The sequence below is a fragment of the Schistocerca cancellata genome, chromosome 2 (assembly GCF_023864275.1).
Source record: "Schistocerca cancellata isolate TAMUIC-IGC-003103 chromosome 2, iqSchCanc2.1, whole genome shotgun sequence".
Taxonomy (NCBI): Eukaryota; Metazoa; Arthropoda; class Insecta; order Orthoptera; family Acrididae; genus Schistocerca; species Schistocerca cancellata.
This window is the reverse complement of record NC_064627.1, coordinates 1,051,470,272-1,051,758,629: the sequence shown is the minus strand read 5'-3', so window position 1 is coordinate 1,051,758,629 and position 288,358 is coordinate 1,051,470,272. Positions and strand designations below refer to the sequence as shown.

At 41.1% G+C, this 288,358-nt stretch overlaps 2 protein-coding genes, 1 non-coding gene and 2 pseudogenes across 4 annotated transcripts; 3 read left to right on the top strand and 2 right to left on the bottom strand.

Annotated features, from left to right (window-relative positions):
• Positions 1–37,233: 37,233 nt before the first annotated feature.
• On the top strand, positions 37,234–40,303 carry LOC126149477 (signal recognition particle subunit SRP68-like; annotated as a pseudogene).
• A 9,624-nt stretch (positions 40,304–49,927) lies between these two features.
• Positions 49,928–171,295, top strand: LOC126163036 (esterase E4-like). Its single transcript, XM_049919910.1, is given in 11 exon segments — positions 49,928–50,168; positions 71,327–71,455; positions 73,545–73,704; positions 75,665–75,850; positions 80,229–80,413; positions 116,475–116,649; positions 144,306–144,323; positions 144,326–144,480; positions 147,023–147,170; positions 156,597–156,729; positions 170,855–171,295. Coding segments are annotated over 11 exon segments (1,758 nt in total). The 5' UTR covers positions 49,928–49,937; the 3' UTR covers positions 171,093–171,295.
• A 10,506-nt stretch (positions 171,296–181,801) lies between these two features.
• LOC126163037 (sialin-like) lies at positions 181,802–267,734 on the bottom strand. 2 transcript variants are annotated; one of them, XM_049919911.1, is made up of 10 exons: positions 267,646–267,734; positions 226,787–226,958; positions 217,586–217,819; positions 212,849–213,023; positions 207,106–207,239; positions 198,136–198,259; positions 197,908–198,041; positions 190,777–190,919; positions 183,814–183,934; positions 181,802–182,913 (listed from the first exon to the last, which is right to left on the bottom strand). In XM_049919911.1, exons 1-10 carry the CDS (start codon positions 267,699–267,701, stop codon positions 182,722–182,724), a joined length of 1,485 nt encoding a protein of 494 aa, XP_049775868.1. In that variant the 5' UTR covers positions 267,702–267,734; the 3' UTR covers positions 181,802–182,721. The 2 variants fall into 2 exon arrangements, with proteins under 2 accessions (XP_049775868.1, XP_049775869.1); XM_049919912.1 differs by lacking the exons at positions 226,787–226,958; positions 267,646–267,734 and adding an exon at positions 226,230–226,447.
• On the bottom strand, positions 204,650–204,767 carry LOC126163456 (5S ribosomal RNA; annotated as a pseudogene).
• Positions 234,578–234,650, top strand: Trnad-auc (transfer RNA aspartic acid (anticodon AUC)). The gene has a single exon. It is a non-coding gene; the product is annotated as a tRNA-Asp (tRNA).
• Positions 267,735–288,358: the final 20,624 nt, after the last annotated feature.

The window sequence follows — 288,358 nt, the reverse complement described above, 5'->3', positions numbered from 1 at the left end:
TGTCCTTGTGTCAGTCTAGTGCACACAGTAAAATTTACAGTTTCTCCTAAAAGTGTCTTTGTAGGACATACACTTCCGTCTACATGCATTTTAACTACTCTAATAAATTTCAAATGATGGAAAACGCATAATTTGAAAAGGATAATCACAACTTGGATCTGCTCATACCAGATGGTTTGTTATCTAATTTTTAGAGGATTTAAAATTCTCTCATTATATTTAGGAGTGTCTTCGATTTATGGATACAAAAACCAAGAGGCAATCCTACATACAATCACGATCGGATTATATTTTGGATCGTCTGTCGGTTTGTTGTTGTGGTCTTCAGTCCTGAGACTGGTTTGATGCAGCTCTCCATGCTACTCTATCCTGTGCAAGCTTCTTCATCTCCCAGTATCTACTGCAACCTACATCCTTCTGAATCTGCTTAGTGTATTCATCTCTTGGTCTCCCTCTACGATTTTTACCCTCCACACTGCCCTCCAATGCTAAATTTGTAATCCCTTGATGCCTCAAAACATGTCCTACCAACCGATCCCTTCTTCTAGTCAAGTTGTGCCACAAACTTCTCTTCTCCCCAATCCTATTCAATACCTCCTCATTAGCTACGTGATCTACCCACCTTATCTTCAGCATTCTTCTGTAGCACCACATTTCGAAAGCTTCTATTCTCTTCTTGTCCAAACTATTTATCGTCCATGTTTCACTTCCATACATGGCTACACTCCATACAAATACTTTCAGAAACGACTTCCTGACACTTAAATCTATACTCGGTGTTAACAAATTCCTCTTCTTGAGAAACGCTTTCCTTGCCATTGCCAGTCTACATTTTATATCCTCTCTACTTCGACCATCATCGGTTATTTTACTCCCTAAATAGCAAAACTCCTTTACTACTTTAAGTGTCTCATTTCCTAATCTAATTCCCTCAGCATCACCAGACTTAATTTGACTACATTCCATTATCCTCGTTTTGCTTTTGTTGATGTTCATCTTATATCCTCCTTTCAAGACACTGTCCATTCCGTTCAACTGCTCTTTCAAGTCCTTTGCTGTCTCTGACAGAATTACAATGTCATCGGCGAACCTCAAAGTTTTTACTTCTTCTCCATGAATTTTAATACCTACTCCGAATTTTTCTTTTGTTTCCTTTACTGCTTGCTCAATATACAGATTGAATAACATCGGGGAGAGGTTACAACCCTGTCTTACTCCTTTCCCAACCACTGCTTCCCTTTCATGCCCCTCGACTCTTATAACTGCCATCTGGTTTCTGTACAAACTGTAAATAGCCTTTCGCTCCCTGTATTTTACCCCTGCCACCTTCAGAATTTGAAAGAGAGTATTCCAGTCAACATTGTCAAAAGCTTTCTCTAAGTCTACAAATGCTAGAAAGGTAGGTTTGCCTTTTCTTAATCTTTCTTCTAAGATAAGTCGTAAGGTCAGTATTGCCTCACGTGTTCCAACATTTCTACGGAATCCAAACTGATCTTCCCCGAGGTCGGCTTCTACCAGTTTTTCCATTCGTCTGTAAAGAATTCGCGTTAGTATTTTGCAGCTGTGACTTATTAAACTGATAGTTCGGTAATTTTCACAGCTGTCAACACCTGCTTTCTTTGGGATTGGAATTATTATATTCTTCTTGAAGTCTGAGGGTATTTCGCCTGTCTCATACATCGTGCTCACCAGATGGTAGAGTTTTGTCATGACTGGCTCTCCCGAGGCCATCAGTAGTTCAAATGGAATGTCTGTCGGTTTATATACATGTAATTGACAGCTACTCATGTATATATGTATATAGGGTGCCCAAAAACTTCTAAACGGGCAGAATGCAGTATTTTATCTTGGACAGGGAATCATGTACAGATAGACATGGTACCAGGTGTGCCCTTTGGTATTGTGACACAGCCACTACTATTTGGAACATGTCTCTTGGGCTCTGGAGAGCCCATCTATACTCTGCAAACCACAATGAATGATTTACGGAGGTCTTCCATGGTGTCACTTATCAGGATGTTTTCCCCATTCTATTAGCGTATGGACCGCGGGAAGAAGGTTATTTAAATTAATAATTAATGTAGTCTTGTCCTCATGATCCCTACGGTAGTGATACGAGGGTTGTTCGGAAAGTAAGGAACGATCAGTCGCGAAATGGATGCCCAGGGAAAATCAAAACTGTTTTCTTTGCACATTTAGCTGTACCTTCCAGGTACTTATCTACATAGTCGCTGCTCCGACTTAGACATTTTTCGGAGCGTTATACCAATTTTCCAAAACCATCGTCATAGATGGCAGCCGCCTGTGCTTCCTGATAATTCTCTACGCTGGTCTATAGCGCGTAGCCTGCGCCCAAGTGTTGTCTTCGTATCCAGCGTTTCATGTGAACAGAGATGATACTCAGGACAAGCCAGTTAGGGCTGTGTTGTGGGTGATCGAACACTTCCCATCGAAAAGTTTGCAGGAGCATTTTCACTGCCCCTGCAGAGTGCAGCTGAGAATTGCCATGAAGAAGGAAGTGCGTGGCAGTTGTGTCAGGTGGGCTGCATTCATTAAGGCGAAGTCTCTCAGTGGGCCCTCCTATTTGGCGGGAGACATAGTTGTTCAAGGCACCTTTACTCGCTCACAACTGAAAACAGCGTCTTGATGTGATCGACGGACACTCTAGAGACACTGCTCAAAATGTCTGTGAAAAACCCATCGGATTTTCAGGTGGTTTGCATTTCCCAGCCGATCGTTCCTCACTTTCCTAACAGCCCTTGTATATAGGGGTTCTAATATATTTTTAGACTCAACATTTAAAGCTGGTTCTCGAAACTCTGTAAGTAGGCTATCTCAGAACAGTTCAGGGATATCTTCAAGAGTCTGCTAGTTCAGTTTCCTAAAGCATCTGTGTGACACCCTCCAATGGATCATAAAAACCAGTGACCACTCTGCCTACCCTTCTTTACATATGTTCAATATCCTGTCTTAGTCCTTAGTCCTATTTAGTATGGGCCCCAGACACTTGAGGAATATTGTACCACTGATCCGAAGTGTGTCACCTGCTTCATCTACGACTGAACCTATGTGCTGATTCCATTTCATACCCCCACATATTATTCAATGTTGGCATTTGTATTGGTTGACTGATTCCGACTGTGATTCACTGACATTATATTCCTAGGATACTACGTTTTACTTCAATGAATGGAAGAAGTTAACAGATGTAATTGGAAAGAGCCTTGACTCTCAACTAAAGGCTCAATAACATAGTAGTTAGGTGGGTAAGTATTAGACTGCAAGTTCCAGGTATCTGTCGTAAAGGCTGAAGAACGTAGTCGTTGGTTAGGTGGGTAATATCAGACTGCACATTCCGGTTATCAATCATAAAGGCTCAAGAATGTAGTAAGTGGTTAGGTGGGTAAGTATCAGACTGTAAGTACCGAGTATCAATAATAAAGGCTCAAGAACGTAATCAGTGGTTTGGTGGGTAAGCATCAGACTGCAAGTTCCAGGTATGGCTCATAAAGACTCAAGAATGTAATCAGTGGTTAAATGGGTAATTATCAGACTGCAAGTTCCGGGCATCAATTGTAAAGGCTCAACAATATAGTCAGTGGTTAGGAGGGTAATTATCAGCCTGCAAGTTCCGGGTATCAGTCGTAAAGACTCGAGAACGTAGTAATTAGTTAGGTAGGTAAGTATCAGACTGCAGGTTCCAAGTATCAATCGTTGGTTGGACCTAAAACTGTTCTTGGCACTTATTCCTTCTTTCAACTGTGGCAGCTTCAGTCAAGTTGCACTGTAGGTCTCCCTCTAACTGGCTAAGTAAGCCTGTTTAATAAAACACTGTGGTGTGTAATTATGAGCCAAAACATGATGGCCACTGTCATCCGCGAGGATAAATATCGTCTGGTGGCATAGAGGGCACCAAGTGGAGCAGAGACGAAGGGATATCACTGCAGCGACGACACGGTCTGCAAATGAGAAAATCCACTGACATAAGCAACCTTGACAAAGGACAGATTGCAATGGCTCGGCGCCTGGGAACGAGCCCTTTGGAAACGGCAAAGCAGGTCCTGTGTTTTCGTGCCGCTGTCGTCAGCATGCACAGAAAGGATTGAAGGACGTGGCAACCCCGAGTAAACGATAAGATGTTGGATGTCCACGCCTCATCACTGAATGTTATGTTTGAGGATTGTTCTCCCCGTAAAACAAGACAGGTGACTATCTTTGGCAAATCTGGTGACAGAGTACAAGTGTTTTGGAGCATATTATTAAGTACATATTATTGAACATGTGGCTCCGCAGCGGACGGCCCCTATGTGTCACCATTTTGACACCGTGATGCTGAGGGAATTAGATTAGGAAATGAGACACTTACGGTAGTAGACGAGTTTTGCTATTTGGGGAGCAAAATAACTGATGCTGATGCAGCATGTGCACGGACTATGTGGGTGCGCCGAGGCTCGAGCACTCACATACATTATCTTGTGGGTGCAAAGCACCTGCAAAATTTTTAGTTTGATAAAAACAAAATTCTGGAGGTGGCAGGGGTAAAATAGATGGAGCGAAAGGCTATTTACAATGTGTACAGAAAGCAGATGGCAGTTATAAGAGTCAAGGGACATGAAAGGGAAGCAGTAGTTGGGAAGGGAGTGAGACAGAGTTGTAGCCTCTCTCCGAAGTTGTTCAATCTGTATATTGAGCAGGCAGTGAAGCAAACAAAAGAAAAATTTGGAGTAGAAATTAAAATCCATGGAGAAGAAATAAAAAATTTGAGGTTCGCCAATGACATTGTAATTATGTCAGAGACAGCAAAGGACTTGGAAGAGCAGTTGAACGGAACGGACAGTGTCTTGAAAGGAGGATATAAGATGAACATCAACAAAAGCAAAACGAGGATAATGGAATGTAGTCGAATTAAGTCGGGTGATGCTTAGGGAATTAGATTAGAAAATGAGACACTTACGGTAGTAGATGAATTTTGCTATCTGGGAAGCAAAATAACTGATGATGGTCGAAGTAGAGAGGATGTAAAACGTAGACTGGCAGTGGCAAGGAAAGAGTTTCTGAAGAAGAGAAATTTGATAACATCGATTATAGATGTGTCAGGAAGTCGTTTCTGAAAGTATTTGTATGGATTGTAGCAATGTATGGAAGTGAAACATGGACGATAAATAGTTTGGACAAGAAGAGAACAGAAGCTTTCGAAATGTGGTGCTACAGAAGAATGCTGAAGATAAGGTGGGTAGATCACGTAGCTAATGAGGAGGTATTGAATAGGATTGGGGAGAAGAGAAGTTTGTGGCACAACTTGACTAGAAGAAGGGATCGGTTGGTAGGACATGTTCTGAGGCATCAAGGGATCACCAATTTAGTATTGGAGGGCAGCGTGGAGGGTAAAAGTCGTAGACGGCGAGCAAAAGATGAATACACTAAGCAGATTCAGAAGGATGTAGGTTGCAGTAGGTACTGGGAGAGGAAGCAGCTTGCACAGGATAGAGTAACATGGAGAGCTGCATCAAACCAGTCTCTGGACTGAGGACCACAACAACAACAAAAATAAAATAGAATAAATATTTCTCATTTTCCTTTATCAAAAAGTAATGAACTATTAAAACACTGATATGTAAGTTAAAATTTCTGACCTCTAAAACATATCTGTTTGTTTCAGATGTCTTTGTGCAAAGGCTACCGAGCAATACACTCCCCCGCTCCTTGCCTTTCTCTGGCCAAGTCAAAGGCACTCCTCAGAATAATAGTCGGAATATACTGTAATGGACCCCCGTCTTTTCGGCTAGATTTCATGCTTCCTTACAAATGACACGCTACAATACGCCCACTCCATTCGTCAACAATTGTTTTAAAATATCTGTTTTGCAATATTGAACAATAATAAAGAATAATCCGAGATACAACGAAGTCGATTGTTACGGGCTACTTCAATAGTTTTTAACATAAAAGCGGTATGGTTTAAAATTTCAGTGGCATAGTTTACACGTAATCTGGATTGTTATCGTTTTGTTTGTAGAGACAATGGCTTTGAAGGACGTAGGAGCTTACAGTGTATTGTAGACTGAAGGGGTGTTGCCGCATTTTATGATATGGGGTCAGGATATTAATTTTTTCAGGCGGGTCCGTATCGTGTACGTCACGCCTCTGGGTCTGTGGGTTTGTCCAAGTTCGTTTGAACCCGAGTTTGATATCATTTCTGTTCCTTTTAAGGCAGGTGTGTTACTGATTGGGCTAGTGCAGTCTCAACATTTGCTTACAGGATCGGTATATTTTACTTTATCACAGTACAGGTATTATGACACAGGCACTGTTCATAAAAGATCATAAATGAACGGCAATCATTTTAAAAAATGTCGAGACTTCCCAAAAAATATATACTACATTCCGCCAATGATATGCATCCACAGAAATTTTGGAAAAGTCTGCGCCCTTGGATTGCAGTGGGAACGAGATTATCGAGAATGTACCGTTGATTAATGTTAACGTGTCTCCACGTCGAATAATCCACGTCGTTTATTACTCTAGATTTATAGTCGTGCCCAGATATGCTGTCATCCAGGCGAATGGTGCTCGAAGCATCTACCGCACCAAAGGAGAAGGCTTGTGGGGACCGTATTATGTTATGGCGACTCCCATGGAACCTATGCCAGCAGTCAAAGGCTCAATAACATCTGTGGACTATGTGAATGTTATTACGGTCCTCCCTCGTCCCTTCATCTTGCTGTCTTCCCCGAAAATGATGGCATCTTCTAGCTGGATAACTGTCCATGTCACAAGGCCAGAATCGTGCTACAGTGGTTTTAGGAGCATAATAATAAAGGCACCTTCATGTCTTGGGCAGCAAATTCGCCTGATCTGAACCTGATAGGACACTCTTGGACTCTTATCAGGGACCTGCTCCGCGCCCACAAACAAGCTTCCCGTAATTTATGTGAATTGTGTACGTATCTCCCGAAACATAACAACGACTTGTAGAATCCATGGTATGCAGAATCGCTGCTATACTGGTGCTCCAAAGGTCAACTAACATGCTTTTAAGCAGGTAGCGCCACGCGGGATTAGCTGAGCGGTCTAGGGCGCTGCCGTCATGGACTGTGCGGCTGGCCCTGGCGGAGGTTAGAGTCCTCCCTCGGGCATGCGTGTGTGTGTTTGTCCTTAGAATAATTTATGTTAGGTAATGTGTGTAAGCTTAGGGACTGATGACCTTAGCAGTTAAGTCCCATAAGATTTCACACACAATTTTGAAGCAGGCAGTCATGACGTTTAGGCCCATTGATGTATTAGATTAATGCATTAGTTGGTAACGTGTTTCCATAAGTTTAATAAGCACAACAACAATGTTAACAGAGACTTTAGTCATCAATAATATATTCTCATTCAATGTTTACAACAGTCTACCAACGCTAGGGTAACTTTTCGATTTCACGACTGTAGAAATCACGTGGATTTGAGGCGAAGAATTCGTCGAGCCATGTTTAGTGCGCATTTTCATCCGGAATGGGAGCAAGGTCAGGTGGAAAAGGTGGGAGCGCAATGACTTCCCATCCCACTATTTTTTTTATACTACATAACGTTTTTTGTCAAGCTAGCAGACTGTGGGTGCGCGTCATCGTGGAGTAGCCTCACTTCACGCAGTTTTCCTCGTCGTTGTTCTTGGATTCCTTCTACAGTCTCAGTTGTTAATAAATATCAGCAGCGATGGTTACATATCAGGGAAGCAATTTGTAGTATATTACACTAGGGCTGTTCTACCAGATGCATAACATCTTTTGTGGACGCACGCAGGTCTTTGTACGGGAGTTGCTGCATTGTTTGGGCTCAACCATTCCTTTGTTTCCTTATGTTAGCAGGACACCATGTCTCGTCACCAGTAACGATGCAGGGTTGGAAAGGACGGGGTAGTTCACGAGCCAGTTGGTGGTTAACAATCAGAGATGCACATATGGTCATAGGCAGATTTTTGTGATTTTGGCTTAGATCACGTAGTACTCGATTTTTTTAAACCTTCCCCATTGCATGCAAATATAGCGCGATGGTGGAATGAGCACAGTTCATCACATCTGCCAGCTCTCGAGTACAATGATGTGATTGTTGTGGATCAATACATTTAAACGGACTCCATCAAAGGTCTTCCTGAACGTGGACAGTCACTAATGTTAAACCGATCTTCCTGAAAACGAGAAAACCATTTTGTTGCCGTGCTCTGTCCAATAGCATTATCCCCAAACACGGAGCCAATGTTTCTAGCTGCCTCCGCTACTGTCACCCCTTTATTCAAATCAAACAAAAGAGTACGTAGGAAATATTCCGATATCTCCACTTGGCACTCCATTTTCTGCCGTCTGCAATGCTATCTCTTCCCCTTTTTATCTCCCTCAAGACATACACACACACACACACACACACACACTCACACACACACACGCACGCACACACACATACACACACGCTGATTGTTCATTCTGAGAAGAGATACGACATGGCGGCTGAGGAGAATGGGTGTTTCGATAGAGTCGAATGGCGTCGCTTGATGATGAGAGCTTTATCTGATCACCCAGCCTAGTCAACCATACTTAGCAGACGACAGCGTAAACAGCACATCTACATACTTGTAAACAAAAGCAGGCATAACACATGGAGTTAGAGGTCTTAGAAATGTTATGTGCAATTGAATTGGAAATGGAGACATGGTTGACGACATATGGAACTTTGGGTGTGTCAGCGAGTCTTGGACGGGTAGCCTAATGGTAAGGCGACCGCTTGTGATAAGCGGGAAATCCGGGTTCGAGTCCCGTAAATTTTCATTGTCGTCATTCCATTATACAGCTGATGGTTCTCTGTATTCGCAACTGCGAATACATTCCATGCATTGGAAATGGTTTAAATTAGATGATTTTTTTCAATGAAGATATGCACTGCATGCTGTATTAAAAGTAGGGTATGGTAGCTATCGGAGACAAGTCAATATACGTGCTACGCAAAAAAAAAAAAAAAAAAAAAAAAAAAAATCAATTGGCTCTGAGCACTATGTTACTTAAGATCAGAGGTCATAAGTCCCATAGACCTTAGAACTACTTAAACCTAACAAACCTAAGGACATCACACACATCCATGCCCGAGACAGGATTCGAACCTGCGGTCGCGCGGTTCCAGACTGTAACGCTTAAAAACGATCGGTCACAGCGGCCGGCAATACATCACAACCGTCATTATAGGTGGGGGAAACTACCACATCGTTCTACTAAACAGCAGAAATGAAATTACTGTTTGCTGATACTACGTGACACTGTCAAGGTTTATTTTGTAGCTCAATGAAAGTCTCACTCGAGAGTCGCAAGCACAGGCAGTACTAGCAGCCGCGAATGCTCCTCGCCAATACGATGCACCCGGCTAACACCGTCATGGTTTTCTACATTTCCATCTATACTCCGCAACCACCGCGAGGCGCATAGCAGAGCGTAAGTTCCATTGTATCAGTTATTAGCGTTTCTTGCTCTTCCATTCATGTCTGGAGCGCGGGAACAATGATTGTTTGAATGCCTCTGTGCATGCAGTGATTATTTTAACCTTATCCTCATGATTCCTATATGATTCCTATGTGAGCGATACGTAGAGGGTTGTAGTGTATTCCTAGAGTAAACATTTAAAGCCGGTTCTTGAAACAGACTTTGTTGGGATAGTTTAGGCCCGTCTTCAAGAGTCTTCCAGTACTGTTCCTTTGTATCTCTGTGACACACTCCCACGGATTAAACAAACCTGTGACAACTCTTGCTGCCCTTCTTTGTGTACGTTCAATATTCCCTATTAATCCCATCTGGTACGGGTTCCACACACTTGAGTAATATTCTAGAACCAGTAGCACGAGTGATTTGTAAGCAGTCTCCTTTAAAGACTGATTGCACTTCCCCAGTATCTTACCCATATACCGAAGTCTACCACATGCTTCATCTATGACTGAACCCCTGTGATCACTCTATTTCACATCGCTACAAAGTGGAACAATCAGGTATTTACGTGAGTTGCCCAATTCCAACACTGACTCATTGATATTATAGTCACAGGATACTATGTTTTTTTCTTTTTGTGAAGTGCATAGTTTTACTTTTATGAAACTTTAAAGGAAGTTGCCAACCTTTGCACTACATTGAAATGTTATCAATATTTGACTGAATATTTATGCAGCATCTCTCAGACAGTACTTCATTACAGATAACTACATCATCTGAAAAAGTCTGAGGGTACTATTAATACACACCGCAAAAAAAGTTTTGCATCACCTCGGTTCCGAGAGTTCTGCAACCTGTACAGAAATAGGAATAGAGATCAACACAAACATCATTTCGGCCCTTTTTATTGCTCACGAAAACCACACATTGCATGTTGTACCACAATACGGCGAGACCTTCAGAGGTGGTGGTCCAGATTGCTGTACACACCAGTACCTCTAATACCCAGTAGCACTTCCCCCTGCATTGATGCATGCCTGTATTCGTCGTGGCATACTATCCACAAGTTCATCAAGGCACTGTTGGTCCAGTTTGTCCCATTCCTCAACGGTGATTCGCCGCAGATCCATCAGAGTGGTTGGTGGGTCACGTCGTCCATAAACAGCCCTTCTCAATCTATCCCCGGCATGTTCGATAGAGTTCATGTCTGGCGAACATGCTGGCTACTCTAGTCGAGCGATGCCGTTATCCTGAAGGAAGTCATTCACAGGATGTGCACGATGGGGGCGCGAATTGTCGTCCGTGAAGACTAATGCCTCGCCAATATGCTGCCGATATGGTTGCACTATCAGTCGGAGGATGGCATTCACGTATCACACAGCAGTTACGGCGCCTTCCATGACCACCAGCGGCGTACGTCGGCCCCACATAATGCTACCCCAAAACGACAGGGAACCTCCATCTTGCTGCACTCGCTGAACAGTGTGTCTAACGCGTTCAGCCTGACCGGGCTGCCTCCAAACACGTCTCCGACGATTGTGTGTTTGAAGGCACATGCGACACTCATCGGTGAAGAGAACGTGATGCCAATCCTGAGCGATCCATTCGGCATGTTGTTGGGCCCATCTGTACCGCACTGCATGGTGTCGTGTTTGCAAAGAAGGACCTCGCCGTAGATGTCGGGAGTGAAGTTGCGCACAATGCAGCCGATTGCGCACAGTTTGAGTCGTAACACGACTTTCTGTGGCTGCACGAAAAGCATTATTCAACATGGTGGCGTTACAGTCAGGGTTCCACCGAGCCATAATCCGTAGGTAGCGGTCATACACTGCAGTAGTAGCCCTGTGGTGGCCTGAGCGAGGCATGTGATCGGCAGTTCCTGTCTCTCTGCATCTCCTCCATGTCCAAACAACATCGCTTTGGTGCACTGCGAGACGCCTGGACACTTCCCTTGTTGAGAGCCCTTCCTGGCACAAATTAACAATGCGGACGTGATCGAACCGCGGTAATGACCGTCTAGGCATTGTTCAACTGCAGACAACACGAGCTGTGTACCTTCTTCCTGGTGGAATGACTGGAACTGATCGAGTGTCGGACTCTCTCCGTATAATAGGCGCTGCTCACGCATGATTGTTTACATCTTTGGGCGGGTTTAGTGACATGTCTGAACAGTCAAAGGGACTGTATCTCTGATACAATGTCCACAGTCAACGTCTATCTTCAGGAGTTCTGGGAAACGGGGCGATGCAAAAATTTTTTTGGGGTTTGTATTATCCGCAAGGTCGTAAGTAGACAACATTAACAGCAAGATTCCCACCACAATTCCCTGGGGCGCTGGGGCGCACTCGAAGTAACTTCTACATCTGACGATGACTTTCCGTCTAAGATAACATGCTGCATCCTCCCTACCAAAAAGTTCACAATCCAGTGACAAATTTCACTTGGAATTTCATATGATCGTACTTTTGACAATAAATGTAGGTGTGGTACTTAGCCACATTAAGAAATACTACATCTACATGGTTACTTTGATCCAAAGCTTTCAGTATGTCGCGTGAGAAAAGTGAGAGTTAGGTCGATGTTTTCCAAATCGATACTGGTTGGTATTGAGGAAGTCATTCTGTTAAGATATCGCCTTGTGTTTGAGCTCAGAATACATTCTACGATTCTACAACAAATCGATGTCAAGCATATTCGACGGTAGTTTTGTGGATCGCTTCTACTACGCTTCTTGTACAGGGTGCTGACCTGTACCTTTTTCCAAGAACTGGTCACGTTTTTTTGTTCGAGGGATCTATGATAGATTATAGTTAGAAGAGGGTTATCTCAGCCGCAAATTCAGTATAGAATCTGACAGGGATTGCATCAGGGCCTGGAGCTTTCTTCAGTTTTAACAACTTCAGGTGTTTCTCAATATCACTGACACTAATAATTATTTCATTCATCTTTTCAATGGTACGAGGATTAAATTGGAGCAATTCTCCTGGGTTTTCCTTTGTAAAGGAGCATTTGAAAATGGAGTTAAGGATTTCAGCTTTTGCTTTGCCGCCCTCAGTATCAGTTCCTGTCTCGTTCGCTAGGGACTGGACAATAACAGCCTTTACATACAACCAGAATTTCTTTGACTTCTGTGAAAGATCACTTGGCAATATTTTGCTACGGTGGTCACTGAAGGCATCACGCATTGCTCACTTGCCAGCCAAACGCGTTTCATTCTGCATGTATCTATGTACAGCACTTCGCTTTGCTTTACACCTATTACGCAGTAATCTCTGTTTCTTTAGAAGTTTCTTTATAGTGACTGTATACCATGGAGGTTCTCTCCCATTATGAACTGTTCTACATATGCATCCAGTGCATCATCAACTATTCTTTCAAGGTTGAGCCAGAGTTCCTGTACATACTTGTGCCCTGTGCAGAAAGTTTCAAGTTCCTCATTAAGATCTGACTCTACTGATTTTTTATCTAGTTTCTTGGACATATATATCTTTCTGGTTGTTTTAGTTGTCCTTTGTGTACCTTGGTGATAGTCATAGTCGCTGATATCAGTTTCGGTGCGAACGTCTTCAAAGAGGTCAGGACTATTTGTTGCCATTAGATCTACCATATTTCCATCATGAGTGGGGTTCCTAACTATCTGTTCTAGGTAGTTTTCAGAGAAGGCATCTAGTAGTTTCACAGGATATCTGATCACGCCCACCACTAACAAACGGTAATTTTTCCAGTTTTTTGTTCGAGGGGTCTACAATAGATTATAGTTAGAAGGGAGGTTGGACGATTAAAGTCTCCACCGTGATTACAGTATGATCGGGAACTTACATACAAGTGAACTGAGGTATTCTCTAAAGTTTTCGGTTACATCAGGAAATGAGTCTGGTGCGCAATAGAAGCAACCAGTTATGATTTTATGGCCAATCCTGATACTGAATCTTGCACAGCCTCACACGCTGCTTCAATTTGTGGATCTGAGTTTCTTCTCTACTGCGACAAATAGACCACCTCCATATCCCATTTGCCTATCCTCTCTATGCCGAGACATGTTTCAGTAGTGTCTCCTGTTTAGTATTGAGCTCACTGCTCCTAAGTCATTCTACCGACTTCTGTCGAAACAGGTACACCCATCAGCCACTGAGCCATACTCTGCTTGGAGCAAACAATTAATACTCTGTGATTCTTCAGTTTGTCCCGGCGTATTTCTTGCTCGAACAGTCCACGAGTGTACTGCACATAAGAAGACCTCGGCACGTGAGGTCTGTAAATTCTCTCGTCTCGCTGACAAACCATCGCTGGAGGCTCCACGCAAGACGGTCGTCAATCTCACGGACATTGAGCTGACTGGGGATGCAGTTTCTGTTCTGGACTTAATTTTCTCCCACACCTAGGTTTACGCCGGTAGCGGACATTGTCAGTGCAGTTGAACAGGTTACTGCGCGACTACCACCTGAAGCAACTGAAGAAGTACGCCGGGTAACCTGCCGTGTTCTGATGAGAACTAAACCGATCAAGTGGAATATTACCAGCAGGGAGTGGGTAGTCATTCGAGACCTGCGACTGAGCTCTGAGATTGTTGTCTTACCGGCTGACAAATACAATGCTACGGTTGTTCACCGCGTGGGATTGATGTGTGTGAAATCTTATGGGACTTAACTGCTAAGGTCACCAGTCCCTAAGATTACACACTACTTAACCTAAATTATCCTAAGGACAAACACACACACCCATGCCCGAGGGGGGACTCGAACCTCCGCCGGGACCAGCAGCACAGTCCATGACTGCAGCGCCTCGGACCGCTCGGTTAATCCCGCGCGGCTACTGCCATTCATGCGGTTTTCGCCTGCAGTGCCTGTACGTAGTTTGGAGACACAGCTGCATAACAGTAGTAAAATCCTCATAATTCTTCCAGTTCCTGTAACTGATTGTACTGTCTTTTCTACTACCTCATGTTGCAAGAGGAGGAAGCTTCATTTGGCGCTGGTCTTACACGATGTACATGGTTGGCTGAGCTATGACAACATATTTCCGATTTCCACTGAGTGGTCAGAACACAGTCCTGCAGCATTAACTCAGCTCACCCAGTTTCTCCACACATTGCAGAAGGTAGTTTATTAGCAATCTCTGACTACTGCTCATTTCCAACTTAAAATGGGATGATCACGGAGACAAAGCTTCAGGGATGGCAGAGCAGAGACTGAGGAACAGTTACAAGATGCAGAGGGATGACTAAACCACCACTGCAGTTTTACTCTATTGGGTCTTTAGCAGACAGGTTCGAAAAAAGTAACTCGTTTCGAGACATGAGAGGGCCACGCACGTGATTCACTAGTGGCTGTAATCATTAGAAGACATCTCCATAGGATTCAACGCAAGTATGTAGTTGAATGGAAACACTTGATTCTAAATTGCAGACAGCATTTTTACCAGAAAGCGTAACACTATAGATCTAAAAAGGCAGTGATAAATATATGGCTGGTTTCAAAGGACAACTGCCTGGCGTGTGCGGCATGTGGCCGAGTGTATATACACTCCTGGAAATGGAAAAAAGAACACATTGACACCGGTGTGTCAGACCCACCATACTTGCTCCGGACACTGCGAGAGGGCTGTACAAGCAATGATCACACGCACGGCACAGCGGACACACCAGGAACCGCGGTGTTGGCCGTCGAATGGCGCTAGCTGCGCAGCATTTGTGCACCGCCGCCGTCAGTGTCAGCCAGTTTGCCGTGGCATACGGAGCTCCATCGCAGTCTTTAACACTGGTAGCATGCCGCGACAGCGTGGACGTGAACCGTATGTGCAGTTGACGGACTTTGAGCGAGGGCGTCTAGTGGGCATGCGGGAGGCCGGGTGGACGTACCGCCGAATTGCTCAACACGTGGGGCGTGAGGTCTCCACAGTACATCGATGTTGTCGCCAGTGGTCGGCGGAAGGTGCACGTGCCCGTCGACCTAGGACCGGACCGCAGCGACGCACGGATGCACGCCAAGACCGTAGGATCCTACGCAGTGCCGTAGGGGACCGCACCGCCACTTCCCAGCAAATTAGGGACACTGTTGCTCCTGGGGTATCGGCGAGGACCATTCGCAACCGTCTCCATGAAGCTGGGCTACGGTCCCGCACACCGTTAGGCCGTCTTCCGCTCACACCCCAACATCGTGCAGCCCGCCTCCAGTGGTGTCGCGACAGGCGTGAATGGAGGGACGAATGGAGACGTGTCGTCTTCAGCGATGAGAGTCGCTTCTGCCTTGGTGCCAATGATGGTCGTATGCGTGTTTGGCGCCGTGCAAGTGAGCGCCACAATCAGGACTGCATACGACCGAGGCACACAGGGCCAACACCCGGCATCATGGTGTGGGGAGCGATCTCCTACACTGGCCGTACACCACTGGTGATCGTCGAGGGGACACTGAATAGTGCACGGTACATCCAAACCGTCATCGAACCCATCGTTCTACCATTCCTAGACCGGCAAGGGAACTTGCTGTTCCAACAGGACAATGCACGTCCGTATGTATCCCGTGCCACACAACGTGCTCTAGAAGGTGTAAGTCAACTACCCTGGCCAGCAAGATCTCCGGATCTGTCCCCCATTGAGCATGTTTGGGACTGGATGAAGCGTCGTCTCACGCGGTCTGCACGTCCAGTACGAACACTGGTCCAACTGAGGCGCCAGGTGGAAATGGCATGGCAAGCCGTTCCACAGGACTACATCCAGCATCTCTACGATCGTCTCCATGGGAGAATAGCAGCCTGCATTGCTGCGAAAGGTGGATATACACTGTACTAGTGCCGACATTGTGCATGCTCTGTTGCCTGTGTCTATGTGCCTGTGGTTCTGTCAGTGTGATCATGTGATGTATCTGACCCCAGGAATGTGTCAATAAAGTTTCCCCTTCCTGGGACAATGAATTCACGGTGTTCTTATTTCAATTTCCAGGAGTATATATACACTCCTGGAAATTGAAATAAGAACACCGTGAATTCATTGTCCCAGGAAGGGGAAACTTTATTGACACATTCCTGGGGTCAGATACATCACATGATCACACTGACAGAACCACAGGCACATAGACACAGGCAACAGAGCATGCACAATGTCGGCACTAGTACAGTGTATATCCACCTTTCGCAGCAATGCAGGTTGCTATTCTCCCATGGAGACGATCGTAGAGATGCTGGATGTAGTCCTGTGGAACGGCTTGCCATGCCATTTCCACCTGGCGCCTCAGTTGGACCAGCGTTCGTGCTGGACGTGCAGACCGCGTGAGGCGACGCTTCATCCAGTCCCAAACATGCTCAATGGGGGACAGATCCGGAGATCTTGCTGGCCAGGGTAGTTGACTTACACCTTCTAGAGCACGTTGGGTGGCACGGGATACATGCGGACGTGCATTGTCCTGTTGGAACAGCAAGTTCCCTTGCCGGTCTAGGAATGGTAGAACGATGGGTTCGATGACGGTTTGGATGTACCGTGCACTATTCAGTGTCCCCTCGACGATCACCAGTGGTGTACGGCCAGTGTAGGAGATCGCTCCCCACACCATGATGCCGGGTGTTGGCCCTGTGTGCCTCGGTCGTATGCAGTCCTGATTGTGGCGCTCACCTGCACGGCGCCAAACACGCATACGACCATCATTGGCACCAAGGCAGAAGCGACTCTCATCGCTGAAGACGACACGTCTCCATTCGTCCCTCCATTCACGCCTGTCGCGACACCACTGGAGGCGGGCTGCACGATGTTGGGGCGTGAGCGGAAGACGGCCTAACGGTGTGCGGGACCATAGCCCAGCTTCATGGAGACGGTTGCGAATGGTCCTCGCCCATACCCCAGGAGCAACAGTGTCCCTAATTTGCTGGGAAGTGGCGGTGCGGTCCCCTACGGCACTGCGTAGGATCCTACGGTCTTGGCGTGCATCCGTGCGTCGCTGCGGTCCGGTCCCAGGTCGACGGGCACGTGCACCTTCCGCCGACCACTGGCGACAACATCGATGTACTGTGGAGACGTCACGCCCCACGTGTTGAGCAATTCGGCGGTACGTCCACCCGGCCTCCCGCATGCCCACTATACGCCCTCGCTCAAAGTCCGTCAACTGCACATACGGTTCAGTCCACGCTGTCGCGGCATGCTACCAGTGTTAAAGACTGCGATGGAGCTCCGTATGCCACGGCAAACTGGCTGACACTGACGGCGGCGGTGCACAAATGCTGCGCAGCTAGCGCCATTCGACGGCCAACACCGCGGTTCCTGGTGTGTCCGCTGTGCCGTGCGTGTGATCATTGCTTGTACAGCCCTCTTGCAGTGTCCGGAGCAAGTATGGTGGGTCTGACACACCGGTGTCAATGTGTTCTTTTTTCCATTTCCAGGAGTATATATATATATATATATATATAGGGTGAGTCACCTAACATTACCACTGGATATATTTCGTAAACCACATCAAATACTGACGAATCGATTCCACAGACCGAATGTGAGGAGAGGGGCTAGTGTAATTGGTTAATACAAACCATAAAAAAATGCACGGAAGTATGTTTTTTAACACAAACCTACGTTTTTTTTAAATGGAACCCCGTTAGTTTTGTTAGCACATCTGAACATATAAACAAATACGTAATCAGTGCCGTTTGTTGCATTGTAAAATGTTAATTACATCCGGAGATATTGTAACCTAAAGTTGACGCTTGAGTACCACTCCTCCGCTGTTCGATCGTGTGTATCGGAGAGCACCAAATTACGTAGGGATCCAAAGGGAACGGTGATGGACCTTAGGTACAGAAGAGACTGGAACAGCACATTACGTCCACATGCTAACACCTTTTTATTGGTCTTTTTCTCTGACGCACATGTACATTACCATGAGGGGTGAGGTACACGTACACACGTGGTTTCCGTTTTTAATTACGGAGTGGAATAGAGTGTGTTAGACATGTCAGGCCAATAGATGTTCAATGTGGTGGCCACCATTTGCTGTACACAACTGCAATCTCTGGCGTAATGAATGTCGTACACGCCGCAGTACATCTGGTGTAATGTCGCCGCAGGCTGCCACAATACGTTGTTTCATATCCTCTGGGGTTGTAGGCACATCACGGTACACATTCTCCTTTAGCGTACCCCACAGAAAGAAGTCCAGAGGTGTAAGATCAGGAGAACGGGCTGGCCAATTATGCGTCCTCCACGTCCTATGAAACGCCTGTCGAACATCCTGTGAAGGGTCAGCCTAGTGTTAATTGCGGAATGTGCATGTGCACCATCATGCTGATACCACATACGTCGACGCGTTTCCAGTGGGACATTTTCGAGCAACGTTGGCAGATCATTCTGTAGAAACGCGATGTATGTTGCAGCTGTTTGGACCCCTGCAATGAAGTGAGGACCAATGAGGTGGTCGCCAATGATTCCGCACCATACATTTACAGTCCACGGTCGCTGTCGCTCTACCTGTCTGAGCCAGCGAGGATTGTCCACGGACCAGTAATGCATGTTCCATAGATTCACTGCCCCGTGGTTTGTGAAACCCGCTTCATCGGTAAACAGGTAGAACTGCAACGCATTCTCTGTTAATGCCCATTGACAGAATTGCACTCGATGATTAAAGTCATCACCATGTAATTGCTGATGTAGCGACACATGAAACGGGTGAAAGCGATGACGATGCAGTATGCTCATGACACTACTTTGACTCAGTCCACCGGCTCTCGCGATGTCCCGTGTACTCATGTGTGGGTTCATGGCAACAGCAGCTAACACACCAACTGCACCCGTTTCTCCTGTGGCGGGCCTGTTACGGACCCGTTTGCGTGCTACGACCATACCTGTTGCATACAGTTGGCGGTAGATGTTTTGCAATGTGCGGCACGTTGGTTGCTCTCTGTCCGGGTACCGTTCTGCATACACCCTGCAGGCTTCAGCTGCATTTCGTCGACACTCGCCATAGATGAGTATCATCTCCGCCTTTTCAGAGTTCGAATACACCATGGTCACAGTTCCTACAACACTACACTATCACAGACGTCTGGTAACACGGTGTACTACAGTTGGTCTGCATGCGGAGACGAATGCAGAATAACAATAGCAGCAAGCGCTACATGCGGACACTGCGACAGCTAGACCAAACCATAACAGTGCACTACAGCCACTCTCGTAAACACGGTCGTCATCGTAAACATGTCCCTGCAGATGCTGCTCGCCGACCGTGGCCCGTGTTTGTTACAACAAGCAACTGAACGTCGGAGGTTTCAAGCGTCAACTTTAGGTTACAATATCTCCGGATGTAATTAACATTTTACAATGCAACAAACGGCACTGATTACGTATTTGTTTATATGTTCAGATGTGCTAACAAAAGTAACATGGTTCCATTTAAAAAACGTAGGTTTGTGTTAAAAAACATACTTCCGGCATTTTCGTATGGTTTGTATTAAACAATCACACTAGCCCATCTCCTCACGTTCGGTGAGGAGAGGGGCAGTTATACACTTTTGGTTAATGACAGTTACATTATTTCATTGTTTATATATTCCAAATTACTTCCAAGTTATTCTTCAATTGAGAAATATGATTTATTTTTAAATCATGTGTCTAATACCTCCTTAAATTTAAAGAAAGTGAGGGTTTTGACTGATTGTGGCAGTTTATTATATGTATATATATATATATATATGTTAGCCTTGTTATTATTAAAAGTAACCTTCCAATCCATCGTGTCAATCTTTTGAACATTTGAACAATTTATAGCTGCTGCGCCGCCAAGAAACAGAACATTGCTGGTGTGTAACAATCAGCCGCCATTTCGTGGCAACTTCAAATATTACAAAATATTTCATTTAGTTTTTCACAGTTGTAGCCGCAATGCAGTTTAAAGTATTTCATTTATTAACAGCTTGCATCGCAAAGAGTTTATTTTATTACATTGTCAGTATTTACAATATTTTAGATCCAAGTTAGATACAGCCACTTTGGCCTTGACTAGGAATGAAAGAATATGTTCATATGTTTATTTTTTAGCCATTCAGCACATTTACCATGCCACTGGCTTCGTCAAAATACATTTTACATAATCATAAAAGTATAGATGTTAATAATTTTTACATTATGTGTTATACATTATGCATACATATACATAGATCCTTTTTGGTAGTTAGTAATTTTACACACATCATCATTTAACATATACACATAAATACATACACTTCTTACTAATCAGAAGATTTCAGTAATAATCGTCATATAATTTACATTCAAGAATTAATTATGCAGTTATACACATTTCGTTAATGACAGTTACATTATTTCATTGTTTATATATTCCAAATTACTTCCAAGTTATTCTTCAATTGAGAAATATGATTTATTTTTAAATCATGTGTCTAATACCTCCTTAAATTTAAAGAAAGTGAGGGTTTTGACTGATTGTGGCAGTTTATCATATAATTTTGGACTTAGGTGTTTGTGACTGTTGTGTGTCAGTGGCACTCTAGAATACGGTATATCAAGCATGCAGTTGTTTCTAGTGCTGTGCAAAAGTAAATTCATTCTCTGTGTAAACTTCTGTATACTTTCTTTTACATATATCTTATAAAGATTTGGGAGGCTCTTTATGATTAATAGGCTGAAGTGCTCCTTATGGGTTGCTTTTAGACCCAATCCTTGTCTACATCTAATTGATTTTTTTGCCATTTGAATACAAAGTTTGTATCTGTTGAATTACCGTATAACAGAACCCCATATTGTAGCTGTGACTGAAAGAATGCATAGTAGCAAAGCATCAATAAACTTTTACTGATAGAATATCTTAGTTTATTCAGCAGGAATATCACATGTGCAAGTTTACCTGTCAGACAGCTGTCACCCCATGAGAGCCTTTGGTCTATTTTTAGTCCCAGTGGATTGATACTGTGATTCTCTTCTTTCCGTACCTTCAGGTTGAAATAAATTTCCACCGTTTTCTTGTTGTTTGTACATAATTGGTTAGCAATACACCACACCCTATATTTTTCAAAAAGTTCATTATTTTTGTTTACCACCTCTTGTATACTCTCACCTGTGGATATCATGGTCATATCATCAGCATATAAGACATTTTTGCAGGCTATATAGTTTGAGAAGTCATTAACATAGACAACAAAGAGGAGGGCTTCAAGAACGGAGCCCTGTGGAATACCTCTCTTAATTTTCATAAGTTCTGATCTTTCATTGATCACATACACTATCTGTTGCCTGTTATTTAGGAATAATTTAATCAAATTAAGTGGTTTGTCTACAGTACCATAATATTCTAATTTTTAATAACTATCTTAAAATATATATACTGCTTGGGCACTTATTGTGATAAAAGTGAATCACCAACAAAATGTAAATGCAAAGCCAGTATTTTTTTCTCTTTACCTATTCTTATTTTATTGGTTTGTCTACAGAAGTCTGGGTTGAGGGGCATGAAAGGGAAGCAGTGTTTGGGAAGGGAGTGAGACAGGGTAGTAGCCTACCCCCAATGTTAATCAATCTGTATATTGGGCAAGCAGTAAAGGAAACAAAATAAAAATTCCGAGTAGGAATTAAAATCCATGGAGAAGAAATAAAAATTTTGAGGTTCGCCGATGACATTGTAATTCTGTCAGAGACAGCAAAGGACCTGGAAGAGCAGTTGAATGGAATGGAAAACGTCTTGAAAGTAGGATATAAGACGAACATCAACAAAATCAAAACGAGAATAACGGAATGTAGTCGAATTCAGTTGGGTGATGCTGAAGGAATTAGATTAGGAAATGAGACACTTAAAGTAGTAAAGGAGTTTTGCTATTTGGGGAGCAAAATAACTGATGATGGTCGAAGTAGAGAGGATGTAAAAAGTAGACTGGCAATGGCAAAGAAAGCGTTTCTGAAGAAGAGAAATTTGATAACATCGATTATAGATGTAAGTGTCAGGAAGTCGTTTCTGAAAGTATTTGTATGGGGTGTAGCCATGTATGGAAGTGAAACATGGACGATAAATAGTTTGGACAAGAAGAGAATAGAAGATTTCGAAATGTGGTGCTAAAGAAGAATGCTGAAGATTAGATGAGTAGGTACTCAATAGAATTGGGGAGAAGAGGAATTTGTGGCACAACTTGACTAGAAGAAAGGATCGGTTGGTAGGACATCTTCTGGGGCATCGAGGGATCGCCGAGTATTGGAAGACAGCGTGGAGAATAAAAATCGCAGAGGGAGACCAAGAGATGAATACACTAAGCAGATTCAGAAGAATGTAGGTTGCAGTAGGTACTGGGAGACGAAGAAGCTTGCTCTGGATAGAGTAGCATGGAGAGCTGCATCAAACCAGTCTCTGGACTGAAGACCACAACAACAACAACACGGAAGTCTGACCTCTATTATGTGCAAGTTTGCGCGATTTATAGGCAGGCTTGGTGTCGGAATATCAATTAACGGACCCGTAAGCAAGAGTAAAATGAAATACCATCAATATCTCCTTTCTCTTTGGCTCCTGCTGCTATTGTCTTCAAGCATCTCTCTTTCTCTTTCACAGACACTTTCTCTCTCCCACCATCACTGTTTCCTCTCTCTTCCACCGTCGCTGTCCACCTGCTACATTCTTCAAACACAAAAGGCGCAAATATGTTTCCATTCCAAAAATTTTTATGAAGAAGAGTGAATGAGAATTGGGATAGCTTGTTCCCCACTTTTCTATCAGAATCTTTTCAAGGGGAACGTATTTGCCTTTATGTGCCTTAACAGGAGCGTTTTCCGCTGGTTCCCTTCTTTTCCCTGCCAGAGCAGCGTATGCAGCTTCTACAAATCCATTCCTACAGTTTGGGAAAGTTTTGAAAGTCATTTTCATACTTCGACACATTTATATAAAGGGTGGGGCAAATAAAAGTGGCCCGGAGAACAGAGTCCCCGGGTACAAAGAAACACAGCAGAGAAAAGGAGATACAGTACTAACCTGACTATAGCAGATGTTGAAAGTGACCACCGCTCATCTCTTGGTTCTTTTGGGCCCTGGTTGTCAAGCTGCTGGAGGCGGATTGAAGCTGGACTGCTGGAATTACTGCAGTCCCATCCGAATTGCAGTTCTTGCGGACTGTGAGTGTTGTTGGCGATACACCTTAGTTTGAGGGCTCCCGCACAAAGTAATCTCACACTGGCAGTTCAGATGACCTGGATGGCCAGCTAGGTAGAGATGCTTGTGCAGGTCCCCATGATCGATTTGATGTCCGGTCTCTTGCGACATGCGTCGAGTTCATTTGGTAGGACTTCGAAGCTTTTTCTAGTGAGCTGCAAGCCTCTTTTTCTGGTATGCGGGCATGTTTCGGAATGTTTTTTGACTAGTTCGAAACATGTCCTGTCTGACGCCGTTTTCGGCCTATGCGTTGCAATGAACTCTTTGATGAGACTTTGACACCATTAAAATTTCAGGAGACAACTGACCACGCAGTTTCCACGACTTTCTTGTCACTTAACTTTCCACATCGAACACCCGCTGCTCCACTGTGACTATATGTTTTTATATGTTTATTTATTAGCCATTCAGCATGTTTACCATGCAACTGGCTTCATCATGATACGTTTTACATATTTATGAGAATATAGTTGTTACTAATTTTTAAATTATACATTATATATATTAGCAGTTAGTAATTATTACATATACACATAAATACATAAACTTCATACTAATCAGAAGATTTCAGTAATAATCGTTATATAGTTTACATTCAAGAATTAATTTTACAGTTTTACACATTTAGTTAATGATAATTACACTGTTTCATTGTTTATTACATTCAAGAATTAATTATACAGTTTTACACATTTAGTTACTGATAATTACATTATTTCATTGTATATACATTCCTTCCGAATTACTTCCAAGATATTTTTCATTTGAGTAGTATGCTTTACTTTTAAACCATGTATCTAGTGCCTCCTTAAATTTAAAGAGGGTGAGGGTTTTGAATGATTGCGGCAGTTTATTATACAGCTTTTGGCTCGATGCACACGAGCGATTTATTATCGCGCTATCACAGCGTCAGTTTCTCGCGCGTTTCAGCAGTGCATGTGAAACAATGGAGCGGCGCACACTACGGCGGTAGCGATGCGAAGTAGCAGCGAGATCGCTGCTCGCCAGCCACTGTTGCGTCGCAGCGAACTCGCCGACCGCCTCGCAGCAGTCGTTGCGTTGCATGTGAATGGAGCAGCACACACGTGCTCGCAACCACACCAACAGCTGCACTCAGCGTGCCATGGATGCAACCGGTTTGAAGGTCGAATTGTTTATTGTAGAGGCGAAAAAATACCCAGAAATATGAGATACTAATCGGAAAGTGTATCACGATCGAGTTAAGAAGAGAGCCGCTTGGTGTCAAGTATGTGAAGAGTTTTGTGAGAGTTTTGCTGCGAAACCGGATCAAAACAAAAACTATATAGGTAGGTATCATCGTTAAACTATTTTGTGTTTGTGTTCTAGTGGTGGCGCTTTTGCTCGAATGTGGACATTCAAAACTTGAAATAGCGTTAAGTAACAAATGCTTTGTGCTCCCTGGCGAGAGCCCATCATCTCCATGGACAAACCTCCAGTTAATAATGAAAGTTTAAAATAAACTTTGTTACTTCAGCTGTGTTGTATTGCAGCCACAAACTATTAAAAAAATGGCTCTGAGCACTTATGGGACTTAACGTCTGAGGTCATCAGTGCCCTAGAACTTAGAACTACTTAAACCTAACTAACCTAAGGACATCACACACATCCATGCCCGAGGCAGGATTCGAACCTGCGACCGTAGCGGTCACGTGGTTGCAGACTGTAGTACCTAGAACCGCTCGGCCACCACAAACTACATAATTACACATATTTCAATAGTGACATAAGTGAAATCATCTTTCACATTCGACAATACATTGCTTCACTGTTCTCTATGATTGATACCGACCAGATTTAAATACATTTGTCTTGCCATGGTATTTTTCTAGCATCGTTTATGAAGTAATCAGCGAAAACATTTCATCTAGAATTAAGTGACCTTCCTCCTTGGGTTGTTGGAACTTCATTGCCCAGATCACATGGGCCCTGTATACTTAAAAGTGTCTTCAAAGTTAAAGCCATCTCTGGGACGACAGTAGCTGTGAAGGACACAGCAACATTTGATGATGCTAACAGTGAAGTTCAGCTTAACATAGATAGGTCTGTGAAATATTCGCCATTTATTCGTCAGAATACCAAATGCGCACTCCACATATCTACGACCACGACTTAAACGGTAGTTAAGGATGCGTTTCTTGTAGGAGAGGAAAGTTCCGGTGTTCGGTCTCATGACGAAATCAGAGAAAACGCTTCGTCACCCAATAACGTAAAAGGCACAGAAGTTTTTGTAGTTCCTGGTAGAGGTTGTCCTTTTGATAGGCTTGCTTGGCCACTTTCTAGTAGTTTATACTAGAATTTATATGGAATTTCTTATAGTTGTACAACTGAGAACCACTGAAATCTGGTTTAACTATTCTCATGTGCTTGACATATAAGGCACCTAAGCAGTTCGGAGAGTCTGCATGCTTTTCAAATCTCTTGGCATTTTTCAGCCCCTTTCCTCTGTAAATTTTGGTATACACTCTTCACGCAAGACTTCCCACACAGCTTTGCAAACTTTCCTTACTGTTCATACAATGTAAGCTTTCACGGCCGGTATCGTCTTCACTTAAAACTTCCGGGCTGATAGGCCGTGGTCGAAGTATAAAACACTCTCCTGACGTTTCGTCTCCGACTGCGGGAGACATCCTCGGAGGTAAAGCGGCGAGCAGTTCGCCGCTTTACCTCCGAGGATGTCTCCCGCAGTCGGAGACGAAACGTCAGGAGAGTGTTTTATACTTCGACCACGGCCTATCAGCCCGGAACTTTTAAGTGAAGGTTTCCTTACTGTTTTACACAGTATTGTGTGACCGATTCTGTATTGATGATGTAGGTCAATTAGATTGCAGCCACTACCCAGGTATCTGCAAGAGATCAATATCAACTTAATAATAATAATAATAATAATAATAATAATAATAATAATAATACAGTGTCTTTCGTAGCACCCAGTTACACAAAAGTTTGTGTTATGTTACAGGTTCAAAATCCATGAAAAGGTGGAAGCGTATTAAAGATTCCTTCATTAAATGTGAAAGGAAACGCACAAAATCAGTGCAAGGAGCGATTTTGTCTACAAGGTATATATACACCCGTCAACTGTCGTTCCTTGCGAGCACAATAGATCCAGGTCCCACGCAAACTAGTGTCGATGGTGATGGAGTGGCTGATAGAGAAACTGCGGATGAATTGACAGCAGAAACATCATCACCTGCACAGAGTGACCCTTTGAAAAATTTTGGTAATGCACCTGCTTCCAAAAGACGCAGGGTAATTGAAGATTCTTTATTAAAATTCATGAAACTCCTGTACCGTCAGCTTCACCCGAAGCACCGGATGATGACAAATTATTTTTTGAGACACTGGTTCCTGAAGATAAAACGTTGCCTTTCGACGTTAAATTGGAATTCAGATGCGAGGTGATTATTTCAAAAGTTCAGGAACATGAATGAGACTTTCCAACTTAGTGCTCCACAGTGTCCTCAACAAAGGCAATCTATTGATCGTTCTGCACACTGCAACAATCAAGCGAGTGTTTTGTCTCGTGCCGGCCAATGTGGCCGAGCGGTTCTAGGCGCTTCAGTCTGGAACCGCGCGACCGCTACGGTCGCAGGTTCGAATCCTGCCTTGGGCTTGGATGCGTGTGATGTCCTTAGGTTAGATAGGTTTAAGTAGTTCCAAGTTCTAGGGGACTGATGACCTCAGATGTTAAGTCCCATAGTGCTCAGAGCCATTTGAACTACAGGGTGATTGAAAAAGAATACCACAACTTTAGGAATTTAAAACTCTGCAACGACAAAAGGCAGAACTAAGCACTATCTGTCGGCGAATTAAGGGAGCTATAAAGTTTCATTTAGTTGTACATTTGTTCGCTTGAGGCGCTGTTGACTAGGCGTCAGCGTCAGTTGATGCTAAGATGGCGACTGCTCAACAGAAAGCTTTTCGTGTTATTGAGTACGGCAGAAGTGAATCGACGACAGTTGTTCAGCGTGCATTTCGAACGAAGTATGGTGTTAAACCTCCTGATAGGTGGTGTATTAAACGTTGGTATAAACAGTTTACAGAGAATGGGTGTTTGTGCAAAGGGAAAAGTTCTGGACGGCCGAGAACGAGTGATGAAAATGTAGCACGCATCCAGCAAGCATTTGTTCGCAGCCCAGGAAAATCGACTCGCAGAGCTAGCAGAGAGCTGCAAATTCCACAATCAACTGTATGAAGAGTCCTACGAAAAAGGTTAGTTATGAAACCTGAACGTCAACTAGCCGAGGCGATGGATCGGCCGCCAGGCAGCCCGTGACAGAGCACTTCATCACTGGCCTCCAAGAAGCCCTGATCTTACCCCCTGCGATTTTTTCTTATGGGGGTATGTTAAGGATATGGTGTTTCGGGCACCTCTCCCAGCCACCATTGATGATTTGAAACGAGAAATAACAGCAGCTATCCAAACTGTTACGCCTGATATGCTACAGAGAGTGTGGAACGAGTTGGAGTATCGGGTTGATATTGCTCGAGTCTCTGGAGGGGGCCATATTGAACATCTCTGAACTTGTTTTTGAGTGAAAAACACCTTTTTAAATACTCTTTGTAATGATGTATAACAGAAGGTTATATTATGTTTCTTTCATTAAATACACATTTTTAAAGTTGTGGTATTCTTTTTGAATCACCCTGTATTTTGTGTTGTCTCGTGGTTCGCCTGCCCAGACTCACGTACGTGCCAGTTTCCAACACAACTACACCACGGCTAGCCCTTCGTCCTACGGCAGTACATGTGTGACAGCAGAAAGTGACGATTCTGTGGACATTTTTGATATCCATACTCAACAAGTATAGAAAAGAACGGTGTTTCTAAGTGTGTTTGTAATTACTTTTCGAATAAATATTTTGTTTTGAGATGTGTGTTGTTGTTCGACTGCCCTTTACATATTCTTATATTGCACTGAAGTTTCTGCACAGCGTTGTTTAATTACTTTACAAATATTTATGCAAAATATTTCGACTACTCCTAATCTACTGATGTTAGTTATGAGTCTTAACATCGAAATACATTAGTAAAATCCCATATTCAGTAATACGATAACAGAATATCGTTGATATAAGAATACCATTTACAGCTGTAATCCAGTTCACTATATTTTAGCTTTTGACTAAAATAATTAACATGGTGTGAATACTTAAATACTCTGCTTACCTCAAAGTCACAGCCAACATTTCTTGAAGTGAAACGGAAAGCCTCATCGCAGAGTCTATTCTTTTGATGATTGACTGCAGTTTCACTGTTAATTCATCAAACGACTGTACATTAATTAAAGAATTTACTTTCATCTTCTCGTAAATCTGCAGAGTCACGAACGCTCCTTTCAGCAGTCGTGAACTAACGAGCGGGTGAACCCAAAATCTCCTGTTGCGTTGCTTGATGTAATTGTAAACTAAATAAGCAAACACTGCCTGCTTTCTTCTGCGTACGTCCATTCTGGTCGGTTGGCTCCCAATCTAGTGCTGCTGCGGAATAGTGCAATGCGCAGTCAGCGTCGAGTATGGCGCGTCGTAATTCGTCGCGGCCACAAGACTCAAGACAGGAAACAGGTACGTCTTTCCTTCCAGCGTTAAAAACAATTTGGACGTGTAAGCAATATTTCTTACGCACCATTATATGCCGTAAAATGCACCAAACGCTAACTGGCCAGCGACTACATTTTTCACTGCAAACTTTTGAAAATATGCGCAGTGTTGCACTTTGCTTTTAAGTATCACAATAACCACGAGAAATAATGAAAAGAAAACCAGTTCATTGTCAAGCTGAGATTTCTGGCTATAACATACGAAAAAATTATTTCATTTTACCTAATAGTTTTCTCAAAATCGAGTGAGAAAGACTGTATAGCAGAGAACGTACGCAATTCTAAAACAGTGGATTTTATTTTTTACGGGAAAAGTACTGACCTTACGACTTATCTTAGAAGGAAGATTAAGGAAAGGCAAACCTGCGTTTCTAGCATTTGTAGACTTAGAGAAAGCTTTTGACAATGTTGACTGGAATACTCTCTTTCAAATTCTAAAGGTGGCAGGGGTAAAATACAGGGAGCGAAAGGCTATTTACAATTTGTACAGAAACCAGATGGCAGTTATAAGAGTCGAGGGACATGAAAGGGAAGCAGTGGTTGGGAAGGGAGTAAGACAGGGTTGTAGCCTCTCCCCGATGTTATTCAATCTGTATATTGAGCAAGCAGTAAAGGAAATAAAAGAAAAATTCGGAGTAGGTCTTAAAATCCATGGAGAAGAAATAAAAACTTTGAGGTTCGCCGATGACATTGTCATTCTGTCAGAGACAGCAAAGGACTTGGAAGAGCAGTTGAACGGAATGGATGGTGTCTTGAAAGGAGGATATAAGATGAACATCAACAAAAGCAAAACGAAGATAATGGAATGTAGTCGAATTAAGTCGGGTGATGTTGAGGGTATTAGATTAGGAAATGAGACACTTAAAGTAGTAAAGGAGTTTTGCTATTTGGGGAGCAAAATAACTGATGATGGTCGAAGTAGAGAGGATATAAAATGTAGACTGGCAATGGCAAGAAAAGCGTTTCTGAAGAAGAGAAATCTGTTAACATCGAGTATAGATTTAAGTGTCAGGAAGTCATTTCTGAAAGTATTTGTATGGAGTGTAGCCATGTATGGAAGTGAAACATGGACGGTAAATAGTTTGGACAAGAAGAGAATATAAGCTTTCGAAATGTGGTGCTACAGAAGAATGCTGAAGATTAGATGGGTAGATCACATAACTAATGAGGAAGTATTGAATAGGATTGGGGAGAAGAGAAGTTTGTGGCACAATTTGACCAGAAGAAGGGATCGGTTGGTAGGACATGTTCTGAGGCATCAAGGGATCACCAATTTAGTATTGGAGGGCAGCGTGGAGGGTAAAAATCGTAGGGGGAGACCAAGAGATGAATACACTAAGCAGATTCAGAAGGATGTAGGTTGCAGTAGGTACTGGGAGATGAAGAAACTTGCACAGGATAGAGTAGCATGGAGAGCTGCATCAAACCAGTCTCAGGACTGAAGACCACAACAACAACAACGGGAAAAGTAAAAGTTTTATTGAGAAACTAAGTACACATATGGGTGTAGTTTTGCTTCATATACATAAAACAATTTTTTTAACCGAAATTGGATGGCTTGAAATTTCACTCCCCGTTGCGCGATTATCGCTCCGATGCCGCCGTGTGTGCACTGGAGTAGTTTTGACGCCGCGAACTCGCTGCGGGCACGCGCGGCTGTTTCTCGCCCGTGTGCATCGAGCCTTAGACTTAGGTGTTGGTGACTGTTGTGTGTCAGTGACAGCCTAGAATACCGGATATCAATCATTCAGTTCTTTCTAGTGATGTGCAAATGTATATTTATTATCATCCCCTTTGCACTGCTCCACTCCCACTGACACAGCCCGTACTACGCTCTGAACCTGGTGGATCACGTGGCTGCAGTACGCGTGGTGTGCGCGTCACGGTGTTTAGTTGGTTCTATGCATAAATTTGCGTTCAATCGCACCCACTCGTTCGGGTCACTTTTATTTGTCCCACTCAGTACCTCAACACATATAAATAATAAATAACTGAAGTTAACACAAAATCGTTTCTTTCGCTCCTTTTTCTCAATACTTTGCTCAACGATCGCAATTCAGTGAAAACGCCCATCTTTTGACTCGTATCATAAAAGAGTAAAAATGTTATCAGAAATATTTTACTGAATTACGGCTTTCCAGTTTTACATGATCTTTGGTAGTCAGTTTAAGTTCTGTTCAGGCATATTAAGACACTTTTTAGCCTACTTTTGTTACTGCGGTATCACTTTGTGCATGTCTGTATAGGCGTAAAGTGTACATTATACAGAGACACTGCATCACAAAATTTTATTGCTAAAAATGATGACTAAAGGTATAGTACGGTTGCCTCAGAACCCTAGCAATGACCGTAGAACACTTGTCAAGTGTTCACTGCGTCAGTTGTAACTACACTCCTGGAAATGGAAAAAAGAACACATTGACACCGGTGTGTCAGACCCACCATACTTGCTCCGGACACTGCGAGAGGGCTGTACAAGCAATGATCACACGCACGGCACAGCGGACACACCAGGAACCGCGGTGTTGGCCGTCGAATGGCGCTAGCTGCGCAGCATTTGTGCACCGCCGCCGTCAGTGTCAGCCAGTTTGCCGTGGCATACGGAGCTCCATCGCAGTCTTTAACACTGGTAGCATGCCGCGACAGCGTGGACGTGAACCGTATGTGCAGTTGACGGACTTTGAGCGAGGGCGTATAGTGGGCATGCGGGAGGCCGGGTGGACGTACCGCCGAATTGCTCAACACGTGGGGCGTGAGGTCTCCACAGTACATCGATGTTGTCGCCAGTGGTCGGCGGAAGGTGCACGTGCCCGTCGACCTGGGACCGGACCGCAGCGACGCACGGATGCACGCCAAGACCGTAGGATCCTACGCAGTGCCGTAGGGGACCGCTCCGCCACTTCCCAGCAAATTAGGGACACTGTTGCTCCTGGTGTATCGGCGAGGACCATTCGCAACCGTCTCCATGAAGCTGGGCTACGGTCCCGCACACCGTTAGGCCGTCTTCCGCTCACGCCCCAACATCGTGCAGCCCGCCTCCAGTGGTGTGCGACAGGCGTGAATGGAGGGACGAATGGAGACGTGTCGTCTTCAGCCATGAGAGTCGCTTCTGCCTTGGTGCAAATGATGGTCGTATGCGTGTTTGGCGCCGTGCAGGTGAGCGCCACAATCAGGACTGCATACGACCGAGGCACACAGGGCCAACACCCGGCATCATGGTGTGGGGAGCGATCTCCTACACTGGCCGTACACCACTGGTGATCGTCGTGGGGACACTGAATAGTGCACGGTACATCCAAACCGTCATCGAACCCATCGTTCTACCATTCCTAGACCGGCAAGTGAACTTGCTGTTCCAACAGGACAATGCACATCCGCATGTATCCCGTGCCACCCATCGTGCTCTAGAAGGTGTAAGTCAACTACCCTGGCCAGCAAGATCTCCGGATCTGTCCCCCATTGAGCATGTTTGGGACTGGATGAAGCATCGTCTCACGCGGTCTGCACGTCCAGCACGAACGCTGGTCCAACTGAGGCGCCAGGTGGAAATGGCATGGCAAGCCGGTCCACAGGACTACATCCAGCATCTCTACGATCGTCTCCATGGGAGAATAGCAGCCTGCATTGCTGCGAAAGGTGGATATACACTGTACTAGTGCCGACATTGTGCATGCTCTGTTGCCTGTGTCTATGTGCCTGTGGTTCTGTCAGTGTGATCATGTGATGTATCTGACCCCAGGAATGTGTCAATAAAGTTTCCCCTTCCTGGGACAATGAATTCACGGTGTTCTTATTTCAATTTCCAGGAGTGTATGTTTACGCCTCAGACCAGACATTATGTGCATGTTTTACAGCATCAGCGCGACAAATTTGAACCTCTGTGTCATGGTAACGGGTAATGATACGAAAAAAGTTTCGAAGTTCCTTGAAAATATCATCCTAAGAACATATGGTAAAATTTTCGACGAGCTGCCATCAATAGAAATTACAAGTGGCCATCCCCAGAAATGATACTTTTGTTACCCAAAAATCATGGTTTTTCGGGTGTATCTTCATAACCGATATAGATTTTCGAAAATGGGAAAAATGAGGTTTGTACATGAATATCTAAAGAAGGTACATTAAAAATTTGAACCTTTTGCTATTGTTAATTATTTGGATTATTGCGACACACGGCAAGTTAGATAACTTTGAACCTCTGGTTACCGGTAACGGATAATGATATCGAAAAAAGTTTCGACGTTCCCTGAGAATGTCATTTTGACAATAAACAGTAAAATTTTCGACAATCTGCCATTAGTTGAAATTACAGTTTTGCCATCCCCACAATTGGTATTTTTCGCACCCAAAGATCGTGGATTTCTTCTTCAATGGTGTTTTTGTAACCCGCTTATGGTCCACCCTAGACCACACCTAATGCAAAAAAACCAACCGATTTGCTCAATTTGCCTGGGCTGGAGAAAGTGTGTAGTGTTTAAATTTTGACCCTGTACGGAAGGATAGCCACAGTATACTAATTCTTCTGTTTGGTGTAGAAATGGTCGGTAAGTCAAGGGTTATCCAAAACACTTGACCCCTTATCTCTGTGATTAATAGAAACTGAGATATGGTCCCCTGAAAAATCGCATTTTCGTACGTGGCTTTTTGGAATATATTAGTACTATTCACTGTCGTGCACGAATCGACTGTATTTATGAAGATCTGATTAGTGTTTAACAAGGAATTATATTTATTCTATGTTTCATCCAAACAAGAAATTTTGGTATATCTCCAATATTCCCCGAATTGCGTTATGTTTAAATCATGTCAAACGTTCTTTAAAATAACAATAAGATGTTGCAATGTTTGGACATGGGCACCATGCCCCAGGCTCCGTCCTGGTTCTCAGCGACCATCGTAGGATTGTGCTCCTGTTGCTATCGGGGGCTTTCAGCACCACATCGGTGGAGGCATGATGCATGGTGCTCGGGATATACCCGACAGACATAACTATTAAGTATCATGCGGCCAGATATTGTCTGAGAACGGTTAGGTCAGACATAGTCAGAGACCTCTTAGAGGAGGAAATAACAGACCTTGAGAGTGCTCAAAACCTGAAGAGTGAATTCGTGGCGTAGGGAGGGCGACAACTGTGTGAAGAAGGTCCTTAGGGTATATACATTCTTCATCCACATCAGGGAGCGACTTAAGACGAAACATGTTAATCCCAGTCGAGGCGTGGTTCATTTCTTAACCTGCCACGAGTCGCGTCTCACTCATTTGCTGAGTGTAAATCTCAGTCAGGAGGCTGGTTATGGCTGTGGAGAGAGAGGGATCCCCAAACACATACCTCTGTGCTGTGACCGTTGGCCGCAGGAAAGGCTAGTCACTCAGAGATCAGACCTTGTGGACCGATCTCAGTGACTGAGGGCGCGTAGTACTGTAGGTCGAGGGGTGGCTGCGCAGCGGCGGGAGGCTCAGCGCTTTCTGAAGCACTCCTCGATACCATCGATTGTGGTGTTCTGTAAATCTAAACTCCATCCTATATTCCTAATTTTTTATCCTCTTAATACGTAACTGGTTAATTTTAAGTATTTTCGTTTCCTAATTAGTTTTAAGTTTTCAGGTACTTAAAGCTGCAAGATTGTCAGACTTGTTAAAATAAGAAGAAATCAAATACGCTTCATATCCTGTATACGTACAATTTAATATTGTGAAAACACGACCTGCCCTAGCAACTAGGCGGCAGGTCATATATAAATGGCACCAAAGGAAATAAAAAGAAAAATATTGCTCTGTAGTCCATGTTTTATGGTGTAAGTAGGCTGTTTATGTTTTCTTATTGGCAACGTTACGTAGCGCTCTGTATGAAAATCACTGGCTGTGCTGTGTGCAGTCTGTGGCCAGCAGTGGTGGATGTGGGGAGAGAAATGGCGGAGTTTTGATATTTGTAAGAATGGATGTTATGAACTGCTATATATATTATGACTATTAAGGTAAATACAATGTTTGTTCTCTATTAAAATCTTTCATTTGCTAACTATGCCTATCAGTAGTTAGTGCCTTCCGTAGTTTGAATCTTTTATTTAGCTGGCAGTAGTGGCGCTCGCTGTATTGCAGTAGTTCGAGTAATGATTTTTGTGAGGTAAGTGATTTGTGAAAGGTATAGGTTAATGTTAGTCAGGGCCATTCTTTTGTAGGGATTTTTGAAAGTCAGATTGCGTTGCGCTAAAAATATTGTGTGTCAGTTTAAGCACAGTCATATACAATTTTTCAAAGGGGACGTTTCATAATCTTTTATTTAGCTGGCAGTAGTGGCGCTCGCTGTATTGCGGTAGTTCGAGTAACGAAGATTTTTGGTGAGGTAAGTGATTTGTGAAAGGTACAGGTTAATGTCAGTCAGGGCCATCCCTTTGTAGGGATTTCTGAAAGTCAGATTGCGTTGCGCTAAAAAATATTGTGTGTCAGTTTAAGCACAGTCTTGTATAATTGTTCTAAGGGGACGTTTCAATGGCTTCGGCACAACGTTTATCTGTTACTGGCATTTGCATAACCGGTGAATGGTTTTGGAATTCAAGCTCGCCCTGCAATTCCCTGCTTACAGAGTCCTGTTAGTCTTTTGCTGCTGACACGGTTCACGAGTGCGACAGCCACTTCTGCAGCGACTTTTGCAGCTGTCGTCCTCTTATATTTCGTCCGTCTTCTTCAACGACTGGCTGTCACTATCATTCAACACACATTCTCGTCTGTGTTGTGACTTTGCAGATGATCTTCACGCGCTTTCCCTGTATGTGGTACAAATCTTCGATAAGGTGCCTCTTGAAACGCTAAACACCTTAGCTACATTTAATTTTAAGTGTAAATGTATTTTGTAATCTCACATTCGCTATTGTAATTCTTCATTTCTTTTATGAATTCTGGAGTTACATTAACATGCTATGCAAACAGACAACTGCAGATTCGTTGACTTCGACTCCTCTTGTCCCTTTTCGCTATCTTCGTTACTGCTCGAGTAACAACTAATATATTGATAAATGGATGAGATAAAATATGTTGCTACGAAAAGAGCCCTGAAATACTTTTTAGGGGTGCTGTGCTGTGACTTTCTTTGGATCATTAATTTTGAACAAAACAAAATATATTATGTTCTTATTATTCTGGATCTGGCTTTCTATAAAGGGAACATTGTTTCGTTACTGTAACTCGCTATAAAGTTCAACAAATCTTTCTTACTTTACAGTTATTGAAAAGGTTACTGAAAATTATTTACTTATCGATACTGATGTTACAGTACGCAATGTTTGTTCAACATCAAAATTTTGCAGTGGATTTTTGTTAACATTAAAACACCAATAAGTACCACAACTAACACGAGAACATGAGGCTATTATCAGAGAAAAAATGTTTTTACTATAATGTTTGCCAGACCAGAACTACGCACAGCAAGATTTCTTTTATGTCATGAAGATAAATTATCCTTTTGCACTGTTAATAATATAACATCATCCCCAGTCCGAGTCCACCTGTAAAACACAGCATAAAATCTGATGTTCTGCCCTGCAATCCCGAAAGCTGAAAGAATTAATTTTAGTTCACTATTACCTGTCCGCTTCTTTGCGGTATGGTTGGTTTCATTTAATGCAGTTTCAATGCGCCGCGGCAGCGGCTAGTTCGTTCGTAGCGCGGCTCTGCACCACGAATAATATTTAAATAGCTGAAAATGTCTTAAAAGGATGGGATAAAATAGCAGGCGAGCTTATTACAAATCATAATGCACGTTTTCACTAAGTAACTCTATTCGAAACATACAGACAGATTAAATTCTTACACATCTTTACAGAACTTTGACATGGTGACGACGATGGTGGCTCAAGAAGAGGCAGTATCTGAAAATAAAACAGATTTGCCAGATGAAATTGTTTAGAGTAATATTGATGGAGATGGCAAGTTATTCACAGTGGAAAGAAGTTATTTACACTGGAAAGTATCCTTAAAAATGCAGTCATTTAGATGGTTTTCCTTTGTTTATGTTTACGTATGCCATATGGATCTATAACCTCTTCTCCTCTTCTGCCCCGTGTAAACATGTGCTACTGTTCTCGTCGCATCAGGCGGTTGAGGAAAGTAATCAAGGTTACACAAAGAGATAAGCGCCACTTCAAGAGAAAATATGTTATAGAAACAATGGTGAAAGATGAGAAGTACTTATGCATTCCACTGATGGCTGAAAGAGCATGGGCTATGCAATGGAGCTGCGTCAAGAATCAAACACAGAACCAAGGAAAAATTTCACCTTGTTTCTAGATTACGAAATGCTGCAACATACGCACTGCAGCTTCAAAACACTTGTGAGAATACCAGATGCGATGCACATACTAAACTTGAAGCTCAGGCATATGTAGTGTGGATACATGGCAGTTTGCATTTTGAACTGCAACTATGGAAGTCTGCAGTGGAAAATCTTAAGGAAGCACAAATGGTGTATGAAAAGCTGTCTCTTGTACTTCCTGAAGACGACCAACTGTTGTACAAACAAAGGGTCGATGAAATTGCACCAAGTTTGCGTTATTGTGCTTATAACATCGGTGATGAAAGTGCGATTAATGATCTTCTGGAAATGAGAAGTCGTGGTCATGGAGAGTTGCTGGATACATTAGATCTGTTGATTGTACAGACCCATGAACGGAAAGCTGAAACTCTATGTGAAGTTGAATGGAGAGGACGATCTGTGACAGCCAGACCAGAACGGGTGCGTTTATTCTTCATTTCTGAACAGTAATTGGACAAAAGCTTAGTGCGTGCCGAAGACAATGCATCCAGAATTGAACTAATTGGGAAGTTACTTTTGGACTGTAAAGATGCTATAGCAGCAGTAAAGGATGAACTGAAAGCAGACCCGTTCTGGACCTGGAGTACCTCTGTCTTCAGCACAGTACTTACTGTCGTATTTGACACACATTCGCCTTACCGGACTATACAAAGAAATCTACTGATGATTGATGCAGCAAAGGCACCTCTAGCTGAAAAAATAGCGGCCGGATCGGGCGAAGGGAAGAAAAATCGCCCTCAGGATATAACGAGACTTTATGAAATCATTCTTCAGAACTGCACTGAATTGCAGCAGTTGCCAGGCTTTGAAGACGATCCTCAGTATCAGGAAGAGGTGGAAGCAAAAACGAAAGCTTACAAGATCTTCAGGTGCTTCTATATAGCCCAGAGGCTAGTGAGCTTGCGTCGTTGGCATTTTACCAACGCTCTCGACAATATGCTGGTGAGGCTCCTGCTAGTACACTCCTGGAAATTGAAATAAGAACACCGTGAATTCATTGTCCCAGGAAGGGGAAACTTTATTGACACATTCCTGGGGTCAGATACATCACATGATCACACTGACAGAACCACAGGCACATAGACACAGGCAACAGAGCATGCACAATGTCGGCACTAGTACAGTGTATATCCACCTTTCGCAGCAATGCAGGCTGCTATTCTCCCATGGAGACGATCGTAGAGATGCTGGATGTAGTCCTGTGGAACGGCTTGCCATGCCATTTCCACCTGGCGCCTCAGTTGGACCAGCGTTCGTGCTGGACGTGCAGACCGCGTGAGACGACGCTTCATCCAGTCCCAAACATGCTCAATGGGGGACAGATCCGGAGACCTTGCTGGCCAGGGTAGTTGACTTACGCCTTCTAGAGCACGTTGGGTGGCACGGGATACATGCGGACGTGCATTGTCCTGTTGGAACAGCAAGTTCCCTTGCCGGTCTAGGAATGGTAGAACGATGGGTTCGATGACGGTTTGGATGTACCGTGCACTATTCAGTGTCCCCTCGACGATCACCAGTGGTGTACGGCCAGTGTAGGAGATCGCTCCCCACACCATGATGCCGGGTGTTGGCACTGTGTGCCTCGGTCGTATGCAGTCCTGATTGTGGCGCTCACCTGCACGGCGCCAAACACGCATACGATCATCATTGGCACCAAGGCAGAAGCGACTCTCATCGCTGAAGACGACACGTCTCCATTCGTCCCTCCATTCACGCCTGTCGCGACACCACTGGAGGCGGGCTGCACGATGTTGGGGCGTGAGCGGAAGACGGCCTAACGGTGTGCGGGACCGTAGCCCAGCTTCATGGAGACGGTTGCGAATGGTCCTCGCCGATACCCCAGGAGCAACAGTGTCCCTAATTTGCTGGGAAGTGGCGGTGCGGTCCCCTACGGCACTGCGTAGGATCCTACGGTCTTGGCGTGCATCCGTGCGTCGCTGCGGTCCGGTCCCAGTCGACGGGCACGTGCACCTTCCGCCGACCACTGGCGACAACATCGATGTACTGTGGAGACCTCACGCCCCACGTATTGAGCAATTCGGCGGTACGTCCAGCCGGCCTCCCGCATGCCCACTATACGCCCTCGCTCAAAGTCCGTCAACTGCACATACGGTTCACGTCCACGCTGTCGCGGCATGCTACCAGTGTTAAAGACTGCGATGGAGCTCCGTATGCCACGGCAAACTGGCTGACACTGACGGCGGCGGTGCACAAATGCTGCGCAGCTAGCGCCATTCGACGGCCAACACCGCGGTTCCTGGTGTGTCCGCTGTGCCGTGCGTGTGATCATTGCTTGTACAGCCCTCTCGCAGTGTCCGGAGCAAGTATGGTGGGTCTGACACACCGGTGTCAATGTGTTCTTTTTTCCATTTCCAGGAGTGTAGTAATGCCATAGGAGGTGATCTCGCAGATGACTTACAGGCTCTTCTACATGATGTGGGTGGACAGGAGTTCTCTGCTTGTGCCCACAGTGTTCTTGAAGGCGAGGCACAACATGGTGAAGGATCAACTGTGCATATCAAGCCAGATACACGTTCTAAAAAGCCGCTTTATGAACGCCTGGGAGAATATTGTGAAGAACCATCTCTTACATCGCGTAATCCAGATGTGTATAAGCTGCCACCTGAAATGCACCCCATACCATGTAAGCTTCTGTTTTTGGACTTGGCGCTATATTCTGCTGAGTTCCCATCACTGGATGACAAGATTGAAGCTGGCCCAGGAAGGAGAGCACCTTCTTCTGGTTCGACAGGTTTTGTGAAAGGCCTTTGGGGTTGGGGTGGATCTGGGAAGAAATAGTATCTCAAGATTTTGTCAAGCAGGACTTGGTCCTATTGTATTGAGGAAAATGTTGAAATGGAAAATATATGTGGAGGGAATTAAAAAATTGATTTTTACAACTCAGATTAATTAAATCAAAGCTTAATGGCGTCCTCTCAATTTTTACAAAAGAATGCTACACAGGCATACAATATAGCGTCACAGACTCTTCCTCCTCACGTAGTTCCAAACAGACGACAGAGAAATTAATGCTCGGTCACTACTATTTATACTCGGTTTTGTATATTTACATATTTGATTGATATTTAATAAGTATCGTCTGTGGCGGTTTCAGTACTCGCCGACACAGATATTATCTTTAAAAAAATCGATACATAATTCTATACAAGTATAAAATTGACACTTAATGGTTTCTCTTTATTACATAAAGTTCAGACAATCATTGTCCATGCAGAAATAAATTTATAATCATATAGTTCAATTATTTTTTTCTTTTTTACCACTTATAATATGTGTTTTGCCAGAAGACTTTACACCCTGCTGCCATTACTCGTAAGATTTGGTGGAAGTTTCCGGAGAAGAAAATGTTACAGCCGGCCGCAGGGATATTATCGTTACGCAAGCGTCATTTCGTTCAGTGGAATACTTCAACATATTTTATGAGATATCCAAACTTCTCCTCAAACAGTGGAACTGCAGTCCTGCGTCAGTTCCCAGCATTACAGACGCTGTGCTTGTCGTAGACATAGACTGTCAAGGAATGTTTGTATATGCCATATGGAATGAGCAGTTCGTAAAGGGCCTGTGATGCAAACTGCGCTGTGGCGTGGTAGCCGGGCGAACTTGCGCTGGGACCACTAGATGGCAATGGCATCGTTTTCACAGCGGCGGGTGACTTCATCATCGCTCAGCCAGTTATCTCGAAATGTTTGGAAATTTTATACGCAAACCTTATTCGTACTATTACTGAAAATCAGAGCAAAATTACAGCAGTTCCAGAGATATTTGATAGATTACGAAAACAATATAAATGCGTAATGTCAAGTAAATATTTTTTATCTAATAACAAATTAACGATTTTTGGATTTCTTCCCTTACTTGTACGAAACTTTCCTTCTTGCCAAATTTCAAGATTCTAGGAAAACCGCAAGTACCCTATGAGTTTTGCAAGAGAGTTTGCGAGTGTCAAAAGTGGCATGAATTGCATGAAATTGGAAGCTTACATTTTTCAGATCGCCAAGGTACCGTAGATGTTGGTATGTGCCATCAGTTTCATCTCGATATCTCTACCCGTTCCTGAAAGAAGGGGACCTAAGAGTTAGACATACGGAGATGGAAAACGAATTGATCCTATAAAGGGTTTCGTTTTTAGCGACCTATTCACGTACGGAACCCTAAAAAGACGTCAGCTGGGTTTGTCAACGACCTTGCCGAAAGAAATTATCGTGGAATACCAACCGGATGGGCCTCCAACCGGATGGTAGTGTTGATATATCGCGACGTTTCGGAAAGTGTCATACTTCAAATGGTTCAAATGGCTCTGAGCACTATGCGACTTAACTTCTGAGGTCATCAGTCGCCTAGAACTTAGAACTAATTAAACCTAAGTAACCTAAGGACATCACACACATCCATGCCCGAGGCAGGATTCGAGCCTGCGACCGTAGCGGTCGCTCGGCTCCTGACTGTAGCGCCTAGAACCGCACGGCCACTCAGGTCGGCAGTGTTATACTACTACCCATCTTCTGGCGAAGTGTTGAGATTCACAGAGAGCTTGATATATATACGCGCGGTCTCCCCCGCGTCCTGTTGATCTACGTTTCGCTGTAGCTATCTTGGCGGAAGACCTCCCTCACATCTACATCTACATCTATATGGTTACGCTGCAATTCACACTTAAGTACCTGCCAGAGGGATCACCGAACCATTTTCATTCTACTTCTCTACCATTCCACCCTTGAATGGTGCGTGGGAAAAAGGAACGCCTAAATCTTTCCGTTCGAGCTCTGATTTCTCTTATTTTATTATGATGATCATTTCTCCATACGCAGGTGGGTGTCAATAAAAATATTTATGCATTCAGAAGAGAAAGTTGGTGATTGACATTTCGTAAATAGATCTCGCCGCAAAGAAAACCGTCTTTGTTTCAGGACTGCCACCTCAGCTCGCTATCATATCAGTGACACTCTCACCCCTATTGTGCGATAACACGAAACGAGCTGCCCTTCTTAGCACTTTTTCGATGTTCTCCGGCAATCCTACCTGGTAAGCATCCCACACCGCGCAGCAATATTCCAGCAGAGAACGGACAAATGTAATGTAGGCTGTCACTTTAGTGGGTTTGTCGCATCTTCTAAGTGTTATGCCAACAAAGTGCAGTCTTTGTTTCGCCTTCCCAACAATATTATCTATGTGGTCTTTCCAATTTAAGTTGCTCGTAATTGTAATTCCTAGGTATTTAGTTGATTTGACAGCATTTAGATTTGTGCGATTTATCGTATACCCAAAATTTATCAGATTTCTTTTAGTACCCATGACCTCGCACTTTTCTTTGTTTAGTGCTAATTGCCACTTTTCGCACCATACAGAAATTCTCTCTAGGTCATTTTGTAATTGGAACTGATCGTCTGATGATTTTACTAGACAGTAGATTACAGCGTCATCTGAAAACAATCTAAGGAGGCTGCTCAGATTATCACCTAGATCATTTATGTAAATCAGGAACAGCAGAGGGCCTTTGACGCTACCTCGCGGAACGCCAGATATCACTTCCGTTCTACTCGATGATTTACCGTCTATCACACGAACTGTGACCTCCCTGAGAGGAAATCGCGAACCCAGTCACACAACTGAGACGATACTCCATATGCACGGAATTTGATTAATAGTCGCTTGTGAGGAACGGTATCAAAAGCCTTCTGGAAATCTAGGAATATGGAATCGATCTGACATCCCTTGTCGACAGCACTCATTACTTCATCTGAATAAAGAGCTAGCTGTGTTGCACAAGAACGATATTTTCTGAATCCGTGTTGGTTATGTATCAATAAGTCATTTTCTTCAAGGGGATTCATAATATTCGCGTACAGTATATGCTCCAAAAGAACTACTGCAAATTGAGATATGGGTCTGTAATTCCTTTCTTGAATATTGGTGTGACCTGTGCTACTTTCCAGTCTTTAGGAACAGACCTTTCGTCAAGTGAGCGGTTGTATATGATTGCTAAGAAAGCATACTCTCAAAGGAACCTGATTGGTATACCATCTGGACCGGAAGACTTGACTTTCTTAAGTGATTTGAGTTGTTTCGCAAGATATCTACTTTTATGTCACTCATGCTAACAGCTGATCTGGTTTCGAATTCTGGAATACTTACTTCGCCTTCTTTCGTGAAAGAATTACGGAAAACTGTATTTAGTAACTCCGCCTTAGTGGCACCATCATCGGTAACATTTCCTCAGGTGTTGCAGCTCGGATGGTCGGCTGTCTTTGTTGCAGATGTCACGCCACCTTGTGTACCAGACTGGTCAGCACTGTCTGTCTTTGCGCTGGATGGTGACAGCTTGTTGCATGGCCTAGTGAACCATCTGCCTTCTCGACACTTCGTCAGAAGATGGGTAGTATGACACTTCCCGAAAAGTCACGATATATCAATGCTACCACACGGCTGGAGACCCGACACTAGTAGTCAGTGCTTTTTTTCTGAAAAAAAGTTTGAGGGTACTCCGACATTGGATATAAAGCAACGAAAATTACTTATAACTGAAGCATGGGATACCACAGGTCTGCATTTAGCCATGACGTGATCAACATGTCGAACTACAAAAGAAATGGTATCGGACTCTTCAGTTTACTTTACAGCTCAAATGAACAGGCGATAATGAGTAACACCCCAACATACAAAAGAATGTGGTATCCAACACTTCAGTTTATATCACCTCAAATGAAGCATGTGATTCCCATCAACCCCTGAACAACAAAAGAAAATGGTATTGTACACTTCAATTGACCTATAATACACCTCAAATGAAACAGGTGAGTCCAATCAACCCTCCGACATACAAAACAATACAAGGAAATATTACCGAACACATATTTTAACCTATAAAAAACCAATAAAAGACACAATACAACAAAAACCATCCACACATAACATCAACAACAATAGAAACCACACTATAAAAATCTTTTGTAACCTTGTTTGGCTCCCGAAATGGCATAGATGATGGGTGGTATACCGTGCTTCAACTGAGCCAGTTTTTAATACAGCTGAAAATTTATTTAACTATAAAACTACAGTGTAACTTACATTAATAGCATTACAACAGTTTCCAAACTGACTTTAGTTCATTGCTGCTGTAGTCTTCACGCCTTCTTACTTTACTCTTGCTGTCATTAGCAAGATGTCTGCCTTGAACCAGTAGCGTACATAGTCCGTGGCATGGAACAGCATCAGTGGAGGACCAACCAACATCTTAAAAAAATTACTTTGTCGACGAAAATGTTTAGGGGTACGCATCCCCCAGCGTTCCTCCAGAAAAACAGCACTGCTAGTAGTTATACGTCCGGAAAGCCTACAGTCACATACCCGGAAAGTTACTTCAGTCGTGTCAGAATGTCACTAGAACTGTGTATGTTTCTTCTTAATAGGAGTTAATGATACGATAAGAAAGGAGGGAAGATACTGAAAGCAGTGAATTCAGATAAATAAATATTCAATGAAGAATTCAGCTTACCAGAGTTGTGTAACTTCTCCTCCTGTAAACAATCGTCGTTAAAAAGGAATCCGCCAATTCGAACCACGGGATTTTTATACCATACATGTGGCTTGTTCGACAGCCAGTTATTTAAGTTGCATATATTTTTCGTTATGCATTTGTGTTTGTATTCCTTATGGAACGAATTTTTTGGTCTGCGGCTCAGAAGTCTTTAAACCATCCATGTTCACGTCATGTAGGACGGCCTCAAGTGCTTCTCAAGTTGCTTAGTTTTCTAGTCAACGTTTCCAAATCCCACAAACACTTAGACATAGTATAGATGCCCAACAAGCGAACAATTTTCTCCGTTACCCACTTCTTATTTAACTTGTTGACATGCTAACGACTTGACATCTAACCTCAAACCAAACGCAACTACTAGTTTCGCGTCGCCGAAGTTGGAACAAGCCGGAACTGAGTAGTTTTGACAGCGACTTGGGCAACGGTGCACCGTGCATGAGCAGTGGCAAGTAGCGCGGTTTCGAAACTTAGGTTCATAACCTAGTGTCGACGTGTAAGCTAGCCTATAGAGAACCTACATTTGCATCTCACGTAAGGCCTAAAGGAGAGAGATTAGCGATCGTTATAGAAGCATGCATACAAACAGTTCTGCGTCATTTTGTAAAGCAACGGAATAGGCTGACTCTTGATGAAAATAGCAATTCCCGGCCAACTGAGCCGTTCGGTACCACTTAGCGATGTATATGCGATGTAGCGAATCTTAGTGAGCACATCTTGTAACGTTGTTAGTTGATTAAAATTATGAAATTGTGGTACTCTGAACACAGTTATTATGAATTATATTGAAATTGTTGTGAAATATAGCTTTTATTCGAAGATGTACACGATGAAAGTAAGCAAATAGTGAAACACACATTTGTAAGAATCGTGAAGTAAAACCTATTTGTTATTATCGTTCACCTTAATGAAAAGACCCAGGAAACACGTTAGTAATAAAATCCATTCTGTAATTGAAGTCCGGCCGGCGTAGCCGAGCGGTTCTAAGCGCTACAGTCTGGAACCGCGCGACCGCTACGGTCGCAGGTTCGAATCCTGCCCCGGGCATGGTTGTGTGTGATGTCTAGGCAGGTAGTTTTCGTAGCCGGTCAAACGGCAAGTTCAGTGCCCTCAGCTGAATAGGAGAGGCATGATTGGTCAACTTGAACTAAGGCTAGTTGACGTCATAATGCCCTGCTCGAAATTGGAGGGAACGTTCGCTATTGGCGCGAGTGATGTTATGAGACAGTGTGGGGGTATTCTGGAATCAGCACTGAATGCTGATTCGCGGTTTTCGAGGAGAGTAGGGAGTTGAGCAATGTTGGCTTCACTCTTGCATCGCATCACAGAGGGGATTCGGGGTCTGACCGTTGTCGGAGTCGGACAGTCTTGCGGCTTAGTAGCGCTTTTTTTGGCAGAACTTAGAATTCTCGGACAGCCTTTGAGGCCAGGAGTTGAAACGGAGTTGCTGCACACCAGAAGTCGGCGCCTGAATCATCAGTAAGCTGCCTACCGACGACGTGCTACAAATTTCAGGATTGGTAAAGTATTTTGCGGCTCCGTCACTGTAGGATCTATCATTTGTATACTGAAGCCCTCAGCAGCACGCGTACTCGCTTTGCTACAACTCCACCTTGCTTGTTTCTCCATGTGATCCCATTTGAGCTCTCACTACTAATCGCGATACTGCAATATAGTCCGGAGAGTAATATTTGATTGATTAGGACCTTCAGTCATTATCGTCAAGCTATTGCAAGAGAGTAGGAGCCCCTTGTTATCGAGCCAACTCATTTCAGTACACCCAACTCATTTCAGTACACCCTATTCTCTAACCTACTGTTTGTGTCGATAATCATGTGCCTTTATATTCTGATGTATAATAAATCTCATTGTAATATTTAATCCACGTATCCTTTTGTAGATACAGGGTTATTACAAATGATTGAAGCGATTTCACAGCTCTACAATAACTTTATTATTTGAGATATTTTCACAGTGCTTTGCACACACACACAAAAACTAAAAAAGTTTTTTTAGGCATTCACAAATGTTCGATATGTGCCCCTTCAGTGATTCGGCAGACATCAAGCCGACAATCAAGTTCCTCCCACACTCGGCGCAGCATGTTCCCATCAATGAGTTCGAAAGCATCGTTGATGCGAGCTCGCAGTTCTGGCACGTTTCTTGGTAGAGGAGGTTTAAACACTGGATCTTTCACGTAACCCCACAGAAAGAAATCTCATGGGGTTAAGTCGGGAGAGCGTGGAGGCCATGACATGAATTGCTGATCATGATCTCCACCACGACCGATCCATCGGTTTTCCAATCTCCTGTTTAAGAAATGCCGAACCTCATGATGGAAGTGCGGTGGATCACCATCCTGTCGCTCACTGCAGGCCGCCCCGTTGATTTCCCCTTACAGAGGCATCCAGAAGCTTTAAACTGCGCATACCATCGCCGAATGGAGTTAGCAGTTGGTGGATCTTTGTTGAACTTCGTCTTGAAGTGTCGTTACACTGTTATGACTGACTGCATTTCAAGCACGACATACGCTTTCTCGGCTCCTGTCGCCATTTTGTCTCACTGCGCTCTGGAGCGCTCTGACGGCAGAAACCTGAAGTGCGGCTTCAGCCGAACAAAACTTTATGAGTTTTTCTACGTATCTGTTGTGTGTCGTGACCATATGTCAATGAATGGAGCTACAGTGCATTTATGAAATCGCTTCAATCATTTGTAATAGCCCTGTACATGCAGAATCCCATTTCCTTTTGTTTATTATGATAAAGTTATCTTTTTTTATCTGAGTAGGCCAGCCGGGGTGGCCGAGCAGTTCTAGGCGCTACAGTCTGGAACCGCGCGACCGCTACGGTCGCAGGTTCGAATCCTGCCCCGGGCATGGATGTGTGTGATGTTCTTAGGTTAGTTAGGTTTAAGTAGTTCTAAGTTCTAGGGGACTGATGACCTCAGATGTTAAGTCCCATAGTACTCAGAGTCATTTGAACCATTTTTTGTAAGTAAAGAGTTATTTAATTTTGTAAATTATATGTTATTTTACAACTACATTTTCTGTTTTGGCAACGTTAACTATACTCTTTGACCTGCTTGTTATTCCAGAGTGTTTGTAATGATTTATCAATCTAAATTTTGTAACTCATCCCCTAAAACTGTTAAACTTTTAACTGAAATCATGAAAATTAATATTTTAAACAATGCAGACCGCTATGTTCCGATTGTTAGAATCTACACTACTGGTCATTAAAATTGCTACACCAAGAAGAAATGCAGATGATAAACGGGTATTCATTGGACAAATATATTATACTAGAACTTACACGTGATTACATTTTCACGCGATTTGGGTGCATAGATCCTGAGAAATCAGTACCCAGAACAACCACCTCTGGCCGTAATAACGGCCTTGATACGCCTGGGCATTGAGTCAAACACAGCTTGGATGGCGTGTACAGGTACAGCTGCCCGTGCAGCTTCAACACGATACTACAGTTCATCAAGAGTAGTGACTGGCGTATTGTGAAGAGCCAGTTGCTCGGCCACCATTGACCAGACGTTTTCAATTGGTGGGAGATCTGGAGAATGTGCTGGCCAGGGCAGCAGTCGAACATCTTCTATATCCAGAAAGGCCCGTACAGGACCTGCATCATGCGGTCGTGCATTATCCTGCTGAAATGTAACGTCCACTGTTCAAAGTGCCGTCAATGCGAACAAGAGGTGACCGAGACATGTAACCAATGGCACGCCATACCATCACGCCGGGTGATACGCCAGTATGACGATGACGAATACACGCTTCCAATGTGCGTTCACCGCGATGTCGCCAAACACGGATGCGACCATCATGATGCTGTAAACAGAACCTGTATTCATCAGAAAAAATGACCTTTTGCCATTCGTGCACCCAGGTTCGTCGTTGAGTACACCATCGCAGGCGCTCCTGTCTATGATACAGCGTCAAGGGTAACCGCAGCCATGGTCTCCGAGCTGGTAGTCCATGCTGCTGCAAACGTCGTCGAACTGTTCGTGCAGATGGTTGTTGTCTTGCAAACGTCCCCATCTGTTGACTCAGGGATCGAGACGTGGCTGCACGATCCGTTACAGGCATGTAGATAAGATGCCTGTCATCTCGACTGCTAGTGCTACGAGGCCGTTGGGATCCAGCACGGCGATCCGTATTACCCTCCTGAACCCACCGATTCCATATTCTGCTAACAGTCATTGGATCTCGACCAACGCGAGCAGCAATGTCGCGATACGATAAACCTCAATCGATAGGCTAAAATCCGACCTTTATCAAAGTCGGAAACGTGATGGTACGCATTTCTCCTCCTTACACGAGGCATCACAACAACGCTTCACCAGGCAACGCTGGTCAACTGCTGTTTGTGTAAGAGAAATCTGTTGGACTTCCCTCATGTCAGCACGTTGTAGGTGTCGCCACCGGCGCCAGTATTGTGTGAATGCTCTGAAAAGCTAATCATTTGCATATCACAGCATCTTCCTGTCGATTAAATTTCGCATCTGTAGCACGTCATCTTCTTGATGCTGCAATTTTAATGGCCAGTAGTTTATGTTTCCGCTACATCATGGGTCCATTTGCGACAGGAGGGAAAATTACTAGCTGTTCACTGCGCACTCGCTTGCGGAATATGTAGGTAGAGTTATGTAGAATGCAAGACAGTATCCTTCCGAGAATGCAGCATGCAAGACGCTACCGGAAAGCTACTAGCTCGCGCGGCAGAATATTGCTGCTGGAAGGATGTTTTCGTGTGGAGTAGGTTTCGCCATGTGCGCGCCTACTTCCGAGAAGCGGCCACCTGGCGCAAATGCGGCATCCGCTGCTACATAAAAAGGCAGAGCTGCCACGCCGGTGCCGCCAGCCACTCCCCTGCAGACATGAGCAGAAGAGTACCGGCTCTGGTGGCAGTCGTATCGTGCGCCGTGTGGCTGGCGGCCGCTGGCGTGGGTGGGGCGCCGTCGACGTCAGCGTCAGAGGAGTTTCCGGAGGTGCAGACGCCGCTGGGGCGGCTGCGGGGTAGCGTGCTGCGCTCCCTGGACGGCCGAACCATTTACTCTTTCAGGGGTGTGCGCTACGCCCAGCCTCCTGTCGGCGACTTGCGCTTCAAGGTACGCTGCAGTCTGTTCGTGAACTGAAGAGCGAGCCGCGCTTGTGGCAGGGTACGAGGCCTGCCGCGGAAGACCATATACAGGGTGGTCCATTGATCGTGACCGGGCCAAATATCTCACGAAATAAGCGTCAAACGAAAAAACTACAAAGAACGAAACTTGTCTAGCTTGAAGGGGGAAACCAGATGGCGCTATGGTTGGGCCGGTAGTTGGTGCTGCCATAGGTTAAGCGGATATCAACTGTTTTTTTTAAATACGAACCCCCATTTTTTATTACATATTCGTGTAGGACGTAAAGAAATATGAATGTTTTAGTTGGACCACTTTTTTCGCTTTGTGATAGATGGTGCTGTAATAGTCACAGCGCCATCTAGCGAGCTAACCATAGCACCATCTGGTTTCCCCCTTCAAGCGAGACGAGTTTCGTTCTTTGCAGTTTTTTCGTTTGATGCTTATTTCGTGAGATATTTGACCCGGTCACTATCAATGGACCACCCTGTATATAGATCTCGATACGATATCTTGGATCGGTTATGAGTAGGGAAAATATAGATAGCATCAATTTTTGGCAAAATTCCCAACAATTTTTTGCAGACTTCGCGTCTATTTTTGTGAAAATTCGCTCTATTTCCTTTGTAAATGATTAGATGCACAAACGTAAACGGCTGTCACGCTACATGACTGAAAACAAACAAATTACTAGTTCCTTGAGACTGACTGTTAAAAAAAGTGCTGATTGGGAACTTTTTGACTGAAATGTTGGCGTATCCTGAAACTTTAAACACCTCTTTTTTCAGAGATGGCCACTGTTTTCTTCGTTTGATTATATTTAAACTTTCAAAAATGGTTGTTCTGTCAAAGAGACCAGCATTTTCCCGCCAGTTACGTGAATGCGTCTCCGATATAAGGTGTTTCCTGACATTATTTGTTTTTTCCCGCCAAATTTGAAATTTAAAAAATCTGCAGGCTACTAATTTCGACCTTTCGTGGCTATTCGTAGACCTACGACACAGCCGGCCGCTTTGGCCGAGTGGTTCTGGCGCTTCAGTCCGGAACCACGCTGCTGCTACGGTCGCAGGTTCGAATCCTGCCTCGGGCATGGATGTGTGTGATGTCCTTAGGTTAGTTAGGTTTAAGTAGTTCTAAGTCTAGGGGACTGATGATCTCAGATGTTAAGTCTCATAGTGCTGAGAGCCATTTTAACCATTTTTAAACCTACGACACATGCTTGACAACGCTACAGATAGAACTGACAAGGCCCTTAGCGTAATAATAGAACCGAGCGTACAGCAACTTGATCTTAAAGTTAGGGGAAGAATTTCGGCGCCATCGAAAAACGTCACAGATTTTGTTTTTCCAATCGCTGTAGCGCAGAGAGCTGGCTCTGTAGGCTGTTGTCGCAGATAGCCGAGCGTAAACAAACGAGAATTTTGACCGCCACAGGGGAAGGAGTGGTGCGGGTAAACAAACTATTTCGCTGGGCAACAGCCTACAGCGGAACTGACACATTGTCACAGGGATCACCGATCTCTTCTGGTGATGTACGGGTCGTAATCGAAACACGTGTTAGACCAGGTTAGTCTCTTCACTTATTTCAAAATAAGCAAAGAAAACATGCAACGCGCAACATAAAGCATTCGGGGACGCCTACCGCACAACTGTTTGTTGAAGTATGCAGATTATTGTTAACGACGTAGTTCAGGCCCACCCTTTAGCGATATTCGATGCAACTATAGTTCAAAACATCCGCTACCTAATTTGCCACGTTAAAATTGTCAGCATTATACTACCTTTTGAGCTTTAGCTAACAAACAAACATACAAGTGTCTTATAAAATACTAGGTCCGGTTCCATTGTTGTTGTTTTTGTGGTCTTCAGCCCTGAGACTGGTTTGATGCAGCTCTCCATGCTACTCTATGCTGTGCAAGCTGCTTCATCTCCCAGTACGTACTGCAGCCTACATACTCCTGAATCTGCTTAGTGTATTCAACTCTTGGTCTCCCTCTACGATTTTTACCCTCCACACTGCCCTCCAATGCTAAATTTGTGATCCCTTGATGCCTCAGAACATGTCCTACTAACCGATCCCTTCTTCTAGTCAAGTTGTGCCACAAACTCCTCCCCAATTCTATTCAATACCTCCTCATTAGTTATGTGATCTACCCATCTAATCTTCGGCATTCTTCTGTAGGACCACATTTCGAAAGCTTATATTCTCTTCATGTCCAAACTATTTATCATCCATGTTTCACTTCCATAAATGGCTACACTGAATACAAATACTCTCAGAAACGACTTCCTGACACTTAAATCTATACTCGATGTTAACAAATTTCTTTTCTTCAGAAACACTTTCCTTCCCATTCCCAGTCTACATTTTATATCCTCTCTACTTGGACTATCATCAGTTATTTTGCTCCCCAAATATCAAAACTCCTTTACTACTTTAAGTGTCTCATTTCCCAATCTAATTCCCTCAGCATCACCAGACTTAATCCGACTACACTCCATTATCCTCGTTTTGCTTTTATTGATGGTCATCTTATATCCTCCTTTCAATACACTGTCCATTCCGTTCAACTGCTCTTCCAAGTCCTTTGCTGTCTCTGACAGAATTACAATGTCATCGGCGAACCTTAAAGTTTTTATTTCTTCTCCATGGATTTTAATACCTACTACGAATTTTACTTTTGTTTCCTTCACTGCTTGCTCAATATACAGATTGAATAACGTCGGGGAGAGGCTACAACCCTGTCTCACTCCCTTCCCAACAACTGCTTCCCTTTCATGTCCCTCGACTCTTATAACTGCCATCTGGTTTCTGTACAAATTGTAAATAGCTTTTCGCTCCCTGTATTTTACCCCTGCCACCTTCAGAATTAGAAAGAGAGTATTCCAGTCAACATTGTCAAAAGCTTTCTCTAAGTCTACAAATGCCAGAAACGTAGGTTTGCCTTTTCTTAATCTAGCTTCTAAGAAAAGCTGTAGGGTCAGTATTGCTTCACGTGTTCCAATATTTCTACGGAATCCAAACTGATCTTCCCCGAGGTCGGATTCTACCAGTTTTTCCATTCGTATGTACAGAATTTGCGTTAGTATTTTGCAGCCGTGACTTATTAAACTGATAGTTCGGTAATTTTCACATCTGTCAACACCTGCTTTATTTGGGATTGGAATTATTATATTCTTCTTGAAGTCTGAGGGTATTTCGCCTGTCTCATACATTTTGCTCACCAGATGGTAGAGATTTGTCAGGACTGGCTCTGCCAAAGCTGTCAGTAGTTCTAATGGAATGTTGTCTACTCCCGGGGCCTTGTTTCGACTTAGGTCTTTCAGTGCTCTGTCAAACTCCTCACGCAGTATCATATCTCCCATCTCATCTTCATCTACATCCTCTTCCATTTCCATAATATTGCCCTCAAGTCCCTCGCCATTGTATAGACGCTCTATATACTTCTTCCACCTTTCTGCTTTCCCTTCTTAGCTTGGAACTGGGTTTCCATCTGAGCTCTTGATATTCATACAAGTGGTTCTCTTTCCTCCAAAGGTCTCTTTAATTTTCCTGTAGGCATTATTATCTTATATTTTCTCCTTTTATCAATTAAATTCAATATTTCTTCTGTCACCCAAGGATTTCTACTATCCCTCGCCTTTTTTCCTGCTTGATCCTCTGCTGCCTTCACTACTTCATCCCTCAAAGTTACCCATTGTTCTTCCACTGTATTTCTTTCCCCCATTCTTGTCAATTTTCCCTTATGCTCTCCCTGAAACTCTGTACAACCTCTGGTTTAGTCAGTTTATCCAGGTCTCATCTCCTTAAATTCTCACCTTTTTGCAGTTTCTTCAGTTTTAATCTACATTTCATAACCAATAAATTGTGGTCAGAGTCCACATCTGCCCCTGGAAACGTCTTACAATTTAAAACCTGGTTCCTAAATCTCTGTCTTACCATTATATAATCTTTCTGAAACCTGTCAGTATCTCCAGGCTTCTTCCATGTATACAACCTTCTTTTATGATTCTTGAACCAAGTGTTAGCTATGATTAAGTTATGCCCAGTGCAAAATTCTGCCAGGCGGCTTTCTCTTTCATTGCTTAACCCCATTCCATATTCACCTACTACGTTTCCTTCTCTTCCTTTCCTTCTATCGAATTACAGTCACCCATGACTATTAAATTTTCGTCTCCTTTCACTACCTGAATAATTTCTTTTATCTCATCATAAATTTCTTCAATTTCTTCGTCATCTCCAGAGCTAGTTGGCATATAAACTTGTACTATTGTAGTAGGCATGAGCTTCGTGTCTATCTTGGCCACAATAATGCGTTCACTATGCTGCTTGTAGAAGCTTACCCGCACTCCTATTTTTTTTATTCATTATTAGACCTACTCCTGCATTACCCCTATTTGATTTTGTATTTATATGGATTGGGGCTAAGAAATGAAAGAGGAAGCCGCCTGGTAGAATTTTGCACAGAGCACAACTTAATAATAGCTAACACTTGGTTTAAGAATCATGATAGAAGGTTGTATACATGGAAGAACCCTGGAGATACGAAAAGGTATCAGATAGATTATATAATGGTAAGACAGAGATTTAGGAACCAGGTTCTAAATTGTAAGACATTTCCAGGGACAGATGTGGACTCTGACCACAATCTATTGGTTATGATCTGTAGATTAAAACTGAAGAAACTGCAAAAAGGTGGGAATTAAAGGAGATGGGACCTGGATAAACTGAAAGAACCAGAGGTTGTACAGAGTTTCAGGGAGAGCATAAGGGAACAATTGACAGGAATGGGGGAAAGAAATACAGTAGAAGAAGAATGGGTAGCTTTGAGGGATGAAATAGTGAAGGCAGCAGAGGACCAAGTAGGTAAAAAGACGAGGGCTAGTAGATATTCTTGGGTAACAGAAGAATTATTGAATTTAATTGATGAAAGGAGAAAATATAAAAATGCAGTAAATGAAGCAGGCAAAAAGGAATACAAACGTCTCAAAAATGAGATCGACAGGAAGTGCAAAATGGCTAAGCAGGGATGGCTAGAGGACAAATGTAAGGATGTAGAGGCTTATCTCACTAGGGGTAAGATAGATACTGCCTACAGGAAAATTAAAGAGACCTTTGGAGAAAAGAGAACCACTTACATGAATATAAAGAGCTCAGATGGACACCCAGTTCTAAGCAAAGAAGGGAAGGCAGAAAGGTGGAAGGAGTATATAGAGGGTCTATACAAGGGTGATGTACTTGAGGACAATATTATGGAAATGGAAGAGGATGTAGATGAAGATGAAATGGGAGATACGATACTGCGTGAGGAGTTTGACAGAGCACTGAAAGACCTAAGTCGAAACAAGGCCCCCGGAGTAGACAGCATTCCATTGGAACTACTGACGGCCTTGGGAGAGCCAGTCCTGACAAAACTCTACCATCTGGTGAGCAAGATGTATGAAACAGGCGAAATACCCTCAGACTTCAAGAAGAATATAATAATTCCAATCCCAAAGAAAGCAGGTGTTGACAGATGTGAAAATTACCGAACAATCAGTTTAATAAGCCACAGTTGCAAAATACTAACACGAATTCTTTACAGACGAATGGAAAAACTAGTAGAAGCCAACCTCGGGGAAGATCAGTTTGGATTCCGCAGAAATACTGGAACACGTGAGGCAATACTGACCTTACGACTTATCTTAGAAGAAAGATTAAGGAAAGGCAAACCTACGTTTCTAGCATTTGTAGACTTAGAGAAAGCTTTTGACAATGTTGACTGGAATACTCTCTTTCAAATTCTAAAGGTGGCAGGGGTAAAATGCAGGGAGCGAAAAGCTATTTACAATTTGTACAAAAACCAGATGGCAGTTATAAGAGTCGAGGGACATGAAAGGGAAGCAGTTGTTGCGAAGGGAGTAAGACAGGGTTGTAGACTCTCCCCGATGTTATTCAATCTGTATATTGAGCAAGCAGTAAAGGAAACAAAAGAAAAATTCGGAGTAGGTATTAAAATCCATAGAGAAGAAATAAAAACTTTGAGGTTCGCCGATGACATTGTAATTCTGTCAGAGACAGCAAATGACTTGGAAGAGCAGTTGAATGGAATGGACAGTGTCTTGAAAGGAGGATATAAGATGAACATCAACAAAAGCAAAACGAGGATAGTGGAATGTAGTAGAATTAAGTCGGGTGATGCTGAGGGAATTAGATTAGGAAATGAGACACTTAAAGTAGTAAAGGAGTTTTGCTATTTGGGGAGCAAAATAACTGATGATGGTCGAAGTAGAGATGATATAAAATGTAGACTGGCAATGGCAAGGAAAGCGTTTCTGAAGAAGAGAAATTTGTTAACATCGAGTATAGATTTAAGTGTCAGGAAGTCATTTCTGAAAGTATTTGTATGGAGTGTAGCCATGTATGGAAGTGAAACATGGACGGTAAATAGTTTGGACAAGAAGAGAATACAAGCTTTCGAAATGTGGTGCTACAGAAGAATGCTGAAGATTAGATGGGTAGATCACATAACTAATGAGGAAGTATTGTATAGGATTGGGGAGAAGAGAAGTTTGTGGCACAACTTGACCAGAAGAAGGGATCGGTTGGTAGAACATGTTCTGAGGCATCAAGGGATCACCAATTTAGTAATTGAGGGCAGCGTGGAAGGTAAAAATCGTAGGGGAAGACCAAGAGATGAATACACTAAGCAGATTCAGAAGGATGTAGGTTGCTGTAGGTACTGGGAGATGAAGAAGCTTGCACAGGATAGAGTAGCATGGAGAGCTGCATCAAACCAGTCTCAGGACTGAAGACCACAACAACATTTATAACCCTGTATTCACCTGACCAGAAGTCTTGTTCCTCCTGCCACCGAACTTCGCTAATTCCCACTATATCTAACTTTAACTAACTAGTTTTAACGGTTGCATTATGCGACGTGTATCTTCAACAGGCCTTTCAACGGTCCACAACTGGCATGGCTCCAGATCATTGAACACATTGATACATCGTAGCCTACGTACATTTTATTTTGGAAGTAGGTTACGCACATTATCTTTTCAAATTGGGATTCATCAGATGATATGTACAATGCCAGTAACTGCCTACATTTTCGATACCGTATGCAGGAAATAAAGCTATTTGTAATTATCTCTTACAAATACAGTAGCTGATTTGGATACAATTCGCCATGAAACAGCATCCATTGTGTTATTTTGCGTTTTTGCATTTTGAGACAGAATCGGCATCTATTTCGCATTTATCGCAAATGAATTTTTCCGGTCATTGGTTATGAGACATCTTGATTATTACGACCCCATTGTTGTCACACGCCACAGGCCTTCGGATATAAAATCCAATAACTCGAGAACGAAAAAAGAAATTCGTCTGCTTTCAGTTTTAAATAAAATTTGGGTATCGTATCTATATTTCACACACTGCATTGTACGAGCTAAAATCAACCATAAGCAAAATTTACGTAATGCGTTTTTACACCTGAGTTTGATGCAGCACAGAACTATGGCGAACGACGACGATAAATAAATTCAGTTCTTTATCGAGTAAAGATATCAGACTGTAAGATGCGCAAAAATCAAATTTGTTCACGTAATAGTTTTCGAAAAATCGGATGATAAGTTTTTCATTTAGGCTGTAACGCTGTCTCTCAGGAAAGGCACAGCGAAAGGACTAACAAACAGCTTGCCATCTAGCGGTGCCGTCCACCATGTAATGAAATACGGAGAAATGTCAGTGTGTGTTTCTTGCGTTACTTTTGTTAATGATTAATTTCTGTATTCGGTTAGACGGTCAGTAACACAGCCGCTTGAGTTTCTGGTGCTAATAAGGCGAGTACACCGTTCGTTTATTACATATTTTTACGAGCTTCAAACAGGAGCTACTTATTTTTGGTTGCCTGCGTAGTTACTAGTATACCTTTGTAATTCCTTGCGTGTTCGAGTGCTTACTAGGAACAACCTTTTATTTCAATAACAGTGTAGCGTAGAGTACCGCTGTTGCTACCGACCCTTGTATCGACTCTCTTATCGTACTGGCTTTTGTTTGTTTTGTTTAGACCAGCTCAGTGTCGGTTAGACCGTCAGTGACAGAGCCGTGTGAGTTCCTGCTGCTAATAAGGCATTTCGTTTATTACATATTTTTACGAGTTTCAAACAGGAGCGACTTCAGAAATGGATAGGCGCTGTGATTGCTGTGTACAGATGCGAGCTGAGTTTTTGACCCTTCGCTCATAGCTCCAGGCAGTATTGGCTTCCGGTCACACAGCCTGAGGCTGTTGCCAAGGGGCATCACTGTGGGGGGTCGGATGCGGAGACGCGAAGGACGTTGAGCACGACTCAAGTGTCCCCCAACAGGTCCACTGCTGTGGCCGCCCCGGGTACTGCCTGCACTGAGGTTGACCCCTCACCCGTGGTCGAGTGGGAGATCATTCCAAAGTCCGGCAGGCAGTGAAAGACTTTCGAGGGGCCGATTGTAGGGCCTCCCCGGTTCGTTTGACAAAAAGGTTTCATGCGTTATCTGTGGCTGACGAAGTCTCTGAGCCGGATGCAGTCGTCCATCATCCTGTTCCAGAGGAAGCTTCTCGGCCCTCAAGGTCTGTGCATTCAGAGAGGGTGAGTTTGCTGGTGGTTGGGAGCTCCATTGTTAGGGGCGTAATGGGGCCCCTTAGGAACATGGCTGCCAAGGAGGGGAAGGAATCCAGTATGCACTCCGTGTGTATACTGGGGGGGGGGGGGGGGGGGGGAGTCATTCCGGATGTGGAAAGGGTGCTTCTGGATGCCATGAAGAGTAGAGGGTACAGCCAGCTGCAGGTGATGGCCCATATTGGTACCAATGATGTGTGTCGCTTTGGATTGGAGGAGATTCTCTCTGGATGCGGAAATGGTAAAGACCGCCAGTCTTGCTTGCGAGATTAAGGCGGAGCTCAGCATCTGCAGCATCGTCTACAGAACCGACTGTCTTTCGGTTCAAAAAATGGCTCTGAGCACTATGGGACTTAACTTCTGAGGTCATCAGTCGCCTAGAACTTAGAACTACTTAAACCTAACTAACCTAAGGACATCACACACATCCATGTGCGAGGCAGGATTAGAACCTACGACCGTAGCGGTCACGCGGTTCCAGTCTGTAGCGGCTGGAACCGATCGGCCACTCCGGCCGGCTTCTGGAGTATTGCTGTGCGGTGTGGGATCCGTATCAGGTGGGACTGACGGACGATATTGAAAAAGTTCTAAGAAGGGCGGCTCGTTTTGTATTATCGCGAAATAGGGGAGATAGTGTCACAGACATGATGCGTGAATTGGAGAGGCAATCATTAAAACAAAGGCGTTTTTCGCTGCGACGGGATCTTCTCATGAAATTTCAATTACCAGTTTTCTCCTCAGATTGCGAAAACATTCTGTTGGCACCCACCTACATAGGGAGAAATGATCATCACGATAAAATAAGAGAAATCAGGACGCGCCGTTCGAGAGTGGAATGGAAGAGAGACAGCTTGAAGGTGGTTCATTGAACCCTCTGCCAGGCACTTAATTGTGAATAGCAATCACGTAGCTGTAGATGTAGACGTGCATTGCAGCCATAGTGGCTCATCGAATACATGTGACTAATGCATCACCCGACTAATGCATTACCCGCAGTTGCAACTCAGATTGTATTTTCCAACTGAAAATGTATCACACTTGTTGCACCATAGCCATCAAGTGGTAGGATTTATATACCTTTATTTAGTGTTTAGTTTTGTCACAATTTCTCTGTTGTAACACCGCAAAGTTATGTTCCACAACTGACTTTATTATTAACAGATAATTCATATCAATTGTAAATTTGGGTTTTCTTTTTTGTATGGAAGAAAACTCAGCATTACATATTTTGCTACGTTATATTTTCCATTGCTTTTTGTTATAACTTTTTTGTTTTTGTACAATATACATGCTATTGTTATTCTTACACGTTTAATGTTTTCAGTTCATAACATTTTATTTTTTGTTTTTGAATTCAATTGAAATATACTTTTTATTTCGTAGTTTTTGTTATAACTGATATGATCGTAATAAAAATGAAAGAAAAAAACTCTCAAACAATAAAATACCTGTTCTAGTTTTACTAGGCGTGGAAATGGTCATGGCCGGCCGGGGTGGCCGAGCGGTTCTAGGCGCTACAGTCTGGAACCGCGCGACCGCTACGGTCGCAGGTTCGGACCCTGCCTCGGGCATGGATGTTCTAGGGGACTGATGACCTTAGAAGTTAAGTCCCATAGTGCTCAGAGCCATTCGAACCACTTTTTTTTAAATGGTCATGTCAACACAGCATACTTACTCATTTTTATCACATTCTAAGGACATCACAGATTGCCTTGAATGGGAACTACAAACAAATTTTCCACATTTTTTACAAATTACTTTCATTTTTTGTCCAGATTTCTTGGACACCAAGAAATCGTTTGTCCGTAGTTGGTGTATTCTCGATTCAGAGGTGCACTGTCTGATTTTGACTTGTAGTCATATCAAAGGGCAATACACCCCCTTTTGCTCCCGATTGAAGGCACCTCTATCGAGTAATCTTCTGTCAACGTATGCACGCACAAGCTGTCATTCTAACTGCGGCAGAAGCTGCCGCCTCTTCTGGTTTGAAGACAGGCTTTGTGGTGATGATACAACCATATAACCATAGCAGTGATGCCATAAACGTCAGTCATATTGTAGAATAGTGCAAGAGGCCGATATTCGATTAATCCATGGTGACAACAGGCGCCTGTGTTTACTGTGATGGTCTATTACTTCTGGCTTCTTTGCATCATCAATTACAGTTCTTGATGAGTGAAGGGAGGAGACATGTATAACTGCTAATGGTTTCTTTGGTACATATGATACTATTGATGGGGATTCAGACAACCCAAAAACAGATGAATTTACTCGTCTTGAACGATGTGGTTGAACCTTCACAGGAATTTAAATTTTGGTTTCACTTAGAGTTCTAACATAGATGACTTTCACTGCCAGCAATTCCATCACTAATTGTGTGCTACAACTTCTGAGGTCATCAGTCCCCTAGAACTTAGAACTACTTAAACCTAACTAACCGAAGGACATCACACATGTCCATGCCCGAGGCAGGATTTGAACCTGCGACCGTAGCGGTCGCGCGGTTCCAGACTGTAGAGCCTAGAGCGGTCTTTTGGTGCAGAGCCGAGTGGAGGTTCTGAATCAGAGACTCAGGCGGTTCTGTGACTGTGTAGGCTGCAGAATCCTTGACTTGCATCATCGGGTGGTGGGTTTCCGGGTTCCGCTTAATAGGTCAGGAGTCCATTACACACAGGAAGCGGGTACACAGTTAGCGAGGGCTGTGTGCAAGAGACTGGGCGGTTTTTTAAGTTGGAGGGTCTCAGGAAACCGCAGAAAGGGCGTCCGTCCAAAACGGACAGGTAAAACACAGTATGGTAGTTGAAGAGACGATCGGTATTGTAGTTGTAAATTGTCGTTGCTGTGTTGGGAAAGAACCAGAGCTCCAAGCTCTAATAGAAAGCACTGAAGCTCAAATAGTTATAGGCATGGAAAGCTGGATAAAGCCGGAAATAACTTCAGCCGAAGGTTTTTCAGACGACCTAACAGTGTTCAGAAAGGATAGATTAAATACAGTTGGTGGAGTATTTATTGCTGTCAGAAGTAATTTACCTTGTACTGAAGTTGAATTAGTTCCTGCTAAATAGTATGGGTAGAGGCTATACTTGACAATCGGACTAAACTATTAATTGTATCGTTTTACCGACCCCGCGACTCAGAAGATGTAGTTGTTGAACAGTTCAAAGAAAACTTTACTCTCATTTCAAATAAGTACCACACCCATACAATTATAGCCAGTGGCGACTTCAATCTACCCTCGATATGCTGGAAAAATTACGCTTTTAAAGCCGGCAACAGGCATAAAACGTCATCCGAATTTGTACTGAATGCTTTCACAGAAAGCTTAAATGGTTGCGAAAGCATACTTGACATCTTATCAGCAAATAATCCTGGACAAATAGGGAGTATCGTGACGAATACAGGGATTAGCGACCATAAGGCAGTTGCTGCTAGACTGAATACCGTAACACCCACAACCATTAAAAAACGCAAAGTACGTCTATTTAAAAAGAGCTGATAAAAATGCTCTTAACTCCATTTTAAGAGACAGTCTCCACTCCTTCCGATCTGATCACGTAAGCGTAAAAGATATGTGGAATGATTTCAAAGAGATAGTATCGAGGACAATTGAGAGATACATGCCACATAAATTAATAATTGATGGTACTGATCCCCCATTGTACACAAAACCGGTCAGATCGCTGTTGCAGAAGCAACGAAATGAGCATGCCAAATTTAAAACAACGCAAAATCCCCAAGATTGGCAAAGTTTTGCAGAAGTTGGAAATATAGCGCGTGCTTCAATGCGAGATGCTTTTAATAATTTCCACAATGAAACTCTATCTCGGAATCTGGCAGAAGACCCAAAGAGATTTTTGTCATACATAAAGCACACCAGTGGGAAGACGCAATCAATACCTTCACAGCGCGATAACAACGGTGAATGCACTGATAACAGTGCTACTAAAGCAGAGTTATTAAACATAGTTTTCCAAAACTCTTTCACCAAAGAAGACGAAGTAAATATTCCTGAATTCCAATCAAGAACAACTGCCAAGATGAGAAACGAAGTAGATATCCTCGGTGTGGCAAAGCAGCTTAAATCACTTAATAAAGGCAAGGCCTCCGGTCCAGATTGTATACCAGTCAGGTTCCTTTCAGAGTATGGTGATACAATAGCCCCATACTTGGCAATTATATACATCCGCTCGCTCACAGAAAGACTGGAAAATTGCTCAAGTCACATCAGTACCCAAAAAGGGAAGTAGGAGTAATCCGCTGAATTACAGGCCCATATCACTAACGTCGATTTGCGGTAGGGTTTGGAAACATATAGGACTACTGTATTCGAACATTAGGAACTACTTCCAAGAAAACGATTTATTGACATGTAGTCAGCACAGATTTAGAAAATATCGTTCTTGCGAATCACAACTAGCTCTTTATACTCATGAAGTAATGAGTGCTATCGACCGGGGATGTCAAATCGATTTCAAATTTTTATATTTCCAGAAAGCTTTCGACACCGTTCTTCACAAACGTCTTCTAACCAAACTGCGTGCCTATGGAATATGACCTCAGTTGTGCGGCTGGATTCGTCATTTCCAGTCAGAAATGTCACAGTTCGTAGTAATAGACGGAAAGTCGTCGAGTAAAACAGAAGTAATATCCGGCGTTCCACAAGGAAGTGTATAGGCCACTTATTGTTCCTATATTAACGACATAGGAGACAATGTGAGTAGCCTCTTAGATTGTTTGCAGATGACGCTGTCATTTACCGTCTTGCAAAGTCATCAGATGCCCAAAACGAATTGCAAAATGATTTAGATAAGATATCTTTATTCACCCTGAATAAAGAAAAGTGCGAAGTTATTCACATGAGTACTAAAAGAAATCAGCTAAATTTCTATTACGCGATAAGTCACACAAATCTGAGGGCTGTAAATTCAACTAAATACTTAGGAATTACAATTACAAATAACCTAAATTGGAACAATCAGATAGATAATATTGTGGGTAGAGCAAACCAAAGACTGCGATTCATTGGCAGAACACTGAGAAGGTGCAACAGGTCTACAAAAGAGACTGCTTACACCACGCTTGTCCGCCTATTCTGGAGTATTGCTGTGCGCTGTGGGATCCGCATCAGGTGGGACTGACGGATGACATTGAAAAAGTACAAAGAAGGGCAGCTCGTTTTGTATTATCGCGAAATAGGGGAGATAGTGTCACAGACATGATACGTGAATTGGAGAGGCAGTCATTAAAACAAAGGCATTTTTCGTTGCGATGGGATCTTATCATGAAATTTCAGTCACCAGTTTTCTCCTCCGATTGCGAAAACATTTTGTTGGCACCCACCTACATAGGGAGAAATGATCATTACGATAAAATAAGAGAAATCAGGGCTCGCACGGAAAAATTTAAGTGCTCGTTTTTCCCGCGTGCCGTTCGAGAGTGGAACGGTAGAGAGACAGCATGAAGACGGTTCATTGAACCCTCTGCCAGGCACTTTATTGTGAATAGCAGAGTAATCACGTAGATGTAGATGTAGAATGTACCAGCTACAAGGATGATTTTACTACTGTTTTCTTTCGGCTGCTGTATTAATGTACAAAAATGCTCCAAAATTACCATAACTCATTAGTCTTGACATGACAAATTAAGAAAATCAAACATGGAAAGTCTATGATGGCATAACAACGATATGAAATAGGGCTGGACACACACCACATAGAGAAGGCATTGAATGACACACAAGCACATTTAAAGTAGACTGTTAGGTTATAAGCTATCAAACAGAGTCCTTCTTCAGGTGAAGAAAAACACACAGAAATTCAGACACACACAACTCATATGTACATGGCCAATGACATCTCCAGGCATTAACACTTTTTTTAAACACTCATTTCATTACTAACCACTATAGTCACAGGTAGTTACAGAGTAATAATCTCAAAGTTTTGATACCTGCATCCTCCCATCTTGGTCTCAATGATTGTTGGTATTTCAATAAAATGCAAAACAAAATGAAAAACTTGTGATTTGAAAATAATTACAAAAAATGTTGAGAAAGTTATGAAATTATAAGTTAGCAAAATTTCCCTGTTTTCACCAAGCTTCCTGGTGCAACATAGCCAAGGAATCAGGGACTATATTGTTGTTGAGTTCTTCAGTCAGAAGACTGATTTGATGCAGCTCTCCATGCTACTCTATTCTGTGTAAGCCTCTTTATCTCCAAATGACTACTGCAACATACATCCACATGAAATTGCATTATGTTCTCATTCTTTGGTCTTCCTCTACAATTTTAACACCTCCTCCTGCCCCCTTTCCTTCTGTTATCAAATTGACAATTTCTTCATGTCTCAGGATATGTCCTGCCATCCAATTGCTTCTTTTAGTCAAGTTGAGTCACAAATTTATGTTCACCCCAATTCAGATCAGTACCACCTCATTAGTTACATGACCTCTCCAGCTAATCTTCAACATTCTTCTGTAGCACCACATTTCTAAAGCTTCTGTTCACTACTTGTCTGAATGACTTATCATCCATGTCTTGTACAAGGCTACAGATACCTTCAGAAAAGACTTTTTAACACTTAGATTTACATGAGATGTTAACAAATTTGCCTGTTTCAGAAATGCTTTTCATGCTATAGCCGGTCTGCATTTTCTGTTCTTTCTACTTTGGTTACATTCAGTCATATTGCTGCATAAATAGCAAATCTCGTCTACTACTTTTAGTTATAATAGAAGGAAACATTCCACGTAGGAAAAATATACCTAAAAACAAAGATGATGTGACTTACCAAATGAAAGTGCTGGCAGGTCGACACACAAACGAACACAAACATACACACAAAATTCAAGCTTTCGCAACAAACTGTTGCCTCATCAGGAAAGAGGGAAGGAGAGGGAAAGACGAAAGGATGTGGGTTTTAAGGGAGAGGGTAGGGAGTCATTCCAGTCCCGGGAGCGGAAAGACTTACCTTAGGGGGAAAAAAGGACGGGTATACACTCGCACACACACACATATCCATCCACACATATGCAGACACAAGCAGACATATTTAAAGACAAAGAGTTTGGGCAGAGATGTCAGTCGAGGCAGAAGTGCAGAGGCAAAGATGTTGTTGAATGACAGGTGAGGTATGAGTGGCGGCAACTTGAAATTAGCAGAGATTGAGGCCTGGTGGATAATGGGAAGAGAGGATATATTGAAGAGCAAGTTCCCATCTCCGGAGTTCGGATAGGTTGGTGTTAGTAGGAAGTATCCAGATAACCCGGACGGTGTAACACTGTGCCAAGGTGTGCTGGTCGTGCACCAAGGCATGTTTAGCCACAGGGTGATCCTCATTACCAACAAACACTGTCTGCCTGTGTCCATTCATGCGAATGGACAGTTTGTTGCTGGTCATTCCCACATAGAATGCATCACAGTGTAGGCAGGTCAGTTGGTAGATCACGTGGGTGCTTTCACACGTGGCTCTGCCTTTGATTGTGTACACCTTCCGGGTCACAGGACTGGAGTAGGTGGTGGTGGGAGGGTGCATGGGACAAGTTTTACACCGGGGGCGGTTACAAGGGTAGGAGCCAGAGGGTAGGGAAGGTGGTTTGGGGATTTCATAGAGATGAACTAAGAGGTTACGAAGGTTAGGTGGACGGCGGAAAGACACTCTTGGTGGAGTGGGGAGGATTTCATGAAGGATGGATCTCATTTCGTCTTTCCCTCTCCTTCCCTCTTTCCTGATGAGGCAACAGTTTGTTGCGAAAGCTTGAATTTTGTGTGTATGTTTGTGTTCGTTTGTGTGTCTGTCGACCTGCCAGCACTTTCATTTGGTAAGTCACATCATCTTTGTTTTTAGCTACTACTTTTAGTGTATCATTTCCTACTTCCCTCAGTATTGCCTTTTTTAAATTCCATTACCATCATTTTTCTTTTGTTGGTGTTCATTTTATGCCCTCCTCTCATGTCTATTCAATTCAACTGTTCTTACAAATCCTTTGCTGTCTCTTGGAGAGTTACTATGTCATCAGTTAACCTTGAAATTTTTAATTTTTTTTCACTGAACTTTAATTCCTTCTCCAAATTTCTTCTTCTACTGCCTGCTCAATGTGCAGATTGATAGTCTACAAATATGTTTCACTCCCTTCTCAACCACAGCTTACATTTGGTGTCCTTTGATTCTTACAACTGCAGTCTGGTTTCTGTACAACTTGTAAATAAGCTTTATGTTCCTTTATTTTATCCCAATTACCTTCATAATTTCAAAGAGTATATTCCAGTCAACTTTGGCAAAAGCATTCTCTAAATGTACAAATGCTTTGAATGTATGTGTGCCTTACTTTAACTTACCTCTTAAAATAAATTATAGTGTCAGTACTGCCTTATAAGCTCCCACATATCTCCGAAACCCATGCTGATATGCTGTGAAGCTGGCTTTTGTCAGTTTTTCGATTCTTCTAAAAATAACTCTTGTCAGTATTTTGGAACATATTACAGCCAGTTAAAGATTAGATTAGATTAGATTTACTTTCATTTCAATTGATCCGTAGTGAGGAGGTCCTCCAGGATGTGGAACATGTCAGAAAAACAACAATACATGACAAATATTTACAACTAAAACAAATAAGCTAATGTACCATTCCACAGGTCCCAAGTGGAATGATCGTCATTTTTTAATGAACACTAAGAGTCATTTTACAAATACTATTGCACTGAATTTAAAATAAAAAAGTTTTTTATTTATTTATAAGGTAAGAAACATGTAATACAACTACTGTAATACTTATTTACAATGAACACATTACTGCACTGAAATGGTGCAGAAGTTAGATTATACTTACACACTTACACACACACAAGCACACACACACACACACACACAAATTTTCAGTGAACACATTACTGCACTGAAATTGTGCAGAAGTTATGTTGTACTTATATACAAATCAGTTGGTTTTACTAAGAAATTCATCAATGGAGTAGAAGGAGTTGGCCACCAATAAATCCTTTAGGCTTCTCTTAAACTGAATTTCATTGGTTGTTAAGCTTTTTATGGCTGCTGGCAAGTTATTGAAAATGTGTGTTCCTGAATAATGCACACCTTTTTGTACAAGACTAAGTGACTTTAAATCCTTGTGGAGATTATTCTTATTTCTAGTATTGATTCCATGAATTGAGCTGTTGGTTTGAAAAAGTGATATATTTTTAATGACAAATTTCATTAAGGAATAAATATACTGGGAAGCTGTAGTTAGTATCCCTAATTCCCTAAACAGGCTTCTGCAGGATGTTCTTGAGTTCACACCACATATAATTCTTACTGCACGTTTTTGTGCCCAGAAAACTTTAGCTTGGCTTGATGAATTACCCCAGAAAATAATCCCATATGACATTATGGAATGAAAGTAAGCATAGTATGCCAGCTTTTTCATTTTTATATCCCCTATGTCTGACAAAATTCGCATTGCAAACAGAGATTTGTTAAGACGCTTCAGCAGTTCTGTGGTGTGCTCCTCCCAGTTGAATTTATTATCAAGCTGTAATCCCAAGAATTTAACACCGTCCACTTCTTCTATCTTCTTGTCATCATATGTTAGACATATACTCTTGGGACACCCCTTACAAGTTCTGAACTGCATGTAGTGTGTTTTTTCAAAGTTTAGTGACAAAGAATTGGCTAGGAACCAGTGATTAATGTCCACAAATATTTTATTGGCTGATCTTTCTAAGACTACTTGATTTGCTATTTATTGCGATGTTTGTATCGTCAGCAAACAAAACAAACTTGGCATCTGGTAATGTTACTGATGAAAGGTCATTGATATACACAAGAAAAAGTAAGGGCCCCAAAATGGAACCTTGTGGGACCCCACATGTAATTAGTTCCCAGTTGGATGATGCCTGATAGCTTGATACATGTCTCTTTCCTAATAACACCCTTTGTTTCCTGCCAGAGATATAAGATTTGAACCATTTTGCAGCATTTCCTGTTACACTATAATATTCTAGTTTACTTAAAAGGATATTGTGATTTACACAGTCAAATGCCTTTGACAGATCACAAAATATACCAGTTGCCTGCAATTTTTTGTCTAATGAATTAAGTACATTTTCACTGTAAGTGTAGATAGCCTTCTCAATATCAGAACATTTTAGAAATCCAAACTGTGACTTTGACAGTATGTTATTTGAGATAAGATGGTTATAAAGACGACTGTACATTACTTTTTCGAAAATTTTTGAGAATGCTGGCAACAGTGAAATTGGACGGAAATTTGATGCTATTTCTTTATCTCCCTTCTTAAACAGTGGCTTAACTTCAGCATATTTCAGCCATTCAGGAAATATTCCACTGATAAACGACTGGTTACACAGATAGCTTAATATGTTACTTAGCTCAGAATCACATTCTTTAATTAACTTTGTTGATATTTCATCATACCCACTAGATGTTTTTGATTTTAAAGATTTTATGATGGACATTATTTCTGTTGGGGTAGTGAGGGTCAAATTCATATTATGGAAGTTACTTGAAATGTCTGGTCTAAGGTAATCCATAGCAGCATCTACCGAACCTGACAACCCCATCTTTTCAGTAACAGTTATAAAATGTTTGTTAAAAAGTTCTGCAACACTATACACATCTGTCACCAATGCATCATTTACTCTTAATACTATTTGTTCCTCTTCATGTCTGGTTCTACCGGTCTCCTCCTTCACTATATCCCATATTGTCTTTATTTTGTTATCTGATATGACTATCTTTTCCTTGTAATATATTTGCTTTGACATCCGTATTACAGTCTTTAATATTTTGCAGTATTTCTTATAATGTGCTATAGCATCAACATTGGAAATGTTTCGGATTGACAGATACAGTTTTCTTTTTGTTTTACAAGATACCCCTATTCCTCGAGTAATCCATGGCTTCTTTGTAGACTTTGCTCTAACCTTGGTAAGTTTTGGGGGAAAGCAGTGTTCGAATAAGGTAATCACTTCATTAGCAAAAATGTTATATTTTTTATTCATGCCATGAGCACTGTAAACATCAGTCCAGTGAATGTCTCTGAGGAGTGTCCTAAAATAATCAATTTTTGGCTTACTGATTACCCTCTTGAGCTCAGATTTAACAGATTTTATATCCTGTTCAGTATTAACATTTAACAGAAGGAACTGCATGTCATGGTCTGAGAGGCCATTGACTATTGGTTTTGTAATATAATTTTGTTCATTTGACTTTTCTATAAAGATATTATCAATGGCTGTTTGTGAGCAAGTGGCTATCCTAGTGGGGAACTTTACTGTGGGAATTAAGTTGAATGATAGTGTTACTAACTCAAATAAGTTCTTATTGGGAGAGTCTTTAAGGAAATCTACATTGAAATCACCAGCAACCACTATTTCTTTGTTTTTGGTTCTTAAATGGGCCAGTACAGCTTCAAGGTGGTTTACAAACAGATTAAAGTTACCTGCAGGTGCTCGATATACACTTAATATTATGAAAGATTTTTTGTTTTATTATGTCTCCACACTCTCCAACAAATATGTGGTGTGTAGGAAGCCTGCCTACTCAGTTCACCAGAGAAACATTCAAACAAATCGTATTAATGAGTTTTATTACCAAATGAAACCAAATGAAATTTACAATAATTAACTTTTGCAATTACACTGATGTGTCGCAAGCAAAGGGTGACATACAAAATAATGAATATTCTTCAGTAACAGACAAAGCCCATGTCTGAGATAAATAGAGAGTACAAGCGATGTAACTAGAGTTGATGCTACTATTGAACTGGCTGTTACCAGTTGGTTGCAGTGCTTATGTCCTCTTTACATAGGGGCTGCTGCTGTCGTGTTGTTGTCCTGGAGAAAGGTCCAGTCAGCATGTGATTGGCTGACTTCTCCTCATAGCCTTCCCTTCTCTATCATACCCAACTGGCGTGCCAGCTCTTGACTTTATGCTGTAACATTCTTCCCATAGAGATCATATAGACAGTGCACTGAGGCATTTGAGCAATCATTCTTCCCACACTCCATACCAAAAGAAACGTGAAGTAACACTTATATGTAGTACAGTACTTACTTCACAGTAATTTTCAGAGTGTAGATATAGATGTAAATATATCTAAAAACAAAGATGATGAGACTTACCAAACAAAAGCACTGGCAGGTCGATAGATACACAAACAAACACAAGCATACACACAAAATTCTAGCTTTCACAACCAACGGCTTCCTTTCGTCTTTCCCTCTCCTTCCCTCTTTCCTGACGAGGCAACCGTTGGTTGCAAAAGCTAGAATTTTGTGTGTATGTTTGTGTTTCTTTGTGTGTCTATCGACCTGCCAGCACTTTTGTTTGGTAAGTCTCATCATCTTTGTTTTTAGATATATTTTTCCCACTTGGAATGTTTCCCTCTACTATATAGATATAGATGTAAATATAGACAAAGTTTAAAAAAAAACCTATGTAAATAAAATATGGATATGACACAAATTATCACATATTATTATGAACTTGCAGCCACCAGTACCATTAAATCCGTGGGATGGCATAACAGATGCCACAAAGGATGGTGCAAGATGTCCTGAAGCAGAAAACACTAACCAGACCTCTGAAGACTGCTTGTTTCTCAATGTGTACACAACTAAAGTAAGTAAAAATACTTCTATGATAGACACTTGCTATCTGTTTTAGGAAATATATGGCACCAAAGTGTTAATGGAAAATTCTCTTTGCAACATGTTTCATTAATTTAGATACATACTTTCAAATCATAGTTCCATCAGCATGAATCCTTTTCCATTATAGTATATATCTGCATAAATGTTGTTCTGCATACTAAACTAATGCCAGCTACCAATGCATAAATTGTGAAGTTAGATAATACAATAAAACATAGACATCAGAGATAAAGATCTTGTACAATTAGAACTTGCAGTTATTTCATACTTTGAAAGAATAAGCCAGCTCCTTTCTCCATTATGGAGGAACCATTACCTGCAATTCCAAAAGCTATGGAGTGTGTATTTTTTACTTCATATGTGTCAATTGGAAATAGTGCACATTTCACATCCTGAACGTATGTATGCCTCAGGAATTCTGCCCCGTAGTTTAAAAGTTAAAGGAAAGAAGTAAAATACATTAAGATATACATAACATTTACTGGAAAAGTAGACAAACCCTTATGAATGTACATTTGAGTCTCCTGAATCCTCAATGTCCATGGATACACTTATCTTTTTGATATCATTGTTTTATCCAGAGGTGCAGGTCCACATCTTCTCTTGATGTCTGAAGCTGCTGTAAAGACATGATGCCAATGAATTAAAAAAAATGTAATGTTTATTAACTGAACAAAGGCTTATGAGTGACACAGGCATTTGTTAAAATTATAGGGTGGCAGAAATGTTCACATCATAAAATACCTGTAATGAAAATATGGATGTGACACAATTCACACATTGTATATCAAATTCCCCCAAGTTCTGTCTGGTCACACAGCCCGTCTTTGGTTGAAGTAGCTTCTTTTGCTGTGGTGGCTAGTAATGTCACTGTTACAGCATCAGTTGATCAACATATCTTGATAATGACATGTCTCTAAATCCGATTTATATTTTACATTATGTTAAGTTAAGCAGCAGAGCAATTTTGTGCCTATTTCAGAACATCATAATAAAAATGTAAGTCCCTCAGAGTGTCAGTACTATATGCAAGCAAATTTCACTCATGATACATTGACTGAAAAAGATTTATATGAAGATAGGAGGACAAAAATTTACAATAATATTACCAAAATAAAAACTTAATGAAATGCTGTTATTATGAATGTTAGGCAATACAACTTAATCTAGAAGTAAAAATCTGGAACTATATTTTGTTGAGGGAACGCATTTGGAAAGTAACTGATGTTTCAGTTTATTAATATTGATTCCAACAATACATTTTTATGACAAACTATCAGTTTTAATCCAGGTATTTTGATCTATTTTGAATGAGTTTGTTCAGTTATTTCTGGAGACTGTTTATAAAAAGTTTAGAAAACCTATTATCTCATAACAGGTTTCTCTGACTTTCAATAAATGTTCACAATCCTTGGAACAATTTCTAAAAGAGGGACCCAGATTGAAAACATGAGTCACATGATAACAAATGGATAGCAACTGATATGAAAAGAGACAGGTAATTTTGCAGTTTTATGTTGCAGCCAAAAGTGTGTGTCACGTTACCTCAGAACCAGATTTTAAAATGAGAATATTGACATGGAAAGAGCAAAGAGCTTTCAGTCAGAAGCAATTGATCACACATTGATTCAATGCTTGCAGTTGATCTTTAACTGTTAAAGGACAGTGAATTCAACAGGACTGCATCATAAGGACCATGAACAAAGAATGTGCTGAAAACCTCAGCTGAAGAGAATCTACAAAAATATGAAGTCACATTTGCATATACTACACAATGTTCTAGTAGGATACCTCAGCTCTACCAAGCCTTGAAAACGTGAGATTGTTGATTACTAATTTTAATGATTTTTTTTTACAGAGTAAATAATCTCTTAATAACTATCATATTAATACAGTTAATTGTATCCAAGATAAAATGAAATGTGGATTCCACAGTGCTAATGGTAAATGAAGGAATTTTTCATAACATTATGACTTGATTGGGATGATTCAGTAGTAAATAATGCAAGTTCAAAGGAATGAAGTAGATTAATTTATACACATTTCTATAATTCCAGTTGCCAGACCATACCCGAAACCCAAAGAGACCAGTGATGGTCTTTCTACACCCTGGTGCCTTCTATCTCTTTAGAGGAACAAGCGACCTGTTTGGTCCTCAGTATCTATTGGATGAGGACATAGTTCTTGTGACTCTCAACTACAGACTTGGAGCTTTAGGTATGTTGCCCAAAAGTCACTATATTTATCTTTAACAAAGTATAAAAATACTAGTAAATACGCTATGGTTCACAGGCAGACACAAAAATTCATCAAATGTCATTGATTGTTTCACAGAAGAAGAAATCTGTAGCATTCCAACATTACTAGCTTTACATTCAGCATACTATTCATAGCATTAAAATCAAAAAATAAATGTCACTCTTGATTGTTCACCATTTGCTATACCAGTACACAATTCCTCTCTCATCCATTTTTCTAGTGAAAAAGAGAATTGTACACTATTATTTTGCATGGCAATAAATAAGAACTGCAACACTGAATTGACCAGACATTATTATCCACTACATAATGATTGACCCATGACTTTAAAGTCATTTTCCGGTTACCTTGCCAGAGCTGTAGAAATGTCTACTTTTATTTGGTGTGTGAATAGTATACCTTAGTTGAAAAGCAGTCAACATATGCTGTAACAATACAAGAGAAGGAAAGTTGCTATTCACCATATAGCAGAACGTGCACTGGTGCTGCTGCTGCTTGCAGTGTAGTTTCATCTCTCTCAGACTGGAGATGTGTGTGTAACTTGCGCTTGCATGTGTGTGTGTGTGTGTGTGTGTGTGTGTGTGTGTGTGTGTGTGTGTGTGTGTGTGTGTGTGTTTGTATATGTATGTCTACTCCTGACAAAGGCCTTAATGACCAAAAGCTATGATTGTGTGAATCTTTTTATTGTGCCTATCGCAGCTCAGCATCTCCGCTATATGGTGAGTAGCAACTTTCCTTCTCTTGTATTGCAACATATGCTGTAATATTTAAGAGAAAATGGGATTTTGGAGCATTTTTTGTGAAAGTCAGTTTTGAGGTTTTATAGAAGCCAGACAGCAATTTGAAGAAGAATTTCCTTTTTGAAGTTTAAAGATCCAACCTTTCTCTATTTGCAAGTGGATGTTTCTTATTTTCTGATTACAGTAGTCATTTCATTGGTATAATGACAAATGCAAGACAGTGACACTGAGCATACCATTGTTGTAGTTATTGTGGCGAAGAAAGTATGGGTGTAAAGCTTGAGCTTTTCTTGGTTACATCATATGTCATTGCTAAAGAAAACTCCCCATGTTTGTCAGTTAAGAGTTTTTAAAGCAATTGCATTAGAAGCTGCAATGGCAACTTGTAATCACCCCCCCCCCCCTTCTTCCTTATTCCATCAATTGTCCACATTAAAAAATTCCCAGTCCAAGTAATTAATAAGCAAAGTCTTTTATGAAGATTTGAGAGGAGCGAAGATTACAATAAACTTTCAAGTTGACTTAGCTTGTCATGCTGAGATGGCTCCAGTTCTTCTTGTCTAGGGGTCTGATTCTTGAAGCTGAAAATCTAACATCAGATCCTCATGGTTGGTTTGAACTAAATAAATTGGAATATTGTTGTTGCAGAATTTTTTTTTTTTTTTAATATATTTTCCACTGATTTTCTCACGTTTTAGTATATCATACAATATTTTGATTATGCCCATTAACAAAGCCGAAATAACATTGTTTGCACCTATTATACAAAAATGTCCTATCACACTTCACACTATCACACTTAACCATCATGCATTTTGCTTAATATTCATTTGTTATACTATCTCTTTTACACAGTGACTACAACAGTGTAATAGGGATACACTCTCTTTGTCCTAAAATTGTTCCAAGGATGTGGCCAGCAGAACATATTACTACCTAAGTAATTCCGTCATACATAGTTGTTTAATAGTTTCATTATTAAAAAAGTTTTCCTTTTCTGCACACTGATCATCCTATGACAGATAAAGATACAGAATACCTTATTTGCCTTCCTTAAGTTAATATGCTTATTTATATTTACAGCTTGTAATTATACAAAATATTCCAATCATAAGGTGTAAAATGAAATGAAAACATCATTGATTATAGAAATATGCACTAACAATAATCAATTATAGGGTTCCTAAGCACTGGAGACTCAGTTCTTCCTGGAAACAATGGATTTAAGGATCAGGTGATGGCTCTCAGGTGGGTCCAGCAGAATATTGCTTCTTTTGGAGGTGACCCAGATAATGTAGCACTCAGTGGCTATAGTGCTGGCTCCACCAGTGTATATTTGCACATGCTGTCTCCAATGTCTAAAGGTGTGTACCAACTGTCATAATACGCATTTTGTGAGCTTGTGGCTTGTTAAGTACAGATAGTGAAATTAATTAAATGTTTTAGTAAATAGAGCATAAGTACGGCTAAACAGAAATGTGAAGCTGGAAACGAAAGTTGAATTTTAGCTGTTAAAAAATACAGGAAATTCGTGTAGTAGCAATAATAATATGCCAGAGGTGCTTTTTATATTTTATTTACCTGTACCAGTTTTGAACAATGGCTTTCTCAAGTGCTAAATAAAACATAAGAAAATCAGTTGTGGCAGACTGTTATCTTGGTGGTATGCATTTTACTCTACAGCTCCCTTTAGTACCAAGGAAGTTATTCTCTCGTGTCTAAAGACATGTCCTATCATCCTGTTCCTTCTTGTTGTCAGTTTTGACATATGAGTCATTCTTTGCCGATTATGTGGAGAACTGCTGCACAAGAAATATTATGAAATAGTCATGGATGTTGAAGTATAAGTGGCATTCAAAAAGAAAAAAATCTGGAGCCTGGAATATGCAAACCGGTGACAGGAGGGTAATATCATAGTGCGTGTAACAAGGTGTGGTTCTGACCAGAGTGTGGAAGTTCACAGCCCGTCACTTGAGGGCATGTGTGCATGTCATGTGACTACACAGAGCTAGAAGAAGCATGCATCAATCATCCAACACTGCCAGTCACATTGCAAACAGTGATATGGAGGCCTCAAAATAAGAGCAGAGAGGTGTTGTTCGTTTTATAACAGTGGAAGGAGTAGGAGGAACGGACATTCATCGATGAAGGTCACAAGTGTATGGCAAACACTGCATGTCCCTTGCAAGGGTCAAGGCATGGCACAAGCACTTCAGGGAAGGACAGGTGTCATTAACCAATTATGCATGGTCGTGCCACTCCAGCAGAAATCAAATGGGAGGTTCTCGACCATACTCCATACAGTCCGAATCTCTCTCTCTGTGATTACGCCATTTTTGGTCCCCCTAAAAGGCTCTGAGTGGCAAACAATTCACATCGGATGACTAAGTCCAGCTGTACATGTGGAACTGGTTCACATTGCAGCCCCAGGAATTTTATGAGACAGCCATTCACCACCTTGTGTCACAGTGGGATAAGTGACTCAACAGCCAGGGTCAATACTTTTAATATATAGGTACTGCTTTCTGTAATTATATCTCCAGATCGTTTCTTTTTGAATGGCCCTTATAGTTCCTGAATTCACACTCTACAGCAATCAAAGAAATGTAGTACCATGATTCCTGTATATCAGTAGACACTTGTATGTAATTAATGTAACAGTAAATGCAAAATACAGTATTTTTACACTATTGGGCACAGCCTTTAGGTTTTGTGTGCCCAAACTACCATAAACAAATACTGATTTCAATACAAGTAGCACAACTAATTTAGAGCTTCGTGATGTGTAAAATAGCTCACTCATCTGATTCATATGAAATACTTTGAAAAAAGCCCAAGGCATAGAAGAAGCTCAGGAAGGAATTTATTAAGAATGTTTCGGGAACTGACTCTGGGTGAGTGGGCTGCATTTACCAACCTGTGTCTTTGCATATCAATTTTCATTTAACCTTTAGTGTTGTGCTGATGAATATCTTCTCTTACACGAAATTCTGTTATATTCATTTGCCCATTTCTGTGTCATTATCATGTCTCCTACACCATCTGTGTCACAGTGTACTCCTGCTCCATCTTTCTGACCAATTCAGAAAAGTGTTCCTTTCTCTCTTTCCCTGGCTAAAACCATTCACACATCCTGTTTCTTAAGCACTGTCTAAACCACAGAATTCAACCCAATGGTCTAAGCATGAAAGTTCCTTTCTCTAGACCCCCACCCCTCCTAACACAATGACCTTCACCTCTTCAGTTTTTGCCAGTCCCTGGCCCTCACAAAGCTGGTACTGAAAAAACACATCTCTATGCATACAATCCCAGAACCGTCTCTCCTGCCTCCTCAAGATACTGCTACTGAGCAATCCGTGCTACAGACATCACATCTCTGAAATTCAATCCCTTGCTCTCTAACACCTGAAGGAGAATTACAGACACCACTTCCCTAAGTTATTCAACTTCCTGACATCCTATTGCTACCCCAGGGCTCCACTATCCAACCCCTGTCCTATCGACAGTGTTCATCCTCATCAACACTTCATAGCACCCAGACTGAGTCTAGCTGATCTTTTCAACTTGCCATATCCCCCAAAGCTCTCTACCAATCCTACACCAAATCCAGAGCCAAAATATTCCCATAACATTGTTGTCAAACTTTCCACAAAAACCCTTAGTTTCATAGAAGTTTCAGTCCTATCCAAAGGCCTCACCTTTAACACTGTAGTGAAATTTAACCATATTGGACTTGTCAAAGACCTACTCTCCTTCTACCAATCCTTATAATGGAAACACTTTTTTGCTACCAATTCCTCCAACCAAAGCCAAACTAATCCCAACACTGAGCCCTGTGACACCCAGTTCATACCACCACCAAACCATGGTCCTCCTCCCTCCCACCTAAATGCCTCCTTGTCACCTTAAAGGAATTTCTTACCTCCAACTTGGCCTCACCATCCTTCCCCAGGTCCCTTCCTAGAACATCAACCTTTCATCAGAAGAAAGGACAACCATACACAGCCTCAAAACAAATGGTGACCTAATCATCCTATCTGCAGACACAGGTTCTACCACTGTTGTTAGGAATTACAGTGACTACCTGTTGGAAGACCTCTGCCACTTATCCAACTCCTCTACCTATAAACTTTGTCAGAGTGATCCCATCTGAGAAGTCCAACATAAACTCCAATCCCTGCTTAAAGTCTTAGGCCCTTCCCAGAACCTTTTCCCTGAATCAGTTGCCTTCCTCACCCCTTTGACACCTCACACACCCACATTCTATGTGCTCCACAAAATTCGCAAACCCAACAATCCTGGATAACCCATTGTAGCTGGATATTGTGCCCCCACTGAAAGAATTTTGGCCCTCATTGATCAACACCCACTGGATGGAAAAATACATAAAATAGGGGAAAGACAACCACTTACCTACAGAGAGCTGGTGCGTGGCACACACAAACACGTAATAAAAAACAATTAACATTAGCTTTTGAGTGAGACTCATTGCTGCTGTGAGCTTGGTTGTTTGGGTGTCTGTGAGCATGTGAATGTATGAACTCCTACTAAATAAATAGAAACAAATACTAGAAAATGAGCAAGAGCTCAGAAGGTAATGTTAATTGTTTTCTGTTACATGTTTCTGTGTGTCATGCACTAATGCTCTCTGGGTAAGTGGCTGCCTTTCTCTTACTTTACATAAAAAATAAGCAGAAACATGAATAAAGTTGAGCTTTAGTTTGTAGTCACTTTAATTATATTCTAATTATGGCTACTACAACAAACTGTAGATCATTCATGCCCTTACACTTATTTACTATGCATTTCTGCAAATAATAATTCTGCATTGAGAAATAAGTCATGTGTTCAGAAAGGAATTTTCACTCTGCAGCAGAGTGTGCAGTAATATGAAACTTTGTGGCACTTTAAAATTGTATGTCAGACTGCAACTTCAACTTGGGACTTTTGCTGTTTCTGGGCAAGTGCTCTACCAACTGAGCTCCCCGATCATGACTCATGACACATCCTCACAGCTTTATGTCCAACAGTACTCATCCCCTACCTTCCAAATTTCACAGAAGTTTTCCTGCAAAACTTTCAAGCCTAGCACTTGTGGAAGAAAGTATATTGCAGACACATGGCTTAACCACAGCCAGGAAGTTTCATATCAGTGTACATTTCACTGCAGAGTGAATATTTCATTGTGTAAACATCCCTCAGGCTGTTGATAAGCCATGTCTCCACAATATCCTTTCTTCAAGGAGTTCTATTCCTGTAGTTTTCACAGGAGAGTTTCTGTGAAGTTTGGAAGTTAGGAGATGAAATACTTTGAGAAGTGAAGCCATTAGGATGGGTTGTGAGTCATGCCAGGATAGCTCAGCTGGTAGAGCACTTGCCCACAAATGGCAAAGATCTCAAGTTTGAATCCTGGTCTGACACACAGGTTTAATCTGTCAGGAAGTTCCAAATCATTGTATCCTACTGACAACAAATTGTCTCAGGTTCTTCACAGTTTTAATCACCTGTCAAATTAATACAAAAATGTTATTTTAAATTCAAAATGTGGTAAAAATATGAGAAGAGGAGCACATTTGCAACAAGAGATAATATTTCAAAATTCAGCCTCTGTCTCCTTTTACTAGTTTTGATAATTTGCAAGGAAGTACTCCTTTTCTAGATAATCTCTTGATTCAAATATTATTTTAAAATACTGAAACAGTATTTATTTACATAATTATGACCAAAGTCATTATTTTGTAGGCTTATTTCATAAAGGAATTGCAATGAGTGCAGGCTTTCAATCAAGTGCTGTAAAGGAACCATTGCAGCAAGCAAAGAAGCAAGCTAGAATTCTAAACTGCCCTGACACAACATCAGAGAAGATTGTTGAATGTTTGAAAGGAAAGGATGCCCTAGAAATTGCAGAAACACAGCCACAGTTTTTTGTAAGTATTTTGTTGTTACTAAGAATATAAAAGAGCTAAAGCAAAAGCTGGTAATGGAACTTTCTTGAAGGAATACAGATAATTCAGGGGCTAAAGGTATAACACCAAATAGGGAAAGCACAGAATTGGGAGGGGAAGATAAAATGTAGGATGAGGGGAAACTATGGAGAAGAGGGTGTGAGGGCAGGACGAGTGAAGTTATAACCAAGGAGCAGGCGTGGAGTTGTGTGTGGGGTACCGACTAGCAAACATTGAGGTCAGGAGGGTTATAAGAACAATTGATGTGTAGCGAGGACAACTCCTTGTACGTAAGAAATCCATGACATGTTGAAGCACTGAGTCACTCTACAAGGTGCGCTCGTATGGTAGGACGCCACCTGTGAGAGGTAGGAACTGAGTGGTTTGAATCTCAGTCAACATTGTTTTAACTTTACACATAAAATTAACACTTGTACCTTCTTAGGTGTGGGGGAGATATGGGAAGAATTGGAGAGTGATAAAAAAAGATAGGGAAAGGGGTATGGGGTAGCTCAGAGAGAACTCAGCTCAATAGATCAAGATGGATTTGAGTCACACATAATGTGTATGGAAGAAAAAAATACTGTCTACAACACTATTATTTGAAGAACTTTAAAGCACTAAAACTCAGCAGCTTGAATATTGTGAATAACGGTAATTTTTGATGAAATAACATCACCAGAAACTGTGTAATGTTAATACTCATTTCCAATCTTGCTAGACTAGTCTAAAGCATTTTCAGTGGCATCATTAAAAATATTCATACTGTGTGAGATTCACTAAACATATGTCAGCAGAGGGTCTTGCCAACAGACTGCTTCTCAGGCATGAAAGTAACTTCAGAAGTGCCACAAGGGTTAATACAGTGCCATGTTTTTAACCTACGTAAATTGTTTCTAACCTACATAATTATCTTTCAGTAAATTTAAAGAGGGGGCTAAAAACTGCAATCTTTGCTGATAAAGGGCAGAAGGGATAGATAGCATTCCTTCATAATTTCTAAACTCATTGAGGAAGTGGCAACAAAATGCTATTCATGTTGGTGTGCAGAATGTCTGAAACTGGTGATATATCATCAGACTTTCAGAAAAACATCATCCACATGGTTCCAAAGATTGCAAGAAATGGTAAGTGTGAAAATTATCACACAATTGGCTTAACAGCTCATGCAGTGAAGTTGCCAGTTAGAATATGCTAGATGATCAGTTTGGCTTTAGAAAAGGGAAAGATGCCAGAGAGGTAGTTCTGACATTACAGTTGATAATGGAAGCTAGACTGAGGTAAAATCAAGTCATGTTCATTGGATTTGTTGATCTGGAAAAAGCTTTCAATAATATAAAAGGGTGCAAGTTGCTCTAAATTATGAAAAAAATAGAAGTAAGCTATTGAGAAATGAGGGGGGGGGGGGGGGGGGGAATTTTACTGTATGAACAAGAAGCAAGAGTGAGCAATAAAAATGGCAGACCAAGTACAAAATGCTCAGATTAAAAAGGGTATAAGACAGGGATGTAGTCTTTTGCCCCTACTGTTCAATCTATACATGGAAGGAGCAATGACAGAAATATTTAGTTATTTATTCTTTGCCCATGGACTCCAGCTGAAAATCCAGCTGAGAGTATTGGGTGTGTCATACAATAGGCTATTAACATCAAACTTTATTTCATTATACATAAATGAAACAAATAATTAAACAGAAATAATCCATAAGCATACAAAGGTATTACATGTTTCACATTATATATACACACAAATCCAAACACCATACAGAAATGATAATTTTTAAAGGTACATTTCAGTAATGATATAACATATTTAAACACCATCTTAGTATTCACTCAAACTGTATATACATTTCTCTGTGAGATATAGTTTCAAATTATTTTTAAGACATTTTAGGTCTGTTTCTTTTTTAATGATTTTGGGGAGTTTATTAAAAAACCTTTTGCCTGCTTCTTCAGGGGCAGTCATAGACAGTTTTAGATTTCTGTTTATCATGTAGTAATTTTCATTTCCTCTTGTACCGTGTTTGTGTACATTTTTATTTAGGAGGTGTTTATCGCTTGACCTTACCACCATTGTGCTTTGGTATATGTACAGTGAATATAGTGTCATAATATTATAGTGTACAAAAGCTTTCCTACAGGTCTGTCTTGGTGGTATTTTTGCAATGCATCTCACTGCTCTTTTCTGAATTGTGAATATTCTTTTTAAGTAGCCAGCTTGTGCACTTCCACATATATGAACTGAATAAGACAAATGTGGGAAGACAAGTCCATAATACATTGATCTGAGGACTTTATCATCCACAGTCTTAGCTGTTTTATGCATGATGAAGATCTGTTTGTTTATGTTTTTACACAGTGCATCTATATGCGCCCCCATGCCAAATGTTTGTCTATTATAGTTCCTAGAAAATTTGTGCTGGTTAGTTCTTTAATAGTCTTTCCATTTATATTAACATTTATATTATAATTTTCACTATGCTTGGTCTGAAATACTACATTCATTGTTTTAGACTGATTCATAAACAGGTTGTTTTGTGTTAAATATTTATTTGCATTTTCGATATTCAGGAGTGCTTCCTTCTCAAGCTCCTCCTTCGTGTCAGCTGTGCAAATGATTGTTGTGTCATCAGCATACATTATAAGTTTCTGATTTATATAGCTAGGGAAGTCATTTACATAGAGTATAAATAGTGTTGGCCCAAGCACAGACCCTTGCAGCACACCGTGTTTAACTGTTTGCAATTCTGATCTGTAGTTTGTTATATTTCCCCCACTAGTATGTCTGATTTCCATGCATTGTTTCCTATTTGTAATGTATGATTTAAGTATGTCATAGCATTTTCCTTTAATTTCATACCAATATAATTTCATCATTAATTTTGAGTGGTTCACACAATCAAATGCCTTAGATAGGTCCATAAAAATCCCACATGTCTTTTGTTGCCTGTCAAGTAAATTAAGAATGTGCTCAATTATATCTGTTTTTGTTGACTTCCCTTCTCTGAAACCATGTTGTGATGAATGTAGTATACTGTAATTTGTTATAAAACTTACAATTCTATTCTTTATTATCATTTCATAGATTTTAGCAAATGTTGAGATCAGTGATATTGGCCTGTAATTTCCTAATTCATCCCTGTTCCCTTCCTTAAATATTGGCTTTACTTTACTTACTTTCAGTGAATCTGGAAATATACCTTCTTCTATCGCAGCATTCAGCATGTGTGTCAATGCTTTTAATATACATTCTCCGCATTCCTTTATGAGATGTGATGTGACACCATCCAAGCCAGATGAATGTTTAATTTTAAGTTGTTTTATTAGGTTTGACACTTCTGTATCTGTTGTAGGTATGAAAACCATAGTATGACTTGTTTAACAATTTACTTACCGCATTTTTTTATTTTGTCTTATTAATTCATTTGCTACAGTAATATTAAAAGTATTGGCTCTTTCTAGAGGGTTTGTATTGCTTTTCCCACTCATCAGTGGGCAGATGTCCTCTGCCCGATTGGTTACTTTTCCTTCCTCTTCATTAATGAAAGACCATAAACTTTTTGAGTAGTTATTTCCCTTATCTATAGACATCCTGATGAATGATGCTTTAGTTTCTCTGATAAAACTACAGTACTCTTTCTTTTTCATTTTATGCAGTGTGTTGTAGGCCTCAGTATTTTTTTGTTTGGAGAGGTCATAATACACTCTCAGATTATTTCTGGCATGGATTACTTCTCCAGTCACCCAGCTTTTCTTTTTTTGTTGCTTTTTGACAAGCCTTTTACTAACAGGACATGTAACATCATAATAATAACTGAATAAAGAAAAAAACTGGTTCCATTTGATGTTTGCATCTTTAGCTGCATATATTGTTTCCAAGTTTTCTGCCTCTAACATCTTTTTTAGCAGATTTATGTTATGTGGGTAGTTCTGTCTTCTCATCTCCCATATCTTCTGCACTGAATCACTAGTCTTTATATTTATGTCTATCACGATTGCAAAATGGTCTGCTAATGTGAAGTTTATTACCTGTGTGTCACAATAGCATGTAGGAATATTTGTTATTACATGATCGATTATAGTTTCACTATGCTTTGTTACTCTCGATGTTTACACACGAGTTTTCCATCAGATCGTGTCTCCTGGGATACTAACAATGTAGAAATGCACTCGAGGCATCCTTTTGATTGTTTCCTTTAGGATTCTCGTTGCACGCCAAGTTTCATTACAGTAAATGTCATTTATGCCTCCTATTATGATGCAGCTGTTACCGGTCGTCAATATGTTGTCAGTGTTTTTCAGAATTTCACGTAGTGGTGCGCCTGGTTTGATGATGCCTGTTACATTAAGGTCTGGGTGATTTCTTCTCATAATTTCTGTAACTCCTCTCCCAGGACTATTTGCAAAAATGTATGTTTGTCGCTTGTATCCTTGCTTATGCATAACATGGTTGTTTACTTTTCTTTCTTTACGAATATTTAACTTGTGTTTTTCTCTGTTTAATCCACTTGCATCTTTTTGTGTGGATAGTTTGTTCATATACGCATAGACGCACTATTAACACTTTCTTTTCTTGTGTTTAATTCACTTGTGTCTTTTTGAGTGACCAGTTCGTTCATATTTATAGTTACAGTCGTACTGTTTACACTTTGTACATTTGGTTGTGCAGACCTATGAATTTTATGGCTATCATTTATGAGATCTTGTTGCCTTGACGATTCAGATAGTTCCCATACGGTTAGTACCACATTTTCCATTGTTTTTATATATTTTGTTATAATGTCAGGTTCTTTTTGAAGTTCATCATGCACACTGTCTTCTATTCCCGCGTAGAACTTTTCACTCGCAATCTCGCAGCCATCACACTCTATGTCACAATTACACTGTATTTGTAAATCTTCCTGAGAAAAGCAGTGTGAATGGCACCATTTCTGTTTAAACACACATATTCTAATTCCATTTAGCACTGTTTCGTCACATACAGTACACTTGATTGAAATTAAGTCCTCAAAAACTGCAGAGTGGTTTAAAGTTACGTGTTCACTTGCCGCCATCTTGGTTATATGTGTTCTGAGGCTTTCCCATGTATATGCTGTTTGAAGGGTTCTCGTGTGTCCAGCCAGATATGATAGTCAAATGTCTATGATGTTTTGGCAAATAATCATTCCACCATCATCAGGTGATGGTGATGCAATGATCTGTCCACTCTCTGTTGCTAGTATTTATCTCTTGTGGGTCAATGTGCTATACTGTGTTCCGACAGCGCGCAGCATGTTCGGTTTTGGGGGAAGCAAAGGCTGCGGTAGATGGTAGGATGGGGGCCACAGTATCTCTTTGGTAGCCATGGCGGAATGATCTCATGTCTGCTTGCACCATTACTCCTTGATAGATCTTATTTTTGGGTCCCAGGCCTTACTGAGTAGGTAACCAGTGTCCCTGTTGACAACATTGTCTGTTATGTGAATTTCCATGGCCTCTTTGAAAATGCAGTCCCAATAGTTATTTGTGGAGCCAATACATTTGCCTTGTAATAATTTGCTGCATGTTCAGTGATTATGCAACCTTCTGCTAGGGCAGATTGGCTTGGTTGGCATAGGCGCGTATATCGATGGTGTTCTTTGCATTGATCTTCCACCATGCAAAATGTTTGGCCAATATAGGATTTGCCACAGCCACATGGAATTTTGTATACATCCACTGTTTCAAGCAAGGTGCACATCTTAGCTGGTAGTTGGAAGACTGTGTTGATCTTGTGTTGCCTCATTACTCTTGCTATTTTGGATGATACACTGCCTGCAAAAGGTAGTAATGGCAGGCATTTTTTCTCTTTTTTTCCATTTGTTCTTCATCTTGGTCCCTACTGTGCTTCTGTTATTGGAAGCCCCTTTGGATTTGATGGTTGCCTTATCCATTCTTGTGGAGCACAGTCTTCAGGTGTTTGAGTTTCATTGATAGGTTTTGTTCATCTGAGATCATATCTGCTCTGTGTACCAAGGTGTTAAGAACCCCATTTAGCTAAGCTGGATGGTGGCTACTGGAAGCATGTACGTACAGGTCAGTGTGTGAAGACTTGCAGTACGTCTCACCTGCACTGCAACAGGATATCAAGAAACAGTAGTTGTCCATCTTTCTCGATTTACATAGTGAACTGTATGTTGTTATAGATGGAATTTAGATCTTGTAGAAATATTTGTAGTTGGTCCTTTCCATGTAGCCAGATTACAAATGCATCGTCCACATATTGGAAGAAACATACAGGTTTCATTTCAGCAATTTCCAAGGCTACTTTTCTGAAACTCTCTATGAATAGGTTGGCTACCACTGGAGAGTGAGGGCTCCCCATGGCCACTCCATCAGTCTGCTTGTAGTACTGGCCATTGAAGACAAAGTGGGTCGATGTTAACACATGCCTGAAAATTTGTGTCAGTTCTTCCCTGAATTTCTCACTGTTTAAGTTGATTGAATCTGCCAGAGGGACTCACGTAAATAGTGACACTACATAAAAGCTGAAAATGATGTTGAATTCTTGTAAAGTTAGCTCCTTTAGGTGGCCAATGTAGTCCATCGAATTCCGGATGTGGTGTTCACATTTTCCCACAAAAGATCATAGCAGGCCTGCCAGATGCTGTGCCAGAGAGTATGTCACAGCTCCTATGTTGCTGACTACCAGTTACATCCCATCTTTGTGTGTCTTTGGAAGGCCAAATATCCTCTGTGCTACCGCCAAGTGTTGGTGAAGTCTCATGATGTCCTTATCCTTGAGTGCGCCATTTTTCATCAAGTTGGAGATGCTTTGTTGTATCTTCTTAGTAGGGTCTGTTTTAAGCCTCCAATATACTGAGTCATCTACCAATTGCAGCATCTTCTGTTCATAGTTGTGTCTCTCAAGAATGATGGTAGTGCCTCCTTGTTGGCTGGGAGAACGTCTACCCCTATATTTTCCCTAAGGTTATGTAGTGCTGTTCTTTCCACTCTGGAGCATGTTGCTTCTGGCTGGTGTTGCTCTTGAAGGAAGCTGGCACATTTCCCTCCTGATTTCTTCAGCCTTGTCATCTGGTAGCCCTCAGAATGCCTGCCCTACTGAAGATATTTCAGTGAATGGGAGAGTTTGCAGGTGTTGGCGCAAAGTTGGGCCCCAGTCTTTGTTTCTTCTTGTGGTTTGCCAGGTAGCCATGCAAACTTAGTGATCTGCTTCTCCATGGATATCGAGTGTGTCCAGTCTGCTTGGGCCCAGGTGACACCACCCACCCAATCCCAGGTATATTCTTGAACCACAAAGGATTATCATAGGTGAAGGTGCAGCAGGTCCTTGGTGTTCTTGTTGAGCTGCTGTCAGGTGTAGCAATTCTGTTCCCTGATCAGGGCCAGGCTGGCTCTACACTTGATACGATTCATTGCAGGGGTGCATATGTGATGCACAACTTTGGCGAAAGTAGGTATGGTGTGTTTGTCCCTTCACCTTAACAAGAAGGTGAGAGAACATAGCAGACATCCTTTCTGGTTTTTAAGCTTATCCAGTTTCTTCACCAGATGGTACATATGATCCCCATAGAGGTTGGTAATAAATGCTCTGAGGCTTTCGCATTGTACATGCTGTTTGAAGGGTTCTCTGGTGTCCAGCTGGATATGATCATTGAATGTCCATGATATTTTGGCAAATAACCGTTATTCCATCATCAGATGGTGTTACTGCAATGATCTGTCCACTCTCTGCAGCTAGTATTTATCTCTCACAGGTCTAGGTGTGATTCCGTATGCTGATGGTGTGTGGCTTGTTCAGTGGTGGGGGAAGCGGAGGCTGCAGTAGGTGGCTGCAATATCCATTCTGCCCTAGCAGAACATTGCATAAACACTGGACACACAGTGAATTATGACAAGACAAAAATACTGGCCCTACAAATAACTGCAGGGTCTGCATCTTCATAGAGGCCATAGGAATTTGCATAACAGACAACCTCATCAACTCAGTGAGCTCTAGAAAGGATCAACAGTCAACAGTGCAAATGGACATGAGATCATTCTGCCACAGCACACGGAATAGTACCTTGACCTGCGAGAGATAAATACTAGTGGCAGAGAGCAGACACATCATTGCATCAGCACCACATGATGATGGCAGAAAGGTTATTTGCTGAAATATCAGGGCATTCAATGACTGTATCCAGCTGGACACCAGTGAACCCATCAAACAACAAAATAAAGATTCATGATTTGGATAAAAATTTAAGGTGAAAGGACATCAATGCTAAGATTTGCTGAAGACATTGCTGTCCTGAGTGAAAGTAAAGAAGAATTACAGAATATACTGAACGGAACCCATGAACCATGGACATCCCCCCCCTCCCCCCCCCCCCCCCGATCCCCCTCCATATGAACCATGGACCTTGCCGTTGGTGGGGAGGCTTGCGTGCCTCAGCGATACAGATAGCCATACCGTAGGTGCAACCACAACGGAGATGTATCTGTTGAGAGGCCAGACAAATGTGTGGTTCCTGAAGAGGGGCAACAGCCTTTTCAGTAGTTGCAGGGGCAACAGTCTGGATGATTGACTGATCTGGCCTTGTAACACTAACCAAAACGGTCTTGCTGTGCTGGTACTGCAAACGGCTGAAAGCAAGGGGAAACTATGGCCATAATTTTTCCCCAGGGCATCCAGCTTTACTGTATGGTTAAATGATGATGGCATCCTCTTGGGTAAAATATTCCGGAGGTAAAATAGTCCCCCATTCGGATCTCCGGGCAAGGACTACTCAAGAGGATGTTGTTATCAGGAGAAATAAAACTGGCGTTCTACGGATCGGAATGTGGAATGTCAGATCCCTTAATTGGGCAGGTAGGTTAGAAAATTTAAAAAGGGAAATGGATAGGTTAAAGTTAGATATAGTGGGAATTAGTGAAGTTCGGTGGCAGGAGGAACAAGACTTCTGGTCAGGTGACTACAGGGTTATAAACACAAAATCAAATAGGGGTAATGCAGGAGTAGGTTTAATAATGAATAGGAAAATAGGAATGCGGGTAAGCTACTACAAACAGCGTAGTGAACGCATTATTGTGGCCAAGATAGATATGAAGCCCACGCCTAACACAGTAGTACAAGTTTATATGCCTATTAGCTCTGCAGATGGCAAATAAATTGAAGAAATGTATGATGAAATAAAAGAAATTATTCAGATAGTGAAGGGAGACGAAAATTTAATAGTCACGGGTGACTGGAATTCGTAAGTAGGAAAAGGGAGAGAAGGAAATGTAGTAGGTGAATATGGATTGGGGGTAAGAAACAAAAGAGGAAGCTGCCTGGTAGAATTTTGCACAGAGCACAACTTAATAATAGCTAACACTTCATTCAAGAATCATAAAAGAAGATTGTATACATGGAAGAAGCCTGGAGATACTGACAGGTTTCAGATAGATTATATAATGGTAAGACAGAGATTTATGAACCAGGTTTTAAATTGTAAGACATTTCCAGGGGCAGATGTGGACTCTGACCACAATCTATTGGTTATGAACAGTAGATTAAAATTGAAGAAACTGCAAAAAGTTGGGAATTTAAGGAGATGGGACCTGGATAAACTGACTAAACCAAAGGTTGTACCGAGTTTCAGGGAGAGCATAAGGGAAAAATTGATAAGAATGGGGGAAAGAAATACAGTAGAAGAAGAATGGGTAGCTTTGAGGGATGAAGTAGTGAAGGCAGCAGAGGATCAAGACGAGGGCTAGTAGAAATCCTTGGGTAACCGAAGAAATATTGAATTTAATAGATGAAAGGAGAAAATATAAAAATGCAGTAAATGAAGCAGGCAAAAAGGAATACAAACATCTCAAAAATGAGATCGACAGGAAGTGCAAAATTGCTAAGCAGGCATGGCTAGAGGACAAATGTAAGGATGTAGAGGCTTATCTCACTAGGGGTAAGATAGACACTGCCTACAGGGAAATTAAAGAGACCTTTGGAGGAAAGAGAGCCACTTGTATGAATATCAAGAGCTCAGATGGAAACCCAGTTCTAACCAAAGAAGGGAAAGCAGAAAGGTGGAAGGAGGATATAGAGGGTCTATACAAGGGCGATGTACTTGAGGACAATATTATGGAAATGGAAGAGGATGTAGATGAAGATGAAATGGGAGATATGATACTGCGTGAAGAGTTTTACAGAGCACTGAAAGACCTGAGTCAAAACAAAGCTCCGGGAGTAGACAACATTCCATTAGAACTACTGACAGCAGTGGGAGAGCCAGTCCTGACAAAACTCTACCATCTGGTGAGCAAGATGCATGAGACAGGCGAAATACCCTCAGACTTCAAGAAGAATATAATAATTCCAATCCCAAAGAAAGCAGGTGTGGACAGATGTGAAAATTACTGAACTATCAGTTTAATAAGTCATGGCTGCCAACTACTAATGTGAATTCTTTGCAGATGAATGGAAAAACTAGTAGAAGCCGACCTCGGGGAAGATCAGTTTGGATTCCGTAGAAATATTGGAACACATGAGGCAACACTGACCCTACGACTTATCTTAGAAGATAGATTAAGGAAAGGCAAACCCACATTTCTAGCATTTGTAGACTTAGAGAAAGCTTTTGACAATGTTGACTGGAATACTTTCTTTCAAATTCTGAAGGTGTCAGGGGTAAAATACAGGGAGCGAAAAGCTATTTACAATTTGTACAGAAACCAGATGGCAGTTATAAGAGTTGAGGGACATCAAAGGGAAGCAGTGGTTGGGAAGGGAGTGAGACAGGGTTGTAGCCTCTCCCCGATGTTATTCAATCTCTATATTGAGCAAGCAGTGAAGGAAACAAAAGAAAAATTCAGAGTAGGTATTAAAATCCATGGAGAAGAAATAAAAACTTTGAGGTTCGCCGATGACATTGTAATTCTGCCAGAGACAGCAAAGGACTTGGAAGAGCAGTTGAACGGAATGGATAGTGTCTTGAAAGGAGGATATAAGATGAACATCAACAAAAGCAAAACGAGGATAATGGAATGTAGTCGAATTAATTCGGGTGATGCTGAGGAAATTAGATTAGGAAATGAGACACTTAAAGTAGTAAAGGAGTTTTGCTATTTGGGGAGCAAAATAACTGATGATGGTCTAAGTAGAGAGGTAATAAAATGTAGACTGGCAATGGCAAGGAAAGCGTTTCTGAAGAAGAGAAATTTGTTAACATCGAGTATAGATTTAAATGTCAGGAAGTCGTTTCTGAAAGTATTTGTATGGAGTGTAGCCATGTATGGAAGTGAAACATGGATGATAAATAGTTTGGACAAGAAGAGAATAGAAGCTTTCGAAATGTGGTGCTACAGAAGAATGCTGAAGATTAGATGTGCAGATCACATAACTAATGATGAAGTATTGAATAGAATTGGGGATAAGAGGAGTTTGTGGCACAGCTTGACAAAAAGATGGGACCGGTTAGTAGGACATGTTCTGAGGCATCAAGGGATCACAAATTTAGCATTGGAGGGCAGTGTGGAGGGTAAAAATCGTAGAGGGAAACCAAGAGATGAATACACTAAGCAGATTCAGAAGGATGTAGGTTGCAGTACGTACAGGGAGATGAAGAAGCTTGCACAGGATAGAGTAGCGTGGAGAGCTGCATCAAACCAGTCTCAGGACTGAAGACCACAACAACAACAACTGAATGGAACAAACAGCCTAATGAGTACAGAATATGGATTGAGAGTAGATTGAGAAATGTCGAAAGTAGTGAGAAGTATCAGAAATGAGAACAATGAGAAACTTGACACCACAGCTGATGATCATGAGGTGGGTGAAGTTAAGGAACCCTGTTACCTAGGCAGTAAAATAATCCATGATGGATGGAGCAAGTAGGATATGAGAAAGCAGAAAAGCATGGCCAAAAAGGGCAGAGGAAGAGGAGGAGGTTAATGTTTAACGTCCCATTGAAAACGTAGTGCTCTGTCTCCAGGAATTAGGAAAGGATGGGGAGGGAAATCGGCCATACTCTTTCAAAGGTACCATCTGCCATTTGCCTGAAGCACTTTAGGGAAATCATGGAAAACCTAAATCAGGATGATCGGATGAGGGTGTGAACTGCCATCCTCCCTAATGCAAATCCAGTGTGATAACTACTGCGCCACCTTGCTTGGTGCAAAGAGAGCATTCCTGGCCAAGAAAAGTCTGCTAGTATCAAACATAGGCCTTCATTTGAGGAAGAAATTTTTGAGAATGTTCATTTGGAGTACAGCATCATATGGATTGTATGGTAGTGAAACATGGATTGTGGGAAAACTGGAATGGAAGAGATATGAAGCATTTGAGATGTGGGGCTACAGATGAGTGTTGAAAATTATGTGGATTGATTAGGTATAGAATGAAGAGGTTCTCCACAGAACTGGTGAGGAAAGGAATATATGGAAAACACTGACAATAAGGAGGGACAGGATGATGGCACATGTGTAAGACATTGGGGAATAACTTCCATGTTACTATAGGGAGCTGTAGAGGGTAAACACTGCAGAGGAAGAAAGAGATTAGAATACATCCAGCAAATAACTGAACACATAGGTTGCAAGTGCTAGTCTGAGATGAAAAGGTTGGTACACGAGAGGAATTCATGGTGCATCAAACTAATTAGAGGACTAATGACTCAAAAAAAGTCCTCATTAGTCAATCTTCCTATAAATTATCTGAATATCTAGATTCAGGGATTGAAAACAACAGCTAGTTACTAATAGCAGATTAAAAGCAGATGTGTAGTAGAATTCAGGAGGCAGCAGACATCTTCAAAGTAGCAGATATCTTATTAATTTACTCAATTGTATTTGGATATAAGTGGGAACAGCATTAAGCAGTGTTTATACTTAGCATACCTATTTTCACTATTGACCTAGTAGAATATCAAGTATCTACAATGTCCTTATGTTATGTTAATATATTCCTTAACTTGTTCCACATCCACGAAGATTCTCCTTCTTGATGGAATCTACAGAACTTGATGAATGAATGAGTGAAAAACTGAATGTCTGTTCAGATGAAACTCATGTGTAGTAGGGCTTCCAGTATACTGACTGCAGCAGACAAGTGATGATAAGCACATATGACTGTGATGTGTGTACATAAGTAGGCAAGACATGACCCATCATCACCATGAATGTTATCTTTTGATACATGTAAAGACATCCCTGTTGATGTGAGTTGTTTTTGTAAGACAGCACACAAGCACTCTTTGAATAACAGGTATATTGTGCCGACAGTGGCAGTAAGTTTCTTGTTAACTTCCTTACATCACTTATACTATGCTCTTATTTGCATATTCAGTATGTAGTTATCACGTAGGGTTGCTTGGAGATAACACACACTAAGTATCAAACACACATTTATTAATCACTGATACATAACAAACAAACATGGCAGTGGATCAAGTTGTGTGCCAAAAGTGCAGACTAGAAAAAGCAGTTCAAAGAACAAAAGTCATGAAGGTAGGGCTCTCTGTGCCAGAGACACCACAAGTACTTTTCAAGTTATGAGTTTTCTTCCTGGAGCATACCGGTTTTTGTGACTGAGCGCACTTCTTGTACCTTTTAATTACAATATGATAAAACTCATACAGAAACTTAGAATAGGGATGAATGTAGAATATCAAATTCATGATCTGTGTGTAGAATAATACCACTTTATTGAAGATGACGTACACAAGACATCCACATAAGAACAGAGCGCAGCACTTACTAAACACTCAGAGAGAGAGAGAGAGAGAGAGAGAGAGTCCATAAAGTCACTCTTGTTGGTCAGTAATGTTGTTGTTATGGTCAGTAGACACCACACATATCAGCCATGCACCTTGCACAGTATCAATGTTTTAATTGTGCCACTAATGATGACCTCAAAGCTTGGCAGTAGTTTTGCAAAACTGTAAATGACTATTAATATTACACAGTTTCAGTTGCTATTATTGTATCACAAATGACCTACATTCAATGTGGTGTAGATTAAGTTTTGCACATTCTATGGATCATATTTGCAACACATCAGTAGTTTTCATAACAAGATACTGTTCTTCTGTAAAAACATGACTACTTGCTCACCTCTACATAACTGCATTCCTTTTCCTTTTTTAAATTTTGATCTATGACAATACCTCACAAGTGTAAACCATTCAAATATAAACTGTCTGTTAAGAAAATCATCTATGGAGTAAAAGCAGAAATGATTTCTTACAGAACTTTAATTAATGAAGGTGGTCAAATATTTTTATGGCTGCATACTTCCCTCCTTTGTACAGTTGTCAGGTTAAGTTGTGGATAGTGGAGAACATGTTTGTTAATAGAGTTATATTTATTTCAGCTGCTATTAATTTCAATTTGTGCCTGATTTTTCACAACAAACTTAATAAGGCAGTTATGGGATTCTGGATACGGATAGTAATACACGTAATAAACAGTTCCCAAGTTTTCTATATATGCATATATTTTACCATAAAGCCTAAATGCTGTGACTTACCAAGTGAGAAAGCGCTGGTAGATAGACACAAAAAAAAAAAAAAACCAACACACACACACACACAAATTTCAAGCTTTCGCAACTCATGGTTGCTTCATCAGGAAAGAGGGAAGGAGAGGGAAAGATGAAAGGATGTGGGTTTTAAGGGAGAGGGTAAGGAGTCATTCCAATCCCGGGAGCAGAAAGACTTACCTTAGGGGGAAAAAGGGACAGGTATACACTCGCATACACACACATATCCATCCATACATGTACAGACACAAGCAGACATATGTAAAGGCAAAGAGTTTGGGCAGAGATGTCAGTCGAGGCGGAAGTACAGAGCCAAAGATGATGTTGAGTGACAAGTGATGTACAAGGGGTGGCAACTTGAAATTAGCAGAGGTTGAGGCCTGATGGGCAATGGGAAGAGAGGATATATTGAAGGGCAAGTTCCCATCTCTGGAGTTGTTATAGGTTGGTGCCAGTGGGAAGTATCCAGATAACCCATATAGTGTAACACTGTGCCAAGATGTGCTGGCTGTGCACCAAGGCATGTTTAGCCACAGCGTGATCCTCATTACCAACAAACACTGTCTGCCTGTGTCCATGCTGGTCATTCCCACATAGAAGGCTTCACAGTGTAGGCAGGTCAGTTGGTAAATCAAGTGGGTGCTTTCACACGTGGCTCTGCCTTTCATTGTGTACACCTTCTGGGTTACAGGACTGGAGTAGGTGGTGGTTGGAGGGAGCATGGGACAGGTTTTACAACGGGGGCAGTTACAAGGGTAGGAGCCAGAGGGTAGGGAAGGTGTTTTGGGGATTTCATAGGGATGAACCTAAAGCTTATGAAGGTTAGGTGGATGGCAGAAAGATGCTCTTGGTGGAGTGGTGAGGATTTCATGAAGGATGGATCTCATTTCAGGGCAGGATTTGAGAAAGTTGTATCCCTGCTGGAGAGCCTCATTCAGAGTCTGATTGAGCCGGAAAGTAACCTGTCACGAGTGGGGCACTTTTGGGGTTCTTCTGTGGGAGGTTCTGGGTTTGAGGGATGAGGAAGTAGCTCTGGTTATTTGCTTCTGTACCAGGTTGGGAGGGTAGTTGTAGGATGCGAAAGCTGTTTTCAGGTTGTTGGCGTAATGGTTCAGGGATTCGGGACTGGAGCAGATTCGTTTGCCACGAAGACCTAGGGAAGCTGTAGGGAAGGGACCGTTTTATAAAGACTGATACACATGAACACTGCATGAAGTACAAAGGCAGACTGAATTAAACATGGTGTCTTGTCAGGGCAGTTAATGTTCCAAAGATTGTAATTTGTGTGGTCAATGTGACCTATTGACGCCACACAGCCCCCCCCCCCTCCCTCCCCCGCAGTACGGAGTATGACCTATGAGCCATGAGTGAGGGTCATGTGGGTGTCAGCGTTGGCGTGGAGTGGTGTGAGGCAGCAGGCGCACAACTGGAAGCTCAAGCTCCATTGGGTCAGCGTGCGAAGGTGCGGCGGGCGGCCGCCACTCCAACTCATAATCTGAAAACCAGCGGGGGGTGAATGATGAGTTGGCCAACTCGGGAGTAGCAGTATGGGAGAGGAGGCAGTGTGTGAGCATGCCTTCCCCGAATGCATACTGAGCCGTCCGAAGAAATGAAAGCTCGTACACATAACGGTTCGCACTCTTGTGAAAGGGACAAGCTGTGCACTATCTTGAAGTTGAGTTCCTCGGTGAGGGTCGGGTCTGTGTTGTCGGTGAGCAGTACAAGCACATGATGTTCTAACACCATAATCAACACGACGTCGACGCGGTCAGGTGAAGGACGGGGTGTCTGCGTCTCTAGTACCTGAAATGTCTTCAAAACCTGTGAATGGGGATGATGATGACATGCCTGAGGAACCCGCAAACTGCGATGGTGACTCGTTCGATGGAGAAAACCCAACTGTAGGTTGAACAGACTCGTTAGCGGGTGTGTTAAAAGAACATGTGCTCGGGCAGTCTGACTGGGATAGCAGAGGGGTGTTGGAGTCTAGATGGTAGGCTTGAGCCTGTGTAGAGAAATGGTTTGCAGGAAATCTTTTATCATAATGTCGAACGTTGTCTCACCACTCCGGAGTACTTCGAAGGGGCTGAGGTAAGGGGTTGGTAAGGGTTGTCTGACAGAGACGTCACTGAGCATGACGTGTGAGCAAGTACTGAGTGTGATCAGCATGTAAGTGTCAGGTAGGGAATGGCTGACAGGTGAGTGTAGCCAGGTGTTTCTAAAGTGTGCATGCATCCTTCCAATAAAGTCTGGGAAGGAGGGGGAATGCCTGGGATCTTGGGGGAGAATTAGTTCCCCAGGTTAAACCGGGTTATCGCCGAAAACGAATTCAGAAATTGTCCCATGTAAATCTGGTTTAAATGTAGAACATAGGCCCAGCAACACTGAAGGAAGTGCCTCAGACCAGAGACAGGTGTGGCACCTGAGTGCAGTTTTAAGGGTGCGGTGCCATCGTTCCACCAACCCCTTGCTTTACGGGTGGTAGGCTGTCGTGTGGATCTTTTTAATACCGCAAAGATTACAGAGGATCATAAAGAGTGCAGATTCGAACTGTCAACCATGGTCAGTTGTGATAGTGGATGGGCAGCCGAACCAAGTGATCCAAGAAGAAACGAATCTGTTGGCCACGGTTTCTGCTGTGATGTTGGGTAAGGGGACGGCTTCCACACATCGAGACATTCGGTCTATTGTGGACAGGATATACCTGTTGCCCTCTGACAGAGGCAGTGGACTGATAAGGTTGAAATGTACATGACGGAAATGTCTCTTAGGGATGTCAAACTTGCCGAGTGGTGGAGAGGTGTGACGTCCTATTTTGTTTCGTTAACAGGAAATGCAGCTGGTGCCCATGTTTGGCAGTCCCATTTCACATCTTTCCACACAAAACGCTCGGTGACAAGGCAAGTGGTGACTCAGATGCCGGGGTGGGCGAGATTATGCAAGTCATCGAAAACCTGTCGGCACAGCGTAGGCGGGAGCAAAGGCTGCAGAATGCCGGTAGAAGAGTCGCACCACACTTTGTCCGAAATGCCAAGGAACTCAGCCTTGGTAAACATGAGCAAGGACTGTGGGTCCATTAGCAGACCCTGAGTGTCCTTGTCCAAATCCTGTAGAACGGCAAGGTCAGATAAATCGACGATACTTGAAACGACATTGATCCGCGAGAGAAAATCAGCAGGGATGTTCTCCATGTCTTTGATGTAGCATATGTCTGTAGTACCAGGTCAAAGTGATGGAAGCATTGGGGGAGGGGGGAGGAGGAGGGGGGGAGGATCCTCTGGTGGGTTGCAAAAGGCATCCACCAACGGTTTGTTATCAGTAAGAATGAAGATGTCAGTGTGGAAATGTTTGATGGGCTCATACACCACCAGAAGCTCTCTATCAAAAGCGGAATATTTCTTCGGTGCTGTAGACAGTTTTTTGGAGAAGAAATGAAGTGGTGCAACTGTGTTGCCTTTCCTCTGTAGTAATACTGCCCCGACCTCGATGTCGCTGGCGTCCGTAGTGATGAACAAATCAGCAGACAGATCAGGGTGGGAGAGTATGACTGCATGAGCTAAAGCTGTTTTAAAAGCCCTGAAAGCCTCTAGCATGGGTTCAGTCCAACGGATAGGTTTAACGCCTGAAGTTTGTTTGCCGGAGAGCGAGTCCATCAGCGGGGCCTGCACGGCGGTGGCAGAAGGTAAATGACAGCAGTAGTAATTTATAGTACCTAGGAAACGTCTGAGTTCTTTGTACATAGCTGGGGGTGGCAATGATGTGATAGCCTGCACGCGGTATTTGGGAGGTTGTATTCTGTCTGTAGAGACAGTGTAACCTAGAAATGTCACGGAAGACTGACGGAATTGGAATTTTTCTTTGCTGACCCCGACACCTTTGAATGCCAAAGTATGGAATGAATGACTTTCACGATCTTCAGTCGATTTTCTGAAAATGAGTATGTCATCCAGGTATGTGAAGCAGAACTCGAATCGTCGTAAGATTGAGTCAATGAAACGTTGCCACGTTTGTGCCGCATTCTTTAAACCAAATGGCATGAAGTTGTACTGGAACAAACCGAGCAGCGTGATGATGGCAGTCTTTGGAATGTCTTCCGGCGCTATGGGAATCTGGTGATAAGTACGTTTGCAGTCAATCACACTGAAGATTGTGGCGCCCGATAACATATGAGTGCAATCATTTATATTTGGCATGGGGTAATTGTCCATGACAGTGCAAGCATTTAAACATCTGTAATCACCATGCATTCAAAAAGAACCGTCGTGTTTGGTGATGAGGTGAATTGGTGAAGACCAATTGCTGCCCAATGGCTGTAGGATGCCTGCCTCCAGAAGTTCGTTAATTTGCTGCTGGGTCACACACAACGTAATGGGGTTGAGCCATCTAACCTTGTGTCTAATAGGAGGGCTGGCAGCGGTAATTATCTTGTGTGTTGTTCCATCAGTGACAGAAGAGACTGAGAACTGCACACGAGGCTGAGTAACGTTCTGACGTGGAGTTTTGGGACAAGTGGGGCACAATGAGACGTAGCCATTAGTGCGAGTGGGAAAAGGCAGCATGAAAGTCACATGTCGATTTCCTGAGTGCAGTGTGCGCTTGTTTGTAGAGGTTGGCTATGTGTGCAGCATGGGGCAGAGTGGGACGCACAGTGACTGTCTGTTGTTAACTTTGCCTCGGGCAACTGGCTCGGGCGAGAGAGGCGCTGGCATCGCGTAAGGGACAGCAATGGCTGCCGAGTTGCTTGGCTGGTGCACGGGAGAGGGGGAATGTTTATCAACAAGCTGGGCGGCTGCCTGCATAGTGGGCATGGTCGTGCTGTGCGAGCGACTGTTATTAGAGACACTGTTTGAAACATGAGGCACTGCGCGTAGTGGGCGCTTGGGTGGTGCGGAGGTCACTGAACATGAATCGCCACACGCAGTGAATGTTTTTGAACTAACCTGATGAGTGTTCAAACTGATGCTTGGTGATGAAGTTCGATCCAGTGAAGGAACTGCAGATTGCAGTTTCAACAGCAAGGTGCGGGCCACAGTGAAGTTGTTGTAAGTGCGAGCAATGCGTTGTTTCAGCTCATTGTTCTCCCAGTGGAGGTGCACCACTGAGTCATAGTCGGAAAGTAGGTTAGTGACACAGGTCACAATCTTGCCTGTGAGGGTGGAACATTCGCAAACTAAATCCCATGTTGCAGCAGAAACGGAACAAGGAGAATGGGTGCCAGAGCACGGTATCTGAGTGTTAGACAGGTGGTGTAACACTGAACACTGGACTACGTTCGGGGAGAGCTTGTAATGGGACAAAAAATCCATACCAAGAATTGGTTCATCAATGTCGGCAATGTAGAAGGTCCGTGGAAAATGCAGAGAAGGGTATAGGTGCACCATCACTTTCACAGAACTGACAGTTTGTAACATTTATGCATTGACAACTTGTAGGAGAGACTTTGTCAGTGAAAAGTCGGTAGGAGCCAATGATTGAGATATGATAGACACGTCAGCACCAGTGTCACAATCCTAAGAAATTTTGGTCTTATGTCAAAGCGGTAGGTGGATCAAAACAAAATGTCCAGATACTCTGTGACCAAAATGGTACTGAAACAGTGGATGACAGACTAAAGGCCAAAATACTAAATGTCTTTTTCCAACGCTGTTTCACAGAGGGCACTGTAGTTCCTTCTCTAGATTGTTGCGCAGATGATAAAATGGTAGATATCAAAATAGACGACAGCACCAGTGTCACAATCCTAAGAAATTTTGGTCTTATGTCAAAGCGGTAGGTGGATCAAAACAAAATGTCCAGATACTCTGTGACCAAAATGGTACTGAAACAGTGGATGATAGACTAAAGGCCAAAATACTAAATGTCTTTTTCCAACGCTGTTTCACAGAGGACACTGTAGTTCCTTCTCTAGATTGTTGCGCAGATGACAAAATGGTAGATATCAAAATAGACGACAGAGGGATAGAGAAACAATTAAAATCGCTCAAAAGAGGAAAGGCTGCTGGACCTGATGGGATACCAGTTTGATTTTACACAAAGTACGCGAAGGAACTTGCCCCCCTTCTTGTAGTGGTGCACTGTAGGTCTCTATGAAAGCGTAGCATTCCAAAGGATTGGAAAAGGGCACAGGTCATCCCCGTTTTCAAGAAGGGACGTTGAACAGATGTGCAGAACTATAGACCTATATCTCTAACGTCGATCAGTTGTAGAATTTTGGAACATGTATTATGTTCGAGTATAATGACTTTTCTGGAGACTAGAAATCTACTCTGTAGGAATCAACATGGGTTTCAAAAAAGACAATCGTGTGAAACCCAGCTTGTGCTATTCATCCACAAGACTCAGAGGGCCATAGACATGGGTTCTGTAATATTAGTAATTTTCGCCTCACAAACATTAATATACGCTCAATAGTAAACGCCTGATGGCCTAAAGTTATCGAACAATTGTAAAGTAAAAGAAATGAACCATCGCATAGCAGTGATAGAATCTATTATTCTGTATCTTTGCCGTTCTTGCGCGGTGCCAGTAAATCTCTATGTACATGTATCGATTAATGGTGTAAAAAAGAACTCTGTTGTTTCAAGACAAATGAGGCTTTTGGCGCCTCACCTTTTACTGTTTGTATTTCATGAGAGGCGGACGCGGACTTGCTGCGTTCCGCAACTGTATTTTATATTCTATGTGAAAGTATTGAGTGAATATGCTAATTGTTATTTTTTCCAAACAGAAAACATGTAGTTTCTTGTAACTGATATCGAACAGACAGCGTCAAGAGGACATTTTTACTGTTATGTATAAAGTATCTAACCACAATGGTCATCTATTGTAATTTAATATGAAAAGGTACGTAGCATTAAAAAACGTGTGTTAAAGATAAGTGTGCTTATTTTCGTAAATTAACCTTGATGATTCCATCTCCTTATTTACCTGTATGTTAATTATTTTTGTGTTACTTCATCACCAGAAATACGATCACGCTGATGGGCCGAATGCAGCATGAGGCAGAAGGAACATTATCGTTTTCCTATTATTTCTGAACCAACTCCTTTTTTTTTAATTGTGTAGTGTTGCATTTCTTTTAAAGTCTATAAATCTTCTGGTCCCTTAGTGTTGATCCGGGTATGACTACATCGCGACTATAAAAATGCACAAAAATGATAATGTTTCTTCCAAACGATTTCAAATATATATACATCAATATGCTGCTCTTATTCAGGTATTTAATGCTCAACGTATGTTATGATAATAGTGTAATCAATCCCTGATTCTGTTGCCAAGTGGCTCACCAAAATATTCACTTTTTCGACATTAAAAAAAAAGTAACAGTTCTTTTTATTTTCGTTCCCCAAGAGCAACGCTACACTTGGCGCCCGAACAGGGACTCGATCAAAAAATCATTTCATTTATGTGTTTAAAAATTTTTCAGTGCTTGTTCTAATAATTGTTTAATTTTTTCATGTGGATGCAATTCAACCGAGAAAGAGAAGTGGGAAACCTTTTAATTAATTCAGAAGAACGATTGATGAAATTACCAAAAAACGCGAGTATTCATCTGTATCACCATCAAGACAGCCATAGTAAGTGAAATTTTTATACGCAGTAGCCAAGCTTTCGTAGTGACGTAGCATCTTTCGAGTTGATCAGAACGTAAACCTGTCTTTCCTTGCCTTGAAACAGCTTTACTTCAATTTGTCCATAGTCCATTCTTATGTAGTTAAATTCAGTGAAAGTGTACCATTGTTGTCAGTGCATAAAAAAAATTACGATATGGCGGATAACAACGCTCAAAACTGGTAAAACGTGTGATATTTCATTTGTTTGTAAATAGTAGGAACCATCTTGTCTTCTTGGCGTAAATGAACGTCAGTTGTTGCCCAGAGTTTAAATTTCATCTTAGGTCCCAGTAAGCCATAGCACTACGTCACAGACAAACGCCTGACGGCAGTGACAAACAATATCTGTAGCATTTTGACGTTTGACAAATAATTCATGAACATGGCTGACGGTAAACAGCGGACACAAACAAAACCAGACGACAGCGGTGATGCGAATGGACCTCACTATCCATTACGATCACGCGCGATAGGTACACGAGCGGAGGCAGAAACAGCCTCGACCGAAGTTTTAGAAGCTGGTCCTAGTGTGCAAACTATTCCCGCTTTTGAAAAAAATGACTTGGCTGCAATGATCGAAGCAATAATGGAACGCAAGTTCGAAAGTCAAAGACAGAGAGAGGCGCAAAGACAGGAACGTGAAAAGCAGGAAAAATTAGATGAAAAGGCCCGCGAAGAAAAAGAGAAGGCCGAAAGACGGCATAATAAAAATCAGGTCCTTACAAATCTGTGCAACTCAGTAAAAGCAGACATAAATTCAGTAAAAACAGAAATAGATTCGGTAAAAACAGAAATAAATTCGGTAAAAACAGAAATAAATTCGGTAAAAACAGACATAAATTCAGTAAAAACAGATCTGCAAACGGAGATAAATGAACTAAATACACGGTTAAATTCGGTAAAGGCCGAACTAAAGGCAGACATAACAGCTGATTTAAATACCCTGTTGGGTAATGTCCAAAGCCAAATCAGTAGTCAGATCACGACCATGAGGCTAGAAATTGACACACAAGTAGAGTCAAAAATAGAGGATATTTCAAAACGGTTAGATGAAAAAATCGAAGCAGCCAAGGGAGAAATAAATTCAAATGTGATGGAATATCAAAAACAAGCTGCGACCTTAAAAGAAGATTATACTGCAATCTCTGATGAGGTCAAAGGAGTTAAAACCGCAGTAGACACGATCGAGAATGTTGTTGATGATCTTTCTAAACAGATTGAGACTCTTAATGTAGAGGATCAAATAAAGAATACTGTTAAGGCACATGCTGAAGCATTGTCCGACCACTACCAAGAGTGGATTAAAAACAAAGACGGATTAATAGAAAACAAGGTCAAGAACGAACTCAGGGAAACTGTCAAAAACGTGACATTTGAAATATTGGCGGCCCCTGGAAAAACAGGAGACACGGTGATGTCAGAATTAGGCCAGATAAGACGAACGTTAGCTCAAGATTTACCTGAATGGCGTCAACAGATAGTTGATGAAGTTCGTACACTAAAATGTCAAGTTGCAAATTCCCCACCTCCCGTGTCAGGAGACTGGAATAATTCACCACGAAGTAATGAACAACAGCAGGTACATTACCGTTCACCATTTGATAACGCTCAAACTCATAGTTCTGTAGAAGCACAAGTTAACCAGAGTACCAGCCCACCCACTTTCGTCAGTTTGATGCAGGAGGAAAGCGTGATCAAACATCGTATTTTTCCGACCTTTCACCCACACAAAAGAGAAATTCATCCTATAGTGTTCCTCCGAAATTTTTCAGGAATTTTCCCGAATAGCTGGAGTGACCGCCAGCGAATTCAATTCGTTAGTGGATTTATCGTAGGCGATGCTGCCTTATGGGGAACCGAAATGGTCGACTCTGGTAAGAGTTACAAAGAGTTTGAACAGATGTTTTTAGCTAAATTCTGGAGTTCTGGTGTGCAGCAGCGCCTGAGAAAAGAGGTTTACAACGCCGAAGTGTTTAACAGCAAGCGCGGTAGTTTGAGAAGGTATTTTGAAAAGTATTTAGCGAAAATCAAGTTCTGGGATTCGCCGATCACCGCCAAAGACGTTATTATGATTCTAAAAACTAAGCTACCTATTGCGATTAGAGAAAAGTTAGTAAACGTGTCTGAGGACGATACGGACACTTTCCTATCTGTGTTAGACTCGTTAGATCTGATTTACGAGGACGCTAGAGTTGATGTTGGCAACGCTCACTTCAGTGCAGGCGGCCAGCACAATACAGAATATGCAGGCAACAATGGTGGCCGAGCGAAAGCGTGTCACAGCGACAGCCAGTACCAACCCCACAACGGTTTCAAAAATAAAAACACTACGTACTCCAACAGCAAATACAAAAATAAGTACAATAACGGCCAGAGATACAATCCAATATATAATTCGTCACCACCTCAGTACGAAAATGCACATTATAACACACAGCCCCAGCAATATGGAAACACGCAACCGATCAACGGTAATTATCAAAACGATCAGTCTTACGATTCAAATCGTCAGTGGAAAAGAAATAAATGGCATAATCAAGGCGGAGACCAACGTACACCTTTCAGTAACGGTTACAATCAACACAAGCCACAGCAAAATACCTTTCAGCCACAAAATATACACTTCACGCAACAAGCGAATGGACCTTCGGGAAGTCTGAAGCCTAAACGCCCGCATAATACGCAAATTTATTATGCGCAAGCGAATACGCCAGGACAACAAGATCCATTTCCAACCGAGTTCGTACCACAAAACCAACACCAGTTCCAGACGGAAGAAACTTTAAGAAATATAAATCAGCAGGAAAGTAAGCGTCGAGCGGAAAATTAAAAGCAGCACCTTTGAGCCTCCTAGAGGATGCTGCAGGTTTGAATGGGGGCACCCTGTCCCTTAGTCCACACGAAATTAAAGCAATTAGGTATGACAAAGAGACAAACTTACGGGATGATCTAGTAGCAGACACTGAGACGAAAGACAATGATGACGTATGGGACGAACAAGTTCAAGCTTCCATAAGAGTATCAATTGCCAACATACCAGTAACAGCCATTGTAGATACAGGAGCTAATATAAATGTCTTATCTTTATGTTTATTTAAGCAAATATCCTCTGTATGCAAAGTTTTATCATTTCCAATTCAAGGTTGCACCGTATCGGGAGCAATTGGTCCACTAACACAACGTGTAAATCTTCAGACTCAGCTTCAAATCCAGATAGAGTCTATTTCAGTAACGTGCATTTTTCTTATTATTAAAAACCTATCAGTTCCATGTATCATGGGTATGGAATTCTTGAGGCAGACGAAAGCTAAAATTGACATCGAGTGTGGAATCTGTACTCTAGTAGCGAGCCAGCAACAAGTAACTGTAAATTTGTTAAGAAGTAAGGTGAAGACAAACTTTGGGGTGCTTCGAATAGCTGTACGGCCATGGACTAAAAGACAACAGTACAGTCAGACAGAAGACGTGACAGATCCTGAAAGTGTTAATGACGATGAGTATAAAGACCTAATTCCCGGTCAGAATGAATTATACGGTAAAGCTAGTGAGTCCACTGAATTATCCAAACAACAGAAGAATGAGCTTTACAATTTGTTAACAGATTACGTTCAAGTATTTTCTAAGAAACCTGGACTAATAAAAGGCTTTGAATATCGAATGGATGTCCTGCCCCATTCAACCTACTGTAGAACAAGCTATTCCATTCCATATGCGAGACGAGAAGCTGTCAAGTGCGAGATCAGGAAAATGTTACGCTGGAATGTGATAGAAGTATCTCATTCACCTTATTCGAGTCCTTTATTGTCTGTACTAAAATCAGATGGTAGCGTAAGGCTAGTCCTAGATGCAAGATTAATCAATAAAATTATAGTACCCATAAGAACGAGACCAGAGGCTCTTGAAGAGCATCTGCAGAAATTTCACGGAGTTAAGTATTTGAGCACCCTTGATTTGAAAAGCAGTTACTGGCAAGTAAAACTTGCGCAGGAGTCTAGGAAGTACACTGCGTTTATATTTGCAGGTAGATCTTACCATTTCAAAGTTGTACCGTTTGGACTAAATGTGAGTTCCGGAATTTTTATTTCTGCCCTTGACTATGTACTGGGTCCTGAACTTTTAGACGAGGTAACAGTCTATGTGGATGACGTTCTTGTAGCATCGAGAAATTGGGAAGATCATGTGGCCCTTCTGCAGAAGATATTTCAACGATTCAGAGAGTATGGTGTTACAGCAAATCTTAAGAAATCCAAGTTTGGAAAAAGTGAAATTAAATTTTTAGGACACATCATCACCCCTGAAGGAATTAAACCCGACCCGGAAAAATTGTCTGCTATAAAAAACTTTCCAACCCCTGTTACAAAAAGGCAACTGAGAGGATTTATCGGTCTTACGTCATTTTTCAGACGTTTTGTTCCCAATCAGGTACTGAACAATACCGCTCTTCACAACCTTTTAAAAAAGAATTCACATTGGAATTGGACGCCGGAATGCCAAGACGGATTTAAGAAAATTAAAGACAGTCTGGTTAACAGTAACATTCTCCATCATCCTCAGATGGATAAGGAATTTTGTATTACTGCAGACGCTTCCTTTGTGGGTATCGGCGCTTGTCTTTTTCAGATTCAATTAGTAAATGGACACGAGCAAATCCAAGTGATTAGCTTTGCGAGTCGAGTGTTATCAGAGTGTGAGAAGTCTTATTCGGTTACGGAGTTGGAGGCACTTGCCGTAATATGGGCTTTTAGGCGATTTAACTATTATATCTATGGAAGAAAAATTAAAGTCTATTCAGACCATCAAGCCTTATCATTCCTCCTTACATGCAAGTTGCAACACCCTCGTCTTACTCGATGGTGCTTATTCCTGCAGGAATATGACTTTGACATTGTATATATTAAAGGTAAAGATAATGTTATAGCAGACGCACTTTCTCGCTCACCGGAGGGCTTACCAGAAACCAGCGAACTGGTGGAACAAATGTCTAATTATAAAGTTTTGTTAATGAAAGATCCAATTCACAGAAAGTATTTTCTTCAGTTATGTAGGCAGATTCAGATTCTTCAAAATACAGATCCAAAGTGGAAAAAGGTTATACAAATTCTTCACGAAAATCCAGCCCACAAGTTGTCCAAGTTTTATAAAGTTCATAACCAAGTGCTATTTCATAAGACGTCTGAGTCCTCTGAGAGGTGGTGTGTTTGCATCCCTCGAAATTTCATTGAACATCTTCTGTGGTACACTCACATTTCATGGGGTCACTACGGACCAGAAAAATGTAAAAGGAAAATCTCGACTTACTGTTATGTTCCGAATCTACACCAGAGAATCCATAAATTATTGAGAAACTGTGTCATCTGTCAAAAGGCAAAATCCTTAAACGTTTCCACTTCAATCCCACTAAATCCAATAATTGCTGAAAGGCCAAACCAGCTTCTTAGTATTGATTTGGCAGGTCCACTACCCACCGGTAGGGGAGGCGCTAAATACTTAGTAGCAATCCTGGATAATTTTTCTAAGCACATAAGACTGTACGCAGTAAAATCTTCTTGTGCAAATCCAATAATTCGTCGCATGGAAAATGACTATTTCCCACGATTCGGGGTTCCAGAATCAATCTTGTCTGATAATGCTTCAAATTTCACATCACGCCCGTGGCGTGCATTTCTTGCTCGCCATGGAATCAAACAAATTTTGATATCCCTGTTTCGACCGCAATCGAATCCGACAGAAAGAATCTTCAAAGAATTTAACAGATTTATAAGGACGTACATTCCGAATAAGCAATCTAAGTGGGTAGACTTCGTAACACCTTTCGAACAGATTGTAAACCACCTTCCTCATCTGTCGACCGGATTCACGCCACATGAGTTAATGTCAAGATCAAAAGAAAGGAATGAATGGATAGACCCCCTTCCAAAGTTACAAGACAACGAATTGGACCTAGACGCAAAAATCAGGCAAGCTCTCATATCATTGACAACGTATGCTAACCTCCGAAAAAAGGCATTTGATAAGAAGGTAAACAGAGTTATAGATTTCAAAGAAGGAGAAAAGGTATTAGTCAGGACTCACTTTAAACCATCCCTGTTGTTAAAGAAGAATCGTAAGTGGCAACATATTTATGAAGGTCCCTTTGTGATAATGAGGAAACCACACATTGGTAGCTATTTGTTATCTGACCCTGCCACGAATAAAATCAAAGGATTGTTCCACCATCATGATTTAAGAAAATTTTATAACGCCAGGAATTAAGTTAATTTAAGCTGTATGAAAATTCTAAGGTATTGGAGATCAGGATTAACCAATGAGTAACAAGAATTGAACTGAACTGAACTGACTACGGACGTTAACCGGTGCTAAAAGGAAACCTTATGTATCAAAACAACGTGTCTGGAAAATAAAATACAGAATAAGTTGTAGACAAGTATTAACATGAATAATCTTTATGTAAACAGGAGGACATGTCCTAGAGGCGATTTTCAATTTTAGTTATAAGTTAGTACGTAAGAAAAATGATGTACTCGAGAGGTATTAATTAGCCCCGAGGTACCACAATGAGGAAAGAGGAAGGAGCGAATTATGCACTTCTCTCGCTAAATAGTAATTTGAGAATGAGCAGGAAGGAGCGAATAATGCACTTCTCTCGCTAAATAGTAATATGAAAATGATGATTCTATGTGCTTAGTATTAGTAAGTGAAATTTAATCGAGGACAAGTTAATGACCTGTTTTAAAAGGAAATACTTAAACGTCCAGACAAAAGAGGAAAGTTGTGAGAAAAGATTCGATTCCATGAGGTTATTCCCTATTTTCAAATGTGACGTAAATAAGGCACCACCTGTTAGCGCAAAACAGTCGGTAGATTTAACTTGTAACTTCCAGCACAGTGCTGTGCCAGCGATGAAATAACATCTCTTTGAAGTAAACAGATACCTAGGATTAAGCATGAACAGATTGATAACGCAGTGCAATTGTTCTAAAAAAGGCCTGACGTTAACCTTAAGTAAAAGCGTGATGGAATAAAAAGGAAGTTTATTATATAACGCAAAGTAAGATGAGTCCAGACTATAAACAAGCTGAGTAAAAGAACATATGAGTAGCATGGTTTATTATGCCAACTTCACGGTACTATTGAGCATTAGCGATACTGCAAATTCACAAGCTAGTAGCAAATAGAATAAGGATCTCGCCCAAGCTTCACAGGTCGCGACAGCAGCAAACAACAACACTCTAGTGAGAGGCTTATATATACAAATGATAATTAATACCCAAGTGCGTAATGCATAAACTTGACTTAGTCTAAGAAATGAGCAAAGAGTAGTAAGCAAGCTGCAGTAAGATACATATTAGATATACATGCTTGAAGTGATAGATTTTATTTTAAGTGCGCACTGCAATATTTATTGTTTTCTCTGTGATTATGTGATTATTGAATCCCTTTCCTAAGTGCAAATCCTTTAAGATCCTTGATCCTATCCACTCCTCAGGATCAACTTGTAAAGATGCACGTGTGCTTAGGAAGTGAGGCACTACATATAAAAATGAGTAGGTTCGCGACGCGCATATTGCTTTTGTAATGCGCAATGTAAATTAAATTTTCGACCTGGTTGAGGAGTAATTTAAATTCTATCGACGATCTGTGAGTAGGCCCGCTTTGCCCACTTTTCTTTTACGACTGTTTGTATTTCTACACGAAATCCCGAGGCGGAATTGCTATTTTCAAATCTGTCCTCGAACTTTCTTTAAAGACAAGCACATACGAGAGAAACTTTGACATAAATGAAGCTCCCCTCACAAGTCACTAAATAAAACGAGCAATTTAAAAAAAATGTATTGGGCCTACAAAATGAATAAGCAAGCGTGATAAAGATTACTATGAATGAAATTAATTTGTAAAGGAGATTGGAATGGATTTGGTCAAAGAAAAAGGACTTATAATAGCCTACCTGTGACCGTAGGCATAAATAAAAAAAAAAGACTAATTAAGAAACAATTGTTCTGATTCAAAGTGGTCAATTAGATTAATTCTCGATTTAAATGAACTCTTGTAAATATTAGTATGTAAATCAACTTGTAAACACCGTGTGATGTTATGAAGCGAGAATTTCTTTTAATACACCGTTCACGCAGACGCTCACCACAGTGCAAGTGAAGTTTTTAAAGTTCGACGATTTTCAGTGGCAGTATTCCACTGCACCATATGTGTAAAAAAATTCATTGATGTGTGCAGTGTGTAATAATCAGTGTCATTCCACACGTGCAGTTGCAGCGGTAGCTACCACTTACCTGTGAATCCGTAACTGGGTAGTGGACAGGAAGTGATATGAGGCAGTTTCGGTGGCAGAAGCTCCCTCCAGCAATCTAAAAAGCACAAAGCCACGATCCGGCGAACAAAGGCGACGCACGGCACCTCAAGCGCGAAATCAACGCTCTGCAAGAAAGCTCCGGTCACGTGCGCGCGCACAGACTGAATTTCAAGATTGCTCGCAACAGTGGAGGCGGACAGCCACCACGTGACGAAATAATGTAAACGTTCAACTGCCAACACAGTTGCTGTGCGCTACATTCTGTAGCAAAAACATTCACACCCAGTACTGAAAGCATTTTGTGTGTATCATAAACCTTCTGAGACACTCTAAGATAGAGAAGTTAGCGTAATTAGTATAATGACTGATTGTACACAGAGACAAGTCACAAGGTCACCTCTGAACACTGTTGAAATGTAAACTTTAACGAAAGGTCACGATACGAATGAAAATAAGCACACGAAAATACGTCAAAGGATCCGATCCTTCCTAAATCCCATCCCATATGTATATAAAATTAGTTTTGTAAGCTATTCTAATATAAGACATTTTATCTGTTTCATATGTGAAATAATTCGGAGAGCCACACTCGAGCCCTGCAAGTGAAAGACATGGACTTCCTTGTCGAAGCCATCACCAGTGGCCGCTCTACAATCCAAGTCTATCATAAATAGTGTATGAGCGACGAAAATAAATGTATAATTAAGTGCGACAACGGACAAGGCAGTCAATCGACAAGACGATGACAATAAAATGAATACAGTCAAAACAGAAAGTTGTGTACCAGTTGTGATAGTCAAATTACTTTTGCAACGTTGAAAAATGAAGTGTGACTCTATTTCCTTATAAAGTTTGTAAATATGTGTACTTATAGCCTTAATTTTAAGAATTATCAAGAAAGACTGAATCCATGCAAACACTGATAGAAACACAGAACAAATTCACAATGATCCATCGTCAGTAATTACAAATTGAAGCGTTAATTCTTTTATTATGAAATGAATGTAAAATGAAATTTTTAATAACCTGTATGTTACACCCGAAAATTACAAATATTCCAATGGGCATGAGGATGAAAGTAATACCTTCGGTATTCCTTCCCTCCTCATGGGAGGCAGTGTAATATTAGTAATTTTCGCCTCACAAACATTAATATACGCTCAATAGTAAACGCCTGATGGCCTAAAGTTATCGAACAATTGTAAAGTAAAAGAAATGAACCATCGCATAGCAGTGATAGAATCTATTATTCTGTATCTTTGCCGTTCTTGCGCGGTGCCAGTAAATCTCTATGTACATGTATCGATTAATGGTGTAAAAAAGAACTCTGTTGTTTCAAGACAAATGAGGCTTTTGGCGCCTCACCTTTTACTGTTTGTATTTCATGAGAGGCGGACGCGGACTTGCTGCGTTCCGCAACTGTATTTTATATTCTATGTGAAAGTATTGAGTGAATATGCTAATTGTTATTTTTTCCAAACAGAAAACATGTAGTTTCTTGTAACTGATATCGAACAGACAGCGTCAAGAGGACATTTTTACTGTTATGTATAAAGTATCTAACCACAATGGTCATCTATTGTAATTTAATATGAAAAGGTACGTAGCATTAAAAAACGTGTGTTAAAGATAAGTGTGCTTATTTTCGTAAATTAACCTTGATGATTCCATCTCCTTATTTACCTGTATGTTAATTATTTTTGTGTTACTTCATCACCAGAAATACGATCACGCTGATGGGCCGAATGCAGCATGAGGCAGAAGGAACATTATCGTTTTCCTATTATTTCTGAACCAACTCCTTTTTTTTAATTGTGTAGTGTTGCATTTCTTTTAAAGTCTATAAATCTTCTGGTCCCTTAGTGTTGATCCGGGTATGACTACATCGCGACTATAAAAATGCACAAAAATGATAATGTTTCTTCCAAACGATTTCAAATATATATACATCAATATGCTGCTCTTATTCAGGTATTTAATGCTCAACGTATGTTATGATAATAGTGTAATCAATCCCTGATTCTGTTGCCAAGTGGCTCACCAAAATATTCACTTTTTCGACATTAAAAAAAAAGTAACAGTTCTTTTTATTTTCGTTCCCCAAGAGCAACGCTACAGTTCCCAGGTAGATGCCGTGTTTCTTGACTTCCGCAAGGCGTTCGATACAGCTCCCCACAGTCACTTAATGGATAAAGTAAGAGCATATGGACTGTCAGACCAATTTTGTGATTGGATTGAAGAGTTCCTAGATAACAGAATGCAGCATGTCATTCCCAATGGAGAGAAGTCTTCCGAAGTAAGAGTGATTTCAGGTGTGCCGCAGGGGAGTGTCGTAGGACCATTGCTATTCACAATATACATAAATGACCTTGTGGATGACATCAGAAGTTCACTGAGGCTTTTTGCGGATGATGCTGTGGTATATTGAGAGGTTGTAACAATGGAAGATTGTACTGAAATGCAGGAGGATCTGCAGCGAATTGATGCATGGTGCAGGGAATGGCAATTGAATCTCAATGTAGACAAGTGTAATGTGCTGCGAATACATAGAAAGAAAGATCCCTTATCATTTAGCTACAATATAGCAGGTCAGCAACTGGAAGCAGTTAATTCCATAAATTATCTGGGAGTATGCATTAGGAGTGATTTAAAATGGAATGATCATATAAAGTTGATCGTCGGTAAAGCAGATGCCAGACTGAGATTCATTGGTAGAATCCTAAGGAAATGCAATCCAAAAACAAAGGAAGTAGGTTACAGTACACTTGTTCGCCCACTGCTTGAATACTGCTCAGCAGTGTGTGATCTGTACCAGATAGAGTTGATAGAAGAGATAGAGGAGATCCAACAGAGAGCATTGTGCTTCGTTACAGGATCATTTAGTAATCGCGAAAGCGTTACGGAGATGATAGATAAACTCCAGTGGAAGACTCTGCAGGAGAGACGCTCAGTAGCTCGGTACAGGCTTTTGTTGAAGTTTTGAGAAAATACCTTCACCGAGGAGTCAAGCAGTATATTGCTCCCTCCTATGTATATCTCATGAACAGACCATGAGGATAAAATCAGAGAGATTAGAGCCCACACAGAGGCATATCAACAATCCTTCTTTCCACAAACAGTACAAGACTGGAATAGAAGGGAGAACTGAAAGAGGCACTCAAGGTACCCTCCGCCACACACCATCAGGTGGCTTGCGGAGTATGGATGTAGATGTAGATGTAGACAAACTGCAATGAAATGTCTGTCACGTATAAACGACTGCTCGGCAGAGGAGTCGATTGGACAGAGTGCAATGTTAGGGGACGCCTGTGAAGTTCTCCACAGAACTCGGCATCACTTAGTTCTTGCAGTCAGCGTTTGGGTGTTGGCAAGGTAACCTGCACTTCTTGGCCTCAGCCCCAAAAATCTTGTGGTACCAACAGTATGGATGAGCCGGATGTGGTGGTGCTGGTGACTGTGATAGTGGGGGAGGCTTGTCATCTGTTCTGGGACATAAACCGGAACATATGGAGCGTCGGTGATTCTTGAGTGCTTGGAAAGAGGAGAGAGCGAACGAGTACTACCTGGTGGCGTAGAAGGCTTAGGAGCGGAACGGCCCCCGCGCCTGCCTGCAGACAGCTGGTAAATAGGAGGTGTAGTGCCACACAGCGATGGTGGATGAGCTGGGTGTTTCTGGTGCAGGAGCGCATACAGCTGATCTGCGATGCATAGACGAGAACCAATAGACTCAAAAGAGTGTGGCAGTAGGTGTATCTGTAGACCATACTGCCCACAGGGTGACGTCTGGCATCGTGTGTTCACTCACAAGTAACCTGAGGCGGCGCCGAAGTTGTGACAGAGTGCAGTCCCCCAGGTGCTCCTCGTACAGAATCTTGATTATCAATTCCTGTGGTGAGCAGGCAAGTTGGTCCAATATCATTTTCTTGGTGAACTCGTACTTTGGTGGCGGTGGAGGTGAAAGTAGGAGATCACAAACTAAATCCGAGTGGTTGTGAAGGTGTGTGACCAAACATAGGAACTTGGAGTTGTCATCAGTCACTTGATGCAGCTTGAGGAGGTGCTCTACCAGTGTGAACCATGAAACTGGATTGTCCTTTTATATGGGAGGTAGCTTGGGTAGGCAGCCTGGAGGTGGAGACAAAGGTGGCTTTGGCGAGTCTTGGAAGGCCTGCGGTCCCGCTGCACAAGAATTCATCCTGGCATCCGGCATCACCAGAGCGGAAATGATACTAGCACACATGTTCGGAACAATGGCTGGTTGTAATGTCTCTGAAGATGCCCGAAAACATGACGCGACAGGCACTGTCGGTACCGTGTAAGCGAACGGGTAAGCAGTGCATAATGAGGGCCCATAAACTGGACCGTAAATTGCAGGAACAGCGCTGACATTGTCCAACTCAGAAATGACATGGAAGGCCAGCATGGCAGATGCAGATGGTACTTCGGAAGGAGCGAGTGATTGTATGGTCAGAATTGAGCCCCCCCCCCCCCCCCCCCCCCCGTGGGTGAGGGGTTGGCCTGAAGCTTAAAGTGGCAACAATGAGAGTTTTCTGCACACACTGGCCACACACCCTTTGTGGTAGGACCATAAAACACTGGTGAAACCTGTTGGCGGTCACACTGTCATAGTACAACATTGCTGGGTGAAGAGGCTATGTTGAGTGCACTTGTACCCACATGGTCGCGAAACTGGGCTGCTGATCCGGCGATTTGTTATGGTGAACCGGATGCATAAAAATGTCTGTTACTGATTTGTGAGGAAGGCAAGGCTGGCATAGCTTGGTAATAGTTGACTGCATGTGCGTTTTGCACAAATGGTGGCATTGCACACAGCACTTCTGTAACCAACATCATGGTGCATGGGGGATCAAAGAATGTGTGCGAATTTCGGACCCGTTTGAACTTTGTACGAGTGGTTGAGTGTCACACTATTTAGTAGATCATCCACTTCACTTTTCACTTGTTGTTGTGCATAATCCAGCGAAACAAAACCGGAGTCCATTGTTTGAGGTAACTGCGTAACACTTGGCTGTTGTGGCGTTGCTAAAGTAGAGGTTATCCTCGTCGAAGATCGTAGATCATTGTCTGTTAGCTGTGAAATAACCAACAGCAGAGGGTTGTGTTGGCCTGGTTGTAAGAGCTGGGCCTCCAAATCTTCGTAAAGAATGTTTGGTGATGTAGCCATGGCGTCATATGTGAAACCTGTTGATTCTATATGACTGGCACGGAAGTCGCGGAAGATGGAGAACTTTTTGTCTGGGGTCACCAATATGGGTACTGGATATGGATCATAATATACATAATAAACGGTTCCTAAGTTTTCTATATACACATATATTTTACCATAAAGACTGATACACATGAACACTGCATGAAGTACAAAGGTAGACTGAATTAAACATGGCGGCTCGTCAGAGCAGTTAATGTTCCAAAGATTGTAATCTGTGTGGTCGATGTGACCTATCAATGCCACATAGTAAATATGTTGTGATACTATTGTTATTATTGTTTTTATAGCAGATTATGACTTTGAAAATTAAGCACTTACCACAAACACTTACAATATTCACTGCTTAATAGTCATAAGGCCTTAAATATTACTCTAAAGAGCACATTATTGTATTTTTTGGCACCTTTACAGGAATTTGGTTGGGATCCTATGATTATTTTTGGTGTTGTTATTGAGCAAGATTTTGGAGATGGAGCTGAGAGATTCATAACCGCAGATCCAACAGAGCAGCTACTTTCAGGGAACTTTGCTCAAGTTCCATTGATAGCTGGAACAACCAAAGATGAATTCACTTGGAAAGGTCTGGGTAAGTACTCTGTTTTCTATATTAACTAATACTTTTTAAAATAGCCAGCAAATTGAAATATCAGTATGAGGAGCAAAGAGTCACAATCTACATTTTTCATAGGAAGTCAAAATATACTTACATTGGTCAATAAGTAAGATGAGATATCATTTAAAAATAAAAACCACACAGTCAGCAATAGCTATTTTAGTAATTGTACACACAGTTCTATATATTAAAACAATTTTTGTTCATAATTTTCTCCATTTATGAGAAACATAATCTAATATGAGACTTAAAAATGTGTTCTTTTGGCATAGGGAGGCAACCTCTACAGAAAATAGGGAAGTTGCAACACCATCACCAAACTTGCCCTGTCAAGGGGCTGTACATTCTTATAGAAAACATTGTAATATGCAGTGCAAGTTTCATACCTAGCCTCAGATAAAGAACAGATATCATGACCGATGAACAAGCAACGAAATCTATGTGAAAAATGAATAAAAGGAGTGATAGAAATACTAATTTTGCAACATACAATATTCAAAGTTTAGGAACAAAAGAACATGATCGCAATAAGTTTCTTAAAGAGCACAAAGTGAATACTAACAGTTTAAAATGGATGGATTAACAATTATATAAAAATGGATAGATTTCTATTCACCACATAGAGTGACAGATCTGTCTAACAGTCTTTTTATTGTGCCTATCTGCCACACAACATCACCTGTATGTAGTGAGCAGCAATCTATCCATTTCAAATTGTTGTATTCCATCCCAGATTTTAAAAAGTGAATAATGTAATAACAACAGAGGCATACAAAAGAGTAAATCATATTAAAGATTCGGAACACTAAGGTAACATTCTTCATGTATTCACCCAAACCATACCATTATATTTCCAGCTGTTCTAGTGTGATTTAGCACTCCAAATCATTGTTTCCAGTCATCCACCATCCAGTGGCATTATCATTTACAGCTCCTCAAGCATCACTTAGCACTGACTACAGAAATGTGTGGTTTATGAGGAGCTACTCAATCATTGTACCTCATTCTTTTTTATGCCCTGTGCACAGTCATTGTGCTAGCTGGACTGCTGGTAGCTTAATTGCATTCACTAATTTCATCTGATTTTTTTTACAACCAGCCTCTACAATGTTCAGTAGTTCCTGTTCATCAGTACATGAGATCAGGTCTTAGTTTTGCTGTGGTTGTTCCTTTGTCATTTTCACTTCATAGTATCATCATGAACAGCTGATTTGGCCAGCTTTAGTAGGGTTGAAATGTCCCTGATGAATCTATTACTCAGGTGACATCTAATGGCCAGTCCACGGTAAAAGGTCACTGAGCTTTTCTGACTGAACCATTCTGCTGTTACTGCTTCTCTACTGACAACACAATATGCCCTGTCTCCTTTTATACTGGTGAGCCCACCTCTCATGGTATAAACTGATCAGTTCTGCATTTCATAAGGATGCACAAATACTTTTGATCAGATAGCATATATGCCAAAAGCGAAGCGTAGGTTATCTTACATGGTAGGCTCATGTTTAAAATGTGGTCTATTTATGAAAACCAAGTAAAGTAGCAAAGGTAAAGGAAGGAGAAAGTCTTCAAAGTGTGTTTGTTATCAGAGGAAAGCATCTGTCATCGAGAAGATTACCTCAATGTCTAGCTCACAAGCCAACTAAAGAGAATACTGACAGAGAATGGAACAAGTGCTAGTCTTGGGCAGAAAACAGAAAAGTTAGGACAAACATGTAAGGATTTTAACAGATACTGCCAGTTGTTGAGAGGTGTGGGAACTCACAACAGTATAGCTAAAAATGAAAAAATACGGTATTAGCAGTGACCCGGCAAAAATAGCAGTGGCTACTGAGCACGCAAAACTGGGTTTTTGTGGCTGTTCCATGGGACCACGACCAGCCCTTGGTTTAACTCTGTAGTTAAGTGAAGTGAGTTAACAGAAAGGTTTCTGTCAGACAGAAGGAAGAGATGATTTTTTGTTGTGATTATAATGCAAATTTCTGGAAGGAATCTGACAGGAAAAGTGATATATAGGTGGTGTTAGCCACTTATAATTTAGTATCAGTCATAAATTTTCCTACCCAGTGTTGCTCAAGACAAAGTACCCTGACAGATAATGTATTCATACAATCAGCAAAAGTTCAAGAGATACAAGCCTACTGTATGGTAAACGGATTGTCAGATCACAACAAAGAGTTAGTCACATTACATAACTTAGCTTCACGTAAAATTCAAAAACACTCTAAGAAAACAGTGAGACTGATTAATGTAAAAACTACTGAAGATTTTAAAGAATGCTTAAAAATACTGACTGTGGTGTTTTTTGCAAATAGTCTAAGGCTACCTCTAAATTCATCACATTTCTTGATGAGGTTGTATCCACTTCTGAAAGCAGTTTTGCTCTAAAGATAATTGAATGTAATAATGAGAACTGATTGAAGAAACCTGACAGATATCAGAGTCTATTCCTAATGGGAGAAGGACTTGTAAAAAAATATCCAGAACAAGCAACAATTGAGAAATAGTTTCATGTTATAAACAGTATTGTAACATAATAATAAAAGTAATAAAAAATCCAGGAATATGCATGTCTTGCCTGAAAGTGATGATCAGACAGCAAAATCAAACTGGTGTGGCATGTTATTAAAAGAAAGACAGGAAAAGAAGCCAGAGAGGACAATATCATTTCTGCTACAGAGAACAGGAGCATTGAAAAGACAGTTCTGATATGTTGTTGTTGTTGTTATGGTCTTCAGTCCTGAGACTGGTTTGATGCAGCTCTCCATGCATACAGTAAAGCTGCATGCCCTCGGGAAAAATTATGGCCGTAGTTTCCCCTTGCTTTCAGCCGTTCGCAGTACCAGCACAGCAAGGCCGTTTTGGTTATTGTTACAAGGCCAGATCAGTCAATCATCCAGACTGTTGCCCTTGCAACTACTGAAAAGGCTGCTGCCCCTCTTCAGGAACCACATGTTTGTCTGGCCTCTCAACAGATACCCCTCCGTTGTGGTTGTACCTACGGTACAGCTATCTGTATCGCTGAGGCACGCAAGCCTCCCCACCAACGGCAAGGTCCATGGTCCATGGGGGGAGTTCTGATATAGCGTGTACTTTTAATAATTACTTTTAAGAAAAAGGTGAGAGAGTTGGTGCAAACACTTCAGAAGAGGAAGCAAAATAGTACAGCAAAGAAGCAAAACAAGGGCGTTTAGTGAAAAAAGGGCTAATAACTCAAGGGAGATTATCATGATTCTAAAATGCAAAAGTTCATATGGGACATATAATATCTCCAATAAGATAAGAAAAAGTTGTGTCTTTATAATATGTAATGTCCTTAGTCATTTAAGTAATGTGTCATTAATTCAGTCCATTTTCTCAGATGGATTAATATATGTTATTGTTAGGCTTCCGTATAAGAAGGGTGTTTTCACAGATGTCAGTAGCTAATGCTCTGTGTTCTTACATCATTTTCTAAAATTTTTGACAAGATTATGTACTCCAGGAAAGTCACTCACCTGTGTACTAATGGGATGCTCAGTGAATTAGTTTGGATTTCAAAAGGATGATTCTACTCACTCAGCTTCTTACACACTTAATGAGCACATAATAAAATCTTTCAGTGATAACAGTTGGTATCTTCTGTGACTTACCAAAGGCATATGATTGTACCTGTTATAATACTGTATTAGAGAAGTCAAGTTTTTATGGAATATGTAGTTCAGCACATGCCTGTGTTACTGGTTTAATTCTTATTTAAGAAACAGAATACAGAAAGTTACTCTAGCCTCTCCTAGTAATACCAAAAGAGACACCACATCATCTACACTGAGAGAAATTATAATTGGGGTGTCTCAGGGTTCAATTATCCACCCGCTACTATTCTTGCTTTATGTTAATTTGTGGGTTGTGAGAGAGTGATGCATGCTGCTGATGAATGGATGTACCCAAAAAGCCAAAGAACAATGAAACTTCTCTTTAGTCAATATAAGTTTCTTGGGGTGTATGTTCTGCCTTCATATATACTGGCCATTGCCAATGACATTGAACTGGTCTGTCCTAACAGTGTATCACTGACAGCAGGGAAATGTTTCTATGCGAATGTAGCCCAAAGTGGATGCCAATGCATCAACAGTTTGGATGTGATGTGCGAGACTGACATAAAACCCAAAGTGTACTGAGTGCTCAACAAATGGAACTGATTGAGGTATTGCATAGTGGTGAGCATTAAGACTGTATAATTGTGAACTGTGAACTTCTAATGGTTTCAGCTGACTGGAGAATGGTCGGGCGGCAACCTATGAAGCCATCTGGTAGAAGAATACTGGGAAAGTGTGGTGATGGCCCATTACTTGCAGAGGCAAAATAGTGCAGCAATAGCAGCACTGCATACAGTGAGTACAGTGCCACATGGTACCATGGCAGCTCCTGGAGAGATGATCTCCCACAGTTGTGTTGCTGTGATACTTGAAGGGCGGCAACACATGCTACATCACTGTGTATCTGGTGGCTGGGCTCTAGGTGCAACTACAGTACAGTATCCCTCTTTCCTAGTGAGGAGATGGCAGAGCCATTTCTCTGCGTGGTCAGTGGCAGTGACAGAGGGGACAACCAAGGATATCCCTTCCCTTCTTCCTCAAGGGAGTGGTGGCCAAGCCATTATGGAGCAGTAGTGCCTCCTGAAAGGAGGTTGCAACCCAGAGTGGCATGGCAGAGCCAGGCATGGATGCCATTGGTGGCAGAGATGTTACCTGGACTGGGAACTGAAGACTGGTGGTACTGAGGCGGCTGTGAAAAAGGGGAGTTTCACTCAGATAATTGGGGAAGAGTGAACATGGAAAGAAGAGACATGGAGGGTTAGCATCAAAGAATGATAAAGGGCCACCAAAGGCAGAGCGGCCTGGTATAGTGAGGCCTTGTGACAGAATTTCCAAGTTCAGGGAACAGGAGTTCCAGGGCAGCCCAGTTAGTGTCCTATGGAGGGTGTCCTTGTTAGGAAAGGGAGGCATTCTGCATTGCATGAAGGGTCCATGAAATTGCAAGAGACAACCATGACTGGAGACATATGGGTGCAGCAACTAGGCCTGGACAGAGCTGGACGGAGTACTGTAGAAGGTGTCATGTGCACTTAAAGTCACCAGTTAGAGAAGAAAGCAATTGCATGAGCTGAGCATGACTTTCACTCAGAAAGAAAAGGCCTGGGAGAGGATGGAGGGCACTGGAGGATGTGGCTGAGTGTTGACCAGGTAGAAAGGAAGAGATGACTGAGGTTGATCTGTCAGTGGGGGCAAGGGAACAAACAGTGAACAGCAGAGTTGGAAAAAAGCAGAGAGGCACCACCATTGGATGGAGAGGGAGAATTCAAGTAGCTGACGGGTGTCAAAGGCACAAGAAGTAATGGAGGGAATCTGTCAGAGATGGGCATTGGGCAGGACAGTGGCATGAGGGTCCTGGGGCTGGTGGTACTGTGGCCAGGAGCTGGGAGTGTGGGAGCCAGAGGGTGTGTTGGAACCTGATGAGGCTTTGGAGTCTGAGGAGGTGTTGGAGGCAGAGGATGTGTCAGAGCCTAAGGAGAAACTGGAACCCAAGATGGCATTGGAGCCCAATGAGGCATTGGAGCATAATGACACATTCTAAGATGAGGCAAACAGCAGAGGAGCCCAGAGAAGAGAACAGTTGGGAGGGACCATCAGGAGTCCTGAAGGGTTGGTGAATATGCCCTGGAAGAAGGAGGGTGTGCAAAAGGACAAAATCTGTTGTGGCAGCATAATGAGCAGTAAGCTGGTCCTGCAGTTGAGTATACGGCAGGATGTAAAGGTCTACCCTACAGTTAAGGTACTGCAGGGCGTGATAAGCAGGGGTACCACAATAGGCTAAGAGACAAACATGTTTATGAGTGTGATCATGGAATTCAGAGGCTCTGAGAAAATATTCCAGTTGTGTGGGGAAAGCATGCTGCAATTCTCAGGCATTGTCAGACTACTGAGGAGGTGAGGCTGCATTGTCCACGCTTGGGCTGGGATAGTGGTTGAGTGGAGAAGCTGTTGCCAGAGAAGCCTGGAGAGCCATACTCAAATCTGGAGCTGCATCAAGACATTTGAGATCAATGCACCATACCAGAGGGAGGCAGAGGTGTCAAGAGCTCACAAACATGGCAACTGGAGAGAGACACTGCACTGATTGAGTGTAAAACTAAACTTCTAATTGTTGTTGTTTATAGGTCCCCTTCAAAGCATTTCTGCTCAAGCTAGAGAGGGTTGTTGATTTGCTTTATAGGAAGTACCAGAAATTAATTATATGTGGTGACTTCAAAATAAATTTTGTATATAAAGGTGCAAGAAAAAGGATGTTGGTATATCTCCTAAATTCATATGATCCAATGCAGATTGTGTTTTTTCCAACTAGGGTGCAGGGGAACAGTAGCACAGCCACAGATAATATTTTTATTCATTCTTCATTACAAGATAGGCATTCTGTTTGTAAAAGTGTGAATGATGCTTCAGACCATGGTACACAAATTTTAATACTAAAAGGTTTTTGTACTCATACAAATGCCATATGTAATTACAAACTATGTAGATCGATAGACACACAAACAAACACAAACATACACACAAAATTCAAGCTTTCACAACAAACAGTTGCTTCATCAGGAAAGAGGGAAGTAGAGGGAAAGACGAAAGGATGTGGGTTTTAAGGGAGAGGGTAAGGAGTCATTCCAATCCTGGGAGCGGAAAGACTTACCTTAGGGGGAAAAAAAGATAGGTATACACTCGCACACACACACATATCTATTCGCACATACACAGACACAAGCAGACATTTGTAAAGGCAAAGAGTTTGGGCAGAGATGTCAGTGGAGGTGGAAGTAAAGAGACAAAGATTATTGTTGAAAGACAGGTGAGGTATGAGTGGTGGCAACTTGAAATTAGCGGAGGTTGAGGCCTGGCGGATAATGAGAAGAGAGGATATACTGAAGGGCAAGTTCCCACTAACACCAACCTGTCAGAACTCCGGAGATGGGAACTTGCCCTTCAGTATATCCTCTCTTCTCGTTATCCACCAGGCCTCAACCTCCGCTAATTTCAAGTTGCCACCACTCATACCTCACCTGTCTTTCAACAATAATCTTTGCCTCTTTACTTCCACCTTGACTGACATCTCTGCCCAAACTCTTTGCCTTTACAAATGTCTGCTTGTGTCTGTGTATGTGTGGATGGATATGTGTGTGTGTGTGAGTGTATACCTGTCTTTTTTTCCCCCTAAGGTAAGTCTTTCCGCTCCTGGGATTGGAATGACTCCTTACTCTCTCCCTTAAAACCCACATCCTTTCATCTTTCCCTCTCCTTCCCTCTTTCCTGATGAAGCAACTGTTTGTTGCGAAAGCTTGAATTTTGTGTGTATGTTTGTGTTTGTTTGTGTGTCTATTGACCTGCCAGCGCTTTTGTTTGGTAAGTCTCATCATCTTTGTTTTTAGATATATTTTTCCCACGTGGAATGTTTCCCTCTATTATACACAAACTATGTAGGATAGTTAATCCAACAGCAGTAGAGAGTTTTTTAAACTTCGTCAAGGAACAAGAGTGGCAGGATGTTTATAGTGCCGATAATATAGATGATAAATACAATGCTTTCCTTAATACATTTCCCATGCTCTTTGAGAGTTGGTTTCCATTAGAATGTTCTAAATGGGGTAATAGCAGTAAAAGGCAGCCCTGGTAGCTGACTTGATATCATGTAGAACAAATCAGGAATTATATCAAAATGTTAGAAGTAGTCACAATTGAGGTACAGTAGCCCATTGCAAATAGTAGTATAAGGTTCTTAAAAATGTTATTAGGAAGGCAAAGAGTATGTGGTATGCAAATAGAACAGCTAATTCATGAGACAAAACTAAAACCATATGGTCAGTTGTGAAGGAAGTGTCTGGTCTACAGGACTAGGTCAATGATATAAAGTCATTTTGTAGTAAAAATATTTCTATTACTGATAATTCAGGTATATGTACAGTATTTAACAATCATTTTCTGAGCATTGCTGGCAAATTAAATAAAAATTTAGTTTCTACAGGGAATCATATAACTCTCTTGGCAAATGCTTTCCGAGATTGATGTCCGGAATATTGAGATTGAGTCAATAATTAAATCACTGAAGACTAAGGACTCTCATGGATATGAGAGAGTGCCTAGCAGAATATTAAAGTACTGTGCTGCACATTTTAGCCCTGTATTTAGGCATATTTGTAAGTTTTCCTTTAGGAATGGTCAGTTTCATGAACAATTAAAGTACTCAGTAGTAAAGTCATTTTATAAAAAGGGAGAAAGAGATAATGTAGACAATTTTAGACCTATTTCTATGCCATCAGTGTTTGCTAAAGTTATTGATAAGGCTGTGTATGTAAGAATAATTGATCGTTTTATATCACATAGTTTGTTGTCAAATGTATAGTTCGGCCTTAGAAGTTGTTTAACAACTGAAAATGCTGTATTCTCTTTTCTCTGTGAGGTACTGGATTGGTTAGACAAAGGGTTTCAAACACTAGGCATATTTTTTTAAGTTAACTAAGGCATTTGATTGTGTTGATCACAAAATATTGCTCCAGAAATTGGACCATTACAGAATATGGGGAGTAGCTTACAATTGGTCCACCTCTTACTCTAGCAACAGACAGCAAAAGGTCATTATTCACAGTGTTGAGAAAGGCTGTGATGTGGGGTCTGAGTGGGGTACAGTCAAGTGGGAGGTGTCCCAGGGATCAGTGTTGGGGCCACTCCGGTTCCTTATTTACATAAATAAGGGCAATGAGAGGTGTAAGTTCACGAACGTCTTGTTGACCCCTGTTCACGAGTCTAAGTATTTTGACATTGGCCTCTCAATATATATATATTCCTTACTGTCATTTCTTGTTAACAATATTAGCTTATTCCCAAGAATAAGCAGCTTTCACTGTGTTAATACTCGGCAGAAATCAAACCTGCATTTGGATTGGACTTCCTTAACTCTTGTGCAGAAAGGTGTGCAGTATACTGCTACATCCATTTTCAATAAGCTACCACTAGAATTCAAAAATCTTAGCAGTAATCCACGCACTTTCAAATTGAAACAGAAGAGTTTCCTGATGGCTCACTCCTTCCATTCTGTTGAGGAGCTTCTTGAAACATTAAGCTGATTCTTGCTGTGTTGTTGATTGTATTTACTTAAACTTATGATTTGACTTTTTTTGGGTTCATAAACATTTTATTTTTATCTGTTATTACTTTTATGTTGTAATTTCATGTACTGACACTTTCCATGACCTTGGAGATTTTGGTCCTATGGAACTCGATGTATAAAAAAAAATCATAAAAATAAAAAAGGTTACTGGGGAGAGGGGTGGGAGGAAAGGACATATTCCCAAAACCAGTGATCCTCGTTGCCAATTTTAGCATCCTGAGTTGGTGAAGCAAGTTACCAACAAATGTGGATGTGTCATGGCAGCCAAACAATGGAACTTTCATTAGTCTTCTGAACAAATACAGTAATTTTTCTTAGAATATATCTGCCATCATCTGTTTGTGCTGGCTGTTCTCTCTAACATTACACTGGTCTGTCCTAATAGAGTATCACTGGCGTAGCTGGGAAAAGACTTGGCAATGAAGTAGTCTGAGGGTGACGCACTTGCGATGGCTTCACGGTTTGGATGCAGTATGAGAGGCAGTAGGCTCCAACAGATGTACCAGTTGTGTGGCCGGTGTAGAACACTAAATGTACTGCCAGCTCAACAAATGGAACTCTGATTGAGTGACCATGTAGTGGTCAGTGTTAGGCCCAGAGAACCATCTGAAACCATGAACTCCTGATGTCAACTGACTGGAGAACCTCTGCAACCGGGCAGCATTCTATATGGCTGTCTGACAGTAAGCATGGTGATGGCACATGATTTGCAGAGGCGAGATAGTGCCAGCAATAGCAATGCTGTGTATGGTGAGTTCAGTGACACCTGGCATGGTGGCAGCTGCTAGAGACATGCTCTCTCATGGCTGTGTTACAGATCTAATGGCACATCACTGTTTGGCTGGTGGCTGTGCTGTAGGTACAGCTGAGGATGCAGCATTAATGATCTGCCACTTTATTTGAATTAGGAGGCAGAATCAGTTCTATTTGCAGAATTTACAATAATTATTGTGAAGCCAAACAAATAAACAACAACAGATGAAATAGTAAATGAGTAAATGATGTTTTTGTTAAAGTTTTGCATAAATCAGCTATCCTAAAACATTGAAAAAACATAGCTCATCCAGTTTTGTACTGTCAAAAATATCCCACCTCCTTTTGACCTAGTATACTGCCACAAAAGTAATGAACAGGGTTCATAGCTGTGCATGTTGAGGAAAAGTTTATGTGGAGAAGCCATATCGTAGATGTGCTAAAATATTTAGGTTTGTCTCTATAGCCAAATGGTTAGTGTCACTGCCTTCAATTTAGAAGAACTAAGTTTCGATTCCCACTACCTCAGATTTTTTTTCTGAGGTCGGAAGGTATGGTATGGGGTCCAGTCAGTCAAGGTTAGTGTCGCTGCCTTCTGTGTGGAAGAACCAGGATTCAGTTCTTGGTACTTCCTCAGATTTTGTCTGAGGTAGGGAGGACTGGTTCCGAGTTCACTCAACCATTGGGAGACAGGATGAGGAGCTGCTTGAATAAAGAAGCAGCGGCATCATCAGGATACATCTACTGATGATAACACCTTTAAGGACGGGCAACATGCTGATCACATGTGCCGCGATGTACGCCTTGTAGGTAGCAATCTACCAGTCAAAACAGAGCCAAGGCCTAATGTGTGAGTGGTGTGTGGTGCTTACAATATTTTTTTTTGATAATTTACATCTTTTGCAATATAGAAGTCAGTACTTTAATATATTTTGCATATTTTCATTCATTGTTATTTTATGGGACAGTATTCTGTAGTAAATCTTCACTGAGGCAAATGGTATTCGTTGCATGAAAAAAAAGTAACTAGAATTGTGTGTGAGGTTCACACATGTACAGCTTACGGGCATCTGGAATATTAACTACAAGTTCACAGTACATTCATTCACTTATGAAAATTGTTATTAACCATCCCTGTGAGACTAAGAGACACATATATGTTCAAAGAAACAACAGTGGAAGGAAACATGATTTGCTTTACTCTCTAATCAAACTAATTGGGGCACAGAAAGTGGTGAGACAAAGTTGAGACAATAAGCAGCTAGCGGGCACAGACAAGATTGATATTGTTAGCACATTTGCCTGCTTTATTTCCTTGTTGATTGTCCTCGGTGTCAACGTACTGTGTTGCTATACTGGCTGAAAAATGGGGGGGGGGGGGGGGGGGTGGAAGTTCAACACTGACTAATTTAAATTATGTAGCCAACAGGTGCACATTTGCATTTCACAGTTCTTTACTTTCACTGTTCACAACCCCCCCCCCCCCCCAATAATACACAGTTATATAGCCAGTCCACTATTGGTTAACTTTGATAAGCCTCATTAATAGGTTGTAAAGCAAATATCAACATCCTGCTATGATAGTTTACTGCTGAATGTCTATGAGCAGTGAAAACATAACCACACAGTTCACAGTTCTTGCAGAATACTGTGGTACATATTAAACAGACACTGTCATTGTTTTAACACACAGTCTATTTGTCTTACACTTATTCCACTGTTAAGTTGATGCATTGTTGTTGACCTTACCAGCACGGGTTTCTCGTCTGAAAATCAGCCGTGGACTGACTGCCTCAAGACCAAAAATCAGGCCTTTATGTATCATCACAATAATAGGCACTGGAACCATACATTGTTTGATGTTTAAGTTTCAGAACTTACAACTGAAACATACTTCATTCAATTACCTGAATATACAGAAAAATTCCGTCTTTTAAACAGTTTTTTCTAGTACAATGGTTAAGCCATATTATTTGTTTAAATCATGAGATTAACAAATATAGTTATGCAAACAATACTTTTGACAAAACTGGTAATTACTTTAGAATGGAGCCAAATAAATACTTAAAGAATGCCAGTGTTTCATCTTACAAATGTTTATAATTAGTACAGAATTTAAATTTGTTTATAAGTCAACAATAGAATTTAAGTTATGAAACAAATACTGATTTCATACTATAATAAAAGATATTAACTAGGAATAGTCAAAATAAATTAGGAAATCAATTACATGCATAAAACTAAGCACGAAATTAGATCTGGTGGTATATTCTTTAAGACTGAGGGCCAAGTTATCTCTTTTATGAAAACGCAGATTATTCTCATGTATCTTAATTTCAATTAGCCAAAACTGAAGAAAATGAATTTAAGGTGACAGTTGGCAAAACAAGAGGGGAAGAAAAAAGATCCTAGCTTGCTTCGTCACATTACCCCCTCACTGGATTGACCAGAGAGGTATTGCAGAGAGCTAACTGGGCAATTCAGTGACCACAAGTGTGGCCAGAAATTGTGTTTAACAATTTACACACAAAAAAATATTACATACGAATCTTATCAAAACTACAATATATACAATTTTTAAATTCCTACCTATATGAACTGGCCATATGAAATTTCCCATGCAAAATATTTACATACAGTGTATTGTACAATTGCACAAAATTATCCACAAGTTATACTTTTACTAAAAATTAAGCATCTTTGTCATGAGTGACGTCCTTTTTGGATAAACAAGGATTACATTTTAAGATACAATCACTTTATACAAGTCCTGTATTGCTGAAAAACAATAATTCCCATGGGCGGCAAAAAGTTAAATTCCACCGCGCATTGCAGTTCACTTTTTAGACAGAAAATTTCACTTGCTCAATGTTTAGTATTTTTCACAAGCACTTTTACTCTTTAAATGAGGTTTAGCACACTTTCTCACCAAGTTGTCCTCACCTTCAACAGGTCATAGTGGCAATTAGTAAGGAAATTCACTGCTATCAGTTCCCTTGGAGATGGTTCTCCTCCACCACTGTACGTGAAAAAATTAGACAAAATACTCTACTTTAGTACACTTACTTTTACTTCTAACTAAGTATAAGGAAAAACGTTTAACACTAATGGCAAACTACAAAACATTACTCTAAGTCATAACTGTCTGAAACTGGTTAAACTTGAAAGATATGAGTCTCTTTCCCATTTGCAAAATAGCAAAAACTCAAGATGTGCACTAGCTTAGATTTACTAATCATTACATTATGAAAAAAGAAGAGCATCACCATCACTTAATGTAATTACTATTTAACTCAAAATCAAGGGGATGGAAGTTGTACCAAATCATTGCCCCACTTCTCTACTCAACTCTGAGCACAACTCTTGTTCAACCAGAAAATTAAATCCTCACAAAATCACAAAATGTTACCAAATAGTTGACCTATCAGAAGACTTGCATCAGTTTTGCACCACAGTTATCAGTTAATAAGCAAAATTACTTTTCTTCATTCCAGTATTACCACTTTAAGCCCATAATTCCTCAGAACACAAATAGAAGTTCTGAGATAACCTATAGATCCAACAATGCAGCATTACATGACTTGAACTTCACTAAAATATTGTCCTTTCTGTTAAGCTCTCATTCCCAGCTGCAGTGTCATGAATTGCACAATATACACAGTACCCAATGTTGCCTAGTTCACAACTAGATCATCAAGATAGTTACACCACATTTGTTTTGTATACCGTTAGCTTTTTTATTAATCATGTCTGTCAGCATCATTATTTTACTTACATTTCTTAGCTCATTAGCTAGTAGAGTGCATTCTCAAAAAATATGCCTACTGCAGAGACAGGCTCCCTAACCATTAAGATCCTAACGTTGTTCATTATTTTATTATTTCCTTATTGCTTCATTAACTAATAAATAAACACCTGCTCTGCTTATACAATGCAAAATTGATTCTACTGAAAAACACTCCACAGTAACAGATCATTATGCTAAGGCAAACTTGATTCTCATTACTGATCAGACAAAATTATCACTTAGAAAAACTATTATTTCACTGCATTCTATAAAATTGCTTGAGATTGTAGCCTGAAGGGCAATATACATACAAATCTTGCTTATTCTTTCCACATACATTATTCCAGGCAACTATGTTTAAAGTTGTAATTTTCTTAATGTTAAGCAAGACTGTACCATGACACACTTCTATAGGTAGATAGTTATCTCAATATATTGACTGCACTGAACAGAAACACTTCTATCATACTACAATTAATGTTGATAACTTGGTATCCAAATGGTTTTTTATTGCTTATTGCCTCTGCAGCTGCACCAAATTATACTAACTTCACACATGATGATGATGATAAATTACGGCAGAGGGAGCTAAACAGCTAGATCATTAGTGCCCTTGCATTAATGTTATACCGAAGAAGATTTTCACAATCTATGGAAGGAGATAATAAACTGGAAAACTACGTTTGATCCCACCACAGAAAACAAAGCAACCCCAAAAAGGTGAGGTTCAGCAAAGCCCATAATAAAACCCCAATGACACACAGCAGGAAAACTAAATAAAATCAAGGAGAAAATACCTGTAAAGATGCCGTTGAAAAGGGGAAAAATAACTGTGGCTGTAGACGACTTACAAATAATACATGACCCAGCAACTTTGGGACACATTAAGATCTCACACTAAGTATTTAGGGAAGAATTCCGGACACCACACAAAATATTAAGGCACAAACAACAGTTAAAATAGTTGGAAGATTGTGTGGGAGACCCAGTTTCACTCTCAGGTCATCATATAAAACACACTCAGTTAAAAGATGTCATACTGACAGCTGTGTCCTACATCTCTGACATACCGGGGGCTCCCCCTGATGTAAGAGGAATCCATGTCCAATGGACAATGTCCCACTCTCAGCCGAGTAAGGGCTACTTCGTCACACCGTTGCAAGCAGAAGGAGGTGATCCATGGTCACAGTAAAGTCTTGATGGAACATAGTTTATTGTCCCTCACTTCCAACCACTGGGACTCCCACCAACATATGGTCTTCCTGGTCACAAATGAAGTAACAGCCCGCAGGGGGACTGAACAGTGGGCAGGAGGAGGAAGGGAGCAAGCTTCCTTAGCAGCAGCATCAGTGGGTTTGTCTCCCTGGATGCCTATGTGCCCTGGAACCCAGTTAAAAATGACTTCCTTGTTTTGCCTTCACGAGAGAAGGAGAGCATCCTGCACTTGTTGCACTATCCGATCTGCTGGGTACATCTGTCCAACAGCGAGAAGGACTCTTTGAGAATCGGAGCAGATGATAAATTTTTTGTCACGACACCATCTCATCTGCTCCAATGCCCTCAGGATATCAAACAGTTCCACGTAATAAATTGAAAACTGCTCTGGGAGCTCTATCCAGAGGAAATGTTGGGGAACACAATGGAATAACCGAAAACATCTCCCTGCTTAGAACCATCTGTGTAGACAGTAATAAAATCTGGGTGGCTACATAAAATTTCATTGAATTTAATTTTAAAAACATGGTCTGGGGTACAATGCTTCTTGTAAGTAGTCAGTTCTAAAAGCAACCTGGGCCTTGGTAGTAGCCAGGGGGAGACTCTACTCCACCCCTGACTTTGGACCTGAATGCCCCCCACCAGTAATAACTCAAGGCTCTCCCTTGCACGGATCCAAATGGCTGTGTTGCTTGTGGCTGATGATCAACCAGCCATTTCAGTGGCTGCTGAACACTGTAACTGGATGCTGGTGATGTAGGAATGGACAGTGCCCTATATGCTTGGCGTACCAGGAGGAGAAGACATCGAATAGACAGCGAAGGCTCACCAGCCTCCACACACAAACTAACAACAGTGCTCATGTGATAGGGCCCTGTTGACAGCCTAATACCCTTGTAGTGAACTGCATCCAGCATTTTAAGGTATGAAGCTTTGCTGACCCATAAATTTGGCATCCGTATTGAAGCCAGGGTTGCACAAAGGCCTCATAAAGTTGCAGCTCCCCAAGACCTATGACTGACACATTTAAGGATGTTTAAGGCCTTGAGACATTTCAGGTGTGATAACCATGTTAACTTCTCGTCAAAGATAAGACCTAGATAATTCGCCTTTTCCTTAAACGTGAGAACGGTGTTCCCCATTTCTAAAATGGGGAAATTAAACAGACAGCAGAAACGATTAAAATCAACACAAACTGTTTTCTCTAATGAGAATTTAAAACCTGTAATGCAAGACCATTCCCCCAACCACCTGATCATCAGTTGCAATTGCAGAATAGCCGTGGCGAGGCTGGAGGATGCACAGAAGATGGAGAAGTCGTCCACAAACAAGGAACATAGTACTGGACGTCACACTGTGGTTGTAATACTATTGATTGCGATGATGATGATGATGTTTGGTTTGTGGGGCGCTCAACTGCGTGGTTATCAGCGCCCGTACAATTATCCAATCTTTGCTCGGTCCAATTTTGCCACTTTCCTTGATGATGATGAAATGATGAGGACAACACAAACACCCAGTCATCTCGAGGCAGGTGAAAATCCCTGACCCCGCCGGGAATCGAACACGGGACCCCGTGCTCGGGAAGCGAGAACGCTACCGCGAGACCACGAGCGGCGGACTATTGATTGCGATGTCAAAAGCTGTGACACTTAAAACACTCCCTCGAGGGACACCATTCTCTTGCTTAAAACGGCCAGACAGGACATTCCCAACCCTATATCTAAAATATCTGTCCAAGAGAAATGACTGTATGAAGGTCATAGATGTCCACCGAATCCACTCTGATGGAGCTGCAGCAAAATATTATGCTTCCAGGTAATGTTGTAGGCCTTTTCTAAATCTAATAAAACACTGATAAGGTGTTGCTTACAAAGGAAAACTTGTTGAATTGCAGCTTAGAGCAGGGTCAGGTTATTGAGAGTGGAGTGATACCTTCTAACCCACACTGGGAGTGATTGAGTAGGGACCTGGTTTCTAGAACCCATACTAAGCACTGATTGACCATATGCTCCAATGTCTTTCCTGCTAATACTATGATAACTTCCACAGTCTGTCTGATCCTTTCCTCGTGTTATAATTGTGATTACAATAGATTCCTTCCACAAGTTGGGAAAGTCACCAGTTATCCAAATTTTATTGAAGAACTGGAAGAGGACTTCCTTCGACTGTCAGTCCAAGTGTTGCAACGTGCTGTAGGTTATCAGGTCATTTCCAGGAGTTGTATCACAAGCAACTGGCAATGCAGAATCCAGCTCCCACAGAGAGAAAGGCTGGTTGTATTCTTCCATGTTGATGGAATGGAAATCAAGATCAGCCTTCTCCAGTGCCTCCCGATTTTGATGGAAAGTGGGATCCTGGCTGGAATCAGCCGTAATGGATTTATATGATTCAGCCATTGTCTGAGCTATATCCCTTGTCGATGTTACAAGAGACCCTTGTATTCATACAGCTGCTATTGGCAGTCGATAGTTGTGCCTTGAGATCCTCCTAATGGCTTCCCATACTTTACTGGACCTATTGACGAAGTCCAGGAACTCTTGCCAAAACCTCTGCTTGTTGTTGTTGTCATTGTTGTGGTCTTCAGTCCTGAGACTGGTTTGATGACTCTCTCCATGCTACTCTATCCTGTGCAAGCTTCTTCATCTCCCAGTACATACTGCAACCTACATCCTTCTGAATCTGCTTAGTGTATTCATCTCTTGGTCTCCCTCTACGATTTTTACCCTCTACGCTACCCTCCAATGCTAAATTTGTGATCCCTTGATGCCTCAGAACATGTCCTACTAACTTGTCCCTTCTTTTTGTCAAGCTGTGCCACAAACTCCTCTTATCCCCAATTCTATTCAATACTTCATCATTAGTTATGTGATCTACCCATCTAATCTTCAGCATTCTTCTGTAGCACCACATTTCAAAAGCTTCTATTCTCTTCTTGTCCAAAGTATTTATCGTCCATGTTTCACTTCCATACGTGGCTACACTCCATACAAATACTTTCAGGACCGACTTCCTGACACTTAAATCTATACTTGATGTTAACAAATTTCTCTTCTTCAGAAATGCTTTCCTTGCCATTGCCAGTCTACATTTTATATCTTCTCTACTTCGACCATCATCAGTTATTTTGGTCCCCAAATAGCAAAACTCCTTTACTACTTTAAGTGTTTCATTTCCTAATCTAATTCCCTCAGCATCACCTGACTTAATTTGACTACATTCCATTATCCTCGTTTTGCTTTTGTTGATGTTCATCTTATATCCTCCTTTCAAGACACTGTCCATTCCGTTCAACTGCTCTTCCAAGTCCTTTGGTGTCTCTGATAGAATTACAATGTCATCGGCAAACCTCAAAGTTTTTATTTCTTCTCCATGGATTTTAATACCTACTCCAGATTTTTCTTTTGTTTCCTTTAGTGCGTGCCCAATATACAGATTGAATAACATCCGGGAGAGGCTACAACCCTGTCTCACTCCCTTCCCAACCACTGCTTCCCTTTCATGCCCCTCGACTCTTATAACTGCCATCTGTTTTCTGTACAAATTGTAAATAGCCTTTCGCTCCCCGTATTTTACCCCTGCCACCTTTAGAATTTGAAAGAGAGTATTCCAGTCAACATTGTCAAAAGCTTTCTCTAAGTCTACAAATGCTAGAAACGTAGGTTTGCCTTTCCTTAATCTTTCTTCTAAGATCAGTCGTTAAGTCAGTATTGCCTCATGTGTTCCAATATTTCTACGGAATCCAAACTGATCTTCCCCGAGGTCGGCTCCTACCAGTTTTTCCATTCATCTGTAAAGAATTCATGTTAGTATTTTGCAGCTGTGACTTATTAAACTGATAGTTCAGTAATTTTCACATCTGTCCACACCTGCTTTCTTTGGGATTGGAATTATTATATTCTTCTTGAAGTCTGAGGTTATTTCGCCTGTCTCATGCATCTTGCTCACCAGATGGTAGAGTTTTGTCAGGACTGGCTCTCCCACTGCTGTCAGTAGTTCTAATGGAATGTTGTCTACTCCCGGAGCTTTGTTTTGACTCAGGTCTTTCAGTGCTCTGTCAAACTCTTCACGCAGTATCATATCTCCCATTTCATCTTCATCTACATCCTCTTCCATTTCCATAATATTGTCCTCAAGTACATCGCCCTTGTATAGACCCTCTATATACTCCTTCCACCTTTCTGCTTTCCCTTCTTTGGTTAGAACTGGGTTTCCATCTGAGCTCTTGATATTCATACAAGTGGTTCTCTTTCCTCCAAAGGTCTCTTTAATTTTCCTGTAGGCAGTGTCTATCTTACCCCTAGTGAGATAAGCCTCTACATCCTTACATTTGTCCTCTGCCTGCTTAGCCATTTTGCACTTCCTGTCGATCTCATTTTTGAGATGTTTGTATTTCATTTTGCCTGCTTCATTTACTGCATTTTTATATTTTCTCCTTTCATCAATTAAATTCAATATTTCTTCTGTTACCCAAGGATTTCTACTAACCCTCATCTTTTTACCTACTTGATCCTCTGCTGCCTTCACTACTTCATCCCTCAGAGCTACCTATTCTTCTTCTTCTGTAGTTCTTTCCCCCATTCCTGTCAATTGTTCCCTTATGCTCTCCCTGAAACTCTGTACAACCTCTAGTTTAGTCAGTTTATCCAGGTCCCATCTCCTTAAATTCCCACCTTTTTGTAGTTTCTTCAGTTTTAATCCACAGTTCATAACCAATAGATTGTGATCAGAGTCCACATCTGCCCCTGTAAATGTCTTACAATTTGAAACCTGGTTCCTAAATCTCTGTCTTACCATTATATAATCTATCTGAAACCTGTGAGTATCTCCAGGCTTCTTCCATGTATACAATCTTCTTTTATGATTCTTGAACGAACTGTTAGCTATTATTAAGTTGTGCTCTGTGGAAAATTCTACCAGGTGGCTTCCTCTTTTGTTCCCAATCCATATTCACCTACTACGTTTCCTTCTCTCCCCTTTCCTACTTATGAATTCCAGTCACCCGTGACTATTAAATTTTCGTCTCCCTTCACTATCTGAATAATTTCTTTTATTTCATCATACATTTCTCCAATTTCTTCGTCATCTGCAGAGCTAATAGGCATATAAACTTGTACTACTGTGGTAGGCTTGGGCTTCATATCTATCTTGGCCACAATAATGCATTCACTATGCTGTTTGTAGTAGCTTACCCGCATTCCTATTTTCCTATTCATTATTAAACCTACTCCGGCATTACCCCTATTTGATTCACCTGATCAAAACTCTTGTTCCTCCTGCCACCGAACTTCACTAATTCCCACTATATCTAACTTTAACCAATCCTTTTCCCTTTTTAAATTTTCTAACCTACCTGCCCGATTAAGGGATCTGACATTCCATGCTCTGATCGGTAGAACGCCAGTTTTCTTTTTCCTGATAATGACGTCCTCTTGAGTAGTCCCCGCCCAGAGATCCAAATGGGGGACTATTTTACCTCTGGAATATTTTACCCAAGAGGACGCCATCATCATTTAACCATACAGTAAAGCTGGATGCCCTGGGGAAAAATTTCGGCTGTAGTTTCCCCTTGCTTTCAGCCGTTCGCAGAACCAGCACAGCAAGGCCGTTTTGGTTAGTATTACAAGGCCAGATCAGTCAATCATCCAGACTGTTGCCCCTGTAACTACTGAAAAGGCTGCTGCCCCTCTTCAGGAACCACACGTTTGTCTGGCCTCTCAACAGATACCCCTCCATTGTGGTTGCACCTACAGTACGGCCATCTGTATCGCTGAGGCATGCAACCCTTCCCACCAACAGCGTACTCTCTCAAATGATTCTCCTAGCCTTTGCATGCACCATTGCTGCCCCCCCCCCCCCCCCCTGTGCCTGATTGCAAAACGATAATCATCATTCCACCAGGGGACAGGTTGCTTCCTAGGTGTTTCCATAGACTTTGGGACAGCTGCATCAGTGGTATGGTGAATCACAGCTGTAATGCGATCCACACAGTCCTGGAGTTCGTCACATTGCTCAAAAAGAGCTAACTGCCTGTAAAGCATCCAGTTAGCCTTTTTGAACAACCGTCTTTGTGGCTTTCTTTCAGGATCTGCTCCGTCAGGCAGATCGATCCAGGTAGGGAAATGGTCACTACCTTGAATGTCATCATCCACTGCCCACTGAGCAGTCCCCCCAAGAGCAGGCGAGCAAAAGGAGAGGTCTATGGTGGTAGACAAACCTGTAGTGGTGCTAAAATGTGTAGCTTGACTCATTTTCAAAAGTATGAGATCTGTTGTGTGTAGTAGATCGTCAAGTTCCCGACCCTTTGAGAAAGTGGTGTGAGAACCCCATAGTGCACTGTGTGCATTGAAGTCCCCCAAAAGGAGGAAGGGGCAGGGGAGTTCATCAAGAAGATGAGTGAGGACCCACACTGTCAAGAGGCTAATGAGGTGGTAGGTATAAAGAGCACACAGTGAAGTCAACATGGGCCACTATCTGAACAGCAACCACGTGTAGTGTTGTTGTTAAAGGAATAGGTGAAGAGTGAAAAATGTCCTTTACTAACACTGCAACCCATCCTTTTGCCCTATCACCAGTAAGGTCGTTTTTTCTGCAAAGGTGATAGCCTCCAACTACAGATGTGTCAGTCTCTTTAAAATGAGTCTCTTGAAGGCAGAGGCAAAAGAGTCTGTCCTATACAAGGAGTCTCAGTTCCTCCAGATGAGTCCTGTATCCATTGATATTCTATTTGAGTATGTGGACATGTCATCAATGTGGTCTTGATTTACCCCCGTCTTTGCACTGAGGTGGTGAGATGCTCGTAGAACAAGGTGGAGTGGTGGGGCTGATTGGGTCTGGTGATGAGGCATCAAACTCCATGATGTCCTCGTCAGCAGTCAGACATGTCAGAATGACATCTGATGGCGCACGGGTCAGGTTTCAACCCAAATGGTGAGTTCCTTTCCCCGCTCCCTTTCCCAGCAAGGATGATGGGGAAGGGGGGCGGTGAGAGCCACCTTTCTTTGAAGAAAGTTGGCCTTTAGAGGCACTCTGCTTCTGGGGTGCCTTTGAGCTGCACGCTGTGGAAGCATTACTGGTTTTTGCCATTGTAGCTGCCTGGATCACTATGTCTTTCACTCGGCTTTGGCACTTGCAGGTGCAAGTACAGGTACTAGTGGTAGATAATGGTACGCTGGACATTGTATGAGTCAAAGTGTTGACCTTAATGACAGGTTTCTGTATCAAGGAAGCATAAGAAGGGGCAAAGACAGGGGGGTTTCATTGCCTGATAGTCCTTTTTGGCTTCTGCATAGGTGATCCACTTGGTCACTTTGATTTTCTAAATTTTACATTCCTCTGCAATAACAGGGTAGGCTTGGCTCTAGACTGGGTGGTCCCAGAGCAGTTAATGCAGACTGCTGGAAACAGACAGTCAGTCCCAGGTTCATGGGCTGCCTTTACACACTTCCCACAAGTTGCTTCACCTCTGCTACTTAGCATTGTATGGCCAAAACGCTGGCATTTGAAGCATCACATAGGGTTAGGTGCATAGGACCGAACCCTAAGTCAGAGGTAACCTGCCATGATGTTTTCAGGTAGCGTTGGAGAAGTGAATGTCACAATAAAAGTGACAGTCTTCTTAGTCTCTCCATTGGTCTTGTGTGTCCCTTGTTCCACATCCGCCGGCCGTGCGGTTAAAGGCGCTTCAGTCTGGAACCGCGTGACCACTATGGTCGCCGGTTCGAATCCTGCCTCAGGCATGGATGTGTGTGATGTCCTTAGGTTAGTTAGGTTTAATTAGTTCTAAGTTCTAGGTGACTGATGACCTCAGAAGTTAAGTGGCATAGTGCTCAGAGCCATTTGAACCATTTTTGTTCCACATCTATGATCTGCTGTGGTGCCCATTCTTGTTTCAGTTCAGCAACGTCTATGTCCATAATATCATGGCTGGTTACCACACCTTTGCTGGAGTTAAGGAGCTATGCAGCTCAACAATGATCTCATAATAAGTTCCACCTGCTTTGCCCAGTTAGTCTTGACAAGCAAGGAACCATTTCACATCCGCGTAATAGACTTTAGGGTACCCGCCAGCCCTTCTAAGCCTTTATGGATATAGAATGGGGACACTTTTTCAAATGTCCCCTCCTTCCTCTTGATCACTACAAAGATGTTGTGATTCATGACTCATTGAGACACATTACTGATAACATGTTGATTACCAGGAGGACTAGCCTCCCTCATTCTTTTTGATGAATGGGTTTGAGAACTTCCAGGTGGTACACCCTTCCCACTGGGAGGAGAAGAAGAAGATTTTGAGGGTTCCATCTTGGTCCCAAGAGTAGCCGGGGAAATAAGGGTGCATTCAGACAGATCCCCACATGCCTGAGTAAGCCTTATACAACTGAGGTGTGGCAGGTTCCCCAGAGGTTGTCCGCTAACGACTGTTCCGCCTCAACAGCCATGTGTCTCATCAGTGTGTAGCACCCTTTGAGAGTGAGAGTTTTTTTATAGAAGTTTATTCCATCCTGACAATCCAGGTGGTCAAGCCAAGATCCCCATTCCCTGAGACACACAATGTTCCATCACTGTGCCGCATAGTGATCGCTGAAGCATGCCCAGAGCTTATGGTGTCAGGGGACTGGTGGCACTTACCAGCCCCCAGCTCAGGAACTCCAGGGTCACTAAGCCCATCCTCAGCAAACAAATGCTGAGCCCTTGAGGGCTTCACACATAAGCTGATTCCTCAGATGTTATAGTTTTCAGATAATCTGCACCTTCTACTTCACCTATGCTGACAACTTTCATTTTCTGTTTATCTTACCTCATTGTTTGACATAAATTCTTTAACCATGGTACCAATTTATTTTCTTCCATCCTCTTATGATTCCATTACTTATCACTAGCAACATAATATATATGTAGATAATACTGGAGAAAACTTTTTTAAAATATTCCTATACTGAAATATCCTACTGTACAAAATCACATGAAAGTCAAAGGTAGAATGTTTATGATTCACTTATAAACTACAGATAGGAGAGGAGAAGAGTTTGACTGCCTCAAGAAACATGAAAAATGAGACAGACAGCTGGGGTAAGCATTATCACCACATAATGAATCCAACACTATGTTGAACCCCTTAATTGCTCATAGGTCTTACTTCTGGTTCAATGCACATTATAGTAAGCTCCTCCCCTCCTTTTATGGGATAAATATTGTTACCCATACCATCATGCAACATCTCACTACAATTAGGATCTATACTCGTCTTACTGCTATGATTTATATTAACATTACCTGTGATTACAGCACATTTATATACAACTGGTTCTTCATCACTACCTGCTCTAGTGTGAGCCAAAACTGGAGTTTTATCTGGTTTAAATGGTTTGATCCAGAATTAAAATCATCTCCTCTACTTCTGTTACTTCTTACCTACCATTTCCGTGCCCATTCTGACTACTCTCCACCCAACCACTCCTTGAATTTCTACTGTAATTAGTCCTGTTCATCATATTTACCTGAAATTCTCTCCCCACTTGATTATTATCATCAAAATTCCTCTTATGTTCTTCCACTGAGGGCTTCACCCTCCCCACTTTATCAACATAATTCCAGAAATCACTAATATTACCCCTAGGGGCAGGTACAAGCAATTCTCTAACTTCCTGAGGCAACTTACTTTCTAAACCCATATTTATTGATTCACTATCTAGCTTTTTGTCCAAATATTTCAGTTTGTTTATCCAAAGCTGACAGAAACTTTTCACAGTACCCTTCCTAGAGTCAAATCTCTCTCCTCCCCAAAATTCACTCAAAATTCTCTGCTTCTTCTCTTTGGACCAATATTGATCTAAAAATGCTTTCTCAAAGCTTTGCCACGAAGTACAGCTATCAGCTACCTTAGCTGCCCATCCATAAGCATCCCCATTCAAAAAACCTCTCACAAATGACATTTTCTCTTTGTCATTCCATGTTTCAGGCAAATCATTAAATTCCCTAATGAAATCCAGTGGATGCATTTCCCATATTGTTCAAAATTATTAAATTTCTTACAACTGATAAATGAGAGTCTGTTTGGGACACTACATACTCCATGCTTTAGATTTTGTATCTCTTCTATCTTTTTCTCCATTTCAGCCAATTATAAATCTACATTTTTATTTACTTTTACCAGTTTTTCCCCTACCACTACTGCACACTTGGTTTCTACCTCTGTCTCTACATTATTTTTAATCTGATCGATTTGGTTCTGCAGTTTAACCCTTTTTTCAGTACAAAATTTCCTGGCAGTTTTGACTTCATCTTTACACTGTTTTTCAGAAGCCTCTGCCTTCCTACTACAGTCATCATAAAGCTTCTTTCTCTCTTCTACACATTTACTACTCATTCGTGTTAATTTCTCTTTAGTATTATGTACTACCTTATTTATCTTTTTATCACAGTCTTTAACTGCTGCCTCAACCTTCTTATTTAATTCTGTAAGATTAGAGTTGACTACCTTAATTTCTTTTTTAATTTCTTTCTTTAGTTCATCCTTTAAGCTAGTCATGTCTTCTTTTGTACACATACTACTCATAATTTGCCTTAACATTGCTTCCAATTTTCTGTCTGCCACAATCTGTTGGCCTCGCTGACTTTTGTTACTAGATTACCCCACCCTTAATGTTAATGGTTTCATTCGCTTCAGTACTGTTTTCATCCATTTCGTTCACATCATCATAAAACGTAGACGACACTATTGTCATCTCACTTACAATAGGACTTTCTTCTCATCATTCAAAGTTACATTCATGTCTGATTTATAACCACTATCATCTACAGAACCAGTCCCCTGTTGCCCATGCTCTCCCATCATGCTGTCTTTTTAGTTAAGGCCAGTCATGATCTATCACTTAATATAAAATGGCTTTTGCTATGAAATTACCTTATTCTTATTCACTTGTCTCCTACTGCTGCTGCTGCTTTGGTTGTCATCTCGATTTGCCATCTGCATGGCTCCTGCAAGTTGTAATTTTCCCAGTGAAGCATGTTGTATCTCCCAGTTGGCTGCATCCAACAGCTGCTCCTGTACTCAATGGCTGCTTCCATAGAACCCACTCACTGATTGGCTCCTGTCATACTGTGGCCATGAAACCCAAGTGCTGTTTGGCTGTTGCACTTCCTCACTGCACTGTAAACCACTCTTGAGTTCCCTGTTCACAGTTTGCGAGTCCTAGTTTATTGTGTCCACATAAAATAGTCCTCACCCGCAAGGGCACTATATATGACATTCACCTGTTTTATTTCCTCGTTGATTGCCCTTAGTGTCAACATACTGCATTGCTATAGTGGCTGAAAAATGGAGGGTGGAAGTTCAACACTGACTACTTTAAATGATGTAGCCAATAGGTGCACATTTGCATTTCACAGTTCTTTACTTTCAGTGTTCGCAACCCCCCCCCCCCTCCCCCACTCCCCCAATAATACACGGTTATATGGCCAGTCCACTATTGGTTAACTTTGATAAGCCTCATTAATAGATTCCAAGCAAACATCAACATACTGCTACGATAGTTTACTGTTAAATATCTATGGGCAATAAAAACCTAACCACACAGTTCACAATTCTTGCAGAATACTATGATACATATTGAACAGACACTGTCATTGTTTTAACACGCAGCCTATTTGTCTTACACTTATTCCACTGTTAAGTTGATGCATTGTTGTTGATCTAACCAGCACAGGTTTCTCGTCTGAAAATCAGCCGTGGACTGACTGCCTCAAGACCAAAAATCAGGCCTTTATGTATCATCACAAGAATAGGCACTGAAACCATACATTGTTTGATGTTTAAGTTACAAAACTTACAACTGAAACATACTTCATTCAATTACCTGAATATAAAGAAAAATTCTGTCTTTTTAACAGTTTCTTCTAGTACAAGGGTTAAGCTATATTATTTGTTTAAATCATGAAATTAACAGATATAATTATGCAAACAATACTTTTGACAAAATTGGTAATTACTTTGGAATTAATTAAGGGATGACTTTGCTAACATGAATCGAACAGAGACAAATAAATACTTAAAGAATGCCAGTATTTTGTCTTCCAAATGTTTATAATTAGTACAGAATTTATATTTGTTTAAGTTATGAAACAAATATTGATTTCACACTATAACAAAAGATATTAACAAGGAATAGTCAAAATAAATTAGGAAATCAATTACATGCATAAAACTAAGTGCAAAATTAGATCTGGTGGTATATTCTTTAAGACTGAGGGCCAAGCCTTCTCTTTTGCAAAAATATAGATTATTCTCATGTAAGTTAATGATAATTAGCCATAATGAAAAAAATGAATTTAAGGAGGCAGATGGCAAAACAAGAGGGGAAGAAAAAAGATCTCAGCTTGCTTCATCACGTTGTTTCTAAGCTTTCAGACATTGTCTTCCCTCAGAGCTAACTAAAAACATACATACACACAGGCAGCTAAATTGTTCTCAATAGCTATGCTGTAATGATGCTGGAGCCAACAGCATCTATGCTTTGTAAATTGTGTGACATGTATATAAAACTTGAGCCACATGGAGCTGTTGCTTCAGGGCATTCCTTTTTATTTTAAAACTTTGGTAAAAGGAGAAATAGAAATTAATCCCTATTTATTTTTGGTTTTGCTGATATATTGACTATTTAATTATGCTAATTCCATGTTTCAGAAATTACCTACAATAATCTACAGAAAATATGTCTGAAAATTATGAAACAGTATTTCCAATTGCATTTGTTTATGAGCGGGGTACGCCACACTCACTCGAAGTCAGTAGAGAGCTGAGAAAGTTTTATCTTCAAGATAAACCAATAACAAATGATTCTGAGATTGCACTTGGACAAGTAAGTAAGGCACAAATAGATATGACGTGACTCACATAAAAAAGTAATATAGCGTATTGAGTGTGATGCTTTATAATCAGCTGTTTTTGTAACTCACGCTGTTTAATAATGCCTTACACTGTGTATGTTTTTGTGAATCTTCCATCAACTATGTGCAATAATAATACTTAAGAACAGCAGTAACACTTATATGTTTAGAATCTGATATGCTAGAACAAACTTCAGAACATGTTTCTTGGCACAAAAAATGACAAAGACTCATCTCAACCAATACCTAGAAATGCATGACAGTGTTGATATTTAACAAGACCAAATGCATCCTTTGCTAGAAGATCCACATATTCCTTTTGTCAGAGGAAGTTCACTGAAGTTCCATAGCACTCCAGCTCAGCAAGCTTCTACATGATGTTCATGAAATTAATGTTGTTATCCCTCTGCATGTCTGGTGTGTAGAGAGCTGGTAATATATTTAATAAATCAACTATGATCAAGACCATTTTCAGTCCAATCATCCTCATAAACTTGAAAAGTTGAATGGTGATCATTTCCTCTGAGGTAAATTTCAATGCGTAGAGGAAGTATCTACATCGACATCTAAATCTATACTCTGCAAACAATTGTGAGGTGCATGGCAGAGGATACATCCCACTGTCCTGTTCCATTCATGTATGATCGTTTGAATGCCTCTGTGCATGCAGTAATTATTCTAATCTTATCCTGACGATCCCTGTTTGAGCGATATATTGGGGGTTGTAGTATACCCCTAGGGTAATCAATCTTTTAAAGCTGGTTCTTGAAACTTTGTTAATAGACTTTCTCAGGATAGTTTATGTCTGTCCTCAAGAGTCTGCCATTTCAGGTCCTTCAGTATCTCTGTGACACTCTCCCATGGATTAAAGAAACCTGTGACAATTCATTCTGCCCTTCACTGTAAATGTTCAATATCTGCTGTTATTCCTATCTGGTAAGGGTCCCAACATGTGAACAATATTCTAGGATGGATCACACAAGTGATTTGTAAATAATCTTCTTTGTAGACTGATTGCACTTCCTCGGTATTCTATCAATAAACCAAAATCTACCACCAGCTTTACCCATGACTAAATCTATGTGATCATTCCATTTCACATCCCTGCAAAGTGCTATACCCAGGTACTTGTATGAGTTGGTTGATTCCAGCAGTGTCTCACTGGTATTATAGTCATATGATACTACATTTTTTCATCTTCTGAAGTGCAAAATTTTAGATTTCTGAACATTTAGAGCAATTTGCCAATCTCTGCACTATGTTGAAATCTTATCAATACCTGACTAGTTACTTCAACATCTGACAATGATTCTCTATCCAAGATAACATGCTGTGTCCTCCCTCCTGAAACATCCCCAATACAGTCACAAATTTCATTCAATATCCCATATTATCGTACTTTTGACAGTAAGTATAGGTGCAGTACTGAGTCAAATGCTATTCAGAAATAAAGAAGCACTGCATCTATCTGGTTACCTTGATCCAAAGCTTTTAATATGTCAAATGAGAATAGTGCAAGTTGGGTTTCAAATGAGCAGTGTTTTAGAAAACCATGATCATTGTGTTTGAAGATCAAGGTAGAAGAAGGCACTACCTACATATGATTGATCAATTATTTTTCATCCATTAGTGAATATTTTAAAGGCATGTGGCTAGGCATCCTGAATTTGTTGTTAACACTTGACTTTCTAGTTTTGGGGAGCAAATGGATGTTGCTTGAATGGGTTATTTGGAAAAAGACTGTCACAGATATAGCTTTCTGCCAGTAAGGACTTCATCAAAATTAGATCACAAACACACACATACAAACTCATACAAACACAACTCACTCACACACGACTGCAGTCTCAGGCAACTGAGGCCACTGGCCGAAAGCTATATTTGTGACAGTCATTTTGTTGTGGCTGTCGCGACTCAGCATCTCCACTTTCCTTTTCACAATATTATTACATTCTGTTCTGGATTTTCCATTGTCTGATTTACTTGGAAAAAGCAATTCAGATGTTTTGCTTAGCCCAGTAAAACTATAATTGTTTTGAAGAAGCTCCTGTAATTTTTAATTAATTGTCATTTTGCTACTGATACTTAGTGCTACCTATCTCCTCATCTTCTGCTTTCTGTTGTCTCCCTAGCTCCTCTTTGTCCCACATATATAACAATGTATGTCTTTCCTCTGTACACACTGATCATTCCACGCACTCACTCATAAATAAACATCATCATTGTGGTCATGGGGACTGAGTTTAGATGTGTGTTTTCGATAAAGAGCAAAATAAACAGAGTGGTAGCTTTAAAGTTGGTGACATTTTCTGTGCTGTAACATTTGTTTGTAAGCCATGCACCAACCAGCCAACCAGCTGCCTGTGAGGGCTCACCTATCCTCATTTTTGTCTGTTATTTTAATTTGAAAATTTCGATCATCATTAAATTTTACTTCTATTATTTTCTTTTATTTACAACAGAAATTTTTAATTTATATTGTGGTCTATTTTCTTTTTTGTTTCCCTTTTACAGGCATATTCTGATGCACTTATAATATTCCCTACGGACCGTGCTGCCAAGATAGTAGCTCAGCTGAGTTCAGCACCTGTGTACTATTACCACTTCACGTATGCAGGCAGGTACAGCTGGTTGTACTCACCAGGAACTCAAACTCCATATGGTAAATACCTTGTTTCAATAAAATATAGCTGTAATGTACATATTATTTTTGGGTAGTCTTTGCAGCAAATTTTGATCCAAAGGTAATTCAGCTAATAATTAAAGACTTTACAAGTCATTGAAATTTCTTTTACAGTTCTAAAATGAAACATAATATTATTCTCATGTGGTATATACCAAGCTTCAAACAGCTCTGCTTGGAAAACACATATGGCAATAAATAAATGCTCTAATGTCAGTACACATTCTTCTCAAATTATACTGGGAAATTTATATTTGGAAATTCTTACTCTCATTAAGGAACAGTACAACTCACACATTCATTTACTCATTCTTCATACCCTGCACAGTCCAGCATTCAGAGGAAACTTCAGGTTCTGTAAAAAATCTTTTTATTTATTCATAATGTTCCCATTTTATCACATTCAAGAAGCTTTATAATCAACACATTTTGATGACTCTAATAAAATAAATAATATACTACTTAATGATATGAATATAATAGAGGGAAACATTCCACATGGGAAAAATATGTCTAAAAAGAAAGATGATGAGACTTACCAAACAAAAGCGCTGGCAGGTCGATAGACACACAAACAAACACAAACATACACACAAAATTCTAGCTTTCGCAACCAACGGTTGCCTCGTCAGGAAAGAGGGAAGGAGAGGGAAAGACAAAAGGATTTGGGTTTTAAGGGAGAGGGTAAGGAGTCATTCCAATCCCAGGAGCGGAAAGACTTACCTTAGGGGGAAAAAAGGACAGGTATACACTCGCACACACACACATATCCATCCGCATATACACAGACACAAGCAGACATTTGTTGGTTGCGAAACCTAGAATTTTGTGTGTATGTTTGTGTTTGTTTGTGTGTCTATCGACCTGCCAGCGCTTTTGTTTGGTAAGTCTCATCATCTTTCTTTTTAGACATAATATACTACTTAATTTTATATATTTACATTCATGTACAAAATCTAAGCACACAAAATTTGTAACATTACATGTAGTTTGGAAGCTTTCTAATCAACACATCGTGATGAGTCTAGTAAAATAAACAATATACTACTTAATCAAACAATGGAAACTCCAGACAGGAATGTCAACAATATAGGAAAAGACAAATTTCTATTTACTGTTAAGAAGGCATGTCAAGTTGCAGACATGCACAATTAAAAGACATTTACATAAAGGTTTTGGCCACAACATTCATCAGTAAAGAGAGACACACATCATTCACTCACACAAGCAGGCACTCATCACACACACGCAGCTGCCGACTCCAGCCACTTGGATCGGAATAAGTGGCATTCTAGTCTGAATCACCAGAGATGGTGGTCATGTATGCATGAGATGTGCTTGCTTATGTGAATAAATGTGTGTTCTCTTTTTCTGATGAAGGCTATGGCCAAAAGCTAATGTGTAAGTGTATTTTATTTGCGCCCGTCTGCAACTTAACATTTATTTGTGCCTGACGCAACTTAATGTGTCACCTTATGGGTAAGCAGCAATCTACTTCTTCCTTACATTGTTGATACTCAAACCTGGAGTATCCATTGTTTAACATCCTGGTAATAATAAATTTCTGTGTAGGGTGATGCGAATAGTGAAGATTTACTAAGAGAGATTAATAAAGCTGTGTATGAACTTATTTTATTAATTAAACTAACTGGCTTTCTTTATGACAGCTGACTTTTCACATGCAACAAAAACAATGCAAAGAATACTACCACCACAAAGAAGACAAAGATAAACAGTTGCGCTCACATAAATAGACTCTATGCACTAGTGGTCAGGATATGAGCATAAACAAGAACTGTAAACACATACAAATGCAATTATGCAGAACCTTTTTAACATATGGAGATTATGAAGGAGAACCTGCAGCCATGAGCAGTCTTCCAGATATTCATTAATGCTGTAGAAGCTATTATTATGCTGGCAAATGCTGTAGAAGCTATTATTATGCTGGCAAATGCTGTAGAAGCTGTTATTACATTGCCAAAAATTATGATCTGGAAATTGTTCACTTTGAGTTTTTTAGTCAGAGAGTAGCTGATTTCTAGAATGCTAGCCAACTTGATTATTGTTTTTGGCAGTTTGTTTGCATTATTTTAATGAAGTCAGTTTCTAATGACAGACACATCAAACACATACATGAAAAAAACCTTTTACAGTTGGTTATGGATGTCTCATTGCTCTGATGTATTTAACATTGTACAAGTAACAACATAACTGTGTGTGTGTGTGTGTGTGTGTGTGTGTGTGTGTGAGTGAGTACTCAATCCAAGAAAATGTTTAATCAAAAGTCAGTTAAATTTGCTACAGTTTTGTGTGTTTCTTCATACCACACATGAATCAGCTGCAGGTGAATGACAGTCTAAATCAAACGATGTAAAGTCCATGTTGGAATATCAACAGTTATGAAAAGGATATATTGCTACTCACTGTACAGATGAAGCATTGTTTACAGACAGGCACAATGAAAAGACAGTTACACAGAGAGCTTTCAGCTACAAACTTCTTCAACAAAGAAAGTAAATCACACTACATGACACAAGCAGGCACACCTCACACACACATGACCACTATCTACAGCTGCTCTTGCCAGACTACAATTGATGTGTTGAATGAAAGTAGCAGTTAGGGATTGGGAGGCAAGGGGGAGTGATATCAGAGTACAATGGGTGGGCAGAGAGAAGAGTACTGTCTAGTGGAGTGTGCAGGGACTAGAAGACTTCAGGGCAAGGCTGCCAAGGGCAGCGTTGGGTGGCTGTAGAGGAAGGAGGGAGGTGGGTGAAAATGAGCAGTGGAAAAGGAGAGGAGCAGTGAGCAGAAAGACTTCTGGGTGCTTTGGCAGGAAGCAAGCACAATGAGGGTGAGGGAATGTGAATAGGGAAGATGTTATAGGACAGAGGGAGTGGCAACTGTTGGATGGAGGGTGTGGCAACTATGTGTTTTCAGGATCAGAGAATGTGTTTTGCAGTTCAGTGAAGGTGGTGGTGGAGAGAAGGATCCAGATGGTCTAGGATTGTGCCATAGGGTGGTCCACTTTGCTCTTGGCCACAGTTTGGCAGTGGTCATTCCTCCTGGTACATAGCTGGTTGTTAGTCATACCAATACAAAAATGTGTGCAATGATTGCAGCCCAGCCGGTATATGACATGGTTGCTTTCACAGGTGGCCTAGCTGCTGATGTAGCCTGTAGCAGGACTGGAAAAGAAGTGCTGGGTGGTTGGATTGAGCAGGTCTTACACCTAAGTCTACCACAGGGATCCCTGTGGCAAGGAGCTGGGATTGGGAGCAGCATAGGAATGGACTAGGATGATGTGAAGGTTGTGTGGGTGATGGAACACCACTTTTGGGGGGAAACACCTCAGGTACAATGTCCCTCATTTTAGGGCATGATGATAGGTAATCAAAGCCCTGATGAAGGATTTAGTTCAGTTGTTCCATTCCTAGCTGTAGCAGGTGATGAAAGAGGATGCTCCTTTGTAGCTGGTTCTTGGGGGTTGTGGGAGGATTAGGGGTGTGTAGGAATGTGGCATGGGAACTCTTTTTGTGAACTAGGTCTGGGGGACAGGGCCTGTCTGTGAAGGCCTTGTTGAGACTTCAGCATATTGGGCAATGAGGTCTTGCCACTCCAGGGACACCATTCCCAGGTGGCTGGCAATATGGGAGAGATATTTTAGTGTGGAAGAAATGGCAACTGTCAAAATACAGGTACTGTTAGTGGTGTGTGGCTTTAATGTGGACAGAGGTGCGGTCAGAGCCTTCAGAGAAGAGGAGGACAATATCCAGGAAGGTGGCACACCAAGTTGAGGAAGACCAGGTGAAGCGTATGGGAGAGAATGTGTTGAGGTTGTGAAGGAATGAGGAAAGGTTGACTCGGCCCTGAGCCCAGATCATGAAGATATCATCAGTGAACCTGAACCAGACCAGGGCTTTGCGGTTTTGGGAATCTAGAAAGGCTTCCGCTAGGTGGCCTGTAAAAAGGTTGTCATAGAAGGGTGGCATTCAAGTGCCCATTGCTACACTGTTCCCTTCAAATAGTCCCATGTTAAGATGGTTATTGTGCCCCCACTGAAAGAGTTTCATGAAATAGTTGTATGTTAGGATTAAGTTATAAGGCATATGAGGAATGAGGTAGCGTGTTTCGAGTCTGAAGGACGTTGTGAGAGGTTGTGTTCAAAATCAGCAAGACTATGGGTGTGAGGGATTTTTATGTATAGGGAAGTGGCATCAGCACTGACAAATAGGAATCCAGGAAGTGAAGAGACAGAGATGGTGGAAAGTTGGTGAAGGAAGTGGTTGGTATTTTTGACATTGGAGACTAGATTTTGGACAATTGGTTGGAGGTGCTGGTCAATGAGGGCTGAAATTCTTTCAGTTGGGGCACAATAACCATCTAATATGGGACATCAAGGATAGCTGGGTTTGTGGATTTTGGGGAATATTTAGAAGGCAGGTGTGTGGGATGTCAAGGGGGTATGGAGGGAAATGAATTCAGGCGAGAGGTTCTGCGAAGGGGCAAAGGCTTTAAGCAGGTATTGGATGTTATGTTGGACTAGACAACAGGCAAAGGCCTTCTGCTAAGGAGTCACTGACTAGCTGCCAATTGTCTGACTCCTCCACTTACAGTGATATCATCCCATTAGTCCAGCATAACCTCCAATACCTATTGAACACTACCTTTCCCAATATCCTTCAGACTCCAAACCCTCTACCTCATTCCTCATACACTTTACTAACTTAATTGTCACCCATAACTACTTCTTCTTTGAAGGGAAGGTATACAAACAAATCCACAGTGTAGCCATGGGCACTTGGATGATACTGTCCTATGACAATCTGTTTATGGGCCATCTGAAGGAAGCTCTCCTGGATTCCCAAAACCCTAAAGCTCATTGATGATATCTTCATGATTTAGGCTCATGGCTGAGACAACCTTTACTCATTCCTTCACAACTTCAAACCTTCTGTCCCAGCTGCTGGTCTTCCTCAACCTGGTGTGGTGTGTGATTTAGGCTCATGGCTGAGACAACCTTTACTCATTCCTTCACAACTTCAAACCTTCTGTCCCAGCTGCTGGTCTTCCTCAACCTGGTGTGCCACCTCCCTGGACGTTAACCTCCTCTTCTTTGAAGGCTCTGACCATGCCTCTGTCGACATTAAACCCAGAAACCACCAACAGTACCTGTATTTTGACAGTTGCCATTCCTTCCACACCAAAAAATCTCTCCCATACTACCTGGCCACCTGTGAATGGTGTATCTGCAGTGACAAGAACTCATTACTCAATATGCTGAAGGTCTCACCAAGGCCTTCACAGACAGGCACTGTCCCGCAGACCTAGTCTGCAAATAGAGTTCTCGTGCCATATTCACACACACCCCTAATCCTCTCATCAACCCCAAGAACCACCCAACACCAACCCAGACTGGAACAACTGAACTAAATACTTTGTCAAGGCATTGATTATCTGTCATCATTCCCTGAAATGAAGGACATCTTACCCAAGATCTTTCCCTAGAAAAATGGTGTTCCATCACCCACACTGCCTCCACTACATCCTAGTCCATCCCTATGCCACTTCCAATCCCAACCTATTGCTACAGGGATCATATCCTTGTGGTAGATCTAGGTGCAAAACCTACCCAATCCACCCACCCAGCACATCCTATCCCAGTCCTGTAACAAGCTTATACTGCCCCATCAGAGGCTGGGCCACCTGTGAAAGTGACCATGTCATGTAGCACCCAAGCTGCAATCATCTCTCAGCTGTTTATGTTGGGTTAGCTACCAGTCAAATGTCCACCATGAAGAATGGGCATGCCAAAATGTGGCCAAGAGCAAATTGGACCACACTGTGGCATAGCAAGCAGTCGAACATAAAATGTTTGGTTTTAATGGCTGCTTCACAACCCTAGGCCATCTGGATCCTCTTCTCCCCCATAAGCTTTTCTGAACTGTGCAAATGGGTGTTATCCTTACAACACATTCTCTGCTTCCGATATTATCGCAGTCTCAATCTAAGATAACCTGCTGTCCCACATCCTCTACTGAACAGTTTCTGCCCCCTCTGTGCTACACTATCCTCCCAATTCATGTCCCATATCCTCCTTGTGCTTACTCTCTGGCAACACCCAATTTCTCTTTTCTCCTCTCTGCTCCTCTTCTTTACCACTCCTTAAGGCCTTTGTCAGCAGTAGACACACATACACATGGGCACACACACACTCACGCAAGCACAACCTGCAGCGTGCTTTCAAAATTGTAAACTTTCATATGTATACTGTTTTCAATGACTTTTGATTTAATGGAATCTATGGTATTGATATGGGTCTATAATTGTTCGGCATTTATGTTTCATCTTTGTTATAAAATGGGAGTGTAACTGTCATTTTCACATATTTGGGGAACACACCTTCATCAAGAATACAGTTTGCAAGATATGTTAGGGGCATCATGATTGAAAAAGCTATGTATTTAATAACACTGTTAACAAGCCTATAGTAAGCCTTTGTTTTTGAGTTTTTAAGTTTTTAAATTTATTTATAGATCTGAAGATGTTATTTGATGTGATTTTTCACCAGAACTTTTTGGTTGCTTATGCAGAGATATAGAAGCTGAACAGTTAATAGAATTATTTGTAGTAAATGAAGAATGGGACCAGGTAGAGTTTATAAAGTATTCATTAGTTTATAAAGTATTCATTAAAGGCATTGCAATCTATTGGGACTGTGGTTTTCCCTTTGCCCATATTGATCTCACTTTTTATAATATTCCAGGCTGCTTGACAACAGTTTTTTGAGTCTGTGATATATATTAGTCATTTATTTTACACTTAACTGATTTTACTTCATATTTGTACGGCTTCTTAAGGGTAATATGGTGTTGCCTGGCTTCCTCCCTTTGACCACTATTATTTTTGTGCATAAGAAGCTGTATCTTTATTTGCTCAAGTTTTGGAGTGTACCACTTGTTAGAGTGCTGAAGTTTCTGTTGTTTCTGGGGGGCACTTTTTGTGACAAGCAGGTAGTACCTATGTATTGCATTTTTAATTCTAGATAAAAACATAGAGAAACCCTCCTCAACAAGATTTTTTTTATTTTATGCAGTATATTCTACCAATGTATTACCTTCAGTTCATGTATCAATTGCTCAGTATTGCTCTCAATTAATATTCTATATGTGACTAACTGTTTAGTGCTCTCAGGTTTCATACTGCCTATTCTGATGCATATCCCATCATGGTTAGATAACTGCAACTTAATCACACCATATTCTAGTTGACACCTATATACATTACTAATTATGTTGTCAAAGCATGCATCTAACCTAATAGGATTTTCATTTATACAGTAGCAGTTTAGTGATTTTAGTCAGTTAATCAGGCCGTTTACATGTCTTCTACTTTCTCTTACATCTATGTTGAAGTCTTATGCAATAAAAATTTTGTGGTTTTTGTGTTTAGTGAACTGTTTGATTAATGCATTCAGTTTATCTATTAGAACTTCCTCATCAGAAGCTGGAATTCAGTATGCAGATGCAATGATAATTTTTTGCGTTTTGCAATATTATAGCTGCTGCCTCAAATGCACCTTCAATGTAGTGCTTGCCTAAGTTTATTACTGAATGCTGCAAATTTAAATTTTCTTATATGTAAATTGCCCCACTACCATGTGCAATATTAGTTCTACAATAATTTAGGGTAAAATGTAGCCATATGGTCTATTTCTTAGTTTTGCAGCCAGTGCTCATTAATACATAGTATGCTGCAGTTAATTTTATCCGACCAGTACTGTAATTTATTAAGCTTACTTGTCAGGGATTGTGCATTAACATGTAACAATATCAAATCATTTTTGGTATGGGGAGAATACTTATTGCTTCTTCTACTGCATTTTCTTTACTGCTCACTGCAAATTGTTGTGACCAGCTCCAACAAGTGTTAGGCTTGGTCACTGCTGGAAGCTTTCATGTACTGACTCTTTAAACTGAAGCCTATATATTGTTTTATTTGCACACCTAAATCTGTTTTATTCTTTACTTCTTATTTTATTTTTATTTTTTTACTGGCTCAAGTAGTGTTTTGCTTAGAAGTGATTTTCCTAAGCCATTTAGGTGTTGACCATGCCCTGTGTGGCAAGCTGTGTTGCAGTGACAAGTTTACTGTGGGACACAGTTGTGGTGTAGCTACAGACCAACATATTTTTAATGTCAGTCACTGTTACAGCTTTAACAATGTAGGAAAAGATGGATTGCTATTTACCATAAAGAAGATACGTCAAGTTGCAGACAGGCACAATTGAAAGACACTCACATATAGCCTTTGGCCACAACCTTCATCAGTAAAGACTCTCTCTCTTTCTCTCTCTCTCAAGCAAGCGTACTTCATGCACACATGACCACCAGCTCCAGCATCTTGGGCTGGAATGTCAATGATTGTTACCTTTTTGAAATGATTACATGTTGAACCATAGAGCTTGTTTGCTCTTTTTTAGCATCATTTCTTTTATTATACACAGACATGGTAAATGTACTCTTTCTGTATTTCTCTTTCATCCTATGCAGTGTCATTGTGGATTAGTATCCCACTCCTTGTGAGACAAACTGCACATTAAAATTGTTTGTTCAATTCAGTTTCCACAGTCTGTATTCTCTTTCGGCTTCTTCAGGAATTCATCATTTTATTTGTTTGATCATCCTCTTTGTGGGATATAAACTGAATCACACCTCAACTTCTTCCTCTCAAGTCATCAAACATTTTATTATCCTTCTACTAACAAACTCAGCCAGAGTGTAAGTATTTAATTACTTATGGATGAACAATTTCACTTGATTTTACCCAGAGCAAATGCAGCCTATGGTCCAATCTGAGATTTATTTTCATGATTATTGTGTGCTTCATTTCACTTAAGCCCAAGCTTACTTCTTCATATTTCTTTATTTATACCATAAGAGTGACCCACTCATTGAAGTTATTTCATGTCCCATCCTGATAGTCCATTCAGTCTGCTTTTGATTCTGTTGGCTGGAATGGCATCACGGTGTAAGCTGTTGTTCACTGATGGCAATACATTTATTCTGGAAATACCATCCCTATCTTCTTTGTGATTTATTACTAGTGCAATTTCTGTCTCACTTGTTTCTGAGAACAGTCTTTCTTTCTTTCTTTCTTTCTTTTTGCCCCCCCCCCCCCTTTAAACACCACACACTTGAATCTCAGTCTAACATGCTAATTGTGATGTAATGTTACATATAAGAGACCTCTCTCTATGTGTCACCAACTAAAAAGGCACGCACATTTCTGTACATTAAAAGATGAGTTATAAATGTTTTTATGTTTGTTGGAAAGAAAAGATATGTATATTTTATTAAGATGCAGTTTCTAACTCATGCTTTGTTTGTTTTTCTCTCATAGGCATTTCTCACCATGATGATCTCATTTATTTATTCTACATCTCAGCAAGATTCCCAGAATTCATTAAAACTGATCCTGAATACACAACAGTGAAAAGAATGACAAAAATGTGGACAAATTTCATCAAAATTGGGTAAGTTTATCCATTCAAAGATATAAATTTTAGTAAGTACCTTTCCTGATGAAAAGCACATCAGTTAGGTAATTAGTTTCTCCATGAGCCTGTTTTATGTATAATATTATAGTTTCATATTATATACTCAATATTTTACAAAGTCAATATTTTTCTTGTCAGTGTGAAGCATCACAGTGTTTTGTATCTGCATATCACACTTCTGTCTGCATCCCACTTAGACTGAGTAATGGGCAATGTCAAGTCCTTTCTTACCTTGTATTGTATCTGTAATAGTTACTTCTATTTGTGAGCTGCATATGATTTTTCAAAACAAGCCTGATAAGTGAATAAGTACCATACACTGTGAGGCAATATTCAATATTCTCAGCCCTATATAAGAGAATCGTGAATAGATGACATATATCACCATTACTACATGTTTCTTAATGTTAGGGATTATTAAATTCTTCCTTGATGTAAATTTTCACAGAAACATCTGGCATAACACATATTGAGTGAAAGTGGGCAAAATAAGTTAACTTATAGTTTGCTTGTCCCATAACTAAGATGTCACCAGGTCTTGTACTGACTGTCAGTATGACAGTTACATGCACAATGTGCACACTCTTTGCAGCCTGATGTAAGGGACAAGATTGAGCAGATGTGGGTGTTGGACTCATGGAAAACTAGCACTCCCAATTGCAGTCACAGTGGGAAACAGCGTGTTAATTACAGAGGCTACTGTGAAATATTATCAACTGTAACAGCAGATAGATGGCGTGCAGGTCAGTAAACCTCTTGCCATTTCAATGCTGGACTGCTACAATGGCCAGTGCCCATACCATCCAAAACTACCTCCTCAGTATGAGACACAGTAGTTGCCACCTGACACATGTATGTCTGCTCAGTATATGTCAAAGGTCACATACATTGGTGTGGCCACAGAACACTAGACTAGCATGCTCAAAGAATTGAAATAGGTCATCTGATACACACTGACACACGCCAGTGACTGGGTATGAATTTGCTGAAAGCTTCATGTGGCAGTACATCTTGGTCACCAACAGGTCAATGTTCAGGAAGAGTGTTATTGTACTCTCATGTGAAAGATGCATACTTAGCATGGAATGGGGCCCCTGATATGCCACAATGAACATTCAGGAACAAACTGTCTGATGATGTACATCTGTTTCTTTGATTGTAGTACTTCACAGTTGATCGCTAACTTCGGTAAACAATGCACTAACACATGTTTCCAAATTAAGCTAGAATGGTTTGTGGGTGCTACTTTGCCCCCCGCCTCCCCCCACCCTCCTCCATACCCTTCCACGTACTGCCTGACATAGGGATATCGGTTTGTGATATGTGTGGACTCAGACCCAGTTCCAATCAAATTCATTCAGTTTTTGATGATGACTGGATGGCCATGCATCAGGTTGACAACCCTAATTCTCTCATTGTACTGCGAAATCCATGCCATGATGTACTTGTACTTCTGTCTTAATCAGGACAAACCCAAGTGATGTATGCTACTACATAGGTGTCTATAATTCAATTGCTTGTGATTGGGTATTTGTAATGTGAGAGAGTTTGATAATTGCTCTGCAGTGTAGTATCAATTTAGTGTTCTTATGAATGAGAAAGGAATACAAGAACAGGAATGGATAAAACCTAGATCTGGCACATAATCTGTTCCCCTCCAATGGCCTTAAGAGGCCACTGTCTCTGTTCATAGTTAAACCTGACTTTCTTACAAGTGTGTGTACAATCTTGACATAGTTTATATCCTGTTTCAGAAAATATTGTTTTGTTTATTTGGATGATTTGAAAATGAGTTCAGGTAACCCAAAACTAGTCATCAATTAAATAAAAAATTAATCTTGCAGCTTTGACTATTTCTGTATAAAATTTAGTAAAATATCATCCAGTACCATGTTGAAAAATCAATAATGTAACTATATAAAAAAACAACAGGAGATGTCACATTCAGTTCTTAAAAAATAGAGAAATTTCTGAAGAACGTGTTAAAACAGAGAAATAAAATGGTGGAGAACTCAAGACAAAAAACAGGACAAGTGTGAATAGAACTTGCACTCTGAGAGTTCTGTGCAAATTTAATTATGCATGTAGATAGTGTATCTATTGGTTCTGAAGAGTGTGTTTGTGAGTATGAAAATATGTGACATAAATGACAATATCTTTTGATTGCATTCATTTAGAAGCTTAAATATTTTTACACCACCAAGGGACCATAAACCCTAGTATTTCACATAAATTTCAACTTGACAGTATTTTATTTATTTATCCGTTTATAGGCAATATAAATTGTGTGAATGTTTTCAACACATAAATACATAAAATACAGACACAGAGACATATAAATATAGAAAATTACATACATAAATAGATACTTACATTACTTGCCTTACTGAGTTACCCATTTGGACATTGTATTTCACTGTTTTATTGAACATGTAAAATGCCTCTTATTTGTAGTAATTAATCATTAGCACAATTGTCAATAGAATTTACACATCATTTTTACGTAAGCCTTTACGTTATAAAAACACTCTTTCAACAGATAATTTTTTGGGGTATTCCTGAAGGCATGTATTTCACTTTTATCTTTGATCTCTTGCGGTAGTTTATTGTATTGTTTAATTCCATTATGTAGCACACTATTTTGGGTTTTTGTTTTTTCTATTGAGAGGTGGGTGTAGACTGGATATGGTACCATGTTCATGTAGAGACCTGTTCATTGGGTACTAATCACTGTCTTTTTTAATGTGGATTACTGTTTGCAATATATACTCACATGGAACAGTCAGGATCCCCATAGATTTAAACAACTCAGTGCAATGAGTTCTCTTGGTACTATTTGTCATAATTTGTACAGCCCTTTCTTGTAGCTTAAAGATTGTTTTTCTGTTCTGATCATTTGTTCCCAAGAACAGTATCCCACAACTCATTACAGAATGAACATACACAAAATATGTTGTTCTGATGCATGAGCTACTACACACAGAATTTACTATTCTAAGAGCAAATCATGATGAAGCTATTCATTTCCAAAGGGCAGTAAAACGCTCAGTCCCATTTATGTTGTGCGTCAACATGCATCTCCAGAAATTTTGTTTATGTTACGTATTCTATGAGTTAATCTTCCGCTTTTAACAAGCTATTTTTGGGTTTTCTGCTTATGTGAAAACTAAAACTGTTGTTGCTTTTTTAAATATATAAAGTTAATTTGTTGTTGTCTACCCATCTGCATACATGTATGAATGTATCTTTAGCTTTGTTCTCTAGTATATTTGGTGATGCTTCACTGATCAGTATGTTGCTGTCATCAGCATGCAATACTGTTTCACTGTGTTTGACACTCTGAGAAAAATCATTGCTATATACCAAGAAGAGTGTTAGGTCAAGCATACTTCCTTGGGAGACTCCAATATTACTGAATTCTGGGTCAGAAAGGTGTTTTATGATATGAATGGAGTATGTTTGTCAGACCTCTACCCATTGCTCTCTGTTTTTTAGGTATGAGTGAACCCACTTATTTGCTACCCCTCTTATACCTAGAGCTTTCAGTTTATTTAACACAATTGTGTTGCCTACTGTATTAAAGGCTGTGCTGAAGTCAAAGAAGATACATGTTATATGATTTCCTTTGTATAGTGCTTCCTGAACAACATTTGTAAAATGAGCTTTAGCTGTTTGTGTGCTTTTACCAGGCCTGAACCCAAACTGTTCTGTACACAAAAGATTGTGCTTTTTAGGTATCCCAAGAGTTCAATTTTCATTATGGGTTCCCTTACTTTTGAAAATGATGACAGTAAAGAGGTGGGCCTATAATTTTTATGTAGGGGCATGATCTTTGCATACTTTAGAGCCTTTGGGAAGCAACCTGCGGTGAATGATTCATTTATGATGTAGAGTGAAGGGTCTTTTATACTGTCTATGCAGTCCTTCAGAAACCACACAGGCATTTCATCTGTACCTATTGAGGTTTTAGTTTTTAGGTTCTGAAGAACAAAGCTTCTTTCTTCTGAAGTGGTGGCTTGAAGCAGAATTGTGTTTGGGACATAGTTCAGTGTTTGTATAGGCTGTATTTTGTCAAATTTGTTGTGTAGCTTGGTAACTGGGTTCCTGAAATTCTGATTGTGAAGTGTGCAGTTTTTTCGAGATCATGTATTTTGCCGTAATTGTATGTTTACCTGTTTTGTCTCTTTTATATTTGTCTTCTGTTTGGTGACATACCAGGCAGCTTTTATATTGTTTTTTGCCTTTTATATAATTTTAACATTTTAGACGTTTTTGTTGTAACTAAAACTTTTCGATATATGATATGCAGCATCATTTCGGTTGTTTTGTATGCTGCTGAAGTGTTTCAGTGTTGCAGAGGATTTCCTTATCCGTTTGGTCACCCATTTACCTTTTTTGTGTTTTAGTGGCTCACAGTACTTACAGGAACACTTCTTCAAACCTAAATTTCGATAGAAACATTGAAAACTTCCTATCTGTACTATTTCCATGTATACTTCTTCTCATGTTTCATTGTTCATTTGCATGGTAAATTCAACCTTTGTGCTTGCTATGTTTAATTTTAAGAAGTGAGTGGAATGATCTGAAAGGCCCAGATTACCTACAACAACACAATTTTCTTTCTCCAAGTCAGTTAGTATATGGACAATGATTGATACTGAATGCTCAGTTACCCTTGCGGCTGTGTTAATCAATGGTGATATTCTATAGCTGTACATGATGTCCTAAAATGTGTTGCAGAACCCATCTGGCTTTAATGTGTTGATGTTTAAATCTCCATAAATCAGAATTTTGCCATTAGGGTGATTAACTATGTCTTATACTTGGATTAGTTTTGCTGTTAATGTATCTATGTCACCACTGGGAGAATGGTAAATATGTAGTGCAGTAAGTCTTTGTAACAAACATGGCTTTCTCATCTCTGTAGCTGATACTTCTATATGTTTTTCTTCACGTAATGAAATAATGTCATTGCTAACTTTACACAGAATCCCTTCCTTTACATTCATATGTGATCCACCACCTCTTATAGAGGTTCTACTATAATGGCATGCTAGATTACAAGATCTGTTCAAAAAATTCCAGAACTTTGACCCACAAAATTTTTCTATGCTTACCTTTTCTTATTGTGCATGGTCTCCTTTGAAATAATCTCCTCCACAATTGATGTACCACTCTCAATGCTGTTTCTACTTCTGGAAGCAGTCTTGGTATGCCTCTTGCTGGATTGCATGACGCACAATTTGTAGATTTTCTTTTATCTCATGTATCATTGCAAATCTTCATCCTTTCTACATCTACATCTACATCCATACTTCGCAAGCCACCTGACGGTGTGTGGCGGAGGGTTTTCAACTTTGGAAATAAAAAAAGTCCGCAAGGGCCAGATCTGTAGAGTAAAGATGATGAGACAGACAATGACATCATTTTTTGTGCAATAGTCATGCACCAACAGTGACAATGAGTTGTCTCTCCACATTTCAGGCCATTTCCTTCCCACATTTTCTCGCAGGCATTGCAGCACATCCCGATATTACCATTGATAACAATTTGTCCCTGTGGCATGAATTTTTGTTGAACTAATCCTTCAAAATCAAAGAAAACTATCAACATGGCTTTACATTTTTCCTGGCCTGAAGAGCTCTTTTTGGTCTTGGAGAACCTTTCCAAACCCATTGTGAAGGTCGAATCTTGGTCTCAACATCATAATGGTAGACCCTTGTCTTGTCACCAGTTATGATTGTCTCAAGGCACATCTCATTCTCATTTGCACAATGCAAAAGCTCTTTACAGATTGCAATGTGAAGTTCCTTCTGGTCTTGACTCATGAGCCATGGGACAAACTTGGCAGCAACATGCTGCATTCCAAGATGCAGTTTTAGGATTTCATGAAATGGTCCAACTAAAATGTTACCTTCTTCTGCAATCTCTCAAATGGTCAGTCTTCATTTGACACATACAATTTTGTTGACATTCCTGAAATGAGCATCATCGGTAGATGTCGAAGAGTGTCTTGAACAAGGGTCACCTTTAAGTTCCATCTGGCCATTTTTAAATCATGTGAGTCATTTGTAACACTGAGCATGGATTAAGCACTCACTATAGGCTTTCTACATCATTTAGTGTGTCTCTGTAATTGAATTTCTTGCAAAATTTAACGGAGACATGCTGCTCCTTTAACTCTGCCATCTCAAAATTTGCAAACTGTATCACACACCCCCCCATGAACCATGGTGGGGAGGCTTGCGTGCCTCAGCGATACAGATGGCCATACCGTAGGTGCAACCACAACGGAGGGGCATCTGTTGAGAGGCCAGACAAACATGTGGTTCCTGAAGAGGGGCAGCAGCCTTTTCAGTAGTTGCAGGGGCAACAGTCTGGATGATTGACTGATCTGGCCTTGTAACATTAACCAAAACGGCATTGCTGTGCTGGTACTGCGAACGGCTGAAAGCAAGGGGAAACTACAGCCGTAATTTTTCCCGAGGACATGCAGCTCTACTGTATGATTAAATGATGATGGCGTCCTCTTGGGTAAAATATTCCGGAGGTAAAATAGTCCCCCATTCGGATCTCCGGGCGGGGACTACTCAGGAGGACGTCGTTATCAGGAGAAAGAAAACTGGCGTTCTACGGATCGGAGCGTGGAATGTCAGATCCCTTAATCGGGCAGGTAGGTTAGAAAATTTAAAAAGGGAAATGGATAGGTTAAAGTTAGATATAGTGGGAATTAGTGAAGTTCGGTGGCAGGAGGAACAAGACTTTTGGTCAGGTGATTACAGGGTTATAAATACAAAATCAAATAGGGGTAATGCAGGAGTAGGTTTAATAATGAATAAAAAAAATAGGAGTGCGGGTTAGCTACTACAAACAGCATAGTGAACGCATTATTGTGGCCAAGATAGACACAAAGCCCATGCCTACTACAGTAGTACAAGTTTATATGCCAACTACCTCTGCAGATGATGAAGAAATAGATGAAATGTATGACGAGATAAAAGAAATTATTCAGGTAGTGAAAGGAGACGAAAATTTAATAGTCATGGGTGACTGGAATTCGTCAGTAGGAAAAGGGAGAGAAGGAAACATAGTAGGTGAATATGGATTGGGGGGAAGGAATGAAAGAGGAAGCCGCCTTGTAGAATTTTGCACAGAGCATAACTTAATCATAGCCAACACTTGGTTCAAGAATCATAAAAGAAGGTTGTATACCTGGAAGAATCCTGGAGATACTAGTAGGTATCAGATAGATTATATAATGGTCAGACAGAGATTTAGGAACCAGGTTTTAAATTGTAAGACATTTCCTGGGGCAGATGTGGATTCTGACCACAATCTATTAGTTATGAACTGCAGATTGAAACTGAAGAAACTGCAGAAAGGTGGGAATTTAAGGAGATGGGACCTGGATAAACTGAAAGAACCAGAGGTTGTAGAGAGTTTCAGGGAGAGCATAAGGGAACAATTGACAGGAATGGGGGAAAGAAATACAGTAGAAGAAGAATGGGTAGCTCTGAGAGATGAAGTAGTGAAGGCAGCAGAGGATCAAGTAGGTAAAAAGACGAGGGCTAATAGAAATCCTTGGGTAACAGAAGAAATATTGAATTTAATTGATGAAAGGAGAAAATACAAAAGTGCAGTAAATGAAGCAGACAAAAAGGAATACAGACGTCTCAAAAATGAGATTGACAGGAAGTGCAAAATGGCTAAGCAGGGATGGCTAGAGGACAAATGTAAGGATGTAGAGGCTTGTCTTACTAGGGGTAAGATAGATACTGCCTACAGGAAAATTAAAGAGACATTTGGAGAGAAGAGAACCACTTGTATGAATATCAAGAGCTCAGATGGAAACCCAGTTCTAAGCAAAGAAGGGAAGGCAGAAAGGTGGAAGGAGTATATAGAGGGTTTATACAAGGGCGATGTACTTGAGGACAATATTATGGAAATGGAAGAGGATGTAGATGAAGACGAAATGGGAGATAAGATACTGCGTGAAGAGTTTGACAGAGCACTGAAAGACCTGAGTCGAAACAAGGCCCCGGGAGTAGACAACATTCCATTAGAACTACTGATGGCCTCGGGAGAGCCAGTCATGACAAAACTCTACCATCTGGTGAGCACGATGTATGAGACAGGCGAAATACCCTCAGACTTCAAGAAGAATATAATAATTCCAATCCCAAAGAAAGCAGGTGTTGACAGATGTGAAAATTACTGAACTATCAGTTTAATAAGTCACAGTTGCAAAATACTAACGCGAATTCTTTACAGACGAATGGAAAAACTGGTAGAAGCCGACCTCGGGGAAGATCAGTTTGGATTCCGTAGAAATGTTGGAACACGTGAGGCAATACTGACCTTACGACTTATCTTAGAAGAAAGACTAAGAAAAGGCAAACCTACGTTTCTAGCATTTGTAGACTTAGAGAAAGCTTTTGACAATGTTAACTGGAATACTCTCTTTCAAATTCTGAAGGTGGCAGGGGTAAAATACAGGGAGCGAAAGGCTATTTACAGTTTGTACAGAAACCAGATGGCAGTTATAAGAGTCGAGGGGCATGAAAGGGAAGCAGTGGTTGGGAAAGGAGTAAGACAGGGTTGTAGCCTCTCCCCGATGTTATTCAATCTGTATATTGAGCAAGCAGTAAAGGAAACAAAAGAAAAATTCGGAGTAGGTATTAAAATTCATGGAGAAGAAGTAAAAACTTTGAGGTTCGCTGATGACATTGTAATTCTGTCAGAGACAGCAAAGGACTTGGAAGAGCAGTTGAATGGAATGGACAGTGTCTTGAAGGGAGGATATAAGATGGACATCAACAAAAGCAAAACGAGGATAATGGAATGTAGTCGAATTAAGTCGGGTGATGCTGAGGGAATTAGATTAGGAAATGAGACACTTAAAGTTGTAAAGGAGTTTTGCTATTTGGGGAGTAGAATAACGGATGATGGTCGAAGTAGAGAGGATATAAAATGTAGACTGGCAATGGCAAGGAAAGCGTTTCTCAAGAAGAGGAATTTGTTAACATCGAGTATAGATTTAAGTGTCAGGAAGTCGTTTCTGAAAGTATTTGTATGGAGTGTAGCCATGTATGGAAGTGAAACATGGACGATAACTAGTTTGGACAAGAAGAGAATAGAAGCTTTCGAAATGTGGTGCTACAGAAGAATGCTGAAGATAAGGTGGGTAGATCACGTAACTAATGAGGAGGTATTGAATAGGATTGGGGAGAAGAGAAGTTTGTGGCACAACTTGACTAGAAGAAGGGATCGGTTGGTAGGACATGTTTTGAGGCATCAAGGGATCACAAATTTAGCATTGGAGGGCAGTGTGGAGGGTAAAAATCGTAGAGGGAGACAAAGAGATGAATACACTAAGCAGATTCAGAAGGATGTAGGTTGCAGTAGATACTGGGAGATGAAGAAGCTTGCACAGGATAGAGTAGCATGGAGAGCTGCATCAAACCAGTCTCAGGACTGAAGACCACAACAACAACAACATCACACATCATTGTACTCAACATAGTACTGAACAATAACTAACAGACATACAACAATGAAACTTCTGGTAATTACACATTAAACACAGGTGTGTCCAGGAATGTCAGCCGCATTTCGCTCCAACGCATTGGCGCAAAATTACAAATGTTCCAGAATTTTTTGAACAGACTTATTATATGTGCTTAGAGCTACTTTTGTAATTTATGATCCCCTGCACCAATCTTCTGTTATGCAAACAAGTGAACTATCAATAGTCTGCAGTTCCACTTGTAGCTGTTGCACTTTATTTCTTATGGACTGGATATTCTGTTGGAGAACTGAGAAACACTGAGTACTTCTTGCCTTGGAGGCTTCTTGTTTCCTTTGTTTTTATCTAAGAAATCATTTGGGTGATGAAGAGCTATAGTTTTCTTGTATTCACCTCACTATCCAATGTTCTTCCTGCTGAATCCTCATAATTTTTTGCATGATTTGCTGCCGCTGATGGTTCTTTCACTTCTACTTTTTTTAGGTGTTTTTGTTGTTCCTGTTTGGTCTTCTGATGGTGTTGTGTCTATCAATTTGGTTTTGAAGTTATATTGGTGTTCTATTATTTCCTTAGTTGTCATGTTTGGCCAATATTCTTTACCCAAGCCTTCCAGGTGTATTCAGTGTTGTGTGTGGAATCTACATCCTATATTACTCATGTCAACACATTTAACATTTTTAAAATGTCTGAAGATTTTAGCAAATTGATTATTGGCCCTTTGTATCTCTGTATTAACAGACAACTGTCTCACAAGATCATGGCAGTGTGGAATATTCACAATTATGACATTTGTAATTGTGAGAGTTTCCAGACACTGTTTAAGATCATGTGTAGCACTTGCCATTTTGGTTTTGTATATGTTGTTAGAACGTCTCAGAAGTAAGACAAAGTCTCTATGGTGTAGATTTTTTACCTCTGTAGATGCAATCATCTTTTTACTTTCACAAATTGGAGCTCCTAGTTTCCCTATATCTCACACATTTATATTAGTTTTTTCTATTACTTTATTTGCAAGACCACAACCATGGTTGTATGAAAGCATAAATAGTTTACTATTGGAGTTTACAGTCTGGAAGTAATTTCATGTTGTTTCACTGAACACTACATCACAACTTTGGGTTGGCAGATTTGCATTGTCCATATTTATGCTTGGTTTCTACTCATTCCTCAGGAAAACAGGTCTTAACAGACAGACAGATGGAGAAGAAAGTTGTCCTAAAGGGTTCTGTTTTTACTGATTGAAGTACAGAACCCTAAAAATGCATCCATTGTAAAAGAAACAATGAATGAAAGGTGAGGTGATACATTAAAAAAATACATTGTTATATGTGAGATAGGCAATTTCAAATGTAGGGGTCTATCAGCCAGTGGGCCAAGGAGCATTTTGTGTATGGGAGGAGGGGGAAGGGACAATCGAAATGGGTATCATATCTTATGAAGACTTACTCCGTATAACTAGAATTGTTAAACAACATTGTGGTTCAGATTATATGTATTCCTGATAACTGCTGGATGAACAGTTAAAACTATTAATACTAAATGAGGTCCAAAGAACCAACTGAATCTCTGACAGGTTCTATATAGTTTTTGGAAGTGAATTATCACTCCATGAATAGAGTACTCTGTGGAGTTTAGAAGAGAGCACACACCACATGCAAGTACAGAAAAGACAATGATAGTGACCCACAGAACTAGTGCCCTAGTAACTAAGTATATTTGCAGCACTCCATTTCCCTGTCAACACACTACTCATTTTTACAACCCCCTCCCCTCCTTAATATGTTGAGTAAATTGAGTACAATAGTTGTAAAGCATCAGAACTTAATTTAGTAACAATTTTTTATATTTAAATATAAAAAAGAACTGCAGAGCAATAAATAATTAACAAAATATTAGAGTTATATTAAGTCAAGAAACAATAATAAAATGTTTACTGGCCCTTGGCCACTATGTGGAGCTACAGTAATAAATTTCTCATCAATTTTACTTCAGCATTTGTGATCCACCAATAACAATTTGGGCACAAAATTTCAGATATAAATTTCATTAGGAGTGCACTAAATACAGCCTACCTCCAAAGTTCGCTTGGAGAGATTATTTTTTCTATATCGTGCCATGTTATGCATGTTTAAGAGTGAAGTCTGGGTCTAAGCCAGGGGATTTGGGTATGAGAGACCAACTCACTAACCACTTCTCCACCAGCACCAGCTGGAGGGTGTGGGTACATTATGTTGCCATAGGTTGAGGCCAGGATAATAACAGGGGCAGAGAATGTGTTGTAAGGATAACTCGCATCTGTGCAGTTCAGAAAAGCTGCTGATGGAGGAAAGGATCCAGATGGCTCAGGTAGTGAAGCAACCATTGAAATCAAATGTGTTATGTCCAGCTACATGCTGTGCCACAGGGTACTGTGTTTTGCTCTTGGCCACAGTTTGCCGGTGGCCATTCATCCTTGTGGACAGCTGGTTGGTAGTCACACTAATATAAAAAGCTGTACAGTGATTGCAGCAGAGCTGGTAAATGACATGGCTGCTTTCACATGTAGCCCAGCCTTTGATGGTGTAGAATAAACCTGTGACAGGACTGGAATAGGAAGTGCTGAGTGGGTAGATTGGGCAGGTTTTCCATCTGGGTCTTCCACAGGGATATCATCCTTGTGACATGGGGTTGAGATTGGGAGTGGCATAGGAATGGACTAGGGTATTGTGGAGGTTGAGTGGGAAACACAACACCACTTTAGGAGGGGTTGGAAGTATCTTGGGTAGGGTGTCTCTCATTTCAGGGCGCAATTACCTGTCATTGTGCCCTGAAATGAGGGGACATCCTACCCAAGAGATCAGGGCAGCCTGTTCTAGAACATGGTCATTTTCAGTCAAATCACAGCAAACTGAAAAGAGGCAAGTTGTTCCCCACACAAAATATTTTACCTTATTTCAGAAGGAATTCTCTCAAGAAGCTAGGTTAGATCTGAAGGACTGCAACTATTTGTATGGGAGAGCTTGCAGGAAGAGAAATTACACAGAGTAAACACTATCACTACCAGCCAGTGTGAGATAATTACCTCCAAAATGGTAGAGATATTAAGCACTAACAATCACCTTTTGTTTCAGCTGAGTAAGGGGAGAATTTAAGTGAAACTCTCTTTCCTAGTTAATAATGCTACATGGTAATGTAATCCAGATAATTTCTCTTAGAAACCAGTCCCAATAGTTGGAAGCAGAAACCAAAACCATAATTCTGAAATAGCATATTTGCCTGTTCATAGTAGATGTATATAACATTTATATTCAGTAGAACAGTTTTAAACAGTCACAATGGTCTGATTGAACTAGCAGGCGCCCAATGGACACCTCCCTCGTGCAAACCTAAATCATCCAAGGATAGCATTGTTTACACTGATTTTCGTGGTAGTTGACTCTATCTGGCAAGTTTACCTTCCCGAATGCTCTCTTACATTCTTCATGATGTCTGAGGTTTACCTGTTATAGATTTGATTTATGAATTAAAAGCTTGTTGTACTGCATTTCCTGCCCTGAGAATGTGTAGGAAGCTGCTGGCTGAAATAAATATTGTTTTCAGTTATTTTGCCCATCCACTTTCTTGTGAACAGTTTCTGGGCCAAAAAAATCATAAGATCCATGTTAAAGACTAGTACAATGAAAAATACTCCCTGCCTTGCACTTTACAGTGGTTGTCAGAATTTAGATGGAAGATAAAACTGAATAGGACTCAGAAGGACCTTGAACTCATCTGCTCAGGATATTCATTGGCATCATAACTAGTTTAGATTTTTCCATTGGTGTTTACTAACAGTGAAAATAACTTAAATTTCATAAATGAAATCAAACAATGGAAAATCCAGGATGGAATAATACCAATATTATGAAAAGTATTATGATCGCCGGCCGCGGTGGTCTAGCGGTTCTAGGCGCTCAGTCCGGAACCGCGCGACTGCTACGGTCGCAGGTTCGAATCCTGCCTCGGGCATGGATGTGTGTGATGTCCTTAGGTTAGTTAGGTTTAAGTAGTTCTAAGTTCTAGGGGACTGATGACCAGAGATGTTAAGTCCCATAGTGCTCAGAGCCATTTGAACCATTTATAGATTATGCTCACTATATAGCAGAGATTCTGAGACACAGATAGGCACAACAAAAAGACTGTCAAACAAATAAGCTTTCCACCAAAAAGACCTTCATTGGAATTAGACAACAAACACACACACACACACACACACACACACACACACACAACCAAATGCAACTTGCACACACATGGCAACTGTCTCCGGCAAGAATTTTTGTGAAGAGTTGTGTGTGTGTGTGTGTGTGTGTGTGTGTGTGTGTGTGTGTGTGTGTGTGTGTGAATTCTGTTGAAGGCCTTTTTGGCCGAAAGCTTACTTGTTTGGCAGTCTTTTTGTGGGGCCTATCTGCAACTCAGAATCTCTGCTGTATGGTGAGCAGTAATCTATCCTTTTCACAATATTGTCTCAAGTTTAATAAGTGGTTAGATTCTAGCAGTGGTGATGGAAAAGTATGTGATTGAATTTATAGCCAATCTTAACACCAAATGTTATAGGAACCCAACTCCAGAGAAGACTGACCTCATAAATGTAGAGTGGAAAACACTTAACCTCTCAAAGCCAGCATGCCTTGACATTGGCTCGGAGCTGCAGATGAGACAAGGCCTGTACTACCAGGAGCGCATGCGGCTGTGGGATAGGCTCTTCCCTCTGCCCATCAGCACATCTGGGGCCAACAGAAGGAGATCCAGGCCTGTCAGGAATCACCATAGCCGCCATGCTCACCATCATTAGTCATGTGGTCCATTACTGTAAGTGCCATACTGAAGAGCAACACTACAAGTGTATATGTTTGTATGATATAATGTGTAGTAACATATCATTGACCACAATGACAATTCTGTCACTAAAGAAAACCAAAATTATGTATCAAACAAATTTTATCAGTTTACCTTATTTGTGTACAATGTTTTCAATAAAAGAATGATAACACTTGAGCCAATAATAACTTGTTTATGAACATAAAGCAAACCCATATTGCTTTGCAAATTTTGGTACAAGCTATGTGCAATAAATACAAAAATATATCAAAATGTTAATATAATCAGCACATTGGCTGTTTCCACTACTTAACAATAAAATTAGCTATAATATCAGCAGGAATGTACAGGTATTAATGCACAGGTATTAATGGCTGCTGATTGTTGAATCACACATCAGAGTGTGATGGATAGAGAATGTAAAAGTATGTAGTTGTAACTTTTGTTCCACCATTTAAAGCTGGTTGGTCTTTTCGTTTATACTTTTACTACTTTCAATGTTTTAAAAGAATGGAACAATGAAAGTCATTGTTCTGCACAATACGTAATAAACATCAGGTGCGAACATTTGAAATAGTGAGGTTAACTGTTGATTTGTTGAGCAAACTGATACAACAGAAACCTTCAGAAAATGTAATTTTGCCCAATTTAAGTAACCTTATCAAAAATAATTAAAAAATTACATTGTGGTCTTCAGTCTTCAGTCCACTTCTGTACATGGCTACACCCCCTTACAAATATTTTCAGAAAAGACTTCCTGACCCTTAAATATATACTTGATGGTAACAAATTTCTCTTCTGAAATGCTTTCCTTGCTGTCGGCAGTCTAGATTTTATATCCAGTCTACTTTGACCATAATCAATTATTTTGCTGCTCAAATAGCAAAACTCAGCCATTAGTTTAAGTGTCTCATTTCCTAATCTAATTCCCTCAACATCACCTGGTTTAATTCGACTACGTTCTCTTATCCTTGTTTTCCTTTTGTTGATGTTCATCTTATATCTCCCATTCAAGATCCTATCCATTCTATTCAACTGCTCTCCCAAGTCATTTGCTGCCCCTAAGAGAACTAAAAAGTCATCGGCAAACCTCAAAGTTTTTATTTCTTCTCCCAGGATTTTAATTCCTACTCCAAATTTTTCTTTTGTTTCCTTTACTGCTTGCTCAATTTACAGATTGAATATCAGGGATAAGCTACAACCCTGTCTCACTTCCTTTTCAACCATTGCCTCCCTTTCATGCCCCTTGACTCTTATAACTGCCAACTGGTTTCTGTAGAAGTTGTAAACACCCTTTGACTCCCTGTATTTTGCTCCTGCTATCCTCAGAATTCAAAAGAGAGTGTTTCAGTCAATACTGCCAAAAGCCTTTTCCAAGTCTTCGAATGCTGTAAATGTAGGTTTGCCTTTCCTTAACCTGTCTTCTAAGATAAGTTGTAAGGTCAGTATTTCCTCACGTGTTCCTACATTTCTCCAGAATCCAAACTGATCTTTCCTGAGGTTCGCTTCTACCAGGTTTTCCATTCTTCTGTATATAATTCATGTTAGTATTTTGCAACTATGACTTATTAAACTAATAGTTCAGAAATATTCACACCTGTCAGCACTTGCTTTCTTTGGAATTGTAATTATTATATTCTTTTTGATGTGTGAGGTATTTAGGCTGTTCCATATGTTGTTCTCACTAGATGGAAGAGTTTTGTCATGGCTGGCTCTCCCAAGGCTATCAGCAGTTCCAACAGAATGTCATCTACTCCCAGGACCTTATTATGGCTTAGGTATCTCAGTGCTCTGTCAAATTCTTGTTACAGTATCTTACCTCCTCTCTCATCTTCATCTACATCATCTTCCATTTCTATAATTTTACCCTCAAGTAAATCTCCCTTGTATGGACACTCTATGTACTCCTTCCACCTTTCAGCTTTCCCTTCTTTACTAAGGACTGGTTTTTCATCTGGGCTCTTGATATTCATACAGCTGCTTCTTTTTTCTCCAAAGTCTCTTTAATTTTCCTGTAGACTACATCTCTCTTTCCCCTAGTGATATAAGCTTGTAAATCCTTACATTTGTTCTCTAGCCATTCCCCCTTTGCCATTTTGCACTTGCTGTCAGTTTCATTTTTTAGACATTTCTATTCCCTTTCACCTGCTTCATTGTCTGCCTGCTTAGCTGAGTGGTACCATGTTAGCCTACAATGCAGTGAACCTGGGTTGGAGATTTTTTCTGCTGTGGACTGGATGTTGTGTTGTTCTCATCATCATTTCATCTTCACTGGCACGCAAGTAGCCCAATGTGGCATAACCTGAAATAAGACTTGCAACCCGGCAGCCTAACTTCCCCAGATGGGGCCTCATGGCCATCAATGCCTCATGATCATTTCATTTCATTGCCTGCTTGATTTATTGTATTTTTATATTTTCTCCTTTCATCAGTTAAATTTAGTGTCTCTTGTGTTATCCAATGATTTATACTAGGCCTGGTCCCTTTACCTATTTGAACTTCTGCTGCATTCACTATTTCATCTCTCAAAGCTATCTGTTCTTTTTCTATTGCATTCTTTTCTCATGTTTATGTCAATTGTTCCCTAATGCTCCCTTTGAAACTCTTAACATCATCTGGTTCCTTCAATTTATCCAGGTCTCATCTGTTTAATTTCCTACCTTTTTGTAATTTCTTCAGTTCATAACCAATAAATTGTGGCCAGAGTTCACATCTGCCCCTGGATATGTCTTACTATTTAAAAGCTGGTTCCAGAATCTCATCCTTTTGATTATATAATCAATCTGAAACCTTTTGGTGTCTCCAGGTCTCTTCCATATATAAAACAGTCTTTCAAGATTCTTAAACCAAGTTGTAGCGATGATTGACTTATGCTTGGTGCAAAATTCTACTAGGTAGTTTCATCTTTCACTCTTTTCCCCTAGCTCATATTCACCTATTATTTTTCCTTCTCTTCCTTGTCCTACTATCGAATTCCAATCCCCATTAACTATTACATTTTCTTCTCCTTTAGCCATCTGAATAATTTATTTTATATCATCATAGCTTTCTTCAATCTCTTTATCATCTGTGGAGCTAGTTGTGTGACAGTTCACCTTCTTTATTTTGTTGTTTGTTGTCCTCGGTGTCGACATACTGCATTGTGATACTGCCTGAAAAATGGGATGTGGAAGTACTACACTGACTACTTTAAATAATGTAGCCAACAGGTTCACAGTTGCATTTCACAGTAGTTTACTTTCACTGTTCATAATCCCCCAATAATACACAGTTATATGGCCAGTGCACTACTGTTTAACTTTCGATAAGTCTCATTAACTGGTTTCAGGTGAACATGCACATACTACTACAATAGTTTACTGTTGAACATCTATGAGCAGTTAAAGCCTAACCACAGAGTTCACATTTCTTAAAGAATAATAAGGAACGTATGGAGCAGACACTGTAATTGTTTTAACACAGAGCCTAATTGTGTAACACTTATTTCACAGTTAAGTTGAAGCATTATTGTTGTTCTAACCATCACCGGTTTCTTGTCTGAAATCTGGCCATGGATTAGCTGTCTCGGGACCAAAAATTGGGCCCTTGTATATCCTCAGAATAATAGGTACTGAAACTTCACATTGTTTGGTGTTTACTTTACTGAAATTACCATTAAAGCTTAACTCATTAAATTAACTGAATACATCAAAAAATTCCGTCTTCTTAACAGTTTCTTCTGCTATGAGAGTTAATCCAAATTATTTGTTTAAATCATGAAATTAACATATATAGTTATGCAAATAATACTTTTGACGGAACTGTTAATTACTTTGGAATTAATTAAGGGCTGGCTTTTCTAACATGTTTTCGAATAAAGCCAAATAGATATATATACATAAACAATATATACATAAACAATAGAAGTTAAGTTATGAAACAATTACTGATGTCACCCTGTAACAAAAGATACTAACTAGGGATAGTCAAAATAAATTAGAAAATCAATTACATACATAAAACTAAGCACAAAATTAGATTATTATTATTATTATTATTATTATTATTATTATTATTATTTATTGAGCATCCATTTTATCATATACAATGATATAGGAGTTGTTATATTCTTTAAAAATGAGGGCCAACCTTTCTCTTTTATGAAAATGCAGGTTATATTAACGTATGTTAATGGTAATTAGTTAAAAGTGAATAAAACGAATTTAAGGAGGCAGATGGCAAAACAAGAGGGGAAGAAAAATACCCCAGCTTGCTTTCTCACATCACCCCCTAACTGGGCGAGTCAATGACCACAAGTGACCCCATACAGTGGGTTAAAAATCTACACACAAAAAATATTACATAAGAAACATTATAAAAACTACAGTGCATACATTTTTTTTCAAAATTATATGAATTGGCCAAATGAAAATCCCCATACAAAATATTTACATACAATGTATTGTACATTTGCACAAAATATCCACAATTGGGCATCTTCATCATAAGTGATGTCCTTTTTGGGTAACAAAGATTACATTTTAAAATACATATCACAGTATAAAAGTCCTCTCTTGCTTAACAAAAAATTAATCCTCATGGGTAGCAAAAAAGTTAAATGAAACTGCACATTGCAGTTCATTTTTAGACAAAAAATTTCACTTGCTCAATGTTTAGTAGTTTTCACAAACACTTTCATTTTTTCTCTGAGCTTTTACACATTTTCTCATCACGTTGTCCACACCTTCAACAGTTCCAAGTGGCAGTTAGCAAGAAAATGCACTGCTGTCAGTTCCCTTGGAGGTGGTTCTCCTCTGCCAAAGTACATGGAAAAAATCAGATAAAATACCCTACTTTAGTACACTTACCTTTACTTGTACGCCTAAAAAAAAGTTTCACACTAAAAATGATAGTCATTATTTAGCACTAAAATTGACTATAGTACAAAAGGTGGTGACTATAAAAATTTAAAATCAAGTACACATTACACTACAAAACCCTGCTCTACGTCATAACTGTCTGAAGCTTGTCAAACTTGAAAGACTTTTGTTTCTTTCTCATTTGCAAAATAGCAAAAACTCAAGATGTGCAGTAGCATAGGTTTACTAATCATTATGTTATGAAAAAAGAAAGAGCACGGCAAATCACTAAGGTTTACATGGCCCTTTTGGAACCCATTTACCCCACAAATATTTAACTATACTTCACTGCTATTCACAAGCTGATGACAGTAATGTGTGCACATGTTCGTCTCATAGTTCAGGCTTCTCTCACTAGAGCTGCACATGAAAACAAAATACCCCCTCTACCATTAATTTCAAACAATATCATCATCAAATTTCAACATTCCAGCTGCGGTACCAGGGGGGAGAAATTATTGTGCATTACTTTCTGATCCTCTGTTGTAGAAAAAATCAGTAGGGTATAAAAGGGTGTATATCAAATGTGTAAAAGCAACATTTACAAAGAAGAAATGGAAGAAATTCCTTGATTGTATTCTAAGGAAACAAACCAAATGATGCAGCAAGCCTACGCTGATAAGTGCTTAAGCTGTACTCAATGTTACAAATCGTTCACATTGTTTAAAAATGGGCAGATGGAAGTTAATGATGTACCTCATTCAAGACACCCTTTGACGTCTGCTCATGATGGCCATGTCAGGAATGTCAACAAAATTGTGTGTACCAATCAAAGATTGACTCTCTGAGAGATTGTAGAAAAATGTAACATTTCAGTTGGATTATGCCAGGAAATCCTGACACAGCATCTTGGAATGTATTGTGTTGTAGGCAAGCTCATCCAAAACTTATGAGTCAAGACCAGAAAGACCTTCTCTTCACAATCTGTGAAGAGCTTTTGGATTGTGCAAATGAGAACAAGGTGTTCCTTAAGAGAATCACAACTTGTGATGAGACTTGGGTCTTTGGTTATGATATTGAGACCAAGGTTTAATCTTCACAAAGGGTTGGGAAAGGTTCTCCAAGACCAAACAAGCTCATCAGGTCAGGTCAAATGTCAAAGCCATGCTGATAGTTTTCTTTGGCTTTGCAGGATTAGTTCATCACAAATTCATTCCACACAGACAAACTGTTAATTGATGGTACTATTGGGATTTGTTGCTATGCCTGGGAGAAAATGTGAGAAGGAAAGTGGTGAGAAAATTCATGGCTCTTGCATCACAATACCACATCCGCACATTAACCCCTATTGGTTTGTGAGTATTGCACTAAAAACAAAATCACTGTGCTGCCTCATCCTCCATACTCTCCAGACCTGACCCCTGTGGACATTTTTTTATTTCCAAATTCGAAAACCCATTGAAAGGACGAATACTTGCAATGACAGATGAGATAAAAGAAAATTTGCAGATGTCACTTTGTGTGATCCAGCAATGTGCAGGAGAGTATTTCGACGGTGACCATGCACAAGTAAAAAGTATGTGTTGAAAACTTTTGTGGACAAAGTTCCAGAATTTGTTGAACAGACCTTGTAAATATACTTATATGAATATGGTGTGTGCTCTTTTGGACATGTCCAATAGAACAGACACCATTGATGACCTGCAGCCGTCTAAAACGAAATTAGAATTATATATTAATACCTTCAGCTGCTGTTGGGCATTGGTATGTTGACATGTCCAAAAGAACAGACACCATATCCATATAAGTATATATTTCTGGCAACACCGGCCATGACCTCCCTCTTCTGTGCAGATGCACATATATTACCTGAACTCTTACGGGAGTTGGTAAGGATGTTTTCCACGAGTAATGAGTATGTTGGGTAGGGACACTATGAATGTAGTGTGTGGACATATAAGGTGATAATGTGGGTCTTGCGGGAGGCATGCATGAGATAGTCCCTGCAGTCACACTACCCTCTGTGCCCTCGGTGGCTCAGATTGATAGAGCATCTACCATGTAAGCAAAAGATCCCGGGTTCGAGTCCCGGTCGGGGCACACATTTTCACCTGTCCTTGTTGATATATATCAACGCCTGTCAGCAGCTGTAGGTATTAATATATAATTCTAATTTCGACCTTGTAAATAGTTGACTGAGGAAATCTCCCTGCATTTAAATCATATCTACACAAGCTTTACTGCATGAATGTTATTGTCAGTTTATTTGACATTATATCTGCATATTTCTTGTAAGGGCACAATTCTGTTTGTAAATTGCTGGTGTAGCCTACCATTATTGATCCTAAGGACTTTGTCACAGTTATTTACCTTTAATCAGTTTTATTTATGTTTAATTCACAAACTTACCACACTTAGAATTTAGAATGTAGGTTCACTTGCACAACCTATTTCACTTCAACTAGCATAGCTGCATGGCATAAGTTTAATGGTGTGTGACCTATCCCTGTGACAGATAATAGGCAAGAATTAGCCAAGGTCATACATTTGCCTAACTCCTGCAAGCAGGTAGGCAGCCCTCTTGTTGTCTCAGGTACTCAGGTCGAGTGAAACAAGCATTCCCCTATTTTGTGTTGAAATGAGGTAGCTCTCGGGAAAAAGCAGGTAAGTCGAGAAGGAAAAGGAGGGACACTACAGCTAGACGACCCAGTTGCCAAGCATTCCTCACAACATGGTGTGCTTGGCTTCTGTGGCTGCTTCACAGGCTGCACAGTTTGGGTACTTCCAATCGACATTGTCTTTTCTGAATTGTGCAGGTGGGGACTCTCCCTGCAATATATTTATTCTACATGCCTGTAACCTCTGTGCCTGTAACCTTAATTGGTCCTTGTCTTAAGACTGCCTCCATCTCATTCCCTGCTCCTAGTCAGCCTCGCATGATCCTTCTATCACTTCAGCTCACGTGCATAGTTCTTTCCCTTATTCTACTACTCTTCTCTCCCTTTCCCTTCCACTACAGCTCTCTTGATGGTACATCCGGCAGACACCTAACCAAGTCTCACCATATTCTTCTGTGCTCCCACAGGCAGCAATACAGGCACATAAATGAGATTGAAAATGTCACTGAGGTTTCAGAAAATGCCCTTCTTCAGAGCTGACTGACTACAACTCTCTCTCTCTCTCTCCCTCCCTCTCTCTCTCTCTCCCCTCTCCCACTCCCCCCCCTATCTCTCTCATACACAGATTCCAATGGCCAGGGAAGTGGGTGGTGGTGGGAGGGGGGGGGGGGGGGGGGGGGATTGGACATAGGAGCTTAGTAAGGGCCAAAAGCGAGTCAAAGGTGGGGCAATCTCATGCACTGTCATTTACGCTGTGGAAACAACTGTCACTAATAGTAACTGGTGGGCACCTTGAATTCACATGCACAGTGGTCTGACTGGCTAACTGCAATTATAATTAACTCAGAAACAGTGCAGCATATAACTTTTTTTTTGTTTTTGTTTTTTTGTTAGCATTTATTTCTCAACACAACCTCCTACCATGCAACAACTTTTCAGTGTGTTTCTAACCACTCTACACACACACACACATACGTATATATGTACGTATGATGTTGTATGGTCACAGGGCACTCAGAGCACTGAACTTCATATGAGGTAAAGCATTATATCAAATGGTGTGGATGAAAAGTAGTGCTCAATGACAGCAAGACCATAGCCATTGGGTATGTTAGTATATAGGGGTGTGATGTCAACATTCCCAAGAAAGGACCAGGTGGTAGTAAGGTGGAGATATTGCAGACGCATGGTAAGATGTGGCTACATCTACATCTACATCTACATCTACATCTACATTTATACTCCGCAAGCCACCCAACAGTGTGTGGCGGAGGGCACTTTACGTGTTCACTGTCATTATCTCCCTTTCCTGTTCCAGTCGCGTATGATTCGCGGGAAGAACGACTGTCTGAAAGCCTCCGTCCGCACTCTAATCTCTCTAATTTTACATTCGTGATCTCCTCGGGAGGTATAAGTAGGGGGAAGCAATATATTCGATACCTCATCCAGAAACGCACCCTCTCGAAACCTGGCGAGCAAGCTATACCGCGATGCAGAGCACCTCTCTTGCAGAGTCTGCCACTTGAGTTTGTTAAACATCTCTGTAACGCTATCATGGTTACCAAATAACCCTGTGACAAAACGCGCCGCTCTCCTTTGGATCTTCTCTATCTCCTCCGTCAACCCGATCTGGTACAGATCCCACACTGATGAGCAATACTCAAGTATAGGTCGAACGAGTGTTTTGTAAGCCACCTCCTTTGTTGATGGACTGCATTTTCTAAGGACTCTCCCAATGAATCTCAACCTGGTACCCGCCTTACCAACAATTAATTTTATATGATCATTCCACTTCAAATCGTTCCGCACGCATACTCCCAGATATTTTACAGAAGTAACAGCTACCAGTGTTTGTTCCGCTATCATATAATCATACAATAAAGGATCCTTCTTTCTATGTATTCGCAATACATTACATTTGTCTATGTTAAGGGTCAGTTGCCACTCCCTGCACCAAGTGCCTATCCGCTGCAGATCTTCCTGCATTTCGCTACAATTTTCTAATGCTGCAACTTCTCTGTATACTACAGCATCATCCGCGAAAAGCCGCATGGAACTTCCGACACTATCTACTAGGTCATTTATATATATTGTGAAAAGCAATGGTCCCATAACACTCCCCTGTGGCACGTAATGTCTGTAGACGTCTCTCCATTGATAACAACATGCTGTGTTCTGTTTGCTAAAAACTCTTCAATCCAGCCACACAGCTGGTCTGATATTCCGTAGGCTCTTACTTTGTTTATCAGGTGACAGTGCAGAACTGTATCGAACGCCTTCTGGAAGTCAAGAAAAATAGCATCTACCTGGGAGCCTGTATCTAATATTTTCTGGGTCTCATGAACAAATAAAGCGAGTTGGGTTTCACACGATCGCTGTTTCCGGAATCCATGTTGATTCCTACATAGTAGATTCTGAGTTTCCAAAAACGACATGATACTCGAGCAAAACACATGTTCTAAAATTCTACAACAGATCGACGTCAGAGATATAGGTCTATAGTTTTGCGCATCTGCTCGACGACCCTTCTTGAAGACTGGGACTACCTGTGCTCTTTTTCCAATCATTTGGAACCTTCTGTTCCTCTAGAGACTTGCGGTACACGGCTGTTAGAAGGGGGGCAAGTTCTTTCGCGTACTCTGTGTAGTCTGTCAGTATAACAAGTTAAGCTATAAGTGTTGGTCAGCTATAGCTGAGATTCGTTATGCAGGAGCACAGTGGCTACCTACAATTGAATCTCCAGGATGGTTACAGTAACGAATTTTTGAAAGCATATATAAGTTAGGTTCATGAAAAGGGGAGTCAGGGTATAGGGGTGATGTTCTAGGATATATCTGTGGTTTCAAATTGGGATTGGAAGTTATAATGGAGTTCTGGAATGGACAGGATCACTACAGCCAGTTTTGGATGTGGGAGAGTCAGATGATTTGTGGATTCTTTCAGTTAGGTAATCACTGCAGTTCACCAGAGCAATGACTGAGCCTTAGTCATTTGAGGGGAAGTCTGTTCTAAGAATGTGGTTAACTACTCTTTCTTCTGGCGATACGTTGGTGTTCTAGGGACAAGACCTAGAAATGTAAGGTGAGGCCAGATTGGAGATACGGAATTCCTGAAAGGTAACCAAGGAGCTGGATGGGAGTTGGAGATGTTCATAATTAGACAAAGGTACGAACTGGGAGAGGCACAGTTCAGTGTTAGCTTTTAGTTACTTTTTGTTACAGATGTCGGTGACAAGTATTTATTTTACTATAGGAACCACATGAAGGAGACTAGATTTTTGACCAATCCAATATGACTTAATTCTGGTGTAGAGCTGAAGGTGTGGCTTTTGGAAAGGATTACTATTTCTGTGAAACTGAGATTCTCAATGGACTGGCTGACAACAGTGCTCCGGGTCAAGATGGCATGAGTTATGATGCAACTATTGAAATTGATTATGTTGTGCTTGAGTTTGAAAGTATGATCAGAACTTCTCTTACGTAAACAACTCTGAGTCTAACTGAAAATAACAGAGGAACACACAGTGACGTACGTAATTCAAATGTGAAAATGTGTCAGATATAGTACATATGGGATTGTTTTGTGGAAAAATGTGTTTTTTAGTACATGAATATTGCCTTAGTCATTGGAATATGACACAAAAAGATTAATAATTGTCCATTGTAATCTTAATTTCTCATATAATAATACTGAACATGCCATGATAATAACATGATATATGAATCAAATCTCATAAAAGTATGTGTGAATTCCAGATGGAGCAAAATAGAGGAAAAAAAATAAAGAAAATCTCAGTTATAAAACCTCCACTTACTGAGATGAGCAATAAATTTTATTAAGTGATAATATTTACACATGTCTTGATGTATATAGGTTTTATGTATATGACTGTCTATATACACTAATGATATTCGAGGCAATAAATATAAATTCATATAAATCTTGAGATTCACATTGATTTGAAAGATGCAAATAAAACTTTGCATCTAAATTTAAAGCACATGAGAACATTAAACAATTATTACAAGTAACTTTTTTCCATTACAACTGAATTAAAATGCTTCTGATCTATCAAAGAAATGGTGACTCTCAGTTTCATATCACAGCATCACAAAGACCAGCTACATTAAAATTACTAGAAATTACATTACATATGTGTCACTACATCTTTTGTTTCACTTATATTTATTTCTTCATGTGGCTTGTTATTATCACCAGATGCTGCAGACTCTTTTGCCCAGTGCTGCCTTTCGGATGATCCCAAAACACCAAAAATTAAAGCAGCTGTAACATAAACTGCAGCAGCAATGAAGAAAACAATTCTCCACTCTTCAGCAGTCTGAAAAAAAAGAACTCAAATCACTAATTGTTGACTTGTATTGTAAAGCAATCAGCATGCCTCTAAGTGGCAATAAATTTCTGGAAAAAAATCTGTCAGTTTGTAAAGTTAGTGTATTCTTGATAGATGAGCTTTCAATGTCTTTTGAGAATATGTTTGAGAGTATAGAGTAGGGTAGATCTAGTCGCTGAAACTGTTCCTTCCTTTAAGTGCGACACTATAATATGTTTATACAAGAGAATGTGTGACCACAAGAATGTACCTAGCATCTGATCTGGAGGGAATCTCAGGGGATGGGGAGAGTCAGTAGCCATTACAAATACTGGTTTTCAAACTTATGTATTTTTCTGGAAAGGGGGGGGGGGCTTGCAGGGGATTGGCACTGCAGCCTTCTATTCCCCTCACTGAGTACTCTGTAGTCTGATCATGAATTCATCTCGATTCACAAGTCATTTTCATATCACAGCAGCTATCAGTTTTCCTTGGGTAGCCCATTTTACAAGCACAACATATTGTGCAGGGAGCTAGTTGAAGAAGAAACATTAGTGCTCTATCACAATACATATGTTTTTATGGAGGAAAGAATGAAAGAAAGAAAATTATATACAGTCTGGTTACTTTCAAAATAGTTGCCTCTTTCTTGTAAACATTTAATTTTGTGAATGACAGGTTTCTATTGCATATTTCAGGAATGTAAATACTACGATAGCATATAGCCAAAGTCTTACAGTTTTTTAAAGATGGGAGTATAACTAGTATTAATACAAAACTATAAAATACTACCTAACAACATTTTTGGTGTATATATTTTCATACTTCCTGTCACTTTGAATGCTCAGTGAAGCTTCTGCAACTTTTATTGTTAAATGACTGAACAAAGGTAGTATTACTAAAACTTACCTTGTTCCGCACAATAAAGCCTGCTACAACTGGTGCAATCATTCCAGATAAATTTGCCACAGTGGAAGAAATTCCAGATAATATGCTGCTATGTAATGGTGACAGATCCATAAACAATGAGCTGGAGAAGTAAAAGCCTAAGTCAGCTTAAAGCACAACAAAAATACAGTGCAAACAAAGTATGTGTAACACAGAACAGACTTCATCACCTGGAATAGAATAATAAATATAAATAAACATTATTCTGGTTCATTTATATAACACCTCCAACCAATTGCCCAATGTCCTTTCAGACCCACTTCCCCATTCCTCATACATCTTACTAACTGTATTCTAACCCACAACTATTTGTCCTTTGAAGGGAAGGTATACAAATACATCTGCAGCACAGCCATGGGCACCTGCACTGCACCCTCATATGCCAACTTGTTGATGGACCATCTAGAGGGGACCTTTCTAGCCTCCCCAAACGCCAAATGTAGTCTGGCCAAGGTTTATTGATGATATTTTCATGATCTGGAATGAAGGCCAAGACACCCTACCTTCATTCCTTCATAATCACAACACCTTTTTTTGCAATTTGCTTCACCCGATCTTCCTCAACCCAGCATCCCAACTCCCTAAATGTTGACCTCATTCTCTCTGATGGCTCCATCTGCACCTCTGTCCACATTAAACTCCGCAAATGCCTGCATTTCAACTACTTTCATCCCTTTCACATAAAAATATCCCTCCCATACAGCCTGGCCACCTGGGCACAGCATATCTGCAGTGACAAGAACTCCCTTGCCCAGTATGCTGAGGGTCTCACCAAGGCCTTCACAGACAGGCAGTATCCCCCAGACCTAGTGCACAAACAGAACTTCTGTGCCATTTCCCCTCACACCCCCAATTCTTCCACCACTGCCAAGAACCAGCTACAGAGGAGCGGGCCTTCATCACCCGATACCACCCCAGACTGGAACAATTGAACATCATCCTTCACCAGCACTTTGATTACCTATCATCATGCCCTCCACAACATACTAGTCCTTCCCTAAGCCACTCCCAATCCCAACACCTTGCCACAAGGATCATATCCCTGTAGAAAATCCAGGTTCAAGATCTACTGATCTGCCCAATCCATCCACCTAGCATTTCCTATTCCAGTCCTTTCACAGGTTTATCCCACCCCATAAGGGGCTGGGTCACCTGTGAAAGCAGCCATGTCATTACCAACTCTACATGCAATTATTGCACAGCTTTTTATATTGGTATGATTACCAACCAGCTGACCCCCCATGCTGAATGGCCACTGCCAAACTGTGAGCAACAGCAAAGTAGACCATCCTGTGGTACAACATGCATCTGAACATAACATGCTCGATTTCAATGGCTGCTTTGCTATCTGAGCCATCTGGATCCTCCCCTCCACTGCCAGTTTTCTGAACTGTGCAGATGGGTGTTATCCTTGCAAAACATTCTCTATTCTCCTAAGTATCCCGGCCTCAACCTACAGTAACATACCACCCACACATTCCATCCAACAGTTTTTGCTCTGTCTGTCCTATAATCTCCTCCCCCTTTTAGCATCTCACCCTCTTTGTTTGCTGCCCTCTGCAATATACCACCCATCTTTCCCCACTCCTTTTTTGCTCCATTTTCTCCACATCTCCATGCCTAACAACTTCCTGACACAGTGCCTGTTGGTGTTCTAGCCCCTGTACACTCCACCAGGCAGTGCTCCTCTCTGCCCCACTCTTACACTGCTATCCCTTCCCATACCCCTTCAGATTGCTGCTTCCATACCATGTGATAGTTGCGTTATGGGCCAAACTGTTAGTGTTGGTGGTATTGTGTGTGTGAGGTGTTCTTGCTTGTGTGAATGAATGCTGTGTGTTTCTCTTTTTCTGATGAAGACTGTTGCCGAAAGCTTTGTGTAAGTTTCTTTTAATTGTGCCTGTCTGCAACTTAATGTTTCATCTTTATGGTAAGTAGCAATCTTTCTTTTCCTACATTGTTTACAAAAATATCTTAGATAAAAAGAAAGAGATTTTAATACTTATATAAGAAAGTAAATGAACAAGTAGAATATCTGAAGATGTGTTAAGATTATCAGAACATCACTTGGAAATACAGACATCAGTATTATTAATAAGTCTACATCTACATTTACATCTACATTTATACTCCGCAAGCCACCCAACGGTGTGTGGCGGAGGGCACTTTACGTGGCACTGTCATTATCTCCCTTTCCTGTTCCAGTCGCGTATGATTCGCGGGAAGAACGACTGTCTGAAAGCCTCCGTGCGCGCTCTAATCTCTCTAATTTTACATTCGTGATCTCCTCGGGAGGTATAAGTAGGGGGAAGCAATATATTCGATACCTCATCCAGAAACGCACCCTCTCGAAACCTGGCGAGCAAGCTACACCGCGATGCAGAGCGCCTCTCTTGCAGAGTCTGCCACTTGAGTTTGTTAAATATCTCCGTGACGCTATCACGATTACCAAATAACCCTGTGACGAAACGCGCCGCTCTTCTTTGGATCTTCTCTATCTCCTCCGTCAACCCGATCTGGTACGGATCCCACACTGATGAGCAATACTCAAGTATAGGTCGAACGAGTGTTTTGTAAGCCACCTCCTTTGTTGATGGACTGCATTTTCTAAGGACTCTCCCAATGAATCTCAACCTGGTACCCGCCTTACCAACAATTAATTTTATATGATCATTCCACTTCAAATCGTTCCGCACGCATACTCCCAGATATTTTACAGAAGTAACTGCTACCAGTGTTTGTTCCGCTATCATATAATCATACAATAAAGGATCCTTCTTTCTATGTATTCGCAATACATTACATTTGTCTATGTTAAGGGTCAGTTGCCACTCCCTGCACTAAGTGCCTATCCGCTGCAGATCTTCCTGCATTTCGCTACAATTTTCTAATGCTGCAACTTCTCTGTATACTACAGCATCATCCGCGAAAAGCCGCATGGAACTTCCGACACTATCTACTAGGTCATTTATATATATTGTGAAAAGCAATGGTCCCATAACACTCCCCTGTGGCACGTAATGTCTGTAGACGTCTCTCCGTTGATAACAACATGCTGTGTTCTGTTTGCTAAAAACTCTTCAATCCAGCCACACAGCTGGTCTGATATTCCGTAGGCTCTTACTTTGTTTATCAGGTGACAGTGCAGAACTGTATCGAACGCCTTCTGGAAGTCAAGAAAAATAGCATCTACCTGGGAGCCTGTATCTAATATTTTCTGGGTCTCATGAACAAATAAAGCGAGTTGGGTTTCACACGATCGCTGTTTCCGGAATCCATGTTGATTCCTACATAGTAGATTCTGAGTTTCCAAAAACGACATGATACTCGAGCAAAACACATGTTCTAAAATTCTACAACAGATCGACGTCAGAGATATAGGTCTATAGTTTTGCGCATCTGCTCGACGACCCTTCTTGAAGACTGGGACTACCTGTGCTCTTTTTCCAATCATTTGGAACCTTCTGTTCCTCTAGAGACTTGCGGTACACGGCTGTTAGAAGGGGGGCAAGTTCTTTCGCGTACTCTGTGTAGAATCGAATTGGTATCCCGTCAGGTCCAGTGGACTTTCCTCTGTTGAGTGATTCCAGTTGCTTTTCTATTCCTTGGACACTTATTTCGATGTCAGCCATTTTTTTGTTTGTGCGAGGATTTAGAGAAGGAACTGCAGTGCGGTCTTCCTCTGTGAAACAGCTTTGGAAAAAGGTGTTTAGTATTTGTTGTTACACATATAAAAACTATTATCTTAAAAGAAAAACAATGTGTTAATATAAATATAAAGCTGCTAATAAGAGATTAAAGGCAACTATTGATATGAGTGAGGAAACAGTACTGTTTCAAAAGTAGAAGTTTTCTTGTTAATTATGTTGTATCTAACTTTAGTAGGGACAAATGTTTTATAGCAGTTTAACAATATTTTCTTATTAATTAAGTTTGTAGCAGCTGATAACTTTATTAATTTATATTTTTCTCTCATGCATCTTCCCAGAAGATTCACATTAAAGATCTGAAGTATATAATATAATAAATGTGTAAATAAATTAAAAAATTGAATATAGTTGACAAACTGAAACATCAGGAGCAAAACTGAAGATTAGTAGTATATCTAAAAGGAAGAAGAAGAATGCTTGGTTACAAGCTGTGAGGATAAGAGGCTGTTGCATTATGAGTAGGAGGAACATTGATTAAAAAGTCCACTATGCTGTACCTACTGCAATTGCCTATTATGTCACCAGACAAGGGAAAAGGGTTAGTAAAAATGCAAAAATAATACAGAAGATACAAAGACAACACATACTCTAGTTTGGGAGAGGCCTAAATAAAAGGTACAGTGTCACAAGTATTTACACATCCTTGATTGTATATTAGGGAACATATCTAATTAATTAATTTATAACAATAACAGATGTTCCTGGTAGGAGCAATATGTAAAATAAGGGAAAGGCAATAACTTACCTATATAATTAATTAACATAATGATATATATATTATTGTGTACATTGTGATTCGACAGTCATGTTCCATAGGACAAAGTCTACATTGGTGATTCAGTAGTCTTGGCCCATAAGACAAAGTTGTAATTATTTGAGAAAGTGAAAATATGAAGAGATGAGTGCATGCTACATATGTGCTTTAATCATACAAACAAAATGTTGCATCATTGGTCAATGAAGGCATGAACAGTAAAAATGCAACCAGCACCCCTGGGCCAGTTGTTCACATGTACCTCTAACACACAGGGAGTTCAAACTGACTGTCATCCTGCAGATGCCACATCTGAACACAGTGACAGACACTACTGGACACTGACCATAATATCGCTGTTGGTATTTCTGTACAGGCTCTAGTGATATTTTCCTGCAGGTCAATTAATGTTCTTGTTATTTTGGTGTAGAATGTAGACTTGACATGCCTCCCAAAGGAAAAAGTCCAGTGGTGCCCATTCCATTGGACCCCACCTGCCAGTCCAGTAGCTAGGAGACACCCCTTCCAGAAGTTGGTTAGTGTTTCATTCGAAGTGTGGTGGTGCGCCGTCCTGCTGGAAGAAAAACCTACATCTCTGTTTGAGAGGCCGATAGGTAGTTCAGATAGGGTAGCAATGTTTCCTCAAGATGATATCTGTAGTGTGCATCACTCAGCATTCCATTAAAATATATGGAACCAATGAGGGCATCCCCATATATGCACACCACTCATTGAACCTAGGGTTAGCCTGATGTATGCCTCTTCAGCGAGATGGGGAGTGTTGTTTGCCTGATGGATGGCATTGTGTCTATTCATTCTCCTGTTTCTAATTAACCCATCGCTTTCAAGGTTAGGGAACTGATGACCTCAGATGTTAAGCACCATAGTGCTTAGAGCCATTTGAGCCTTCCAGGTTAAAAAAAAAAGTTTGATAAGAAAAAGTATAAATTCAAATTCTTAGACACTTTCGTGTCAGAATAACCTGATATATAAAGGTATAATGGTATTTGGTGGAAAATGGAGTTATAGATTGTCTGTAAACTGGTTATTACATGAAGATCCAGATATATATGTATACTCATCTTAATTTAATGTTGAAACAGTGCCTCAGCTCCTCAACCAGTTTTTCTGCAAGGGGATGATTGCCAGAGAGGCCCAGATTTCTATCATGTTTATGTGAAGACGCCTAGTTGCCGAAAATAATCCTTAACAGTGTAAGTTCCATTATTAATCATTAACAGTCAGGAAAATAAAGGTGTTAACCAGAAATTAACCTCCTTCTTTCTATCTCCTAAAAATATTTGTTCTTTCCAAAATTGATGGCTAACACACACGATACAAACTTCTGTTCACAAGATAAAGTTACATTTTACTTTAATGGATGCTATTTTTAGCATTCCAAATCAGTTCAGGCTTCTACCAGTACCAAGCACAGATACTCACCTTCTTCAATTAACTCACAACTTTTCATGCCATCAGAACAAAGGTGATACATTACAAAGAGTTTAACACTTGATGGAAATATTGATCTATGATAACATTTACGTAAATGACAATATCTTTATCATACATATATTTTGTAAAATAGAAAAGATCAGGTAAAATTTTTGAGTACTGAGAGGCTCTAATCACACATCTGTGTCACCATCTACCCCTGTTCAGAAGTCTCAAAGGAAAAGCTTCGTTTCATGTTCAAACAGAAACAGGTTTCATCACTGAAGAAAATGTAAGTTTCAATGTTCTGCTGGTGTGTGCATCTTTCTTCAAACCATCCAAAGAATTGCACCCATCTGTCAGCATCATCACCATGAAGTTATTTCACAAAGTGGATTCGACCAGGATGGTAATGGTTAGATGACAGCATTCTGGATATGGATGCCTGGCTGATGCAATGCCATGTTCCTTGTTGACATTAGGTAGTACAGCTGCTGATTGTGTAACCCTAATTGCTGTGTGTGGTCATTCAGAATGTCTTTTGTCATGTAAATGCCTGTAGACTTGAACCATTTCATCAAACAGCCAATCATTCTGTGATTAAGATAATGTTGGTTCTCCTGTTACTGCTTCCCACTGACTCATGCCTGCTGCATGGATGACAACCGTTTCAGTCTGCTCCTGACGTAAGTAAATTGCTGTATTAGTCACTACAATGTAGAACAGCACCACTACACAGTTGTAATAATTGATGTCCCTTTAATATCCTCTATCAGAGTGCATTAATCAACTGCTCACAACCAGCCACATTGTACTATGCACTGCACTAACTAATTACTTTTGGCAGTGTGGTTGTGGTGGGTCGTTCCTCTGGTGGTAGTTTTTGATGTCTCTACTAATACCAAATTTGTCCTATGAGACATTACTTTTGAATCACTCTGTATATTTTATTATATTAATATGTTTATTACATAATACATATAATTAATTAATTTGTTTTGTACATAGATTCTTGTATGTACCTACCACAGAGCTGTATAGCATAATGCACCTGCCCCCAGACACATTGTTAGACACAGTGCAACTGCTGCAGGTATCCTGAGATAAGAAGCTAGCACTAACAGTGCAGCCTGTATGATAAACGATCCACAAAGAAACAACTTTCGCAACTGTAAACACAAATTTTTATCAGTTAAGCATTCACGATACAAACAGTACACATGCAAAAAACTAGTAGTTTTATTTCCTGCCACTAAAGTATGCTGACTGTATTATAAACTAAGTACAAATTAACAAAATGAAAGAATTCACTGAACATTATTTCCATTTTTCAAAATCTAGTAAAATGTTAATGTTTTTTTCTAATATGCACAAATGTTTATGCAAATACATAAAATTTATCTGATGTGTATGTGTGTGGCACTACCTTCGTATAACAGAGTGTGCCACTTCACAGCTACACATTATGGTGTAGGTATGTATACAGAGTGTACATAAAGTCTGACAACACTTTCAATTATTTATTGCACAAGAACTAAACATTTTACAGATGTCATACATATTGCATTTTGAAGAGAAACTCTGAAAGTTTTTTTTTACAATCTTTCAATATGCGAACCATGAGTGACCCGGCAGATGTCAATACAGTAATCGACTTCTTGCCATACCTGCCCCAGCATGGCATTGTTGACTATGGAAGTCACTTCCCATATTCTCTCCCAAAGCTCTGCTATATCACATGGTAGAGGCAGTATATACACCAGATCTTTAATGTGTCCCCATGGAAAAAGTCACACGGTGTGAGATCTGGTGATCGGGGAGGCCATTTCATGAAACAGCTGTCCCCTTCTGTAGCATGGACGATCCATTGATGCAGCAGCTCAGTGTTCAGGTACCCACGAACTTCACACTGAAAAGGGGTGGAGCCCCATCCTGCTGAAAGATAAACAGAGAGTCCGATTGCATTTGAGGCATTAGCCATTGCTCCAAAATCCAAGTAGGGATATCCAGTGAGAGTGCTCTCAGTGAAGTGCTCTCACACTTGAACTTTCCATGATTGCAACCATGGCTCACTATCAGCAAATTACCAAACTAATCTGTGGCAGTATACATGAAAAAAAAGACTTTCATGGTTTCTCTTTAAAATGACATATGTATGATATCTGTAAAATGTTTGGTTCTTGTGCAATAAATAATTGAAAGTGTTCCTGGACTTTATGTATACCCTGTATATGTCTCAAAGAACTAAATTACTGCATTAGATCAAGAATTTGGTCCCATATCAAAGTGCAAAAACATCTACATTTATTTTGCCTTTCAGTGCAGTAATCCTTTGAAACTGCAGTGAAATTAGTAAATATAATCATTCATCACTGAATTGATGATATGTAGCTCAATCTCACTGTTGAAAGAAAATTAACTGACAGAAACTGGATGACAGGCTTTGAGTCTTTTGTGTATTTTTTGATACTGTCTTAGAATTCTACCCATGCCCAGAACCTGTACTCTCCTTTCCCTTGCATTCTTCTTCCCTCATACATACCTCTTCCTCACCTTCTCCTCTCCCTGTTCATCTGCCCTGTCCTCATTTTGCTCCCCTTTCTACCTCGTTTCTCTGTCTCTCCATTTTCCCTCTCCCTCCTCTCACTCATCCCTCTTTCCTTGACTCCACTGACCCACCTTCCCCCTCCACTCTCTCTCTCTCTCTCTCTCTCTCTCTCTCTCTCTCTCACACACACACACACACACACACACACACACACACACACACACTTTTCTTGTATAGCTCTCTCTCAGTCTTCTCTTCATCTCACTTCATTCTCTTTTCCTGTCTCCATAAGCTTCCCTCTCCCCTAGCACATCTCCTCCTTTACTTTACCCTACCCTCTCCAACCCTATAGTGTATGAAAGGGTCATATCCTAAAACTACATATGTCAACAATTGGTGGTTGGGCAGTATATTGATTTTTATATTACTGTGTATGTGAATGAAATCTAAGGATGCAAGAACTCAGTACCAGCACACTTCCTCCTCTTCTCGAGAAGCACCAAGATTGCTGCTGATTTCATTATGTCCATGTTACTGTCACTGTTTTCTATAAAAACTATGGAAGGGATTGCATCTTAAACCAGGGCACTAGTGAAAACTCTAGTTGACAAAAACTGTATGCAACCACCTCCTCTTCAGTTACTTTCTGAGAAATAAAATTATTCTTACCACCAGGATTTTAACTACCTGTCTACAATTCAAGGGTCACAACAATTAGGCTATGTAAAACATAGCATTAACACCTACAATTCCTTAATAGACATTCACAATATGTGGTACAGCCTTTTATTTATAGTGTTTTAGTCAAAGACTGTCTACCTGATTGTCTACCCAACTCATTGAACTCCACAACTTCTATAAAATTTTCCTAAAGGAAAATCCACACATATATATATATGTTAAATGAGTTGTTTTCAACCTGTTGGTGTATTCCCTTTTACACATATACATCATACACAGAGAAATACGTGCAATAGTGAATTACTTAAGTGTAGCACCAGAAATAATCACATTATTTTACATTACATATGCTACAGGTTTATAAAAAAAAAGTTGTCCTTAGAATATTATTGATAAAGTAACTTGATGGGATGTAGTACCTTACTTCTCCAGACTAATCAGCTGGTTTGCTTTGATTGTAAATACCATATTGACTGCTTTCACTGTCAAATATCTCTTGTTTTGACTCTCTCTTATTTGATCTTACATCTTCTGGAGCATCATTTTCTAATATAAAATTTTTTTTATTGTTTATTATCCCCCCTTTCTTTTCCATATCCTTTTCCCCTTTTCTAATTTTGTGGTACACCCTTGATTAATGTATCTTTTTTTTCTTCCATTTCCTCTTTATGTATGCTGCTTTTAAACATTTGATATACACCCTTTTCTACCCTACTGATTCTTTCTATGGAAGAGGGTCAGAAAGTAATGCACAATAATTTTTCCCCTGGTACCACAGCTGGAATGTTGAAATTTCATGATGCTATTGTTTGAAATTAGCGCTAGAGAGGGTATTTTGTTTTCATGTGCAGCTCTAGTGAGAGAAGCCTGAACTATGAAACAAATATGTGTACGCATTACTGTCATCAGCTTGTGAATAGCAGTGAAGTATAGTTTAATATTTGTGGGCTAAAAGGAATAAATTAAATGAAATTCACACGGAGAAGCATGGCATGTATGAGTACAATTGTAAGTACTGTAGCAATTTCTCCATGTACTGTGCATTCTTCCAAAAGGGCCATGTGAACCTTAGTGATTCGCCATGCTCCAGGTGGCTGGTAACAGCTGCAACCCTCACATTGAGGCAGCAACTTCGAATGAATGGTGTGTGCAATTGCAGACCTTATTGCACCAGTTCAACATTTCCTATGGTGCGATATATGATACTGTTCGTGACAAACTGAAATTTTGTAAAGTTAGTGCTCACTGGATACCTACAAACCTAACAGAGAACCAAAAGGACCAGACAATGATGACAAGCATGGATCACTTCACATGTTATGCAGCAGAAGGGCATGGCTTTATGAAAGGAACAGTCACTGGTGATGAGTCGTGGGTGTATCACTACATGCTGAAACACAGCAGGACTCTGTGGAGTGGAAACACGCTGGTTTCCCAGAAAAAAAGAGAAAAAAAACATCAAAGTGACTGAATCTGCTAGGAAAGTCCTTTTAACAGTTTTCTGGGATATGCAAGGCATGTTGTTGGTGAACTTTGCTGAAACAGGACAACTGTGAATGCTGCAGCCTGCATTAAAACTTTGGCTAAGTTGCATCATGTCCTTCATGAGAAACATCACAACATTGATAGTTACAGTGTCAAACTTCTTCATGAGAGTGCTTGCCCCCATAGTGCTACTCCTGTTCATGAGAAAATTGTCAAATTTAGGTCCAAGTTGCGCCATTGTCCACCATACAGCATCGATCATCAGACTTTTGTCTGTTTAGTCCCAAGAAGAAATTCCTGGCTGATCAATGCTTTATGACAGATGTGAAAGTGAAATCAGCAGCCTGCAAATGGCTATACTGCAACCAAACAGACTTCAGATTTCTACAAACAGTGTGTATTCAAATTGGTACCACAATGGGAAAAATGTGTTGAGAATGTTGGTGACTATGTAGAAAAGTAGGTAAAATATATAAGTTCATTTGAGATTTTTAATTTTTTTTTTTTACATATTAAACTTTTTGATAGTAAAATTATTGTGTGTTATTTTCTAAGCTTCCCTTGTATATTACTGTTTCTTGTGTCTGTACTTCTCATCCCAGTTGGATGCACTTTTGTCTCTGAAAAATCTGCTGCCATCACTACAGAGAAATGTCCTAGTTTTCTGAAGTTCTAATTGTTGGTTAGTATTTTAAATTGTTAAGTTTAATGACCAGTTTTCTATTTTATCTCTTTTATCATGACATTTAGATGTTTTATCATACTGTAGGGATGCACTAGTATGCATTTGTGTCTGCTGCTCGTCTGCCCTAGCAGACAATCATGTGGTCTGGCAGCCACAGTCAGGCAGATTCAGTGCCCTAAGAGACTGGCTGATAATGCTAACTGCATCGGAGATGCAGCATATGCATGTAGTATTTTCATCAGAGGAATGCGCTGGCATGCAGCCCCTACAGTTCCTCCAGCATCTCTGCCCACTTGCAGAGCCTGTGATTGTTCCCAAAACACTATCACTTGCAAATTGGTTCCCACATCTGCACCTCAAAATCCACGTGGTTTTAGGCACACATGACTATACAAATGAGGATGTGGCGGCCGTTGTGGTGGACAGCCTTTTTGAATCACAAACCCCACACTGTCACCACCACTACGCCGTGTCACAATGCCCTCTGCACTATTCCCCACAAGGACAGGCCACATCAACACCCAAGCACTCCAAATGCCATGAACCCTCCATGGACTTAGTGAGCTTACAGTTCACATGACGCAAAATCCTGCCCCATGCTGAGCTCGCCCCATCTGACAATGTCTATGGCTGCCAGTGCACACCCCCCTCTCCCAAACGGCTAGTGATGGCTGGGATGTTTGACATTTAGGGTGCCAGTGATCTTTACTGGAACCAAAAAAGAACTGGCAGTGATGCTGGAAACTGCCAGTCACCATGTGCATGGTCCCCAAACACCAGTAGTGGCCAGCATGAGGTGCTCCTGGCTGCTCCACTATTTCTCAGCACCTGTTTGTCCATAATTGTTGGAGTTCTTCCTCTCCAACAACCCTACCGTCTTGACACTGGCTCTAATCTCTTCATCCATCCCTGGAAACTGTTACCCTCATCAGGCTTTACCTCCACACTGTGACAGGCCTGACTACAACCACCCCCTGTCCCCACTGGCAGTACAGTGGGGTGTTGCTACCACACCTGACTCACAACATGATATCCCAGAGGCCGCTGCAAGCCATGCTGCCATCTCTACCATCACCAGCAGACCCAGTCCTGATCACACTGCACTGCTGCCCTGGGTGCATCCACTGCATCCATCAACCAACTCTCTCCTCCTTGCAGGGGGTGAGCTGTGTGATGACAGGGGGTGAGCTGTGTGATGACAGGGGGTGAGCTGTGTGATGACTCACAGCTATGCATTTGTGCCCACCACCCATCTGCCCTAACATATGACATGTGACCCAGGAAGCAGTAAGCATCCAAGGAAAAGACTTTTCTCTGCTATGCACCTGTTTGTTGCTGCACCTGGCTTTTACCTGAAAAGCATGTTGTAGGAAGTGCTCACAACTCCCAACACTTCCTGCACTGATGCTGAGCTGTCCACATGATGAGTGAAGTTATTAAATGTTTCTTACATGTTCAAGTTACTAATTTATAAGAACTTTACAGTTTGTTGTAGCAGTACAAAATAAATGCATGTCCCATGACATCAAAGGTGAGTCAGTTTTGTGTGCCTACGAAGTGAATAGCATTGCAGGCTTCCCTCGGTACTTATAGAGGCTAGTTGGCATAGGACTGACATGATATTTTGGGGCAGTAATGATTCAGCACCACCTCACTGTGGCCTTTCTGACTGGAGTATCCGCTTCACAAAGTCCTTATGATATAGCAAGTGCAGTGCGATCTGACACTTCTGTGAATGGAGTAACCAGCTGCGGTATCAAGCGTGCAGCCGTTAGAGACAAAATCCTAAAATTGAGAGATTAGTCTGCCTATGGACCACGAGTTCATTATTGTGTCATGCTATAGCTTTGGTTATTGTACTTGTTTAGTCACTACATTTGTAAATTGTATATATATTTGCATTGTTCCTTTTTGTTAGATTAGATACACTCACACTACTCATGTAAATCCAGTTGTTTGTGTCTTGCATAGTTCTTCAATTCCTATATTAAATTAGTCACATTTATTGTATCACAACAATACTGATGATGTCCTGATCTTTCTGATGGATGATGGGCGCTCGTGACATGTACTGGTAAATCAAATGGCCCTAGTTTCCTCTGTTCACAGACATTTTTGTATGAAATGATAATTAAATCAAGACCCTACGCTGTCAACAGGCATTGATATACGTCAGTGGGGACAGTTGAAAATGTGTGCCCCCAACCGGGACTTGAACTCGGGATCTCCTGCTTACATGGCAGATGCTCTGTCCATCTGAGCCAATGAGGGCACAGAGGACAGTGCGACTGCAGGGACTTATCCCTTGCGCGCTCCCTGTGAGACCAACATTCCCAACTTACTATCCACACACTACATTCTTAGTGCCCCTGCATTTCTGTAAGTTCGTGTAACAGATTGTGATATTCCAATAAAGGAACTGTTTAAAGCTGAACATTCTTTCATGACACGTATCCATGATGTACCAATCCCTTTTAGCCTGCTCGTGTAGTAATACTACTATACCTGCATGTCATATTCAGTTAGAAAAAAATCCCCCCACTATCCTCACTTTTTAATTTTTGCATATTTACTTTTCTTTCTACTTTTTTTGTTCTATTCTGGGGAGAAAAATGCAGATTTTGAAAGATTCTGCGTCTATAATTTTTGTAATAATTTATTTAGTTTCCATCACATTTTATTTCAGTATTTTTATGGTTCTTTAGATCTTAAAATAGTTTTTCAACACCTTTCGGATCTATTTGATTACTTAACTCACCAGTGTGGGAGAAAGAACTTTCTTCTTATTTAAGTAGTCATACAAGTGACCTGAGATCTGAAGGACAATACACATCACTAAGTGGGGGAGAGCAGAAAGAAACCCTGTTTTCTGGAGATCAAAATTAAGAGTATCTGCAAAATAAATAGTAGGCCACATTAACAAAGATACATGTATAATAAATCAGTGTACTTCATTCTTTATTTATCATAATTTTAGAAAACATACCACTCATAAAAGTAGGTAATTCTGTCAGAAACATGAAAAGTCCATAATTAGCTGCAAAATGTGATATGACAGTTGCAATGAATGGTGGTGATGAGAATATTTTAAGCCAAGGAGTTTTAATAGTCTGCAAAATAAAGAAACAATTTGAAATACTGTTTGAGTGAAAGTGGAAAAATACTTTTCATTTGTCAGCACATATTATTAATTTTCCTCTTTAGTCTAACTTGTTTTTGTGAATTATTGTGTACTAAAGTATAGTTAAATTTTGAACTCTGTTCTTATGTCTCTTGGTGTTTCCATAGAGTCCCTCTCCATTCTGGTAGTGCAGAGCATAAGTGGGAGAGAGACTGTGCTTACAGCTCATCATCTTTGTAGAGATGTGCTTGATTAACCATGCTGTGGCTGGGCTGGGAACCAGGCACAGATGGATCATTTCTCATAGCTGTGTTATCCTACTGGAGGTTGAATGTCTCATTGTGGTATAACTGTTACACAGTGGAAGTAACTAGACTAATGTTGTGTCACAGTTCTCTAGGTGGTGTAATCACTGCAGTACAACATCATTGTGGTTATTGTTTACGTCTGTGTGTGGGTTGTTGTATTGTCATATTTACTAGGTGGGCATCTCGAGTTGCATCTGTGATTCGATGCAGACAGTGCATTTCGTTGGCAGAGCTTGCATGGCATGCAGAGGAGCTGAAATGCAGATGGAACTAACGTAGACTTGGACCTGTGGGACAGGTTGCTTTCTATGTTCATTGACTGTTGCTGGGGAAAAGTAGTGTTCTCCCGGTCAGTGAAATTGAGCCAAGTCGCATCATCTCAGCGGCGGCCGGGTGAGGGCATGACAGCATAGCTGAATGCCATGGTGCATCAGCTTCAGTGTCTGTGGTTGTGTGAAGTTGTGATACCTTGGCATGGAGGTGAGCATGTCCTGATCAGTGAAGGTCAGCTGAATTCATGTGGGCAAGCTCTTGCTGTCGTGAGGTGAGCTGAGGTCGCGGCAAGGCAAGATGACTGCAATTATTGGCCACGTCAGTTGCATGTTGTCGACTGTACGAAATGGTAGTGGAGTGGGAGGGAACACCTGAGCACTGTTCAGTGGGTTGAGAAGCATGATCATGGAGACATTGATTGAACAAGTGTGCCGTGGTTGTGGAAAGGGGATCATTTTGTTAGCACTGCACAACTAATTGGGTAGTGTGGAACTGTCTGGCACTGCTCTATATTTTTGTCCCTTGGAGATGCTGAACGCATCACTACAGAGTACTTAACATGTCAAGTAGATATTCCTTGTCCAGGCAGGCTATTTCTTAGGTGCTGATGTAGGCAAAAACACTAAATCTGGAACGCATTTTCGGTCAGTAGCCTTGTTTGAATACGTGTTTGTAGGAGTCAAAAACAGTGTTCATGAGTTTTGTGGGTCACCAACAAAGGAACTTAGATACAAATAGGTGTAGAATATGTGATACACAACATGTATTTAGAGTAACAATGGTTTTATATAAGTGTACACAGAACATCAGAATGTGATAGAGACACAGCATGCACTAAACTGTCAGAGTCCACATAGTCGCTCTAACTGGTCAGTGATGTTGCTGTTTCTACAAATTAATTTCAGTAATTATTATGAGCATCACAAGTACCTATATTAGCTAATCAAGGAATTACTGCTGGACTTATGGTTACATATAAAAGTAAATGAATATAAAACTGTTCACAATGAACTGCCACAACTTTAAAAAATGCAATATTATAGTTGCAGTTACAATTTATTGACTTGTTAGACCTTTACGCATGAAAAACTATCAACAACTGATATTAAATGAACATGAAAAGTAGTTATAGGATGGTTGTAATTTTCTTACATACATTTTAATGGACGATATTCACATTGTATCTTACAATGTTTAATGTGACATGTAAAAATTTCAGTCATCTCTTATTTATATAATTAACTGGGAGTAATTATTTTTATTCAGTAATTCCTTCGTAGTGTAGGAGGAGTCTTGTATCAATTTACAGTTCTAAAATTAACTATTGGAAATTATTTTAATGTCGTAATTTATTTAAGGTACAGAAGCAGTTTTCATTGATGAACAAATTTAATTTACATTTGAAAACATTCCTGAAACCTTTTACACATTCTAATACTGCAAGTAAATTCACAAAGATATTTATAATGCTAGTCCTCCAAGGTATGCAGGAAATCTTTTGTGAAGTTTGGAAGGTAGGAGCTGAGGTAATGGCAGAAGTAAAGTTGTGATGGGGGGGGGGGGGGGTCATGAGTTGTGATTGGACAACTAAGTTAGTAGAGCCCTTGCCCGTGAAAGGTAAGGGTTCCAGGTTTGAATCCTGGTCTGGCAATCAGTTTTAATCTGGCAGGAAGTTTCAAATCAACTCACAATCCACTGGAGAGTGACAGTTCCTTATTGAAGTTTATAATGACTTATAAAATATTAGTTACAATCACTTGAAAGTAATGAGGATACTGTATGCTATTTGTGAATATCTTGACTTCCTCAAATAGCAAATTTTATGAGTAAGTATGTGTGGTCTTTGGTTAATATTCCACCCAACAATAAATGCATGTGAGAAAGACATGTTCAAACACCAAGACAGTTGTGGTTACTATCTTTTTTACAACGATCAACTTTTATTTGAGGTGGGAGCTCAAATATTACTCCGTAAGACATTTGTCCCTGAAGTTAACAACAATTCTTAGGGAATAGACCTAAATGGTTGTTTGTGATAACCCAATCAATAAACGTACGGAAACAATGATTCCTGTAAGATCCTTAAGATGGAAAATCAGGGATGGAATAACATTGTGAATTAGGATAGATTGCTACTCACCAAATAAAGGAGGAGCTGAACAACAGACATGTACCTGTACATTTAAAAGTAAACTACTCAATATCTACTACTGGATGTCTTTTAGCTACCATACAAAGTCCTTCATCAGATGAAAGAAACACACACGTGGTTACACTGTGGCGATCAGCAATCTCGACTGGGGTGGGTAGATATTTATACATATTTTTACCTGTCTACCTCAACTACTGTGTTGTTACCTAGGAAATGGATTCCACCCTCTCCCAATCGCCTAACCATCAAATTATCCATTTCAAGCTGCAACTCATCCTTCCACAATACCCTATAACTATTCAAGTTCTGTTAGTACATGACTCTCATCAGCCTAGTCCTGCAAGACAATATCACTCAGCCCCAAGACTCCTTGAACTACCTCTTCTCCATTGTAAAATCCTTCTGCTCCACAGTCTCAAATATCTACATCTCATCTTCCAGATTGAAGTCCTTGTCCTCCAGGAAATCAGTATGCGCAACTCCAGCTCAGAAAACTGTCTGATCTAGTTACCTCATACTCACACCTTTGACTACAACTACCCACCACCACCACTAAAAGACCCTTCATCAGATCTCCTGCACACTCCATTGTAGCCATCAAATCCTGTTTTGCAAACCTACCCAATCTGAAATACCATCAAAAAGTCACTCCCCCTTCCTGCAGGACACAGAGCCTAGACAAACACAAAACTCAGTTATGAACATGTCCTCCAAAAACCTCATTCCTACAGAGGTATCCATCCTTTGAAAAAGCCCACATTTTGCCCACTCCCAAATTCAGTCACACTGGGCCCACCAACACTACCAATCAACCTCAACCCAAAACCAAACTTGAATCAGGCCTCATTAAGTTTACTCCTTCATTTAAGCACAGTTCACCTCTACTCAACTACAACCATCCCCTGACAAATTTGCAGAATTTCCTAACATCAAATATTCACTCACCATCATTCTCAAATCCTTTAACATGGAAACCAGCCTTGCATGCACAAGGAGGACTGCAATCCGCCACCTTAAAAACTGATGTTTACATTATAATCCTACCTGACAATAAAGGCTTCAACACAGTTGTTTGAACTGCAAGACTATGTGAATGAAGGCCTCCACCAGCTGTCAGACTGCCCATCTACTAGTCCAGTCACAGTAACCTCATTCCAGAAGCACAGCATGATCTCCAGTCCCTCCTAAAATCTATTGGTCAATGCCAGAACTTCTCCTCTTCTTACACCACCACTCCTAAAATACATAAACTCAACCACAATCACTCAGGACGTACCACTGTAGCTGTATACTGCACCCCCACAGAGAAAATCACTTGTCATTGCTGACCATTATGTTCAGCTTAATACTCGTAAACCTATCCTCCTGTACAGGATACACTAACTATTTCCCCTATCAACCCTCCATTGTCCCTGTCCCATTACCACCCAGCACCTTGATCATCACTGTTTATGCCACCTACTTCTATACCAACATCCCCAACAACAATGGCCTCCCTGCTACTGAATGCTATCTATTGCAATGCCCAGTTGATTCTAAACCCACAATCTCTTTCCTGGTCATCATGAACAGATGTATCCTAACCTGTAACTACCTTTCTTTTGAGGGCACCATGAACTAACAAATTCATGGTACGGCCATGGTCAATCACACGGCACTATTCTATGACAAACTATCAATGGGGTGTCTAGAGAAACCTTCCTAACCACCAGAATTCCAGACCCATCGCCTTCAGATTCAGTGAAAACATCTATGGACCGAGAGTGAAAAAACACTATTAACACTCCGCCAGAACCTCAACTTCTTCTCTCCCATTCATTCACTACACCTGGCCCTCCTCAGCCCAACAAGCCACTTTCTTTGACGTCAACATAGATTTCAGAGCTGGCTTTATCAGTACCTCAGTCCACATTAAACCTACCAACCATTAACAATACCTCCATTTCGACAGTAGCCATCCATTCAACACCAAGAAGTACTTTGCATATGGTCTAGCCGCTCACGGCTGTTGCGTCTGCAATGACGAGTTGTGCCTCGCCAAATATCTTCTTTATATTTTTACAAAATTTGCTGCAAATAGTTTATTTCTTGTTGTTTTTATACAGGTACATAACAAGCTTGTTTTGGCATTTGTGCAATTTTCTAGTGTTCGTCATGGGTACTATAGGTCACATATTTACCATTTATAATAGAAATTTCAAATTATTATTTGACAGGTGTCAAATGACAGATCATTCCATTGATACATTATCTTTAGAAGTAAATTATATCTTCAAGATATATAATGCATTGTATAAAAAAAGTCATATAATGACCTTATGCAAGCTGATAGACCAAAATTACCCTCCCCCACTGCCCAGAAATGGCTCTCTTCCACCTTGTCTCCCTAATCACCTAACATCCCCAACATATTCCATGACTAGCAAAAAAGGAGCATCCCTCTCATGACTCAGTACCACCTACAACAGCAACTGAATAAAGTTCTCCATCACAGTTACAACTACTTCCCCTTGTGCTTTGAAATGGAGAGATACCCTTCCAACTGCTCCCAGTGTGGTAATCTGCTGCACATCCAACCTATACAGTATACTTATCTGCCCCTATTTATTCCTGCTTGCAACCTCTTATCCAATGATTCACATCTCTGTAAAACCGATAGGTGCAAAGATCTGTCCCATACATCCCCTCACTATGACTTAATCCAGTCATGGCACATGTATTTCTGCCCTGCCAGAGGCAGGGACACCTGTAAAAGCAGCCATACAGTCTACCAATTTGGCTGGAAACACTGTCTGGCATTCTATGATATTATAACTGCTAACAGGCTGTCTCTTCAAATGAATGGCCACTATCAAACACTGGTCAAGAGACGAGTGGACCAGTCAGTTGCTGAACATGCCATGTAACACAGTCAGCCTGTCTTGAATGACTATTTCACAGCTGGTGCCATATTTATTCTTCCCACTGGTGCCATATTTATTCTTCTCAACACCACCTTTCTGAATTACACAAGTGGGAACTCTCCTTGCAACATATCTTTCATTCCCATAAATCCCCTGGCCTCAACTTTCTCTAGCCCCTGTCTTCCACCTGCCTTATGCCCTTGCCTGCTTCCACTCCAGCTTCACACATGCCTTTTATCTCCCCAGCACACCTGTATAGTCCTTTCACCTTCCCTGCTTCTCTCCTGTCCCCTTCTCCCCTCCAAGTGCTGCTTCCTGATGATACACATAGCAGTCCACCATCATGTCCCTCCCAAGTCCTTCGTCACTCTCACACAAATGACTACCATATCTTCACCTACCTCTGTCATGTTACTCCTCTCCTTACCCACCCCACACCTCTTCTGCACCCCTACTACCCACACTAGATGAAATTGCTACTTACTGTAGCCAAGCATCAGGTCTGGAGATAAGAGCAGCCATGTGTATGTCAAGCAAGCAAGCACTCTGTCGTCAGGCCACAAGTGGCCCATCGGGACCATCCGACCGCCGTGTCATCCTCAATTGAGGATGCGGATAGGAGGGGCGTGTGGTCAGCACACCGCTCTCCCGGTCGTTACGATGGTTTTCTTTGACCGGAGCCGCTACTATTTGATAGAGTAGCTCCTCAATTGGCATCACGAGGCTGAGTGCACCCCGAAAAATGGCAACAGCAAATGGCGGCCCGGATGGTCACCCATCCAAGTGCCGGCCACGCCCGACAGCGATTAACTTCGGTGATCTGACGGGAACCGGTGTATCCACTGTGGCAAGGCCATTGCCATGTGTATGGCAGCTGAACATTTATCAATATGTGTGTGGTTTTCTAAGTCTAACCAAGCACTTTGCCCAATAGTTTACTCTGCCTTCACATGTATTTTGGAAAGGGCCTGTCTGCTGCTCAATGTTTCCTGTATATGATGAATAGAAACATAACATTCAGTCATGGATTTTCAATTGTTTGAAAAATAATTTTCATGTAGGCTGTCTCTTTGTGCAGGATTCTGAATAGGTACACATAACGCATCTGTAGTTGGTTGCCAGTAGTGGGTGCAATATTTTTTGCTTCTGTGCAGAAGTAGTTATTAAAAATTTACTGGCTGATGATATGGAAGTGTGACCTGTTATGTGAAAGCTATTTCTGAGTCAGGCTTCAGCTTCATTAGGATCTCTATTTTTGTTTGGGTTTAATAATATTGAAAGATACTATCACTTTATTTTAGGGGTGTTTTAAGCAGACCAGTCACCAAATAGCATAAGAACTGAGTCATCAACAAAGAGTGTGTGTGTGTGGGGGGGGGGGGGGGGGGGCGGCGTGGCCGTTGCAGTTCTAGGCACTACAGTCTGGAGCCGAGTGACCGCTACGGTCACAGGTTCGAATCCTGCCTCGGGCATGGATGTGTGTGATGTCCTTAGGTTAGTTAGGTTTAATTAGTTCTAAGTTCTTGGTGACTGATGACCTCAAAAGTTAAGTCGCATAGTGCTCAGAGTCATTTGAACCATGTGTGTGTGTGTGGGGGGGGGGGGGGGGGGGCGGGGGGCGCATGCGCACATGTGTGTACTTTCTTGTGAAAGCTAGAAAAGTTTTAATTATTTCTCTCAATTATTTGCATGTAACCTTGTTCCTGTTTCATTTACTCTCATTTGATTTTGACAGTTAAATCAGGATACACTACAGCTGATATGATACTATCAGACTGGGTGCACTACTGGCTATATTTTGCATCCATTTGTTAGCAACCTTAGACATAAGGGAGAAAAACTGCTATTTTGGGAGAAAAAAAGAAGCCCCTACCCTGACTCTTCGACTATTCAGTTGTTTTTTCTATTACTTCATACTAAGTGTTTAAGTAATTTTATTAATTTTCATTACCAGCCATCTATATACTAGAAAAGTTAAAAATGAGTAAAACATGAATATTATTGTTAATCAGAATTTACATCCCTTGGTCCATACAATTTTTAAATTATCAGAGTGGCTAATAATGTATTCTTTTACTTTGTGTTTGAATATCTGGGAATTCACAGTTTTGTACCTGATGTCTATTAGCATTCTATTAAAACCGTATCCATCAGAATATAAAATATAGGACTAAATGGATGTTAGAATTCTAAGGCAACTGTAAATGACTCTGCAATATATTTAATTATTAAAGTTACATAATTTTCATACAGCACATATCTGTAAAAGGGTCCATAGAAATCAAGAGGAAGATTTGACTTAAATGTCCTATTGCTGATGCAGTCTTTATTGACAGAACATGAAGTTAGATTAGGGGGGATGAGGAAAGAAGTCGGCTGTATTCTTTTCAAAGTAACCAGCCATTGTCCTAAATTAATTATGGAAATCATGGAAAACCTAAATTTGAATAACCAAACAGAGATTTGATCTCCCATCCTCTTGATCAAAACTATCACTGGTGATCACTATTCTCCTTGCAGATGAAAATACCTGATGGCTCTGTGTCCTAAGCCCTTACAGTGGCTTTGCACTTTCAATTTTTGATGCTTTTTCTCAAGTTAGCATCCAATGAAAAATACCAAAAATATAAATCTGTTTCTGAGCTTTACCTGCCTGACAGCAAATTAATGTGTAAAAATCTCATACAAAATGAGCTCTCTCAGTTAAGTACATTACCGGTAGCAGGTACCTGTTTATAAAGTGCTATATGTTTGATTGTTATGGATACAGTCTTCAATAGTTTTGAGATTTATTTTACAATAAATTGTGCGTCACCTCTTCTGCTTCCAGAAAACAGATATGAAATGCCCCCAATCCCACACCCACTACCATTACCTATGCTACTGTCTGTATAACTATCAGTCTCTAAAATGAAACTGTAAATATGCCTTGTTAAAGTATCTTTGTTCATGTGTACCATTCTGTGTCACTTGATAAACAGAAATGCTTCTTATTTTGAATTTTTATATTGTAATAGCCTGACTTTCTACTTCAAGGTCTTAAAATGCAGCAAATGTACTGTAATGTATACTTATAACCATCAACATGGTTACATACATCTCTGACTTGTCTTCTTTGTGTGTACTGAACTTTTTGTGCCGAACTCGAAATTAGTTTAAGCTTACTGATACATGGAAACTCTATCTGAAAGTTTCTCACCTTACTTTCTTGAGCTGAATAGTCTTTCCTTTCAGTGATGTATTTTAACTCTTCTACTGAAATTCTGGTATCATTTTCTGGAGTATTCTTCACACATGGCACCCAAATTGCATACCATAGTAATCCTAATCCTCCTGTAATGACAACTCAGTTGTATTATATGACATAAAACATTGATCTTATTTCATATACCTAACAACATAATACAAAGTAAGCAATAATATCTGATTCTATCTCTCCTTTCCTCCTCCCCCCCCCCCCTCTCCTAACCATCTCTCTCTCTCTCTCTCTCTCTCTCTCTCTCTCTCTCTCTCTCTCTCTCTCTCTCTCTCTCTCTGTCTCTTGCTCTCTCTTTAGAAACTGAAACAATTATAGCCTCCACTTTAAAGTATACATAACTGACATACTCATTACTAGCAGAGACAATTTCTGTTTGTAATGACACATATAGAACACAAAGTATGAAGGTTGCCCAGAAAGTAATGCACCACTTTTTTTTTTCTCAGCTGAAAACAAGGATACGAATGTGAAATGTTATATATGTATCATTTGAAGTCTCCTGAGCAAGCATGCCAAGTGTCCATCACTTCTGACAGATAGCGTACCGTAGCTGCAGGACAGGTTCAAAATGGTGTCTGTAGGTGATGTACGTTACAAGCACTGTGCCATCATTGAATTTCTCATTGCAGAGAAATAAACTGTGGGAAATATTCACAAACACTTGTGCAAAGTCTATGTCGACAGAAGTACAGTCACTGGGTGTGGAGGGTGAGGTCATCAGAAGGTGGTTTGGCACTGCTCCACAGTTTGCAGTGGTTGGGGAGACCATCCATGGCTGTCACACCTAACATGCTGCAGTGAGCTGCGGATGTTCATCTGCAAGGACAGATTAAAGGATGCCATTTGTGGAAGAGATTTTGCAGATGAGGAGGAGGTGATTCACACAGTGAAGTGCTGGCTTTGCGACCAAGACAAGGATTGGTATCAAAAGAGCATATATGCAGTTCTTTCACTCTGGAGGAAGGCGAAATGGAGATTATGTGGAAAAATAGGATATGTAGACAAAACACCATTCTTTCATGTGTGTAATTCTCATTATGTTTAATGCAGAATTCTTGAAGAAGAAACATGTGGTGCATTATTTTCTGGGCAACTCTTGTACCCTATGATCACAGTATCAGTGAGTGTTAATCAGTCAGCTCTACAAATACCTGAGTGTAATAGTTTGTACATATATCAAATGGAATGATCACAAACTCAGTGATAGGTGAAACAGGTGGCAGACTTTGGTTCACTGCTCAGATACTGAGTAAATATAATGTGTTTCTATAGAAATACCTTACAAATACTCATCTGACCCATCTTACAACATGGTTCAAGTGTGTGTGTGTGACCCATACCAAATAGGACTAATGTGGGATATTGAATGCAAGCACAGAAGGACAGCACAAATAGTCACATGTTTGTTTGATCCACAGCAGAGCATCGTGGGAAAGTAGAAAAACAGAACTTCAGGTGCTTGAGGACAGACATAAACTATTCCGTGAAAGCTTGCTTACAAAGTTTTAAGAAGTGATAATAAGTTAGGAATTTATAAGTCTAGTGCAGCAGCCACTGTCTCAGTGGTGCAGGAGTTTCAAAGACTATATTAGACTAATTACAGAGCATATGAAGCCATTTGACCAGTCATTCTTTCGTGTTCCATACAAATTGTAATTCGAAGAAACCATAACATATGGTACACAGGGAGAGAAAGTGAGTTGGAAAATAAACAACTGAAATTCTTCAGGCAATGTATGGCAAAAGTGTCAGCTGTGTCCATACCCAAGATGGAAGAACTGATAGGTTTAGGAATGTTATGGGGTTGAGACATGAACATGTGGTATCACCATTTTTATTTATAATGGTGATGGATGAAATTGTGAAAGAGACAGAAGAATCTCATAAAGGAGGAGACATGAAAATACCGAATTTTGCTATGCTATTGTGATGTGGGAAACAAACAGTAAGGATGTATATGAATAAATAGAAATCTTAGATTAAAACATCAAGATATATGGAATGAAATGCAACGTGGAAAAAAGCAAGACTATGTTGCCAACAAGAGGAGACAGAGAAGGCAAAGGACAAATTAATATTAAAGGGAAGGATACTGAAATTTTTTATAACCTTAAATGTCTAGAAAGTGTGATACAGAAGAATGGGGGTAGAAGTTAGCAAAATGATACAATAGAGCAATGCATTTTACCAAAGTGTGAGGGGTCTTGGAATGAGGGGCACCAAGGTAGTCTAAAGAAGCACTCTACAAGATGTACTTTACACCCTTGCTGACATGCATCAGAGACCTGCAAAATGACAAGAAGGAAAGCGAGAAAAATCCAAGACAGCAAAGCAAAATTCTTAAGAAGCATCACAGGGTAGACAAGGAGAGACAAAATGAGAAACGAAGATGTTAGGAACAAAACTGGAGTAGAAAATATGAATGGGGGAAATGAGAACAGGTTAAAATGGTTTGAAGTTAGTTAGTTAGTTAGTTAGTTTCATGTTCTATTAATCATTTTAATGATAAATCACAAGATGTGGAACAAGTCATTTTACATTCACATCATAAATTAACCTGTAAATATGGCTGCATGCTGATCATTTCTATTTTATTTTATTTTTAAAAATACAGATGGTGAGTTAGCAATTGCTACCTACCGACTTTTACGCATTAAAATAACAGAAATTCTTCTACAGAGTAGAAGGAGTTTTTACTTTGCTGTCTGTCAGACATTTTATATCACTGGATAAGTGATCAAGAATTTTTATTGCAGCATTACGTGCCACTTTTTTGCTAAAGACAAGCTTCACATGGAGTAATGAATGTCATTCTTCCTTCTGGTGTTGTAATTACATACATTATTGTTCCTTTTGAACTGTAGTGGATTATTTTCAACAAACTTCATGAGGGAATAAATATACTGTGAAGCAGTAGTCAGAATGTCCAACTCCTTAAACACATGTCTACAAGATGATTGTGAATGAGCACCACATATTATTCTTGCAGCACATTTTTGAGCAATGAAAACTTTCTTTCTTAAAGTTGAGTTACCCCAGAACATTATTCCATATGACATTATTGAATGAAAATATGCAAAATATATCTGCTTACTGATTTGTCTCTCCCCAAGATTTGCAATGATTCTAAGTGCAAATGTGGTAGAACTAAGTTGATTTAGGAATTCCAAAATGAGCTTTTCTTGGTTTAAATCCTCAGCAATAAAGACACCTAAAAGTTTTGAAGTTTCCATCCTATTTATTACTTCCTCACCATGTGTTACAGGTATCATTTGTGTACTACCTGCAGAGCTGAATATGTAGTGTCTTTTTGAAACTGAGGGTGAGACCATTCACAAAAAACCACTGATACTTTTAAGAACATTTTTTACCATTTGTTCCATTTCTGTATGTATGCTTGGATTGTTTATAATACTGGTGTTATCTGCATGAAGAACTAATTCTGCTCATTGTATATTAGACAGAAGATCATTTACATTTTTGAGGAACAATAGTGGATGTAAGATTAAGCCTTAGGGAACCCCCTAAGTGATTTCTCCCCAGTCAGAATTACACCCCCAGATTATACTGACTGACTTACTAGCTTTCTGCATTCTTTTGGGTGGATATGACATTATCCATCGGTTGGCTATACCATTAATCTCATAAAACTTCAATTTACCTAGGAGAATGCTGTGATTCCCATAGTCAAATGCCTTAGACAGTTCACAGAAAATAGGAACAGGCACTATTTTATTATTTAATGCTTGTAAAATTTGGTGACTAAATATATAAATGGCTTTCTCAGTAGAGCAACACTTCCAAAATGCTAACTGCGATTTGCTGATGATATCTAAGGTATCTAAGGTAGACTGGCAATGGCAAGGAAAGCGTTTCTGAAGAAGAAAAATTTGTTAACATCGAGTATAGATTTAAATGTCAGGAAGTCGTTTCTGAAAGTATTTGTATGGAGTGTAGCCATGTACGGAAGTGAAACGTGGACGATAAATAGTTTAGACAAGAAGAGAATAGAAGCTTTCGAAATGTGGTGCTACAGAAGACTGCTGAAGATTAGATGGGTAGATCACATAACTAATGCGGAGGTATTGAATAGAATTGGGGAAAAGAGGAGCTTGTGGCACAACTTGACTAGAAGAAGGGATCGGTTGGTAGGACATGTTCTGAGACATCGAGGGATCACCAATAATTTAGTATTGGAGGGCAGCGTGGAGGGTAAAAATCGTAGAGGGAGACCAAGAGATGAATACACTAAGCAAATTCAGAAGGATGTAGGCTGCAGTAGGTACTGGGAGATGAAGAAGCTTGCACAGGATAGAGTAACATGGAGAGCTGCATCAAACCAGTCTCAGGACTGAAAACAACAACAACAAGGTGAAACACTATTCTAGAATACACCACCTTCTCAAACACTTTGTAAAGTAAATGGAAGATAGAATACCACAAAGAATGATGGAGACCAAATTTGAGGGCAAGAGGGAGACCCAGAACAAGATGAATTGACTCAATAAACACCAGTTGATTAGTATGATCTATCATGCAAAATGATACACTGGAACATGAAACTATCTCCCTATAGCAGGAGTCATATCATTCTGTACTCTTGAAAGCATGGTAATTACAATCTCTTACATTAAAATATAAACAATAACATATTATTAAATAAAGTATCCACTGCCAAAAACAAAACAAAATGTGTAGATTTTTTTAAAAGACAAATACTTAGTACTGCTTAAGTGAAAGTAGCCACAGTAGGTGTCTTCCAAAAATTGAAATTTTCCTGTGACCAAAATAGAGTTAGTACTGAAAACTTGAAATCAGTTGTCTTTAATTTTACCTCAGTTGTTTTCAGTTAGCAGAAGAATACATAATTTTGACTGTTACAATGCTTCCTTTCATGTTTTAGAGTCATGTTGAAATGTTGCTGTGTTTATCATAGGATGTACACTGACCATCCAAAAGTTCTGAGACTGGTTTTAAGTAATTATAATGGCAGCTTGAATTAACAACTGTAAACAACAGATGTGCATTCAACCAGTCAGTTGTGAGCAGGCAGTGTTAAGTGGTATAAATGCAGCTGTATTGTATCGATGTTTTTTTGCCATGAATCACAATGATGCAATCAACTGAAGATCTGTCAATCAAGTGTTCAAGCCATTGTCAAAAGGAAAGTGGGCTGCAAAGTTTGTCCTACACACACTGACTCTCAAACAAAATGAATAATTCATGGATGCTTGCTGTGACTTTATTGAAGCAGAAAATGTAGACAATTCTTTTTGGGAAAGTATCATTACATATGACGAGACTTGGTATTATCAATACAAATCTACCAGAAAATGACAATGTGCTGGGTTGGTCTATGAAGGTTCACAAAGATGAAAGATAGTGTGAATGTGACATGCAAGTTAAACAATATCCCAAATGAGGTCTTTTCTGACACTTTCACATGATTTTATGTACATTTTGCACATTGTACTCAAGTGGGGGAAGACTGCATAGACCATATGAAGCACTGAAACCATTATCATAACTTTTCTTTATTTTTTACTAATCCAATCTCAAAACTTTCTGGACTGATGTGGTGTGTGTTAGCAATGTGTCACTGTTAATCTAACTTAATTTCTTCAGATAGTTCCCTGCAAACTCACACTTTAATTCTTAATTTGGAAATATGCAACATACATACCAAATATGTAGAACACAAAAGGCCAACTGAGTGAAGAAGCTATGATTCCAGATGCTGGCATTGCAATTACAGTGCCAAATGAACAGCCAGACAAAGTAATTGTAATCAAACGAGAGCGTTCTTCAATTGGTGCCCAATACACCCACATTTCATTCATTGCTGGCATTACCATTCCCTGCACAGAAAATAATTTATCAAAGTAATGTTTGTGAGAGTAGTTTTCCGAATAATACATGAAATACATACTATGTTCTGAAGAAGACTGAAATTTTGGTAGCTCAGCAGCTATTCTCAATTTTTATATGCCTGTCTACTTATCAACATTTTGATGGTAAGGTGAGCTGTAGAATGTTCTGTCATTATTTTTAAAGTGAGCTATATTCATCCCAAGCTTTTGGGAACAAAACAGAGAATTAGTCTGAACCTACTAATAAAAGCTGTAAGTAAAACAGTCTATAATTTCTGTACCAGCCAATTGCACTTATTTATACAAAAATTTAAAACGAAACAAAATGTTTTCTCATGATTCTATGTCTGTTTCATATTATCAGAATTATATTACAGCAGCTAAATGAAGTGATGCTCTCTGTTACAGTGCAACTTGACAATAAGAAATCTCTCTCCAGAATTTATGTGAAAAAGAAAAATGGCAAATGCATGAAATATAGCAAATGCTCTGTGGTTTAGTTAAAAGTTTTTTTTTTATGAAATTACTTGTTGGGTTCTCCTTCCCACAAAGTTCCTTAATAGGAATACATTTAACATAAGTAGGATGTCTTAATTATACTTACTCTGCTTTGTTTTCAAGATGATCAAGCTTCTATACAAACCTCTCTGAAATTGTTAAAGTATAATTATCAAAGGTACTTTGATTAAGTTGTTACTTGGGAGTGTAGAGAAAGAGATATTACCAGGATAAAATATGTCACCAAATATTGTGAAGTGCTTCTGTCAAAGCCATTTAGTAAACACATTCAAAGAATTTCACTTTCCTGTAAGGTACCCAGTTTAATTACACAATTTTGCACGTAATTGCACAGCCCCACCACAAAAGCATTTCTTATCCCATCAACTGTAGGAGCACATTTGTAAGCAGACCTGTCACATGCTATGCTGAAATTACTGTGGAACATTTAGCATAGGTATGACAACTCTTCAGCTATCTGCCCACATGAATGGCAAGTTCCAAATTGCAGCTAATTACAAACTTGGCTGCTCAGTTGCTGAACATGCTGCAGACTGAGATGTAGCTGTCAAGTTAGGAGAGCTAGATAATGAAATACCTGTCACTGGATCCATATGAGACTAGGAGATAAAAACTCTTCAATTGAACTATATCATACATATGTTACAATTACTTGAATACTCGATTTCTCATATTTTTATGTTTACATGCATTTTATGTTCATGTTTCTTAATTTCACCTGTGTTAAAGGCTATTTAAGATTATTTTAAGTATAATGATGACTTGTAAATGGCAACATTCATTGTCTCATTTCAAAAACTAAATTAGAAAAATGTAGAAATGAACATTTCCAGTGAACATATTGTAATTCAGTCTATTTATTAATTTTAATGTCAGACCACTTATTTAATACAATCTTTTGGTTAAAATCTGCATCACAGAACTATCTAGAGAATAATTTAAAATAAATGGCTGCTTATCCAATATGTAAATAAATATTGTAATTATGACTTTAAAAATATTTCTGCTCTCTGACGAGCAATTATTTAAAATTTTACATACTTCCCTTGTCATGATATGATGTGTTAAAATATTTTTTTTATGTTTATAGAGCTGTTCTAGAACATATTTTACTATACACAGGAGGATATGTCAGAACACCCAACATTAGTGACTTCAAGAGCTGCTTAGCTATGGGGCTCCCATCCAGAACCAGCTCCTTTAAAGGTCACACGTGCAAACTGACCCTCCATCATATCCTCTGTTCTCATAATGCACATTGCCAAAAACTCTCTTAGTCCATTTTCCAATCCTTTACTTTTCTCCTTTCCTCTAGTAGTTTTATTCACCTGTAGATCTCGTTTACAAGGATATAGGACATCCTCCTGTACATCAATATCGAATCTATACCTTGCATGGCGTTTTCCCCCACATTTTTCTCTCACTACTGTCCCTACCTTCCTCTCTCTCTCTCTCTGTTTGTCTCTCAATATTTCTTTTTCTCCTTGTTATACATCATTGCTTCAGTTTTGTGACTTAGCTTGTTGAATCTTTCCTTCCACTGTCAATGAAAGACAGCTGTCTCTCTGTCTCCTATCCCATTACTTACTTCCTCCCTAACGGGTATATCTTTTGCTTGTCCAGTCCACACTTCTTTTCTTCTCTTCTAACATCTGTCCACCTGCCCAACCCCTCAAAAGCATTCATTGTCACCATGGCCATTGATGGCTGTTTTTGGAAGTCTTTGTGTGTATGAGCAGCTGCTGTTAAACTGAAAGAGGAGTAGGGACTTGAAAGATAGTGGAGTAATCTGTACCCTTATTGTTTATGAACAGTGCATCAATTAACAACAGATGGCTTGTTATTTACCTCTTTTTGGTTTGTAATTCATTCTGATGCAAGTACTCTTTTGTATGAAATATACTACAAGCTTCTAAATAATAATTATGTGTGAAACAGAAACAACAGCTAAGTGTAGGTAACTCAAAGTATTATTTTATAAACTTTCTCCACCTTTTCAAAACCTCAGTGGCAAAATACAAAGCAGTATCACACCAGATTACAAGAGTTGTTTAGGATTGATATGCTACTATGCAGAAGGACAGTACGATGGGTCAAAATGTTTCATGTTATGTGGGATAAGTCAACTGATTTGGTCCATAGTGGAAACCAGTCTGGTGGACTGTCAGGTGATTATTTGTTAAAATGAATTTGTCCCATGAAATAAACTGACAAGAAAAAAGTAGTGGAATGGTGTACTCTCATCAGTGGCATCAGTACACAGTACTATTATTGGAAATGGACAAACATGTCATCAAGACATAAGTATTTATAACCTGTATTGTTACCAACACCCATGTGTGGTGATGAGTGCGGAAACCCACTTCACAGAGTCAGTCTAGTGAATGATGTCACCAAGGGTACCATGATCAAAAAGTGACACGTGTGTGTGTGTGTGTGTGTGTGTGTGTGTGTGTGTGTGTGTGTGTGTGTGTGTGCACCCACATGCATGTAACAAAGCACTCCATAGTACCATGATTGTGTTTTGAACAGAACAAATGAAGTGTGCCACTAGAAAGCTTCTTAATGTAGATTTGAATATGTGATACTCATTATTCATTTCTTTCTGTTCTGTTTGGAATCAGTTGGCGATAGCTGCCTTTTGATAGCAGACAGCAGCTCCAAACACTGTGTTATGGGTTAATTAATTGTGATCAGATGATGGCTAAAAAAACTGAAACCAGTCCTCATCAACAGAAGTAACAGAAATTGCAATTTGTAATGTTACTATTTACTTCCAGTTAAGATCAATCTTGCATAATAGCATGTTCAGATCTTTATAACATTTAGGGAAATGTTATCCAAGGGCAAATTGTGTTTCTCTATAGTGTCCACTGAATGAATGTAGCAGATACTTTGGAATAATTAAGTCCATATTATAAACTACAAATCCCATACACACACAGACAGTCAAGTTTTAATTTACGTGGTACTTAAAGAGTGGCCTACAAAAAGTTCGTGAGTTCATGAACTTATACAATTTACTCTGAATGCTGTTTGCTGGGCTGAGAATGTTCACTGTGAATACCAGAGTTGTCTCAAAATTATACCATCAAATATATTATCTTGGAAAAAAGCAGTGCAACTGTATATTTCACCTTCTGAGGGTAACACTGTCATAATTTTTAGTTTTCTCAATTAAATTTTTCTTTTGATACAATGTATACTGTGTCTGTTTAAGTGAATACAGAGCTTTTTCTCACACAGTAGGAAAGACACTAACAGCCAAATTTTACACAAGATTCTGATTGTGTTATAAAATAAGGATTCCATCTAACTTCAGTCCCATAAATTCAAAATGTTCTAGTAGAGTGATTTTCAATCATCCTTTGATAGTAAAATGAAATTTTTATGAAGGGTTCTATGTCATGAATATTGGTTCAATGACATTCTGTTCTCTCTATGCCATGTGTTGATGTTACCAACCCTCGTAAAAATTACATTTTACTAGCAAAGGATGACTGAAAATCACTGTAGCAGAACATTTTAAATTTATGGGACTACATTTTCTGCATCATTTACATTACAGACTACATCTACGCCTACCTACGTACTCAGTAACCACTGTGAAATGTATAGCAGAGGGTACTTACCATGGTATCTCATGTTTGGGTTTCTTCCTGTTCCAATCTTAAATAGAGAATGGCAGTTTAAATGCCTCCGTATGTGCTGTAGTTAGTCTACTACTGTATACATGACCCCCATAGAAGCAGTATGTAGGGAGCTGACGATAATGATGTATTCTTCATGTTCCTTGTAGGCTTCAGCTCCATACATATTGTTCCTACAGGAATGATGAATACATTATTAAACTAATTACAACACATTGTGTGTGTGTGTGTGTGTGTGTGTGTGTGTGTGTGTGTGTATGTGTGTGTGTGTGTGAGAGAGAGAGAGAGAGAGAGAGAGAGAGAGAGAGAGAGAGAGAGAGAAGAGTTATATAGATGGTATATGACTCATTTTCCAGTTATATCAGACAACAAGAGACCAACCTGAAAACAGCCCATAAGGACACGAGCAGCCATCAGCAGGTATAAGCTGGAATAGGCAAGGGGTGGTGTGAAAACTGACAACAGTACAGAGCCAGCGACTGCTATCCCTACGAGCCTAGCACCACCAAACCGAGTAGCTAGCCAGCCACCTGCCAACTGTGTGAGCACATAGCCATAGAAGAACATGCTCAGCACCAGGCTCTGCACTCTTGAGTCCCATGGAAAATCTTGCTCCTGAAACAAACAGTTTACTATGAAACTTTAATGAGGGGTTCATGCTCAGTGCAAAATACTCCATTAAGAGATTGCCCAACTGTGTCAATAAATTAATTACAGTTGTTAGCTGAATAACACAAATGGTAACTGCACTGCCAAAGATTAATTTCTAGTCAATAACTTTGTGTGTTTTCTTTTAAACTGAGTAATGTGGCACATAGTTCAACACATTGTATTTATTTTTAATATTTAAGACTACACTGCAATGGACTCCTCAAAGAATGAATGCATAATAAAATGAATGAACTTTAATCATCCAAAAGCGAATTATTCAGAGGTGGGACACATCACCGTGAGCACAGCAGAAGCCTGTTTTTTGCTTTTTGTTTTTTTTTTAATAAATAAATACAAAAAGAACATAGACGATGAGAGTTTTAATGTTAACTTATATTAAGACTCCTACTAAGCCAAATATGGCTCCATTATCTGTTATTTTCAGATTTGTTTTAGAGTCAGATGCAGAGTCATCGTTGGGGAGTGGAAAACATTGGTGATGGCAGCCCTTGATAATATGAAGTATAGTGCAACAAATTATTTGCACAGAAATAGTAATCGGACTTTGTAATAAGAAATTTAGATTGCAAGGTTCAACTTGTAAAAACACATGTGTATATGATGGTGTGTGATGGGGCGCAATCAAAATGCCACCAAACCATTCACTTCCTAATGCAGTTAAATAGCTAAAAGATGAACAAACTGTGTGTACATCATTAGTAAAGGAATATGGATGAGTTGCCTTTAAATAGAAACATACATGTAATTGAATAACATTATTATCATAACAAAAATTACAGAGAAAAAGCAAATGCATCTCCACAGGAAGACAATCATGACACAAAAGATAGTAGAAGGAGTCTTTGTGTGCTTCATTTATTTTGAAAAATATGAAACAGAAGCAGTGCTAATCATCTGCAATGATCTCTGACATAGCGAGATATATTAATTTATTACAAGCCCTAGCCCAACAAACAGAACTAAGCTTGTGAAGGCTTCATCACAACTGTATGTTATATTTCAGAACAACGAAGCAATTTTGTTGTTTTAACATGCCTGATTTAGACTGTTTGTGGTTCATGTAAGGATAATGTTAAGTTAGTTCCCTAAAAGGCTGTTGTTGCTTCATTCTCGCATTCTAACCCATTTGAGCTTGTACTCCATCTTGAATAAGCTAGTTGTGAATTGCGTATTTAATCTCAATACTTTTTTGGGTTTTAAAATTTTAAAGTCCTTATTCTTTTCTTAAGATGCATCACCCTTTTAATGAAAATAGCATTAAAAACAGAGAACAAGCAACGAGGAATGCATTCTGCCCTTCTCCTGGTGTGATTTAGGAAAACAAAAAAAGGCAAGAAAATGAGATGTGGTGCAGGCCAGCTGACGTAGCCTGGTTTCGTGTTTTTTTTTACTGAGTATATGAAACCATAAAGAGAAACCATCTCTGGTGGTATTATTGCTAATACAGCCTGACACCCTGGTAGAGTGATGGTGTACTGGTGATAATCTCTCAAAATCTGATGGTGAGAGAAATTTTATCAGTCAGTATTTGATGTTTTAGGATGAGAAAATGGATTAACACATAATTCTTATCATTGGACTGTGGACCTACTGCAGCATTAAAGCTCAAATATTTCCATAGCATGCCATGAAATAAGAGAATATAGCTCTGTTGATGATGACCTGAGTGTCAGATGGGAATGTTAAGCTCAGTTGCTCTTTTTGGTACGATCCAAGAGTTGTAGGTTATGTGCAAACACTGTGTTTCACTCTCTCCTTCAATTTCATTTCCACAGTCATTATGGTAATACAGACAATGATGCTGTAATGCAGACCCAACATTGGAACAAACTAGATGCTGGTAATGGGTTTGATAGGAAATTGTTGGTCTTGTATTTTCCACAGTGCAAAGGGACACCCTCCTCTAGCAATACTTTTCCTCAACAGAAGTAGTCAATACCAGAAATATTTCTCGAATTTTGAACAGGTAAGTGTTGTCTCAGCTGTTTTTCTGAAAAATTTCATATAATTTTATATACAATATGTTATATTATGAGCTAAAATCTATGAAAAGGAATTACTTTATTTTCGTTGCTACAGTTGATGTGTACTAGCTTTGGATGTACAGTTAAAATTATTTTTTTTAGAAACATTTGAAATTATGAAATATTTGGCACACTTAAAATTTCTATCATTAGTTACACAATCTAGTAATGTTTATTATATTTATTTCTGGATTCATTTATCAAATAATAATAATAAACTGATACAAATTCATTTGCAAGAAAGATTGTAAACCTTTTGGAATACTGTTATTACCGCAGAGTGAGGGAGTAGTAAACATGCCTCTGATGTGATCGAACGTATTTTTGTACTTTGGGTGAACAATGTAATTTTGGCTTTGTTAATGTGAAAATTCAAAAGACAGTGTGATACAGTAAAATGTGATGCAAATAAACATAGAAAAACAAGAAGTCTGCACAGACATTCTTCAAATTTATTTAGATCAATTGGACCATGAGAACCTAAAATGTGAAAATTTCAGTTTCAAGAATCAGACGCCTAGACATGAAGAACTGGAGCCAACCATGAGAGAAAAGATAAGTAAAAAGTTTATTGTAAATCTCATTCCTCTCAAATCTTATGGAAAGACTTACCATCAATGACAGTAGTGACAAGAAAGGAGGGAGGAGTAGATTACAAGTGTGGGCACTGTACGGGATCAATTGACTAATAATGTAGTTTTATCTGTTGCAGAAAAAAACGTAATTTATTTACAATTTATGTATGAATAAATTTCTGATCACATGATGCAAGAAAACTGAATGCTGCCCAACAAAGCACATCATACCAACAGTGAAGATGTGGTACCAATAATGACAGACGGGGTCGAATGAAAGAGGACTTTACAACTACAACCAAGGACATCAAAAAGGAAAGATAAGTACAAACTATTTGTGAAGTTAATTTGTTTGTTGACTTGTGTGCTTGTTAACAAAATGAATAGAGGTGAGAGTTGGAGTGAGGTGGAAATGAAAGCTGTAGGATCCAGTCAGGACATGTCTGAGCTGAGCGAAATCATAGTCAGTGAAGAAACAGTAAAAACTGATATTTTTCAGTTAATTTTGGCAAAAATAGAGGAAATGAAGACAGATAACAATGACAAATTACACAAAGTACAAGATCAGATGGACCAACTTACAAATCAGAGCTAAAAAATGGGTTGTCACATGGGTTAAAGTGTGTGAATGAAAAAGTTGATGTTTTTGAAAATAAGTTTATTGCTTTGAAAATGAGTTGCTTGTTGAGTCAGTGAAACATTAAAGAATGCTGATGAGATCAGAGTTGAAGAGAAGGCCACAGCGGAAAAAAATGGAACAAAATATCACTAGTTTAAACCAAAAAAATTTAATTGTTGAAAACAAAATGCAAACTAATGCAACTGTTTTAGATCAAAAAATTTCAGCAGTTCAGGAAATCTATGCAAACACTGGTACTGCATGGTCTAACACTCCTATCAAGTTTTTTATCAGATAATTTACCACACTGCACCACTGTAGAGATAGTTTTGTGACAGGCATGAATGATAGTCAAAAAATTAAATTTGTTAAAAGATGTCTTGAAGGCGATACTCTGTCATGGGTAAATTTAAATTTATGTCAGTGGTAAACATATAAGAGTTTTGAGAAAATTTTTTGAAATAAATTTTGGTCAAAAGTTGAACAGGGGAGAATCAAGATTGAATTTTTGAATGGTCCTAATTATAGGAGCAGGGACGGCACTTTGAAAGAGTTTTGTAAGAACCATCTTAAAAACTTAGCACACCTTTACAAACCATTTGACAAAATGACCTTGACTGATGCACTTAAGAGGAGATTACCAGAAAGGTTGCGGTGGGATTTAGTCCACGAACCTGACGATTGTCTTGAACAATTTTTACGATATGTTGACAGGCTGGATAGGGCAGCAGAAAGAAGTATGTACCATAATAATCAGAATAATGGAAATCACAATGTGGGTAATTACAGAAACAGAGATAATGATAACTTTTATCAATATCAAAGTGTTAATAGAGAGAGAACTTTAGATCATCATCAGGACAGGAATAATGGGGATAACCATGGGCATTTTAATACAAGAAACAATCATAGAAGTAACTACTTAGGAAATGGCAATTCACGTCAATGAAGGTCCATAGTTTTTGGGCGAGGAAACACAACAAACACAGGACCCCCAAGTTATTCTTGCAATTAGGTAATAATAACAGTGTTAATTATATGGCACATGTATCTGAAATTGAACAGAACGAATATCAGATTTCTCATTAATGTTTTGCTCAAACGTTTTGGTCACTAAGTTTAATTATGGTGATGTAGATGCTAATCACAAACCAGAATGTGAGAATAGTGAGAATTTTGATATAGTATGTACTAACGATTTCATCTCTTGGTTGGAAAACAGTGTTGTCGATGTACGTAAATCAGGTGATAGATTAGATTAGTTTTTCATTCCATAGATCCGTGCTGAGAAGATCCTTGTGGATGTGGAACATGTCTTTTTTTTTTTTTTTTTTTTTTAATGGGATCTGAACTAGATGATATTTTTGATAGCTTATTGCAAAGGAATGTAGGTGAAGTACGTGACTTTGATGGAGATGAGAGTTGTATTGTTAGTGATGTTGTTAATGAAGTAATTTTGGAGGAATAGAAGATGATTTGTATCAGGTATTTTTGGTGTTTAAGAATAATGAAGTTTCAGAGTTATTTGAAAATGATGTTAACAATACAGGTAAGGTAAGTGATGTATGTGGTGTTGTAAGTGACAGTCATGGAAAACCATTCCAGGCAAAACAGTTTTTCATTAATGTTACGCAGAGTGGAGACCCAGTCAGTAAAGATGAGGTATCTGTGAACCTGGAGAATAAAGGCGAAAACTTTTTGAAGTTTGTTTGGGACCATACTGATGATAACATAGATAAATGTGCATTCTGGAACAAGTTAGCTATGATTAGTCAGATTTTGTATCCAAATTGATGGAATGAAATGAACAAGGATCTAAGCAGGAAGTTTAAATTTGACAGTAATGTGTTTTGTTTTCCTTATGTAAGAATTGGTGATAGTTTTGCCATGTAATCTATTCATTGTGTTCAAACTTTACCTGACAACATGAGTAACCAAAGTAATGCTATGATACCAGTTGCAGTAGCCACCAGAAATATCGCAGGAGGCACACATCGGCACGGCACGTCATGGACAGTAGCTGCCGCAAGTAAAGTCCCGTCCACCAGAGGGCATGTGAGAATTCGGCCGCGCCCTCTCCCGGTGGAATAACAACAACTCAGGCAGCATGAGCCGTGCCCAGTCAGTTCACATCGGGCATGCCTAGCAGACAGTTCCCAGTCTACACTATGTGAAGTGCGACGGAAATTGTGAATCGTGTTACTACACAATTGGCGATGAGTAGGGTCGTTCTTTCGCATGTTGCGTCGTTCCGGCATCACCAGCATTCGAGGTACCCCACTGATAGCCGGCCCCCCTTGCAGGCCCGGTTTCTCAGGAGGCTGGTTCCCCTGTGGTCGTCCCTTCCTCATCGTCCCTGCCACTGGGTCTTGCCCCTCCCGACGTGGACCGGGATCCGAGGTTCGACAGCTTGTTGCCCGTTCTGTCCCGGGCTCCAGTGGTGGGACGACGGGGGCCTCTTCGTGTGGGTCACTTCCAACCGTATTCGAAGGTTCCGGCTCGAGGGTTGGCAGATCCCCCCCCGACTCCAGCCTTCCAATGGATGTGGAGGTCATCGTTACTGCACGACACTCCACCTTCCGACACAGTGGCTTCACCCCCTGAAGGAGGAGGAGTGCAGTAGCCACCAGAAAGATCGCGGGAGGCACACAGTGGCACGGCGCATCACGGATAGTAGTTGCCGAAAGTAAATTCCCGTCCACCAGAGGGCACACGAGAATTCGGCCGCGCCCTCTGCTGGCGGAACAACAACAACTCGGGCAGCACGGGCTGTGCCCAGTCAGTTCACATCAGGCATGCCTAGCAGTCAGTTCCCAGTCTACACTATGTGAAGTGCGACAGAAATTGTGAATCATGTTACTACACCAGTGAAGTTGATAAAACTCTGTGAAGACAGTGTGGATGTAGCATGAAGTGACTGACAACAGAGAAGATGATTCAGATTTTGGGTGTCCTTATACTAGAATTACGATTGATCAGTAGGAAGGTGGCTGTTTTATTGATACTGGTAGCCCGATTTGTAGTATATCTGAACAATTTAGGGACAAGATCAAGTACAGTATGAATTTTGTAGAAATGTCCATTATACGTGTAAAGATAAGAGGAGCTACATATAAGCAAAGCAAAATGTTGAAATCTCAGGTACTGTTAACTTTTTGCATAGAAAACAAGATCTTTGAACATGGATGCATAGTGACCTCGGGCCTGGAAGAGAATATACACTACACTTGCAGATTCATACAAATATATATATAGTTCTGTTTTGTTTGTCAGGAATGTAGCCTGTAAGTTGATCTAATTTCTAAAGTTCTGTCTTATCTATTGACTGAATTTAAATCTATGCTACACTATATTTGCAGGTTCATACAACTATATAATTATGTTTTGTGCTTTAGAATTTGGTACATATATGCCATGATACTAAATGAGTAGATCCTTTTACAGTTTCGAAATGGGATAATGCCATTAAAGATCTAATAATAAATTTTCATATCTTTTACTGTTAAAATTAGAAATAGTATCTTAGTATATCTGTGTGTATCACATTACTAGTTCATTTTTTCATTGCATTTAGCTCTGTTTATTAAAGTTTCATATATGAACACTTTAATCCTTTCTGATGTAAACCCTGTATACTTGGCTTTTTTTCCCAAAATACAGGGTGTACATAAAGTCCAGGAACACTTTCAATTATTTACTGCACAAGAACCAAACATTGTACACATATCATACATATGTAATTTTGAAGAGAAACCCTGAAAGTTTTTTTTTTTTTCATGCATACCGCCACAGCATAGTTTGGTAATTTGCCAATAGTCAGTGCTAGTCACAAACATGGCGGTCATCCTATAGAAGGAGACAGCTACCAGATCTCACGCTGTGTGACTTTTTTCTGTGGGGACACATTAAAGATCTGGTGTATGTACTGCCTCTACCATGTGATGTAGCAGGTCTCTGGGAGAGAATATGGGAAGTGACTGCCACAGCTGACGATGCCAAGCTGGTACGGGTATGGCAAGAGTTTGATTACCATATTGATGTCTGCCGGGTCATTCGTGGTTCGCATATCGAACGTTTCAAAAAAATAAATAAATAAATAAATAAATAAATAATTTTCAGAATTTCTCTTCAAAATGCAATATGAATGATATCTGTACAATGTTTAGTTCTTGTGCAATAAATAATTGGAAGTGTTCTCGGACTTTATGTACACTCCGTATATAGGCAGAGCATATGCCGTGTGAATGAGGTAGGTATTAAACAGCATACTTAGCACAGAAAACAATGTTGCAGGATTTGATGTGAATGTCAGACAGGAAGTAATCTATCCTTTGGAGAGTGTGATGAGAAATCTAGGGAGGAAACTGAAAGATGTGGGAGGATCACTCCCACACCCCTGTATGGTTGTACCATTGCTGGTCCATCGACTTACAAGAGATCATAGGTGCTGGGTAATGTACTCAAGCATCTGTTAACTACATCTGTGTTGTGACTGAAATTCGTAAATTGTTAGCCAAGAAATTATCCTATATGAAGAATTCATGGAACTATTTGTTTAGAAAAACAGTCACTGTTATGGACAGTATTATTACACATAAATGTATGTTTTTTCAAGTAGGGGGATTAATTTCCCAATATATTATGTATTTTTTTATCAATGGTAAATGAATCTTCTAGGCTTCTATGTACATAGGTTAGTTTGTATGAACAATTAGCAAATAGTATGGAAGACATTTATGAGTACAGACAGTATACCAAGATGTATACACTTCTGATTTCACACACTGATTTTGGTCCTCAAGGTACTTGATTATGTCATAATTCAAAGCTATTTATGACTCTGATTACCTGTATTTATCTTGAGTAATGCAATATTGTATTTCATTGGAACTTGAGTTTGTAACTCTGTTTTGGGTACCCCTGGTCATCGCGACTCTCTCTCATTTTGATACTTCAAGCCGTTAATGAAATATAAGAAATGTTGCGGATATTACACTCCGGCTTTGTCGCTTGTGCAGCGCGATCGCAAATGAGTGTGCTATGTCAGATCAGTTTTTTTTGAGATTGGGAACAGGTAGAGACCTCCACCCAAGTCTAAAGAAAAATTCAATATGTTAGTTAAACTTCATACATACCAATATATTATGTAGTACACACCAAACGCAAAACCGTAGCGGCCCCCATTTCTCGTTGAAAACTTTTACGAATCTCGCGCAGTGTATTAGTGCCACGAAAATATCACATTAATTATGACCATTAAAGAAATGATGGGCACATCATGAACCTGACATACACATTTTTTTACTAAATGGTTTTAGTAAAATCGTTTGAGAAAAATTGCAGGGCGTGCGTCTCGTTTCTGTCCTTGCCCACCGGCCGAATGATGGCAAGACAGTGTCGGCCTCCCCTTCCGAACAAACAAATGAACTCGCACAGCGCTTTTGACGAAAACTGTCACTGCGGATCGGTCACCTAATCCTGCGCGTACTCTTATTTCTCCCCCGAAACAACGCATTTCTAGACGCAAAAGTCAGTATGACATGGCAAATTACCTAGTAAAGAATGTAGTTCAAACTAAGAACTCTTAAATTTTTAGCATGATTTTTAGTTGCAGGCCAATGAGTCATGTCAAATGCAGTTCACACAGAAAGGGAAAAGAGAAGAATTTTATGATGTAGCTGCAATAACTCACATATATCACCGTGTTGTTTTCTGTGCTAACTGAACGGTTAGCCACCATGTCGACAATGGCGACACTGATGTTAACTCTGACAGCATAGAGATTTGCGAATCCAACGAAGCACAGGAATGCCAGTTGAAAACGTCTTCGCCTCCACCACATGTAGCCTCGGCCCAGGCCATCGCTAAAAGAAGGGAAAAAACGTTTCATTCCCATTATACAATGGTTCTTGCGCTCGCTGTGTGTGCGCTTCACTTAATGACTAAACAGAATGGAAAAATACTGCTCAAGTAAGCACATTGCAAAGAACAACTTCAACGCATTTGTAATTGAACCGAAAATGCACAACATACTTCATCCAGAAGAATTTTTTTTTTTTCATATTTATTTTCGATGGTGAAGTGTTGCACAATTTCGTGGTGCAGTGACATCTGCGGAATGACCAAATAAGGAAATGTTTCAGGAAGCCCGGTGATGGTGAAGACAGCGAGCAGGCCAATTGGAATTTTTGAAGCAAATTGTCTTGGATATTAAAAGGGAACAAAAATAAGGAAATTAAAAAGTAAATCTGACAGATACAGAAATATGTGAATATCATATGCATGTAAGAAATGATACAGTTTACTAGTGTAATACCAATTGAAAAAATATGTGCGATAGCAAGCAAGGAAAAGTAAATGGAACAGCCAACAGCAGGCTTTCGTCGTAACGAGGCAGGCAGATCAGAACACAATGGGTCACAAGACGCACGCTGAGGTGACAAAAGTAACAGAATATCTTTTAATATCTTGTCGGTCCTCCATTTGTTCGACGCTGTACAGCAACTCGACGTGGCATGGAGTCAATAAGCTGATAGAAATCACCTGCAGAAATAGTGAGCCATGCTGACGACTACTGCTCCCCCCCCCCCCCCCCCCCCCCCCACAATTGCAAAAGTGCTGCCAGTGCAGGATTTTGTGCACGAACTGGTCTTTCATTTATGTCCCATAATTGTTCGATGGGATTCCTATCCAGCGATCTGGGTGGCCACATCATTCACTCGAACTGTCCAGAATGTCCTTCAAACCAATTGCAAACAATTGTGGCAATATGACATGGCGCCTTTTCTTCCATAAAAATTTCGTCGTTGTTTGGGAACATGAAGTCCTTGATTGGCCGCAAATAGTCTCCATGTAGCTGAACATAACGATTTCGAGTCAATGCTCTATTCAGTTGCACCAGAGGGCCCAGTCCATTCCATGTGAACACAGCTTTATAGAGTAACCATTAGGTTGCGTGGTGCTGTATTGATAACTAGTGTCCATGGCTTTGTGGGGTCTGTGGCACATTCCAATCCTGCCATCAGTTCTTACCCACTGAAACCGGGCATATCTGACCGGGTCACGATTTTCCAGTCGTTTAGGGTCCAACTGATATGGCACGAACCCGAGAAGCACTGCAGGCGACGTGGTTTTGTTAGCAAAGGCACTAGCGTCGGTTGTCTGCTGCCATAGCCCACTAGTGCCAAATTTCGTCACACTGTCCTAACGGATATGTTCGTCGTGCGTTCTACATTGATATCTGCGGTTATTTCACGCACTGTTGCTTGTCTGCTAGCACTCACAACTGTACACAAACGCCGCTACTATCGGTCGTTAAGTGAAGGCCCGTGGTAAGAGGTAATGCCTGACATTTTGTATTGTCGGCACACTATTGACACCAAAGACCTTGCATTGACACTGTGGATCTCAGAGTACTGAACTCCCCAACGACTTTTGAAATGGAAGCCTGTTAATTCCTGTTATGTGGCCATGATCACCTCGGATAAACTTTCATATGCATCACTAGTTACAAATGACAGTTCCGCGAATGCACTGCCCTTTTTATACCTTGTGTACGCGATACTACCGCCATCTGCATATGTGCCTATCGCTATCCGATGATTTTTGTCACCTTGGCGTAAAGTAGCTGTGGAGGACGGCAGGATATGGGGTAACAAGAGCGATTGCGTTGGCGTCGTAGGACAACCTTTTGTAGCAATTAAAGACGTAGTATGTGTGGTGATTCGAGTGTGAATGCGGAGCTGCAATTTTGCGCACTTCCGAAAGCAGATTCTGAGTTCAAACAGCATATAGAACATTCAGAGCAAGAATAGTGCTTACACGCTTGCTACGCGACACTGTGAACTAATTCATTGCAGTAGTATGAAGCCTTTAATGCACGAAGGAACTCAGTGAACACTTCACGTGGTTGGCTTCAAAATCTCATTCAGCAAGTATTATTGTATTTATCACAGCGAGCCGTTCAGATGAGTTAATACAGCTGTCGTTTGGAACTGGCTGCACTTTTGTATTGGTAACAAGCTATACTAATTATCCGTTCGCGACTATCCCAACTGATTATCTGCCTCAAGACTCGTCTTAAAGCGTCTTTACAGTTGAAGATTAAATGCATGTGGAAAGTTATGGAGTTCGAGGGGACACTGAACGCAGTAGTTGCTGTCGCCTAGGGTGCGGCATGGTCTAGATAACCAAAAACATCCACCAGATTCGAAAGATACGGACCCGTACCGACTGAGTCAACTCTTAGTGCGCCCGTTTATTTAGTTAATACTACGAGAATGATTTACAATTTGTCGACTTCTACTTTGCCTCGAAACCTGACAGAAAATCCAAAGAGATTCTGGTCGTATGTGAAGTATGCTACTGGCAAGACACAATCAATGCCTTCTCTGCGCGATAGCAATGGAAATACTATCAACGACAGTGCTGCCAAAGCAGTGCTACTAAACACAGCCTTCTGAAATTCCTTCACCAAAGAAGACGAAGTAAATATTCCAGATTTCGAACCAAGAACAGCTGCCAACATGAGTAACGTAGAAGTGGATAACCTCGGAGTAGTGAAGCAACTTAAGTCACTTAACAAGATCAAGTCTTCAGGTCCAGATTCTATATCAGTTAGGTTCCTTTCAGAGTATGCTGATACAATAGCTCCGTACTTAACAATCATGTACAACCGTTCGCCTGACGGAAGATCCAGCACCTTAGGATTGGAAAGTTGCACAGGCCACACCAATATTCAAGATAGGTAGTACGAGTAATCCACTAAATTACAGGCCCATATCATTGACGTCAATATGCAACAGGACTTTGGAAAATATATTGTTTTCGAACATTACGAATTACCTCGAATAAAAAGGTCTATTGACACACAGTCAACACGGATTTAGAAACACAACTAGCTCTTTACTCGCACAAATTGTTGAGTGCCATTGACAAGGGATTTCAAATTGATTCCGTGTTTCCTGATTTCCGGAACTTTTGACACTGTACCACACAATTGGCTTGTAGTGTAGTTGCTTGCTTATGGAATATCCGCTCAATTATATGATTGGATTTGTGATTTCCTGTCAGAGGTCACAGTTCGTAGTAACTGACGAAAAGTCGTCGAGTAAAACAGACGTGATTTTTGGCGTTCACCAAGATAATGTTATAGGCCAATTGCCGTTCCTTACCTATATAAATGATTTGGGTCACAATCTGAGCAGCCGTCTTAAGTTGTTTGCAGATGATGCTGTCGTTTATCGACTAGTAAAGTCATCAGAAGATCAAAATAAATTGCAAAACGATTTAGAAAAGATATCGATATGGTGCAAACATTGGCAGTTGACCCTAAATAAGAAAAAGTGTGGGGTCATCCACATGAGTGCTAAAAGGAATCCGTTAAACTTCGATTACACGATAAAGCAGTCAATTCTAAAGACCGTGAATTCAACTACATAACTAGGAATTACAATGACGAACAACTTAAATTGGAAGCAAAACACACAAAATGTTGTGGGGAAGACTAACCAAAGACCGCATTTTATTGACAAGACACTTAGAAAATGTAACAGGCCTACTAAACAGACTGCCTGCACTACACTTGTCCGCTCTCTTTTAGAGCACTACTACTCGGTTTGGAATCCTTACCAGAGAGGATTGACTGAGTACATCGAGAAAGTGCAGAGAAGAGCAACACGTTTTGTATTATCGCGAAATAGGGGAGAGAGTGTCAGTGAAGTGATACAGGATTTTTGGTGGATATCATTAAAACAAAAGCGCTTTTCGTTTCAGCGGAGTCTTCTCACGAAATGTGAATCACCAATTTTCTACTCTGGATGTGAAAATACAGGGCTATTACAAATGATTGAAGTGATTTCATAAATTCACTGTAGCTCCATTCATTGACATATGGTCACGACACACTACAGATACGTAGAAAAACTCATAAAGTTTTGTTCGGCTGAAGCCGCACTTCAGGTTTCTGCCGTCAGAGCGTTCGAGAGCGCAGTGAGACAAAATGGCGACAGGAGCCGAGAAAGCGTATGTCGCGCTTGAAATGCACTCACATCAGTCAGTCATAACAGTGCAACGACACTTCAGGACGAAGTTCAACAAAGATCCACCAACTGCTAACTCCATTCGGCGATGGTATGCGCAGTTTAAAGCTTCTGGATGCCTCTGTAAGGGGAAATCAACAGGTCGGCCTGCAGTGAGCAAAGAAACGGTTGAACGCGTGCGGGCAAGTTTCAAGCGTAGCCCGCGGAAAATTGGCTCATGCCAGAACTGGAGACCGACAGCGCCAACTTCATCTTTCAACAGGATGGTGCTCTACCGCACTTCCATCATGATGTACGGCATTTCTTAAACAGGAGATTGGAAAACCGATGGATCGGTCGTGGTGGAGATCATGATCAGCAATTCATGTCATGGCCTCCACGCTCTCCCAACTTAACCCCATGCGATTTCTTTCTGTGGGGTTATGTGAAAGATTCAGTGTTTAAACCTCCTCTACCAAGAAACGTGCCAGAACTGCGAGCTCGTATCAACGATGCTTTCGAACTCATTGATGGGGACATGCTGCGCCGAGTGTGGGAGGAACTTGATTATCGGCTTGATGTCTGCCGAATCACTAAAGGGGTACATATCGAACATTTGTGAATGCCTAAAAAAACTTTTTGAGTTTTTGTATGTGTGTGCAAAGCATTGTGAAAATATCTCAAATAATAAAGTTATTGTAGAGCTGTGAAATCGCTTCAATCATTTGTAATAACCCTGTACATAGGGAGAAACGATCATCATAATAAAATAAGGGAAATCAGAGCTCGCACGAAAAGATACAGGTGTTCGTTTTTTCCACCCGCTGTACGAAATTAGAATAATAGGGAATTATTGTGGAGGTGGTTCGATGAACCGTCTCCGAGGCACTTAAATTTGATTTGCAGAGTATACATGTAGGTATAGATGTAGATGAATACAGTTCGATCTGAACAGAAGTCATTTATTGCTCTTAATTTCTCAGAAACTAAAAGAATTACTTTAAATATTACTATTCCAAAAACCCTGATCACTGTTTGTAGTGGTAGGATTTATCTCTGTTTGCATGCATGTATGAGGTTCCAGACTTTTTCAAATCTGGAGACTGTCTTTCGGTAAAACCGCTTTCGCTGTTGCTACGTAGTCAATGAATTTGAGCAGTCTGGAGTACAGGGTGGCATTTAAATGTAAAGCTACAACTCCGTTAACGGCCCTGTTGGGCCAATCAGTACTGACAGGCCACCGTGTCATCCTCAGCGAATGACGTCATTCGGATGCGGTAAGGAGAGGCGTGTGGTCGGCACACTGCTCTCCTGGCAGTTGTCAGCTTCCCAGACCTTGGAGCCGATACTTCTCGCTTAAGTAGTTCCTCAGTTAGCATCCTATGGTTAATCGTACCCCTTTCCAGTCCTGTGAACAAGGAAAAATCCCTAACAGTACCAGGAATAGAAACCAGGCCCTCAGGTACGCTCACCATTGAGCTATAGAAGCAGACACAGGGAGACAGTACTGTTCCAGAAATTACGAGTGATAATTGCTTTTGACAACTAAACAGTAGTCTGATTAACTGTTGTCGCTGACTACATGAGAGTTTGTGTTTACAGAGGTGACGCGTCATGAATGCAAGGCAGTCTCACCCATAGAAAGGGAAAATCCATCTGGGATCCGGTGTTGGGGGCTGAAGAAGGGTCACAGACGCTGGTAATCGCCTGGTACAACGGGAACGACCAAAAAATTGGCGGCCTTGTGGTAGCCAAAATCACCGTTTAGAGCTATATAGGGCCCGTAACCCCTTATGACATCTAACAAGGAAACCTCCCCATCGCACCCCCCTCATATTTAGTTATAGGTTGGCACATTCGATAGGCCTTGAAAAACTAAACACAGATCAATCGAGAAAACAGGAAGAAGTTGTGTGGAACTGTGAAAAAATAAGCAAAATATACAAACTGAGTAGTCCATGTGCATAATAAGCAACATCAAGGGTACTGCGAGCCTGAGCGCCGTGGTCTCGTGGTTAGCGGGAGCAGCTGTGGAATGAGAGGTCCTTGGTTCAAGTCTATCCTCGGATGAAAATTTTTACTTTCTTTATTTTCGCAAAGTTATGATCTGTCCGTTCGTTCATTGACGTCTCTGTTCACTGTAATAAGTTTAGTGTCTGTGTTTTGCGACTGCACCGCAAAACCGTGCGATTAGTAGACGAAAGGACGTGCCTCTCCAATGGGACCCGAAAACATTTGATCGCAAGGTCATAGGTCAACCGATTCCTCCACAGGAAAACAAATCCGATATATTCTATACGACACTGGCGACGGCATGTGCGTCATATGACAGGAATATGTTGTCGACTCACCTAACTTTTACACTTGGCGAATGGGTAAAAAGATTCTTCTACCTTGCCCGATTTAGGTTTTCTTGTGGATGTGATAATCACTCCCAAAAAAGTGATGAAAACATAAGCCTTTGTCACATAAACTGCAAATTAAAAAGTTAATCTTTTCATCCGAGGGAAGGCTTGAACCAAGAACCTCTCGTTCCGCCGCTGCTCACGCTAACCACGGGACCACGGCACCCAGGAGCTAGCTTTTTACTTGTAGTTGCCTATGTTGCGCATGGACTACTCAGTTTGTATATTTTGCTTATTTTTTTCATAGTTCCGCACAACTTCTTCCTGTTTTCTCGATTGATCTGTGTTCAGTTTTTCAAGGCCTATCCACTGTGCCAACTTATAACTAAACCTGAGAAGGGTGCGATTGGGAGGTTCCCTTGTAAGTGTAAAAGTGGCATAATTTCGGTTGAATAATAGTAAAGATAATCGTATCTGAAATTCGATTAGCTGTGAAGGCCGGCAGCGACCGTTATGATACTTCGTAATCTCTTTGCATATTGGTTCAAATGGCTCTGAGCACTATGGGACTCAACTGCTGTGGTCATCAGTCCCCTAGAACTTAGCACTACTGAAACCTAACTAAACTAAGGACATCACACATCCATGCCCGAGGCAGGATTCGAACCTGCGACTGTAGCGGTCGCACGGTTGCAGACTGAAGCGCCTAGAACCACTCGGCCATACCGAGACAACTGTCAGAATACCTGCGACGTAATGTGGACCCAAGATTTCATTCCAAACATTCCACATCACACATCTATGGACCACATCCTTTGGCGATCGACAGGACGTTCCCACCCTAGATTTTCTGCGGTCCAGAAATGCATATGATGGCGATGCAATGTCCCATAATTTATGAACTTTGATTCACCAGAGAACTCCTTCACAAAGCATGCAGAGTTATCACAGCCCATTCACAGACAGTAACTCTCCGATTTAAATCCTTCCCATGCAGCTCCTGTGATGGGTGGTACGTGCACGGCCGGATTAATCTTGCGGCCGTAGGCAATGCACTTCTCGGGGCCCCTTTACCCTTTTCTAACTTCCTGAAATATGGTTTTTTCTACCACAACGTCCGCCTCCGTAGCGTAGCGGTAGCGTTTCCGCCTATCACGCAGGGGGGCCCGGGTTCGATTCCCGGCAGGAGACTGGGTGTTGTGTTTCATCATCATTGACCCGCAAGTCGCCGAAGTGTCGTCAACAAAAAATGACTTGCAATACGGCGGCCGAACTCCCCGCATGGGGCCTCCCGGCCAACAATGCCATACGCTCATTTCATTTCTACCACAACGCAGTTTTATTCATAATTACGCTGGTTTTTTGCGGGATTGCGAAGGTACGCCATTATCCTGTTCAATAAATAACGAAATAAATAAAAGGAAAAAATGCGTAACTTTTATTAAATCGTTTTGTAGAGTCCAGTTGTTTAAATATCTTCTAATTTATTTAGATACAAAACTGTATAAAACGTCTTGAAAGTTGAAGATTTTCAACATGTCATTATCCGTCGCTATTATCGACAATGAATTTAAACGGTTCTGATACATGATGAACGAAGACAGTTTTTGATTAGTTTTAATTTCGGAAAGCTACGCTCATCCGTGGCGTTTGTAATCATCAGGCTTCTATACATTTGCAATGCTGCCATTACACTCGGGAAAGATGATTGTGCCATATTACCAAGAATCAATTTATACGATTCCTTGGCAGATAGAATTTTATCTTTCCGACATCCTGCAATTGTAAGATGAAGTACTTGATTTATCTTTCCGACATCCTGTAATTGTAAGATGAAGTACTTGAACGGTGCGTCGTATTATTATCATGCCACTGAATTCGGTGCGAAGCATTTTTCTAATCAGAAAATATTAGATGAAATAAAGATGTAAAATAAAATCTGTGAATCATGCTTACGTGGTATCGTAAAGGTAAGTTCAGTTTATTACAGTCGTCGTCTCGCCCATTTTCTCGAAGTACTTGCAGTCTTTTTAGAAATCTAGGACTCTTATTCAAATCCGTGTTTTGAAGCACAGACCACAGTAAAAATATTTAAATTTAACTAACGGGCGCAAAACTCGCAAATAGCAGTTAAAATAAAAATTATACAACTGTAAATGTTTCGAAACTTTTATGATACAGCATCCAACGAATCGGGGCCTCCCCACTGTTGTCATACGAACCAGTACTGCCAACATTACAAAAGAGACGTGGCCATAGAGTAAATAGTTGCACATATCAGTAAGTGTGCATTCACAAGGCAGAGTTTTTGAAGTGCATTCAGTTAAAAAAGCTGATCTTGCCATGATTAATCGGCACTAAAATCACCTCGATGAAATGTAAAATTGTTCTATAATAATTTGAAATGCAATCCTAAATGCTCTGAAGCATGACAATGAAATAAAAAAAAACAAAAAAACCAAAAAACAAAAAAAAAACAAGGCAATAATATTATCTTTAAGGTTTTGTTACATACAAATTTTCACTCGAAGAAGCATTTTCAATTTTTTTTTCTCGGGGAGCGGGCCTCTTAGCCGATGCGGGCCCCTAGGCCCAGGCAGTTGCAGGCTCCTACTACTCGCCACACAGATGTACAGCTGATACTATTGACTACAGCAACTTGTCGTAAACTGACATCAGGATCCTGATGTACAGCAGCTATAACAACACTCCTGGTTGGCTTGATGAATGATGCCGACGAGACGTGGCGTACATTTCTTTGAATATGAGTTTCACAACGTGTTGTGTTACGCAGTGGCGTAGCTTGCCTCAGACGAGCCCTTTTACACGACTGATGCGACTCAAATGGAGGGTAAAAAATTTTCACAAAAGAAACAAAAACTCTCATTTTGAATAAAATAAATATTTATGGATTAAGTATAGGTTACATAGGTAAGTAATTAGCCTATTTACAATTAATACTCCTAGGAGCCAAGTGAGCTAAATACATACTTTTCTCGCCTTTTTTCGGCAAACGTATTTATTAAATCATCCATAGCTGAAGACGATTTTAGTTTTTCGAGATGTTCTGCCTCTATAGACAGCACAGACAAGTCTGAAAGCCGTTCTTGGCTCATGGAAGTCCTAAGAATGTTTTAATCAGTTTAGCCGGCCGAAGTGGCCGAGCGGTTCTAGGCGCTACAATCTGGAACCGCGCGACCGCTACGGTCGCAGGTTCGAATCCTGCCTCGGGCATGGATGTGTGTGATGTCCTTAGGTTAGTTAGGTTTAAGTAGTTCTAAGTTCTAGGGGACTGATGACCTCAGATGTTAAGCCCCATAGTGCTCAGAGCCATTTGAAGCATTTTTTTAAATCAGTTTTAATTCCGAAAAACTTCTTACATCTGTTCCAGTTGTTACAGGAAGGGTCAAAAATAGGAAACATGCTGTTATTATCTCCGGAAAACTGGATTTAAGGCTACTGAATTTAATCAGTAATAATTCCGAGAGTTCCTTAGTAGAATGGATTTTCTGAATTTTAGTTTTTAAATACATTTTCAGAGAAATTGATTGTTCATACAGATCAAATGACATGTCTTTACCGTATTTAGCAGTCAGTTTTCCCGCTTCCTTTTTTATTATTTCGTTTCAAAATGGTAAGAGTTTTTTAGGTTGTAACACTTCAAATGTATTACTAAGGTAAAAGAGGCTTTGAAATCTTTGTTTAGTTTGAGAAATTAATATATCTAAACAGCAACAGTACACATTGACTTTGAAGTACGATTACCGGTCTGAAATTCTCTCATCTTCTGATAACTCATCAAAATATTGCTTCGTCATCTTCCGTTCAAAAATCGTTCAAATGGCTCTGAGCACTATGGGACTTAACTTCTGAGGTCATCAGTTCCCTAGAACTTAGAACTACTTAGACCTAACTAACCTAAGGACATCACACACGTCCATGCCCGAGGCAGGATTCGAACCTGCGACCGTAGCGGTCGCACGGTTCCAGACTATAGCGCCTAGAACCGCTCGGCCACCCCAGCCGGCGTCATCTTCCGTGTTTTATTTTTAAAAACAGTTCTTACCCCCCCCCCCCCCCCCCCACACTCATTTGATAGGTCTCTGAACTCGTCTAGCAAACCATGGAATGAATTTTGATTTCTTATTTCGCTCAGTCTATTCAAAACATTACTTAGTAAAATACTAGCTTTCTGTAAGTCTTTATTTTCACGCTGTAGAGCCTTAGAAACTGGATTAATTATTTCAAATAATGAATTAAAAAAGACGTCAAGCACTATTAAATCGTAGTTCTCTAAAATATTAATTATCCTTTTACGTTCGTCACGATCATTTTTTAGTGAAAATTAAATTTACCTGGTACAAAGTTTTCATTACTAATGAATAATTTTTCTTTATAGCCGATAAAGCGTCATGTTTTGAAGACCATCTATTAGAGCATCCCTTCTTAAGGATAATTTTATAGTTTAAATATTTATCGTTACTCAGCATTGACCAGCGCAATACAAATGATCACGGCATGGATTGGTTGATGTTTCAATGTAACACGAAAAGTTCTAAGCATAAAGGGCGAGATTCCTTCAGAAGATAGGGAGATCGTCAAAATGTGAGTAAAATAATAGACGGCTTAATTTTGGCCGCAATGGCGTTTCGGCACCTCTGAGGTAAGATTTTTTTAGAACCGAGGGGTCCGAGTCCGCACCGGAGATTGTAAGCAGTACACTTATTTTGAAACGTAATGTAAAACAGAATTCGCCGCTGCGTAGGCACCGGTGAACACGACAGTGATTGGCCCGTGTGTTGCGAAAGAGTGTTAGCGATTTTGTTAGCAAAAAATGCACACGAATATTAATTTGCAATAGCTGCAAAACTGAAATGTACGTTGACTGACCTCTCTGTATTTGTGCTCTTCCCATTTGTAGTCCTCTGTGAGTTTGGTGTATATCGAGAGATATTTCTGTTCGTTCATGATACAGTTTTGCAAAGTTTTACTTATGCATGTATTCCATACTGTTCGATATAAAATGTGACTTTCTTTTCTTTGGTGAGCTATATTTTCATACTCACCACTCGTGACAAATAAATATTGTAATAAATACTATGTAAACATATTGACCTATGATGTTTCTCCAGGCGCATCAAGATTAGAAACAAATATTTGTAGCAGCTCTAAGACGAAATTGATGGTTTTGTGGAATGTGTAACCAGCAAAGTCAACCTATCGAACATACCATCCTGGTATTTATATCGCTGATTCAAACGTTTTATTCTAACCTATAATTCATAAATTCATCGATCTTACTCGAAAAATTCGATTATCGTCCATGCTGATAAAGAATTTTCCATCGGGCCAGTTCTCCCATGGAACTATTTCTTTGCTGTTGGAGGTATCAGCTCTTATTTTGTTTTCATTACGAGTGACAAAACGCAAATATCTGTGAAACATAATTCTATAATCTTTGGTTAAGTGTACCGTACACGTTGATAATCGCGGCTCCCGACCTACAATACGTTTGAAACGAGTCAACAATGGGCAGTTAACTCTTTAGTCACATTTCTTGCAATCACTTCGAAAAAAATTACCGTAACATTCGAAGTTTGTCTTAAAATAAAATTTAATTACACTTGGGACTAAAAAAGAGTTCGTAATTCGCCTTAACCGAAATTCGTCTTAACCAATAAAATTTTCTATTAGGACTTATGTAGCCACTCTATAGCAATTCTGGACGTGTAGGGTGTCGCATTTTCCTGCTGGAATTGCCCAAATCCGACGGAACGCACAATGGACATGAATGGATGCAGTTGATCAGAGAGGATGCTTAAGTACGTGTCACTTCTCAGAGTCGTATCTAGACGTATCAGGGGTCCCACATCGTTCCAACTCCACACACCCCACACCATTACAGAGCCTCCACCAGCTTCAACATTCCCCTTCTGACACGCAGGGTCCATGGATTCATGGGGTTGTCCCCATACCCGTACACATCCATCCGCTCGATACAATTTTAAACGAGACTCGTCCGACCAGGCAACATGTTTCCAGTCAACAACAGTCCAATGTCGATGTTGACGGGCCCAGGCGAGGCGTTAAAGCTTTGTGTCGTGCAGTCATCAAGGGTACACGAGTGGGCCTTCGGCTCCGAAAGCCCATGTTGATGATGTTTCGTTGAGTGGTTTGCACGCTGACCTTGTTGATGGCACAGCATTGAAATCTGCAGCAATTTGCGGACGGGTTGCACTTCTGTCACGTTGAACGATTCTCTTCAGTCGCCGTTGGTACCGTTCTCGCATGATCTTTTTCCGGCCGCAGCGATGTCGGAGATTTGGTGTTTTACCGGATTGCCGATATTCACGGTACCCTCGTGAAATGGTCGTGCGGGAAAATCTCCACTTCATGACTAACTCGGAGATGTTGCGTCCCATTTCTCGTGCGCCGACTATAACACCACGTTTAAACTCACTTAAATCTTGATAACCTACCATTGTAGCAGCAGTAACCGATCTGACAACAGCCATATTCTGGCTGTTTACATCAATGTATTTGAATACGCATGCCTATACCAATTTCTTTGGCGCTTCAGTGTATATGTTTGCTAGGTATGGAGCTGGCTAGTATACAATCTGGACCAGAGGCTTCGCGTTTGTTAATTCAGCTGCTGCACTAAACCGAGGATATGTATTTCTAAGTTACTCATATTCGTAGTTGTTTTTGATTCGACTTCAGCAGTATTCACCCAGCAAGATGGTTCAAATGGCTCTCAGCACTATGGGACTTCACTTCTAAGGTCATCAGTCCCCTAGAACTTAGAACTACTTAAACCTAACTAACCTAAGAACATCACACACATCCATGCCCGAGGCAGGATTCGAACCTGCGACCGTAGCGGTCGTACGGTTCCTCACTGTAGCGCCTAGAACCGCTCGGCCACCCAGTAAGAGGGACCCAGGAAATGACCTGGGGGTATCTCTGCGAACACCTTGAGACTCTGGCAAGAAAAAATGGGGGTGATATGCGATTACAAGAACTCAGAGGTGGAGCTCTCTTCGCCTCTGTCACGTCAATTCTCCAACTTCCTACCTACACGTGGTGGCCCTGTTAAGCCGAGCAACTCGGTGGAAGGTTGCGTAACCAACCCCAGCGGGAAACTGAGTCGGTGACGAAACAAATTTTGGATATCAGTGGAAGGCAACATGGAACAACCACTGAAATTTACCATGAGAATATCATAGATCTGCCCAGTTCTAAATTACCTGCAGCTTCAAGACCCCCAATCTGATCTGCGGAAAGGGGGTTGAGGACGGGATTGAATACTGCATATAATGTGCGTTGGCTTCTTCAGACGGGAAAACTTGCTATAGTAGAAAGAGAAATAAGAGCGAATTACCTGGACATTCTCGGGATAAATGAGAGAGGAAGTGGCCACTTCATGACCCAAGTAAGGAACACTGCGCGCTTTTCATGGAGTAGCGACCAAAGCAGAAATGGTGTTGCAATAGTTGTTCCTAGAAATCTGGTCACCTGTGTACTCAGTTACCCGTTAATGACAGGATCATCTCCATCAGATTGAATGCTTATCCGTGTAAAATGAAATGGAAATGAAGTCCCATGCTTCTTTACAGAGCGTAGGGGAACGATGCGGGAGACCCGCAGAGCCTTACTAGGCAAGGTCTTAATGGAGATGATTTGCCGTTGCCTTCCTCCGACCGTAATGGGGATGAATGATGATGATGAAGACGACACAACAACACCCAGTCATCTCGAGGCAGGAAAAATCCCTGACCCCGCCGGGAATCGAACCCGGGACCCCGTGCTCGGGAAGCGAGAGCGCTACCGCGAGACCACGAGGGGCGGAGTCCCCGTCTAAACTCAACATCGACCAGATCTTTGCCCAACTACTGCAGCATCAGATCAGGAGATAGTGGAGTTATATGAACAACTGGAACAAGTCCTTAGCAACATCCCTAACAAAGAACAGGCAATAATTCAAGGATACTTCAATGTTAAAACTAGAGGGACTTCCCAAGGCACACACTTACAATCTCTGGTTGAACCTTATGGGGAAGGTGGCAGGAAGGTCTGACGCAGGTACTTACTAGATTCCTGTGTGAGTAGCGGCTTGAACATCTGTATCACTAAGTCCCAATATTACCCAAGGCGACTGTACACTTGGATATCACCTGGTGATGGATTTAGAAGCTAGATTGGCTTCATACTTGTGTGAATAAGTTGGAAGACTTCGATCTTGGAGTGTAAGACCTTTCCTGGGCTGACTGTGAAAATGATCACTATCAGTTGCCTACGAGAATGCGGATTAAGCTCAAATCCACCAAGAAGAGTGCAGGAAGGCTACTAAAACTCTCAAAAAAAGGAGCTCTTCAGGAATTTGGTGAGCTTCTAAGACCAAAAATCCACAATATTAGTCGTGATAAAGATACACCAGCATCACAAACATGGGACGAAGTGAAGGAGGTCGTTTCCTCGTCACTTCCGACATTAAAGCGACCATAAAGCGCAAAACACCCGTGGCTATCACAGTCCACACTACAACTAACAAAAGAGGGAAACAATCTGAAGAAAAATGATGTCTGCACCACCCAGTACCAATATAGATATAAGAACATGTATAGAGAAATACAACGGAACTGCAGACAGGCCAGAACCCTTTTCATTAACGGTATCTATGATGTGATAGAACAACATCATAATCACAGTCAATTACGTGATCTCTTCGAGAAATCACGAGCATTACCGGTGAATTTAATCCTCGTATGTGGGTGTGGACGATGAGAATGGCAACCCTGGTGGAGACAAGGAAGAGGCTGTTGGGAGGTGGAAAGTTGTGTTATGGGATATACAACAGTACGGAAAGTCAAGCAGTTGAACAACTTACATTGGAACCTACAATCTTACACAGTGAAACAGAGAGCGCAGTACAACATCGGAAGAACTATAAATCCCCTGGTCTGGACAGTATACATCTAACGAGATGATCAAGGAAATGGGGCAGAAAGACGTTGATGCGCTGCCTTCAATACGCACAAGACTATGGGAAACTGAGGAGTGGCCAGAAGACTGATCGAAGTCTCTCTTCGTCCCCCTGCACAAGATGGGTCAATCAGAAACTGCTCCAACTACTGAACTATTGCTCCAATATTCCACGCAAACAAAATTTTGTTCTATATCTTGAACCAGCGTTTGAAGCCACACATTCAGCCGCACATATTCACAGAACAAGCAGATTTTCTCGAAGGAAAAAGATCTAATGAATAGATTCTCAGCATACAACAAATAATCGAGAAATCGCAAGAGGTCTGTGTTCCGGTCTTCAGCTGCTTCCTTGGCTATAGGAAAGCTTTTGTGTTGTCTGGGGAAAGTTGTGGCACGTGCTTGCAGAGTTCATTGTACCACCACACTTGACAACACTGACCATAAGTCTGTACAATGATCACCTCCCAGTTATGGAGATAAGTGCAGGCACATCTGATTTCTTCGGTGTATCAAAAGGTGACGGACAGGGTTGTGTTCTATCCCCCCAACTGTACGACATCACGTCATTAGGAATGCACTTGATGGTGGTCTAAAGGCATCTGAATTGATGGCACAACTATTAACAGCGTCCCAATTTGTTGATGACACCGTGCTTTTAGCCAGCAGGGAAGATGAATTTGCTGAGCTACTAACAGAAGTAAAACACTTTATTCTATTAAATAGGACCTAATAGGCCTCAATCTCAGCAAGCCTAAACTCATGATAATTGATCGAGGAGTACAGGTTCAACTCACACGTTGACTGAAGGAAATGGAAGTCGTGCGTTCTTTCATCCATCTTGAGTCAACGATCTGTGAGACGGGAAGCTGTGAAAATGAGATAAGAATACGAATCACGTCAAGGCGGGTGACTATGAAGAAGGCTCACCAAAGATATGGCAGAACAGAGCAATAACTAACAGTCTTTTATGGTTGCGAGACATGGACCTCTAAAGCCAGAGACAAAGAGCGTGTCGGTGCATTTGAACTTTGGCGCTGGTGCAGGACTGAAAAAGAACTAATGTGTCTATTATTGGGCAACTCATTACCTCCGCGAGCCTTTCTTCTCGTGACAACCAAAAAATTCTCCAGTTCTTTGGCCTTATTGAGAGAAGAAATGGAGAAACCGTAGAGATACGCTACCGCTCGTTAATTTCAATACACATAATAAACGACATCTAGTTATCTGCAGATAAGGTCTAATACCGGGGTACGGTTGAGGAAGCAAAGGAATAGTACAACAGTTGTACACGTCATGATTTTTGTTTGTGGTCATCGAGATACAATAGTATCCAACAACCAATGTTGTGTATATAAAAGTTATGTTCCTATCTGATATGTTTGTTTACCTATTTGACGACGGACGCTGAATTTGGTGCACCTGTGTTGTTCCCTGTAGTGATTGAAGACGGCAGCGAACGGCAAGCATTGCTACGATATATAACGTGTGGTCCCCGCACGTCAGTTCCTTCGTGACACTGAAGTGTGCACATCGCTAGTATGGCCCCACGAGTGCAGATATCCATAGAAAAACGGGCTGCAATTGTAACACTTAGCCAGGCAGGTTTATCTATTCGCCGAATTGCGAAACAGTGCAGTGTGTCTATAGGGGGAGTGCAATACACCCTTCACCGCCAGAAGACAACAGATAGCAATAAGGACATACCGCGACCAGGACGACCTCGTAAAACAACTAAAAGTGATGATAAATATATCAGAATTATCAGTAAGAGAAATAGACTCAAAACAGCGCCCCAAATTCGTGCAGAATTGGTAGAAATAAACACGACAACAATATATGTTGCAACATTAAAAAGGAGACTAACTGAAGCCGGCTTCGAAGGATGTGTCACAGCAAGGAAACCCCTTCTAAGGCCCATAAATAAACAGAAGAGACTTGTATGGGCTGAAAAACATCGTAATTGGACATCGGAAGAGTGGATGAAGGTCTTATTCACCGATGAATAGAAGTTCGAGATTTTTGGAACCGGAAGGAGAATACCTGTTCCCCGATTTGTATGGGAAAGGGTAGTACAGCAGTGCGTTCTACCTACAGTTAAACACGGTGGAGGTTTTAATATGGTTTGGGGATGTTTTGCCGGACATTGTGAAAAAAGAAGGATGAATCTATCAGAAGCAGTACCACCGCATACTTCAGTATCATGCAATACGAAGTGGATTCCGCTTAACAAGGAAAGGGTTCACCTTACAGCAGGATAATGACCCAAAACATCGGTCGACATACTTTATGAACTACATTGCATCAAAGGAAAAGCAGAAAGTACTGAGTGATATGGCATGGCCGTCCTAAAGCCCCGATTGTAATCCCATTTAAATTGTCTGGCATGAAGTGGACAGTCGTATCAGGGAAGTTAATATATCCAGCAAGGAACATCTCTGGAAAATTGTTAAGGATGTGTGGAATCTAATAGATTCACGATAATTATAAAAAATTGATGGACCGCATTACTCGAGTTTGTGAGGCAGTCATTAAATCCAAAGGAGAATACTTTGACGAAAGAAAAATATAATGATTTTGTTTGTATTATATACGTGGAAGTTGATGTAATTATATTCTGTGAGAAATAATGTTTGATTTGTGTTGTAAATATGAAATACCAGGGTGTATTGAAATCAATGAGCGGTAGTGTAATAATCATAGAAGGGAAGAACAGCGAACAGTTGGATTGATCAAGTCAAGTAGATCGCTGGGCTGCCTCTTCAAATGGCTCTAAGAGAAGCCGGTAAAATCGTCCAGGATGGAGCCGCTTGGTTCATGGGCTCACGACGGTCAGCAGTTAGCACAACGACTTGTGATGATTCAGTAAGAGAAGTAAAAGGGACGCATCCTGCTAATTAGACTCCACGGCGGCACGGAAACACGGCAGCACGGCAGCAGCGGCAGATCAAAGCGACGCAGCGCAAGGACAAAGGAGTCGTTTCTTTTCCCAGTAGGCCACGCAGGGCCGTTTAAAGGCTGGACCCGCTCCGGAGAAGCGCATTTCGGTGGCCTCGTGTGAAGGGGTACTAAGTTCAGTGTTAATGACTCCCTTTCTGCAGTTCACATTAATAAGGTGAAGATATTAATTTCATTGTTTTATCCGTGTCTGTGTCCACGAAAAAACAATCCATTAGCCATGTTAACAATCTGCGTCCCTCGTAACCAATCCTACCCCTCGATTCTTCAGTTTCGACAATCGAAAACTGGCTCTCTTGCAGCACATATACATGCGGATTTCAAAAATGGAAAACCAGAATGAGATCCAGCCTCAGTGGCCAGAGACGGCGGCCATGTGTGTATATGTGAGCTGTGAATGTGTGAAGAAAGGCTTTTGGCCACAAGTTCATTTGCAAATAAATCTTTTTGTTGTGTCTTTCTGCAACTCAACATCTTCTCTATATGGTGGGTAGTAGTACATGCAGGTACGAAACTTTCATGCTCAGATAGGTGTGTTATCCCGAAGTATTGACTTTTGTTACTGAACATAAAGAATAAATCAACCTACTAAAGAAAAAATGAATATGTAGGCTCCATAGAACTATATCTTTACAATGATCTATCGGACTTTTGTCAGGAGGTCGAGCTAACCATTCAGCACTCTGAGTTGATAGTAGCAGAGGCGTTCTTCGTTGGTGGATCGCTTTTACGAGGATATTGGACATGTCATTAAGTTCAAGAACTAAAAAAATAACTTACTCTTATGCACAGACATTTACATACTTACAGGTCTAATTTGGCAAGGATGGGACAGGTGGTCGGCCATAGTCTTATAGTAGGAATCATCCCGGCATCCAGCACGGCCTACATCTCAACAGGAAAGGGAAGGGGAAACTGGCTGGGGTAATAGCAGGAAATTTAAGGGGGGGAGGCACTGCCATGAATGGTAAAATACCAGTGGTTACAGGTGTTGGAGCAGCATCTTTTTTAGGATAGGTAAGACAGAAAGATGTCAAGTTCTACGAGAGGTCAGGATTGAAACAAATCTTCAGTTTAGGAAAGAAATTAAACAGCACAATTCTAGCACATTAGATCACCAATCACAGCTACCAATTATAAATTTTCACCAATCACCAGAAATTTTATCTCCACCAAGTTGTATCTCAGTCCTAGGTAATTGCATTGATGAATTAAAGTCACCCAACCAAGTTGACATAATCTGCCTCTCTGAACACCATGTGACCACTGGTATAGGAACTAGGCCTAAGCACAATGAGAAACTCAGACAGGAGAGTACTGCAAATGTTAGAATAAGGAAAGGTTCTCATAAAAGTATAATTAAAAATAATGTAAGTATATTTCATCAAAATATTGGGAGTTTAAAGAATAAAGTAGATGAGCTTCTGGTTTGTTTAGAAGATTTAGAAGCTGAAATTGAAATAGATATACTATGCCTGTCTGAGCATCACATTGTTACTGATATGGATAAGGTAAATGTAAGTGGTTATAAGCTCTCTGCACATGTAATGAGAGAAAATATGGAGAAAGGAGGAGTTGCCATATATGTCAAAAGTTATCATTGTGCAAAAAGTATAGAAACAAAAAAGTTTTGTGTAGAGAAACATATAGAAGCATGTGCCTGTGAGCTTAAATTAAATAAAGGCACATTTATAATTGTAACTGTATATAGGTCCCCATCAGGAAATTTTCATCTATTTCTGAAAAATTTGGACTCCTTGTTGTGCTATCTGTCAGACAGGGGGAAGCAAATTATTATTTGTGGGGACTTCAATGTAGATTCTCTGAAAGAGGGTAATAGGAAAAATGACCTTGAAGTATTACTCGGTTCTTTCAATTTGACACCCGTTATTGATTTTCCTACTCGGGTGGTAAAGGATAGCAGCTCACTGATAGATAACTTCTTTGTAGACCAAGATAAGTTTAACCAGATAAATGCTCAGCCTGTTGAGAATGGTCTTTCTGATCATGGTGCACAGCTAGTTACAATATATGACATAGCTCCATTCAGCAATACTAAACAGTCCTCCAAAGTAGTACGTTCAGTCAACGATTTAACAATTGCAAATTTCAGGGAAAGCCTACAGCAGTTAGACTGGGATGAGGTGTACCGTGAACCTGATGCCAATTTAAAATATAATTTATTTCATGACATTTTTGTAAATGCATTTGAAAACTGCTTCCCCAAGAAAATAGTTAAATATACTCGTAAGAAACCTTGTAACAAACCATGGCTTACTAAGGGTATAAAAATATCTTGTAACCGGAAAAGGGAAATGTATCTGACAGCAAGAAAGAGTAGTGACCCAGAAACTATAAAAAATTATAAAAACTACTGTGTTATATTAAGAAAAGTTATTAAAAAATCCAGGAGTATGTGTATCATGTCTGAAATCGGCAACTCTGATAATAAAATTAAAACAATTTGGAATATTATTAAAAGAGAAACAGGTCAACCAAGAGCAGAGGAAGACAGTATTACCATCAAATTGAATGAAAGCTTTACGAACAAAAAGTCAGAAGTTGAAAATATTTTTAATAATCATTTTCTAAATGTTGTGGATATAGTAGGATCCAGGTGTTCATTAGAAGATGCTAGGCTGTTAATGGAAGAGGCCATACCTATGCAATTTGATACAATTGAAATCTCACCCACTTCTCCCTCTGAAATTAAGAAAATAATAAACTTGCTTAAAAGCAAAAACTCACATGGAATTGATGGCATTTCCAGCAAAATACTAAAAGCTTGTTCTCAACAGATAAGTAAGATTCTCAGCCACCTGTGTAATAGCTCTCTGGAACAGGGCATTTTTCCTGATAGACTGAAATATGCTATTGTTATACCTTTGCATAAAAAGGGGGATAGATCTGATGTCAACAATTACCGCCCAATCTCCCTTCTAACAGCTTTATCCAAAATTTTTGAGAAAGTAATGTATTCAAGAGTAGCTTCACATATCTGTAAAAATGAAGTACTAACAAAATGTCAGTTTGGTTTCCAGAAAAGTTTTTCAACAGAAAATGCCATATATGCTTTCACCAGTCAAATTTTGAATGATCTGAATAACCGAAAACCACCCATTGGGATTTTTTGTGATCTCTCAAAGGCTTTTGATTGTGTAAATCATGAAATTCTGCTAGACAAGCTCAAGTATTGTGGCATGAGTGGGACAGTGCACAAATGGTTTAATTCGTACCTAACTGGAAGAGTGCAGAAAGTTGAAATAAGTAGTTCTCGTAACATGCAAAGATCAGCACATTCCTCAAACTGGGGAACTATCAAGAATGGGGTTCCACAAGGGTCAGTCTTGGGTCCTTTGTTGTTCTTATTATATATTAATGACTTGCCATTCTATATTCATGAAGAGGCAAAGTTAGTTCTCTTTGCTGATGATACAAGTATAGTAATCACACCTGAGAAACAAGAATTAACTGATGAAATTGTCAATACTGTCTTTCAGAAAATTACTAAGTGGTTCCTTGTAAACGGACTCTCACTGAATTTTGATAAGACACAGTACATACAGTTCCGTACAGTGAATGGTATGACGCCACTAATAAATATAGACCTTAATCAGAAGCATATAGCTATGGTAGAATATTCCAAATTTTTAGGTATGTCCATTGATGAGAGATTAAATTGGAAGAAACACATTGATGATCTGCTGAAACGTTTGAGTTCAGCTACTTATGCAATAAGGGTCATTGCAAATTTTGGTGATAAACATCTTAGTAAATTAGCTTACTACGCCTATTTTCACTCATTGCTTTCATATGGCATCATATTTTGGGGTAATTCATCACTGATGAATAAAGTATTTATTGCACAAAAGCGTGTAATCAGAATAATAGCTGGAGTCCACCCAAGATCATCCTGCAGACATTTATTTAAGGATCTAGGGATATTCACAGTAGCTTCTCAGTATATATACTCTCTTATGAAATTTGTTATCAACAACCAAACCCAATTCAAAAGTAATAGCAGTGTGCATAACTACAATACTAGGAGAAAGGACGATCTTCACTATTCAAGATTAAATCTAACTTTGGCACAGAAAGGGGTGAATTATACTGGCACTAAAGTCTTTGGTCACTTACCAAATAGTATCAAAAGTCTGACAGATAACCAACAAGTATTTAAGAAGAAATTAAAAGAATTTCTGAATGATAACTCCTTCTACTCCATAGAGGAATTTTTAGATATAAATTAAGAAAAAAAATTATTAAAAAATTTAAAAAAAAAATAAATAAATAAATAAATAAAAATAAAAAAACACACAAAAAAATAAAGTTGTTATATTAACTTAAGTATGTTGTTAAATTAACCTAATTATGTCATGTATTGGAAAATTCGACTCGTTCCACATCATTACGAAATATCGTATTCATGATCCATGGAACTAGTATTAATCTAATCTAATCTAATCTAATCATTTGCTTGAAGTAATTTAGGGAAACCACGGAAAACCTAAATCGGAACGGCCAGATGTAGGTTCGAGGTTCCAACTTTCCGAATGTAAGTCCACAAGTCCATTCTATTTAAAACAGCGCTATTTCATTTGGTTTATCCTTAGTGTGCAATACTGATTCGCAAAGAAGTTATTTAATAATATGAAAGGTTAGTGTTAACTGTTCACTCCTTTCTCACCACCGACCAATGCACACGCTACACACACCATAAAAACATTGTTTCGTAATGTGACGCTACATATACTATCAGCTGGTACGAGTTCCATAGCGACGATGTTTTTTTTATTTTATTTATTTATTTTTTTTTTTCATTTTATGTCCAGCAAATTCCCATTTGCTAGCCTGAAAAAGTGAATTAGCATCCCTCTATAATGAGTGAGAGGGTGAGTTGAAAATGTGAATAAGGTGCTAGTATTATACAGTGCATAGCTTTGACAGCAAGGATCACCAGAAAAGAAAAATAACATAGTATCGAAGCGTCATGTGAAATTATAGATGTTTATTATTTCTGTTATTATTATTTTCATATGTTACATGTTTTACCAAACCTGTACTTTGTGTTAACTAAGTGATTCTTCACTGTGTAGAATGTATTGCTTAACAAGAATTTTTTACTGCCTTTTTACATAAGTTCGTTTTAATAACCTCTTTAATTTTTCATGGCATTTCATTGTACAATTTATTGCGCAATTGTATTCCTGGGTAGAAAATGTTGCTTTGAGTTTTATGTTAATTCTTCTACGTAAATGTATGTTCAATCTAGACGTTGTTCTGTGGTCATGGACGGACATGTTTGTGCAGTAGCTATCAATGTTATTTTGTATGTAAATAATCGATTGATAAGTGTACTCACATGATTCAGTTAAAATCCCCAGCGGTTTGAACAGATCCTTACAATGATCTCGACTATTATTTTTGGTTATCACTACTATGGCTCCTTTCTGTAGTTTGAAAACTGTGTTTATATCGTCTGCTTTTGTTTGTTTCTCAGAATCCCATATCCAAGAGTTGAGGGTACATATGAGTACTATGTAACGCTAACTAAAACACACTGGCTGTTACACACTGATGACAGGTCTCTAAGGGCGTAACATGATAGTGATATTCTGTTTGCAAGAACCCTTGCATGTTGATACCTCTTCGGCTGAGAATCGATTTTTACTTCTAGAAATTTTGTGTTTATTACGACATTGGAGGAAGCATCGTGCCCAACGATAAATACAGGCCTAAGCGCAGATCTGCGTGGCGTCAACAGTGTAGTGTTAACCCCGGCCGACACAAATGCATGAAGCCTGGGGCCCATATCACATTATAGATCTTTGACAAAGATCGTTGTCAAAGATATGGTCAAACTTCTTTAATCAAACTACTTCACTGAAGCTATTACATGATCGTAAAGTTTTTCGTCATGCCGTAGGTATTCGGGAATGGACGTGTAACATTTAATCGCCTGTACAACAACATAAATGTTGGTAGCGAGCGCATGGCTTGAAAAGAAAGAGGAGTTGAAACGATAGTGGGTGAAACGGTGGGCAGCGAGAAGAAAACCCCGAAGTGTTCACCAGAATTTGCTTCGTGAGCTACAGTGCGAAGACATAAAGAACAACGAAAAGTACCGGGTGATCAAAAAGTCAGTATAAATTTGAAAACTTAATAACCCACGGAATAATGTAGATAGAGGGGTAAAAATTGACACACATGCTTGGAATGACATGGGGTTTTGTTAGAACAAAAAAAAGTATTGCTAGATGCGTGAAAGATCTCTTGCGCGCGTCGTTTGGTGGTGATCGTGTGCTCAGCCGCCACTTTCGTCATGCTTGGCCTCCCAGGTCCCCAGACCTCAGTCCGTGCGATTCTTGGCTTTGGGGTTACCTGAAGTCGCAAGTGTATCGTGATAGACCGACATCTCTAGGGATGCTGAAAGACAACATCCGACGCCAATGCCTCACCATAACTCCGGACATGCTTTACAGTGCTGTTCACAACATTATTCCTCGACTACAGCTATTGTTGAGGAATGATGGTAGACATATTGAGCATCTCCTGTAAAGAACATCATCTTTGCTATTCTGCTAACATCATTGTTGCTATTCTGATCAGATGAAGCACCATCTGTCGGACATTTTTTGAACGTTTGTATTTTTTTGTTCTAATAAAACCCCATGTCATTCCAAGCATGTGTGTCAATTTGTATCTCTCTATCTACATTATTCCATGATTTATTCAGTTTTCAAATTGATACTGACTTTTTGATCACCCGTTATTTGGGACATTTCAGTTCGTGCATATGAGAGTTGATCCCGTATTTGCGTACACGATGTTCATTTAAGAAATGCCGTTTCTTAATTTCATTCATCGAATTCGATGTTTTTAAAAAGCCTACAACTGAGTCATCCATGAATTAAATAATGAAACACAGCACTGGTCACCTTTACGTATTTTTTCACGCTCGTTATGACGCGTTTCGAGAATTTATTCTCATTATCAAGAGGAAATATTTACATAGATAATTTATGTGGTGTTTGTATGTGTGTTGTTTTGCCTCTCTTGTTGTGCTTTTATGGTTTACTGCAATCAAACATATTTCTTTTGTTCAATTTTCCGAAGCATCACATAAATACCTATGTAAATATTTGTATTTTATAGTGAGAATACATGTTCGCGAAGCATAGTGTAAAACGTGAAACAATACGTGATTGATACAGAGTTTCATTATTTAAATCACGAATGTTGTTTCTAATGAAGACCTGTCTCCTGGTTTGGTTAAGAATTTTAGCAACAGGCAATACAAACACATTAAAAAAAGTTTTCGCATCACCTCGGTTCTGAGAGTTCCGAAACCTGTACAGGAAATTGGCGGAGAGATCAACATAAACATCATTTCCTTTTTTTTTATTGCTCATGAAAACCACACATTGTGTGTTGTACCACCAGGCAGCGAGAGCTTCAGAGGTAGTGGTCCAGATTGCTGTACACACCGGTACCTCTAATTCCTAGTAGCACGTCCCCTTGCACTGATGCATGCCTGTATTCGTCGTGGCATGTTATCCACAATTTCATCAAGGCACTATTGGTAAAGATTGTCCCACACCTCAACGGCGATTCGGCGCAGATCCCTCAGAGTGGTTGGTGGGTCACGTCGTCAATAAACAGCCCTTTTCAATCTATCCCAGGCATCTTCGATACGGTTCATGTCTGGAGAACATGCTGGCCACTCTAGTCGAGCGATGTCGTTATCCTGAAGGAAGTCATTCACTAGATGTGCACGATGGGGGCGTGAATTGCCGCCCATGAAGACGAATGCCTTGCCAATATGCTGCCAATATGGTTGCACTATCGGAGGATGGCATTCACGTATCGTACAGCCATTACGGCGCCTTCCATGAGCAGCAGAGGCGTACGTCGGCCCCACATAATGCCACCCCAAGACAGCACGGGTCCTCCACATTGCTGCACTCGCTGGACAGTGTGTTAAGGGGCTCCGGAAAGGCTCAAAATCATGAAAAGATCAATTTTTACTTTTTTGCGTTTTCTGAATCTGCAGACTATTACCTTTTAATAGATATATAATTTATTCAATTCCGAAGACTACATCTATTTTTAATTTTTTTTTGAAATGTGTTCTACATGGGCGTGACCCACTGTGGCGCTGTTAAACTGCTGTCGAATGGTGTTATTATTAACGTCCGTGTTCATCAGGTACATTTTAGTGATGTGAGATAAAGTATGTGTTGTGGCTAACATGTGATGGTTCAATATATATCGCTGGTGTGATTGTCGATTGTTTCATGTTTATTTACTCTGTCGTTATCTCGAAAATATTCGTAATTAATTCTGTTTCTTGAATCTCTGTTTTGTTGAAGTATAATAATGAGTAAAAGTAAAGTTGCTGTGGCGACTTTCAATGATGGCAACATTGTAAGGTGCAAGGTATTTAGAAATATGGGAATGAAGATAGGTTCTAACATGGTACGAGCGATGCTTGCTTTAGACAAGGAACGCCTTCGGGCTGCAGACAGGGCTGTAAAGAGTCTAGAAATACAAGAAAGAGTAAACAGGAGGAGGAACAAGAGGAAGCTGGAGGAGGAGTTTGCAGAGGATGAAGATAATCCATCCTATGGACCTGGAATGCACTAAAAAGTTAATCCAATCTTTGTCGCTCGATTCCCAAAACTTTTATTTTCTCATACTAATTACATGTTTTCTTAGGATCTTCCAAACATATTTGTTTCAAACTTTCAGTACCTTCTGCATAATTTAACACAGCCTTTTTCCAAAAAAACTGTATATTTTTGAATATATAAATAAAAAATTGCAAAAAAATGTTGTGAATTTTCATTACAAATGAAAAAAAAATCATCTTTAATAACTGAACTAAAATTTTGTAAAATCCATGTGTTAAGTTGTAGCCCACATTCCAATAAAGAATCTGTAAAAAGTTAAACTTCCTACCTCAAATACTTTGTGAGGAAAGATGTACTTTATAAGCGTTATTTTAACATTGCAAGTATAGGGCGTTCCGGAGCCCCTTAAGGCGTTCAGCCTGACCCGGTTGCCTCCAGACACGTCTCCGACGATTGCCTGGTTGAAGGCATATGCGTCACTCGTCGGTGAAGAGAACGTGATGCCAATCCTGAGCGTTCCATTCGGCATGTTGTTGGGCCCATCTGTACCGCGCAGCATGGTGTCGTGGTTGTAAATATGGACCTCGCCATGGACGTCGGGAGTGAAGTTGCGCATCATGCAGCCTATTGCGCATAGTTTTGAGTTTTAACACGACGTCCTGTGGCTGCACGAAAAGCATTATTCAACATGGTGGCGTTGCTGTCAGGTTTCCTTCGAGCCATAATCCGTAGGTAGTGGTCATCCACTGCAGGAGTAGCCCTTAGGCGCTCTGAGCGAGGCATGAGATCGACAGTTCCTGTCTCTCTGTATCTCCTCCATGTGCGAATAACATCGCTTTGGTTCACTCCGAGACGCCTGGACACTTCCTTTGTTCAGAGCTCTTCCTGGCGAAAAGGAACAAAGCGGACGCGGTCGAACTGCGGTATTGACCGTCTAGGCAGGGTTTTACTACAAACAACACGAGCTGTGTACCTCCTTCCTGATAGAATGACTGGAACTGATCGGTTGTCGGACACCCTCCGTCTAATAGGCGCTGCCCGTGCATGGTTGTTTACATCTTTAGGTGGGTTTAGTGACATCTCTGAACAGTCAAAGGGACTGTATCTGTGATGCAACATCCACAGTCAATGTCTGTCTTCAGTTCTGGGAACCGGGATGATGCAAAACTTTTTCTCGTGTGTGTAGTACTCGAATGCCACAGTGTACCATTTTACGTATTATTCAAGAAACAAGTGAACCAATACAAAAATCACCTAAGGAGTAATTTTTGAAGGTTAAGTTAGGTTATTTAGAGCGTAAATAAATAAATTTATTTCACTTCTGTGCACTTTGAACAGTCTTGGCTGTTCACAACTACATCTTCTTCCACATCCTTTGTTTTTATATGTAAGCTTAACATCATCCAGAGTGCAGCAACTTCGAATGCAGTGGATTGCTGCAGCTATTTCTTTGTAAGATTCCAACCTCTTATTACGGTTTTTGTAGTCAGCGTGCTTAGTGTTATGAAGAATTTCGTATTCTTCATACTTTGCAATAAAGACTGTGGTGGTAGCCACGCACCAAATGTACTTCCTCATTTTATAGCTTAAATGTAAAAATCAAGCGAAGCAACATGCAAACAACGGCCCTCACTTTAACTTCCGTCAAAGTCCTTTGTCACCCTAGCATGCCTGTGCCCAGTTTCGAACATTGTGGGTATCTTGTGGTCGTATCCTCGTACCCCACGTAGCATTTGGTGCTTTTATTGTTTGCAGGTGCAGTTATTTTCTCAAAACTGCAAGCTTGCGCCGTTTACGGATGTACTAACCGATCCGGTCGTAATCTGAAGTTTAAAAGAATCACTTTTCATTCCTAAGTGAAGCCGTTCAAACAATATTTTCTTTTTTATACATGAATTATGGTTGCGCTGTTTACTTTTATTCTTTCCTGTGTTTTTCACTGCCTTCCAAACTGCAAGAGGTTGTTCCTCCCAATTTAAATTAAAACAATCTAGCTAGAACAGCCAACGACAGCTGTCTTGTGTGTGTGAATTTTGTGTCTATGATTGTATCAACGTGTTTGTAATTTCAGTTTATTGTTTACTGACCAATTGTAAACTTATGGGAGCGTTTCATTTGCTTTCTCTGCAAAAAGTTCCCTGGAGAGAGAGTCACGGATGCGCTGAACGAGGAGAGGTAGCAGTCATTAAAAGAAAGGCGTTTTTCGTTTCGGTGGGATGTTAAAAAAATTGTTCAAATGGCTCTGAGCACTATGGGACTTAACATCGGAGGTCATCAGTCCCCTAGAACTTAGAACTACTTAAACTAAGGACTTCACACATATCCATGCCCGAGGCAGGATTCGAACCTGCGACCGTAGCATTCGCACGGTTCCAGACTGAAGTGCCTAGAACAGTTCGGCCACCGCGGCCGGTTCGGTGGGATGTATTCATGAAATTTCAGTCACCGGTGTGAAGCCTTTTTGGCACAGTACTCGAAGATGTCACTTTCTCAGTGGTTGCAGCAAGACTCATCGTAGTCATGAAGGGTCACGGTTTCATAATTTGCTGAATCTTCGACTTGCTGAAACTTAGGTGGTGAACCTGAACAACAGAAGGAGCACCATTTAACCATTTGACCATATTTTTTCTGAGTTTAGCCAACGTTTAAAGGGGCTGTGGCGCTCCATGTCAGTTTGTAGCGCAGCTGGTGCTTCATATTATTCGGCTATTACTTTTATTTATTTTGGTATTTACTTGTATTGACCATACAATCATTGGCTTATTATAAAATTTAATAACAAAAACATATTACAAAATTTGGTTTTCCTTCTTATACGGCAGTTTTGTTTAAATGTAATACATTCACATAAAAAAGAAACTAATCTATTATACACTCTCATATCGTCAAATAGTCGAGAGCACTTGGCAGCTATTGGCCAGAATTTGCTACAATTTTCAGTAAATTTTTATGTTGACTATCATGTCTCTAGCAGGAAGAAAAAAGCACATGGTTGAGATCTCCAATTGATGTCCCGTCAAACTCAACATGAAGACTCAATAACTTTGACTCGATACAGAAACACTAAAAAATGGACAGTAGCTGAATCTCATTATTATGAGGGGGTATTCAATAAATTTCTTTCTTTATTCAGGATTCCAGTACATAAGATTATTCCCCACTCTTTTCGCTACAAAACCCTACTTTTCAACATAATCTCCATTCAACACGACGGTCCTACGCCACCTCACTCGAATGGCCCGTGTTCCCGCATGGTATCAGTTTAATGGCCGACGAGGTGGTACAACTCTACTAGTCGACGTCGCAGTCAACGTCTTGCTGCGTCAGTAACCTCTCCATTATCCATGTACTGCTTCCTGCGGAGTGCAACGTTCTTTGGGCCAAGCAGACGGAAGTCGGAAGTAGATATGGGGGATCCGCTCTTGAACTAATTCATAGAGTTGAATCTTTCAAAGGAGTGAACAATCAGTGATTCAGAAAAAAAGAACGGTAGCTCCAAACGTTTCCCACAGCAGAGAGAGAGAGAGAGAGAGAGAGAGAGAGAGACGGAGCATATCAGCAGCGCCTCTGCTGGTCAGAGCACAGTGCACGCCACACAACACAGCCAGCGCTGGCCTCTGCCCTGCTTCTACCTTGGCTGCCTGCATTGTGCAGTGCCCCATTGGATTTTGTGTTTCACATATGCCGTGCCGTCTCTGTGCGTCGTCTGCCGTGTGCAGCGTCTGGCGCAGCTTAACTTCGCATCGCACTCTGTCGGCGATCGTTTCAGTCGCACGTCCTGCCCTCTGGGCAGTTGATGCGAGCAACAGGACAGAGAGCCACCTAGCGGATAACATAGGAACTACTTGCAAAAACCTGCTCGCAAGGGAACGGACGATTTGTCTCGGAGCGGGTGAGTTCACCTCTCCCCTCACCTTCGGAACTCGCCCGCTCAACGCTCACCCCACCGTCTCGACTCTAGCCAGAGCGTTGAGCAAAGCGACTCAGGTGTCACTCTGGTCTCTGCGGTCTCAGCTCACGCAGTAATACAGCTCGACCTGCTCGACTCAGCGCCTCTGCATCGGAGTTCGTCCCTACTGGATATTGTTCTTTGTAGTAATACCGCTATGTATATTACATTATTGTGTTATGTATACATCAATTGTTTTTATTTTATTTTTATTTGTTTAAACTGATTAGATTAGGTTCCTGATGCCTCCTCTTACTATAGGATTTTTATTATGGACACTCGAATTTACGCTTTAATTACGAGCGAACCGATAAACGTATCGCAAAATGTGATACACCAATATTTTCCTTGTTTTATTCTGCGTGAGGCTATATGCAGTACTTTCGTTTTACAGTCAAATTTATATTATTTTTTTCTTATTCTGGTACGGATTTTGCGATTTTAGGCGTCTTCGGAAGGAAACGTTCACTTTAAAAATATATGGCTTGCGATGTATTTGTATGAGGTTAATGAAATTTTAATACATTATAGCCAAATATATTGGTAATGTAAATCCCAAGTTACAACATTTTCCGATCACCCAAAAAACCACGATAGTGCAAAATAAATCAATAATCAAAAACTTTGTCATATCGTGGAAATTTCAATAAACAATACAAAATTCTTACTCATTATCTGTGTTACTTCAAAATAGGATCAAATAAGATCAAAATACAGGTATAGTACTGGAATAAACCAAGTTTAAAGGGCAATGTGCCTTCCATTTATTTTCTATTGTAAATGAGTGGTGAGTCATGAAAAAGAGCTAATTCATTTCAGGGAGTGAACAGTTCTGATCCAATCTCTGAAAAGATCAGTTTTGCCCATCTCTAGTCGGAAGGCGAGGAGCATAGCGGCCACACACCTTTGAGTACCCCAACTAGTGGACGAGTGTCCCAGCACTACCAACAGGCGGGCCATTGTGGCCAGGCGGTTCTAGGCGCTTCAGTCCGGAACCGCGCTGCTGCTACGGTCGCAGGTTCGAATACTGCCTCGGGCATGAATGTGTGTGATGTTCTTAGTTTAGTTAGGTTTAAGTAGTTCTAAGTCTAGGGGACTGATGACCTCAGATGTTAAGTCCCATAGTGCTTAGAGACATTGCAACCATTCTGAACTACCAACAGAAACGTCTAGTTGAGCAGCGAGGTGTTTGTGATCTGTCGATCACATTGAATGAGCGTGTCTGCACGTTCCATGTTGTAGGAGCCAAAGCTGTGTGCGGCCAGCCGGCACGCGGGAGATCTGACAGGGTAGCGCGACCTTCTTGTAGACGTCTCGCCCAACGATTCTCCGTGCTTTTGTTCACTACCAGGCCCCCGTAGACATTCAGCAAGTGCTGTGAATATCTGCGATGCCTGGTTTTCCGCGCAAAAATGGCCTCAATGACAGCGCTCTGCTTGGAACGCACATCTGCTACAGATACTATTTTCAAGGTTATGTATAGCGCCGCCACCTGTCGGAACTTCATGAAGCTACATGAAACAATACGGGCTGAAACGGGAATATTCCACGATGTCCCACAACGAATCCTGCGTTTTTTCAAGCGAAACTGACGGAGAAAAATGTGTCATGCATTACTTATTGAACGTCCTGCGTGTTAGAGATGTTTATCTCCTGTTTCCTTTTAACGAAGTAAACGAAACTTTTTGGAGAATATTTGGCTATATTTTTACGTAGCTTTTGCCTCTTATAGTTTTAGAATAATTCCACCTTCTTACCCATCTTGAAAGGCTCGTTTTTTTTTTCAATCATACTGTTTGTTTCGATCCGTGGTAGTCTGAAATCACGAGTTTGTGGCTTGTTCATGAGCGTTTATGTACTCGTTGAATATCGTTCTTACGTGGCTCCTCACCCACATGGATTATACGTGTTGTCCAGCTGCATTGTTTTTTCTTTCACTTCTTGTTTGACATCCAGAATGAAGTAAGACAGACATTTCTTTGGGGACTGGGAAAATTGCTGATGGTATCCAGCGATTCAGCAGAAAAATCTGGAAACTGGGTACAGATAATGATACGTCATAATTTAGCTTTTGATACAGAAGAAGACCGTATCTACCAAATTACAGTTCTATCCAGCGTTTCAATTTTGTCTTCTAACGGTTGCGTTTGATGAGTTGCTCTTCTAAGGGAGAGTTTTCCTGCCATCAGGAGCCTTCTGTCAATAGCGAACTACACTCCTGGAAATGGAAAAAAGAACACATTGACACCGGTGTGTCAGACCCACCATACTTGCTCCGGACACTGCGAGAGGGCTGTACAAGCAATGATCACACGCACGGCACAGCGGACTCACCAGGAACCGCGGTGTTGGCCGTCGAATGGCGCTAGCTGCGCAGCATTTGTGCACCGCCGCCGTCAGTGTCAGCCAGTTTGCCGTGGCATACGGAGCTCCATCGCAGTCTTTAACACTGGTAGCGTGCCGCGACAGCGTGGACGTGAACCGTATGTGCAGTTGACGGACTTTGAGCGAGGGCGTATAGTGGGCATGCGGGAGGCCGGGTGGACGTACCGCCGAATTGCTCATCACGTGGGGCGTGAGGTCTCCACAGTACATCGATGTTGTCGCCAGTGGTCGGCGGAAGGTGCACGTGCCCGTCGACCTGGGACCGGACCGCAGCGACGCACGGATGCACGCCAAGACCGTAGGATCCTATGCAGTGCCGTAGGGGACCGCACCGCCACTTCCCAGCAAATTAGGGACACTGTTGCTCCTGGGGTATCGGCGAGGACCATTCGCAACCGTCTCCATGAAGCTGGGCTACGGTCCCGCACACCGTTAGGCCGTCTCCCGCTCACGCTCCAACATCGTGCTGCCCGCCTCCAGTGGTGTCGCGACAGGCGTGAATGGAGGGACGAATGGAGACGTGTCGTCTTCAGCGATGAGAGTCGCTTCTGCCTTGGTGCCAATGATGGTCGTATGCGTGTTTGGCGCCGTGCAGGTAAGCGCCACAATCAGGACTGCATACGACCGAGGCACACAGGGCCAACACCCGGCATCATGGTGTGGGGAGCGATCTCCTACACTGGCCGTACACCACTGGTGATCGTCGAGGGGACACTGAATAGTGCACAGTACATCCAAACCGTCATCGAACCCATCGTTCTACCATTCCTGGATCGGCAAGGGAACTTGCTGTTCCAACAGGACAATGCACGTCCGCATGTATCCCGTGCCACCCAACGTGCTCTAGAAGGTGTAAGTCAACCAGCCTGGCCAGCAAGATCTCCGGATCTGTCCCCCATTGAGCATGTTTGGGACTGGATGAAGCGTCGTCTCACGCGGTCTGCACGTCCAGCACGAACGCTGGTCCAACTGAGGCGCCAGGTGGAAATGGCATGGCAAGCCGTTCCACAGGACTACATCCAGCATCTCTACGATCGTCTCCATGGGAGAATAGCAGCCTGCATTGCTGCGAAAGGTGGATATACACTGTACTGGTGCCGACATTGTGCATGCTCTGTTGACTGTGTCTATGTGCCTGTGGTTCTGTCAGTGTGATCATGTGATGTATCTGACCCCAGGAATGTGTCAATAAAGTTTCCCCTTCCTGGGACAATGAATTCACGGTGTTCTTATTTCAATTTCCGGGAGTGTATTTTCAAGGTTATGTATAGCGCCGCCACCTGTCGGAACTTCATGAAGCTACATGAAACAATACGGGCTGAAACGGGAATACTCCACGATGTCCCACAACGAATCCTGCATTTTTTCAAGCGAAACTGACGGAGAAAAATGTGTCATGCATTGCTTATTGAACGTCCCGCGTGTTAGAGATGTTTATCTCCTGTTTCCTTTTAACGAAGTAAACGAAACTTTTTGGAGAATATTTGGCTATATTTTTACGTAACTTTTGCCTCTTATAGTTTTAGAATGATTCCACCTTCTTACCCATTTTGAAAGGCTCGTTTTTTTTTCAATCATACTGTTTGTTTCGATCCGTGGTAGTTCTGAAATCACGAGTTTGTGGCTTGTTCATGAGCGTTTATGTACTCGTTGAATATCGTTCTTACGTGGCTCCTCACCCACATGGATTATACGTGTTGTCCAGCTGCATTGTTTTTTCTTTCACTTCTTGTTTGACATCCAGAATGAAGTAAGACAGACATTTCTTTGGTGGCTGGGAAAATTGTTGATGGTATCCAGCGTTTCAGCAGAAAAATCTGGAAACTGGGTACAGATACTGATACGTCATAATTTAGCTTTTGATACAGAAGAAGACCGTATCTACCAAATTACAGTTCTATCCAGCGTTTCAATTTTGTCTTCTAACCGCGTTTGATGAGTTGCTCTTCTAAGGGAGAGTTTTCCTGCCATCAGGAGCCTTCTGTCAATAGCGAACTATGTCGACTATCCCAGCCACCTTCGCTCATCTCTACGCCATTCTCTGACGTGCGTCAACTGTTTAATATATACGGTGGCAGTAGTTTTGTGAAACACTACTTTTGTAACAATGTCGTGTCAATTCCTTTATTGCGCTATTTGTATTTTTTCCCAATTCGCGAAAACTAGTGTATTTAGCGGAATCGTCCCGGACAGGTGCTCAGAATTCAGATTTTGTTCCTTAATCATTAGACACCAGCACACCAGCACGCGTGGCTGTTTCCGGTGCCCGTTGCGCTGCGTCTCACGAACGGTCTGCTGCTGCGACCTAATGGCTTCCTGAATGCTGTAATTACTCTACGTCACAGTCTGAGCAGAGTGCTGAATAGGGCCTCCCAGCTTTGCGTTTACCTTTTGTGGCTGACATGGAGGGAGAACAATCGGCACCTTCATTACTGTGTCGATGTTTTAGTTTAGTTTAGTTTTATTTTTAGTTATGTCATGTTCCGTAGATCATTTTCCCGATTATTTTATCGATATTATGTGGATCAAGTCAGATTACAACATATATATACACACATGAATAGTGCTAATATTAATATTAGTGAAATTTTTAGTTCTACACATACAACTACATTTAGAGGTGCTTTTTTTACCATCTTTGAAACAGAAACTCATCCATGGAGTAGAAGGAGTTGTCCAAAATAAACGATTTTAAGCTGGGTTTAAAACTTGATCTGCTACCTGCCTGACACTTTATGTTGTTGGGCAAATGATCAAAGGTTTTCATTGCTGAATAACAACGGATAGGAAAGGTCGTTTTTCCCTCTAGTGTTGTAATATATCTTGGTGGTCGAGAAACACCTTATCACAAGTGCCATTTTCGCTACTAGTAATGACGTTCTGACCTTCTTTTAACGTATTCAGGATTTCTTAACATAGGTTTTACCTTTGCTCCCTGTACTTATATGCAATGGTTTATGAATAAATAAGTATTTTGTAGAACCTTACGATTTCCTAATTCTGTCCCTTACTAATATCTGGTTTAACTTTTTACCCACAGGGCAAGTGGTATAAATCTCGCCTGTGCCCAGAGTCGCCAACGAACGCTAACACCTTGGTGTTCATGCTAAAGGTAGCCAGTGTGAACTGTAGTGACGGAAGAAATTTGTCACTGCCAGTATTTAACTGTAAAGGAATTGAAGGAGAAGGCAAATTTCTCGACCGCCAAAATATATTATGACGTCGCGGGTTGCGCCCCATGCTCTAAACAGATATCTTATGGGGTGCGGACACGTGAGGCGGTTGCTAGTGACCCGCCCGTTGGATCTGGACATTAAGTTCGGCCATCCTTAGAAGTCCTCATAGATGAGTGGCCTATTTGGTGAAATTGGTGTATTTTTCATAACAATCATTAACAAAAGACTCCCTGCGTCGCGATTTCCTCCTGAAATGTTCCAGTAGTGTTAAACTCTCCCAGTATTCATTGCAGTGTACTCACATTACTCTTCACCTGCAGGAATGGCATTTGCTGCTCAGAAAGTATACTGGCATAAAGATACAGTTTCAGTCAGAGAGATGCACCAACAACAATAGAAAGCGAATGAATCATCCCTGATTTTTCAGTATGTCCCACAGTCACCCTTGGGAACAGCTTACAGCCTCTATAATTTGAGCGGATTAGTAAGCTTACCAGACCGGCTGTTTTTGCTTCGCTAGTGTCCACCTCCACACAGAGATAGGAGAACGATGAGAAAAAATTACAATTGGAAGAGGGTGGTAACTCCAAAGAGCTTTTAGCTTCGACCGTGCAGAACAATCAAGCAACACAAATGTACAAAATAGTGTCAGATTTTTGAAGCTTTTTTGGGTTGTCTATCAGCATCTAGTAAGGTCAGCGGACAAAATATTAGTAACCCCTTTAAAAAGCACAATCGCCACTTTGGACCACCGTAGATGGTACGAAACTGGTACCAGGAAGTTATGTGTTCCATACTCCACCACTGATGCAACTATAACAGTGACCTCACCTGTATTTAGCTCTCAGTTGTTTCGAATCAAAGTAAGATGGGTCGACATTGAAACTTGACAGGATGACAAAGAGGGACTGGCTTGTTTTGATGTACTCGTGACCACGCCGTGTCTGAAGTTGCCCAATTAGTTAGTGTATCAGTGTGGACTCTAAAACGTGTCCACAATGAATGCTGTGCCATTCGCTAGTGTGTGACATGGCTTAAGAACGGTAATCGAAAATGTATCCTAACCGAGAGGGACCAGAGGTTAGTAGCCGGCCGGGGTGGCCGAGCGGTTCTAGGCGCTACAGTCTGGAACCGCGCGACCGCTACGGTCGCAGGTTCGAATCCTGCCACGGTCATGGATGTCTGTGATGCCCTTAGGTTAATTAGGTTTAAGTAGTTCTAAGTTCTAGGGGACTGATGACCTTAGAAGTTAAGTCCCATAGTGCTCAGAGCAATTTTTGAACCAGAGGTTAGTGTAACGCCCTGTCAATGACAGTCGGTGTTAAACCCGACAGGAATCACTGGTATCAGAGGATGCAGGTCTATCTGAAACAGTTAACGAGTGAAAATGGCATACAATGCATATTTGGACTCAGGTACCAAGCAAAGGGCCATTGCCCAAGCAGCACAGAAAGTGGAAAGTAGCTAACTCTCGGCGATGTGGTCTTACGAGTCCCATTTTCTCTCTTTTCGAATGATGCAAGGCGTCGATGCACCGACGGTCCAATGAGGCGTTTGGTGAGTGCAGTTGAGGCCAGAGGTGGTTCTGTGATCTTTTGGCGATGGTTTCTTCACCGCGATTTCAGCTCACTCGTTCAGGTTACAGTCAACGTGAACCAGGATATTTACTTAATCATTCTCAGTAACCAAGTGTTACCATTTCCTCTATATCTTCGTGATGCTTATGCTGTGGGTCCTCCCGTCTTCCAAGCTGAAGTCTGCACGCATACGCTTCTGGTTTGAGGTAAGACTGTTCATATTTTTAAAAATATGGGGAGTCTGATATACAGATTTTTTAAAAAAAGTGTCATTTTCGGCTCTCGATATAATTAAAAGAAGTATCGATATATCGACAGAAAAAGCAACGAAGCACCTTCCTATAAAAATATCGACTGCACATTGTAATTACACTGCCGGTTTTAGATCCGTACATTTAAGTATTGATTTATTATTAGATATCCCGTACATCAACAAAGTAGCAGCCTGCCTATTCCCCTTAGAGCAATAATGGAAAGGAACCCGATGCACTTTCATGCTTGACAATAACCACTTTGCTAACGATGGTAACTACACGTAAGTGGCACAATAGAAGGTGTCCAATGGGTCCGTTGTTCGGTTTCGTCATATATCGGATTGTCCGGAACACTTCATGTCGACTTCCCTTTTTTTTCATTTCTGCAAACGCCAGTGACCTAGCAGTTGCGGTATCAGCATAGCGTGATGAAGTTAAACATTGCTGTTTCTGTTGGTAGCGCCGGGCGCTGATTACGTCAGCATTTGCCATCACACCTCTCCGCCCATCTCTGAGGCCAGTCTTGTCATTTAGATTTTTGTTCGTCATTTTCATCAACTGTTTTTCAAGAATTCCAATGTTTTTTAACGGAACTGGGGTGCTATTTCGTCAGACTGGAAATCCTGTTACTCCATTCACACCGCTACCCCTCAGGGCAATCGGACTGCTACTTTTGCGCCACATGTACTTGCTTCACACAGTCAAAGAGAAAGATTGGACGTGATGAAGGCTCAAAAAGTAATAAGATTCCTTCACACAGTGAAAGTAAAATTACGTTCTACGACAATTTCAAAAAAAGAACTTCAAATGTTTACCGAAAACTGTGAAAAAAATATAACATAAAATAAAAATACCGGCACTCGATATCCCAATTTTGATATATGTGGGAATGACATCGCTTGTGTGTATCGATATTTTGGAATTAAATATCGATATACCGATATTCTATCAACAGCCCTAAAATGGCTCTGAGCACTATGTGACTTAACATCTGTGGTCATCAGTCACCTAGAAAGTAGAACTACTTAAACCTAACTAACCTAAGGACATCACACAACACCCAGTCATCACGAGACAGAGAAAATCCCTGACCCCGCCGGGAATCGAACCCGGGAACCCGGGCGCGGGAAATAGAACGCTACCGCACGACCACGAGCTGCGGACTCAAGAGCCCTAGTTTGAGTGGCATCGAGGCACTGTTTGCACCACGACTGGCCCGCTAAATCACCTGATCTTAATGCCATGAGACTGTTGGGAACAGTGGGTGAAACGTGACAGTCAATACCGCGCAATTTCGTAGCCCTGCGGGAACTTATCATCGGTGAGTCGCTTCAGGTTGTTATGGCACACCTGAAGAAACTTGTGGACTCCCTTCTTCGCCGAGTCGAGGCCATTATCATAGCAAGAGACAAGGCTACACAGCATTAGCCTGACTCCTCGGGGCTGGCCGCTGAGGCCTAGCGGTTCTAGGCGCTTCAGTTCGGAACCGCTCTGCTGCTACGGTCGCAGGTTCGAATCCTGCCTCGGGCATGGATGTGTGCGATGTCCTTAGGATAGTTAGGTTTAAGTAGTTCTAAGTCTAGGGGACTGATGACCTTAGATGTTAAGTCACATAGTGCTTAGAGCCATTTGAACCTAGATTGAGTGATACCGAGGCACTGTTTGCACCACAACTGGCCCGCTAAATGACCTGATCTTGATACCATGGGACTATTGGGAACAGTGGGTGAAATGTGACAGTGAATACCGCACAATTTCGTAGCCCTGCGGGAACTTATCATCGGTGAGTTGCTTCAGGTTGGTATGGCACACCTGAAGAAACTTGTGGACTCCCTTCTTCGCCGAGTCGAGGCCATTATCATAGCAAGAGACAAGGCTACACAGCATTAGCCTGACTCCTCTGGGCTGCCCGCTGAGGCCTAGCGGTTCTAGGCGCTTCAGTTCGGAACTGCTCTGCTGCTACGGTCGCAGGTTCGAATCCTGCGCCGGGCACGGATGTGCGTGATGTCCTTAGGTTAGATAGGTTTAAACAGTTTTAAGTGTAGGAGATTGATGACGTCAGATGTTGTCCCATAGTGCTTCGAGCCAGTTGAACCATTTTTTGACTTCTAGGAGTGACTACGTTTCCGTTCTGTGTGCCTACTATCACCGTAGTTTCAATGTCCTTGATGTGGCAGGTGATGGCCGTCGTGGTGTGGCCTTCTCGCCTCTCTGTCTCGTCCAGTTCGGAGACAGCTACGTAGCTGTCGCCGTGAGAGAAAATGACTTACCATTGCGGGGCCTGTTCCTTGCGCTCCACGTTATCTCCATCAGTGGTGGCAGCCATCGTCGTGCTGCAGCGCCCTCTGTACGCCACTGTCTCGCAACCTGTAACACACACGGCCAGTTAGTGAGTGCCTAAAACGCTGGCGACACAAGAACAGACAGTTCATCCATCGGGCATCCCATAGACGATCCCCCAATAAGCAGTCTACTATCTTCTTTGTGTGTGAGGAACAACCATAGGCACTGTTTCTGTTATTTTTGTTGTTCCAGTATTGCTTACTTCGTGAGCAAATTGTTTGCATGAGACTAGATGTATTTATTTACACATTTCTTTTACATGGAAAATTAGGAGGGCTTTCAGGCCCTCTCTTACATCTAATCATACATGCCTACTGAGTCAGCTTTACAATTTGTGTAGTATACGAGCAATATATAATGAATATAATAATAATAATAATAATGGTGCCGCGCGGGATTAGCCGAGCGGTCTTAGGCGTTGCAGTCATGGACTGGGCGGCTGATCCCGGCGGAGGTTCGAGTCCTCCCTCGGGCATGGGTGTGTGTGTTTGTCCGTAGGATAATTTAGGATAAATAGTGTAAGCTTAGGGACTGATGACCTTAGCAGTTAAGTTCCATAAGATTTCACACACATTTGAACAATAATAATGGTAATACGTACAGTAATGAATAGTGGAATTTAAGAAGTGTGTCTTATTAGCAATGTATTTAGCAATTTCATTCTTGTTCATAGGAGCAATGGCATCTGACAGAAACGTATGACGACAGTTCAGAAGGAATCAATTTGGTCAGAGGAAGAGCGAGAAATAATGAGGCAAGATTAGTAGATAAATGAAGGAAGGAAGGAAACAATGATAGAAAGAGGTACGGAAAGCATAGATAGTTTACAATATGACAAAGATGACTGATTTGCTGTTGGACAGAAAGGAAGCAGATGGGATACGCCGAGACAGTAACTATGCCGTTGATAACAGATAAAGCTTTAATCACCTCTTGAATGCACAGTGCTTTCGAATAAGACGAAGGTTACTCAGTCTTGTGGCTAAAATGCAGAACGACTTGGTGAAATATTTATTGTTGTACAAAGGTACAGCCAAGATGCTGGATGCATCCGTTCTGCTGTTGTAGTTGTGGAATGATGACAGGCATCTGATGTGTGAGGAGAGGTATTGAGGACATCACTGACTAAGAAAGTAAACAGAGCAGAGAAAATCACATCGCCTATCCGGCCTAATCCAACCTGACTGAGCAATCAAGGACTGGTGTATTCGAACAGTCCAATGTTGCACACATACATTACGAAAGCAGTCATGAATGTCCGTGAAAGAAAGTAGGAGGTGTCATTCTTCCCTATATTGTGTATCGCGAACTGTGGTAAACTTGAGACAATAAAATAACGAGATAATTTATCCTGAGCTATAAGGTTGTTTCGTTTGTTGTTCAGAATCAATAAATATATATTTAGATATCCGAGTAAGTACGATCTCGTTCCACACTATTGATGACAGCATCAGCAGAAAATTCTTGACTCATATACCGTGATCAGTTAATCATCTCACTCGTCTCTATAGGTGAGGAAAATAATGTATAGCAAAACAGAAAATAAAGATGCAAATGCAATGGTCGACGATTATTTTTAATCCAGAGAAGGCAATACATGTACCAGAAAGGCATACTTCTTTAATAAATAAAAGAAATTCTAGAAACGAAATCCGGTATCTTAGTCCATTTATGAACTTCAATGATGTGAAATGTTTTAATGAAATTTTATCTTTTTTATTCATCTATCACTCAGCTTTTACACGCAATCGATGTCTTCATGAGCAATTTAAATACAACTTTTATGCTAGGGTTTGACATGGAAAAACCGTGGTTTCATATTATGTAGTACTACACACTATTTACTAACGTATACACATAGTACAATTAGTCGCGTGCATGGTTTAACAATTTAGGTTAACTTTTGAACACTTTTCAGACTCTTCGAGTGTGTAAATATCTTACTCGTACACCCATTATTGTGTTTTCAAATGGTTCAAATGGCTCTGAGCACTATGGGGCTTAACATCTATGGTCATCAGTCCCCTATAACTTAGAACTACTTAAACCTAACTAACTTAAAGACATCACACACATCCATGCCCGAGGCAGGATTCGAACCTGCGACCGTAGCGGTCACGCGGTTCCAGATTGAAGCACCTAGAACCGCAAGCCACACTGGCTGGCTATTGTGTTTTATTCTTAAAGAAACTTAGTGCTCAAGAAGATAAGATATTAATTAGATTTATACCTAGATCTTCACAACTACACTGTGTTTTCCTAAGCCTACTTTTAGGTATAGCGATCTTTAATGCTTGTCAATTATAATGTTAGTTATATTTGTTATAGTTTTATACGCAAAAGGCACCAGTATGTAAAGAGAGATAGGACTGTTAGTGTGTTTGACTTTATAAAATATGACCTAAAACGTTTTTAATTTTGGAAATTACAGACTTGCACCTAATGGTCTTCTTCTGCCATATAAAAATTTTCCTGCTTCCAGGAGAATTATTCTCGTAAATAGGTGTTCAGGACCCCTGGAGTGTATAAGGATAAAGCACAGTTACATAACTGTAGTGATACTGTAAATTAAACAAAAGAGAATCAAAGCGAAGAATCACCATAGACACGCTCGTGTAAAAGTGAGCCTGAGGCCGGCTTCCAGTTTACCACTTTTAATTCTGTACTGACGAGCAAATGACTTACTGGTACCCTCACAGTAGCGTAATGGATCCACAAGAGGCCATTAACGAACAATATTCTCGGACAACTCGCGGAGACTGGCCAGAGAAGGGGGAAAGATACGAGGGCCTACTGAAAGAAATTCGTCCGAAATTTTTATTCTGTTGTCAATATCGGTTGAGGTGTTAAATGTCATGCGTATTACTCGGTCGACTTTCCCGCTTCGCTGACGCAGGAAACAATGTCGCTAGACAGCTCCGAATTCTAGTGCGTAATATGGCAATGTAAAACGTAACTTGGGAGTGGCCGAGCGGTTAAAGGCGCTACAGTCTGGAACCGCACGACCGCTACGGTCGCAGGTTCGAATCCTGCCTCGGGCATGGATGTGTGTGATGTCCTTAGGTTAGTTATGTTTAAGTAGTTCTAAGTTCTAGGGGACTTATGACCACAGCAGTTGAGTCCCATAGTGCTCAGAGCCATTTGAGCCATTTTTTTAAAAACGTAACGTGGTTGGTGCGAGAACGAACGAACGAACCGGGCTTCTGCAGGGGCCCCCCGACCCCTGGTTGGCGGAGTTCTAGTAGGCTTGCCCTACTTTGCCTCCAAGTCTTCTGTTCTTTGGTGTTGTTTGTTCTTCTCTTTTTATTCTTGTCTTCTGGTGGCCCTTCTCAGGATGTTGAAGCTTCTTTGTGTCTGCACTGCAGACACTGGTTGGGCCCATGACAGGCCGTCTTCGCTGCTCCCGGCGCGGATGGCGTAGGGAGCGCCTTATTTCGATGGCTGCTGGGCAGCCGCCGGTGCGGCGGTCATCACGACTTCCGCAACTCTCTGCAGCGTGTCGGCAAGGTGTGTTACCTTGTCGATTGCCGCAGAGAGTGCGGAAAGTGCTGCAGCCAGCCCTCCTTCTTGCGCTGTTGTAGTGGCGACTTGGCTGGTTGCTGCTGAGTGACGTGCGGCGGCTGGGGCGTTACCACGCCTTTCGCCTCCCGTCGATGAGTTGTCTTCTCTGCGCTCCTTCCCTTGGACGTGGAAGGCGCGCTGGTCCTCAGGTGTGCGCTCTCGCGCACGTTTTCTGACGCGAGTGCGCCAGCTGCTGTTGCCCCCTTCAGTGGGGCCGGAGTTGGCAGCATTGGCTGCCGGCGTCTGTCTAGCGTGTGCCCGTGTGAGACTCACGTGCAATTCCATGCACGATTTAAGGCAGGTTAAGCAGATCAACTGCTGTTCCTGCGTGTTATAATCTCTGGATGGGTGTGGTCCTCACTTGTTGTTCGTCTTCTCTTATTCACAATGTTGGTCGTCCTCTGTGGCTGCCTGGAATTATTCCAGCAACCGGTCTGGCCATCTGGTCGCTGGACGCCAGTGGAGTTGGTTTCCCAGTCCACTGACCAGCGGGTTCCTGGATGTCCTCGCCGACTCGTAGAAGGTCCGTGCGAGCGCGCGGAAGCGGCGCTTCAGCATCGGAACTCCCGCGATGTCGTGAAGCATACGGGTGTCGTAGTCCCTTGGCAGGTGCAGCGCCAGCCGAAGGGCTTTGTTCTGCACCCGCTGCAACGTCTGGACGTGAGTGTCGGCGGCATTACCCCACACCACGGCCGCGTACTCCAGCACTGGCCTGATTAGTGCTAGGTACAGCGTGAGGCCGCAGTGGGTTGGCAGTGTCGTCGTGGGGTTGAGGAGGGGGTAAAGCGAGCGCATCCGTCCAAGCGCCCGGCCCCTCAGCTCCCTGATGTGTGGACCCCAGGTCAGGCGTCTGTCCAAGGTGACGCCGAGGTACTTTCCAGTACGTGACCACGGGATGGGGCCTCCCATGATCCGCACTTGCGGCAGCGCGTCGGGTATGCGGCGGCGGGTAAACACCACCGCCTGGCTCTTCCCGGCGTTGAACTTGAGCCGCCATTTGGTGGCCCAGGCTCCAATCTCGTTGCAGGCGAGCTGCAGGCGGCGGCGCATCAGCTGCGCGCTCATGCTGCGCGTGTACAGCGCGGTGTCATCGGCGTAGAGCGCCAGATGAACCCTCGGCGTCGTCTTCGGGACGTCTGCGGTGAAGAGGGAGTACAGCAGGGGGCAAGGACGGACCCCTGCGGCACTCCAGCACGTATGTGGCGCGCCGTCGACATGCCGCCGTCTGCACGCACATGGAACGTGCGCCCTCGCAGGTAGGACTGGAGAAGGCGGACGTGCGACACGGGCACCCCCTGTACCAGCAGCTTATACAGGAGGCCGTCGTGCCACACGCTATCAAAGGCCCTGGAGACGTCGAGGAGTACCGCCCCAAGGTACTCGCGACGCTCCAGGGCCCCCATCGCCTGCTCCACCAGTCGCAGTAGTTGGTGCTGCGTCGAATGCCCGCTGCGAAAGCCAAACTGCTCGTCAGGAAGCAGGCCTTCTTCTCTGACGTGGCGCTGTAGCCGTTTGGCGAGTATCCTCTCGAAGGTCTTCGAGAGGGAGGGCAGCAGGCTTATCGGGCGGTAGTTCTACGCCAGCCTGGGGTCCTTGCCAGCCTTCGGAATGGCGACCACCTCTGCGTGTTTCCACGCGTCGGGGTAGGTGCCGGTGCGGAGGATGGCGTTGAAGATAGCTGTGACGATACGCACTGCTTCCGGTGGCAGCTTCTTCAGCAGTGCGTTGTCGATCTTGTCGCAACCCCCCGCCTTCCTGAGCTGTAGGACGTTGAGGTGGTGTTGGACTTCCTCTGCGGTGGTTGGTTCGATGACGTCGTCCGCCTCCTGATGGGTCAGGTACAGCGGTGTGCCGGCCGTCTCGCCGGTTTTGCGCCTGGGCGCGGACGGCGGAGGGAGCGGTCGGCAGTCTCCGTGGCCTGCTGCCCGTTTTGGCGAGCTATTGCGGCTTTGAAAACTTCGCAGCCGCGGTAGCTCGCCACGCGTGGGCCGCTGCAGTTCGCACACTTGGGCGCGTGCGACCTCGGTAGCGGACACAGTATGCTGGCATGGGCCCCGGCACACTTCACGCACTTCTCGGGGAAGGAGCAGTGGCGAGCCACGTGCCCCATCCCCTGGCAGCGGAAGCATTGTACCAGGCCCCTCTTCTGTTTCAGGTTTTCGACGGTGACCTTTGTGTTGGCCACCCTCGTCACCTGGTAGAGCCGCCTGTTTTCCGGTGTGTCGGTGGCGATCACCAGAAGTGACGGAGACTCTTTGTGGCTGACGTGCGACTTCATGCGCGTCACATTGCGCACGCGGAAGTCGAGCTCCATCAGTTCTTCTTGTAGCAGCTCGGGTTGAGCTGCCATGGGTAGTCCCTTAAAGACTGTCTTCAGTAGTCGCTCGGGGACGGTGGCGTGTGTGTGCCAGTGGAAGCCCTGGTTCGACGCCTCGCTCGTCACCCGGATGTAATCTTCTGCGACTTGTAGCCGCACAGGGAGCACCCTCTCATTCAGCATGACAATGCCAGCCCACACACGAGCGCTGCGACATCCGCTGCAATTTGACGCCTTGGCTTCACTGTCATCGATAGTCCTCCATATAGTCCCGACGTGGCCCCATCCGGTTCTCATCTGTTTCCAAAACTTAACGTACACCTTCGAGGACTTCACTTCGGTTGTGATGAGATGGTGCAAGCAGAGGTGAGGTTGCGGCTCTGTCAACAAAATCAAACATTGTACAGTGACGGTATCAACAAACCGGTCTCTCGTTGGGAGAAATGTGTTCGTCGCCAGGGCGACTACGTTCAGAAATAAACATGTAGACGTGAAGAATAAAAATGTAGAATGTTAATAACATTTGTTTTGTTTTAAAAGATTTAAGAGTTTCACATAAAAATTCGGAGGCTTTAAGTTTCAGCGCGCCCTCGTAGAAGCCGCCAAATGGGAAAATTAAATAGACCTGTAGAGAGGAAAAAAGAACCGCCTGTGTATCAAGAGCTCACACGGCGAGTCAGTACTAAGCAAAACAAAAACTGATAGATGCCGATTTCGGATAAAGTCAGTTTGGATTGCGGAAAAATGTAGGAACAAACAATGCAGATCTGACGCTATGACTTACCTTTTTAAGCTATGTTCGAGTATGGTAAACCCACATTTGTGTCATTTGTACATTTAGAGAAAGCTTCTGACAATGTTGACTGGAATACTCTCTTTCATATTCTGAAGGCAGAAGGGGTAGGGAGCGGAAGGCTGTTTACAACTCGTACGGAAACCAGACGACAGTTATAAGAGTCGAGGGATATGTAAGGGAAGCAGTGGTTGGAAAGGGAGTGAGACAAAGCTGTAGCCTAACCCGGTGGTATTCAATCTGTACATTGAACGAACACTGAAGGGAACGAAAGAAATATTACGAGAATGAATTAAAATTCAAGAAGAAAAAATAAAACCTCTGAGGTTTGCTGATGACGTAATTCTTTCAGAGACGGCAAAGGACTTGGAAGAGAGATCAACGGAATGGATAGTGTCTTGAAAAAAGCTTATAAGATGAACATCAACAAAAGCAAAACAAAGCTAGAAAAATATAGTCGAATTAAATCAGGCGATGCCACTGCAAGTCAGTGCCTGTTGCTGCAGTTGGGAGGCAGGTACACATAAACCATGGCCTGACCTGAATGGGACAGGGAAGGACAGATTGCTGAGCATCTTAAAGAACGTGTGAAAGGAGGAGAAAGTGGTGGGGGGGGGGGGGGGAGAGTTAGAGGCACACAAGACAAAATGCCTGTGATTACAGGAGTCAGGGGGGCATGTTTTTAAGGTTAGAGACAGGTTACAGACAAAGAATACTGAAAGAAATTATAGCAGAATATGGCCATATCATATGTGACAGTTTCCTGAAAAATAATATTGATTTGTCTCATCACAATATTAGGGGATTGAAAAACAAGATAGATCAACTTCTTGTATGCCTAGAAGATGTGGAAAATTCTGAATTGATAGATGTTCAATGCCTATTTCAAGCTGTTATCTATGCACTGCACAACGAGAGCACAACCACATGTTCAGAATACTGCTACACGGGATGTAATAGAATTTACTGCCAAAAATACTTATTGAAATTAAATGGAAGCTTCTACGCGGTCCAGTCACATTAATCTCGCCACCACCTACGTTGTACATTAACGTGCGGTAACCGCTCCAAACGGCACTTGGCAGCATTAGCAGTAGAGGGCATGTAAAGCATGTCAGGGAAATTCGGAAGAAAGTGCAGTCGTCGTTATGCGGAAACTGAGCGACTTACCCGACGTCCAAAAGGGCATGTTCACTGGCGTTCGCCGGCCGTTGTGGCCGAGTGGTTCTAGGCGCTTCAGTTTGGAACCGCGCGACCGATACGGTTGCAGGTTCGAATCCTGCCTCGGGCATGGATGTGTGTGATGTCCTTAGGTTAGTTCGGTTTAAGTAGATCTAAGTTCTAGGGGACTGATGACCTCAGTTGTTAAGTCCCACAGTGCTCAGAGCTATTTGAACCACCACTGGCGTTCGGGCCAACGGTGGGTGCTTGTAAACTGCTCTTTCGCCGCCTTAGTTAAAGCATACCGTGCATGGCAAAACGGGGCTATCCAAAACTGGCTCCGAGGCATCTGTGGTACACCACGGGTCGTGGACGCCAGGGGTGAAAGACAGCTGCACAGATGTGTACGAGCGAATGGACATACAACTGTTGCGCAACTGACCTTCCAGATGTACCGAGACGCTACTAACAGTGAGTTCTCAACGACGGTACAGCGAACTCAACCGCGTATGGGCCTCCGCAGAAGGCGCCTGGCTCAAGCAACCATGCTGACTGCTGTTCACTAGAGATGGGCAAAACTGTTCTTTTCAGAGATTGGATCAGAACTGTTCACTCCCTGAAATGAATTAGCTCTTTTTCATGACTCACCACTCATTTACAATATAAAATAAATGGAAGGCACATTGCCCTTTAAACTTGGTTTATTCCAGTACTATACCTGTATTTTGATCTTATTTGATCCTATTTTGAAGTAACACAGATAATGAGTAAGAATTTTGTATTGCTTATTGAAATTTCCACGATATGACAAAGTTTTTGATTATTGATTTATTTTGCACTATCGTGGTTTTTTGGGTGATCGGAAAATGTTGTAACTTGAGATTTACATTAACAATATATTTGGCTATAATGTATTAAAATTTCATTAACCTCATACAAATACATCGTAAGCCATATATTTTTAAAGTGAACGTTTCCTTCCGAAGACGCCTAAAATCGCAAAATCCGTACCAGAATAAGAAAAAAATATATAAATTTGACTGTAAAACGAAAGTGCTGCATATAGCCTTACGCAGAATAAAACAAGGAAAATATTGGTGTATCACATTTTGCGATACGTTTATCGGTTCGCTCGTAATTAAAGCGTAAATTCGAGTGTCCATAATAAAAAACCTATAGTAAGAGGAATCATCAGGAACCTAATCTAATCAGTTTAAACAAATAAAAATTAAATAAAAACAATTGATGTATACATAACATAATAATGTAATATACACTCCTGGAAATGGAAAAAAGAACACATTGACACTGGTCTGTCAGACCCACCATACTTGCTCCGGACACTGCGAGAGGGCTGTACAAGCAATGATCACACGCACGGCACAGCGGACACACCAGGAACCGCGGTGTTGGCCGTCGAATGGCGCTAGCTGCGCAGCATTTGTGCACCGCCGCCGTCAGTGTCAGCCAGTTTGCCGTGGCATACGGAGCTCCATCGCAGTCTTTAACACTGGTAGCATGCCGCGACAGCGTGGACGTGAACCGTATGTGCAGTTGACGGACTTTGAGCGAGGGCGTATAGTGGGCATGCGGGAGGCCGGGTGGACGTACCGCCGAATTGCTCAACACGTGGGGCGTGAGGTCTCCACAGTACATCGATGTTGTCGCCAGTGGTCGGCGGAAGGTGCACGTGCCCGTCGACCTGGGACCGGACCGCAGCGACGCACGGATGCACGCCAAGACCGTAGGATCCTACGCAGTGCCGTAGGGGACCGCACCGCCACTTCCCAGCAAATTAGGGACACTGTTGCTCCTGGGGTATCGGCGAGGACCATTCGCAACCGTCTCCATGAAGCTGGGCTACGGTCCCGCACACCGTTAGGTCGTCTTCCGCTCACGCCCCAACATCGTGCAGCCCGCCTCCAGTGGTGTCGCGACAGGCGTGAATGGAGGGACGAATAGAGACGTGTCGTCTTCAGCGATGAGAGTCGCTTCTGCCTTGGTGCCAATGATGGTCGTATGCGTGTTTGGCGCCGTGCAGGTGAGCACCACTCAGGACTGCATACGACCGAGGCACACAGGGCCAACACCCGGCATCATGGTGTGGGGAGCGATCTCCTACACTGGCCGTACACCACTGGTGATCGTCGAGGGGACACTGAATAGTGCACGGTACATCCAAACCGTCATCGAACCCATCGTTCTACCATTCCTAGACCGGCAAGGGAACTTGCTGTTCCAACAGGACAATGCACGTCCGCATGTATCCCGTGCCACCCAACGTGCTCTAGGAGGTGTAAGTCAACTACCCTTGCCAGCAAGATCTCCGGATCTGTCCCCCATTGAGCATGTTTGGGACTGGATGAAGCGTCGTCTCACGCGGTCTGCACGTCCAGCACGAACGCTGGTCCAACTGAGGCGCCAGGTGGAAATGGCATGGCAAGCCGTTCCACAGGACTACATCCAGCATCTCTACGATCGTCTCCATGGGAGAATAGCAGCCTGCATTGCTGCGAAAGGTGGATATACACTGTACTAGTGCCGACATTGTGCATGCTCTGTTGCCTGTGTCTATGTGCCTGTGGTTCTGTCAGTGTGATCATGTGATGTATCTGACCCCAGGAATGTGTCAATAAAGTTTCCCCTTCCTGGGACAATGAATTCACGGTGTTCTTATTTCAATTTCCAGGAGTGTACATAGCGGTATTACTACGAAGAACAATATCCAGTAGGGACGAACTCCGATGCAGAGGCGCTGAGTCAAGCAGGTCGAGCCGCGAGCTGTATTACTGCGTGAGCTGAGACCACAGAGACCAGAGTGACACCTGAGTCGCTTTGCTCAACGCTCTGGCTAGAGTCGAGACGGTGGGGTGAGCGTTGAGCGGGCGAGTTCCGAGGGTGGGGGGAGCGGTGAACTCACCCGCTCCGAGACAAATCGTCCGTTCCCTTGCGAGCAGGTTGTTGCAAGTAGTTCCTATGTTATCCGCTAGGTGGCTCTCTGTCCTGTTGCTCGCATCAACTGCCCAGAGGGCAGGACGTGCGACTGAAACGATCGCCGACAGAGTGCGATGCGAAGTTAAGCTGCGCCAGACACTGCACACGGCAGACGACGCACAGAGACAGCACGGCATATGTGAAACACAAAATCCAATGGGGCACTGCACAATGCAGGCAGCCAAGGTAGAAGCAGGGCAGAGGCTGGCGCAGGCTGTGTTGTGTGGCGTGCACTGTGCTCTGACCAGCAGAGGCGCTGCTGATATGCTCCGTCTCTCTCTCTCTCTCTCTCTCTCTCTCTCTCTCTCTCTCTCTGCCGTGGGAAACGTTTGGAGCTACCGTTCTTTTTTTCTGAATCACTGATTGTTCACTCCTTTGAAAGATTCAACTCTATGAATTAGTTCAAGAGCGGATCCCCCATCTCTACTGTTCACTGGCGACGAAGGCTGGAGTTTGTACGCCAATACCGCCACTGAGTGTCCACTGAGAGACGGCCTTTTCAGATGAATCACGATTTACGCTCCATCGCACAGATGGCCGCTGGTGTGTACGGCATGAAACCTCTGAAAGCAAAAACCTTGCAACAATCATCGGAAGAATCCAGGATGGAGAGCATTCTCTGGGCAATATCGTCATTTTGCAAGCCACAATGGATCAGCACAAATATGTATCTGTCCTTGGGGACCATGTCCACCCCTACATGTAGTTTCTTTTTCCTCGGCATGATGGCATCTATCAGCAGGACAGTGCAACATGTCGCACAGCTCGCAGTATACGTGCTCGATTCGAAGAACAGCCAGGATGAGTTTTCTGTACTCCCATGGCCACCAGACTTACTGGATTTAAACCCAGTCGAGAACCTGTGAAACCACCTCGATCGGGGTGTTCGCGCCGTAATCATCAACCGAGAAACCTAGCGCAGCTGGCTACAGCACTTGTTTAGGCGCGGCTCCACATCCCTGTCGGTATCTTCCAGGATGTCATTGACGTCATTTACTTCTTAAGTAATAGAACCCAGTACGTTGTCCTCGATGGAGGGTGTTCATCGGAGGTGAGGGTATCATCTGGAGTGCCCCAGGGAAGTGTGGTAGCTCCGCTGTTGTTTTCTATCTACATAAATGATCTTTTGGATAGGGTGGATAGCAATGATCGGCTGTTTGCTGATGATGCTGTGGTGTACGGGAAGGTGTCGTCGTTGAGTGACTGTAGGAGGATACAAGATGACTTGGACAGGATTTGTGATTGGTGTAAAGAATGGCAGCTAACTCTAAATATAGATAGATGTAAATTAATGCAGATGAATAGGAAAAAGAATCCTGTAATGTTTGAATACTCCATAAGTAGTAGAGCGTTTGACACAGTCACGTCGATTAAATATTTGGGAGTAACATTGCAGAGCGATATGAAGTGGGACACGCATGTAATGACAGTTGGGGGGAAGGCGGATAGTCGTCTTCGGTTCATTGGTAGAATTTTGAGAAGATGTGGTTCATCTGTAAAGGAGACCGCTTATAAAACACTAATACGACCTATTCTTGAGTACTGCTCGAGCGGTTGGGATCTCTATCAGGTCGGATTGAGGGAGGACATAGAAGCAATTCAGAGGCGGGCTGCTAAATTTGTTACTGGTAGGTTTGATCATCACGCGGAAATGCTTCAGGAACTTGGGTGGGAGTATCTGGAGGAAAGGAGGCGTTCTTTTCGTGAATCGCTACTGAAGAAATTTAGAGAACCAGCATTTGAGGCTGACTGCAGTACAATTTTACTGCCGGCAACTTATATTTCACTAGAGTAGTGTGGCCGAGTTGATTCTTGTGGTACCCCTTTTCATTCAGTATTCTGCGTCAGCAATTGCATTAATTATCAACTATGACAACTTAAAGTACAATAGCAGCATTGTAGTAGGAAAGGAATAAGCTATTTTTCGGAGTAGCTCGTTGTATACAACTTTCCTGCAATCGGTGTCAGATTTCTTCGGAAACGGTAGCCTTATTCAAAATTTTATCATTTCTGTTGGCCACACACGAAACATGGTCAAATTTCCGCAGTAACCGATTAGTGGGGTGGGTGGACGGACGTTACAATATGACTGCAAGCTAAACTGTAGGTTCCCTACACGGAGTATATCCAGGTTATAACCCTTCCGATTTATGTCCTCAAGACTGGAAACAGAAACATGTGGTTTGGTTCAATATACGCGTGCACTCGTTGTGTGTTACAGCGATGCCAACACTGCATGAGACACAGAATGCTACCGGCAGCGGCGAGAATGAGGACTATTTTTGGTAAAGAACAGCGTGTGTCCATTCGTTTTACCCGTTTCCGTGGTGTGACACTGATTGAATTTCATCGCTAGATGAGTGAGACTCGTAGTGAAGATGTCATCGATGTGTCTAATGTGCGTTTGTGATTGCGACAGTTCAAAGTAGGCAGAACGCCATTTGACAACAGGAGACAATCTCGGTCTCGCGCCAGCACGACATGATCGAACGAGTGGAGACAGCTGTTTCGGCTGATCGTCCAATGAGTGTGGAACGCATGGCCTCCAAAGTCGACATCACCGTGGGGTCTGTGGACACAATCCTGTATTAAGATCTGAAAATGCGAAAGCGTCCTCCAGTAGGGTGCCACGAATGCTGACGCGTGGCATATTGTCAGGCAATGTTGACAAGTGGTGACGGCATTAATGGCACTTTCTTTCGTCGACAGTGACAACAGAGAGGACATGGACGCCGTTTCCGAATCCTGAAACGAAGCGCCTCAAGTCTCAGTGCAAGAACACACACTCACCGGCATCAACAATTTTCTTGTAAGCGTCAGTGCTGAAAAAGTGTTGGTGACCATGTTCTGCGACAGAAGTGGCGTAATCCTTAGACATTCACGACGTTTACATGCGAAGTATCTTCTAATAGATGGAAACCGAATTTCGAAAACCGTCTTTCGCTGTCGTGTTTATATGTTTAGGTCTGAAGGGGATATTCTAACACAGTTAAATATGGCGTGTGGAAAACAGCAGTTCCATTTTCTGATTTAGTCAGCACAGTTGCTCTTTCTCTGCACTTAAATATCACAGGTAGACAGTTTCAGGCTTGGTTTAATATTTCTGCTTCTTCTTCACTGCACATTAAGCCTCAGGCTTAGTCTAATATTTCTGCTTCTCCATCACATTAAGTCATCCCGTCCATTTTAGTCGACTATTTTTAAACAAGACGTAACCCGATAATCCAAGCACGTTTCAAGAACAGTTGTGCGCCGACATGGTAGGGAGAATCGATTGTGGAAGTGGAAAACCGGTAACTAGTAACGGATTTCCAGAGTCGATTTTGGAGTGTGTACAGGACCTACCAGAAACGGTATTGTGAAATCGGTTTACGAAATCCGGTTTTAGGAGCCCCGTGTGAACATAGTGACTGCGTTCTAAAAGTCTCTGCTGTGACAGATGCGTCCTCCCAAGATCTTATGAAGAACAAGTTGCTTCCAACACCGTGAAAAACAGCCGGGCAGTGCTGCAGTGTCCTCTTCAACCAAGGTAACGCTCCAGCGCACCGGACACGACAACAGCATTGAAATGGTTTCTCAACCTTCCTACAGGGCTATTACAAATGATTGAAGCGATTTCATAAATTCACTGTAGCTCCATTCATTGATATGTGGTCACGACACACTACAGATACGTAGAAAAACTCATAAAGTTTTGTTCGGCTGAAGCCGCACTTCAGGTTTCTGCCGCCAGAGCGCTCGAGAGCGCAGTGAGACAAAATGGCGACAGGAGCCGAGAAAGCGTATGTCGTGCTCGAAATGCACTCACATCAGTCAGTCATAATAGTGCAACGACACTTCAGGACGAAGTTCAACAAAGATCCACCAACTGCTAACTCCATTCGGCGATGGTATGCGCAGTTTAAAGCTTCTGGATGCCTCTGTAAGGGGAAATCAACGGGTCGTCCTGCAGTGAGCGAAGAAACGGTTGAACGCGTGCGGGCAAGTTTCACGCATAGTGATGTGAAAGATTCAGTGTTTAAACCTCCTCTACCAAGAAACGTGCCAGAACTGCGAGCTCGCATCAACAATGCTTTCGAACTCATTGATGGGGACATGCTGCGCCGAGTGTGGGAGAAACTTGATTATCGGCTTGATGCCTGCCGAATCACTAAAGGGGCACATATCGAACATTTGTGAATGCCTAAAAAACTTTTTGAGTTTTTGTATGTGTGTGCAAAGCATTGTGAAAATATCTCAAATAATAAAGTTATTGTAGAGCTGTGAAATCACTTCAATCATTTGTAATAACCCTGTACTCACTTGATCTGGCTCCCACCGACTTTTAACTGTTTTCACTTATGGAAGACACTCTTTGTGGTCATATATTCACTAGACGTGCCGCTATTGCATCAGCGATTTCCCTGTGGTCAAACCAAATTCCTAAAGAACGTTTTCAGCGGCTGTAGAATCATGGCGTTGACATTGTGAAAAATATGTACGGCTGCAAGGAAACGAAGTCTAGAAGCGACACAAGTTTCACAGTGTGATTAGTCTGTAGGGAAAAAATCGAAGGTGTTGTGACGTGAATCCACCTCGTAAATAACAAAATAAATCAAATTATAGTCATAGGACGGCGAGGACATATAACCTCAAATAGCATCACGTCTAGTAACGCACTGTGGTCTTCGGACAAACGTACGGGTTAGCCTCGCCATGAAAAAACCCAAGAAGCTCATCTGGCGTGCCGTATTACAGGTGTTCCTATCGCTGATTGCGAACTGTGTGAACTTCAGAGACCTGAGATGACGCAAGATGCTGCTAACGGCAGTAGCGTGCATAATGTTGGTGTCGAGGTCTCCGTTCTGTGTCCCAGATAGCTTGTGCCGAACTTTTGGTCCCTATACGAGCGTGTAAAGCCTCGTTTTCACCTGAGCAATTTGAAGCGAACAAAAGCGATCGAACATTCGACAGTGTTCACTGACATTCGCTTGTATCTATGAACAAGCGTTTACACTAGAAGGAACGGAAGAGTATACGTGAGAACGACCATAGCTTGTCAACTGCCTACGCTGTGTTATTATTTTTTGGCGGTAACAGTCGCAACACAGGTTTCAATGGGAATGACGCTATAGCCACGATGATAATTGTGGTGTTAAGATATTAGTTTGTATGGGGAGCGCGTTGAATTTAAGGAAGCAAGCAAAATGGCGTACGAAGGTGTTTGAATTGTAAGTGTGAAGATACTGCTTTACCATAACAGATGAGGGGAAAATTTTAAAGCAGACGAGCAACATAACATAAAAAAAGGCTAGCATTTACACTCTGGTTATTATCAACTGGAGACATTTACCTTGAAACTCTCTCGCACTTGAATAGCTTCTGTGCCTGAAATAGTTCATGATGCGTGCAGTGACGTATGTGAACCACTTCTAGAATTTTATTAAAGTTTATATAAAGAAGGTAACGTAAAGAAAGTGTGATTAATGTAATGTCAATATATACACAACCTGTCATATAATCTAGTTGATAAAATTTGGTATAACGTTTGCTAGAGGGCAGATAGTGTGATCTCGTGAAAATTATTTTTATGTGATCGGTCGTTACATCAAAAGCCTGTAAAATAACTGTGATCCATCAGCCATACAGCTTCAGCTACAATGAAATAAAGCGTCGAGAACGATCAGGTCTTTCCCATGTTTTGCCGTGCGGGATTAGCCGAGAGGTCTAAGGCGCTGCAGTCATGGACTGTGCGGCTGGTCCCGGCGGAGGTTCGAGTCCTCCCTCGGGCATGGGTGTGTGTTTTTGTCCTTAGGATAATTTAGGTTAAGTAGTGTGTAAGCTTAGGGACTGATGACCTTAACAGTTAAGTCACATAAGGTTTCATATACATTTGAACATTTTTCCCATGTTTTTAATTTTAATCAGCTGAAAAGCATAGACTCCGAATTTTTTATGTAAAAACTCTTGAAGTTCTTTAAATTAAACAAACTTTAGTAATATTCTACGATTACATTCTTCATTATCTACATATTCATTTCTCAGCATAGTTAACCTGACGACGAACACATTTCTCCCAACGAGAGACCAGTTTGTTAATACCGCCACTGTAGGATGTCTGATTTTGTTGACTGAGCCACAACCTCACCCCTGTTTGCACTGTTTCAAGACTATCACAAAAAAGACGTCGAATGTATTTTTTAAGTTCTGGAAACAAGTGAAAATCGGATGGGACCAAGTTGGGGCTGCAAGGAGGATGATCGATGACAATGAACCAGGGAGTCGGATTGTTGCAAATGTCACAACGCTCGTGTGTGGACTGGAATTGCCACGCTGATGGAGAGGGTGCCCCGTGTGTGGCCGAACTCACAGAATTCGAAACTCGATTACAGCACGCAGTTTCTTACACACCGACATTTTTACTTTACACACTGCCATATTACACGCTTCAATTCGGAGCCCTCTAGCGGCAGTGGGCTGTGAATACGTAGAAATAAAAAATAAAAATGTAGAATGTCAGTAACGTTTGTCTTATTTAAGAGGCTTTGAGAGTCTTCACGTAACAAAAACGGTGGCAATACTTTTCAGCATGCCCTCGTTGATGAATATTCACCCTTGTTTACTACCAAGGAAGTTTATTGTGCTATTATAGTGAAACAAAAATAAAAAACTTACGCTTATTGACTCTGTTTTCCCCGAATCTACCTTCTTCAGGTCCCCAATTGGACCTTTGAGTGCTTTGGCAATTTTCTACCGATCTCACAAGCATCTATTCCATCCATATTCTGATATCAAGAATCTTACATTGCCTTCAGATCACTCCACCCATGACGCAGTTCATACAACAAAAGATCACTTCATAAAACAGCTGACCAATGTTCTCTGTGATGATAGCGCCAACGCGGAGAAGTCGTCAACTTTATTTGATGGTTCTCTCTCTGAAAGACCGACAACGAGCAGAACACGAGTGAACACCAGCGAACGTGAACCAACATAACCGAACGCTGTGCGCTCGAGCTTGGGTACCATTTACACAAGATAATTCTCGTTCTCTGATACTCGTTCGGTTGCGTTCGCTGCAGTGTAACCCAGGCTTTATAAGTGTCCCCCAATTTATGAGTAATTTGTTGAAAAGTAGGCAACTGTGAGCGAAGAACGCTTTTATAAAACATGGGGATCATCGCCGGTGATGTCAGCTAGAGTTTCGAAAAGGTTTGACATTATGTGTAAAACTTGTTGGAAGTCGCTAAATGCTCACCTTCTAAAATGCTGGATGAATATAGTCTCTGTGTGATTTGCGCGTCTGACTTTGATATTTGACCCACTGTGGTAATTCTTTAGCGAAAGATTATAGTCGTAATGAGTACATCACGAAATCATTTTAACTTTTTAATTCGGTAATAATTACATGAGGTTCTGAAAGTTAAATTTTTGTTGTTCCTGGAAGCCGTTTGATAGGCAACTTGCAACTTCGATAAGATGATCGGATGACCGTTTTAGTTCTTTAGCAATATAGATGTGAACAACAGGAACACTACTGACTTCCATATCACTTGTTGTTAATTGTGAGGGAGAGCTAGATTATATGACATTGCATTTGATATCAGTACAGCTGTAGAACAGGTATCCCATAAACAGTTAAATTAAAAAGTCCAGTTAATAGAACCTAATTTTGTTTCAAAATTAAAACTTTAATAATGCGTCTAGTTTTTTTCATAAACAAATCACTCAACTTTTGGAACCCAGTATGTTGTGACTCCCAATGAACTGCTACTTTCTACAGCACAAGTTTCAAAATGCTACTCGTGTAAAATCTAATAGTATTAATGTTTTTAGATTTGTATTCCTTTTTGATATTAGTAGCAACCCCGCCTTCAAATTCAATTTGCAGTGTGGTTCGAGCTCTCTTAATAATTATAAATTCCAATATAAAGTCCTTACTGCACGTGGACGTAGCCAAACAGCTAGACAAACGGGTCACGGCCAGGCAGCCATATTACAACAGTAGCCAGTCAGTCGCGTCCGCTTCATCAGCTTGACTGGGAATTAAGGACGACGAGCGATCAATCGCTGCAGTCAGCGATTTGCTCACGAGGTTACAAATCGCGCTACCTGACAACGTGTCGCTGCTATCTGTCTCCCATCTGCATCTACATAGATACTCCGCAAGCCGCCGTACGGCGTGTGGCGGAGGGTATCCTGTACCACTACCAGTCGGTTCCTTTCCTGTTCCACTCGCAGATAGAGCGAAGGAAAAACGACTGTCCATATGCCCCTGTATGAGCCCTAATTTCTCATATCTTATCTTCGCGTTCCTTACGCGCAATGTATGTTGGTGGCAGTAGAATCGTTCTGCAGTCAGCTTCAAATGCCGGTTATCTAAATTTCCTCAATACTGTTCCTCGAAAAGAACCTCGCCTTCCCTCCAGGGATTCCCATTCGAGATCCCGAAGCACTACCGTAACACTTGCGTGTAGTTCGAACCTACCGGTGATAAATGTAGCAGCTCGGCTCTGAATTGCTTCGATGTCTTTCTTCAATCCGACCTGGTATGTATCACAAACACTCGAGCAGTACTCAAGAGTAGGTCGCACCAGCGTCCTTTATGCGGTCTTCTTTACACATGGACCACACTTTCCTAAAATTCTCGCAGTAAATCGAAGTCGACCATTCGTGGTCCCTACCACAGTCGTCATATGCTCGCTCCATTTCATATCACTTTGCAACATTACGTCCAGATACTTAAAGGGCGCGACAGTGTCAGTCAGGACACTACTAATTCTGCATCCGAACGTTACGGGTCTGTTTTTCCTACTCATCCACTTTAACTTACAATTTTCTACATTTAGAGCCAGCTGCCGCCATTCATCACACCAACTAGAAATTTTGTCGAAGTCATCCTGTATCCTCCTACAGTCACTCAACTTCGATTCCTTCCCGTACACCACAGTGTCATCAGCAAACAACCGCAGATCGCTGTCCACCCCGTGCGCCTGATCCCTTATGTACACAGGGTGATTACTTTCCACCGTGTACAAACTCTAGAGATTGATCGATGAGATGATACTGAACAGAAAAGAACTAATGAACTTATGTCCGGAAATTCATGAAAATTAAATGATCGTGTGGCATGTTTCCATGCTACAGACCATTTATTCTATCATACTTCGTCACACAGACTGCGGTCTAATACGCGCTATACCAAACAGCCACAGCTGCAGTAAGCATTATTTCCTCCTAGAGGATGCTACTGTTCCTCATACATCATGCCCTAGTGTTCTCTCTTGCCATAGAAATTGGTAATTTGTGCCCGATTCACTTCTCTTGCTGACTCACCTTGTAGCGGATGTGATACACCCTTGTACGCAATCGTTCCGTATTCGAATCGAGAGCCTGCCGACATAATGTTTACTTACGGGGAAAAAAATGAAAAAGTTGTTATATTAACTTAAGTATGTTGTTAAATTAACTTAATTATGTCATGTATTGAAAAATTTGACTCGTTCCACATCATTACGAAATATCGTATTCATGATCCATGGAACTAGTATTAATCTAATCTAATCTAGGCAAATGGCAACGGGCGGCGGGCAGGAAGGTTGTGTCACGAAACCTATCCCCGCCGACAACAACCACAGCATTCAATGTTTGCAACAGTGTTTCGCCGTCTTTCTAACGTAAGACAGGGTCGTTTGAGGAGGCAGGAAATCATGAAGGACGTACCCGAAATGTTCGGAAGCCGGGCTTGGAGAAAAACGTGATTAACACTTTGGAAGGCGACCGCCATGTCAGTACTAGTCGGTTGGCCCGACAGTACAAGGTAAGCCAGTCGAGC

Excerpts from the sequence above, each read along its gene's own strand:
- LOC126163037 (XM_049919911.1), bottom strand. The coding sequence starts at position 267,701 with ATGGCTGCCACCACTGATGGAGATAACGTGGAGCGCAAGGAACAGGCC. Across the intron at positions 198,042-198,135 it reads ATTACCTACTTTTATGAGTG|ATACTCTTAATTTTGATCTC; the intron begins GTATGTTTTCTA and ends TTTATTTTGCAG. Across the intron at positions 182,914-183,813 it reads GCTTTATTGTGCGGAACAAG|ACTGCTGAAGAGTGGAGAAT; the intron begins GTAAGTTTTAGT and ends CTTTTTTTTCAG.